Source organism: Gymnoscopelus microlampas (genome assembly GCF_963454915.1).
Source record: "Gymnoscopelus microlampas genome assembly, chromosome: 4".
Taxonomy (NCBI): domain Eukaryota; kingdom Metazoa; phylum Chordata; class Actinopteri; order Myctophiformes; family Myctophidae; genus Gymnoscopelus; species Gymnoscopelus microlampas.
Genome location: NC_139941.1, coordinates 1,289,235 through 1,535,000, shown reverse-complemented (window position 1 = coordinate 1,535,000; position 245,766 = coordinate 1,289,235). Strand labels below are relative to the sequence as shown.

At 41.3% G+C, this 245,766-nt stretch overlaps 6 protein-coding genes across 9 annotated transcripts; 1 reads left to right on the top strand and 5 right to left on the bottom strand.

Moving 5' to 3' along the window:
* The first annotated feature begins 3,233 nt into the window (after positions 1–3,233).
* Positions 3,234–8,842, top strand: LOC311043717 (uncharacterized protein). Of its 2 annotated transcripts, XM_084055073.1 has the most exons (5): positions 3,234–3,454; positions 4,608–5,498; positions 5,908–6,246; positions 6,974–7,191; positions 8,560–8,842. In XM_084055073.1, exons 1-5 carry the CDS (start codon positions 3,431–3,433, stop codon positions 8,627–8,629), a joined length of 1,542 nt encoding a protein of 513 aa, XP_083911199.1. In that variant the 5' UTR covers positions 3,234–3,430; the 3' UTR covers positions 8,630–8,842. The 2 variants fall into 2 exon arrangements, with proteins under 2 accessions (XP_083911199.1, XP_083911200.1); XM_084055074.1 differs by lacking the exon at positions 8,560–8,842 and having other exon boundaries at positions 5,928–6,246; positions 6,974–7,110.
* A 3,901-nt stretch (positions 8,843–12,743) lies between these two features.
* Positions 12,744–129,896, bottom strand: parp8 (poly (ADP-ribose) polymerase family, member 8). Of its 2 annotated transcripts, XR_014600696.1 has the most exons (30): positions 129,366–129,896; positions 125,954–126,008; positions 99,093–99,130; positions 92,924–93,013; positions 89,333–89,403; positions 87,483–87,551; positions 78,247–78,341; positions 71,054–71,114; positions 70,231–70,321; positions 69,179–69,245; positions 58,250–58,378; positions 56,958–57,113; positions 55,403–55,750; positions 54,270–54,369; positions 52,556–52,660; positions 51,496–51,549; positions 49,717–49,812; positions 47,484–47,576; positions 39,852–39,977; positions 38,596–38,661; positions 37,121–37,188; positions 36,587–36,635; positions 35,373–35,485; positions 28,156–28,228; positions 26,687–26,756; positions 20,704–20,780; positions 19,991–20,060; positions 17,775–17,859; positions 13,850–16,871; positions 12,744–13,753 (listed from the first exon to the last, which is right to left on the bottom strand). XR_014600696.1 is itself a non-coding variant. In XM_084055971.1 (29 exons), exons 1-29 carry the CDS (start codon positions 129,457–129,459, stop codon positions 16,769–16,771), a joined length of 2,712 nt encoding a protein of 903 aa, XP_083912097.1. In that variant the 5' UTR covers positions 129,460–129,896; the 3' UTR covers positions 12,744–16,768. The 2 variants fall into 2 exon arrangements, 1 of the variants encoding a protein (XP_083912097.1); XM_084055971.1 differs by having other exon boundaries at positions 12,744–16,871.
* A 3,264-nt stretch (positions 129,897–133,160) lies between these two features.
* Positions 133,161–162,544, bottom strand: gtf2h2 (general transcription factor IIH, polypeptide 2). 2 transcript variants are annotated; one of them, XM_084055977.1, is made up of 14 exons: positions 162,332–162,544; positions 161,039–161,116; positions 159,932–159,968; positions 158,183–158,269; positions 153,874–153,924; positions 153,057–153,111; positions 146,748–146,853; positions 146,240–146,330; positions 145,600–145,795; positions 143,258–143,321; positions 140,441–140,550; positions 134,782–134,884; positions 134,267–134,306; positions 133,161–133,443 (listed from the first exon to the last, which is right to left on the bottom strand). In XM_084055977.1, exons 1-14 carry the CDS (start codon positions 162,388–162,390, stop codon positions 133,333–133,335), a joined length of 1,188 nt encoding a protein of 395 aa, XP_083912103.1. In that variant the 5' UTR covers positions 162,391–162,544; the 3' UTR covers positions 133,161–133,332. The 2 variants fall into 2 exon arrangements, with proteins under 2 accessions (XP_083912103.1, XP_083912104.1); XM_084055978.1 differs by lacking the exon at positions 162,332–162,544 and adding an exon at positions 162,180–162,184.
* A 3,378-nt stretch (positions 162,545–165,922) lies between these two features.
* On the bottom strand, positions 165,923–182,319 carry oclnb (occludin b). Its single transcript, XM_084054165.1, has 9 exons — positions 182,205–182,319; positions 179,748–179,850; positions 176,475–177,201; positions 174,016–174,186; positions 170,808–170,923; positions 168,238–168,336; positions 166,978–167,149; positions 166,746–166,787; positions 165,923–166,167 (listed from the first exon to the last, which is right to left on the bottom strand). The coding sequence occupies exons 2-9, from the start codon at positions 179,795–179,797 to the stop codon at positions 166,069–166,071; spliced, it is 1,476 nt and encodes a 491-aa protein (XP_083910291.1). The 5' UTR covers positions 179,798–179,850; positions 182,205–182,319; the 3' UTR covers positions 165,923–166,068.
* A 5,980-nt stretch (positions 182,320–188,299) lies between these two features.
* On the bottom strand, positions 188,300–204,733 carry marveld2b (MARVEL domain containing 2b). The gene is made up of 10 exons (XM_084055976.1): positions 204,610–204,733; positions 203,451–203,698; positions 200,378–200,675; positions 199,505–199,609; positions 198,328–198,617; positions 196,966–197,004; positions 194,616–194,788; positions 192,479–192,650; positions 191,595–191,645; positions 188,300–190,574 (listed from the first exon to the last, which is right to left on the bottom strand). The coding sequence occupies exons 1-10, from the start codon at positions 204,683–204,685 to the stop codon at positions 190,452–190,454; spliced, it is 1,575 nt and encodes a 524-aa protein (XP_083912102.1). The 5' UTR covers positions 204,686–204,733; the 3' UTR covers positions 188,300–190,451.
* A 15,420-nt stretch (positions 204,734–220,153) lies between these two features.
* On the bottom strand, positions 220,154–222,151 carry LOC311043252 (apoptosis-associated speck-like protein containing a CARD; the record flags this gene model as incomplete). Its single annotated transcript, XM_084054428.1, has 3 exons — positions 220,154–220,413; positions 220,838–220,870; positions 221,902–222,151. The coding sequence occupies 3 exons, from the start codon at positions 222,149–222,151 to the stop codon at positions 220,154–220,156; spliced, it is 543 nt and encodes a 180-aa protein (XP_083910554.1).
* Positions 222,152–245,766: the final 23,615 nt, after the last annotated feature.

Below are 245,766 nucleotides of genomic sequence, written 5' to 3'. Positions count from 1 at the left end.
TGCGTGTAACCCATTTTTTCACACAGTGCCAATTGCCCTAGCTTGTAATCCTGGGCACTACTCTCCCTCTGCCAGCCTGGGGAGAGCCCCGATCGGAGCTCATGCTTCCTTCAACACATGAGGAGTGAGCAGGCCGCTTCTTATCACCTGACAGGAGGGAGTTTCCCCGGGTAGGACGTAGCGCGTGGAAGGAACACGTTATTCCAACCAGTTCCCTTCCCCTCCATCAGGCGCCCGGCTGACAAGGGGGAGGCGGTATAGAGACCAGGATTACTGCATGTTTTTGTGAGGGTAGCTACCCTGGGGGGCACGGGGAGAACATGCAAACTCCACACAGAACCCCACCTAGGGTATGGGCACTGATGACGCTGATGTTTGTCTGTCTGTCTGTCTGTCTGTCTGTCTGTCTGTCTGTCTGTCTGTCTGTCTGTCTGTCTGTCTGTCTGTCTGTCTGTCTGTCTGTCTGTCTGTCTGTCTGTCTGTCTGTCTGTCTGTTTGTCTGTGTGTCTGTCAATTCAATTCAATTCAATTCAATTCAATTCAATTCAATTCAATTCAATTCAATTCAATTCAATTCAATTCAATTCAATTCAATTCAATTCAATTCAATTCAATTCAATTCAATTCAATTATTGGCATGACAAGCACTCTGATATTGCCAAAGCATTAATGACATACTGTATGATACAAAATAATAATACATATTCAGAATCAGAACAAATACTACAAACAAGACAGGGAAAAACATTGAGCAACATGACATTAGTTAATTAAGTGTAGTAGACTTATAGTGTTCACCCATTGACCCTCATTGTGTGGCAGGCTGCTGCTACATATTCTGCTGCCAACCTTGAACATTCGGCTTTCTCACCTAATTAGTAAGTAGGTGATTGCCTGGATAGAGTCAAACTGTATCTTTGTTTTTGTTATTTTTGTGAATATTCTCTCTCTCTCTCTCTCTCTCTCTCTCTCTCTCTCTCTCTCTCTCTCTCTCTCTCTCTCTCTCTCTCTCCAGTAGAATTAATCTCTAGTCAGAGGTTATCATATCATTAGTACCGGAATGGGGGCGCGTGTACTTAATTTACACACTGTACAGCCACACATGCACGCACAGACACACACACACACACACACACACACACACACACACACACACACACACACACACACACACACACACACACACACACACACACACACACACACACACACACACACACACACACACACACACACACACACACACACACACACACACACACACGGTCAGCCTGGTTTCAAGAACAAGTATAAAAATAGATAAATAAATATATGAATAAATAAATAAAACAAAACAAAACATGTTGGGAACTTTGGGAACAAACGGCTCTTTGCAACAAAGTTGAATTTAACTATTAACTATTTACACAGTTACCACCAGCTATATTGATCCTATTATATGTGTAGACCATACAGGGCCTTTAAGGCCTGTTATTACATCCATGCATTGTTGATTGTGTGGAATGCAGCGCCCCGTGTGGACAGAACATGTCACTGCTCTCTGTTGGTCTAACCACTACAAAGTGGTGGAAAGTAACTAAGTACATTTACTCAAGTACTGTACTTAGGTACAATTTTGAGGTATGTTTTACTTTACTGGAGTATTTCCAATTTGTAATACTTTTACTTCTACTCCATTACATCTCAGAGGCAAATATTGTACTTTTTTACTCCACTACAAATATTTGAAAACTTGAGTTACTAGGTACTTTGTAGATTTGGATTATTATTACAAAACATTCATTAACCACTTAAACCCACATACTTTGGCTATTTGAAAATAGCCGATCTACAAGCACATCGCAACGTGTTGTGAGCTTGTAGATCTGCTATTTTCAAATCATTTTATATATTGTATACATCAAAAACTTATGAAATGGGACATTCTGCATACTGAATAAATACTTATACCTTTGGTACTTTTGTACTTTTACACAAGTACATTTTGAACACTGGACTTTTACTTGAAACAGAGTATTTCTACAGTGTGGTGTTGATGCTTTTACTCAAGTGAAAAGTATGAGTACTTTTTCCACCACTGCCACTACGCGGTGCTTTACTGACCTCTGGTGGACTCACAATACCACTGCGCACACGGTGTGGAGTCACGTCGGCGCATGCGCAGCACGCACACATGGGACTTGTTGGCAGCGTTGCCATGTCGGCTTATTATAAGCGACTTTGGGCTTCTTTTTCTGTAAAGTTGCTAGTAAATATTGGTAGTTTTTTGGGCTTGTTTCACAATTTTTAAATTATTTTAACCAGTGATTCTCAAATATTTTCATCATATTGGAACACAAAATTCATGGACCCCCAAATTCATATGTATTTGTCCCTTTAACCCCTATCTGAAAATATTTTGTGCTCATGTCTTACTAAGTACATCAATCAATCAATCAATCAATCAATCAATCAATCAATCAATCAATCAATCAGTTGGAGCCCCGTTCCAGATTTGTGTTGATAGGATGTTGCAAAAATCTTCCAAAAATTACACATTTTATTTCAAGACTATTTTTTAAATAGCTAATTTAAAGTGCTCATGTGGCCTATACATTGTTTGTTGATTTGTAGTTTTTTTTCCTTTTGCTGTTGTTTTTTTGTTTTTGTTTGTCTGTTTGTGCTTTTTGTTTGTTGTATTTTCTTACCTATAATAGTTATTCAAGGGTTAAAAGAGTAGGCACAATAAGTTACTTTGCAGATACAAAGTATTACATTATGAAACATACATTAACCACTTTAGCCTTATTTTATACCTAGGCTATTTTCAAACATTTTAGTACTTTTACTTTTGGTACTTTGAGTACATTTAGATACCAATACTTTTGTACTTTTACTCAAGTACATGTTTAATTCTGAACTTTTACTTGTAAATGAGTACTTCTACATTGCAGTATTGATACTTTTACTTAAATAAAACATTTGAGTATTGTTTTCAACCACTGCTAGTAACTAAGGTTTTCAAATAATTATAGTGGAGTAAAAGTACAATATTTGTCTCTCAGATGTAGTGGGAAAGTACAAACAATTGTACTTAAGTACAATACTTGAGTAAATGTACTATAGCTTTACACCACTGCTTCTGCTACTAAGCCCGGCCGCTTGTTTCTCTCACAGAATCTGGCAACACTGCTTGTTGAGGCGAAAACGAAAGTCAAGTTGGAGCTGCAGCGTGTTTACCTTTTTAAACAGCGTTTCTACTTAGACATATATAACACATTATAACTATACTAACACCTTGTTAGGAGCCCAGGAGGCCTTGGAGAACAAAGCTCATAAAGATTTAAAATGCAGATTTTAGGCCTGTGTGAAAAGAAAAGACAGGAAAAGCAAAGAAAAGACTTTCTATAAAATCAGACGTTGGTCTCCCCAGTAACCTGTGTGTACCAACATGGCAACCTCTGCACCACTGGAGGTAAATATCTGTAATTAATAGTAGTATTTATTATTATTATTTATTATTATTAGTGATGGGAAAAGTACTCATATTTTTTACTCCAGTAAAAGTATCAATACTGCACTGTAGAAATACTCTGTTACAAGTAAAAGTACAAAAGTATTGGCATCAAAATGTAGTAAAAGTACTAAATATTTGAAAATAGCAGATCTACAAGCTCACAACGCGTCACGATGCGTAAGAATAGTAGCTCTTGTAAATCGGCTATTTTTGAATTCCCATAGTCTAAAATAGGGTTAAAGTGGTTATATTTGTGATATTGCTATATTAACTCATTTAGCCAGGGACCCCCTGGAACCACCCTCAAGGACCCCCGGGGGTCCCCGAAACCCCACTTTGAGAACCACTGGAATAGAGGTACAACATTCCAAGGGCCTCGATCAGAGATGATTTTCTCTCCACATTAATAACCCTTGGTGTCCCTATTTTAGCCATGTCACTATGACCACGATTACGGCTGTCACAAAATGTAAGTTGATGATTATATTGTCATACAAATAATTGTGTGACAATGTCATTGTGTTTTACATTCAAAAAATAAATAAATAAACATTACATTTATGTTTGCCTCTTAGGCTTGGTAATCACAATTTGCACAGGGCAGACATTACATACAAAGATATTACTGACATGTTTTATGATTTTATACTTATTTCTTTTTTAAATAGCAGAAATAGACAATCTACAAGCTTACAACACGTCACTTTCGTGACGTGTTGTAAGCTTGTAGATCAGCTATTTCAAATATTATACTTTTACGCCACAAAACGTCAGTTACTAGTTACTTTGTAGATTTTATTACAATGCATCCCACTTTATCACGACGTCGCTTTGCGACGTGTTGTGAGCTTGTAGATCTGCTATTTTCAAAAGATTTGAATACATTTTGAACACTTGTGAAATAGGACATTCTGCATAATGAGTACTTTTACTTTCGGTACTTTAAGTACATTTTGATGCCAATACTCTTTTACTCAAGTAATTGTAAAAGGCAATGGGTCTTTAGTCTTTGGTGTGACCCGGCTCTAACCACAAGGCCACTGAGCTTATAGTATATAGTAATACCACATAACTTGCTTAGAAACAATGTTTTCTCTTTCTCTCACTCTAGTTTATCACAGACGTTGCTGTCACCGTTTGCCAGGAGCATTACAAAGACGCGAGCCACTTAAAGGACATTCTCAAAGGGTACAACGCTACGGAACAAGGATCGTGTTACCATGTACAAGGATCCTACCAGGACATGGAAGACCTGTTCATGAAGTTATCCACGCTAAAGCGCGCGTCCGCCGCTAGCGCCAAATATTCAAGCCCAAAACATCACCAGGACCCAAAACAGCACCAGGACCTAAAACAGCACCAGGACCTAAAACATCACCAGGACCCAAAACATCACCAGGACCTAAAACAGCACCAGGACCTAAAACATCACCAGGACCCAAAACATCACCAGGACCCAAAACATCACCAGGACCCAAAACATCACCAGGACAAGCACTTCTTCTCCTCCAACCCCGTCAAACCGGTCGAGGTAGACAGAGTTATTATGGACTACATCGTGCACGCGCGTTCCAAGGAACTTCAGAGGATGGAAGAAAGAAGCGACTTCCTCATTGAGACGCAGCAGCAGCAGCCTAGTAGCCCCGGCACTACGCCGCGCGGTAACACCGCTTGCAAAACGCTTGTGACGTTCAAACCGAGAAACGCGGCGAACCCCGCTCGCGCTCATCTCGTCAGAGAGCGATTCGTCACGTTCTACCAGAGGATCGCCACGGACATGCAGAGGAAGTCTCTCCCCATAGATCCACGGGATCACAAAGACCTACAGAGGAGATTCACTCAGCTTCTCATCAGACCGGAGGGGGACAGCAGGCGCATGATGGCGACGGTCACTGGGACGTTTGGGCAGATCGCTGCTTTGGAAGACTTTCTTCTCGGAAGCAACAGTGCGTCCTCCAGCTCCAGAGACAAAGACAGACATAAAAGTCCAGTCCACGCTACGGTAGGCCTATCGGATAATTGCAATTATTTTTTGCATAATCGTCATGATTGTTTCCTCTGTTCTGTGTGAATTCATCCGTTGAAACATTTTCATACTGTACATTTTCCAAAACAGCTGATCTACAAGCTCAGAATCATCACGCATCATCCGCGCTATGAGCTTGTTTATCTGCTATTTTTGAAAAATCGTAACAATGTGTGCAAGTCTTTGAATATACAGTACATATGTATTTTTAAGCAGCCATTCTTAACTAAAATCTTTGCTTCTAGAGGTCTCCCTGGCACAAAACACTTTTGAGATGGGGGGGGATATGCAGCCAAATGCATATCATTTTGGGGGGTCCTTGACATAAAAGTAAGTTTGAGAACCATTGAATTAATCGTCAAGTACAATTTCATGACCGTGACAGGCCTATGCTACGGACCGCAGATCACCAGGCACCTCGCCATCACGCAGCGCTCAGCCGGACGCGGAGGAAGAAGAATCGTGTGCCATCTGCATGGACACCATCAAAGACACGGAGAGACAGGCTTTGCGATGCAAGCACGTGTTTTGTCGGGAGTGCCTGCGGAGGGCTTTCGACTACAAGCCGGTGTGTCCCACGTGCGGCGCGGTGTACGGCACTCTGAAAGGCACGCAGCCCGAAGGAGGGAGCATGGACGTTACGACGGGCAAATCCTCTCTGCCCGGCTACGAGAAGTACGGAACGATCGTCATTCGCTACCACATTCCAAGCGGCATTCAGTCGGTAAGAAAAATGGCTGATTAATGACATCTCCGCTCACTCAAGGCAAATTCGTATTTCGTCACTTAGGAAAATAACAGATTTTCAACAGAAGAAATTGTTACTTTTTTCAATTGAAAATGGAATACAAATATGTGTTATTTTTGGAGGTAATGCTACGAGAAGGTAAGACTTGTGGAATTGTGGGAAAAACGAACCACAGCAGAGTCTAGTGATTTGAATCCGCTGCGGTGCACGGCCGGGTGGGGAGGGTGATATTTGTCACACTCGTACAGTGGGGCCTGTGAGTGAGGAATGTTGAACGGGAGGAGTAGGACCAAGGCTCTACGTCCTTCCGGTGGGGGCTCCTCTCACTGGCAGGTGAGCCAGTAGGATACAACAGCGATGGCAACACAGAAATGCGTTGTGGGGAGGAATTCATTGGCCTAACGCTGTTCCTTTGTGTTCGTACAATAAGCTATAGAGCATAGCAGTGGCGGACATTTGATGTACCGGCTCTGGTTCCCCGGATAGAAAGCCCATTCATTCAGCCCATAGAGATTATTATTATATATTTACGAAAATATTTATATTAATTATTTCAAGTGTGGAACCAAGCCACTCAGGCTTCTGGTGAATCATGACCATAAAACATTTGATTCTGAGTAAAAAAAAAAATCATTTACAAATTGTAACTTTGCCTTTTTTTTGCGGTTTTGTGTGTGTTTTTGTGTGTCACCTCTCTGTTAAGGACGAACACCCTAGTCCTGGCCAGAGGTATGAGGGTGCGTCCCGCACCGCTTACCTCCCAGACTCCCCGGATGGCCGCGAGGTGCTGGCTCTGCTGCAGAGGGCCTTCCGCCAGAGGCTGGTCTTCACCGTGGGACGCTCGTCCACCAGCGGACGGGACAACCTGGTGACCTGGAACGACATCCACCACAAGACCTCCATGCACGGAGGCCCCACCTGGTAATATGAGGCAAAGTAGGGTTGGGGTCCTTAACCCATTAAGACCTGAAGAAGCATCTGGATGCATTTTTCGATTTGAGCTAAAAAGCATTATTTTACACTTTGGCTATTCAAAAATAGCAGATATACAAGCTCATAGCGCGGCACCGGGTGCCGCGCTATGAGCTTGTAGATCTGCTATTTTTGAGAAATCATTCAAAGCTGTGCAAATCTTTGAATATATATTTTTTTAAAGCGAACATTTATTACTCAAATCTTTGCTTCTGGGGGGTCCCTGGAACAAAATATTTTGAGATGGGGGTCCTTGGGCCAAATACATATACATTTTGGGGTCCTTGACATGAAAAAGTTTGAGAACCACTGACATAGTAACATCATTTTTTTTTTTTTTAAACAGTTTTTAGAACAGACTTTTTGTCTCCCTGTTCTTCTATTTGAGACATTTAGATCGTGTCAAAGGTCACGTCTCACCTAGATTCAGGATCTGACAAAAATGTTGACCGGATTGTCAAGATTCAATTAATCCCCTAAGCTAGCAGGCTCTATTAGCTCAACGGTAAAAAAAAATATCAGCACTTGCGCAGAAAACCGTGTTGAACTCCGCGGTAGAAGAGGAAAGTTACATTAACGATTCCCTCATAACGGTCCCATTCCCTTAATGGTTCCCTGTAACGATTCCTATATTAAAAAAATATATCAATACAATTTTTGATGATCACAAATTCAATCATACTTACAGCATTGCACACATATTATTGTAGTGTTTCCAAAGTGAAGTCCAGGGACCCTTGGGTTACTTAAGGGGGTTCCAAATGAACCCTTATGGGTCTGTAACTCTGATAGTTATGGTGGTGCATGAAATTAAAAAGTGAGGACCACCGGTAATAGCAGTGGTGGAAAGTAACTAAGTAGATTTACTTAAGTACTGTACTGTAAAATCCACTCCACTACTCCACTACATCTCAGAGGCAAATATTGTACTTTTACTCCACTGCAATTATTTGACAACTTTAGTTACTAGTTATTTGTAGATTTTGATTATTATTAAAACCACTTCAGCCCTGGCTATGAAAATAGCAGATCTACAAGCTCACAATTGTGAGCTTGTAGTTCTACAATTTTCAAAAGATTTTTATCAATTTGAAAACTCGAAATGGGACATTCTGCATAATGAGTAGTTTTACTTTTTGTACTTTAAGTACATTTTGATGCCTATACCTTTGTACTTTAACTCAACTACATTTTGAATTCCGGACTTTTACGTATAAATGATAAAAAAAACAAATTATCGCCTTGATAATAATCTCCATTAGGATCGCCATCATTAGCATGAAATACTTATTTATACATTTATGTGTTGGTTTGCAGCTATGGCTACCCAGATCTGGACTATCTGAACCGGGTCAGAGATGAACTGAAAGCCAAAGGAATCCAGTAGATCACCTGAAGAACCACCACCGTCCGACCGGAGAACGAAGAGGAATGAAGCCTCATCTAGACTCTGTGTCGCACACACACCCGTCCCGTCCTTCAGGGTCAAAGATGACATTAAAAGAGAAGTGACAGTTGTGCCTCTTATCTCCATATTCTAACTTTTTGTGTTTTTTCGTAAATGAACGCCCTACTTGATCATACTACAGCGTCACACAAAAGCATCAAAAGTTCAAAAATAGCAAAAGTAGCAGATCTGCTACTTTTGCTATTTTTTAAACTGACACACATCGTCTATGTCGGGTGGAAACCTTGTATGTACTTTTCAGGAAATATAAAACAAACTGTGTTCCAATGGAGCCAATGTAGTTATTATTTAGTCACAAGCTCTTGTTAATACTTTTTATTGGTTCGATATTTATTTAAAACCCTTCACACCTCTTTGACTCAGCCAATGTACAAGCTCACAACACCGTCACACCGTGACACATTGTGAGCTTGTAGATCAGCTATGTTCGCTAGTTTTGAACGTCGCTCTTGTAGCACTAAAAGTAAGGCATTCATTTACAAACAAACATGAAAATGTTAAATATGGACAAACCAGGTTTGTGCCCCACAGCAATGACTATTATGTTACACACTCATGCAGTTAGGGGTCTAATAGGCTCTATGTCGCCCTAGAATGTCTGTGATCTTACATACATAAGTGGAGATATTTTACTAAACACACGTTTTCTGGCAGAACTTTCAAATGGATATGAAACTAGAGGACAATATCTGACTCCAAGTCTTAGGAATTAATTATTGGGTGAGTACGCACGTGGCGCGCAGCACTTTTATGCCGCGGAGATCAGTCTGCTCACCGGGCAAGCATGGGGCCGATCTATGGCTGTGTATTTGGAATACATGGAATGTATGTAAGATGACAGACATTCTAGGGCTAGGCTCTATGCAGAAGCAGCCATGTTGGGAAAGAAATTGGGCCTCTTCCTTACTTCCTTCACAGGTCTTACCAATGAAGCTAATGAAGGCTCTGTTCCATTCTGATATTGTTGCATGTTGGCTCACTGGAAACACTCTGCTACACCACTGGGTCTCAAAGTGTGGTTCAGGTACCCTCATGGTTCCTTGAGGGGGTTCCAAATGGCCCCTTACGGCTGTGTAACCCATGAGGGTCCATTTGGTTCCATGTGTACACTCAAAGTTATGGGGGTCCTTGAAATAAATAAAAAGGTTTGAGTACCACTGTGATACACTAAATGGAACAGAGCCTTCATTAGTATAGGTGCTAAGATGTGTGAAGGAAGTAAGGAAGAGGCCCTATTTCTTTCAAATGTGCGCTGTGCATATAGATCCTATGCTGGTACAGTGGTTTATGATATAGGTTTAAAATTGGAGAATGTGTGACAATATGATTGTAGTGAGATAGCACTGGTGTTTTATGCTGACCTTTTTATATGCTAAGGATATACTGTAGGTACGTGACATTTATACTGAACTGACATTTGCACTATACACATCATATATCAATGCTGCTTATCATTATTATAATGGTGCTTAGCTGCAATGACCATTTATATGAACAAACCTTATCATTATTATAATGGTGCTTAGCTGCAATGACCATTTATATGAACAAACCATACACTAAGTGACTTAGGATAATAAAAGAAGGATAATACTTTTTTTTCTCAGCAATTTAGAATTTAATAAACATGGTACAAGTACATATGTAAAATATGTTCATAACTTGTAAAAAAAAAAGAAAAGAAAAAAGAAACCCAATTCATTTGCAAAAAGAAAGGAAAAAAAAAACAGTAAAAACGTAATACAGAAAATGTTTGGCCTCCTTGTTGTGGTATTACGTACATTTAATATTTCACCGAGTGAAAAGAGGGATAAATGTGCAGCTATGGGCATATGCATTTACCCAGTAAACCGCATGTTTACTGGGTATGTCATTGGGAATTTACTTGTTGAAAGAAATCTACTGAGAAATGTGTCTTATCTACATTTTGAAAGCAGCAACGTGTGTCATTATATTTACCATTTTGTCCATTTTGTGTAAGGCACCAAATGCTAAATAGCATAATCATAACTAATCACGTATGTGTGCAGAATCTAAGGTAAAGACAGCGAGGTCAACTTAATACTTACTGTAGGTCACAAAGCAACTCAAATGAAATGTCCTGCTGAACATAATATGGTTACATGCATGTACAGAGTTGGGATCCTTTAGGATCTTAACGATAGCTCTTTAACGGTCCCATTCCTGAACATTTACCTTTAACAATTCCTATATTCTAAAATGATATATTACTATATTCTAAAGAACAACCAGTATTGTAATAGTGTAGCAGACGTGAAGTCCACATACCAGCTCTGATTGAGTGTGATTAAAAACCTGGTTCCAGAAACGGTTCCAAATGTGATGGAACCGATTATGGTTCCTCAATGTTGGATGCATTTCCTTTTGGGGAAATGTCTGATTACGTTTCTTATTTATGTTTGATAATTCAAAATGTATGTTATCCACATATTTATGTTTGATAATATCACATTTGAATAAAAAATGTTGACCAAATGAATCCTGTGTATGAATCCTTATTTGATCCACAAGCTCACAATGTGAAGTTGCAGATCAGCTACTTTTGCTATTTGTTGTACGAGGAAGTATGGGGCTTAAAGCGGCACGATGTAACTTTATGAATAAAATGTAATTTTGTCAGTATGGTAGAGTATGTTAATACAATATAACTTATGCAATTGAGGTGGTTGTATTTTGTCTCCCTGCTCTTCTATTGAGACATTTAGATAGTGTCAAAGGTCATGTCTCATCTAGACACAGGATATGACACGAATTTGGACCTGATGGTCAAGATTCAATTTATCCCTTGAGCAAGCAGGCAGGCTCTATTAGCTCAATGGTAAACACATAAAAAGTTACATAGTGCAGCTTTAAGTGCTTAATTTGTGATTTTATTCACACATCGAACCCTGAATATGTGAGGTAATGAGATTTTCATTTGATCTTGTTAACTTGAATGCTCCCTTGGTTTTAAACATTATTGAAGAAATTATCCTTGAGTTATCCAGTTGACCTTTTCAATAAACAGTTGATTAAAGCAAATTAAATTGCAATTCTGATGAAAAATATTTTAACCTTCATGAAAATCATTGTGTGAATGTCAAGACGAATTAATAATCCGTTTTCTATGTCTTTGTGTTCTTCTTAATATGGTTTGGAGTCTTAAAGATGCCTCGTGATTGATAAGTAGGCTATCAACTTTGCCAGTTTACTGAAACGCCTTTTTTAGTATGATAATGAATGATTGAAATCATAATTCATGCCGAGGATTAGTGGAAATGGGTCCTAGTATCTATGTCAGTGGTTCTCAACCTTTTCAGGCCGTGACCCCCCCGAAATAATCATATTTGAACTGGGGACCCCCACCCAAGCACTTGGAAGTTAGGTGTTGAGGCATTACATTTTGTTTCACTCTGTTCCACATATAAATATTGTGAAAATAGCAGATCTACAAGCTCACAACGCCTCACGTTGCAAGGCGGTGTGAGCTTGTAGATAGGATATTTTCACAATGTTTGCCTCTTTCTTATATTATTTGACAATTGATCAGTTTTTATAGTATAGTTTGTGGATTACTTTTGATGCAGTAAAGGTGATTTTTTTCTTTTTCTTCTTCTTGGTATTAACCCATTAAGACCAGGGACGCATCTGCGTCTCATTTTAAGATTTATTTTGGCTATTCAAAAATAGCAGATCTACAAGCTCATAGCGCGGCAACCGAGTGCCGCGCTACGAGCTTGTAGATCTGCTATTTTTGAAAAATCTTGAAAAAATATTTTCCAGATTTTTTTCAAAAAACGGTTTAGAAATTTAGATTTTTTTTAAAGAATCGCCTCAGGTCTTAATGGGTTAAAAAGGTCTTAAAAGTCCTTAAATTCAGTCACCTGGGGGTCCCGACCCACCGGTTGAGAACCACTGCTCTATGTAATGATCATGCAGTCAGCTGGATGGGAACTAATGTGAACTAAACATACTGTACACAGTGAAGATGCATTTGTTCTTCTGTTGTATTCTAGAATTGAACTGAATTGAATATCATGTTGTATTTTTTGTTTTATTTGGTGTATATGTTAAAGATGCTGTAAGTGATATGTTTTGGTTAAACCATTGTTTTTAAATTAGAATATTAAAGCTAAAGCTCTATATTATTGTATACTGTACAACTCTTAAGTGAACAGAAAATACATGTTCAGGTGGGTGTCACATTTCATCCAATCAGGAGAGAGGACCAATTTATTTTCTAACAGGTAGAGTGGGCACCTCAATGTTACATTGGCTATATTCTCCAAGATGTAAAACAAATTTAAACATTTCTAAAATGGTCTTAAAGTAACGTAAAGTAGGATTTGAACATGCTTGAAACAATCGACAATGAATTATTATTTTTTTCATTTTGAAAAACTAAATGCCAATTTATCACTGATGTGGCGAGGTGCCAACTCTTCCTGAAATTATGTTTGATTATGTTTCATCACTTAAAATTTCACTCATTCATCGGTCATCCTATATCCTGCATGAGTTATGATTGGATGGAATTGGTATCCTGACTTTAAAGTCTATTTTCTGTTTCCCAAAGAGCTGGAGAGACGGGCAGACCCCTGTTACTGAACAAACACTCTATATACTATAGAGTCTATAGCAATGATAGTATCAGAATATAGAACTATTTAACACTTCTGTTAACAAATACATACCACTTGCATCACCTTGAAAAGCAGTGTTGTACAGTACAGTGATTTCCCCAAGAAGTGTAATGCAACTCAATGAGCACAAGGGGGCCTCCTTGGTTCTCTGAGCAGTTTTAAAAAGCACAGCAAAGATAGAAAACAAATATGCAGCAAACATCAACGCTTATAGAAAAAAACAACATGTTAGCCAGAACCAAAGTAAACCATTTGAAAATGCTTATTTTTCTTTTTCTTTTCTTTTCTTTTGTTAACAAGAACCATCATCACCCACATCCAATCAAATACAAAGTGGCCGTTTAAATAAATCAATGCTTCTCGACATGGGTCTGTAACTCTGAGAGTGTACAAATGGAACCTAAGGGACCCTTACGGGTCTGTAACTCTGAGAGTGTACAAATGGAACCAAATGGACCCTTACGGGTCTGTAACTCTGAGAGTGTACAAATGGAACCTAATGGACCCTTACGGGTCTGTAACTCTGAGAGTGTACAAATGGAACCTAATGGACCCTTACGGGTCTGTAACTCTGAGAGTGTAATAGTGGAACCAAATCCTTGTGGGTCTGTAACTCTGACAGTGTACAAATGGAACCAAATGGATCCTTACAGGCACTGAGAATTTTACAATGTACTGGGGTCCCAGTAGAATTCAGTGATTTTCAAGGGCTCCCGGTTTGATATGAATGATTTCAATACAAGACAGGCAAGTCATTTCCATCTCCCAAAGTTCCGTACTGGTCTGTTTTTCCAGACCAGTACGTTTTCCATCAGGTACAGTACAGGGGGGCTCAGCTGTGGAACAGCTATAATGAGATCTCATCACAGACTACCTCAATAAATCATTTTAAATATAAGCTTAGAACCCATTTGATGAATCAAATGTAACAATTCATAGTCTTCCACTCTTACACCCACACACACTTGGACATACACCCTTTTCTACTAATATTTATTTGTTCATTCATACTGTGTATCATGTTGCATTTGTTGCCAAATAGTTTGTGTTTGCTTTTTATTTTGCTGATTACTTTCCCATTTCTATTGTATTTGTGTTGTTAAATAAGGTGAGATTAACTTTATAAACCCCACAGGGTTTTCTAAATCTTGCCTGCACAACCCGCTATTGTGCTGTTGTTACAAATGTGTTGTTTTTAAATGTGCAAATAAACAATAACAATAACACATTTGAATGCATTAGGGCCACAGACCACCATTTGATATGATTTTGTATCTCTCGGACTCCCTATCTAACACTATTAAATCCTCAGTGTTGATTTCATTCTGAGTTACAGACCCTCGGTGGGCCCCAGACCACACGTCCATGAGCTGTCCCAACAACAAGAGGCCACCCATGGTGTTTCAGCCATACATGTCATCTCCGTCGCGTGGGAAACCTCATATGACCAAAACTGCAACTTTTCAGGATTCAAATTCAAAAATAGCAAAAATAGCAAAAGCGCAAAACGTGTCGCTTTCGCGCCACATTTTGAGCTTGTGGATATGCTACTTTTGATGCTTTTGTGTGACCAAGTGGGGTGCTAATTTACGGAAAAAAACAGAGTATGGAGAGGTTTCTGCCCGACAGCAACGATATCTGCAATTAGCTCTGGTCCATATAGTGTGAAGAGTTCTCCTTAACGCTATTCGACTCTATACGTGTATTCCCTCATTTGAACGGGTGCACAGTGTCTACACTTCAGTCAAAATAAACGATATACGTTTGATACTCACAGAAAACAAAGACGTTATTTGATTGTTGAAAGCCTACTCTCCGCGGTGGGAAGACTCTAAGATCTCCACCTTTTGTGTAAAATATACTTTTTAGCCAGAAAATAATATGATTATAATGTTTTTAGTCACTCAAGTGCACCACCTATAGAAAAATGCCATTGACCAATGGCATAATTGAGTGTTTTTCTTTTTTTTTTTCATCCGGTTGATTATTATTTTTTCTCTCTAAAAAGTGGAGTGGACCAGAGCTTCTCTGCGATATGAATCACACCATGTAAATAAAATAAATTGTGTTATTTTCTTCCCTATTTTAGAAGTGTATCGCTGCCATGTCAGGGGGAAAGAAAATACTATTATGCTATACGTGAAAAGTTCCATGTTTTCTTGTTAAAACATGGAACTTTTCGCGCTATAATGTCGTAACGTATCACATTATAACATGAAAAACATCTTGTTATAACAACAAACTTTTCACATTATAATGTGATAGGATTTATTATAATTCTTCTGACATGGCAACAATACGCTTCCATACGATTTAGTCTCTGTCGCGTGGAAACCTCATATTTCCCAAACTGTTACTTTTCACGATTCAAATAAACAACATTGCAAAATTTGCAGATCTACAAGCTCAAAACGTGTCGCTTCTTGCCACCTTTTGAGCTTGCAGATCTGCTACTTTTGATGCTTTTGCGTGACGCTGTAGTATGACCAAGTAGGGCGTTAATTTACAAAAAAAACACAAAAAGTTATAAAATGGAGATAAGAGGTTTCTGCCCGACAGTAACTATTTGTTTTATGAACTCAAATGATGAGGTCAAGATTCTGACCTCACTTGTGTATAACTTGTCTTTTCAGTGTCTCTCAGTCTATCGGAAAATGTCAATATTATTCAGTATTCACTACCATTGAAAATACTTTTTCAAGGAAAACAAAAACTTTTCTTTTTCGGATAATGAGTAGTTGGAACAAATAGGCCTATATTACAATAGGAAAAATAAAGTGCGTATAACAACACTTTCCAGTGTACAGAAAGTACATTGTACTTTAAAAAGGTACAACTCTTCGTAAACAAGATCACGCTTGTGCCTTTTCTTAAACACAAAGGTCTTGTTTGTTTGTTTGTTTTTTTCTTGAAAAGGCCCTTTTTTTTTAACTACCAGCAGAAGTCTCAAAATATTCACCAGAGTTCTACCATTTTAAATGTTCTCTTAAAAAACGTCAAAGTCAGCCGTCACACATACACCGCGGCGTGTCACCGTCTTCAGAAAAAAACGCTAGTTTCCATGTTCAATATAAACCTAGAAAAATGTTTCGTTCAACAGAGTTTTGCTTTTTTTTCTTTTTTTTTGTTGTTGTTGTTGTCATATTTCAGTTGAAAATAGAAGTGGTTCTGCCCACCGTATTTAAAACACCATAGTGACTCTTTCATTTCTGAAACGCTTTTTCTAAAATCGCTTGTTTACGTTTATTGGACCCGCCCCCCCCCCCCCCCCCCCCCTCCCCCCCACAGCTGTCTCAGGGTGGGTGTGGCCCAAAGGGCGGAGGAGGGTGCAGCTGCCGCCCGCTACGTATACGTAGGGGGGTGGAGGTGGCGGTATATATATATATATTGCATGGGGGGGGGACACACGTTGGTTTCATCCCGTGGCCGTCTGGTTGCCGATGACTCTTAGGATCTCTCGGTGGATGCCAGGGTCCTGTGTGTTGATGCTTGTGTCTCCCACCTGCCCGTCCTCGTAGCTGTAGGACAGGAGAGAAAGGACAACAAAGAGTTTCAGTTTGGTGGGTTTAGATCTATTAAGACCTCTGTACTTTTAAATACAAAGTGTTGCCACGTAAGTTTTATACCAACGACAGCTAAACCTTGAAATAATGCTATTTGTTCCAAAAGGCTTAAAGGTTCTATGACATTCATTTTCACTTTTTTTTATTTTTCATGTTTTTTGGGGGGTTTTATGACCTCAATTACACCCCAAAATTCTGAATTTTGAACATTCAGTGGATTTTCTGTGGTCTGGGGTTTTCTGAATAATTAGGCTGAAAAGTAATCTGAGCTTGGCCCTTCGGCAGTGGAGTCACAGGCCATTAATCCCGCCCACTTTCCTGGGGCAGGCAAAATCCCTCAACAGCGACACCCGCAGGCAAAGATTTCTTTTTTCATTGCAGTTGAAAAGGCTTTAGAAATGTGAGAGAAAAACACCTGCCATGGATCACACGAGTGGATTTTTTTGTTAAAACTTTGTATACATATTTGAAGGACCATGACATAGACTTTTAATGTGTGGTAAAACTGAATGTCATGAAACCTTTAATACCAAGTTATGCTTACATGAATATATGCACGATTTATCCTGGTTCTTGCCAGCTAGTTGTCTAATGCAGTGGTTCTCAACCTTTTCAGGTCGCGACCCACCAAAATAATCATATTTGAACTTGGGACCCCCCCAAAATAATCGTATTTGAACTTGGGACCCCCCCAAAATAATCGTATTTGAACTGGGGAGCCCCCACCCCTCCCGACCCACAGGTTGAGAACCACTGGTCTAAAGCAATGTGACAAAACTGTTTACACATCTCTTTATTCCTTTTTGTTTATTTAATTTGATTCTATTTATTGGGACGCGTGATGCAAACGATACTCACACAAAGAAGAACCTGGTGCAGACGTGATCAGTGCTGGGAACGACCCAGATGTCTCCATGCTTGTGCAGGTCAGGAGAAGTGATCACTGCAAGAGAAAGCTTCATTTTAAGGTCCATCACATCATGACCAACAATTGTGCAGATCAATCGCTCCAGCCACTGAGGAGAGAATCGGGCAGAAGAGATCTTTGGGGACGCACACACGCAGCACGCACAGAGCTTTGTTTAAAGGGTCTACACCATGAATTTTAACTTTTTCTTCATTTTTGTGTGTTTTTGGTCTCCCCCACCTCTCTTCTGTTCCAACAAATACCCGACTTCGAGCATGCAGGCTTTCATAGGCTATCTGTGGTTTTCATGTAAATTGGTCTGAAAACAGTCCGTCAGATTTGTTCCCCCACCCTACGTCACGTCGTTTTTTTTTTTTTTTTTTTTCATTTTTTTTTTTTTTTTACATTTTTTTTATTTTTTTTTTTTACTTTTTCCACACAGAACCAGGACATGACATGCATACAAACTGGCTCAATAGCGCCCCGTGCCAAACAGGACAATGTGGTATTGCAGGTGAAAGTGCTTTATAAGCCAGAGAGAAGTTAGTTGGAATGAGTATATCTGAGGCTTGATTTAGGCTCAAACCTTTTGAAAAACGTTTGAGGGACATAAACAATATGATATCAAATATTATTATTATTTTTTAAATTCATGGTGTAGCTCCTTTAATTATTGCTTGATTTGGTCATTCAAGGGACCCCCATGAAGCAAAGATTTGAGTTAAAAATGTTCGCTTTTTTTTTTGTTTACTCGGTCTGAGACACAGACCGAGTAAACAAAAATGGAGCCATGTTATAATGAGCATTAGTGAGGACCAATTATATGAAGACAGGTTGAAAATGGGTGAAGTGTCACGCCCTCTGCCTCTGCCATAGACCAACACGGGAACCACAAATTTCACGCCCGCTTTTGAGAGAGTGCCTATAAATATGTTTCCAAATGTATGGAGTGTCTTTGTCAACATATCTTCTTGTTTTCTTAATAGTTGATGTGTTTCACATTTAATTTGCCACTTTTATGGGTTACCCATAATGTTAACACAGCAGAGGGTAGACTGCAGACAGACACAGTAGTCGCATTTCAATGACATCACTGTCTTTACGAGCGCCGAGCGTCCACTCTGAAGTGGGGAATTCTCACCCCAATCCCCACTGACTTTGTTCATATTTCTATATTTTGAACATCTCATAGGCTTATATTAATTTTCTACCCACCACGGAGCTCCGACGGTACATGAACAATTAAAACGTGTGGGTTTACCGTTGTTGTATTAACTTGCCTGAATATAAGTTGGGGAAATAATCCAACTAAATGGAGGAGTGACATATCCCGACATTTTCAACTACTTAGTGAATACTCCAGGTTAGTATTAATATACAAATAGTCTTGCAAGATGCTGTTTGTATAATTGTCCAAAATAAATAGCCTATGAAAATGATACTTGAGAGACACAAACGTATCTGGGTATTGAAAACCTCAAGGGATGCGTCCGTGACATATATACCATGCAACCACTTAAACCTTAGATTTCAGATGCTAGAACTTTTGAGAAATGACGGTATTTTACAATGCCTCTCATAGAGATTGCATTGAGAGCTGCCGTTCATCGTTCTAAAGGACCTCGAGTAGCGGCGCTGTGTCAAAAGTGGGCGTGAATTTGTAGGCGCCCCTCCTCCGGCCGTGTGTGTCTATGGTCTGTGCCAACACACCCATTCACCCAGTGCCCTGATGACTACTTGGTTTCACCTGTGTTATTCTCCTCACGTGTTCCCATTCCCCATTCAGTGCTTAGTCTATTTATAGACCCTGTGTTTGCCTGTTTGGTTGCTGTATTATATATTTGCTTTACGTGTCCGATTGACAGTTATCTTCAGTAAAAAACCCTTTACTTTATCCCTCGTTTCCTGAGTCCTTGTATTCTGCATATTGGGTCCTTTCCTGGTTTTCGAGAGTCCTGACACAAAGTCGTCCTTTACTGGGTTAATATAGGATTGAGCAATTTGGAAATCTTGCAGCATCACAAACTACAGGATAATCTTATGAGTTTCTCTCATAGGATGATCTTAAACATGCACACACTTCAAGATTTTAAAAATAACGGGGCATCACACACTACATTGGGTAGTTGGGAAAAAAACAAAAAGGTGAAGTGATGTGGTTGTTTACCTTCACATAAGGCAATGCACTTCAGATTACGACTCTGCAGGAACTGTGGTTGTTGCCCTTTCTTCTGTGACTGCAAATGGAGAATATGAAAATTAACCACAGGAGCCTATAGCGTCCCTTTTCCGAGCAGGTCATACTATAGGCAAAAAGGATGAAAATAGAAACATATTTGGCAGAATGAGCAGCTCTATACGAGCTCAAGCTAGTTGTGAGCTTGTAGGTTTATTCTCACTACTTTTGATTCACACTCTTGTATGATGAAATAGGGCATTGAATGGCGAAAAAACATTCAACGGTTGACATTTGGAGATACAAGGTTTCTACCCGACAGCGACAATAAACATCCTAATAATAAACATTAATCCAAACATAATAGGCTCTATGCACAGCAGCCATATTGGAAAGAAATTGGGCCTCTTCTTACTTCCTTCACAGGTGTTACCAATGATACTAATGAAGGCTCTGTTCTGGTCACTAGAAACACTCCATTTTGTTTCCCAAATGGCCCCTTATGGTGGGTGTGTAACTCTGAGAGTTATGGGGGTCCTTGAAAATAAGACGACCACTGTGCCACACCAAATGGAACAGATCCTTAATTAGTATCATTGGTAACACCTGTGAAGGAAGTAAGGAAGGGGCCCAATTCATTCCCAATATGGCTGCTGTGCATAGAGCCTATTGAAGTAAAGTACCCCATATGAAGTACAGATTACCTGCAGATGTAAGTTGGTCTTGCTGCTTGCCGTATTTTCGTCTTTCGAAGTCACTTTTTGTTGCTTTTTGTTCATCCCTGTTCAACGAAAAACAACAACGACCAAAAATGTAAAACACTGTTGCCTAAAAAATGCAGTGTTTGATTCCCATGTGGCACCATCTTAACACTTACAGTAATGTGCTATAGCGGTGTTTCTCAAACCAGAAACCACTGAGTGCAACATATAATAAAACAACGTTTTATTTGTTGATTGGAGAATGCTGCAGTGTTTAGTCTGTACTCTTCTACTCACTGGTAAATGGTAAATGGTGCATTTATATAGCGCTTTTAACCAAAGCGCTTTACATTGATTGTGCCATTAACCCATTCACACACACATTCATACACCGATGGCGGAGGAAACCATGCAAGGCACCAACCTGCTCATCCGGAGCAATTAGGGGTTCAGCGTCTTCTCAAGGACACTTCGACACTAACTCTAGGGGAGCGCCCAGACGCGTCGCTAGGTCTCTACTAGGTTGGGGGCTTAGCCCCGCAGGCAACGGGCACATGCGTGTTTTTCCGCGGATTTCGCGGATTTGGGTACTTTTCCCCCCGTTTTTTGTTACTTTATTTCGGTTTTAGGGTTAGGGGTAGGGTTAGGTTAAGGTGATGTATATATAATTTAAAAAAAAAAAAATATATATATATATATATATATATATATATGTATTTGTTTTATTTTATTGGTGGCTTTGGATAAAACATTGGTGGCTATAGCCACCGAAGGCCCCGCCTAACGACGCCACTGGGAGCGCCCCAGCCCGGGATCGAACTGGGAACCTTGCGGTTTTCCAGTTCACTCTACCCGGCCACTCTACCCCTGAGCCACTGCCGCCCCACTTGACATTAACAGTGTATTGTAATATCATTATTTTCCCCAGTAACGAGTAGTGTAATCTGTACCTTTTGCCAAAACAATATTATTACACATTACTGAGCAAAGTAACTCGTTACAATGAACGTAATTCGCTTTTGTTTCTGATATCAAACGCAACGTATTGAACTGACATCTTATTTGTTGAAGCATATGTAACGGTTTGAGAGACTTCAATGTGTTTTGTAGCCTACTGCTGTTTGGTATATTTTTGACTGCTCCCGCAATTATTGTTCCAAAATATGGAATATGCAGAACAACATTAAAAGTAAAGTAACATAAAATGTAATATAATATATTACTATTGATACCAAGTAATAAGTACTATACTATTATTTATTACTTTAAAAAAAAAAAAGTAATAAGTAACATATAGAGCACCGAAGTCTGACGTCACTGCCACTAGAGGGCGATGTTTCATGGGTTTGTGGCTTTATTTTTTGTGTTGAAATCCCCATTTGGGAATGTTAGATCACGTCATATAAGAACTGTGTTCCAAACATAAACACAGACACCACCCTGGTGTTTTTGTCAGGGGGGTGGCTCTGCATCGGTGATGATATTCATTCATATTTGATACAGCCTGTTTCTGGCGAAAATGGAATTCATTCTGCCTTAAAAGTCTTAAAGAGGTGGTGCCATGTTTTTGCACTTTTTCTGTTTTTCATGTGTCTATGAGGTTGATAGAACTTCATTAAAGGACAACTTTAGTTTTTTACAACCAAGGTTTATATTTTAGCTTGTAATTAAAGTAAATTAAAGATGAGTGTTATTTTTTTTTCATTTACTGCTTTCTACAGTTTTGGCAATTTTTGCGATATTTTTTACAGTGGGCGGGGGCATTCTGTCCGGTGGCTAGTAAATATGCCTTTTTTACACAATAAAAAAGGTCCTGTGGTCTTTGATGGCCAGATGTGAGTTATTGGGGGCTAGAAGAGCTACTGTAAATAATAATAAAGAAAACACCAGGTTATTGTGTAAAAAAATACATATTTAGCCACCGGACAGAATGCCCCCGCCCACTGTAAAAAAGACCACGAAAATTGCTAAAACTATAGAAAGCAGCACATTTAAAAAATTTAACACTCCTATTTTATTTACTTTAATTACAATCTAAAACATAAACCTTGGTTGTAAAAAACTAAAGTTGTCCTTTAAGCCCCCCGGTGGTGGTTTTATGGTGTTTTATGTCTTCTCTGATTATTTGGAGTTTCTTCCTGGAGGCTGAAATCTTGAGGGTCAAACGTGCCAATAGAGAAACAGCCCTTTAGTGACATCACAGAGCCCCCAAAAAACATACCCTCCCCCTCATTATCATAACACAACAGGTGTGGGCATGAGGAGGAGGGACTAGGGCAGGTGGGTGGTGCTAAGGTGGTGGAGGAGGTGCTAAGGTGAGAACCAGGCATACTTAATGAACTGGAGGCGTGTCCAAATAAAAACATTTTTTTTTAACAATTTCTGTACACTTTTTTTTTTTTTTTTAATCCTTACATAATAATAATACCTTATGATCAGGTTTTAGGGTTGAAAAATATCATGGCACTCCATCTTTAAGAACTACTACTTCCAGGTCTGAATGGGAAATGTAGTCTTTGGGTTGTTTGACTGGTTTCTAGTTTTTATATTGTGTTACTCTTTGGGTAAATGTGTACATTTACACCTTCAGTCGATGCTTTATATCCATATGAGTAAAATCGCCGGGGTGGCGTGTTTATTTTTGGAACACAGTTCTTATATGAAGCGATCTAAGATTCCCCAATGAGGATATCAACACAAAAAGTAAAGCCACGAACCTGCGGAAAAGCGCCCTCTACTGGCAGTGAGGTCAGGACTTCGGTGCTCTATTAGCCTTCCTGAGTAATATGCCCAACACTAAGTAAGTAGGTCGGGACTCGGGAGTGGCTTATAGGCTCTATTCACAGCAGCCATATTATGAAGACATTCACAGGTGTTACCAATGATACTAATGAAGTCTAGCACAGTGGTTTCCACGACCCCCATAACTCTGAGAGTGTACAAATGGAACCAAATGGGTCCATTTGGTTCCATTTGTACACTCTCAGAGTTACACACCTGTAAGGGGCCATTTGGAAGCCCATGAGGGTCCCTGGACCCCAACTATAGACCCACTGGTGTAACAGAGTGTTTCCAGTGGGCCAACATGCACAATATCAGCACCCTGACTCTGTTTGACCAGAATGGAACAGAGCCTTCATTAGTATCATTGGTAACACCTGTGAATGTCTTCATAATATGGCTGCTGTGAATAGAGCCTATTGTCGGTATCAGCCGATAACACACGGGTGTCTATCCCCGATACAATGCGCTAGACTCCTGGGAGATGGATTGCTGAGGTGGAGCACCACACCTACCATCAGCTCACAGTATTTACCACACGACTTACCGCACCCAAGCCGCACTACTCATAACGCTGAGTTGGCGGTGCCCGGGATTGAACACTGCTGGTCAATAAATACATAGGATGGAATAAATGATGCTACAGTGTCCATCTATCCACTACTAGACCGTCACTGGGCACTAGCAGCGGCCGAGCGGCTCAGTATACTATAGACAAATCCACAGACGTGCTACCTGTAGCTGCCTGTAGGCGGCCATTGCTGCGGTGTCGCGTCCGCGGAGCGTTGACACCGCAGCAATGGCTGCGCGCAGGGCAGCGCTCCGTGGATTCATGTATAGGTAAGGTTCCCAGTCGGCGTGATACCCAGCTCCCCCCCTGGGTTACTGTGTTACTGTGTGTGTGTGTGTGCGCGTGCGTGTGTGTGCGTGTCTGCGCACGCACACGCACGCACAACTAAAAGCAAGAGTGAAGAAAAAGGTCTTGAGCTGTGCTTTAAAGCTATCCACAAAGGCTGTTTTAGGTGTAATGGGAGTTTATTCCATGCCTAATAGATAGATGCTAGGTTCATGGTTTACCTGCTATCCTATAGTTTCAAATGTACAGAATGTTATGTAGCCCATTCAATCCGGGAACGTATACTGTGTCATTTTAGATTTTTTTGCTATAACCATTATTTTATACTTTGGGCTATTCAAAAATAGCAGATGTACAAGCTCGTAGTGCGACACTCAAGCTTGTAGATCTGCTATTTGTTTGCAAAATCGTGAAAATGTGTGCAAATCTTCGAATATATATGCTTTTTAAAGCGACCATTTCTAACTTCTTTGCTTCTGGGGGTTCTACAAATGTCTTCTAAATCCTAACAGTTTTTTATTTATTTTTTTAATCTTCTGTTGCTATAATATCAGTGGTTCTCAAACTTTCTTCTAAATTATATATATTTGTCCACGGACCCCAGTCTCAAAATATTTTGTTCCAGGGACCCCCAGAAGCAAAGATTTGAGTTAAAAGATATATATTGAGTTATAAGATATATATATACAGTATATATATTCAAAGATTTGCACACATTACCACAATTTTCTTTTTTCAAAAATAGCAATAACAGATACCAGGTTCATGGTTTACCTGGTATCCTCTAGACGGGTTTCCTGTTAGTAAACATGAGAGGATATGACCGTGCAGAGGAGGGGGAAGCCTATAGAGGGCGCCATTACCCGCAGCAGCTCTGGTCAAATGTCCATTCATAAAATAAATGATCTTCACCGGGTTTAATGAAAGTAGATTAAATTATGCAGTTTGTAATACCTTGTTTACTCAATAAAAATGATTTGTCGGAAGTTGGATCTGTTTGTATATAATAGCAGCATTATGCCTATTATGCCTATAATAGCAGAATTATGGCTATCTAACTCCCGAACACAACAACAGAGTGAACGGCGCAACAATTTGTTTCCCCCGAGCATGCGCAGATTGCGCATTCTGCTCTGTGATGACGTCGCGCGGAAATCCGTCTATAGGTTCTTGAGGCACTACACTGACAGCAGACAGTGAGATCCAGTAATAGGCTCTATTCACAGCATCCATATTATGAAGACATGCACAGGTGTTACCAATGATACTAATGAAGGCTCTGTTCCATTCTGGTCAAACAGAGTCAGGGTGCTGATGTTGTGCATGTTGGCTCACTGGAAACACCAGTGGGTCTACAGTTGGGGTCCAGGGACCCTCATGGGCTTCCAAATGGCCCCTTACAGGTGTGTAACTCTGAGAGTGTACAAATGGAACCAAATGGACCCGTAAGGGTCCATTTAGTTCCATTTGTACACTCTCAGAGTTATGGGGGTCGTGGAAACCACTGTGCTAGACTAAATGGAACAGAGCCTTCATTAGTATCACTGGTAACACCTGTGAATGTCTTCATAATATGGCTGCTGTGAATAGAGCCTATTCACACGAGCCCCTGCGCTTTTACCCGTCGGTAAAAAAGTGCCCTCTCCAGACTAGAAAAAATGATCCCCAAAAAAGAAATTTCAACTGCCCCTAGCGGCCTAACGGTAAGGCAGACGGAAATGGCAGTGGATGTGTTGGATGCAGCCCAAAGTGAACTTTACTCAGTTTGTTGCCGTCCGACCTTCCTCGCCCGTGTTATTAAAGAAATACGGACGACAATGGCCAAAACTCAATCAAAAAACGGCTAAATTGGCCGTTTTCAAGATGTTTTGGTCATTATCTCTGGAACGGAAGGTCCAATCTGCTCAGTTCCAAGCTTGTTGGATGCGTGACTTTAAGGTCATTAATCACGCAATGACACCTTTTCGGGTTATTTGGGTTTTCTGGCCTAAAAGTATGGTAATTGTCGCTGCCCCTCCAAATCCCTCGTCCCTGGACCCAGTAGTAAGAACATCATTTCCCCTCGTATTTTAATCACCATTGGCTGCGGGCCAAATGAATGGCCAAGCGGGCCAGGCCATCGGGAGATTGGGGACAGTTCCCGGGGGGCCCATGTCACATGTCCCACCATCTGTGTGTGTGTGTGTGTGTGTGTGTGTGTATGTGTGTGTGTGTGTGTGTGTGTGTGTGTGTGTGTGTGTGTGTGTGTGTGTGTGCGTGCGTGCGTGCGTGCGTGCGTGCGTGTGTGCGTGCGTGCGTGCGTGCGTGCGTGCGTGCGTGCGTGCGTGTGTGTGTGTGCCAGCTGATTACCTGAGTAGCCAAAGGATATGCTTGACATGGGGCTGAGATATATGCCATTCCCATAGATGGCGCCGTGCATCTGCACAACACAAACATAACGAGAAGTAGTACATGTATTATAGACAGTGGTGTAAAGTAAGTACTGTACTTAAGTACAATTTTGAGGTATTCTTTTACTTTACTGGAGTATTTCCAATTTCCGGTACTTTTACTTCTACTCCACTACATATCAGAGGCAAATATTGTACTTTTACTCCACTACAATTATTTGACAGCTTTGGTTACTAGTTACTTTGCCAATAGACCCCTTAACAGACGACGTCACACTGATAAGAACCAGTATGCGTGCAACCAGTATGCGCTAAATGAAACCCATTCTATCAGGTCTCGCTAGGACGCGCCTCACTAGCCAACACACAAGAGGGGGTTGGGATGTGCTGAAACTAGCGCACCCCGAAACAACAGGTTGGAAATTGATTGCGTGAAACAATCACCTGCGCATCCAGTCTCAATGTTAGTAAACAATTAATTGGTCTATATAAATTATTATATTCTAAAACATACATTAACCACTTTAGCCCTATTTTATACCTAGTAGATCGGCTATTTTCAAACATTTTAGTACTTTTACTTTTGGTACTTTAAGTATATTTTGATGCCAATACTTTGGTACTTTTACTCAAGTAACATTTTGAACACAGGCCTTTTACTTGTAACAAGAGTATTCTTATATTGTGGTATTGCTACTTTTACTTAAGTAAAATATCTGAGTACTTTTTCCCCCTCTGAATATAGAGACTAACCACTATGTCCACTAATCACAACCTCCCTTCAATTGGACTAATAATACTGGATCAATGGCTTTCAAACATTTTGTGTCCAAATGAAGGCACACCTTTTATTTATATCCGTGCAAAACAGCATCTGTTTACTAGTGCCAAATAAAAGGTTTAAGGCCTATATCAAACATTAACAAACAAAAGAAGAACATAGCAATATCTACAAGCTTGTACATCTGCTATTTTTGCAGGGGGGTCCCTAAATGATTGTGTGGGGTCCCCAGATGATTAGCTTAATGTGCAACATTGTTTTCTCACTCAACAGTAAACACACCAACATACAGTATAAGTGTATACAGGGTATCTGCACATTTCTAAAAAGACAATTTAATGACTTTTAAGACCTTTTTAATACCAAACTGGCCAAATTGTCAAATATTACCTAAGAAAGAGGCAAAGATTGTGAAAATAGCCAAACTACAAGCTCACAGTTGTGATCGGCTATGTTCACAATATTTATTTGTGGGAACCGAGTCAAACTAAATATAATGCCTACGATTCCAAGTGCTTGTCAGGGTGGGGGGTCCCCAGTTCTAATATGAACATTTTGGGGGGTCGCGGCCTGAAAAGTTTGGGAACCCTTGTTTTAAGAGTACACCTATACAAATGATGTGATTTTGGTCACATAATGCACGGTACCTGCAGTCTGGTATTGGAGGCCACCACCAGTCCATTCCTCAGTATAGAATGCCAGTTCTCAATGTGTGATCCACTAAACACAACAACAACAACAACAACAACAACAACAACAACAACAACAACAACAACATTAGCTCTAAATAACAATAGCATTTAAACACAGAAGACCCTATCTTAAACTTAGGAACTTGGAAGTCCAAAACCGTTCCTTTTTTTATCATTATATTAAAACAAAATGAAAGGTTGGGTAAGTAATTTTCTTTGGTTAAAATAAGTCTTAAATAGTTCTATATTCTGATAGTAAGCTACTCGTTGCTATAGAGTGTTTGTTCAGTAGTAGGAGTCTCCATGTCTCTCCAGCTCTTTATTAACCAGAAAATGCATTTTCAGGTTGGGATACCTATATTTTATCCAATCAGGATAGAGAACTCTATCCTGATTGGAGTCATGGTACAGATTAAACTCCACCAGGTCAGATAGGTTATTGTGGGCCAGCAATGTTCATAATAGGCTCTATGCACAGCAGCCATATTATCACATTCACAGGTGTTACCAGTACTAATACTTCATACTAATGAAGGCTCTGTTCCATTTAGTGTAGCACAGTGGTTTCCACGACACCCATAACTCTGAGAGTGTACAAATGGAACCAAATGGACCCGTATTTGTACACTCTCAGAGTTACACACCCGTAAAGGGCCATTTGGGAGTGTTTCCAGTGAGCCAACATGCACAATATCAGCACCCTGACTCTATCTGACCAGAATGGAACAGAGCCTTCATTAGTATCATTGATAACACCTGTGAATGTCTTACAATATGGCTGCTGTGCATAGGGCCTATTTACCAATCAGGATGGAATATGAAAAATCAAACAGATCCGTCTTGATCACATGACTATAGAGATCACATATTGTGATCATTTTGATAACATTTGAAGGAGTAATATCAAAACATGTGTTTTACATAAGTCGGCCTCCTGGTGGCGCTGTAAAAGGCAGATGCAGGGCAAATGCAGGGCATAGGTTATTGTGCTTATTGTGAACAAAGAAAAATAAGACCTGTGTAAGAACATAATGGCATTTATTATGCATTTTATCGAGTTAAAATATGTTTATGCAAACACAGCTGATGACAAGTTAGCACCCAGCCAAGGCTGTGCCAAGGCCTCATCCACATGCATGCAACCTTTATTTCACACGATGCTTTGAAGTGCTTTCCCCCTATTTCTGGCTTATCAACCACTTATACCTTTATGTCCAAAATGGTTACTTTTCAGAAAACTGAACAAAAATCGTCAGAAATAGTTAAAATAGCCGATCTACAAGCTAACAACGCAGCACGAAGTGACGCGCTGTGAGCGGCTATTTTCACTACTTTTGTTTGACACTCTTTCTGACGAAAAACATAAAAAGTTGAACTATGGAGATATGAGGTTTCTGCCTGACAACGACGACATACCTAATACTTCATTGACCAGGATCCCCCAAGGGTCTGTACTTGGTCCCCTCCTTTTTTCCCTCTACAGCAAATGGCTTTGCTGAAAATATCCGATCTACAAGCTCACAATGTGTCGTGCCGCAACATGTTGTGAGCTTGAAGAGCTACTATTTTCGCCAAATGTTCGCCTATTATGACGTGCCAAGAATAGGGAAGCAAGAGTTCAAGTTGTTGACCAGACCTGTATAAAGTATTATTTGTATACAAGGTACAACGATCCACACGTCCTAGACTCTTCTCCCTTCCCTAAAACACCCTGGGCAACGCTCCACACGTCCTAGACTATTCTCCCTTCCCTAAAACACCCTGGACAACGCTCCACACGTCCTAGACTCTTCTCTCTTCTCTAAAACACCCTGGACAACGCTCCACACGTCCTAGACTATTCTCTCTTCTCTAAAACACCCTGGACAGCGCTCCACACGTCCTAGACTCTTCTCTCTTCTCTAAAACACCCTGGACAACGCTCCACACGTCCTAGACTATTCTCTCTTCTCTAAAACACCCTGGACAGCGCTCCACACGTCCTAGACTCTTCTCTCTTCTCTAAAACACCCTGGACAACGCTCCACACGTCCTAGACTCTTGTCCCTTCTCTAAAACACCCTGGACAACGCTCAACACGTCCTAGACTCTTCTGTCTTCTCTAAAACACCCTTGACAACGCTCCACACATCCTAGACTCTTCTCCCTTCTCTAAAACACCCTGGACAACGCTCCACACATCCTAGACTCTTCTCCCTTCCCTAAAACACCCTGGACAACGCTCCACACGTCCTAGACTCTTCTCTCTTCTCTAAAACACCCTGGACAACGCTCCACACGTCCTAGACCAGGGGTGGGCAACTTTGTAGATGGTGAGGGCCACAAAATTTCCTCAATCACTCTGGGGGGCCGCATTGTTTATCGGCAGGGGGGCCGCATTGTTTATCGGCAGGGACCCCCCCCCGTTGACAAAACCCCTCCCGTTGGCAAACGGTCCGGGGGCGGTGCGCCGGTTCGGACCAAAATGCCAGGGCTGGATTTATCGGCAAAAAAAATGCACGCCCGTTTATCGGCACTCTCGCCATAGTACCCCATTATACCCAGGGGGCAAAACCCCCTTTTTTTTGGAATGCTGCATTTGCCCTGCTATAAAAGGTTGGCCACCAGAAATAATATCTATGACCCCGTAGGATCACAACCTATATGGACAACCCGGTCAATTTTTTGCTGGAAATCCAATATGGCCGCCTCAATATTGGCCCCTATCAGTACCCAGGGGCAAAGGGGGGTATGCTGCATTTGCCCTGCCATAAAAGGTTGGCCACCAGAAATAATATCTATGACCCAGTAGGATCACTACCTATATGGACAACCCGGTCAACTTGCTGCTGGAAATCCAATATGGCCGCCTCAATATTGGCCCCTATCAGAAAATAGCTTTGGCAATAACTTTTGAACCAGATGGGCTAGAAATAAAAACTTGGTGTCTATTTCATGGTTTCAGAGCATGAGAAACTCAATGGAATACTTATCTTTATGATTGGGTGTGTCTGGACCTTTAATTTGCATATTTCCAAGATGGACGCCACGCGAAACTGAGTTTTACTATGACTTTTACAGTGACAGCTGACTGTTATGGCAACAGAGATGGCAGTCCAGAGATGGCAGTCCTAAGAGAGCAGCTGCTGCTTTTTCAGGAATCATTGAGCAACCAACTGCAGTCCTCTGGGCAACCTTCCTGGAGATGTCAGATATTCTCCAAAGGTTTATCTACTACGATCGGGAAGGTGACTGGACAGGACATCTCTGTGAATCAGCAAGAATGCTACCCTACCTCACTGCAGCAGGCCACTACAAGTACGGGCAGCAATCTTTACTTCTGTATTTGGCTGAGATGAAGAAACTACCAGAAACAGCTTCAGAGGTACATGAAGCACTGATGGCAGGTGTATTTGTTGGCAGACGAGCAGATGGCAGCCACAACAGTGTTTCTCTTGACATGCTACTGGAGCAGACCTATAATGCCGATGCCAAGGAAGCAAGCAGTCTGGATGGCATTACACTCAGCCCTGCTGCCAGGACAAAATGGGTCTACAGAAAACCACTCACTGCAGCTGTCTCTGCAGAGCTCAAGTCTATGCTCCACCTTCACTCCTCCAACCCACACCATGAGTCTGGTCAGAGTCGTGTAATCCGGGATGCAGAGATGGTAGTCAAGGTCATGGCAGCAGTGGAGACTAACCCATTTACAGTGAGCACATCATCCACGATCAACATATCTACAGGAGAGTGTGCTGATTCCACAGTCAAGGACCACTTGATGAGTGTGAAAGAACTGGGTCTGAAGGCACTGTGTGAGTCACTGTCCAGTGAACAGAAGAAGACAAGTATAATGAAGCTTAACACTTCCCACACTCAAAAAAAAAAAATCTAAGGGGAAAACCTCAGCACCTGGCAAGAGCAATGAAATTACTGCCCACCTGCGCATGACCCAAATCATAGCCAGTGGTGGAGAACTCAACCTTGTTGACTTTATAGGCAACCACGAGTACAGTGGCTTCCCCCCTTCGCTCTTCCAGGAAGATGGCAGGATGAGAACAGGTACCAAGGCAAGCCTTGTGAAGGTCCTGAAAGAGGAGACCAAAGTTGCATGCATCCCTGACCTGCCTACAGAAGACAGAAAAACAGCAGTAGTTATTGATGCCATGTATGCCATACGCCATTGGTCGTTCCTGAAAGGTGAAGCATTTGGAAAAATCGCTGAACGATATCAACGTCTGCTGTTGAATGATGTGCCTGCTGGCACAGAGATCATTCACTGCTGTTGTGACCGGTACAGTGGACCTAGTCTTAAGACAGCTGAGCAAGAATATGCTCAGATATGCTCGACCAAAACCTACCAAAGAATATGAAGTCAGTATGCGTTACACAGCTCCAGATCCTCAGGAGTTTTTTGCTGTGTCAGCTAACAAGGCAAACCTATTGAGTTTCCTCTGTGACGAATGGTGTGACAATGAGAAACTTAAGTCGGCCCTTGGTCCAGCACATCTTTACCTGGGTGGGTGGTTTAAAGAAGAGACAAGGAGTGTGGTGATCAAGGAGGGGTCTATTGAAGATGTCCCTGCACTAGAATCCACACAACAGGAAGCTGATACAAGAATAATACTCCACACCCTGTATAGTGTCCAGAATGACAAAGTTGACAGAGTTGTCATCCATGCCAATGACACAGACATCATCATCATGTGCCTTTACTATGCAGCAACCCATCTCAGATGCCTTCCAGAGCTGTGGGTGAGAACAGAGCAAAATTCATACCTTCCTATCCATCAAATGGTATCAACGCTGGGGCTTGCACAGTGTCGTGCCCTGCCCTTTATCCATAGTAGTAAGTGGCAGAGATACCACCAGCTATCCCTTCTACACTGGGAAGAAGGCATGGTTCAAGGCCAGCATGCGTCTGGATCTCCCTGCACTTGAGGAGTTTGGTGAAAACTCTTCTGATTCCCTTTCATATGACGTCATCAATCAGGCACGAGACCTCACAATTGCTGTATATACATCCAAAGCGGACCACCCGGAGGATTTTGACCTGAGTAAGCTTAGAGTGTACAAGTTCCTCAATAATAGATCAACCCTCTTAAAGCTGCTGCCCCCGACAGAGAATGCATTTGACCTGCACCTGAGAAGAGCTGCTCTAGCAACCATAATAGATAAATGTGCACATATCGCCAAGCCGGATATTCCTTCTTTCACAGAGTATGGATGGTCTCTCAGTGCTAGCAATGCAGTCCCCCTTGCATCTACCGAGCCAGCCTTGCCTTTGTCAATGAACAAGGCAATATCATGCCTCTGTTCCTGTGCAAAGAAGGCAATTCCATGCTACTTAGGATGCTGTTGCCAGGTACTGGAGACACGATGCAGCAGGATCAGTGCAACACATGACAACAGTGACAGTTAATAGCATTGTACCATAGTATCATTGGCTAGAAGCAGGCAAGACAGCGCCATAGAGGTCAAAATGAACCTTTTGTAGGCAACCTCAATTCCGCCTTTACTCTATTTGTCACTAAGTAGTCTATATTTTGTTATGTTACTTGAATGCATACCACTATGTTAATTTGTATAGCCCTAAAGTTGAAGTTTTTGGCAAGTCTTGGAGTGTGCATGTGTATGTTTATATTGTATTTAGTTTATTAAAATGATACATAAGATACATTGTGGGGTTTTTCTCCGATTTTTCTCTGCAATCATCCCCACAACTATAGATCTATAAATCAATAAATCTGGGGGAAAATGTAATACCATACATTATTTATGACTGCAGCCATATTGACAAAATAGAAATGAAAGCTCAAACTGACCAAATGTATTCATATTGCTTAAAAAGCAGACTTTTTACCATAACAGTAAGCTGTCACTGTAAAAGTCATAGTAAAACTCATTTTCGCGTGGCGTCCATCTTGGAAATATGCAAATTAAAGGTCCAGGCACACCCAATCATAAAGATAAGTATTCCATTGAGTTTCTCATGCTCTGAAACCATGAAATAGACACCAAGTTTTTATTTCTAGCCCATCTGGTTCAAAAGTTATTGCCAAAGCTATTTTCTGATAGGGGCCAATATTGAGGCGGCCATATTGGATTTCCAGCAGCAAGTTGACCGGGTTGTCCATATAGGTAGTGATCCTACTGGGTCATAGATATTATTTCTGGTGGCCAACCTTTTATGGCAGGGCAAATGCAGCATACCCCCCTTTGCCCCTGGGTACTGATAGGGGCCAATATTGAGGCGGCCATATTGGATTTCCAGCAAAAAATTGACCGGGTTGTCCATATAGGTTGTGATCCTACGGGGTCATAGATATTATTTCTGGTGGCCAACCTTTTATAGCAGAGCAAATGCAGCATACCCCCCTTTGCCCCCTGGGTATTACTCAAAAAGCCCATAATAGTCACATATGTGATAAATAAGGGATAAAACTATTATTATTTGTAATAACTTTGTTTTTATTTAGCATTTAGTAGGCCTCTCCCCGACTAAGGATTTGTTTAGTCGAATCTAATTGGCGACTAATTGCCAATAGTCGACTGGCAGTCGACTAATGCAAAAAGAAAACTTTTTTATTTTTTTTGGGGGCCAAAATACATTTTATTTCAAAGGGCCAAGTCTACACGGTTTGTTTTGTGTCTCCAGCAGAGTTTCTAGTGTCTATCTCTCTCTGGAAGAGGTTGCACATAAACTCTGCAGCCGCACTGAGGCGCTCCAACACAAACAATACCAATACAAAGACGAGGAATAAGAAGAATAAAGTAGAAGTTACGTGTGGTTGCAAGTGTAGACTTGGCCAAAAAACAATTTAAAACATTTTTGGCCAAAAAAAAAAAAAAAAAAAGGTTTTTTTTTTTTTTTTTTTGGGGGGGGGATTTTGGCCTGGGGCCGCATTGAGTGACGGTGCGGGCCGCATGCGGCCCGCGGGCCGCCAGTTGCCCATCCCTGTCCTAGACTCTTCTCTCTTCTCTAAAACACCCTGGACAACGCTCCACACGTCCTAGACTCTTCTCCCTTCCCAAAAACAATGTAAAAAAAATAAAATAACTCCCTATCAAACAAAGATTTAGTGGGCCCCTAGTAACAGTGAGGACCCCCTAGTGGTCCCGGACCCCCTGTTGAAGACCCCCATGGTGTATAAATTGATGGAAATGAGTTGTGTGGTGAATGTGGAACTCACTGGAAGGCAAACGTGCTGCCAAAGTGGTTCTTGGCAGCTCTGAAGTTGGACTCTTTGGCAGGCGGGCTGCTGAGCAGCAGGAACTGATGTGGCGTGTGCATGAACTTCAGTTGCTGTCGCCGGAAAGGGAGAGGAACAGGTATCAGTTGACAACATGGACTAAAAAGCATTTGAACCAGTTTTGCCATGTCTGCTTAATAAAAGCGACTTTGAGCTTCTTTTTCTGTACAGTCGCTTGTAAATATTGGTAGTTGCGTTTTTTTTTTGGGGGGGGGGCTTGTTTCTAAAGTGTAGTTGCTTATTTGGGCTTGCTTTCATTTTTTTTTTATATCATTCAAACCAGTGGTTCTCAAATATCTCGAATATGTATTTGACCCTCCCTAACCCCCATCTGAAAATGTTTTGTGCCAGCTGGAGCCCCGCACCAGATTTGTGTTGTTAGAATGTTTCAAAAATATTCCAAATATTCCACATTTTATTTCAAGATTTTTTGAAAATAGCAGATCTACAAGCTCACAAGACGTCGCATTGCGACACGTTGTGAGCTTGTAGATCGGCTATTTTCAAATAGCCGTTGTATACAGTGTAGGTTTAAAGTGCTCATATGGCCTATTGCCGCATCTTTTGGGCTTGTTTTACTAGACCTGGTGACTTACTTCTTTCACAAAATCTGGCAACACTGATTTGAACAGGTGCAAATCTATGTTTTCTGTGTCTTTGCATCTTGCCAATTTAATCAGCGTTATCTGCATACTAGGGCTGAGCGATATGACTTAGAATTTTATTTAGTGAAAATAGATAATCTACAAGCTCACACCGGTTCACATAGTAGATCGGCTATTTCCGTACGCCCACCAAGTGTTAAGTGGTTAATAAGACAATAAAGAAAAAATAGAAAAATAGAAAATAAAACTATTAAAATAAAAAAAAAGCTCCCAAGATAATCTTGCTTCTCGATTATTTAAGATGAAGTGGGTTGTTGGTTCTAAATGTCAGCTGTGATATCTTTTGGTTAATTGCCCTGTGTGTCATGATAAATGTTTCAGTCAACATAAACACAGTCTTTGAATCAAGACTGTATCATTATTTTTTCAACCGCGTTGTGACGTGTTGTGACGTGTTGTGAGCTTGTACATCTGCTAAATGTCGGCCTATCTTGAGGATGCTTAGGGTTGATGTGAACTGTTAGGTTAGTGGTATAGAATGTCACTTACTCTGGTGACTGGAAGTTTGACAATGTGTGACCTGTTACTGGATATCACCCTGCAAACACAAGACAAAGCGCTTAATTCAACCATAACAGCATATTCCATAACAGTGTCCATATATCATAACTCTAGTTCCATAATCAACTGATCCAGGCTTATCCTAAACCTGCACACTCACACATATCGAATTGAACCTTGCTTTTATACAGTAGCACACACACAAACAATAACATACACAATGATGCACAGGTGAAAAATAAGTAATGACAAAAATAATCAAACCAAACTAGACTAAAACTTAGGAATTAAATTAAAGATTTAATTAGAATATGTTTGAAACTAACTGAAGTTATGGTGGGATTAAAGTCTTATTCCTTACTAGTTAAAATATTCTATTAACATACTCTACCATATACATTGGTTATAGTTGTAATTCAATTCTTATAAGCAATGTGAACAGCAAACTCCTGTGAGTTCCTAGCTGTTGTGGACTTGCAGGTTGTTGTGGTGGTTATTTCCCAGTAAGTGAAGGGGTCTTACCATTGTAGCAGTGGGTGAGCTAAGGGGTCATGTCTATCCATGTGTTTCTTTATCTCTAGGTAAGGGGCCTGCGGAGACAAAGACACAAGACATTAAACATCTCCTTTCATGCTGCTTTCATATCGTCACTGTCGGTTACTGTCGGTTAAAAATTGCTTAATTATGCCAATAGGCTCTATTCACAGCAGCCATATCATTCACAGGTGTTGCCAATGATACTAATGAAGGCTCTGTTCCATTCTGGTCAAACATAGTCAGGGTGCTGATATTGTGCATGTTGGCTCACTGGAAACACTCTGTTACACCAGTGGGTCTACAGTTGGGGTCCAGGGACCCTCATGGGCTTCCAAATGGCCCCGGACAGGTTGTTAACTCTGAGAGTGTACAAATGGATTTGGTTCCATTTGTACACTCTCAGAGTTATGGGGGTCGTGGAAACCACTGTGCTACACTAAATGGAACAGAGCCTTCGCGCAGAGCCTTCGCGCGCGCAGTAGCCACACATGCACGCGCGCGCGTGTGGCGCTCGTGCATGTGATGACACTAAAGTCTCACTCCTAGATTTTCCTGAAAGTTGGCAGCCCTGCATTCTGTGTCAAATAATATTAGAATATTTAAAGGTAGGATAAGTGATTTTCTTTGGTTAAAATAAGTGTTAAATAGCTCTATATTCTGATAGTACTCATTGCTATAGAGTGTTTGTTCTGAGTCTCCCCGTCTCTCGAGCTCTTTATAAAACAGAAAATGCATTTTCGTTTCAGTTTCAGTTTCATTTCCAATTGTATCCAATCAGGATAGAGAACTCAATCAGGACATAGATTACACAAGTGAAATTGGAAGTGATGACACAAAGAAATGAGCAGGCAAAATTGGAACTGGAACACTATAAAAATTAAGCTTAAAAACGGGTACTTTCTCCTGATTGGCTGAGATTTTGACACCTACCGGAAAATGTATTTTCTGTTTATTAAAGAGCTGGAGAGACGGGGAGACTCCTGTTACTGAACAAACACTCTATAGCAATGATTAATATCAGAATATAGTGCTTTAGCCTTTTTAACAAAATACTTTTTGTTTTAACCAAAAAATATCACTTACCCTACCTTTAATAAATAGCCTTTTTTTGCAGTTTAATTATATATTTTTTTACACAGAATCAAATGTTGTATGGTCATGATTCACCAGGAGCCTGGATGGCTTGGTTCCAGGCTTAGAATAATCTATATAAATATTTTCGGAAATCTCTAAGGGAAGAAAATAATGGGCTTTCTATCTGTGGAACTGCTATGCCCTATACTTACAGTAGTTGCGCATGGGTGTTGCTCACCCCGATCTACAAGCCCACAACACGTCACGCTGGGCTTGTAGATCTGCTATTTTGGAGGGGGGGGGGGGGGGGGGGGGGGGGCACAAGTATAAATCAGGCAGAATTGGTAGAAACAAAGAGTGAAGGAACTTCCTCAGTGCTGTAATACCTGGGTCATCTCCCGAATAGATGTAAGGCTGTCCAGAGCTCTCATCACGCGATCATAGTCCTTTTTCTGTGAAGGGGACACAAAACAACAGAGTCAAGCGATGCAAATGGAGCAGCGTGTGTCTATTTTGAGCACCGGATGTGTTACTGCATTCTAGAAGAACTTTGACTGAACCGAAAGCTGAAAGCTCTACCTAAAATGAACTCGGCTGTAGTCCGCCCAAAGCGGATAGAACGGCAAAATACTTAGAAAATGGATTTAACGCTACTAATACTAAACGTGTTGTGAGCCCGTAGATTAACCCAATTTAGACCTGGAACGCATCTGTGTCACTTTAGGTTTCTTTGGCTATTGAAAAATAGCAGATCTACAAGCTCAGAGCGCGGCACCGAGTGCCGCGCTATGAGCTTGTAGATCTGCTATTTTTGAAAAATCCTTACGATTTTGAAAACATTTTACGAATCGGACTCGGGCCTTAATGGGTTAAGATAATTCCGCTACTTTTACATGACACTCTTGTGCGAAGAAGTAGGACATTCACTTATTAAACATTTATTATTCTGAAATATGGATGTAAAGATTTCTGCTTGAGAGCAATCTCACCAATCTCTTATAACTGCTATTTGAGTGTTTTTAACACAGACGCAGAGTTTGGCTATATTTACATGTGTGCACTTTATATTGTTGTATTGGTGTGGTCTTTTTGCTCTTTTGTTGTGGTCTTTGGTGTCTGAGGTTACAAGTCATGAACATGTCATTTTTTTCTGCGATACACCGTTTTATTGTTATATGTTTGGAACGACGGATCAAAATGTGCATCCTTGCTAACTCCAAGGTATTCACACTGGTTTTCGACTGTACTGTACGTAGTTTTGTTGCTGTTTTCAAGAATATGTTCTGTCTCTCTCTGACCTCTAATGCAGTGGTGGAAAAAGTACTCAAATTCTTTACTTAAGTAAAAGTACCAATACTGCAATATAGAAATATATACAAGTAAAAGTCCAGAATTCATTCAAGTAAAAGTAAAAGTACAAAAGTATTGGCATCAACATGTACTGTAAAAGTACTAAAATGTTTGAAAATAGCAGATCTACAAGTTGTGAGCTTGTAGATCGGCTATTTTCAAATAGCCTAGGTATAAAATAGGGCTAAAGTGCTTAATGTATGCTTCATAATATCATGATTTATATCTGAAAAGTAGCTTGTACAGTAAAATAAGGTAAAGCAAGGACAGGTGAGTTTTGCAGTGTACATACCCTGGGGTTGAAGGCCAGAGTCTGGGGATCGTTGGGATCGACCACAGAGGGATATGGCTCAAAAATGACCACTTTCCTGGGCGACTCCAGAGCAGAGCGACACATGGACACTAACAGATCTACTACCTGCACAGACAAATGAAGAAATAATGGTAAATACAACAAAAAAAAAACATGACGTCTCTCTCTCTTGAGCAGGGGTTCGCAACCTTTTCAGGCTGTGCCCCCCCAAAATAATCATATATGAACTGGGGACCCCCCAAAATAGTCACATTTAAACTGGGGACCCCCCACCCTGACAAGCACTTGGAATTGCTGAGGCATTACATTTAGTTTGACTCGGTTCCACAGATAAATATTGCGTTGCGAGGCGTTGTGAGCTTGTAGATCAGCTATTTTCAAAATGTTTGCCTCTTTCTTACATTATTTGACAATTTGGCCAATGTTATTACTACCAGTTTAGTATAGTGTATTGATTACTTTTGATACAGTCTTAAAAGTCACTTTACTGTCATCTTGCCCCCCATAAGACAAGATTTGGGTTTCGCCATTTGAGTTGTAAAGAAAGACAATGTACAAGCTCACTGCGCGACGTGTTCTGAGCTTGTTAATTGTCTTTTTTTTTCCCGAATAGTTGAAGTATAAAAGAGGGTTAAAGTGGTTCAGCTGATTCTAATGTTAATTATGTTAACCCATTAACTCTCTCAGTGCCAGACCCCGAGTTATCCCGAGTTTTTACTGAATACCCTCCCTGCCAGAACAAAAAATCCCGAGTTAAAAAAAAAATGTTGGCACATTTCGCAATATTTTTTTTATTTCATTGGCACTGAGAGAGTTAAGACCTGGAACGCATCTGTGTCACTTTATATTTCTCTGGCTATGCTGTGCCGCGCTATGAGCTTGTAGATCTGCTATTTTTGAAAAATCTTGTGAGACCGAAAGGGAAAGCTCAGGGTTTTACAACATCAGGCGTAAATTTATGCCCAGTTTTCCAAAAAATAGAAAAGAAAATAGACAGATCTGGTGAGAAGCGTTGTGAGCGAGAATAAAATGTGAATTGATATTTGCCGCAGGGAGGTGTTACTTCTCTAACCCATTGAGACCTGAGGCCGCTTCTAAAAAAAATCTAAATCCTAACACATTGAGTGCCAAAAACGGTCCGGACCGTTTTTCATAATCCAAACGAGGAGTGCCAAAAACGGTTATGACCGTTTTTGAAAAAAAAAAAAAAAGAAACATTTTTTTCCCCCTTCACAGCACCAGGAGATATTTTTCGAAGATTTAGACTCCAATCCACTTCCTGGTTAACTTATGACTTCAAAAGCCTGTATCTCGGCTCCTGTGTACTTTTTTTTTTACTATGTATTTTTGACTATTGTCAACTGGCTGCAACTATTGAACGGATTACCTAATGTTTTTAATTTTTTTCCCCCGATTGTACGAGACCCCTGTGTGTGTAATGAGGGGATCACCGTGAGGACAGTGATCACTGAAAATATTTTGTGACTACTTGAAAAAGGTTAAAAAATTGTTAAAAATCCAGGCACTGACTGTACCCTGTTAAAAAACTGGCACTCAATGTGCTAACAGTTTTTCGGGAAAAAATAGCAGATCTACAAGCTCATAGCGCAGCACTCGGTGCCGCGCTATGAGCTTGGAGATCTGCTATTTTTGAATAGCCAAAGAAATCTAAAGTGACACAGATGCGTTCTAGGTCTTAATGGGCTAAAGCAGCAGTTCTCAAATTCTTTCGTGTCAAGGACCCCCAAATGAATATGTAGTTGGCCGCGGGTCCTAATCTGAATTAGTTTTTGTGCCATGGACCCCCAGAAGAGAAAATTTCTGTTATTAAAAAAAAAAGAATAGCAGATAATACAAGCTCACAGCGTGTCACGTCATGCCGCGCTGCAAGCTTGTAGATCTGCTGTTTTTGAATATCCAAACATATAAATGGATAAAGTGGTTAAAATGATCGTGACGCTACAGTATATTAACTACCTTTGCTGGGGACCCCCTGGAACCCCTCCAACGACCCCTGGGGTTCCCCGGACCCCACTTTGTGAACCAATGCCCTAAAGCAGGGGTTCTCAAACTTTTTTTGGCCCAGGTACCCCTTGGAGGGGAGAAACTTTTCGAAGGACCCCCTCATCCTCGCAACACCGATAAGTATATACTATTTGTATTACAAACGTTTCAATCAAAATCATTCAGACCCATTTTATAGTCATAAACAGAAACCACTACTACTACAGTATATGAATCATGTGCCAATAGTCATTTTATTCAAATTGCTTTTGTGCAAAACCCATGCTTGCACACTTTTCAGGTAACTCTTAATGGTTCAGAGTTCAGAAAATGAACACTTAATAGTCCTAATAAAAACAGACATGTAAAATGACAAGTCTAAAGGTGACTTTTAATAGGTGCTTCAATTTTACATAAAACAACTTATTGTTAGGGATGTCCGATATATGCAGGCTTTTTCACCAAAAGTCAACTAATTGTCAGGTAACAACAACACATATATAATAAAATAAAATAGCTATAATATTCAATGTATAATATCTAATAGATATCTAATAAATCTAATAGAATACAGTGATGTTGTTGGTTTTCAATGAAGTGAGTCCCGGGACTCATTTGAATGAGTCCCACTGTACTAATCTTAGATTAGATGCTTCATGGACCCCCAGGGGTCCATGAAGCGGTTCTAAAAGTGGGGTCCGCACCCCACTTTGAGAACCGTGGCCCTAAAGAACAGATCTTCAAGCTAACAACACGTTGCATCACTGGAATCACCCAGAGAAAAGTTAGCTTGAAGATAAAAAAAACATCCCGGCAAGCAACACCGTCATGCGATGGCATATAAATTGTGCTTTATCTGCATCATTTCTCACTGGGAAACCATTTCTTTCTATCTTCAGCATTCAATGTCACACTGCCTTTTCATAGAAGGTGTTCATTTCACAACCGTGTGCGAGACTTAACCCATTTAGACCAGGAAAGAATCTGTGTCATTTTTTTGATATCTTTGGCTATTCAAAAATAGATCTACAAGCTCATCGAGTGCCGCAAACTTTTATTTTTATAATCGTGAAAATGTGTGCAAATCTTTGAATATATATATTTTTAAAGCGAACATTTGTAACTCAAATCTTTGCTTCTGAGGATTCTACAAATGTCTTCTAAATCCTACAGTTTTTTACAGAAAACCTATGTTTCTATATGAGTGGTTCTCAAACTTTTTCATGTCAAGGACCCCCAAAATCATATGTATTTGGCCACGGACCCCCATCTCAAAATGTTTTGTAATAGGGACCCCCCAGAAGGAAAGATTTGAGTCAAAAAAAAAATATATATATATATTCAAATATTTGCAAAAATGTTCACGATCAAAATAAATAAAATAGCAGCTATACAAGCTCATAGCGCAGCACTCAGTGCCGCGCTATGAGCTTGTACATCTATTTTTGAATAGCCAAATAAATCTAAAATGACACAGATGCCTTCCCGGATTGAATGGGTTATAAAGCGTGTTTGCCGTCAAATGGCCTTGCATTAGCATATCATTCATGTCGGGTGGAAACCTCCACAATGTCGGAAACCGGTACTTTTCAGGAAATGGAAGGGAAACGAATGGATCCAAAGTAGTTATTAGTCATAGGCTCTTGTTAATACTTTTCATTGGTTCAATATTTATAAAAAAAAAAACACACACACACACTTAACCCTTTAAGACCTGAGGCGATAATTTAAAAAAATCCAAATCTTAACAGTTTTTGAAAAAAAAAAAAAAAAAAATCACGATTTTTCAAAAATAGCAGATATACAAGCTCATAGCGTGGCACTCGGTGCCGCGCTATGAGCTTCTATATCTGCTATTTTTGAACAGCCAAAGAAAGCTAAAGTGACACAGATGCGTTACAGGTCTTAATGGGTTAAAGGTAGGGTAATTCATATTCCTTTGTTAAAATAAGTGTTAAATAACTATATATTCTGATAGTAATCATCTCTATAGAGTGTTTGTGTGCAGTAACAGGGGGGGGGGGTCTACCTGTCTCTCCAGCTCTTTAATAAATAGAAAATACGTTTTCAGGTCGGGATACCAATTTTATCCAATCAGGAGAGAGAACTCATGACACTCTTGTGCGACAAAGCAGAGCATTAATTTACAAATAAAAACATTTAAAAAAGTTGAAATATGGAGATACAGGGTTTCTGCCCGACAACAACGATATCAAACACAAATGCAACCAGAATCCTCTCTCTAGGAAAGAATGTACCTACACCAAGGGTTCCCAAACTTTTCAGGCCGTGACCCCCCAAAATAATCATATTTGAACTAGGGACGCCCCACCGTGACAAGCACTTGGAAGTTGAGGCGTAACATTTTGTTTGACTCGGTTCCACAGACACATATTGTATTGTAGCAGATCTACAAGCTCACACTTGTGAGCTAGTAGATCGGCTATCATAAAAAAACTTTACTTGGTAATATAACCTAAAACAGTGGTGTACAGCATATGTACAAGCTCTCAGCCCGTCAAGAGCTTGTACATCGGCTATTTTTGAAAATATTAGAAAAATATCGAAAATATTTTCTCTTCTCTTCTCTCTTCTCTTCTCTTCTGGGGGTCCCTGGCAGAAAACATTTTCAGATGGGGGTCCGTGGCCAAATACATCAATTTGTGGGGGCTTGACATAAAAAAGTTTCAGAGCCACTGACCTAAAAAGCCTATCGTTGCTGTCCACAGTCCGGCAGAAACCAGCGAACTCCATTTTTCCGCTTTTGCATTTTTTTTCCATAAATCAGTGCTATTGAACACCCTTTACGTCTGTGTGTTGGTTAAAAAAAATGGAACCAATGAAAAGTATTAAAAAGCGCTTCTGACAAAACCAGCTAACTCCATAGATACACACGGAGATAGACGGGAACGCCCAGGAACGCCCATTCGATTTTGTCTCGGGGGAAAACACAACGATCTGCCTCATAGAGTTACATCATACACGATCGTTTGGATCACTTTCAGAGCTATTTTATGGACGATAGAAACATTGTCAGCCAAGAAAAAATCCATCAGAAGAACAGCTGGAACACAATCGTCCACTCGCCCTCGGAAAAGTTGACTTATTATTAAGATATATGTGACTAAAAAGACCAAACATTGACAATCTATGAGCTCACAGCGCGTCGGAACACGACGTGTTGTAACTGTGTCTGTGAGCTAGATTGGCAATGTTTGGTTTATGTTCCCCCCAGAATAGGTAAACTGGGGTTCATGTGGTTTATCACTGATCAGATTATCCTTATATCTTATTGCATTAGTCAAGTTTCAGCACAAGCACCACTGAGACCGGAAATCTGTTTCCCTCTTTCCAGCTCCGTCTGAATACCAAAACACAGTCGCCCCGGGCAAACCCGCCGGTATTCACCTGGTATTCCTAAACGTAACCTCAGTAAAACTATGCCTAAACTGTTAAACATTACCTTATTCCTAAACGGAACCTCAGTAAAACTATGTCTAACCCTGAACTTATTTCAAACCGTAAAACAAATACAAGAACCGCTGGTCGGTGAGAAAAATGGGGGCGAGCGTGTTTTGGGGCGAGTTTTCTGGTTACCACCCGTGTTACAAAACATGTTTACATATGCACAGTGTTTAATCGCCTGGTAGAGACACTATTACAAGATATGATCAATTAAACTTACCATAATATCAAAACCCAACAGCCATTAAGTCATCAATAATGTTTATAGTGAATTTGAAGTACAGTTTAGAGACGTTGTTTGTGAACGGCACGTACCGACTAGCCTGGTAAACCCTCCCTCCGGAAATCTCATTTCCATTCGATTTCAGGAAGGAGTCTGGCATGATTGCTCATTCTGCAATACTGGCTGTGGGCTGGAGTTGGGCGGGAGTAATACCGTTGACTGACAACCCCTTCAACCAAGGATCGTTTTAGCCCCTTAAGCCAATCAGCAGTTCATTTTGACGAGCTCCAGACTATGTGACGCAACGGGACTTTTGGGACGGCCATGCCGAAAATAGGTTGCCTTATTGGGATACATGCGTGTCACTCCCCGCCCCTGCCGGTTCTCTAAATTTATATTTTTAAATAGGCTCTGTCATGATTAACTGACCACATATATGAAGTTAAACAACTAAAGTCTATCCAAACGATATGTTAATAGTAAATTCCGTGCCTCAAAAAAGAAGTTTGAGACCGTTTTAAGAACGAAACTAAGAAGTGACGGCACTCGGACAAAAAACAATGGCTGCCGTTCGTCCTTTGTCGGCGGCTCTCAGGCTGCACTCGGCTTCATTCGGGCTCACTCGAACTCGCCACCTGATTGGCCAACGTAAGCTGTCAATCACAGAACGATGAGCGACGACGCTGATAGGCGCGGTTAGGTCCTGATTTCGCTGGAAACTCCCCAATATTGCAGAATGGGCGTTCATGCCAGACTCCTTCCTGAAATCGAATGGAAATGAGATTTCCGGAGGGAGGGTTTACCAGGCTACGTACCGACGCCATTAGGCGACGTGCGTCATTTAATATCATGCAGGATTTACACACTGGTTTAGCTCCGTGTTCATTGCCAGATTAACAATTGTATTTTCTGTAGGTTTTTAAACAAGGATAGTCTAGGGTTTGGCTTGTTTTGTGTGTAAATCGCTGCATGTTGCGTTTCCAAACTGTAATGGCGTCGATGTCTCCTGTACTAGTAGGAATTCACTAAAACGTGTTCTATAAACATCATTGATGAATGAATGGCTTTTGCTTTTTGATATTATGATAAGTTTAATTGATCATATTTATAGAAAATGTAATAGTGTCTCTTACCAGGCGATTAAATCAGATAACCTCGGGCCATTGTGTTGTGTGGATCCTCTGTCCAGTCAGGACAACATTCCAATCGGACTCTTGTTTAATTTGCTAATGTAACGTTCCTTGTCGAGTGGCAACAAGGTTCTGTGCCTGTGATCTGGCAAGCCATGATGCCTGCTTTTTAAATTGGTATACTTTTACAGCATGTGAGTTTGAAAACCCCACTTCCCTCTGTCTATACCAGCTGGGGGAAATCTGTGTTTTCCCCCGAGTGGGCCGTACCTCCGTAGGTACGGCCCACTGATGACACTACGCCGTGTGGATCTATTGGCTCCTCAAACTTTCTGCTAAACCAGCTGACTCCACCAAGGGGGGTGGAGTCAGCTGGTTTTGCTGACTCCAGGCTCCACCCCCTTTTGACCTCCAACCTCATTGTGAGCTTGGAGGTCCATTCAGCTGTTCTTATCAATGATGAACAAAACCTCCTAACTCCACTTTATGTTTTGTTTTTGTCATTTCCTGAAAAATTTACATTTTGGAGTTAGCTGGTTTCTGACCGACAGCAGAGCTATAATATGTATCTCCCCCAGCCAAGGGGCGAATTCCCCCTTTTTAAGCTAGTAGTGGTTAAAGGAGTAGTTCACCCAAACACCCCATGAAGCCTTGAATTCAGGGCAATTTTTTGTTGCATTTCTAAGCCAATCATTCGATGACCGGCAGAGCTAGTCTCCGGTAGGAGAGATCTCCTATTGATCGATGACTCGGTTTGGAATCCCGGGGCGTATACATTATGTACTGTACCTGAGCTCCGGTTGCGATCTCATCGGCTGCCTCGTTCATCACCCCCAGGGTTTGGAAGGCGAACACACACAGCTCCCTCTCACAAACTGTGGGCTGTGGACACACACACACACACACACACACACACACACACACACACACACACACACAGAGAGAGGGGAGGGGGAGAGGGGGGTGGTGGGGGGGGAGGGGGGTGTTACACTCCTGGTTCCAAAACAGTGGGTCGGAACTAGGGCTGAGAACTTTCCTCAGAAATTATATTCGAATATTGGTCTTAAGAATTGGCAGATATTCAAATATATTCGAATACTATTATTATTTAAAGATTGTTGACATTGGGCCTCATGCAGCAACGGTACTTAAGAGGAAATTTCTTCTTAAACCCACTTAAGAAGTTTTTAAGAAGATTTTCGTATTCTCCAATGTTTTCTTAGCTGTGATCTGTTCTTAGGTAAGAACAGAATCTACGCACACTGATGAGCACTCTATTAGGCTTGCCTTTGAGTTCTTAAGTGTGACATGTTTGTGCAAAAATAATTAATTCTCGAAGTTCCTTCAATTCTACAGTTGTATAATATGGGATTTAAATTACAATAATATTTTTATCATATCTTTAGAGCAAAAAAGGTTCTCAAAAGTGTGGTCTGAGGACCCCCAGGGGTCCTTGAGGGAGTTCCAGGGGGTCCACAGCAAACGAGGAACCCGGTTGAGTTGAAGCCCAAGCCCCATACCCACCCCATAACCCCCCACCCAACAACCCACCCTCATCGCCCCCCCCCCCCCCCCCCCCCCCCCCCCTAATCACCCCCCCCCCCCATACCCCCACCCCCATATCCCCGACATTCGCCACACCCCCATTTTCCCATCCCCTTCTTACCCGAAAGCCCCCCTATACCCACCCGTCAGATCCATCCCCATACAACCACCATATCACCCACCACACCCCTATTTCCACCCCATTACATACCAAGCAGCTGCTACCTTAAAGACCCTCCATATCCACCCACCAGCTTTCAGTAATAAAATGTTTTATATCCACTACTAACGCTACTCCTGAACATGAAATATGGATAACATGGTAATCTCAGCAAATTTACATTGATGTCTAGTGGTTATATGTTGATTAATGTGAGAGAAATAATAAAATACATTCATTAATTAAATACAATAATTTGCTGTTCACTTCAGAAGTACCTCCACAGAACTATTGATTTATTTATTTTTATGTTTGGAGTTTGGTGTTCAACCATCTTTAGACTTTAGTTTAGGTATTCTTTACTTCATTCTCTCAACTTTATTTCTGTGTGTGATTTCCTGTGATGTCTGTGAGCAGCAATCACACACAGGTGTGACTGCAGGCAGGGCCGGCCATGCAGTCATGCCTTATATGGGGATTGGTGGGGCGGCTACCTATGGTAATTTGGATTAACTGGCACACCCCTTCAAGTTACGAGGACTGGGATTCATCACCATAAGAACATAAATTACGAACAATTCTGCCTTTTAAGAACGTTTCATGAATCTGACTCGAATTCTCTTAGGAATTCACTTAGGAAGAAATGTAAGAGGAAACATTAGGAACTTATTGCTGCATGAGGCCCATTGTTTTTTGTATTGTCCCTGTCAAATAAATAAACTTTTTTTATTTTTATTTTTTTTATTCGAATAATAATTTTCATATTCGAATATACATATTTTCTGCAGATTTTCATCAACAGACGCCTTCCAACACTTACCGCTGGCACCGAGTGCAGCTTGTAGATCTGCTATTTTTTTTAAATCGTGAAAAGGTGTGCAAATCTTTGATTATATGTTTTTTAAAGCGAACATTTTGTAACTCAAATATTTTTCAAAGCTTGTACTGTAGATCTGCTATTTTTTGGAAAAATCATGAAAAGTTGTGCAAATCTTTGAGAATATATTTTTTAAAGCGAACATGTGTAACTCAAATCTTTGCTTCTGGGGAACAAAACATTTTTCAAATGTTTGCTTTAAAAAATATATTTATTCAAAGATTTGCACACATTTTCACGATTCTTTCAAAAATAGCAGATCTACAAGCTCATAGCGCGGCACTCGGTGCCGCGCCATGAGCTCGTACATCTGCTATTTTTGAATAGCCAAAGAAATATAAAATGACAGACATGCGGTCCCGGATTGAATGGGTAAAAAAATAAAAATAATAATACAAATAAAATAAAAAAAATGTGCTGGTCACTTTGGGCTGCCTTACCCTGAGCATGGGTCCATTCTGGAACACGTGTGGCTCGTCACACACCACGCAGAACTCGTTCAGAACTGGAATCCTCTGCTCTGCGTACTCTATTGTCTGCAATGGAAACACAACACATCGTCACATCGCTGATACAATGGGATACCGTGTAGAACCAATCAGGAGAGAGAACTCACCACAGGATGAAAAATGTAATGTAAAAAAGTGACACTGAATGTTTTGAAACACAAATATGAAGAGACAAAATAATAAAGAGCAAGTACAGTACAGTTACAACTAACGTTTACTTAAGTGTTTGAGCGGTTAAAACAAATACATGTGAAGGTCAGGGTGCTTGTGTGGTGACATAACAAGGTGTGTCTTTGTTATGCATACATAGGGTGTGTACTGTAATTTAAGAATTGTAATGACTTCTATGCATTCACACAGGGCTCCATAGCTCAGGGGTTAGAGCACTGGTCTTGTAAACCAGGGGTCGTGAGTTCAAATCTCACTGGGGACTGTCAATGTCTTTTAAAAAGCCTATCATTTGACACCTGTGTATTAGCACTACTGGGCAAACACAAAGTAATAATGGAATCTACCATGCCAGGAGGATTGGTTTAAATAAATATGTTCTGATGGAAACGGTGCCCTACGGAGCGCTACTTATTAACAACTATCACACAACTACAACTTACTTACAAACCATACATTATTAATTAAGGGCTTATTGAGAGAAAAACCCTAATAGCTTATCAGGTAGTGACTAGAATAAGACATGCAAAATTAGGAGTCACTGCTAACTAATACAATGGTTAATATGTGTACCTTGAAGTGTTACTGCAGAAATAAGAATGACTGGGTATTACTACCTAATATTATAATGGAAGGATTGGACACAATGAAACACAGCATAGCCAACCATAAATACCTGCTCTGACATTAGTGGATAAAGACATGCCACGCTGTTTTGGTTATTATTAAAAACCTGACCTTTAGTGATTCCCCCCCCCCTAAAACATAATCATCAGGTATTATAGTTATACTAGGAGGAAGATTTTTTTCAAAACAATTTACAAAAATTGTTAAAATTATGTTTTTATGTGGACACGCCTCCACCTTAGCACCTCCTCCACCACCTTAGCACCACCCACCTGTCCGAGTCCCTCCTCCTCCTCATGCCCACACCTGTTGTGTTATGATAATGAGGGGGAGGGTATATTTTTACTATGTCACTAAAGGGCTGTTTTTCTATTGGCACGTTTGACCCTCTAGGTTTCAACCTCCAGGTAGAAACTCAAAATAGTCAGAGAAGACATAAAACACCATAAAAACACCACCAGGGGGCTTAATGAAGTTCTATCAACCTCATAGACACATGAAAAACAGAAAAAGTGTAAAACCATGGCACCACCTCTTTAACCATATGTTATAAAACATAGCAGATATACAAGCTCATAAAGCGTCACGCTATGAGCTTGTAGATCTGCTATTTTTGAGAAATCATGAAAATGTGTGCAAATCTTTGAATATAACCGATATATATTTTCAAAGCAAACATTTTTTAACTCAAATCTTTGCTTCTGGGGGGGGTCCCTGGAACACAATATTTTGAGATGACGGTCCGCAGCCAAATACATCATTTTGGGGGCCATTGAAATGAAAATGTTTTAGAACCACTGATATAGCATAACATAATGCTTTTCAGAAAACTGTTAGGATTCAGAAGACGTTTAATTCAGGAGGGAATTAAGCTACTGCCGCTGGAATGAAGTGAGAGCAAAGACAAACATTTACCTGGACCAGGAAACCTCGGTCTCTGATTGGAATGGATTTGGCACCGTTGTTTGGCTACAAAAAGGTGAGGGAGATGGAGACGCCATTAGTCAGTGAACACACAGGCAATGTTAGCCTCCGCAAGCAGCCTTTAGACAGTGGTGGAAAAAGTACTCTACTGTTTTGCTTAAGTAAAAGTATCAATACTGCAATGGAGCAAAGTAGTACTCTGTTATACATGTAAAAGTCTGGAATTCAAAATGTACTTGAGTAAAAGTACAAAAAGTATTGGTATCAATATGTACTTAAAGTACCAAAAGTAAAAGTAGTAAAAGGTTTGAAAATAGCAGATCTACAAGCTCACAACGCGCCGCGATGCGACGCGTTGTGAGCTTGTAGATCGGCTATTTTCTAATAGCCAGGTATAAATAATGTGTATTACTATTGCCATTTTTAACCGTAAGCCTAAAGCCGAAAAACTGTAGATCTACAAGCTCACAACATGTGTAAATCAGGCATAACATCAACCCTAATCCCTAAATCTATAGCCTCTAAATGCCTAATCCTAACCCTAACTGAATATTCTTCTAATTGTTTTAACAATAAAACAACCATTTATGTTGTAAGGACCAGGAAATTGGTCTAATATACTTGTGGGGACCTTTGGACATTTGGCTCTCACATGTATAGTACAACACACACACACACACACACACACACACACACACACACACACACACACACACACACACACACTAACACACACACACACGCACACACGCACGCACGCACGCACGCACGCACGCACGCACGCACGCACGCACACACACACACACACACACACACACACACACACACACACACACACACATTAATAATCTAGTGATGGGCGTTAATTGTGGCCGGGAGTTGATTGATTGTTGATTGAACACTCCTTCTGTGCTCGTTAGTGCTCTCTCTCATACATGAATGCATTAAAACAGCCACATGTTTGATGTTTCTCAGACACACCTTCCCTGTTTGTTCACACACAGACCAGAAATGTTCGACCACTTGGCTTCACTAGCGGTTGGATACTCACCGCAGGCGGCGTGGCGAGCGATGGGGCCAGGATACCGATAAGCCCTGAGGTAAGAGAGAGCCGGCGGCCCGGCCCGTCAGGCGTCGGGTCCTTGAAGATGTCCACCTTCATGATTGAAGTAGGGAAGCAAAGCAAAGACTTGACTTTCTTCACTGTCTGAGATCTTTTGTGGCTAGTAGACAGATTCTTATTCTTATTTCATTTGTTTCACTTCTGTGATTATGAGTGTTGAACCCTCTTTTTTCGATCTACACCAAATGTCCTCGGCTAACGCTCCCCCGATAATATGCATGCTGGGTTAACCCATTGAGACCTGAAGCCGATTCTACATGTCTCCTAAATCCCAACAGTTTTCTGAAAAACGCATGTTTCTATATCAGTGGTGCTCAATCTTTTTCATGTCAAGGACCCCCAAAATGATATGTATTTGGCCGCGGACCCCCATCAAAATATTTTGCTCCAGGGACCCCCAGAAGCAAAGATTTGAGTTAAAAATGTTTGCTTTAAAACAATATATATTCAAAGATTTGCACACATTTTCACGATTTTTCAAAAATAGCAGATATACAAGCTCGTAGCGCGGCACTCGGTGCCGTGCTATGAGCTTGTATATCTGCTATTTTTGAATAGCCCAAAGTGTAAAATAATGCTTTTTAGCTCAAATCTAAAAATGAGACAGTTCCAGGTCTTAATGGGTTAAAGTCACTACTGCTGTAACAACTGGACAGTTTGTTCAAAGAGCGTTGGTCAACCACTCGAGAGACTCCTATGCATCTACATGATAACAGTATACTAAGGTTGGCAAGGAATATTACTTCAAACACTAGCCATGTTTTGAATGGGGAATATAAGTTAGATACCTTTAAAAAGGAGATACAAAAAATTCAGACTGCACAAAACAATAAGTTGAGACTGCACAAGTGCTTTGTTCAATCAGTCGATTTTAAGGCTACCTTTGGAACCTGGCCAAGGGACAGTAAAACAATGTTCTGCTCTTGTCTTCATGTTTCTATGTATGCGATTTCATTTGCTCTTTTGTATTATGTCAAATGTGTGTCTTAAGTGTTGCATACAAGGTGTCAAATAGGGCCTAGGCTATATGCACGGCAGCCATATTGGAAATAAATTGGGCCTCTTCGTTCACATGTGCTACCAATGATACTAATGCAAACTCTGTTCGATTCGGGACTCGTTCTTTGGTGTGGCGCCCAGGTGGCGTCTAAACCCTAACCTTTAACGTCACAGAAACTATGCCTAACCCTAACCTCACAGAAAAGGTGAATATTTGACCATTCTGGTCAAATATTCTGGTGCTGATATTGTGCATGTTGGCTCACTGGAAACACTCTGCTATACCAGTGGGTCTCAAAATTTGGGTCCAGGGACGCTCATGGTTCCTTTAAGGGGCTCCAAATGGACCCTTATGGGTGTGTAACTCTGTACAAAATGGAACCAAATGGACCCCGTAAGGGTCCATTTGGTTCCATTTGTACACTCTCAGAGTTATGGGGGTCCTTGATATAAAGAATTAAAAAAAATTGACAACAACTGTGCTCCACTAAATGGAACAGAGCCTTCATTAGTATCATTGGTAACACCTGTGAAGGAAGTAACTCAGACGCCCAATTTCTTTCCAATATGGCTGCTGTGCATAGAGCCTATTTCAGTGAACGCCGAGAGTAAAGTCATAATATGGTATCGTTTCGTATCGTACCTTGCCCATCTTGGTGCTGCTAGAGTAGGACCTGCTGAGCAGGCGGTGGTGGTGCTTCAGCCCGTCCATCTCCTCCGTACGGATGGAGCCAGAGCACGACCTGGTCATGGGGGTAAAGGGGGTATACTGTAAGTGATGTGTTTTTTTTTGTTTTTACAAGTGTTAAATAGCTCTATATTGTGATAGTAATCATTGCTATAGTGTTTGTCCAGTAACAGTGTTACATAGCTCTATATTGTGATAGCAATCATTGCTATAGAGTGTTTGTTCAGTAACAGTGTTACATAGCTCTATATTGTGATAGTAATCATTGCTATAGAGTGTTTGTTCAGTAACAGTGTTAAATAGCTCTATATTGTGATAGTAATCATTACTATAGAGTGTTTGTTCAGTATAAATAATGTATTTTATGTTTTGATGATGAATTAGTCTCGCGTGGCCAGACTGTTGCCTCCCACAATTTACAAATGTTTCCGACATACAGTCTGGGACTCGGAAGCTCTGATCATGTGTAAGGGGAAAGCGGATGCCCCTCCCCTACCCACGTCCGTTTCAGCATTGTGCAGTGGCACAAATGAGTCCGACTGGAATCAACGAATCTCATAAATATCGTTTATGTCTACTAGTGTCTTCTTTCACAGTTTTTTCGGCGTTAATTCCATGATACCTTTCTCAGTTTTCTGTGATAAACAATCCTCGCACAAATAACATGAATCTACCGCTCCTATGACTATGCTTCCGCCTCGGTTCTGTTTCCACTAGGACTACAGGTCCGCGGGCACCGCGTCGTGATTGGTCGAATGTTTTTCCGGTCTGAACAACTTCCGTTACACAGCTTTCGGGAAGTGGAGTCCCAGACTCTATATAGCATTCAGAGATTGTGGAATAGTAGTCTGGTGACGCGAGACTAATGATGAATTGAGTAAAACAAAAATTCAAGGTTTGAAAGAAAAATACAGTGACTTTTTTACATTATTATTATTATTATTATTATTATTATTATTACTTAATTAATGTTATATCATCATTCAAATACAGTGTTTTGCCAATTAGTTGGGGGCCACGGGAAAGTATTCAATCAATCAATCAATCAATCAATCAATCATTCGATCGAAAAAAAGTGAGCTCCCTGCCTGCTGAGTGGTCGCTGGGGGGTCTTCAGTGGTCCTCCTCCTCCTCCCCCCAGCCCGGTGGAGGAGGAGGTGCTGACGCCCCCGCTGATCCCGCCCACGCTCACGCCCCCGGGGTGGTCGGCGCAGCGCGGGTCGCCCGAGCACGAGCGGGGGAGGAGCTTGTTGTGCGGGGGCCGGAGGGGCAGCGGTGGCGGCTGCGACTGTGGGCAGTCTTTGGGCTTGACCGCGGCGGAGCAGGGGCGTCCCAGCAGGCGGTTGGGGGGCTTCAGGGACATGGGCGACGAGGAGGACGGGGAGGCGTGCTCCATGCGCGCCGCTGCATCACTGGACAAGGACTGACCCAGGAGCCTGGGGAGGGGACCAAGGGGTTAACCCATTAAGACCGGGAACGAATCTGTTCCCGCATCTCATTTTTGAGCGGTGTAGCCGCTCCTATAAGTGGGGTTGGGACACCTCATTAGTAAACCCTTCGCTGTACTGTGATTGGCTCATAATAGTACACCCCTCTACATTAGTACACCCCGAGATTTTTTATTTGTTTGGCTATTCAAAAAATTGCAGATCTACAAGCTCGTAGTGCGGCACTCATTGCCGCGCTACAAGCTTGTAGATCTGCTATTTTTGAAAGAAAAGTTATGAAAATGTGTGCAAATCTTTGAATATATATTACGTTTTTAAGTCAAATCTTTGCTTCTGGTGGTCCCTGGAACAAAATATTTTCAGATGGGGGTCCGCGGCCAAATATATGTAATTTTGGGGGTCCTTGACATGAAAAAGTTTGAGAACCACTGATATATATACAGTAGCAACATAAGTTAGGATTTAGGAGACATTTGTAAGATTTTAGTTAAAAATGTAAAAAAAATATATTCAAAGATTTGCACACATTTTCACGATTTTTCAAAAATCTGATAGACCCCGCCTATCAGTGACATCATCATTTGTTATTAATGCGAGAACAAGGAATAGAATAGAAAGCTTAGGAATAGAAATAGGAATAGAAAGCTTGCAGTTTCTATTGGCTTGGATTCCCATTGATGATGTCACTGGTAGGCGGGTTTCAGCCCCCCTCTGAGACACAGAATGAGTAGACAGAAATGGTGCCATATTATAATGAGCATTAGTGAGGACCAATTACATGAAGATACGTTGAAAAAGTGCTCCTTTAACAAAACTTAAAAACGAGGCCTTATAAAAAAAGGAAACAAACTAAGTGAAACTGTATTGTGTGTTTACAAAACAAGAGAAAATGTCCCGTCTCTGTAAGTATTTGACAATTTAAGCCCTGTTGTTCAAAAACTTAAAAAATAGTGAAAGTAGCCGATGTGATGCTAGCTTGAATTTTAAACTGAAACGAACACAAAAACGAATTAAAACTCATCTAAAACTAAGCATTTAAAAAAGAGAGAAAAAAAGGAAAGAAAAAAGAAAACTAAACGAGCAAACCCAATTTACAAACTAATCAAAACTAAACCGATTGAATTGAAAACACAAAGTCAAAACAAAATAAAAACGAAAAAATAAAAACGAAAAATGCTAAACTCTTAATAGCAACCTGTGTGTGGCCTTGCTGCAGCCGTCCACCTCCGGTTGTTTGACAGCGCTGGAGCAGGTGCGCCGCAGCAGGCGGTGGGACTTGGACACTCCGTCCTGCTCTGGTTTCAGCTTCTTTTTGCTCTTCACACAGCCAGGTGGAGGATAGCTGGGGGACCTGGACACACAACGCAAGAGGCAGGCGCAGCATCATCAAAATGTTCCTCTTGTTGTTGTTTTTTCCTCCTCTTGTTTTTATTTAGAGTAGCAAAGTATTTGTTTGCCTCTTTTTCCTACCAATTTAGCAGAGGTGGAAAAAGTACTTTAGTCATTAAAAAAAATCACACCCAGTGTGAAGTGGGCGGTGTGTGGTCATCACAACATGACTCACTTAAAAAAAAGGATAAATGACTTTTTTTTAAGTCCATACTGCTATTCATAGGGCTGCACATGTGTCATGTGTTTCGCTAGCCAATCACAGTCCTGAATTTGCAAAGTCAGCCAATCACATTACAGCTAGTGGTGATGACACTAGCTGTAATGTGATTGGCTGACTTTGCAAAAGTATAGATTTGCATTGACTGTGGAAGGGTTAGGGGTGTAGACTGCGTTGTAGACTATTGGCCAATCACGGTGCAGGATTGGTCAGTGTCCAAAACTCACTTATTTTGCGTCTACAACGCAAAAAAAAGAAGTAAAAGTATCAATACTGCATTGTAGAAATACTCTGTTACAGGTAAAAGTCTGGAATTCAAAATGTACTTGAGTAAAAGTACAACAGTATTGTGAAGTAGAAAGTACTCATTATGCAATTATGTCCCTTTTCACAAGTTTTCAAATGTATAAATGTATAAAAATGTGTCGCATCGCGACGTATTGTGAGCTTGTAGATCGGCTATTTTCAAATGGCCGAATTGTATTTAGGGCTGAAGTGGTTAATGTATGCTTTGTAATAATAAACACAATCTACAAAGTAAAGTTTTCAAATAATTGTAGGGGAGTAAAAGTACAATATTATCCTCAGAGATGTAGTGGATAGAAGTAAAACGTATTGAAAATTGGAAATGCTCCACTAAAGTGTACTTAGTTACTTTACACCGCTGCAATTTAGTTGTTATGCCAATTGATTCCTCCCACTGTTTCACACTGCAGTTTATACCCTACTGTGCACCTGCCAGTGAGGAGCCCCCACTGGGTCCGGCCGATATATTGGCCATTATTTGACTCCAAAAATGCCATGAATGTTCCTAAACTCAATAGATACAATGTACAGTTTGAAGTGTGTATGAGAAGCAGGTGTTCTGTCTCTCTGACCTGCGCAGCGTGGAGAAGATGTGCAGAGGGGACTTGACCTTCTTGTCATTGTTCTTCTTGTTGTGTGGACAGTTGAGCTTCTCCTTGCTCTGATGTTTCCACTGCTGCGTCACGAACGTCTGCATGATCCTGACACACCACAACACAACGCAACGCAACACAACACAACACAACACAACACAACACAACACAACACAAGCTTTCATTATGCTTTGAACAGTGCTTCCTCAAAATTTGATATGCATCGTGTACGTTCTATTTAAACAAGAAAAATTGCAATTGAAAAGTTGAAACTTGAGTATGCATTGAAGTTTGTGTCATTGAGTTAACACTTCAGTTAAAAAAAAAAGGCAAATCTACAAGCTAGTACCTAAATATTTTACCACTGCTCCACCCATCCAGCCTATTAGAAAGTTGACTCTAAGGTTCTTATTCATATTAAAAAGGATAAATGATATAAATGCTGCTATTAATTCACATTTAGCCTTTATAAAAGTGGAGCTCACAACCTTTCTTCTACTTTCACTATTTCAAACAGGGCTTAAGTTGTTCATTCATAAATGCACGTTTTCCCTTTTCACTACTGGCTTATAGCATACCCAAATGGGTCCATTTGGTTCCATTTGTACACTCTCATGGGGTCTAATCAAGTACTTACTTACAACTGGCATAATACCTTACATGGAAAATGTTGCTACAGTAACCTTGGTTATTTTTGTGTTTATTCATTCATTTTTAAACACGACAGTAATGTTACACTGTGCAGACATCCAAAATAGCCGATCTACAAGCTCACAACGTGTCGCAGTGCGACACGTTGTGAGCTTGTAGATCTGCTATTTTCCTGAAACATGTTTTGTTTGTTTGTGTATGTCTTTATAGAATTCATGCCTTATCAAACTAGCAACGTGTTGCATCATCCTAACATACAATATAACAGTTAAAATGCAGGATGGAAAACAAACTACAATATAAACATGAAAAGGCAAGCCGCCTCCGAGACCTCCAGGAGAAGGCTAGCAAGCCGCGAGCTTGAGTTGTGGAGTGGGCCGGCAGACGGTGTGTGTGTGTGTGTGTGTGTGTGTGTGTGTGTGTGTGTGTGTGTGTGTGTGTGTGTGTGTGTGTGTGTGTGTGTGTGTGTGTGTGTGTGTGTGTGTGTGTGTGTGTGTGTGTGTGTGTGTGTAAAAGTTTGAGGCGTTGTCGAAATGATAGTTAAAGCATAATAGCAGATCTACAAGCTCACAAGCTTGTGAGCAACGAAGAAGAGGATGCCCCGGAACAGATCATCTTTCCAACCCACGAAGAAGAATAACATTCACGGCTATTATAATAATCAAGTCATTATAACACCATAACGTGGTTAATAATTGTTTCTTTGGGATGTACAGTACATGAAAGCACGTACGTCGGCAAGTCATGGAGCACTGACATTTCCGCGTTTGGCCGCAAACATTGGGTAAGTAATGAAATTAGCTTAACTATTAGCCAACTACTGGCGAACTCTCTGCGGCTCGTGACATTATTTTCGATTTCAGTTCACATTAATACCTTTATGTCATAATTACATGCCGAGTCAAGCTCTGACATTTAAGTGAAATATAGCCTGATATTACCGGATTGCTACTGTGGCTTTAGCATATTTTAGATGAAAAAAAATCATAACTGAGTTTTTTCTGCTCTGAATAATTAGGCGAGAAAGAAGACGAGATGACTCTGCGTCAGCGGCGCCAGGACACATATAAGAAATGAAGGGCACGCCCCCATTTGGAAGGAAACGGCCACATTCCTCAGGGTGTGCCTTGACCAGCTTCAGAGCAAGCTGGTAAAAAGAGGGTGTGATAAGGCAGCCACTAGGACACAGCGGCCGCTGAAACTCCACGCCCCAGCAGAGTGTGCAGGCAGAGCGGCCCCCTCCCCTCCCTCTCCTCCCCTCTGTGTGTGTTTCTGCTCGCTGCTATGCTGCCTGGCTTTGCCTCGCTCGCTCCCGCTTCAGTCAGACTCCGGTCACAGACTGCAGAGACAGACACGATAACGCCAATTGGATGCTTATTCACGTACGTGTACATGTCCATGTGCAGTGGTGGGGAAAGTACTCAAATGTTTTACTTAAGTAAAAGTATCAATACTGCAATGTAGAAGTACTCTGTTACCAAGTAAAAGTCTGGAATTAAAAATTCACTTGAGTAAAAGTACAAAAGTATTGGTATCAAAGTACCAAAAGTAAAAGTACAAAAATGTTTGAAAATAGCAGATCTACATGCTCACAACGCGTCGCGATGCGACGCGTTGTGAGCTTGTAGATCTGCTATTTTCAAATAGCTTAGGTATAAAATAGGGCTGAAGTGGTTAATGTATGTTTTATAATAATGTAATAATTATATCTGCAAAGTAACTAGTAACTAAAGTTTTCAAATAATTGTAGTGGAGTAAAAGTACAATAATCTGCCTCTGAGATGTAGTGGAGTAGAAGTAAACGTATAGACAATTGGAAATACTCCGGTAAGAACAGTACTTGAGTAAATGTAGGCTACTTTACACCACTGTCCATGTGTATAAAATAGATAGCGCACTTTACACCTCAGTTTACACATTTATTTCTCAGCTGAGCTGCAAAACAAGGGAATGATTTAGCGAACCCTGTGTGGGGACTTCAAAGTGTTTCTATGGCGGGTTAATGGTCAATCACAGCCACAGGGAGGTGTTCTAGCAGCAGCATGCGGCTCTGTGAATGGTTGGGAGGCTGGGTGTGTGCGTGGGAACTGGTGTGGAACTTGGGAGACTGGAGAGGAAGTACGTGTGTGTGGAGTGCGACGCTTTCCAATCAATGGGCATGCTATTAACTCTTTCACTGCCACAGTATATACATGAACCCATTAAGACCTGGAACGCATCTGTGTCACTTTTTCATTTGAGCTAAAAAAGCATTATTTTACACTTTGGCTATTCAAAAATAGCAGATCTACAAGCTCATAGCGCGGCACTGAGCTTGTAGATCTGCTATTTTTTTTTAATCGTGAAAACGTGTGCAAATCTTTGAATATATATTTTTAAAGTGAACATTTTTAACTCTATTCTTTGCTTCTGGGGGTCCCTGGAACAACACATTTTGAGATGGGGGTCGACGGCCAAATACATATCATTTTGGGGGTCCTTGACATGAAAAAGTTTGAGCACCACTGATATAGAAGACATTTGTAGAATCGGCTTCAGGTCTTAATGGGTTAATAAACTCACCCACTGCCAGCGTTTTCATGTTTTTTTTTACTTTTTCAACTGGTCACAGACATTTTTTATCCCTTATGATCCATCGTCGGATCGTGTGTCGACACAAACAGTATCCATGGCCGACCCCCAGAGGTAACTTCACCCACGAGGTAACTTTCCATGTCACAGGCCGGCTGAAAACAGCATCTACCGGCAAAAATGCACGTCTTCGCAACCTCCCCAACTGGCCACAGAACATTTATATATATTATAATCGCTTGTCAGACCGTTGGTATACACAAAGGGGATCACTGTTCGTCGTCCAGAGAAAAGAAAATATAACCGGAGCTGTCGCTTCGTATATCGCCGAATCCAGGGCAAAGCCAGTTAACTTGAGATAAAACCATTTCCAGGAAACCAATAAACAGGAGGTTTATAACGTCGGATGACGTTATTTCCGGATCCGGGTGAGTGGAAAGTGAACCTAATCACTCGGGCGACAGAGAACAGCGCAATCTTTTATGAAACAATTTAACTCTTTAAGACCTGGGACGCATCTGTGTCATTTTTTGATTTGAGCTAAAAAGCATTATTTTACACTGGCTATTCACCGAGTGCCGTGCTACGAGCTTGTATATCTGCTATTTTTGAAAAATCGAGAACATTTTTGCAAATCTTTGAATATATTTTTTAAAGGGTAAGACCACTTTGGTAGAGGTTTGGGTTGTGTAGTTACCTTGCCATGATGTAACTCCAAAGGTGGGCAAGAAATCAAAAATAATTGCTCCATTGATTAGAAATTGATAATTCAAAATATGCTCCTCATTGACTTACATTGTACGGTAAAACAGATCTCAAAGTCACTCTTTTAGCACATAAATGAACGCAAACAAAGTTGATTCAGACAATATAGAACATCACCAAACCCAGTACTGTTTTTTTTTTAAATAAAAATGTCAACTTCCTGTTGATTTTACTATTTGAAGATCTGGATCCGGATCCGCCGATCCAGTCCGGGTTTTCTACTTATTAAAAATGGCAAAATCAACAGGAAGTTGAATTTTTTATTTAAAAAAAAAAACAGTACTGGGTTTGGTGATGTTCTATATTGTCTGAATCAACTTTGTTTGCGTTCATTTTTGTGCTAAAAGAGTGACTTTGAGAGCAGTTTTACCGTACAATGTAAGTCAATGAGGAGCATATTTTGAATTATCAATTTCTAATCAATGGAGCAATTTTTTTTAATTTCTTGCCCACCTTTGGAGTTACATTATGGCAAGGTAACTACACAACCCAAACCTCTACCAAAGTGGTCTTGCCCTTTAAGCGAACATTTGTAACTCAAATCTTTGCTTCTGGGGGTCCCTGGAACAAAATGTTTTGAGATGGGGGTCCGCGGCCAAATACATATACATTTTGGGGTCCTTAACATTAAAAAGTTTGAAAACCACGGACATACAGTAGTTATATACGTTTTTTCAAAAAACTGTTTTAGAAGACATTTTGTAGAAACGGAACCTCGGGCCTTAATGGGTTAAAAAGAATCGGACGGGAATTCCCGTCCGTGACAATGAAAGAGTTAAGTTGGATAATAAGGCCATGTCCCTGCCTCCGGTTTATGGAATCGTTACAATATTGCATTTGAAGAGGCTAGGCAGGCGATCATCAACAATGATGGCGTTTCTAGCGCACACTTCAAATACGGCAAATACGATACGGCTAAATAAAGTATTATTATCTGTTGTAGGTATGAATATGTGTTTGCGCGAGGTAATGTGGGCCTGTTGAAAAAACTGCCCCCCCCCCACCTTGGAAGTCACAGATGCGTCCCTGCCAAGTACCCCATTTAATAACATGTTCTATCTCTGAGACCCTAATAGGCTCTATTCACAGCAGCCATATTATGAAGACATTCACAGGTGTTACCAATGATACTAATGAAGGCTCTGTTCCATTCTGGTCATACAGAGTCAGGGTGCTGATATGGTGCATGTTGGCTCACTGGAAACACTCTGCTACAGTTGGGGTCCAGGGACCCTCATGGGCTTCCAAATGGCCCCTTACGGGTGTGTAACTCTGAGAGTGTACAAATGGAACCAAATGGACCTGTTTCCGAGCCTTCATTAGTATCATTGGTAACACCTGTGAAAGAAGTGATAATATGGCTGCTGTGCATAGAGCCTATATACGCTATCAAATCGTAAGGGTCCATTTGGTTCCATTTGTACTCTCTCAGAGTTACAGGCCGTAACTCCTCAAGGACCCCTGGGGGTCCCCGGACCGCACTTTGAGATTTAATGGCTTAGAAGACAAACTATTAGAATCCCCATCTGTTTATTGGCCTAGTATTCAGAACACTCTTAAGCTCAGATTCCAATGCTTGGCTGCACTATGCCTGAGGCCAGTGGTAGAAAAAGTACTCAAATGTTTTACTTAAGTAAAAGTATCAATACCGCAATGCAGAAATACTCTGTTAGGGTGCACTCCCACCGCACTTTTATTTTACCTCTGGGGCAGAATCTGCCAATGCTTTGTCAATGCAAATGCGTGGATTCACGCAATAGCAGATTTTTCCGCTTGTCGCGCAGACCTTGCGTTTATCCACTCTACACGAAGAAACATAAAACTGCTGGAGGCAGGAGCTGATTTTCCCCCTCTGTCCAATCGGGTGAGTCGAATGCGGACCGTCCCAAGACTCAGAAGCAACATGGTGCTCTCAGTGGACCAACTGGTTGTAGCTGTTGCATCTCACCCAGTAGGCTACTTTATGATTTGACCATGAAAGAGTTCCATAGACTGTCTGACATTAAAGAACTGGCCTGGTTACAAGTCAGTGCGGTCGCAAAGGCTTCAGGTTAGTGTAATAATATATTTAGTGTAATAATATTACTCTAACTATATATTTAATAGCCTTGTCAGTTAAAAATAGTCTTCACTTTTGCATTTGGGGTTTGTACATCTACATACACATTCAGATTTAAAATATAAAGTGCTTACCCCATGGCCACGGATTTTACAATCATGTACGGGCCCTAAGAAGTACCCGTATCTTCCGTATTGTTCAATAAAAAGCATTTTAATCCAATTGGTGGCCATTTTCCCATAGAGTTATAATGTACCAATAGTGCAATACACCTCTCAACCGCTAGGGTCGCGCAGTTGAAAGCATAATGGAGGAAATGACCACTGATTGGATTAAAATGCTTTTTATTGAACAATACGGAAGATACGGATACTTATGAGGGCCCGTACATGATTGTAACATCCGTGGCCATGGGGTAAGTAGGCTACTTTATATTATAGCGGCCAGCCAACTTTTGGTGAGAGCGTACCCTTAGGGCGCGCTCTCACCAAAAGTTGGCTGGGCGCTGTTAAACGCAGGTTGTGCGCGGCCACAGTTTTTTGCAGCCAGCGGATTCTAGAAAAACGCTGTGACGCACCTGTCACTCACATTCAAGACCGTCCCCGTAGCCCGCACCGCCACTAGACACTAGCCACTAGACAAAAAATGTCTTGCACTTTCACACTTGGGGTTCGTACATCTACATACACATTCAGATTTAAGATATAAAGTACTTACCCCATGGCCACGGATGTTACAATCATGTACGGGCCCTGATAAGTATCCGTATCTTCCGTATTGTTCAATAAAAAGCATTTTAATCCAATCAGTGGTCATTTTCTCCGTATGCTTTCAACTGCGCGACCCTAGCGGTTAAGAGGTGTATTGCACTGTTGGTACATTATAACTCTATGGGAAAATGGCCACCAAATCGGATTAAAATGCTTTTTATTGAACAATACGGAAGATACGGGTACTTTTGAGGGCCCGTACATGATTGTAAAATCCGTGGCCATGGGGTAAGCACTTTATATTTTAAATCTGAATGTGTATGTAGATGTAGATGTACGAACCCCAAGTGCACAAATCATAAAGTACTGGGTGAGATGCAACAGCTACAACCAGTTGGTCCACTGAGAGCACCATGTTGCTTCCTGAGTCTTGGGACGGTCCGCCTTCGACTCACCCGATTGGACAGAGGGGGAAAATCAGCTCCTGCCTCCAGCAGTTTTATGCTTCTTCGTGTAGAGCGGATAAACGCAAGGTCTGCGCGATAAGCAGAAAAATCTGCTCTTGCGTGAATCCACGCATTTGCATTGACAAAGCATTGGCAGATTCTGCCCCAGAGGTAAAATAAAAGTGCGGTGAGAGCGCGCCCTTACAAGTAAAAGTCCACTATTAAAAATGTACTTGAGTAAAAGTACAAAAGTATTGGCATCAAAATATACTTAGAAAGTAAAAGTAATGTTTGAAAATAGCAGATCTACAAGCTCACAACGTGTCGCGATTGTGAGCTTGTAGATCGGCTATTTTAAAATAGCCTAGGTATAAAATAGGGCTAAGGTGGTTAATGTATGTTTTATGATGTAATACTTTATATCTGCAAAGTAACTAGTAACTAAAGTTTTCAAATAATTGTAGTGGAGTAAAAGTACAACATTTGCCTCTGAGATGTAGTGGAGTAGAAGTAAAAGTATAGACAATTGGGAAATACTCCAGTAAAGTAAAAGTACCTCAAAAGTAGTAAAGAGTAAATGTACTTAGTTACTTTACACCACTGCCTGAGGCAGGTAAGATAAGTCTTTCTTATGTTGGGCCTTGGTCGTGGAAACACCTGCATGCAGACCTGATTCAAATTAGCTTCCCTGATTCCTCTAAGACGTTCTAAAAAGGATTACCATTCAAACACACTTGCCAATAACTGCTCCTGCTTTGATGTGTAGCCTTTTTAAACTTGTTTTTATTTTCCCTTTTCTTTAGTTTTATATCTGTTTATTTCTTGATTTGTTCCTTTAATTCTATTTTTCTCCTGTCATTCTCCTTTAGCTCTCTGGGTAATTACAGATGTCCCATGTTTTAACTTTTTTGAGTTTTTTTTCCTTATAAATTAATCGTCATTAATTTGTCATACTACAGTGTCTCACAAAAGCAGCAAAAATAGACAATCTACAAGGTCAAAACGGGCGGCATCGCGACTCGTTTTGAGCTTGTCGGCTATTTTTGCCATTTATGAATTTGAATTTTGAAAAGTAACAGTGTTGGACATACTGTATGAAGTTTCCACACGACAGAGACGAGAAGAGACTTTAGTCTCATTGTGGCTTTTTAAAGATCAGTTATTGTGAGTATTAATTAAGCTTCACTTTATCAACGATGTCTCAGTCATCAGATAATGTGTGCTTTCATTTCCTCAGGGGATTATCATTGTAGTCATCGGCCATCTGGGGACAGACACTTACTTAATTAACCACTTAAACCCTATGTACTTTGTTGACCGAGGTCCCCCAGGGGTCTGTACATTGCCCCCTCCTTATTTCCCCTGTATACACACTAACATCTCCTCGACATAAATAGCTGATCTACAAGCACACAAATCGGTCATGGTTCTGGCCTGTGAACCGCCTGGTATTGTAGTTTAATATTTCTTTCACCATATTTTGGCCAATAGGGCACGAGTTGTACCATCTCCGTTAACTCCAACGGCACACATGTGTTTCTGACCCCTCGTTGATGCAACTCTTCTATCTCAAAGGCTCAGGAATAGTATACATCCCTGCCGTTTGTTCTCATCAATCTCTGACATGCCTCAGACATTGGCCATTTCTGGTGACAGTCCCTGTGGACAAAGTGTGCCATCCATCAACTAATTGCCTCCTGGGTGCCTTTGTTGTAGCTTACTATATTCACACGTGTAATAACACAGACTAGACTAAACCGATGTTTTCTGACGGAGGAAGTCAGAAAACAACTGCAAAACAGAAATGGATGCAGCTCAAAGTGAACTTTCCTCAGGTATCTAGTTTGTCGCCGTACGACCTTCCTAGCCTGTGTTATTAAAAAAGAACGGACAACAATGGCCAAAACTAAATCGGAAGGAAATCGGCGATCGAAAACGAATCGGAACGGAAGGTCCAAGCTTGTTGGATGCGTGACTTTGAGGACATTAAGCATGCAATGATACCTTTTCGGGGTTTCGGGCCTAAAAGTATGGTAATTTTTCGTAAAAAAAAAAAAAAATAGGTGCCTTTTTGAAACTCCAGCCCCTGCCTCTCCAAATCCCTCCGCACGTCCCTGGTCTGACGGGGGATGGACTATGTAGACACCGAAACATTTTATTTAAAAAAAAACATCATTCTCATCACTACTGCCTCGGTAGCAGTGCGACGGTTTTTAATGAGGAGGACTGTCTCATTGTGGTGGGGCGGCCATAGCTGAGTGGTTAGTGAGCCCGCCTAGGGAGCCAGAGGCCCTGGTTGCCCCAGGTACGATTCCAGGCCAGGCCAGCAAATGTGCCGATGAAATGAAATTTGTCCCTGAGCAAGACTCTTAACCCTTAATTGCTCCCAGGCCCTCATTGGAAACAAGACCGCAAGGACTTTCATTAACGGACCTGTTAAAGGAATTATCCTTGTCTGTTGATTTTCAGTTTTGGAAAAATAAGGACCAGGCAGCAACGATATACATGATTAATATAGATTATACTCAAGGGTGATGGGTCTTTTTTTGTAGAATAAATGTATTGCTGATGGTGTGGAACTTAGTATAAAAAATACAAACTATTGACTTACTTTGGGCGTTATTATTTTATGCCCATTTCATGTTTTATTTCTATATTTTATTCCTTCTTTTTATGCCTTTTATGTAAAGCAACTTGAATTGCGTATGAAATGTGCTATGCAAATATACTTTCTCTGATTAATGCCAAAAATGTAAGCTTGTTCATAATTTATTCACAAATGTGTTCTGCTGCTCTTGTTTCATGAATGAGACCCACAAAAAATCTCCAAATTTCAACTTTTTCAGCAAATTTCAGCTTTCCCATAAATGAATGCCCTACTTCAATCATACTACAGTGTCACGCACAAGTAGCCGATCTACTAGCTCACAACGTGTTTCAGCTTGTAGATCTGGTATGTTTTGCTTTTTTAGCACTGTCTTTAACCCATTAATACCGGGAACACGTCTGTGCAACCACTTTATCCATATTTTATACTTTGGCTATTCAAAAATAGAGTGCCACGCTATGAGCTTGTAGATCTGCTATTTTTTTTAAATAAAGTTGTGAAAATGTGTGCAAATCTTTGAATATAATATAAATGTTTAACTCAAATATTTGCTTCTGGGGGGTCCCTGGAACAAAACAACAACCATTTAGCCACATCTTTGTCCCGATGATGGTGGCATCATCGGGACAAAGATATATAAATTCAGTATTCATTCATTTGATCAGACACGCCCCCTTCCTATACAAACTCATTGTAACTTCAAACTCCATTTTAACCATGATAGATTCATCGGAGTCTGAGTAGATAATAAAATGACCAATTTATTTTTTGAAAGTGAAATATCCCTTTAAGTTTAGTACAAGAGTGTCGCACAAAGGTAGTGAAAATAGCAGAGCTACAAGCTCACGTGTCGCGATTTAACACGTTGTGAACTTTTCTACATTGGCTATTGGCTATTGTCACTACTTAAAATAATAATAATAAAGGGATGGTTTTCACCGGGACAATATTAAATAAGATGCCCACTGAGTGGATTGCATCGAACACAAACTGAAAGGTTAATAGATGTAAATTATACAATATGAATATATATATTATGAATTAAATACTATTATTATATTACATATTATTCATTTATGAACGGGCTGTTTCACTCACTTTTTCAGCTGATGTCCCAGACCGAACCTGTCTTTAGTTGATACCTGGAACACATCCACTGTTGGGACTGAGAGACGCACACGCACACGCACACGCACACGCACACGCACACACACACACACACACACACACACACACACAGGATAAATACGTTGGATAGATTTATAGATTTTGCAAACAATTGATTGATTCAGTGATTACACGATTGTTAGCAGTACGTGTAGTACAGTCAAAAGTCATTGCGGTCCATCATACTCAATTCATCACAATACATACAATATATAACAGTAAAAGCTCAGTATCACGCTGTCTGCCGTGTATCTGAACACGCTGTCTGCCGTGTAGCAAGGAGGATACGAGAACTGTTCGAGAGGATTTCACGTCACTAGATCGGCCACATTAGATCACCATGGGTACCCAAGAGGTGAGAGTGAGCGTCCTACGCACTCCATATTCGGACATCACGGTTAACCTGGAACTCTGTATTATGGTCACGCTTGACGTGGGCACTCCGCCACCTACCTCAACACACCACTTTGCCACGCATCATCGGGACAAAGATGTTTGTATAGGGTACGAGTGGGCCTACAACAACATCAGAGCGTTTGACACAGAGTACCAACTGTTGGCTGAGCAATAATTGGCCTTTTCTTCCGGTAAAAGGCTATAGTAATTCAGCCTTTGCCTACAATGGAGAGCTGTACACATTTTGGTGGTGAAAACAGTAGGATCTGCAATACCTTGTGGAAATTCAATCTAGGGACAGTCTCCTGGAAGAAGGTTGAGGCCAAGGGGAAACGCCCAGGTCTAATGTATAGGATGGGCTGACGGCTTTTGCATGGTTTTAGATTTTTGCGTTGGCTATTCATAAATAGCACATCGCAAGTGCCGCGCTGCAAGCTTGTACGTCTGTATATCTTTTAACATTTTAGAACAATCTTGAAGGTTAGAACTACTGATTTAGAAGGCATTTAGAAAATGGGCCTCAGGTCTTAATGGGATAACAGAGTTTGATTGTTGTACACTCTTCCCATTAGAACGATGTGACTCACCTGTTCCATTGAGATACTGTGTCAGGGAGCAGTGGAGGCGCACTATGACAGGCTCTCTGCGGATCACGTCCCATGCCAGCGCTATTTCCTCCTAATCAACAAGGTGGGGAGTAGAAAACATCTCTAAATGTCTTCATAGCCATAGGCAGATACAAATGCAAATATTTAAATAACTGTTAATAATTTACAAAAAGAAATCGCCTATAATGATCAAAATAGTACTGCAAGGTGAACACAATCGTTTTCCTAAGATTGTGAACCTGTTGAAAGTTCTGACCCTGTAGCCACGGATGTTAACTCGACATTCGGAACGTGTATTAGTCCGTATTTTTGAGTGGTGCCAGCCACTCCTACACTTGACCGTGTGTGTGGGTCCGTCCGTCCGTCCGTCCGTCCGTTTGAGCACGGCCTCAACAGCTGCAGCTGATTGCAACACAAGGATGCAACCAGTTACACTAATTCAAAGGCACCACTCTCTTCACACTGGGTGTGATTTTTTAATAGATATGTGTTCGGAAGTTCCCTGTATTCCTCAATGGGTGGTAGTGACGGTGCGCATCAGGTGAAAGCCGGTATTACACACAAACAGGATGTAAACTAGGGGGGGAAATGGCATTCAGGCACAGAAGGGATTAAAAACACATATCTATTAGAAAGTACAGCAGTACAGCAGTACACACAGGTTCCTAATGTCGAGTCTTTCTGCTGCATGAGGGGGACGTGTTTTTATGTATTTATTTCCAATTATTTTGTTCATTGTTACTATTTTCGTATGATAAAAATACAGGAATTAAACAAAACAAAATTGACAAGATATACTCACATCTAGGAAACTGACATCAATGTGTAGATCAATATCCACATCGTCAATTGCACCATATTCCCTGTAGAACGAGAGAGGAGAGAGAGAGAGACATTAACCCCATGAATATAGCGTCCCTATTCTGCCGAAAATTGCCGATCTACAAGCTCACAACGTGTCGCCATGCGACACATTGTGAGCTTGTAGATCGGCTATTTTCAATATTTAGATATTTAGTGTAATAATGGGACCCCGGTCAACTAAGCATACAGTAGGCCTATAAGGTATTTTTCATCAGGAAATGATTCTAACATATTCCTAACCTTAACCTCAGTAAAACAAATACAAGAACTCACAAACCGCTGGGGGTGAGCGGTCCGCACATTTTTTTTGGCCGACTATGTTTTGGGGCGAGTCTTCCAGTTTAAGTAACCCCCACAAAATGTGAACTCGGAGAGACCAGCAGTCACACAGAGCCTCCAGTGTATTATTCTACATTACTATGAACATCGGCCGTCGGGCAGAAACCTCTTATCTCCATATTTTAACTCGTTTTTTTCGTCCTACTTGATCATACTACAGCGCCAAACAAAAGCATCAAAAGTAGCAGATCCGCAAGTTCGAAAAATGACGCGAAGCGTAATCTCTCAAGAACAGATTCAGAGCTGCGCTATACTGAATCTGTCGGGAGCCCCTTTCAGAACGTGTGAGCGTTGGCCTACAAGTGGGCGTGCCTTCTGATCAGGAATCCGGCCGCGCTTTACCCAATCAAATGTAGTGGGCGGGATGTACATCTGTGCGTTTGCTTCCCACTGGAAACAAACCCAAACTCATTTAACAATAGCGTCCTCGGAGCCGACAAAACCACGGAGAGTTAATGACATTTTAACTTGTTCTTTTATCATAGAAACAAGTGGGCTTATAACCAAAACGATCCATGTTCTTTGGGAGAAATGGTGTTAGTGTTCCATGGACAAATATTGTTAGTGGGAATAAAAACATAGGCGCACCACCGGAAGTGGAGGGCTGAGGGTAGAGACCAGACGCCGGTTTCCAGTCATCGTCGGTCTATTTAATCACTCCCCCCAGAGTCAAATGCAAAAGTGAAAAACGCTGGGGAAGTTGTTTTTCCTTTTTATTTGACGATGGGTTCCCAGATTGCGCGAAACGTGGCGCGTTTCGAGCTTGCAGATCTGCTTCTTTCGCAGTTTAGTTTAATTTGAATCCTGAAAAGTAACAGTTTTGGACATAATGAGGTTTCCACCCAACAGAGACATAATGTGAGTCTAGTTCACCTTTACAAAGTTCACGTGTCCAAAAAGTGCAGGAGGAGGAAATTGAGGTGAAGAATTGAACGAGGTAACAACAGTAAAGGTCCTTCCACACCGCGAGCGTTCAGTGTGTGCCATTTAATCACTAAATTAATAGCTTAATGTGAAATAATCTAAGTCACACACACACACATTTTCAAATCATTTATTCATCACGCTCCCACTGTGTGAGGAGCTTAAAGCCTAATTTATGCGTTGCACGCCAAAAATAGCCGACCTGCAAGTTCACAACGCCTTGCTTCCGCGACGTGTTGTGAGCTTGTAGATCGGCTATTTTTGACGCGCGACACCATCATGCGACTACATGTACTGTAAGTATGACAAAACACTCTGACAAAAACACATCTTATAAGTCTTACTTTCTCTTAGTTTTTTACTTTTGTATTCTGTGTTCCTACAATTCCAATTTCGATCATGCATTTTGATGTAGGTAAAATGTAATAATTCATTATTACATTAACTCTTTCATTGCCACACTTATTTCAGACTGTGTCGTCCCAGTGCCACGAAAAAAGGTGCATTTTTCCTCCGTTTGTTTTTTAACATTGAAGTGAATGGAGCAGCAATTTTTTTGGATAGCGTTATCTCCTAGTTGCTTTGAGATAAACAAAAAAAAAAAACAAGACCAAAAAATATATATATATATTAAAAAAAAAAAAAAGTTTTATTTTTTATTTTTTATATATAATTTCGTCGTTTCCGTCCGTGGCCATGATAGCCATAGTAGCATCGGACGGGAATTCCCGTTTTTGGCAGTCAAAGAGTTAACAACAACAAGAAAAGGGGGGGGGGGGCAGATCATCTTCATGCTCACAACACGTCGCGATGCGACACTTTCTGAGCTTGTAGATCGTCCATGTTCACTATTCGTCGTGGGGTGAAGTGTATAGAGCTTGAGTGGTTAATCAAGTGGAAAAAGCAGTATTCCCCTTGTAAGGAACAAGGACAGTTGTATCTATCTACTGTATAAATAGACCGGATGTGTGTGTGCGTGTGTGCGTGCGTGCGTCGCACACTGTGTTTTCGAGAACCAGCGGGCCGATCGACTGAGATCGACTTTTCCAGAACCGAAAATTCCCAAATGCTATATACGAATGACACTTTGCTGTCACATGAGCGGTGAGCCCATCCCATCTGTTTCCTTAGCGTGTGGCCATGACGCTAGTATGTCACAGGGACTTACCCCAACACCAACCCTGAATGATGAGTGCTAAGCAGGGAGGCACTGGGTCCCATATTTTCAGAGAATTTGAATTGGTATGACCCGGCCAGGGAATCGAACCCCGACCTCCCAGTCTCAGGGCGGACGCTCTAATCACAAGGCCACTGAGCTGGTCTGTCACATGAGCGGACCACATCAGAAAGTCGGACCTCTATGAGGTAGAGCCTACCAAGGGGTCACAGACAATGTCAGAGAGAGAGACAAAAAAACTAAATCTCCGCATTAATGGTCAAAATGGTCAGAGAGAGAGAGAGAGAGAGAGAGAGAGAGAGAGAGAGAGAGAGAGAGAGAGAGAGAGAGAGAGAGAGAGAGAGAGAGAGAGGGGCTGGGCTACTGTATCAGGCACCCGGAACGGGTGGCGAGGAAAAAAACTGACACTGTGGGGAGCCACGCAACCCCCCCACGAAACAGTCTGTCTGTTCATTGGTGCAATTCGTACTGTCACACCGAAACGCTGACTTTGTGCCACCAGGGCACCACAGGGAACCCCCGGATCCCACCAGCTAGTATTTATCATTGGGAATGACAACAGCAGAGCCAGTGTGGCACTTTGCCTTATGAGTGAATGCACACACTGTGTGTGTGTGTGTGTGTGTGTGTGTGTGTGTGTGTGTGTGTGTGTGTGTGTGTGTGTGCGTGCGTGCGTTTGCGAGTGTGCGTGTGCGTGTGTGTGTGTGTGCGTACGTGCGTGCGTTATTGTTGTTGTCAGGTAGAAAACATAAATGATCGCCCTACTTGATCTTACTACAACGTCAAACTAAAGTAGCAAAACATGTCGCGATGCGACGTGTTGTGAGCTTGTAGATCGACTATTTTTGCTATTTGAAAAAAACGAACAAAAAAAAAACGAGTGAAAGTGCTTACGTTCGTCTGTGGGTTTTATAAATATTAAACCAATGAAAAGTATTAACAATAATAACTACATTGGATCGGATAGGCTCTATGCACAGCAGCCATTTTTGGAGATAAATTGGGCCTCTTCTTACTTCCTTCACAGGTGTTACCAATGATACCAATGTGGCTCCCCACAGTGTCAGTTTTTTTCCTCGCCACCCGTTCTGGGTGCCTTTGGGCCTCTTCTTACTTCCTTCACAGGTGTTACCAATGATACTAATGAAGGCTCTGTTCCATTCTGGAGTCAGGGTGCTGATGTTGTGCATGTTAGCTCACTAGAAACACTAGTGGGTCTCAAAGTGTGGTCCAGGGACCCTCATGGTTCCTTGAGAGGGTGTAACTCTGAGAGCGTACAAATGGAACCAAATGGACCCTCCCGGGTCCATTTGGTTCCATTTGTACACTCTCAGAGTTATGGGGGTCCTTGAAATTAAAGTTTGAGAACCACTGTGCTACACTAAATGGAACAGAGCCTTCATTAGTGTCATTGGTAACACCTGTGAAGGAAGCATGGAAGAGGAGGCCCAATTTCTGTCCAATATGGCTGCTGTGCATAGAGCCTATGGTTCTTTAAGTTACATTTCCTGAAAAGTTAACCTTTTTGGACATACACGGTTTTCCACATACACACACACACACACACACACACACACACACACACACACATACACACACACACACACACACACACACACACACACACACACACACCACACACACACACACACACACACACACACACACACACACACACACACACAGCCCTCCAGAGAAGACAAGAGTGCCAATGTGTGTGTGTGTGTGTGTGTGTGTGTGTGTGTGTGTGTGTGTGTGTGTGTGTGTGTGTGTGTGTGTGTGTGTGTGCGCGTGTGTGCGTGTGTGCGTGCGTGCGTGCGTGTGTGTGTGTGTGTGTGTGTGTGTGTGTGTATGGGGGGTGGGGGGGGGGCTGACTTGGTTATATAGCGTAGCAGCCAGGCTGCTGCTGATGCTCTCTGATGTTGTGTTTGTGTCTCCTGTCCTCCACCGCCGGCATTAAGATTTACTACTGTAAAACATTACCGCCGGAGGCAAAAACACCCCCCTGCTGCTGGATCAGCATTCTGTCTGGCCTGCACGAGCATGTACTACACTGTAGCACTCTGGACAACTACTATCTGGCACTCTGCTTCTGATTATTTATATGTATATATGTATGTGTATATAAATATATATATATATATATATATATATTGTCATTTGTTTTATAAATCAGTGCTATTGAACACCTTTACGTCTGTATGTGGCTTTTACAGATATTGAACCAAACCGAAATATATTAACCCATTATCAGTATTTGGGTATGCTGATATAAGGACACATTCAAGTATCTCTGACAATGTATAAAGTCGCCATACCGACTTTGATGAGGCAGATGGTGTTGTTCTAAAAACATGTTTAGCTTTCTTTTCATTTCCAGCTGGTTTCTGCCCAACAGCAGAGGTATACAAAACATATATAATACAATGAATTCATACATGTCATGGGCTGGCTGTTCTACACGTTTTCTCCGGTGGAAAGTTATCCCTCCAATCATCAGTGGAAGAAAATGTGTAGACAGACACATCTGTGATATCCACGGCTTCCTCGGAACTTCCAATGGCACCCCGTTAATGCAATAATATTAAAGCAACATTGTGCTCAAACCCACAGGCCAGATATCTGACACTTTGACCACGATCCAAGTGAAGCCCAACAACGGATTCCAGCGTGGCCTGTCCATGCGTATTTTTTGGCAACATGCACTCCTACATAGTTTGCGAGTGGGATTATCGCAAGCACTGTTGAAGCATTAAGCTTTGGTGGGGGGCTTTTCTTCCGCGGGTTGACCCGCTTCGCCCGCCCCGCGATAATTGCGCCGTAATCTATAACCCAGTCCACCCGCCCCGCGATTCAACCCGCGGGGACCTGCGGGCTACGGGTCGTCCCGCGCAACACTGTAGCCTACCTATTTATGTTAGGGATACTTACCTAAGATGTTTGGATACATAATTTTAAGTAGGGTTGTCCGATATTGGCTTTTTTACCGATAACCGATATACCGATATTGTCCAACTCTTAATTACCGATACCGATATCAACCGATACCGATATATGCGGGGATTATTGTGATTAGGGTAAGCTCAAATTTCATATCACACACACCATATACAGTAAGAACTCCTGTAACTTATTTATAAAGCAAAAAAAAAAAAAAAAATTCCTGGTCTTTTTCCAAGAATCCACGCATTTGCATTGACAAAGCATTGGCAGATTCTGCCCCAGAGGTAAAATAAAAGTGCGGTGGGAGCGCACCCTTACAAGTAAAAGTCCGGAATTCAAAATTGAGTAAAAGTACAAAAGTATTGGTATGTACTTAAGTACAGTACTTGAGTAAATGTACTTAGTTACTTTACATCCACTGGTTGTGGATGCGCGCAGCAGGCAGGCCACAGGGGACAGGCTGCGTAAGAGGCAGCTCATCCATCTCCTATAGCAGCATGCATACAGTACAGTACAGTACTGTACAGTACTGTAGCACAGTCACCAAGGGACTGAAACCAGGACAAAAGGTCTGCAACATAAGCTACACTATGTATTCAATTGTCAAGCAAATTCTAAGAGCATTTTTTTTATTCATTTTTTAATGCTGCATAACCAGAACGCGACGATGCGTGTTGTCCTCAGCTGGACTGCAGCAGTTCACCCGTTCACCCATTAAAACCATATATATATATATATATATATATATATATATATATATATATATATATATATATATATATACACTTTACTTATGTACTTTTACTCCACTACAATTATTTGAAAACTTTAGCTACTAGTTACTTTGCAGATATGAATTATGACATTATAAAACGTGCATGAACCACATCAGCCCTATTTTATACCAAGGCTATTTGAAAATAGTGTAACAGAGTATTTCTACATTGCAGTATTGATACTTTTACTTAAGTAAAACACTTGAGTACTTTTTCCTCCACTGACAATTTTCAGAAAATAAATATTTTTGAACATTTTTGAAAAATCGTGAAAGTGCCTCAGGTCTCAATGGGTTGACGGTGCATTATAATCATAGTGACAGTAGCACTGGGTTCAAGACTTGATGACACCACAGCAATGCAACCATATACAGTACTACTACAATGACCTTGATGAGCCCTTGAGCCAGTGTTGATTTTGTCGACTAAAACTATGACGAAAAATGTTCGTCGTCTACCTTTTTTCACTGACAAAAAATAAATAAAAACTAAGCTATGACGACTAAAACTAACTACGACTAAATATATTGACAATTTCGTCAACAAATAAAAGCTAGACTAAAATGTTAGTGAGGGACTAGTGGAGAAGAGATCCAGTAGAACTAAAAGACAAGTCATTTTATGTTTGGTTGCCCTTGGGTGTTGCGCTCTGAAAATAGCAGATCTACAAGCTCACAACGCGTCGCAGCGCGACGCGTTGTGAGCTTGTAGATCGTCTATTTTCAGCATGCAACCAAGTGTCAGCCATTTACGACGCCATCAAGGCACCGCCAAAATACATTTTAGTCGACTATAATCTAACGATATTTCGTCAACTAAAACTAGACTTAACATTTCAGATGACTAAAATATAACTAAAACTGAATCAAAATGTGCTGTCAAAATCAACACTGCCTTGAGCAAGGCAATATAGCGGGAAATATAACTCAGACCTCAGACAACAGAACGGTGCAGGAGAAGTGTACTGTATACCTGAGAGATACTGCATGGGGGCCGTACAAATCCCTCACTGCCTGCAGGTCGGCCTCCAGCTGAGGATGTTTGTGGAGCTCTCCATCGTAGTTCACCTGTGTGTCACACACCAAAAAAAAATACTCACAATGTTTACTTAAGTATCAACAACACTGCAGAAATACTCTGTTACAAGTAAAAGTCCGGAATTCAAAATGTACTTGAGTAAAAGTACAACAGTATTGGCATCAAAATGTACTTAAAGTACCAAAAGTAAAAGTACTCATTATGCAGAATGTCCCATTTCAAGTTTTCAAAGGTATAAACATCTTTTCAAAATAGCAGATCTACAAGCTCACAATGTGTCGCTTTGCGACACATTGTGTGCTTGTAGATCTGCTATTTTCAAATGCCCAAAATGTATATAGGGCTGAAGTGGTTAATGCATGTTTTGTAATAATAATCAAAACCTATAAAGTAACTAGTAACTAAAGTTTTCAAATAATTGTAGTGGAGTAAAAGAACATTTGCCTCTGAGATGTAGTGGAGTAGATGTTAAAGTACAGACAATTGGAAATATTCAAGTAAAGTAAAAAAATACCTCAAAATTGTACTTAAGTACAGTACTTGAGTAAATGCACTTAGTTACTTTCCACCACTGACACACACACGCACACACGCACGTACTTAGTTACTTTCTACATTAGCACACACACACGCACGCACGCACGCACGCACGCACGCACACACGCGCGCACACACACACACACACACACACACACACACACACACACACACACACACACACACACACACACACACACACACACACACACACACAGAGAGAGAGAGAGAGAGAAAATACATCATAGTTTAGCAATCGAACACAATTTAGGTATTTAGTGGACGCTCTTAATACAGAGCGATTTACAGTAAGCAAGGACAACACAAGATGATACATCAAATGCATAGGAATAGTCATCTAGGATAAACCAAGAATCTACCACCAGTCTAACAGTGAACTACTACTCTAAAAGAGATCCAAATCAAACAGTAGAATATCCCCCCAAAAAATCTATAATCGGTACATTGAAACTATACACACTATAGGATACCAGGTCAACAATGACCTGGCATCTGTCTACATAACATGCTATCTAAGTTAATTTTTTTTAGCCTTTGCATAAGACTGCAAGGTCGTCGAGGTGAGTCTTCAGATTACGGCGGAGATTGGGAGTGAGTCTGCAGTTCTAACTGCAATGGGGAGGTCATTCCACAGCAGTGTTGATTTCGTCGACTAAAACCATGATGAAAAATGTTCGTTGACGACCTTTGTTCACTGACGAAAACGAAATAAAAACGAAATAAAAACAAAGCTGCGATGACTAAAACTAAGACTAAATATATTGACAATTTTGCCAACAAATACAAACTTGCCCAAACTGTCAGGGATCGAGGGACTAGTGGAGAAGAGATCCAGTATAACTAAACGACAAGTAATTTTATGTTGGGTTGCACTCTGAAAATAGCAGATCTACAAGCTCACAACGCGTCGGCTATTTTCAGAGTGCACCAAGTGTAAAATCAGCCATTGCGACGCCATCAAGGCACCGCCAAAATACATTTTAGTCGACTAAATCAACTGTAGATTTAGTCGACTATAATCTTATGATATTTAGTTGACTAAAACTAGACCAAAACTAAAACATCTCAGATGACTGAAATATGACTGAAACTAAATGGAATTTTATTCAAAAGACTGTGACTGAAACTAAATCAAAATGTGCTGTCAAAATCAACACTGTTCCACGGTTTGGGAGCCAGATGGGAGAAGAAGAGTCTGGGACGTGTGGAGCGTTGTCCCGGATGTTTTAGCAAAAGGTTCTGACAGCAAGTACACATACAGAAAGTACACTCAACCTATGGCGGGATTTGTGACCCTCTTGACACATAGACTAATTGTGTTGAACTGGAAACAGGCCCAACCTCCCACATTCAATAATGTTGATCAATGACGTAATGCAACACCTTAAATGGGAGAAACCTACGATTTACATACGGGATTCTATTGAGAAATGTGTATACAAACTTGGCAGCCCTTTTATTGACTATGTAGAAGCCAGGCAATTAATGTCCTCTGGTTTATTGTGGTTTAATATGAGATGTCAATATTAAACCAGCTTGTAGATCTGTTTTTTTCACAAATTTAGCTTGGCACGCTTGCACGACGAAGTAGTGCATTAAAGGACCACTTCACCCATTTTCAACCTATCTTCATATACTTGGTCATTATCATATGGTAGCATGTTTGTGTCTCTGTGTCTCAGAGGTGGGCTGTGGACAGTTCTGAAACCTGCCTACCAGTGACATCATCGATGGAGAATCCAAGCTAATAGAAGCGGCAGGCTTTTGGCCCGAATTGCTGGCCTAGCGGTTCGGGCACCTAGGCTGCACCTGACAGCGTGTCGCGGGTTCGAATCCCGATCCCGACGGCCTTTGCTGCGTGTCACTCCCCGTCTCTCTCCCCTGTCTATCTACTGTACACTATGAATAAAGGCAAAATAAGCCAAAACTTCTTTTCCTGGAAAGTTACCATGCCCTCCTATGAGACACTGACCAAGTAGAACAAAATATCACCATTTTATCATGAGCATTAGTGAGGACTAATTAATGGGTTGAAAATGGTCGTCCTTTAAGAGACAAAATAACATTAAAAAGTGAAATATAAAAGGTTTCGTACCAACAGCAACACTGTACGAATAGAATAGGAAATATTTATGAGCAGGGCTAAGGATTAACGATTTCTAAAAAAAAATAACATTTATTGTATTTTTTTCATAGGTTGTCTGTGAATTCCTCTTCAATCCGGGGGAGCATCAATTGAGGGGTTCAAGCTTGAGCGACCCTAAAATCATATCAAACTTAGACGTCGGTTTGGTGTCTTTTCAGGCACAAAGATGACAATAACAAACGGAGCGATACATAGCGCCATGCACGTGCACACATAGACGTGAAAGGGGGCTTGAGCCCCTGCCCTTTTACCCGTTGGTAAAAAAGGTGCCCTCTCCAGACCATGAATGCAGCATTTTATTATGGTGAAAAATAAATGTTGAAAAAAACGAAAAAGCCCTACTCGAAGGCAGCATTCAAGGCTAAGAGAATTGCCCCTTTCTTACTCTCTAAACGCTGCATCTCCAGTAAAGCTTGAGTATACCTAATTGAGCGCTGTGTCACACACAGCATTATAGTCGCTCTACAAGCTCACAACGCGTCCCAGCGCGACGCGTTGTGAGCTTGTAGATCGGCTATTTTCGGTACGCGATACAGCGCGCAACGAAGTATATGTCCAATCGAAACCTATAACCCTTCCGGGCGCACGCACTCACATGTCCATTGTCAATGTCAATCAACGAGGAGAGCAGACGCACACAGAGAAGCGCAGACAATCAGTACTGATTGTCTCAAATTAAGACGGATCACTAGTGATCCGTCTTAATTTGAGACAGATGCAGTAGGTATTTGTGGACGAAAAAGAATCAGGCCAAATACAAATGCTTTGTGTAAAGTCTCACTGTCAGTGGTGGAAAAAGTATTCACATCTTTTATTTAAAGTAAAAGTATCAATACTGCAATGTAGAAATACTCTGTTACAAGTAAAAGTCCGGAATTCAAAAATCTACTTGAGTTAAAGTACAAAAGTATTGGTGTCAAAATATACTTAAAATACAAAAGTAGAGAGTACTCTCTACTATTATGCAGAATGTCCCATTTCACAAGTTTTCAAATGCATAACATGTATACAAATCTTTAGAAAATAGCAGATCTACAAGCTCACAATGCGTCGCGATGCGACGCATTGTGAGCTTGTAGATCGGCTATTTACAAATGGCCGAAATGTATTTAGGGTTGAAGTGGTTAATGTATGTTAATAATAATCAAAAACAAAAAAGTAACTAGTAACTAAAGTTTTCAAATAATTGTAGTGGCGTAGAAGTACAATATTTGCCTCTGAGATGTAGTGGAGTAGAAGTAAAAGCATTGGAAATTGGAAATACTCCAGTAAAGTACAAATACCTCAACATTTCACTTAAGTACAGTACTTAAGTAAATGTACTTAGTTACTTTCCACCTCAGCTCACTGTGCATTGTTCAAAGTGTATCGAAATAAACTATTCATTCAGCGTTTTCCGATGGAAAGCTTTGCCACGGCTCACCTGCTAGCAGATATATCTGGAAACCGTCCTCATTTCCAGGGCAGACAAGGTGACAGGGTCTCTCTTAACCCACTGAGACCGGGAACGCATCTGTGTAACCACTTAAACCATTATTTTATAATTTGGCTATTAAAAAATAGGGTTAGGGTTAGGGCTATTTTTTTTTATCGTGAAAATCTTTGAATATGTATATATATTTTAAAGCAAACATTTTTAACTCAAATCTTAGCTTATGGGGGGGTTCCTGGAACAACATATTTTGAGATGGGGGTCCGCGGGCAAATACATGTAATTTTGGGGATCCTTGACGTGAACATTTTTGAGAACCACTGATATTACAGCAACATACTGTAGGTTTTTTTTAAAAACTGTTAGGATTTAGACATTCGTAGAACCCCGAGAAGCAAAGATTTGAGTTAAAAATGTTCGTTTTAAAAATACAGATTTGCACAAATGTTCACGATAAAAAAAAACAGATATACAAGCTTGTATATCTGCTCTTTTTTGAATAACCAAAAGAAATCTAAAAATGACACACGATTCTTACCCGGCCTTAATGGGTTAACAGCTCATGGAATAATTACAGTAGCATTGTGTGTAGACTAGAGGAATCAAAATGAATCTGCTGGAAGTGATGGGTGGCACTGGCAGCTTAAATAGTGCTTTATTATGCTTAGATCAAAACCAAACCGAGTGCTGTCAAGAACACAAAAATGCTGTCATTACAGGGAAGACGCGCTGATATGTCATGAATACCTGCCCCCACACACACACACACACACACACACACACACACACACACACACACACACACACACACACACACACACACACACACACACACACACACACACACACACACACTTCGGCAGGGCTGAGACATTTTTATTGCCATTTATTACACTTCAGAAGATTCATTGGGAAAAATGTCTGCAGAGCTCTGAAATGTCATGTTCATAATCTATCTATGAATGCACAACACCTGTGTGCCTGTTGAATGTGTGTGTCTGTGTTTACTTCTGCTCACCGCTCAAAACACTTTGGTGAAAGTTGCAAAGCAATAGCACACATGATTGATTATGAATTACAGTACAATGGACCACAAAGTCATCAAGGCTTTTTTTGTGTTATCCTTTTAGTATTGCTCGCGCAATAGGCTCTATGCACAGCAGACATATTATCACTTCCTTCACAGGTGTTACCAATGATACTAATGAAGGCTCTGTTCCATTTAGTGTAGCACAGTGGTTTCCACGAGCCCCATAACTCTGAGAGTGTACAAATGGAACCAAATGGACCCTTGCGGGTCCATTTGGTTCCATTTGTACACTCTCAGAGTTACACACCTGTAAGGGGCCATTTGGAAGCCCATGAGGGTCCCTGGACCCCAACTGTAGACCCACTGGTGTAACAGAGTGTGAATTACACCGACTGGTGTAATTCTTTTTGTAATAAGTTTGGACTAAATCATGAACCACCCCTCTAAGTCTTGAAACTCTAGTCCTTACGGTTTTTGAGAAAAAAATACTTGAATGGGAGTTTTTTCATTTTCCCATTAAAGTGGATGGGGAAATTTAATGCACTAATACATCAATATCAATTAAACCATGTAACCAATCTCTTAGCAAAATACAAGCAGTCTATTCCCGGTGAAGCCGGTCATTTTGACATATGGCACAAAATTAGGAAAAATAAACTGTGGGAGAAATAGCGAATAAGAAAAAAGCGTTTTTCAGTTTATCTAGAACATGGTTGAAAATAAATAAATAAAAACAAATGAAAATGCTCTGGACATGCCTCTCCATACCCTATGAGTTAGGGAATGAGTTAATACCTAAAAAAAAAAAAAAAAAAAAAAATCAATTAAAAAAGTCCATTACTGCATCAAAAGTAAGAAACAATACTATAAAAACTGGTCAAACACTGGCCAAATTGTTAAATAATATAAGACAGAGGCAACATTGTGAAAATAGCTGATAACGGCTCACAACACGGAAAGTGTTGTGAGCTTGTAGATCAGCCTGAAAAGGTTGAGAAGCACTGCACTAGTCTACAGGACAGCAGGTAAACATCCACTACTCTGACACAGTCTGCAACAGGGGCTACGATTACTGTTCCTCTGCCACCGGCTTATGAGTCATCATCTGAGCTGTGACAACACCGATCAGTCACACACACACACACACACACACACACACACACACACACACACACACACACACACACACACACACACACACACACACACACACACACACACACACACACACACACACACACACACACACACACACACACACACACACACACACACACACACACACACACACACACACACACACACACACACACACAACATTTTAGTACTTTTACTTTTGGTACTTCAAGTTCATTTTGATACCAATATTTTTGTACTTTTATTCAAGTAATTTTTCAATTCCAGACTTTTACTTGAAACAAGAGTACTTCTACATTGCAGTATTGATACTTTTACTTTTACCTTTACTTACACACACACACAGACACGCACGCACGCACGCACGTGCACTCGGTTTCATTCAATGAGCCTGGCCGATGTCTTTGCGTTCTAGACATAAACCAAGGAGTATAGGGCTGGTCCATTAACGCGGAAACCGATACTTAGAAACCAACAACAGACCTAATCCTGCTCGTGCAGGTGAACCACTTGAATCCACAGCATCCATATTCTAAGGGAACGTTACCTGACGCGTTGTGAGCTTGTAGATCACCTATTGTTTTGGTGAAGGGTTTTGATGTATAGATGAAACAAAAGCCCCAGTTTGGATCCAGAATTACCGGGCAAGATTACCATCTATAGCAGTGGTTCTCAACCTTTTCAGGCCGTGACCCCCCAAAATAATCATATATGAACTGGGGACCCCCCATTTTGTTTGACTCCGTTCCACAGATAAATATTGTGAAAATAGCGTTGCGAGGCGGTGTGAGCTTGTAGATCGGCTATTTTCAAAATGTTTGCCTCTTTCTTATATTATTATCATAGTTTGTTGATTACTTTTGATGCAGTAATGGTATTTTTCTTTCAAGGAAGCCAAGTGAAATAACGGTCAAATTCCTTGCATGTGTCGACATGCACGGCCAACAAAGATAATTCTGATAGAACCGAAAGTTGTAACCACAGAAGCTACCCATTCTGAAGCTTCACACACATCTGCAAACTGGCAACTCAGGAGGGCTGTGGTGATCTAAAGTGACCTTTACCGGTGATATTTGACCACACAATTCTAATCAGTTCATCCTCGAGTCCAAGTGGCCGTTTAGGCTATAACCCTGCGTCACCAGGCGTTCCACACGGACGAAAAGCCTGGTTTTCATTCTAAAACTAACCACTGTGATCCTGTCTAGGCCAGTGTTTCTCAAAGTGGGTCCGGGGACCCCCAGGGGTCCTTGAGGGAATTCCAGGGGGTCCCCACCTAAATAATAAATAGTTAGGAACCAAATGGACCCTTATGGGTCTGTAACTCAGAGAGTGTACAAATGGAACCAAATGGACCCTAACGGGTCAATTTGGTTACATTTGTACACTCTCAGAGTTAGATTAACATTGATTTTATAATATAAATTGGGGTCCAAGAGATAGAAATGCCTTTAAATGGGGGTCCTTAGCCTAATGCATGTCAAACTGGGGGTCCTTGAAGTTAAGATGGTTGAAAATCACTGCTAGAGCCGTAAAAAATATTCTCTTATGGGGGTCCTTGGCATATCTTTTCAAATGGGGGTCCACGGGCTAATAAGTGTCAACTTGGGGGGCCTTGAAATGAAAAACTTTCATAACCACTGGTCTAGGCCACGCCTATCTAGTCGCGCTACAAGTTAGAATAGTTTATTTTTTGTATTCCTCTGTTATTTTTGTATTCCCCTGCCAGGTCGTTTGTTAGTGAAATACTGAGTCAACATTAAAGTGTACCGTTGTTGTTATTAGTGAAATGTGATAAAGCAATAAAATGCTGAGTCAACATTAAAGTGTAGTGTCGTTGTTATTAGTGAAATGTGATAAAGCAATAAAATGCTGAGTCAACATTAAAGTGTAGCGTCGTTGTTATTAGTGAAATGTGATAAAGCAATACAATGCTGAGTCAACATTAAAGTGTAGCGTCGTTGTTATTAGTGAAATGTGATAAAGCAATACAATGCTGAGTCAACATTAAAGTGTAGCGTCGTTGTTATTAGTGAAATGTGTTAAAACAATAAAAGGCAGAGTCAACATTAAAGTGTAGTATCATTGTTATTAGTGCAATGTGATAAACCAATACAATGCAGGGTCAACATTAAAGTGTAGTGTTGTTGTTATTAGTGAAATGCTGAGTCAGCATTAAAGTGTAGCGTCGTTGTTATTAGTGAAATGCTGAGTCAGCATTAAAGTGTAATGTTGTTGTTATTAGTGAAATGCTGAGTCAACATTAAAGTGTAGCGTCGTTGTTATTAGTGCAATGTGATAAACCAATACAATGCAGGGTCAACATTAAAGTGTAGTGTTGTTGTTATTAGTGAAATGCTGAGTCAGCATTAAAGTGTAGCGTCGTTGTTATTAGTGAAATGCTGAGTCAACATTAAAGTGTAATGTTGTTGTTATTAGTGAAATGCTGAGTCAACATTAAAGTGTAGTGTCGTTGTTATTAGTGAAATGTGATAAAGCAATAAAAGGCTGAGTTAACATTAAAGTATAGTTTTGCTGTTATTAGTGAAATGCTGAGTCAACATTACAGTGTAGTGTCGTTGTTATTAGTGAAATGTGATAAAGCAATAAAAGGCTGAGTTAACATTAAAGTATAGTTGTGCTGTTATTAGTGAAATGCTGAGTCAACATTAAAGTGTAGCGTCGTTGTTATTAGTGAAATGTGATAAAGCAATAAAAGGCTGAGTTAACTAACATTAAAGTATAGTTGTGCTGTTATTAGTGAAATGCTGAGTCAACATTAAAGTGTAGCGTCGTTGTTATTTGTGAAATGTGATAAAGCAATAACCTGCTGAGTCAACATTAAAGTGCAGTGTAAGCTGTGTTACCTGGCCTCCATAGTAGAACTCCTCAGAGTCATTGTCTCCCTCTGAGTCCTCCTCTGGTGCATAATGGACCTGGAAGACACGGCAAAGCACACTGTCATCTGCATAGCCTCGCTGTCACACACACACACACACACACACACACACACACACACACACACACACACACACACACACACACACACACACACACACACACACACACACACACACACACACACACAAACCTTGTATAACTATATTTCATATTTTCAGTTAATGCCCTATTTTAGACTATGTCGTATGACAGTGTTGGGCAAAAGTTCCAAAAATAGCCGAGCTTGTAGGTGTGCTATTTTCACTTCTTTTTCTTTCAGGGAGAGGGAGAGCAGGGAGAAAACAAATCTAACATTAAATGAGCATAAACATCAAACGATGAAGCCTTACACTGGATACACTGGAACTCTTTTTTTCCCATTTCCTGTTTTGGACATACAACGACAAAAAGACACATTCCCCAGTGATGTACGTGTGTGTGTGTGTGTGTGTGTGTGTGTGTGTGTGTGTGTGTGTGTGCGTGCGTGCGTGCGTGCGTGCGGCGTGTGCGTGTGTGTGTGTGTGTGCGCGTGTGCGTGTGTTTCCTGCTAAGTTTGGTTGTCAACCAACCATTACAAAGTTACTATAAATCTGATGCTGTATGCACTAGAAGGATATATTGTTAAACAATAAACAATTGTGTAATTGAAATGTCACATTTACAGGCCCTCTGGAGAGCAAGGCTCTCTGGAGACCGAGGCTCTCTGGAGACCAAGGCTCTCTGGAGAGCCAGGTGCTCCAGAGAGCAGGGCCCTTCGGAGAGCAAGGCCATCTGGAGAGCCAGGTGCTCATGTGTCTCACGTCAATCTACCAGAGCACCCCCCTGGTAGCCAAATTAACTGATTCTAATAGTATATAGTCACTTTTATGAAAGCTGTATGGCACTCAAAGTTTCTGACATGTTCAAGGCTAGTGAACCGGTTAGGCCAGGTTCTCAAAGTGGGGTCCAGGGACCCCCTGGGGTCCTTTTTGGGGTCCCCCCCCCAAAAAAGTGAGATCATTAACATGTAGTTCAACCACATTAACTGTACATGCTACAGCTATTCATGCTACAGCTATTCAAAAATAGCAGATCTACTAGCTCACAAGACTGTGACAGGTGGAAACCTTGTTTTTTTCAAAGTTCTATCGATTACTCTTCAAGTCTCCATTGAGTCTCGGCTGGGCATCAAATAGGCTCTACAGTATGCACAGCAGCCATTAAATTGGGCCTCTTCCACACTTACTTCACAGGTGTTACCAATGATACTAATGAAGGCTCTGTTCCATTCTGCTCAAACAGAGTCAGGGTGCTGATATTGTGCATGTTGGCTCACTGGACAACACTCTGCCACCAGTGGGTCTCAAAGTGTGGTCCAGGGACCCTCAAGGTTCCTTGAGGGGGTTCCACATGGCCCCTTAAAAAGGTGTGTAACTCTCAGTTATGGGGGTCCTTGAAATTAAAAGGTTCGAGAACCACTGTGCTACATGAAATGGAACAGAACCTTCATTAGTATCATTGGTAAAAACCTGTGAAGGAAGTAAGGCAGAGGCCCTATTTCTTTCCAATATGGCTGCTGTGCATAGAGCCTATTATTGGCTTAGGAATGCGACAAAAAATATACAAATATCTACATGAATTCAAGGCTTCATGGGGTGTGTAATTGATAGAAAATAAGTCATTTTTTTGGGTGGACTAGCCCTTTAAGATAAGTGGTTTCTGCCCGACAGCAACAAGGTATTTCTGTAGATAATTGTCAGGCAGCCTGGGCAGCAGAGGAGCACGGGTGTCATCCTACCTGGTTCTTCTCTATGTGAAGTTTGGTCTTGATGGACAGGCCACTGGTTGCATCATAACTCAGTTTGATCTCTGTCGGCGAGAAATAACGAGGAAACAAATCCATTCAGAACAGTTTGGTGTCAGCGCTGTACTCTCACTTTACATTTCACTCACACACATGCCAATTAGGGAAACTCCAGACAAAAGACTAAACAGTGATATTATCCACACAGTGAGAGAATAGCCTGTCTATACGAAACAATTCTTCTCATTACCTGTTCTGTTCTCAACTGACAGGCTGGCATACAGCACTATTACAAACTCCTACAAATGTCTCCTCCACTACAATTATCTATAAACTTTAGTTACTGGTAGTTACTTTGCCGATTTCGATTATTAATACAAAACACACAGTAACCACTTAAGTTCTATTTTAAACCAATCTACAAGCTATTGTGAGCTATTTAAAAAAAAGAAGGTATGACATATTTTTGAAACATTTGAGCAATTTTTAACTTATGGTACTATAGATATATTTCGATGCCCACATTTTTTGTAGTTTTACTCAAGAACGATGTTGAATACTGGACGTTTACATTTAACAGAGTATTTATTCGAGCATTGGTTCTCAAAGTGGGGTCCGGGGACCCCCAGGGGTGTTAATATAGCATCTCAATAATTTTAACCTTTTATACTTTGGCTATTCAAAAATAGCGGATATACAAGCTTATAGCGCGGCACTGAGTGCCGTGCTATGAGCTTGTAGATCTGCTATTTTTGAAATATCTTGAAAATTTGTGCAAATCTTCTTTAAAGCGAACATTTGTAACTCATATCCTTGCTTTTGCGGGGTCCCTGGAACAAAATATTTGGAGATGGGGGTCCGTGGCCAAATACATATCATTTTGGCCCTTGACATGAAAAAGTTTGCGAACCACTGTATTAGAGTGCGGTATCGCTACTTTTACTTGGAGAAAAAAATGAATCTGAGTACTTCTTGCCCCACTGGCTACTGCACAGTTTACACACAAACACACCATCCCAACAACTCTAGCTAGCAATGAAGATGTATAATGAGGCACGCAATGGCCGCCCGGCTCGTTCAATAGACTAATTGCTCGGAAAACAACAGTTCAGTACAGTATCTGACGGGCTTGCTGTGCATTCACTTGTACTTTCCCCTGTCCTGCACGATATGCAAGCACGGTGCAGGTTGTATAGTGTTTATTGTATCATGTCTGCCATTTATTGAGGGTGTTACGTTGAATGCTGTTTCAACAGTACTTTTTCTTGACCCTGTAATCTGTATCTTAACTGCTGTGTTGCTTTTTGGCGACTGAATAGGGGTTGTGAAGGTGGTCTGTACAGAGGACAGGTGGTGATTAAGTGTTGTGAATGTGGTCTTTACACGGGGACGGGTGGTCTATGTGTTGTGAAGGTGGTCTGTATAGGGCATTGGTTCTCAAAGTGGGGTCCTTGAGGGAGTTTCAGGGGGTCCCCAGATAAATGATGGATAGTTAGGAACCAAATGGACCGTTATGGGTCTGTAACTCTGAGAGTGTACAAATGGAACCAAATGGACCCGTTAGGGTCCATTTGGTTCCATTTGGTCCATTTGGTTCCATTTTGGTTCCATTTGGTCCGTTAGCTAATAAGTGTCAATTTGGGGGTCCTTGTCATGAAAAAGTTTGAGAACCACTGGTATAGGGGACAGGTGGTGACGGTGGTCCGCTTAAGCTCCCCACACTCGCATGCTGCACTGTCTGACAGGCCCCACTTCTTCATAGTTGATTAGAAGCAGCCGACCCCGGTACGCAGGCAGTTCAGTAGGGTCCATTCATTGCCACAACTCCCATTCCTGCTTCCAGGATGCCGCGCGGCCATGCGTTTGCAGACAGGCCCTCAGGGATTAGAACTAAGCATCTCTTGTGCCGCCTTATTGGTGGGCAAACAGAGAGAGTAAAGAGACACCGCGAGCGAGCGAGCGCTCGCGGCACGCCAGGACAGTCTGTTTGAAACACATATCTTTTAATGACTTGTCATCGCTCGTTCGAGTTGCTGGCAGTGGGTATGAGATGTCAAGACACCTTCCAAAGACTTCATGTAAATCCGTAAGTTAAGATCATTATACGTTGCCCCTCATCTTCTGTTATAGGCTGTATTCAAAGAAGCCATATTATGAAGACATTCACAGGTGATACCAATGATACTAATGAAGGCTCTATTCCATTGTGGTCAAACAGAGTCAGGGTGCTGATATTGTGCATGTTGGCCCACTGGAAACACTCTGCTACTCTGGGTCTACAGTTGGGGTCCAGGGACCCTCATGGGCTTCCAAATGGCCCCTTACAGGTGTGTAACTCTGAGAGTGTACAAATGGAACCAAATGGACCCGTAAGGGTCCATTTGGTTCCATTTGTACACTCTCAGAGTTATGGGGGTCGTGGAAACCACTGTGCTACACTAAATGGAACAGAGCCTTCATTAGTATCATTGGTAACACCTGTGAAGGAAGTGATAATATGGCTGTTGTGCATAGAGCCTATTAGAAGATAGATTAGGTCATCGGACTTCCCACACCCACACTTTCTGATATGAACAATAAGGCCATCACACACTTAGCACTTACGATAACAAAGGACACTGATCATTCCCTTGTATCGCTACTTCAAAATTCATTCAATCTGGGCCAAGATACAGAACCTTGAAGTGGGAAAAGGCTAGTTTAGCAGTAGTTTTGTCCCCTCAGCCATTGCAGCATTAAACAAACTGCCCCGTCGATAGGATGGTTTATAGCGGGGACCTCATGTATTGTCTTGGTGTTGTGTTGTGTCATATGTTATTTTGTGGCAGATGGTTATGTGTTGTTTTTTGTTGTTGCTTTTAAAGGGATTCTAGGCAACTTCAGAGATCAAAAAAAGAAAAATAACTGTTGTCAATAACTGCTGTAACCAAATGGACCCTTATAGAGCTTTAACTCTTGAGAGCGTAAAATGAAACCAAATGGACGGTCCATTTGGTTTCATTTTACGCTCTCAAGAGTTAAATTATTGTTAAACATCTGCATTACTTAATTAAGTCTACACAATTAGATAATGTAGAAGAACTGTTATTTTGATCAACGTGTGCCTGTTATCTCTCCCAATACAGCATGGAATTTGTTAGCCAGCGATAACAATGTTTTGGGTCTGAGAGGCTAAATCTCATCAAACGGTGGTTCCGTGGCTCAAATGCCAATCATGCACGCGGTTACAATGTTTTTTTTTTTCCCCCGGTGGAAAGAAGAGAGACTCGCCTTTCCACCGAGACATCGGTTGTTTACATCCGCGTTGAAAGATAATTCTGTGGATCGTCAAAATAAGGTAAAACCGCTGGCAGTGGTGGATACATTAATTAATTAATACCTGGCAATGAATGTGTTAAGTGTTGTAGAAATCAAATCCACTTTACATTTGTGCCTGGGGGGGGGAAGAAATCTCTGACGGTCCATCCTAATGATGAGGCTGTCAGAACTACTGTCAAACTATTATGAACATTTATTTTTAATAGGGTACAGCTAAAATTCATGGGTAAAGTACCAGAGATTAATTGCCGTCATTCGGACACTTACCTGCAGCAATGCGATGGAAAATAATAGGAATTGGATCCGTGGTGATTAAAACCTCGTCATCGTTTTCAGAGTTGGACACGTAGGTGTTGTCTGCAATGAAATGTTTTAAAAAGTTTACAAATCATGTATTTTTGGCTGTTCAAAAATAGCAGATCTACAAGCTCATAGCTACGAGCTTGTAGATCTGCTATTTTTGAAAAATCGTGAAAATTTGTGCACATTTTGGAATGTAGTATATATTTTTAAAGTGAACATTTGTAACTCAAATCTTTGCTTCTGGGGGTCCCTGGAACAATATATTTTGAGATGGGGGTCCGCGGCCAAATACATATAGTTGACATTAAAAGGTTTGAGCACCACTGATATAGAAACATAAGTATTTTCAGAAAACTATGTAGGATTTAGAAGACATTTGTAGAATCGGTCTCAGGTTAAATCTACTATGGAAAAGGGAAGCTAGAAGTCTGTTTCACAATTCACAATCATTTGCCTTAAGAGACTTTAACACATAGCAGTACGGGTGCAACAGTTAATTGAACTAATCGATTCAAGTGATTGTTATCAATTTTAATAAAAGTATTGATTTTCAGAAGCTTCCCAAAATAAAGGAAATAGCCAATCTACAAGATCACAACGCGTCACGCTTTGATGAATCAGAAAGGTATTCAATAAAATAATCTCAAAGAAAATACTAGTTGCAGCCTTAGACCTCACTTCACAAAGTGGGGTCCGGGGACCCCCAAGGGTCCTTGAGGGGGTTCCAGGGGGTCCCCAGCTAAATGAGTTAATACAGCATCACAATCAGTATAACCACCTTTGAACCACTCTATCATGCATCGGATATTAGAAAATAGAAGATCTACAAGCTCACAACGTGCGATGCATTGTGAGCTTGGAGATCTGCTATTTTCAGAACATTTTGAGAAACTGCGAAAAATGTTGAAGGTTTTTGAAAAATGTTAAAGGACGACTTCACCGATTTTCAACCTATCTTCATATAATTGGTCCTCACTAATACTCATGATAAAATGGTACAATTTTTTTCTATTTGGTCTGTGTCTCATAGGAGGGCTGTGGACAGTCCAGAAACCCGTCTACCAGTGACATCATCGTTAGGCATGATTTTTTTTCCCAACAAGATTTCACATTTCTTATTTAGATTTTTATTAACACGAGAACAATGGCTTCTTTTATTACATTGCAACTTTCCAGGAATAGAAAGCCTGCAGTTTCTATTAGCTTGGATTCCCCATTGATGATGTCACTGGTAGACGGGACTCGGAACTGTCCACAGCCAACAGAGTAGAAAAAAATTGTACCATTTTATCATATAGTATTATTTGAGGACCAATTATATGAAGATAGGTTGAAAATCGGTGAAGTCGTCCTTTAACAACACAAATCTTGTATTGGGGTCCCTGGCACAAAATGTTTTCAGGTGGGGATCCGTGGTCAAACCCATATTAATTTGGGGGTCCTTGATATGGAAAAATAACCACTGTCCTGGTAGAATTCCTGAAGCACACACATCACAGCAGTTGGCCCAAAATGAATGACTGCACTAATCATCCATGGCTGTTAACTTCCTCGTGTGACACGACCCAAAGTGGCCATCTTGTCACCACACAGACCTAATAGCTCATCGAGTTAATTAACGCATAAACGAGTGTGTAGGTCAATGCCAAGGCCAGAACGGAGAGCGTGACGTGACCCTTCAGCACTCAACAATCCATTTCCTCAGCCAAATAAAAAAAACAGTGACAGTTAGTGTATATATACACTAGGACAACAAAATGCAGCAGCCAGAATCCTAACAAACACCAGGAAAAGGGACCACATTACCCCTGTACTTGCGTCCTTGCACTGGATCCCTGTGAAGTTTAGAATAGATTTTAAAGTTATTTTACTTGTTTTTAAAGCCTCGAATGGCCTAGCACCTTGCTCCTGTATCTGTCAGATTGCCTGCAGAAGTACTGTACGTCCCAGGCCGCCCCCTCAGGTCACTCGGTGCTGGACTGTTGACGGAGCTATCAACAAATGGCAAGAGACATGGAGAGGCTGCCTTTGGTAGCTACTGTATGCACCAAGGATTTGGAACCTTCTCCCCCTGAATATCAGACAGGCAACCTCGGTTGATGGCTTTAAGAGGCAGCTAAAAACCCATTTCTATGACCTTGCTTTTAACTGATCTCCTTTTAACTGTTCCCCCCACCCCACACACACTTTTCCCACTGTTTTTATTTTTCTCTTGATTTAACTTGTGTTTTTGAGCGGTGTAGCCGCTCCTATAAGTGGGGTTGGGAATTCGTCTTTCCCTGTACTGTGATTGGCTGACTCTATTCACACCCTTTTCGCCGTACCGTGATTGGCTGACTCTATTCAGAGCCTTTGCTTTGATTGGCTAGCGAGACGCATGATGAAATAATAACCTATAAATAGCACGACGCACTTCAAAAAATCTTTTTTTTTTTTTTTAAGTGAGCTTCCATCACTGTGATGACCACTGTTGTTTCTAAATAACACCGCTTCACACTGGGTGTGTTTTTTAACCTGAATGTAGCACTTTGAACTTCATTTATGCAGTGGTGCTCTATAAATAAAGATTATTATTATAGGACAGTGGTTTTCAACTTTTTTTTGGCTCAGGGCACCCCTGTAAATAACTTTATCACGGCTTCCCTGAATCCGTTTCCATTAGGACAGATTGAAAAAAACTTTTTTACTTGCCGTTTAACCACTTGAACCCCAGCATCCCTATTCACCAAAAATAGCCGATCTACAAGCTCAAAACTGCTCTTTGGTGAAGAGACTTGGCGTACTAGGCTGAAAAATAACACACTAAGTACAGTGCAACTCGGGTCTGTTTTACTAAGTATAGAGGGTCTAAGTGGTTAAACTGAAGGGATATTGATAAATTCAGAATATTATTTCTGCTGCTTGCGTCACAGCACCCTAGGGTGCCACGGCACCCACTTTGAGAATGCCTGCACTAGAATGCTGACACTAATACAGAAAACAGTCAGTGGAGAGATGGACAGGAGTGGACAGTGACAGTATACATACTTCACTGCTCTGAAAGGCGTAAGCATCTACAAGCTCACAACGCCTCGCATCGCCACGCGTTGTGAGCTTGTATATATGCTAAAAAAGGCTTAAAAAAGGGCTTAAGTGGTTAAAGATCAGTAATTATTGTCCGATAACATGATACATATCACTCTGAAATGGCTATTCTGCATATTGAGTGTGTTTGCTACTAAGTATATTTTGATGTTAATACTGTTTTTGACTTTGACTAACAGTAAGATTTTGATGCGGGACTTTTACTTCAACAACATATTTGTTTACTTTTTTTACTCTATTATGTATTTTTTGTGTGTGAATAAAATTGTATTTGTTCCAATCTGTATGGTAGAGTATGCTAATACAATATAACTTATACAATAGGAGTGGTTGTATTTGGTCTCCCTGCTCTTCTATTGAGAAGAGGTCTAGATCGTGTCACACAAACTTTGACACGATCCTGTTTCTGGTTTCACAAAAATTAATTCAATTTCTCCCCAGAGCAAGCAGACATGCAGGCTCTATTCCCTCAGTGGTAAAAATGTCAGCACTTGTTCAAATCCGGGGTAGAACAGGAAAGTTGCATAGTGCAGCTTTAAACCATTTAAACCGGTAAAGCATCAGATTTTAACCACTTAAACCATCGTTGTATACTTTGTAGTGATGCGCGGGTTGACCCGTAACCCGCGGGACCCGCGGGTCAACCCGCGGCGCGGGTGGGTCAAGTCAGAATTTCGGAGAAAATGATGCGGGCTGAGGGTGAGCGGGTCACGCGCTCTCACACGCAAAAAAAATAAAAATAATAACATGCTCTTGTTTTGTCTTTATTCCTAATAAGAATAAGAATAATAACAATAAAACAGTTTGAATACACTTGGGGATTATTTTCTAACCATAATTTTACAGAATAAAAAAAAAATCGCGGGTCGCGGGCGGGTTGAGCCATAGATTTATATATGGGTTCGCGGGGCGGGCTGAGGCGGGTTGCGTTCCGTGGCGGGGCGGGGCGGGGCGGGGCGGGGCGGGTCATGAAAAAACCCGACCCGCGCATCACTAATACTTTGGCTATTCAAAAATAGCAGATATACAGGCTCCTTGACATGGAAAAGTTGGAGCACCTCTGATATAGCAACATACCGTATGTATTTGGCCGCGGACCCCCATCTCAAAATGTTTTGTTCCAGGGACCCCCCAGAAGCAAAGATTTGAGTTACAAATGTTCGCTTAAAAAAATATATATGTTTAAAGAATTGCACACAATTTCAAGATTAAAAAAAAGAGCAGATCTACAAGCTCATAGCGTGGCACTCGGTGCCCCTCTATGAGCTTGCAGATCTGCTATTTTTGAAAAGCCCAAAACAATCTGAAACGACAGAAACTTTGTCAGAATGTTCCTTGTTGGTGTACTGTAAGTGACTTTGAGAGCGCTGCAATGTAAGTCAATGAGGAGGCTATCTTTGGAATGTCTATTTATAATCAATCTACTGAAGATATCTGACTAAAAGTTGGCGTTACCATAGTAACTACACAACCCAAACCTCCAACCAAAGAGTCAGTGTGCTTTAAAAGGAGAAACCTTCAGGTAGAAACCTTGTATGTCCAAAACAGTTACTTTTCAAGAAAATTGATACTTTTGCTACATCCTTGCTGTCGGGCAGAAACCTCTTATCTCTGTATTTAAAGAGGTGGTGCCATGGTTTTGCACTTTTTCTGTTTTTCATGTGTCTATGAGGTTGATAGAACTTCATTAAGCCCCCTGGTGGTGTTTTTATGGTGTTTTATGTCTTCTCTGACTATTTTGAGTTTCTAACTGGAGGCTGAAACCTTGAGGGTCAAACGTGCCAATAGAGAAACAGCCCTTTAGTGACATAGTAAAAACATACCCTCCCCCTCATTATCATAACACAACAGGTGTGGGCATGAGGAGGAGGAGGGACTAGGACAGGTGGGTGGTGCTAAGGTGGTGGAGGAGGTGCTAAGGTGAGAACCAGGTATACTTAAAAAACATAATTTTAACAATTTCTGTACACTTTTTTGAAAAAAATCTTCCTCCTAGTATAACCATAATACGTGATGGTTTCCACCCGACGGAGACGATATATACAATGTCGCACAAAACTACAATAAATCTACAAGCTCACAACGCGTCGCATCGTAGATAGGCAATTTTATTCAAAGTGAAGGTAGACGTGGTATGTTTTTTGTCCAAACACCCATAGGACCTTCTTGTTATACAGACAATACACTCTGTCCTCAACACGAGCGTCAAGAACGTTTCATGCTTTGTTTTTAAGACATAGATTCCACTGTTGAAGGGATATTTCACTTTTTTTTTTTTTAAATATGGGTCATTTTATCGTCTACTCAGGCTTTTGTGAGCCCCCCCGGACAGTTTTTAAGTTGCTAGATTCAGTATTTAGATATTTAATATCCATTTTATCATATCAACATTTTTTTTTTTTATCCTATAAAACCCATTTTAAACTCCATTTTAACCATGATAGATTCATCGGAAACACCCGTCCTTGGTTCTGGAGACTGATATTGTCCTTCTAATACGTGAGGAGACTGTGTTTTTTCAATTACTTGTTTCATTTATTTTGTATATATTTTTTGGAAAATGAAAAAATATATATATAATTTAAAAAAATTATAAAATAAATGAAAAACGTCATCAAAAAAGGTCTAGGTCGAAACGCGTTGGTCATACTCATTTGCCTGGCTCTAAATACATTCTTATATTTTGTTCATTTGAGACGGAGTGCCTTGGAATTCTTTTCTTTGCAAGTTTGCATTTCACACCTTTTTTGGCAAGCAGTACTTCTTTGGATATCCTCTTTTGTTTATGTTCCTACCTGTGTCACCAAGAGCACCTATCTCAGAGCCACTGAATGATGCCTGCAGTGCTTCTTTTTCTCTCTTTTTGAACTGCAAAATGAGCACTTTTACTTTCAGTACTTGATACTTTTACTTAAGTACAAAATGTGAGTACTATTTCCACCACTCGATCCCCCCACCCCCAAATAAAAAGAAAATAAAAGAAAAAGGTTTCTAAGCAGTGGTGTAACACATTGTTGACACAGCAGGGCTGTTAGAAGGAGGGTCTTACCTGGGTAATCATCAGAGACGTGCACCGAATAAGAAATCCTACAAGAGACAATAGAACACACAGAAAAGAAACCATTAATATAATTATTCATTTAAAAAAACATAAAATGTTCTATACACCATACACCTTTTTTTCTTCTTTTTTCCCCCCGTCTCATGGTCGGCCTAGTTCACGTTTTGGCCTTTAACTCTTGAACCGAAGTTCGTAAAATCAAAATCTTTTCCCTTGGATCATCTCTCTCCACATAGGCCCCGGCCATTTGTACCAGATTACATTTTCCACCATTGTGCATTTTCTTCAAAACACACTGCAACTACTCCTATGGCTATGTCAGCCTTCCAAACTTTGCCGGCCCTGGGTAGGCCAACCCGGCCAGGCGGAGACCTGTGCTGTGTTCTGTAATCGATAAATAAAGTTGCATAAGTTACTGTGTTCAGTAATCAGTGTTGGAAGAAGTACTCAGATATTTAACTTAAGTAAAAGTAGCAATACCACAATATAGAAATACTCTGTTACTAGTGAAAAGGCCTGTGTTTGAAATGTTACTTGAGTAAAAGTACAAAAGCATTGGCATCAAAATATACTTAAAGTACCAAATGTAAAAGTACTAAAATGTTTGAAAATAGCAGATCTACAAGCTCACAATGCATCGCAAGAGCTTTTAGATCGTCAATTTCCAAATAGCCTACAGTATGTATAAAATAGGGCTAAGGTTAATGTATGTTTTATAATATAATAATTTCTGCAAAGTAACTAGTAACTAAAGTTTTCAAATAATTGTAGTGGAGTAAAAGAACAATAGTTGCCTCTGAGATGTAGTGGAGTAGAAGTAAACGTATTGGAAATTGGAAATACTCCAGTAAAGTAAAAATGCCACAAAATTGTACATAAGTACAGTACTTGAGTAAATGTACTTAGTTACTTTACACCACTGTGTATAATTGCCATGTATTGCCATGTTTCTGTATGCATGTATTTGTCAGCGTACAGACCTCTAATGAGTGGAGTACAGTGTTACTTAGTGGCAAAACGAGTTTGATTAGTTAGTTCACTTTGGTTCCTCTGTCTACAGTATTCGGTACACGACTGCACGCTTCATTGAAATCCTAATCACAGCAGCTTGGAGGACTCAGCACCTCACGCAGTGACATTATTAGGGACTGTCATGGCGGAATGGAGCGAGTGCTCCGTGGTGCATATAAAGCCTCATTTATACCGTGTACGATGCGTGTCAAAATGAGTAGATCTATAGATCCTCCTATTCTCGGCACGCAACAGCATCGCACAGCAAGGTATGATTGAGGCATTTCAGTAGAATTGCCATTTCAAAGTTCTGTCATTTGCTATTGTGAGTGCAAAAAAACGCGTGATGGCTTTATCGTTCGTATCAGAAAGTGTGGGTGTGGGAACACCAATAGTCAGTGGTGGAAAAGGGTACTCACATTTTTTTACTTAAGTAAAAGTATCAATACTGCAATGTAGAAGTACTCTGTTACAAGCAGAAGTCCGGAATTCAAAATCTGCTTGAGTAAAAGTACAAAAGTATTGGTATCAAATTATACTTAAAGTACCAAAAGTAGAAGGTACTCAGTCTGCAAAATGTACCATTTCATAAGTTTTGGAGGCTACTGTATAAACATCTTTTGAAAATAGCCGATCTACGCATTGTGAGCTTGTAGATCGGCTATTTTCAAATGGCCGAAATCTATATAGGGCTGAAGTGGTTACTGTATGTTTTGTAATAATAATCAAAATCTACAAAGTAACTAGTAACTAAAGTATTCAAATACTTGTAGTGGAGTAAAAGTATAATATTTGCCTCTGAGATGTAGTGGAGTAGAAGTAAAAGTACTGAAAACTGGAAATACTCCAGTAAAGTAAAAACTCCTCAAAATTGTACTTAAGTACAGCACTTGAGTAAATGTACTTAGTTACTTTCCACCACTGCCTACAATATAGTCTTACAGTATAGTCTTAGAAGCCATATGGGTAATACTGGAAAGACAATCACGCAGTGTTAGGCTTAGCGGTTCTCATTAGCTAAACACACCATTAACGGAAACCCTGCGAATAGTTACATACAAATGTATGTTTAAAAGAGCTTAATGAAGGCATTTTGGGTCACAGAATGTAAAATGTCATCAAATATCAAGTACACCACACAGCAGTGTTTCCCAAACTGGGGGTCGGGACCCCCAAGGGCGTCCCAAAATTATTGTGTGGGGTCCCCAGTTGATTAGCTTAATGTGCAACATTGTTTTCTCACTCAACAGCAAACAAACCAACATACAGTATACAGGGTATCTGCACATTTATAAAGTGACAATTTTAAGACCTTTTAAACGACTTTAAGACTTTAAACGACTTTAAGACCTTTTTAATACCAAATTTGCCAAATTGTCAAGTATTACGCAAGAAAGAGGCTCACATTGTGAAAATAGCCGGTCTACAAGCTCACAACGCCTCGCGGTGCGAGGCGTTGTGAGCTTGTAGACCGGCTATTTTCACAATGTTTATCTGTGGAACCGAGTCAAACTAAATGTTGCCTACAAGTGCTTGTCAGGGTGGGGGAGTCCCCAGTTCAAATATGATTATTTTGCGGGGTCGCAGCCTAAAACGTTTGGGAACCCTTGCTATATACAGCATTGGGACGTGCATGTCGAAGAAAATGATTCCATAATGAAAGAGCGTTAAGGAGCCAACATGGGGCTGAACCATTCAAGGTGGTGGTGTCTGGGGTGTGTTGCTGCATGGAGACAATGGAATAACTCTACTTGACATATGCCTCAAACAGTGGTGGAAGAAGTAATCAGATATTTTACTCAAGTAAAAGTAGCAATACCACAATATAAAAATACTCTGTTACAAGTAAAAAAGCCTGTGTTAAACATGTTACTTGAGTAAAAGTACAAAAGTATTGGCATCAAAATATACTTCAAGCACCGAAAGTAAAAGTGCTAAAATGTTTGAAAATATCAGATCTACAAGCTCACAACGTGTTGCGATGCGACGCGTTGTGAGCTTGTAGATCGGCTATTTTCAAATAGCCTAGGTATAAAATTTGCCTCTGAGATGAAGTGGAGTAGAAGTAGAAGTATAGACAATCGGAAATACCCCAGTAAAGTAAAAGTACCTCAAAATTGTACTTGGGAGTACAGTACTTGAGTAAATGTACTTGGTTACTTTAAACCACTGCTGGGGTGTGTACAGTAGCTGCATGGACACAATGGAATAAGTCTACTTGCATTATGCCTCAAACGAATGTGGGTCATTCAATATTGAGTACAATTGTTACGCTCGTGGTGGACTGGTTTGTAAACATGAGTGTGGAAAAACATGTACACGTAAACTGGATTACTGGCAGATTAAAGATTACTGGCATTCAGCTCGACTACTTAACGCAAGACCGGGAACGCGTCGGTGTCATTTTTAGATTTTTTTTGGCTTTTCAAAAATAGCAGACCTACAAGCTCATAGCGCGGCACCGAGTGCCGTGCTATGAGCTTGTAGATCTGCTTTTTTTTATCTTGAAAATATACATGTTTTTTAAAGCGTTTTTAACTCAAATCTTTGCTTCTGGGGGAATGCTACAAATGGCTTCTAAATCCTAACAGTTTTTTTTATTATGCTGCTATAATACCAGTGGTTCTCAAACTTTTTTCATGTCAAGGACCACCCAAAATGTTGTCCCCCCCCAGAAGCAAAGATTTGAGTAAAAAATGTTCGCTTTAAAAATATATATACATTCTAAGATGATCACAAATATTTATGATTTTCATATCATAGAGTATATATTTATGACAACGTTTATTAAGGTAATGAAATCAAGTCTAAAGTTCGTCAAAAACCCACCCACTTGCATTGAGAGTTATTTCTTCTGACACCAGCAGGGGTAAAACAGCGAAACTACAGGCCATTCCTATGAACTGTCACTTCCTTCCTATATAGACTCAATAGGCTCTATGCACAGCAGCCATATTATCACTTCCTTCACAGGTGTTACCAATGATACTAATGAAGGCTCTGTTCCATTTAGTGTAGCGCAGTGGTTCTCAGATCTTTCAATGTCCACGACCCCCATAACTCTGAGAGTGTACGGGTCCATTTGGTTCCATTTGTACACTCTCAGAGTTACACACCCGTAAATTTAAGGGTCATTTGGAAACCCCTTAAGGAATCACATTTTAGACCCACTGGTGTAGAGTGTTTCCAGTGAGCCAACACGCACAACATCAGCACCCTGACTCTGTTTGACCAGAATGGAACAGAGCCTTCATTAGTATCATTGGTAACACCTGTGAATGTCTTCACAATATGGCTGCTGTGCATAGAGCCTATTTAAAAATAACCTATATATAACCTATAACAAAAAAACTGTATAGTGGCCTTATACTGTGTGCTGCTGGTCAGCCGTTCCAACTGAATGCATGAATAATGAGTCATCGGAGATGAGGCTCACATCAAAGAGTGCTGACAAACAGGTGTGCACGTTGTGTGCATGTGTGTGTGTGTGTGTGTGTGTGTGTGTGTGTGTGTGTGTGTGTGTGTGTGTGTGTGTGTGTGTGTGTGTGTGTGCATGCACGTTGGCCATGCAGCTGTGTGGATGCAGCTGCACAACCCTAAACACCTCAAAGCAACTTCTGTTTCTGGTCATCAGCAATTCTACGTCCATATGCACCTATAGCTCACTTTAGCTCTAAACCATGGGTCTTCATCAGGGGGTCCGGGACCCCCAGGGCAGTGGTTCCCCAACTGGGAGTTTTGGGATGATTAGCTCAGTGTGCAACATTGTTTTCAACAGTAAACAAACCAACATACAGTATATACAGGGTATCTGCACATTTCTAAAGTGACAAGTTAAGGACTTTTAAGACCTTTTTAATACCAAAATGTCCAAATTGTCAAATATTACATAAGGAAGAGGCAAACATTGTGAAAATAGCCGATCTACAAGCTCACAACACCTCGCTGTGCGAGGCGTTGTGAGCTTGTAGTTGGTCTATTTTCACAATATTCATCTGTGGAACCGAGTCAAACTAAATGTAATGCCTCAACTCCTACAATTCCAAGTGCTTGTCAGGGTGGAGGGTCCCCAGTTCAAATATGATTATTTTGGGGGGGTCGCAGCCTGAAAGGTTTGGGAACCCTTGCCCTAGGGGTTCCTCAAAATGAATACAGGGGGCCACCAAATCGTTGTATGATTGGAACACCCAAAATAGTCAATCTATGCTCACAACGTATCACAGCACAACGCGTAGATCGGCTACTTTTCGGAGAAGAGGTTTGGTGTGTAGAAGGGGAAAAGAGCAGACCAAGTACAGAGCCAAGTTTAGTAAATATTTAAGTGAGTTTAACTTCAGTGGTGGGCAACTTTGATGATGGAGAGGGCCACTATATTTCCACACGCACTCCAGAGGGCCACATTGCATATTGTTGCTGTCTGGCAGACACCTCTTATCTCTATGTATCAGCTTGTTTTTTTTGTACATTAATGCCGTACTTTGCCATTCTAGTATGTCATACAAAAGTAGCTTGTAGATCAGCTATTTTTGGAATTGGAATCCTGAATTATTTTTTGTTATTTTTTAATTGGAATCCTGAATCCTTTTACATTTCAAATGCATTTAGTTATACTTAAGTTAACTTCATGAACTTAAATACAAATACATTGGACATAAAAAAGTCATTAAACTAATAATACAGACTGAAGTAATTAACTTAATGTGGCCCGCAGGTTAATATCGGAATACTGATATATTATTGATTTCAGCTGTTACAATTGCAAACATACAATCATGACCCACTTTAAGTGTGGCCCCCGGGCCATGTGATTTAAGTGGTTAAATGTCTGAAATACACATTGAAAGGAAACCAGCACAGAAAAGACCATGTGCAAACACACCTTAATTGACACAACACTGATGACAGTGCTGTCAAACAAGTCTATGAAGCTATCTATGAAAAAGGTTAATCTGCAACACAATTGTATACAATAGTGGGGGTCCTTGGCCTGAAGACCCCTGAAAATAGCTGTGTTAAATGTCATGTCCAGTGTGTCCACATGCTCAAGATGCTCCTACTCCATATACATATTGTATTTCTGGAAGCACATGACACTGTATGGGCTAATACAGTGGTGTAAAGCAACTAAGTACATTTGCTCAAGTACTGTACTTACGTACAATTTTGAGGTATCTTTTACTTTACTGGAGTATTTCCATCTCAGAGGCAAATATTGTACTTTTACACAATTATTTGAAAACTTTAGTTGCTAGTTTCTTTTAAATTATTAATACAAAACCTTAACCATTAACCACTTCAGCCCTATATACATTTCGGCCATTTGAAAATAGCCAATCTACAAGCTCACAATGTGTCGACCACTGCTCCTATACTCCATATAAATAATGTATTTCTGGAAGCACATAATAGAAGTTACACCAACATACTTTAGTCAGCAGAACCGCAGACCTCACCCTCTTCCCTTTTTCAACTGAAAGCAGTACGTTTGCAAGAGGAACCTCCTCGAGTTAGATTTTCGACCATACTTTCCTCATCTTATTGTTGATTGTCTCCGTCAGGCCGAAAGGCATGGCAGAGACTATGTTTTTTGCACCCTGTCCGTCGGTGTGTCCGTGTGTCTGTCTGTGAACAGGTAATCTCCGGCACCGTTGGCCCGGTCGCTGCGAAACTGTGCACACACACTCCCTGGATACCTCTGCCCCGAAACTTTCAGATTGGCACGTTATAGCGCCACCAGGAGGCCGATTTTTGCAAAACCCATTTTCTGCAACAGATTTTGTCCAAACATCTCGCAAATCGGTACACAGTATCTCTATAGTCATGTGATCAACACGGATCTGTCCGATGTACCATATTCCATCCTGATTGGCTAAGATTGGCTTCCAAAGTTTGCAGGCTTGGTTCGTTTTGAACAAAATGCTTCAAATCATGAACGCAGCTTGCAATTTACGTGAAATTTTGCACGCATATTTCCACTAGGCCGAGGAAGAAATGCCACCCTTTTCACATTGGCCTGTTATAGCGCCACCAGGAGGCCGCAATAACCTACCTGACCTGGCAGAAACCTTTCCAGTTTGATCTAAGTTAAGCCTGCTGCATGCGAGAGTCTGACCGATGGCAGATTTTGGGGTCCTAGACAATGGGTCTTCAACAGGGGGTCCTCAGAGTTACTACAAATCTTGAACAGTAGCATTCATCCCTATTCTGGGGTGAACATTCGCTGAAAATAGCCAATCTACAAGCTCACAACGCGTCGTGCTTGCGACACGTTGTGAGCTTGTAGATTTCCAGCGAAGAGATTTGGTGTAGAGGGGAAAAGAGCAGACCAAGTACAGAGTCAACGGTCAAGTTTACGAAGTATTGAGGGTTTAAAAGGTTAAAATACACATTAACGCTTTGACTGCCAGAGTATTTTCATAAAGTACTCCCCCAGTGCCAGCGATTTTCGTGTTTTTTTTTTGTTATTTTGTAATTTCATTTTCAAATAGTTTGTCTTTCTGCGTTTTTAAACACATACCACAGATCGGCCAGCAGAGAGCAATAGATTGACACCTCAATCACTCGCTGACTCGTTCGACCCCCTCCGCACGGCTCAAACAGTGTATACGTCATAAACCGGATGTGACGTTTTCGACAATTTTTGATTGGCCTTAAATACGATGTGATACACGACGCCGATGACTGATCGTCACCCAGACTATAGAAAATAGAAGTGGAGCTCTCCGTTAGTTTTTTATACCGTGTGAAAAAACGTGTTTTTCCCTATTCTGGCCGAAAATGACCGGGGGAAAAAAATGAGAACCGGAAACGGAATCTGCGTCATGAAACCGGAACCCAGTGAGTCTGAAGAAATCAAGAAGCGAAAGTGATGATGAAAAATAAACAGAATAGCGTGATCACAGTAAAAAGTTAAAACTCGGGAATTCTCGTTCTGGCAGGGAGGGTATTCAGAAAAAACTCGGGATAACTCGGGGCTTAGCACTGAGAGAGTTAACGTTTAATTATCATAAACCATTATACGTATAAACAAGTACAAAACTTCAATTAACACAACACTGATGATAGTGGGGGGGTCCTGCTTCATCTCTCTCTCTCTCTCAGCTACGTGTCCTTGACCTGAAGAATATTGTAGACCCCCTGTCCTGTATAGACCATTACCTATATTTTGATTACGTTAGTTAGGTCACTGTCAGGGAGCAAGTCAGAGCCCTGTTTGAGTTCACATTTTTTCATAAATACCCAGACCACAAATACACCAATGAGGTGGCCTATGGGAGGTATGCCATGGGCACATTGGGCCCGATTCATGAACCGTACTTACGAACAAATTTGTTCTTAGACCCACTTAAGAAGTTTTTTAAGAGATTTTGGCATTCACAAATGTTTTCTTAGCTGTGATTTGTTCTTAAGTTAAGAAGAAATCTACGCATACTAGAGAGCACTCTTAGGGTGGCCTTTGAGTTCTTAAGTGTGACATATTTGTGCAAAAATAATTAATTCTCGAAGTTTCTTCAATTCTACAGTTGTATAACATGTGATTTAAATTACAATAATATTTTTATCTTTAGAGCAAAAAATGTTCTCAAAAGTGTGGTCTGGGGACCCCCAGGGGTCCTTGAGGGAGTTCCAGGGGGTCCACAGCAAACGAGGAACCCGGTTGAGTTGAAGCCCAAGCCCCATACCCACCCCATAACCCCCCACCCAACCCACCCTCATCCCCTCACCCTCATCGCCGCCCCCCATACCCCCACCCCCATATCCCCGACATTCGCCATACCCCCATTTTCCCGTCCCCTTCTTACCCGAAAGCCCCCCTATACCCACCCGTCACACCCATCCCCATACCCCCCACACAGCCCCCTACACCCCTCCTTGCATCACCATACCACCCACCACACCCCTATTTCCACCCCATTACATACCAAGCAGCTGCTACCTTCCATATCCACCCACCAGCTTTGAGTAATAAAATGTTTTATATCCACTACTAACGCTACTACTGAACATGAGATATGGATATCATGCTAATTTCAGCAAATTTACATTGATGTCTAGTGGTGATATGTTGATTAATATGAGAGAAATAATAAAAATACATTAATTAATTAAATAAAATAATTTGCTGTTCACTTCAGAAGTACCTCCACAGAACTATTATTGATTTATTTATTTTTATGTTTGGAGTCTGGTGTTCAAGCATCTTTAGACTTTAGTTTAGGTATTCTTTACTTCATTCTCTCAACTTTATTTCTGTGTGATTTCCTGTGATGTCTGTGAGCAGCAATCACACACAGGTGTGACTGCAGGCAGGGCCATGCAGTCATGCCTTATATGGGGATTGGTGGGGCGGCTACCTATGGTAATTTGGATGAACTGGCACACCCCTTCAAGTTACGAGGACTGGGATTCATCATCAAAAGAACATAAGTTACGAACAATTCTGCCATTTAAGAACGCTTCATGAATCTGACTCGACTTCTCTTAGGAATTCACTTAGGAAGAAATTTAAGAAGACAACTTACGAATTTATTGCTGAATGAGGCCCATTGGCCTTAAAGGGGAATTGCCACTCATTCTCAACATTGAACCATGTCATAATATACCTTAGAGCTGTTGTGTGGAAGCCCCCCCCCCCCCATTCTATGTCGTCTACAACTGGAGAATTGATTGTTGGGGTCATGTGATCAGTGACATACGGAAGGTGTACTCTTTGGCCCGCCCTCTTGGCTGCTGCATTCACTAGAATGGTGAATTTCACTTCCAGCTGAAACAGTGTCTAGTGACGAAACCGATGTCTCCGCGCATGAAGGGAAAGCTTGGTAAAGTCTATGGGAGCAGCATTCATAATGTGACATAATGTAGCAGATAAACAAACTGTGGCCAAACACATATCAATTTGGGGGTCCTTGACACCAAAAAGTTTGAGAAGTACTGTAACTGCTGCGCCACAGTTAAGACCAGCTTCAAGCTGAATGTGTGCGTGCGTGCGTGCGTGCGTGCGTGCGTGGTTTTAAGTGTACATGCAGCCATTAGACAGTGGACTTGCTGTAGAGGCAGATTCCTCAGCATAAAACATAAAACTTTAAATGAATAGACCTAAAAAATTCCCCAGTTCCACTAGTTGTGTAACTGCCCCGACAACAGTGCTTTTGGCAAGACAAACTCAGTGCAGATTGTATTCATTAGCAACCAACAAAGCCTTTCCAACACAGAGCTACAGCATGCTTTTCATTTGGAGGAAATGTCCACTCAGTTTTTGAAGGTGAAAATAAGCGCAGTTTTAATTAGACCGATTTCATCCCATGAGGGAAATTCAGTTTTTGGAGAGAGGGTAGTTATGGGTTGAGCGTCTTCATTAACCCTTTAAGACCGGGAACGCATCTGTGTCATTCTAAGATTTCTTTGGCTATTCAAAAATAGCAGATATACAAGCTCATAGCGTGGCACCGAGTGCCGCGCTACGAGCTTGCAGATCTGCTATTTTTTTTTTTTATCGTGAAAATGTGTGCAAATCTTTAGTTTGAATATATATATACTTTTTTAAAGCGAAAGTTTTTAACTCAAATCTTTGCTTCTTGGGATTTTACAAATGTCTTCTAAATCCTAACAGTTCATTTTTTCTTTTTTTTTCTTTTTTTTTTACTTATGTTGCTAAATTTTCAATGGTTTTCAAACTGTTTTCATGTCAAGGACCCCCAAAATAATATGTATTTGTCCGCGGACCCCCTCCCATCTTATAAATATTTTGTTCCAGGGACCCCCAGAAGCAACGATTTGAGTTAAAAATGATTTGCACAAATCTTCAAGATTTTTCTAAACAATTGCAGATCTACAAGCTCATAGCGCGGCACTCGTGCCGCGCTATGAGCTTGTGTATCTGCTATTTTTGAATAGCCAAAGAAATCTAAAAATGACACACATGCGTTCCCTTCCCGGCCTTAAAGGGTTAAGTAAAACAAAACTGAGTACTTTTTCCACCACTGAAGGTGTCCCTGAGCGAAAGTATCAATACTGCAATGTAGGAATACAAGTACAAGTCCGGAATTCAAAATGTACTTGTCGTAGCTCTGAGATGTAGTGGAGTAGAAGTAAAAGTACTGAAATGTTTAAATACTCCAGTAAAGTAAAAACACTTAAGTACAGTACTTGAGTAAATCCTCAAACGAGGTGCACAGGAGCACCAGCTGTCCACAAATTGAAAGTAGGAAACATGTGACAATAAAGTCTTTGTCACCGGTGTGCATGTGACCATGTCTGTACCACATAACCCACATCCTGCTTTCTGAAGAGCTCAAGACCTGTATCTTTCTTTCTTTTTAAAACAACTATGCATTTAACCCCTTAAAGGAGAATACCACTCATTTTAAACATTGAACTATGTAATTAAAACACAGAGCTGTTGTGTGGAAATGAGAACAAAGTCCCCCCCGTATACTGTGTTGCCTAGAACTGGAGCAAAACCATGGCACCACCTCTTTAAGACCTGAGATCAATTCTACAAATGCCTTCTACATCAGTAGTTATTTCGAGATGTAGATTTTTATCAAAAGGAAACAAATTGGGTTGTTAATTATCAAGTGCTTAATTATTAAGGTCTTATCATCCCTTGTATGTTTATAATTGCTCTTTGATTAAGCAAAATTATGTTTTATCCAATTACTCCATTAATCGATGGAATATTCGGTAGCATACCCGATAACAAAAATATTCGATAGCTGCAGCACAAAATGAGCATTCAAATCAATGTGTAGACAAAACAGACACGAAGCAGAACAAGATGAGGCTGCATGGAGATCTGCTTCTCGTCATTTTTGTCAGGAATGTCATTTGGTGTTTGCCACCCGGCCCTGGGCACTGTGGGCAGCACCAACACTTCATCTGGCCCTGGGCACTGTGGGCACTGTGGGCGGCACCAACACTTCTTTTGGTCTTTGCCACCTGGCCCTGGGCACTGTGGGCACTGTGGGCAGCACCAACACTTCTTGTTGACAAGCATCTGGTTCGTTGTGACAAATTATCGCCCTTGTTCCCATGTCGTCACTCATCACCGTTAAGACCAATTAAGACCTGAAGCCGATTCTACAAATGTCTTCTATAAATCCCAACAGTATTCTGAAAAAACGTATGTTTCTATATCAGTGGTGCTCAACCTTTTTCACGTCAAGGACCCCCAACATTATATGTATTTGGCCGCGGACCCCAATCTCAAAATATTTTGTTCCAGGGACCCCCAGAAGTAAAGATTCAAGTTAAAAATGTTCCCTTTAAAACAACATATATTCAAAGATTTGCACACATTTTCAAAATGCTTTAAAAATAGCAGATCTACAAGCTCATAGCGTGGCACTCGGTGCCGCGCTATGAGCTTGTATAGATCTGCTATTTTTGAATAGCCAATGTGTAAAATAATGCTTTTTTAGCTCAAATCAAAAAGTGACACAGATACGCTCCATGTCTTAATGGTTTAACCAGAAACGCCGCTGAGCAACGACCAGCGTTGGAAAATTGAATTTGTCATCAGTCGGTTGAACTGAAAAAACCCTGTTAGTTTCGAGCAGAACCAATAGTTTGCTTTTACTCCACTACAATTATTTGAAAACTTTAGTTACTAGTTACTTTGCATATATAAATTATTATATTATAAAATGCCAATAACCACTTTAGCCCTATCTTCTACATAGGCCATTTGAAAATAGCCGATCTACAAGCTCACAACGTGTCGCATCGCGACACATTGTGAGCTTGTAGATCTGGTATTTTCAAACATTTTAGTACTTTTACTTTTGGTACTTAAAGTCTATTTTGATACCAATACTTTTGTACTTTTACTCAAGTAACATTTTGAACACAGGCCTTTATACTTGTAAGGGCACGGTCACACCACACTTTTATTTGACCTATATATGTTGCGGAATCTGCCAATGCTTTTTCAATGAGAATGGCTTGGTTTGATGGTCTTGCGCATCTTTCCGCATGTCGCGCACACCTTGCGTTTATGCGCTCTATGCTGATTTTCCTCCTCTGTCCAATCGGGTGAGTGGAAGGCGGACAGTCCCAAGACTCAGGAAGCGACATGGTGCTTAAGATAGAGCAACTGGTTGTAGCTGTTGTATGGGAGTGTCTTGAAAGTGAGTGACAGGTGCGTCACTGGTTATTGGGACAGAATGCCCTGCAAGCTACTCCGTTTTGTGAGCTTGTAGATCGGCTATTTTCAAATATGTATATAGGGCTGAAGTGGGTAATGTATGTTTTGTAATAATAATCCAAATCTACAAAGTAACTAGTAACTAAAGTTTTCTAATCATTGTGGTGGAGTAAAAGTACAATATTTGTCTCTGAGATGTAGTGGAGTAGAAGTAAAAGTACTGAAAATTGAAAAAACTCCAGTAAAGTAAAAGTACCTCAAATTTCTACTTGAGTAAATGTACTTAGTTACTTTACACCACTGCTTTAGGGCAGGTGTCTTCAACGTTTTTCAGCCCAAAGACCCCTTAGCTGAGAAGCAGGGACCCTACAAACGTTAAATGTGTTTCCAGATATTTATCGACTTAAACCCTCAATACTTTGTAAACTTCACCTTTAGCTCGGTACTTGGTCTGCTCTTTTTTCCCTGTACACCAAACCTCTTCACCGACAATAGCCGATCTGCTATTTTCGGCTAATGTTCCCCCCAGAATAGGACGAATGTCAAATATAAATATGTTGTCCGCTTGCTGTCCGTATGCTGTCCACTGCTATAAAAAAAATGAGGACACAATGAGGGCTGACTCACTTGCCAGAAAGCTGCGCAACAACAGTTGCTATGATTTCTGGCGAGAGGTCAAAGTCATAAACAGCTGTAAAACCCCCTTACCGTCTTCCATTGAAGGAGTGTGTGGGTCAGGCAAACATTGCAGAACTGTGGCAACAACACTATCACGAGTTGTTCAACCGTGTCAAAAGTGATACATTTGTGGTTGAAAAGGTTGACTCCACTGATAACGTGACAGTTAGATCAGAGGAAGTCTACAACACTATAATGACTAGAGAAAATAACAAAGCTTGTGGCCCGGATCACATCTCAGCTGAACACTTAAAGAGCAGGTGCCATGTTTCTGCACTTTTTCTGTTTTTCATGTGTCGATGAGGTTGATAGAACTTCATTAAGCCCCCCGGTGGTGGTTTTATGGTGTTTTATGTCTTCTCTGACTATTTGGAGTTTCTTCCTGGAGGCTGAAACCTTGAGGGGCAAACGTGCCAATAGAGAAACAGCGCTTTAGTGGCATAGTAAAAACTTACCCTCCCCCTCATTATCATAACACAACAGGTGTGGGCATGAGGAGGAGGAGGGACTAGGACAGGTGGGTGGTGCTAAGGTGGTGGAGGAGGTGCTAAGGTGAGAACCAGGTATACTTAATGAACTGGAGGCGTGTCCACATAAAAACATAATTTTAACAATTTCTGTACACTTTTTTGAAAAAAAATCTTCCTCCTAGTATAACCATAATACCTGATGATTATGTTTTAGGGGGGGGGGGGGGGGGGGATCACTGAAAATCACGGCACCCCGTCTTTAAAATATGCCAGTCTTAAGCTTGCTCCTCTTCTTGCTCTATCTATGTCTTACTGGTTTCCTTAATCGTGGTGTCTTACCAGATTCCATGTTATCTGTGCTACTTGCGCCAAGGACAGGTATCACTTTTTAAAGCATTCTGGACACCGTTGTATACGGCTCACCTGTGGAGTAACTATAAGGCTAGCAGCATGCAAAAACGAAAAGTTGCAAACAACGATGCCTTACGGTTGCTGGTGAGGGTACCAAGATGGCACAGCACCAGCCAGCTGCTTGTTAACTTGGGGGTACCTACCTGTCAAGCCCTTTTAAGAAATGTAATGTACAAATGAATTTGTCGTCTGGAAAAGTCTGACAATCATAAATGGTGCATTTATATAGCGCTTTTATCCAAAGCGCTTTACATAGACTGTGCATTACATTCACACACCGATGGCAGAGGAAACCATGCAAGGCCCCAACCTGCTCATCGGGAGCAATTATGGGTTCAGCGTCTTGCTCAAGGACACTTCGACAGTAGTTCTTCTGGGGGAGCCCGGGATCAAACTGGAAACCTCACGGTTGCCACCCGGCCGCTCTACCGGCCACTCTACCCCTGAGCCACTGCAGCCCCAATCGTGTTATTACGATTTTAATTAACCCTGTGAAGAGTTCCACTCGGTTCCCTTCCATGATGCATATGTGTGGCTAGCTAAAATAAAGTCCCTATCACACAATGATTTGCCCCCCCCCTCTGTAGTAACTCTGAGGACCCCATAGGGTTCCTGGGACTCCTGTTTAAGACCCTTGCTTTAGGGCAGGGGTCTTCAACAGGGGGTCCGGGACCCCTAGGGGGTCCTCAGAGTTACTACAAGGGGGCCGCCAAATCGTTGTGTGATTGGATATATGTTTTTACATTAACCACTTGAACCCTATATCCCTATTCTGAGGAGAACTTAAGCCAAAAATAGCAGATCTACAAGCTCACAACGCCTCGCAGCGTGAGGCGTTGTGAGCTTGTAAATCTGCTATTTTTGGCAAAGAGTTTGGTGTTGGTCTATGAAATCTATGAAAATACAATTGTATACAGTATGTAGTGGGGGTCCCTGCTTCATCTCTCTTTCAGTTAGGGGGTCCTTGGGCTGAAAACGTTGAAGACCCCTGCTTTAGGGGGTTCTAAATTGACCTTAACAAGTTTGTAACTCTGACAGTGACAAACCACAGTCTGATATTGTTGTTGTTTTTGACTATGGGGATATATTGTATATGCATAATTCACTCTCCACACTGAAGCCTCTTGATGCAGTCTACCACAGTGCCCTGCGTTTTATTACTGGGGATGATTATCTCACCCATCACTGTATTCTATATGATAAAGTGGGTTGGCCATCTCTCACTGTGCGTAGAGAGCAACATTGTATTTTATTTATTTATAAGGCCTTGTGTGGAAAGCTTCCTTTGTACCTATCCTCGCTTCTGAAACCTAAGGTTAGAGGTCATTCAACACGTTCACAAACCCACATTATATATACCAGTCCTCGTAAGAGCAGTGAACAAGAAAAGACTGCTTTCATGTATTATGCTCCACACAAATGGAACAAACTTCAGGATTCTCTGAAACTGGTGCGATTGGTCTCAATTGAGACATTTAGGGTGCTTCTCAATGACACACTACATAGTGACTGCACCTGCTTCATGTAACTCTGTTTATTTGACATCTGTGACACTGTAATATGATTCAAATGTTGTTGTTGTTTTTCATTGTGTATGTATTGTATCTTATATGCTGTCATCAGGGCGTCCTTGAAAAAGAGAGCTTGCTCTCAACAGGCTTCCCTGAATAAATAAAGGAAAATGAAAGAAACAACCACAGTCAGTCTAATACTCTCTTTAAGAGAGTTTCAGAGAGAGTGCCTGGCTCGTGTGTTAACTCCTACAGTATGATGAGGTGGAAAAAGTACTCAAATGTTTTACTTAAGTAAAAGTATCTATACTGCAATGTAGAAGTACTCTGTTACAAGTAAAAGTCCGGAATTAAAAATGTGCTTGAAAGCATTCGTATCAAAATGTACTTAAAAGTACCAAAAAGTTAAAGCATTGTAGATCGGCTATTTTCATATAGCCTAGGTATAAAATAGGGCTAAAGTGATTAATATATGTTTTATAATCTAATAATAAAGTAACTAGTAACTAAAGTTTTCAAATAATTGTAGTGGAATAAAAGTAAAATATTTGCCTCTGAGATGTAGTGGAGTAGAAGTACAAGTATAGACAATTGGAAATACTCCAGTAGTGGAGTAGAAGTACAAGTATAGACAATTGGAAATACTCCAGTAAAGTCAAAGTACCTAAAAAAAATCACACCCAGAGTGAAGTGGGCGGTGTGGTCATTACAGTGGACGGACGGACGGATAGATAGATGTGTGTGAATAATAAAGGTCTTAAAGAATGAAGATATATTATAAAAGACAGATTAATACAGGGTGCTGTGAGTGGAATGGAGCTGTTGACCTCTAATCTGATGGCCTCTTATAGGCCGGTACCGACAAGTGCTGTTGATTAAGAGGGGAAACCGTTGGCCAGGTTACACAAAATGATGGAAAATACTTCTGATTAAATTGTGTTTAATAAAGCTCAAGTATCCCTCACCATGCATCCTCATCATTAATCAGACGTACGTCTCCTGGATGTTAAATGATTGATTCAAACATTTAAAACAGTTGAAGCAAATATGGGCTTAAAAGAAGGATTTGTTGCTGTGCGGCAGAAACCAGCTAACTCAAATTTTCCGCGTTTGCATTTTTTTCCATAAATCAGTGCTATTGAACACCCTTTACATCTGTGCGTTGGTTAAAACATTATTGAACCAATGAAAAGTATTAAAAAGTGCTCCGAAATTATATGTATTAGTCCATGGGCCCCCATCTCAAAATATTTTGTTCCAGGGACCCCCAGAAGCAAAGATATGAGTTATGATTTTTTAAAGATTTAAGGTCATTACACACCGGCGATTATGCGAATATACGCACACAATTAACACAAAATGTCAAATAATGATGTTTTAGTGATTATTGTTCCTACTGAGCTACATACTAGTGAATAAATCACAGACTGAGGTTTAACCTTTGCTTTTATGAAATATCCGAGACCGTTTTATGGAAACCGTTTTAAACATAATTGCTAGTTTGACCACTTCAAATGCTCTAATCTTAAAATAATAACCGAAAATAGCCGATCTACAAGCTCTGCGACGCATTGAGAGCTTGTAGATTGACTATTTCCGCTGCGCAACATGCTTCCATAGAAGACATGCTGGCTTCTATAGTCCAAATGACTGAAATCAGTCAAGGCGACTGAGAACTTTAACCCATGCATCCACTAAAGGATGTGTATCACTGGTTTATTTACAAATAGGCTCTATGCACAGCAGCCATTTTGGAGAAAAGTTTGGCCTCTTCTTACTTCCTTCACAGGTGTTACCAATGATACTAATGAAGGCTCTGTTCTGGTCACTAGAAACACTCCATTTTGTTTCCCAAATGGCCCCTTATGGTGGGTGTGTAACTCTGAGAGTTATGGGGGTCCTTGAAAATAAGACAACCAGTCTCCGCAGTCAAATACATCATCATTTTGAGGGTCACTTTGACATGAAAAGGTTTATGATCCACTCCAGACCATAGACCCCGCCCACTCCTCTGGTACTAATCAGGCTATGATGTAGTGAAAGGTTGGGAACCCTATGCCCTAGGAGGCCTATCTAAATTAATAGTGGCCTTTTATCTGGACAAGGCTGCTAATGGGTCGGCACGATACACGGCCAAATTGTTGTAAATGTCAAGCAGAATGGAAGCACACGGTGCGTGATAGTCCAGACACCACTCGTGACATTTCAGTTCATGATTAATTGTCACGCAAATAATTGCGATAAATGATTAAACATGTTTTTGGCATTGAACATTGGAACATATCTAGGCACTCGGGTGGCGCAGTTGGTAAAGTGCCCTGCCCACCGCCACGGAGGTTGTCGGTTCGAATCCACAGTCGTGCATTGTCGAGCGTCTATATACGAATACAATTTGGCAGTGGTGTAGAATGTACTCAAATGTTTTACTTAAGTAAAAGTATCAATACTGCAATGTAGACGTATTCTGTTACAAGTAAAAGTCCAGAAAGTTTATATCTGCAAAGTAACTAGTAACTAAAGTTTTCAAATAATTGTAGTGGAGTAAAAGTATAATATTTGCCTTTGAGAAGTAAAAGTACTGAAAATTGGAAATACTCCAGTGAAGTAAAAGGACCTCAAAGTTGTACTTTATTACAGTACTTGAGTAAATGTACTTAGCTACTTCACACCACTGAAATTCGGCTCGTGTTCTGGGAAGGGAAGCCCGGGCGGGGAGGGTGATAATTGTCACACATTGACCAAATTACTGAGTAGTTGTAGATCGGCTATTTTCACAATGTTTATCTGTGGAACTGAGTCAAACTAAATTAAATAGCTCAACTGATTATTATCACAAAACATATTAAACACTTCAGCCCTATGTGTATTTCTGCCATTTGAAAATGTATACAAATCTTTTGAAAATAGCATATCTACAAGCTCACAATGTGTCGCAATGTGACGCATTGTGAGCTTGTAGATCTGCTATTTTCAAAAGATTTGTATACATTTTGAACTTGTGAAATGGGACATTCTGCACAATGAGTACTTTTACTTTTGGTGCTTTAAGTACATTTTGATACCAATACTTTTATACTTTTACTCAAGTAAATTTTGAATACCTTACTTTTTACTTGTAATATACTGTAGGTATTAATACTTTTACTTAAGTAAAACATGTGAGTACTTTTTCCACCTCTGCTTATTAGAGATCATTGTACATGTGATGCAGACTACTTGGTAATATTCCTGTCACAACAGACGGACGGACGGACGGACGGACGGACGGACGGACGGACGGACGGACGGACGGACGGACGGACGGACGGACGGACGGACGGACGGACGGACGGACGGACGGACAGACAGACAGACAGACAGACAGACAGACAGACAGACAGACAGACAGACAGACAGACAGACAGGCAGACAGACAGACAGACAGACAGACAGACAGACAGACAGACAGACAGACAGGTGAAGTAAAACTTGAATGCGGCTTTTTATTTACGTAGCCGTTCAGTTACCACAGGCTGAATGTGTGTGTGTCAACCTCACAGCTATTCAGGAAATGTGCAACTTCCCTGTTCAACTGAAAACACGCACAGTCATGCGCGCCTGTGTGTGTGTGTGTGTGTGTGTGTGTGTGTGTGTGTGTGTGTGTGTGTGTGTGTGTGTGTGTGTGTGTGTGTGTGTGTGTGTGTGTGTGTGTGTGTGTGTGTGTGTGTGTGTGCTTGTGAAAGTAACACTTCACTATGCAACGCTACATGACGACTGGCACAGGCTGCTTCACAAAGACAACCCTATCCACTGTTGTGTAGTTTTTTTTTGTGGTAAGACTTTATATTAAGGTTGGGTCTATAATGCATAATAACCACATTTATCATGCATTATAATGCACTTGCAAGGCATTATAACACTTGTTATAACTGTTTCTAATTATGCATAACAACTTACAACAAATACACTTCATAACTTAACTAAGTTAAGGTAGTTATAATGTGCTGTTCCACTGAGCTTATAATGCATTATGACCAGCACTTATAATACATTAAAAACCTTGTTATAAGTTGTCATATATGTTTATAAACATTTATAACGAGTGTTATAGTGTCTTATAAGTTCATTATAATGCATTAGAAATGTAATTATAATGCATTATAAACCCGACCTTTAAGTAAAGAGTTTTTTTTTTTTTACTATTTTTGAAAAATTCTAAATGTTTGGGAGAATCTTTGGAAGTGTTGGCCTATAACAACATGGGGTTATAATGACCAGATTGAAAGTGGTTGAATGGCCTAGTGCAATGGTTCTAAAATGTGGGGTCAGGACCCCAAGGGGGGCCCATAAATTATTTTGGGGGGTCCCCAGATGATTAGCTTAATGTCCATTGTATTCTCACTCAACTGTAAACAAACCAGTATAAGTGCACTGTATACAGGGTATCTGCACATTTCTTAAGTTACCATTTAATGCCAATCTAATACCAAATTGGCCAAATATTACGTAAGACAGAGGGAAACATGGAATCTACAAGCTCGCAACGCCTCGCAGTGCGAGGTGTTGTGAGCTTGTAGATCGGCTATTTTCACAATGTTTATCTGTGGAACCAAGTCAAACTAAATGTAATGCCTACAATTCCAGGTGCTTGTCAGGGTGGGGGGGATCAAATATGATTATTGTGGGGGGGTCACGGCCTGAAAAGTTTGGGAACCTTTGGCCTAGTGCACCGGTAGGTTGCACAAGACTGAGCTAGAGAACTTTATTCTGGCCTATTGACTCCAGGTAAAACATTATACATCGTCGGGTGAAAACCAAAACCGTTATTTTTGTATAAATATTCTAAAAAAAATATATATAATCTACAAGCATGTGACACGTTGCTTGTAGATCTGCTATTTTCACTACCTTCGTGCAACACTCTTGTTTGATGAAGTAGGAAATACATTTACAAAAACCTCTACTCTAGTGATTCCTAACCTCTTCCTAAAAGAGGATTTTGATCATTTTGGGAGAAAAACTAAATATAATAATAACATGTTTTTTTTTAATGTTTGAGATGACAGGATTTAAGGGCAGTGATTAAAGCATGTTGCACAAAATCATATATGACTAATTTGTCCAGACCATTTGAAAAGAAATGATTGTCTAGTCTATCTTCATAGGTTGACCTCACAACAAAAATACTTATTATATCACATGTGAGAAAATATTTCATAATGAGAACCCCCCTTTCCTGAAAACGGTATGAGTCATTTATCAAAACAAGCGTTGTGCCTCTCGCCGTGTTACACCACATGTTTTTACCCATAAGATTACGTGACCTACCATCACTGCAGCGATGGTAGGTCACAGAATCTGGTGGGTAACCCATTAGCATTAGATTAGAAACATGTTTCGGTTCCATGATGGTGAAGAAAAAACCCTAACCCTAACCCTAACAAAAATACTTTCATTCTTTTAAGAATTAACTAAATAGTATTTACTATTACTAGTACAAACTGTATATTAGTAGTAACTGAGATAGATGTTGCCAATGTTGAAACTACTGGTGTGTAAACTTATGGTGCGTTCGGAAATACAGCACTGAGCGCACTGGCCAATACAAACCAATAGGCGAGTGTGCTCCGGCGCGCAATTTCCGAACGCACCCTATATGTCATGAAAAGTAATGAATAGGAACCTCTCATACTGTATGTTGATTCCATGTCAACACAATGGGAAAAAGTAGCAGTAAAGCTTGTTGTACGCTTCATAGGAAACCTAGTGGACCCTGGAATTATTAATATTTTATAGGTTCCTTGCTCGTGTGGTGCAGTGGTAAAAGTGGTAAAGAGCATCTATACGAACACAATTGGCCCGTGTTTCGGGGGAGGGAAGCCACCCGGGGCGGGGAGGTTGATAAGTCACTGCAGGCGTTTGGCGGGAGGAGTAGGACGAAGGCCCTACGTCCTCCTGGTGGGGAATCCTCACTGACAGGTGAGGATACGACGGCGGTGACGACACAGGAATGTGTGTGGGGAGGAACCAATTGGCATAACGACTAAACTGGGGAGAACATGGGGTACAAAAGCGCGAAACAAAACCTGATACCCTGCAATTTGGACTCGGTTCTTACTTGGAAACCAATTTCAATAATAGGCTCTATGCACAGCAGCCATATTATCACTTCCTTCCCAGGTGTTACTAATGAAGGCTCTGTTCCATTTAGTCTAGCACAGTGGTTTCCACGACCCCCATAACTCTGAGAGTGTACAAATGGAACCAAATGCACCCTTACGGGTCCATTTGGTTCCATTTGTACACTCTCAGAGTTACACACCTGTAAGGGGCCATTTGGAAGCCCTTGAGGGTCCCTGGACCCCAACTGTAGACCCACTGGTGTAACAGAGTGTTTCCAGTGAGCCAACATGCACAATATCAGCACCCTGACTCTGTTTGACCAGAATGGAACAGAGCCTTCATTAGTATCATTGGTAACACCTGTGAATGTCTTCATAATATGGCTGCTGTGAATAGAGCCTATTAGGGTATTGTGTAGCTTTATGTAGCTTTATTTGTATATAGTAAAAAGCAGAATATGAAAAGTTAGAAGATATATTAAACACACAGTCATGTCAGGTGTTTTTGGGCAGACTGTCCTGGCTCTCGCACGGTGCTTTTGTGCATCTATTAATACACAGCAGTCTCATGGGGTTCTGGTGACAAGCTAGGAGCCGAAGCTCCGTTTGTTCTACTTACACATGCTAGCTTATGCTGCTTCTTCTCATCACTATGGATATTATACACTCCACACCTGCTGTCCTCGTTTTGGGGCGTGTAAGAAATGTTCAAAAAGTGTCAAGAATAGTGAAAATATGCGGTCCGCGAGATCACGAGGTGTCGACACGTTGTGAGCTTGTGGACCGGCTGTTTTTACCATTTGTCATATGACTATGCAGTGGTGGAAAGTAGCTAAGTATATTTACTCAAGTATTGTACTTAAGTACACTTTTAAGGTGTTTTTACTTTGCTGGAGCATTTCCAATATTCAGTACTTTCACTTCTACTCCACTACATCTCAGAGGCAAATATTGTACTTTTACTCCACTACAATTATTTGAAAACTTTAGTTACTAGTTACGTTGCAGATATAAATTATTATATTATAAAACAAGCATCAAACAAGTACAAGTATCAATATTGCAATGTAGAAGTACGCTGAAAATCCGGAAATTCTAAATTTGAGTAAAACTACAAAAGTATTGGTATCAAAATGTAAGTACTCGCGATGCGATGCGTTGTGAGCTGTAGATGGGCTATTTTCAAATAGCCTACTGTAGGTATAAAATAGGGTTCAAGTGGTTGATGTATGTTTTATAATGTAATAATTTATATCTGCAAAAGTAACTAAAAACTAAAGTTTCCAAATAATTGTAGTGGAGTAAAAGTACAATATTTGCCTCTGAGATGTAGTGGAGTAGAAGTAAAAGTATTGAAAATTGGGAAATACTCCAGTAGGGCGCGCTCCCACCGCACTTTTATTTTACCTCAGGGGCAGAATCTGCCAATGCTTTGTCAATGCAAATGCGTGGATTCATGAAAAAAATCCGCAAGACCAGGAATCCACGCATTTGCATTGAGGGCGCGCTCCCACCGCACTTTTATTTTACCTCTGGGGCAGAATCTGCCAATGCTTTGTCAATGCAAATGCGTGGATTCTTGGGAAAAATCCGCAAGACCAGGAATCCACGCATTTGCATTGACAAAGCATTGGCAGATTCTGCCCCAGAGGTAAAATAAAAGTGCGGTGGGAGCGCGCCCTGACAAAGCATTGGCAGATTCTGCCCCTGAGGTAAAATAAAAGTGCGGTGGGAGCACGCCCGTAAAGTAAAAAATACCTCAAATTTTTAGTAAGTACAGTAATTGAGTAAATGTACTTAGTTACTTTACACCACTGAGTATTAGCAATACTCGAGTTATCACTGTAAGCTATATTGGCAGACCACCATACTAAATGCATAATGCAGTGCATATTTTTCATATTTTGATGATACAGGACAATGTCATGCCAGTTGAATGAACTTTAGATTCTGTTCCATCATCTAATTGAAAAAGTCATAGCAAAATGTGTCACTTAAGGTGCTGTAAGTGATTGGTTAAGATCTGTTTTTTTTAAGTTAAAGTTCTCCCTGACTCTCCACCTCTTTAGTAAACAGAAAATACATTATCAGGTGGGTCACCAATCAGAAGAGAGAACCCATTTATCAGCTTCAGTTTTATGGTGATCCCGTTTCGGTTTTGTCTACTCCTTTTTTGTTTCATCACTTCCAATTTCAATTGTTTATCCTGTTGTGTGAGTTCTCTCTCCTGATTGAAATGATATTGGTATGAGTAATGTTACTGGTCTACCTTAAGTCAGTCCACCTTAAAGGCCAGGTTAGCTCATTGCATTAGCTTGTTAACTCTGTGACATCACACGCTGGGCAAGACCTGGGCTGTTGGTTGTCTAGGAAGTGACAACCGGAAACGGTTAAATTTGGCGGGAAGTACCGCCCAAGGAAATGACGTTGATGCTTTACAAATCTGTTAACATTCTCCATGAATGAAACGAGTGTTGTGATTGGTCAAAAAAGATAGTTTCCGGGGGAAACGCGTACGACGGAAATCCTGCCCACTCAGGACTTCCTAGACACTCGCTGGTTTAGGTCGTGACCAGGCTCTTCTCTTCGCAGATGAGTGAGGCTGGGACCGAGGCTAGTTTACATCATGGGTGCGTTTGGAAATGTGCACCGGGAGCGCACTCGCCTATTAGTTTGTATTGGTCAAGTGTGCTCAGTGCTATATTTCCGAACGCACCCCATGTGTGATGTAGGGGTTAAACCAAAAACAGAGCCCGTAGATATCACCAAGGCAATAGGCTCTATGCACAGCAGCCATATTGGAAAGAAATTGGGCCTCTTCTTACTTCCTTCACAGGTGTTACCAATGATACTAATGAAGGCTCTGTTCCATTCTGGTCAGGGTGCTGATATCGTGCATGTTGGCTCACTAGAAACACTCCATTTTGGTTCCCAAATGGCCCCTTATGGGTGTGTAACTCTGAGTGTACAAATGGAACCAAATGGACCCGTAAGGGTCCATTTGGTTCCATTTGTACACTCTCAGAGTTATGGGGGTCCTTGAAAATAAGACAACCACTATGCCACACTAAATGGAACAGAGCCTAAATTACAGTAGTATCATTGGTAACACCTGTGAAGGAAGTAAGGAAGGGGCCCAATTCATTCCCAATATGGCTGCTGTGCATAGAGCCTATTGGGAAGCTGTGCAAGAGAAGTACTGGTGAAGGACACAGTAGGTGTGCATTTAGTCACTGACAAAACAAAACGGTACACTCGTTGTCTCTGTCTGTCCTTTGAAATAACCGGACAAATGTGACTCAGGTGGCTTGTTACAACCCGTGATTGATTGTGAATAGACCAAGAAGGTGTTAGGCAATTTGAATGCTACACTGGCATGGCTGTGTACAACAACCTGATGAGAGTCCATGTTTACGTTGTTATTACTTAGCACAAATAGCTAAGCTATTTGTGCTAAGTAATAACACGACGTTCATTCGAACATTGCGCGTGTCAATCTGCGTGCGAGTGCTATGGAAAATGATATCCAAAGCGGCCCCTCCGGCTCGAAAAAAGGCTGTGTGTGACTGTGTAGACACGGCTCCTAAATGAAAGTCCTCCACTCCTTTATGACTTTGTAGCTGTGAGCCAGGCAGTGTTGATTTCGTCGACTAAAACTATGACGAAAAATGTTTTTGTTTTTGTGTAGTTTCACTGACCAAAACTATACAAAAACTAAATAAAAACTAAGCTATGATGACTAAAACTATGACTAAATATATTGATAATTTCGTCAACAAATAAAACTAAAATGTTAGTGAGGGACTAGTGGAGAAGAGATCCAGTAGAACTAAAAGTCAAGTCATTTTTATGTTTGGTTGCTCTCGAGTGTTGCGCTCTGAAAATAGCAGATCTACAAGCTCAACGCGTGCTGCGGCACGTTGTGAGCTTGTAGATCGGCTATTTTCAGCATGCAACCAAATGTAAAATCAGCCATTACGATGCCATCAAGGCACCGCCAAAATACATTTTAGTCGACTAAATCAACTGTAGATTTAGTCGACTATAATCTTATGATATTTACAGATCCCATAGGCCGAACTGGCAAAAGTGTTGACACAAAAGCGCTAATAAACAGCTTACATTTTGGGAAAGTTTGAAAAACGGGCGTCGTCATTTTGTGCACATGCTAATGGTCAATGTCCGTGTGCAAGTTGAGATGAATTGGTCAACCCCCTGAGGAGTGACTGACTGACGGACAGAGGTTTGGTTAATTATATGTAGGATATTGTTTAGACTGATGCTAGGTTCTTGGTTTAGCTGTGATCCTAGTTTACTGAGGAACTACACTGTTTCTCTGCATTTGATGCATGTGTTTACATTGCCTACTGTAAGTCACTCTGAATTAAGAGCGTCTGCTAAATTACTATCACAATATAGAGCTATTTAACTTATTTTAATCTAATAATAATAATCATCATCATCATCATAATTATCCCCTAACAACACCTTTATAGGTTTATGATGCTTAATAATGTCTTACCTTTTGGGTCCCTTGCAGTATGTAAATGTGAAGGTGGAGTCAGCGTATCTGAAATCTGGAATAAAACAGTACAACAGTTAGGGCTGGTTGATATGACTTCAAAATAAAAGAGTAGAACAGTTAGGGCTGGGCCATATCACTTCAAAATAAGAATAGAACAGTTAGGGCTGGGCCATATCACTTCAAAATAAGAATAGAACAGTTAGGGCTGGGCCATATCACTTCAAAATAAAAGAGTAGAACAGTTAAGGCTGGGTGATATGACTTCAAAATAGAACAGTTAGAGCAGGGCCATATGATTTCAAAATAAAAGAGTAGAACAGTTAGAGCAGGGCCATATGACTTCAAAATAAAACAATAGAACAGTTAGGGCTGGGCGATGTGACTTCAAAATTATAATGCATTCTAATAGCTAGACCACACATGGACAAATGACATCAACTTGCGACAGAAGTTGTCCCTATTGAGTAAAAGATTAACTATTGCTAAAATAAATTAAATATTTAATTTGTTTTTAGTTGTAGAGGGCAATTATAACGCATTAAGAATCTGCTAGAATCTGTCAGCACCACTGCCTAGTGTTGTTGTTAGCAGGAGCAAGCACAGATACAACCGGGAGGAAGTGGACTAAGAAAGGGGAGGAGCCAAACCAAGTTCCTGTTTCTACACAAAAATAAGGAGAAAAACCCGAATGGGTTCCCCGATTGCCGTTGATATAGATTGTAAATCGAAGAGCGGAAGAGGTGAAATAAAGTTTGTATCTGGTACAACACAGGGCCAGGGACACAGGAAGTCTCTTCCAACGAGTCTAGTTTCCATGACAACATCAAAAGGGCTTATGTAAAGGAGACAAAGTGCTAAACATATTATGTCAATAATGTCATGTAGGCAAGTGGTTCTCACACGTTTTCATGTCAAGGACCCACAAATGAACTGAATATGTATTTGCCTTGCCCCGTCTGCACACACGTTGCGTCAGGGACGACCCATACTAGATTTATGTTATTGAAATGTGACTAAACTATTTGGAATCTCTCCAATGTCTTTCAATGTTGTTGTTTTTTTTAAAACAGATCTACAAGCTCACAACAGCCACGGCGCATTGTGAGCTTGAAGGTTGGCTATAGCCGATGTGTATAGGTCAGGGGTCTTCAACGTTTTCAGGCCAAGGACCCCCTAGCTGAGAGAGAGATGAAGCAGGGACCCCCTCTATATTGTATAAAATTGTGTTTCAGATTTAAAAAAAAATGTTTACTTGGTCTGCTCTTTTTTCCCTCTACACCAAACACCTCTTTGCCAAAAAATAGCCGATCTACAAGCTCACAACGCCTCGCAGCGCGAGGCGTTGTGAGCTTGTAGATCTGCTATTTTTTGGCTAAAGTTCTCCTCAGATGGTTACGGTAAAAAAAATAATCATATCACACAAAGATTTGGCGGACCCCCTGTAGTAACTCTGAGGACCCCCTAGGGGTCCCGGACCCCCTGTTGAAGACCCCTGGTATAGGTTGAAAGTGGTTCAACTCATTTTGCTGGGGATCCCCCTCAACGACCCCCACTTTACGAACCACTGACGTAGGCTAGCATGTATTACTGTTATGATTATTGTTAGTATTAATGTATTCATGTGTTTATTTATGTTTTTCTTTATTTGAGGGGGGGCAAGTAGCCACTTGAACCCTAGCGGGGTGGGGGGGAAAGGGGGGGGGCATTGGCTGCAGATCTACAAGCTCACAGCACATCGCAACTTGTAGATCGGTCATTTTCGGCGAGTGGTTATGGTCATGTGGAGCAGTGGTTCTCAAACTTTTTCATGTCAAGGACCCCCAAATTGACACGTATTAGCCTGCGGACCCCCATTTGAAAAGGTATGCCAGGGACGCCCATAAGAGAAGATTTTTACGGCTCTCTAGCAGTTATTCTCAACCATTTTAATGTCAAGGATCCCCAGTTTGACATGCATTAGGCTACGGACCCCCATTGAATGGAATTTCTATCACTTGGACCGCAATTTATATTGTAAAATGTATATTGTAAAATGTATATTGTAAAATCGATGTCAATTTAACTCTGAGAGTGTACAAATGTAACCAAATGGACCCGTTAGGGTCCATTTGGTTACATTTGTAACCTTATGGTTACATTTGTAACCTTATGGGTCTGTAACTCTCAGAGTTACAGACCCATAAGGGTCCATTTGGTGCCTAATCTATCATTTAGCTGGGGACCCCCTGGAACTCCCTCAAGGACCCCTGGGGGTCCCCGGACCCCACTTTGAGAACCAATGATGTGGAGGATAATCCAATCGGCTGCATACTGTATATAGGCCTATAATATCAATGTATGTCCCTTTTCTTTTTTTCCTTCAGCCAGCCACACACTCACACACACACACACACACACACACACACACACACACACACACACACACACACACACACACACACACACACACACACACACACACACACACACACACACACACACCACAATAATTCAACATGTCTCTCCAAGCCAATGAACCCCATGACCCTCAAAACGGTGATGTAGCCTATTTGTATGTGATCATGAGCTCATAATGTGGGCTTTATCATAAGAGATAACATGTAGGCTGTCAGGATATTCACCAAACCGTCTATGATCAGCATAATGTCATGTCTATTTGAAGGTATAGGCACATCACATCTATCCAGCTGTTATAGGGCGGTGTGTGTGTGGGAGGGAGGATGGATGGATGGATATACATCAGTGGCTGAGTCAAAGTAGAGTCTGGGGACCCCCAGGGGGTCCTTGAGGCTGTTGCAACGAGGTCCCCAGCAAAATATAATAGCATCAAAATGCAGTAATACACACTTTAACCCTAGATCGAGGTGTTTGGGGTGGGGGAAAAAAGGGAAAAAATAAATAAATGTGGAATGTTTTTTTTTAAAACAACATTTTAACAACACAGAAGCTTGTATGGGGGGGCGGGGTGGGGGGGTGCTCCAGCTGGCACTATACATATGTTCCAGATGGGTGTCATCTTTGGCCAAATACATACTAAGTCTATTATACTGGGGGGGGTCCAATGTTTTTAAGGGTTTTCCAAGTATTGTAACTGCATTTTTGTCCTGTTGTTTGTAATTTGTAAATGTTGATATTTTGTCAATAAAAAAATAAAAATAAATTTAAAAAAAAATGCATTAAAAAAAGAATAATTAAAAATAAAATATTGGGGGTCCTTTGACATGAAAAAGAACCAAACGGCATACTATACTATATAGCCTCGGGATCAAAGACTACCCATAGATTTATTCGATCGAGTCTGACTCGATCGAATACATCTATGGGTAGTCTTTGATCCGAGGCTATAACAGCACATATTCATCATATTACATATTATAACGTGCATTGGTAGTGAACCCAACCACCTCACCGGAGAAAAGGCAGTAGTCCTTCTCCGCCTTGCACCTCTGAACCACGGTGTCCACGTCTGTCTGTATCCTCTCTTGTCGAGAACACATCCCCATCAATGTGATGTGATGATAATATTCTGTCTATGTCGGCGCGATCCCCACAGAAAACCATGTAGAAATGATGGAGGAATCAAAGTGTTTATTCCCGCAAATAACGGTTCCACAGCGATCAGATCAGCTGGAATGGAGATCTGACTGTGTGTGTGTGTGTGTGTGTGTGTGTGTGTGTGTGGCTGGCTTCTGTGTTATTTTGCGGTGTGTGTGTGTGTGTGTGTGTGTGTGTGTCACTGTCTCAGGTGCTGTTTTCAAGAAGCGATCGTCATCATCATCATCATCTTCATCATCGTTGTCGTCATGTGTCAGGCACCGTCACGCGAGTCCTATGGATTCGTGACAGGATCACCTCGACGTGTGCTTCATGTGAGAAATCATAATAATAATCCAGCTATAGCAATGGCGCTGATGAGGAGATACACACACATGCTCACACATACACACACACATACACACACACACACACACACACAGACAGACAGACGCGTCCTGTATGGCTGCTGTGGCCTCAAAGTGAAACCAGGAAGCCAGAGAGCTCTCTCTCTGTGTGTGTGTGTGTGTGTGTGTGTGTGTGTGTGTGTGTGTGTGTGTGTGTGTGTAAAGTAACTAAGTACATTTACTTTTACTTTTTTTTTTTACTTACTTTTACTAAGTATTGTACTTGAGTACAATTTTGAGGTATTTTTTACTTTACTGGAGTATTTCCAATTTTCAGTACTTTTACTTCTACTCCACTACATCTCAGAGGCAAATATTGTACTTTTACTCCATTACAATTGTTTGAAAACTTTAGTTACTAGTTACTTTGTAGATTTTGATGATTACAAAACATATCTTAACCACTTCAGCTCTATATACATTTTGCCATTTGAAAATAGCCGATCTACAAGCTCACAATGCGTCGCAATGCGACACATTAGTGAGCTTGTAGATCAGATTTTTATACTTTTGAAAACTTGTGAAATGGCACAATGAGTACTTTCTACTTTCTGTACATTAAGTACATTTTGATACCAATACTTTTGTACTTTTACTCAAGTACACTTTGAATTCCAGACTTTCACTTGTAACAGAGTATTTCTACATTGCAGTATTGATACTTTTACTTAAGTAAAACAATGTAGTACTTTTTCCACCTGTGTGTGTGTGTGTGTGTGTGTGTGTGTGTGTGTGTGTGTGTGTGTGTGTGTGTGTGTGTGTGTGTGTGTGTGTGTGTGTGTGTGTCTCTCTCTCTCTCACTGGTGGAGAAAAAAAGGAACCAAGTATACTTTCACTTAAACTTTACATAGAAATAAAATAAGAATGTTTTTATTTATTTATTTTTATACCTTTGTGCAGTATAAAAAAAGTAATAAAAATGAGTAATTACAAAACAGAAAAGGGAGTGGTTGCCTACAGGTCAGTTCACACAGCATTAAAGGAGCACTACTTTTCAACCTTATCCATATAACAGGTCCTCATAAGATAGCACAACATCCGTCTACCCACTCAGTCTCAGAGGAGGGCTGTGGACAGTTCAGAAACCTGCCTAACAATGTCATCATTGATGGAGATTACAAGTTCATGAGTGAAGTGCTCCTTTAACGAGCATCATTTACATGTGTACCATACCTCAGACCAACATCAACAATCATTTGATGAAGTTAACAATAACCCATTAGAACCTATTTTTATTTTTAATACTTGTGGTCTGATAAAGCACCAACACTCACTGAATATAAATCACTAGTCCATACCCGCCATTTCCACCTGCCGTCCTTCCGGGCTGTGGGACTGCAACTACGACTACAGATCCCATAGCCGGTGAGGACTGTTCACACACAAAAAACCCAGCTAATAAACAGCATAAATGTGGCTTCATCACTGTCTTATATGCAAATTGGTCAATGCCCGTAGGGAAGTTCAGATCAATAGGGTCTATGCATGGCAGCCATATTGGAAAGAATTTGGGCCTCTTCCTTACTTCCTTCACAGGTGTTACCAATAATACTAATGAAGGCTCCGTTCCATTTAGTCTAGCACAGTGGTTCTCAAGACTTTTTAATTTCAAGGACCTGCATAACTGAGTGTAGAAATGGAACCAAATGGACCCTTACAGGCTTATACTAATGGAATTTATACACTCTGTTACACACCCGTAAGGGGCCATTTGGAACCCCCTGAAGGAACCATGGACCACACTTTGAAACCCACTGGTGCAGCAGAGTGTTTCCAGTGAGCCAACATGCACAATATCAGCACCCTGACACTGTTTGACCAGAATGGAACAGAGCCTTCATTAGTACCATTGGCAACACCTGTGAAGGAAGTAAGGAAGAGGCCCTATTGCTTTCCAATATGGCTGCTGTGCATAGAGACTAATAGAGAAAAGTGTGTATCAGACAGAATGACGGACAGAGGTTCCTTGATGTCATAGTTGGATGTATGGTGGCAGGCCTTCCCTATCAAAGAACACTCCAATTGAAGACACATCCTCCCCCTTATAGACCGGGAACGGTCTATAAGCTATTTAATACTTTTTCATGTCAAGGACCTCCCAAAATGGTATGCATTTGGCCGCGGACCCTCATCGGAAGGTATTTAGTTCCAGGGACCCCCAGAAGCAAAGATTTGAGTTAAAAATGTAGTCAAAGATGTGCACACATTTTCACATGTGTGTTTCACTTTTTTTTTTTGGGGGGGGAGGGGAAATAGCAGATCTACAAGCTCATGGCGCGGCACTCGGTGCCGCGCCATGAGCTTGTAGATCTGCTATTTTTGAATAGCCCAAAGAAATCTAAAAATGACACACAGATATGTTCCCGGTCTAAATGGGTGTAAGACCTCTGTCTTCAAAACTCCAAACTTTGTGTCCCTCTCACAGCTGGCTAGACCAGTGTCTCTCAAACTTTTTAAATGTCAAGGATCCCCCCCCCCCCCCCTTGACAGTTGGTTCTCAACTATCAATCATTTAGCTGGGCACTCCCCTGGAACCACCTTCAAGGACACTTTGGCTAAGACTAAGGTCTGAATATTGAACGAAACACACAAGGCAGTTGAGGTCAGCAGGTTGGAGTCGCCTGGGACCGTCCTTTGGTCTTCAAGACGTGGTGTAGAGCGGGTGGTTCTCAACCTGTTCAGGCCGCGAGCCCCCCATAGTAATCACATGTGAACTGGGGGACCCCCCCCCCCCCCACCCGGGCAAGCGTTACATTTCGTTTGACTCCGTTCCACAGATTCAAGTTGTGAAAATAGCAGATCTTCAAGCTCACAACGCCTATTTTTTAGGTAATATTTGACACTATTTGGCCAATGTCTGACCATTTTTATAGTATAGTTTGAGGACTTACATCCTTAAATCCTTAAATGCACTTTATAAATGTGCAGATATACCCTGTATACAATTATAGCGTATGTTGGTCTGTTTACTGTTGAGTGAGAAAACTATTTTCACATTAACCCATTAAGACCGGGAACACATCTGTATATATAGCGCGGCATTCAGTGCTTGTAGATCTGCTATTTTTTAATAAGAAATCTTAAAATGACACATGCGTTCCCGGTCTTGAAAAAATGACTTTTTTCCTAACCATTAGTCGCCCCATGGAGACTTGAATCCATGGATGTTTTTTTGTTTTTGTCGCATTCCTAAGCCAATAATTTGATGACCAGCAGCGGTTCCGGTAGGAGACACTAAGAGTCTCCTACCGGAACCGCTGTCTACCGGTCCGCTGGTCTTGATGGAAAAAAAGATTACGAACTATCCCTTTTAATGGGTTAAGCTTATCATCTGTGGACCCCATACAATCATGTGGGGACCCCCCCCTGGGGGGTCCTGACCCACAGGTTGAGAACCACTGGTTAGCGGTTCTGGGGGGACTGGTCCTTTGGCCTTCAGGACGCGGTGTGGTGGTGGATGCAGCCAGGGCAGCAGTGCAGCGTGTCGTGGATGAAGAGGTCACACTCTGTGCAGAACACGGCGCCGCAGGACGTGCAGCTGAACACCTGGATGCATTCACAAAGACAAGGCAGAGGACAGCTGAACACCTGGATGCATTCACAAAGACAAGGCAGAGGACAGCTGAACACCTGGACGCATTCACAAAGTCAAGGCAGAGGACAGCTGAACACCTGGACGCATTCACAAAGTCAAGGCAGAGGACAGCTGAACACCTGGACGCATTCACAAAGTCAAGGCAGAGGACAGCTGAACACCTGGACGCATTCACAAAGACAAGGCAGAGGACAGCTGAACACCTGGACGCATTCACAAAGACAAGGCAGAGGACAGCTGAACACCTGGACGCATTCACAAAGACAAGGCAGAGGACAGCTGAACACCTGGACGCCAATGGTGGAAAAAAGTACTCAAATGTTTTACTTAAGTTAAAGTATCAATACTGCAATGTAGAAGCACTCTGATACAAGTAAAAGTCCGGAATTCAAAATTTACTTGAGTAAAAGTACAAAAGTATTATAACATAGGGCTAAAGTGGTTACTAGTATGTTTTATAATGTAATAATGTATATCTGCAAAGTACTTTACACTACTGCTGGACGCATCACGAGACAAAGCAGAGGACAGCTGTCCTGACAATCTTCCCAGCTCACACCAGCAGCCAGCGGTGGCCATGTTGTCTACCTACCACTGTGTGGCCACTAAACGTACAAAGCCTCTGAAACAGGGCTGCGACTATGCGTCATTCTCTTGTCGATTATTCTACCGTTTACTTTTGTGATTAATTGAATAAGGGTGTGCGGCACCTGGTGTGCAATTAAGTACAAATTAAGCATTAATATCAGATGAGAATGTTGTAAAAACACTTACACTTTTGTCTTTTAGCCGTCCTTGACAAGCTTGACAAAACCTGGAAACACAATGACATTGGTTCAGAGACACAAATACATTAGCCTGGAATCCACACTGATGCGGCAGACTTTTTTTTCTCACTTCTTCTCAGTCTGGTGCTATTTGACTCGTATTTCCAAACGTTACCAATTACGTGGGCAAGTCAGGAAGTGACTCGAGTTTTACATTGGAAGCCACTGGTCCCGCCCCCCCACAGACCAATCAGAAGCCGCGGCTCCTTTGTGTCCGTCCCGCCCCTTGGAAATGGGATCTTTACCTAAATGAGTAGCGAAGTGAGAAAAAATAATCCGGCGTGAATCAGTCTGGATCCCAGGCTACAAATACATGGCTAGAGATGCCAGTCTGTGTGTGAGAGTGTGTGTGTGTGTGTGTGTGTGTGTGTGTGTGTGTGTGTGTGTGTGTGTGTGTGTGTGTGTGTGTGTGTGTGTGTGTGTGTGTGTGTGTGTGTGTGTGTGTGTGTGTGTTAGAGCCACCTGTCTCCCTGGTGCTGGTCCAGTGGACTCTCCATAAAGGCCTCCAGAGGGAACAGGTGATGGAAGGAGCGGGCCAGGTGGGGTGCCGATACCAGGGTCAGCCCTGCAGGGGCACACAATTAATGATACTTAATATTCTCACTTATACAATATAACTTAATTCTCTGCTGTCCGGCAGGAACCAGCTAACTCCAATATGTTGGAAAATGTAGTTAGGAGGTTTTGTTCATCATTGATAAGAACAGCAGAATGGACCTCCAAAGCTCACAATGAGGTTGGAGATCAAAAGGGGGTGGAGCCTGGAGTCAGCAAAACCAGCTAACTCCACCCCCCTTTGGTGGAGTCAGCTGGTTTAGCAGAAAGTTTGAGGAGCCAATGGAGTTAGCTGGTTTTGTCAGAAGCGCTTTTTAAAACTTTTCATTGGTTCAATATTTCACACAGACGTAAAGGGTGTTCAATAGCACTGATTTATGGGGAAAAATGCAAAAGCAGAACAATGGAGTTATCTGGTTCCTGCCGGACAGCAACAATCTGTAGGGTAGAGTAAGTTAATATAACTTACTAATATAAATGAGGTGGTTGCAGTTGGTCTCCCTGCTCTTCTATTGAGACATTTAGATCGTGTCAAAGGTCATGTCTCACCTAGACACAGGATCTGCCACGAATTTGGACCTGATGGTCAAGATTCAATTTATTTCTTGAGCAAGCAGGCAGGCTCTATTAGCTCAATGGTGGAAAAAAATGAAGCACTTGCGCAGGAAACCAGGTTCAAAACCGGGATAGAAGACGAACGTTACATAGTGCTGCTTTAAAGATAAAATTATGACGAAAAAAATACTGGGCACTTGTTTGTGGTCCTTAAAACTGTTACTTTTCAGGAAATGGATCCAATGTAGTTATTATTCAGTCACAAGTTTGATCATGTTAATACTTTTTACTGGTTCAATATTTGTAAAACCAACAGACACACTTTCACTTTCAATATTTTTTTTTAAATACTGAAAATTGCAGATTTACAAAATCACAACACGTCGCCATAGATTGTGTTGTGGCCCCCCGGGGGGCCCCAAAATGGCCCCCTTGTGGGTCACACGTGGCCCCTGGTGTGACTATTGTCATGGCAGACCCCTGACCAGTGTTTGTGCCAAGTTTGGTGCGGATCGGAGCAACGGTGCGCCATGCCAAGTCCAGATGTTAGGTTTGAGACGTCCACCCAATAGCTAATTTTACTATTCACCTTATTGGCACAAAATAGTTTAAGATGGGGTCTGCAGACAAAATACATTAATCTGGGGGTGCTTGACATGAAAAGAAATTGGGAACCACTGGTTTAAAAAACATTAGGAATCAAGCCCCAAATAAGCAACTACACTTGTTTTGTGTGTCAGTAGTGTGTCTGTGGTAGAGTGACAGAGTGACAGTAGAGTGGGTCTGTGTGAGTGTGTGGCTGCTTATCTACTGAGTGCTGGATGCCAATCATCAGCCCTTCCAGTGATTGGTTGGGGTTGTCTACTTAACCCATTGAGACCTGAGGCCGATTCTACATGTCTCCTAAATCTCAACAGTATTCTGAAAAACGGATGTTTCTATATCAGTGGTGCTCAATCTTTTTCATGTCAAGGACCCCCAAAATGATATGTATTTGGCCGCGGACCCCCATCAAAATATTTTGTTCCAGGGACCCCCCAGAAGCAAAGATTTGAGATAAAAATGTTCGCTTTAAAAATATCTATATTCAAAGATTTGCACACATTTTCACGATTTTTCAAAAATAGCAGATCTACAAGCTCGTAGCGCGGCACTCGGTGCCGCGCTATGAGCTTGTAGATCTGCTATTTTTGAATAGCCCAAAGTGTAAAATAATGCTTTTTAGCTCAGATCTAAGAATGACACAGTTCCAGGTCTTGGTTAACAGCACCAAACGCCTGAGGATTTGGCAGTACTTGTAGTAGCCTGGGATCAATACCTTTTTCGGGTTTATGATCCAGTCGGGAGCGGAAGTAACCCTGTGCGTCACCAGGCGCGCCATCCGTGTCATCAGGCGGCCGGAACCCGCGAAGCCTCACCCCAAAATAACTCCAGCCGCGATCAAGGGCATTGGAATAGGCCCTATCTAATAAAATCCTTGATGCGGCGTAGTTTAGCTTATTTTTAAGATACAAAATAAACATAAATGTGAGTGTACTTTCCGGAGACTATTTAGCGTTTTGTTATCCCACGGGGAAATTATATTCCCATTTAAATAGGGATTTTTTTTTTCAGTAGGCGTGGCCTAGACCGGATCACACGGGCAATTTAATAACGAATACCAGGCTTTCCTCCGGGGTGGAAAGACTGCTGATGCGAGGTTATACTTGTAGTAGTACTGTCCCCTGCACGCCAGCCATGCTCTTGTCTGGTGTTGTATGTACCACTTATCATTTATGTTTCAGTGCACCTTCATTAAACTTACTAGTGTAAGGCTTTCTGAAGGTAAGTAGGTAATGGTTTGTCAAACTAGCATTGGTGTACGGATGCCAGATTTTTGTAAAAGTCAATTTTGGTTAGATTAGCTTAGAGAAGGTAGATAAGGATGAGCATTTTGTTGTAACTTTTATTTCATGTTGATTAGGTTAAGAGTTCAAAACTTGAGATTAGGTTTAGAGATTGATTTTGTTTATTTATTGATTTGTTCCGTATGTCATTTTTGTCATTATGTTAATACTTTGGAGTCACATATTATGTACAAATGCAAACCTAAAATAAAAACTGTGTTTCACTCTCCAACTTTATGTCGCAATCCATCCTTCCCCTAGACAGGATTGTAACAACACTTTAAAAACAAGCCCAAAGTCGCTTATTATAAGCACACAGCGCTGTTAAACAGGAAACCCGTTGATATGGTGCTCCCCATATCCCCAGGTAAGGTCTTAAAAGTCCTTGAATTGTCACTTCACGGTCATCTGGGGACCACCAAAATCATATAGGGACCCGACCCACAGGTTGAGAACCACTGTGATAGATGACTGATGTCATAGGCTGGTCTGAGGTCCGTATTGGCGCCACACCGTGTCCCATGTCGTGAGCTTGTAGATTGGCTATTTTCAAAGCAGTGCTAAAAATGTTGATGCACTCACAAGTGTAGTGATACAAACGTGTGTGTGTGTGTGTGTGTGTGTGTGTGTGTGTGTGTGTGTGTGTGTGTGTGTGTGTGTGTGTGTGTGTGTGTGTGTGTGTGTGTGTGTGTGTGTGTGTGTGTGTGTGTGTGTGCGCGCGCGAGCTGTTTACAGTTCAGTGCTGACTATCTCGGTCACTGTGTTGTTCTGATAGGCTCTATTCACAGCAGCCATATTATGAAGAAATTCACAGGTGTTACCAATGATGGTCAAACAGAGTCAGGGTGCTGATATTGTGCATGTTGGCTCACTGGAAACACTCTGCTACACCAGTGGGTCTACAGTTGGGGTCCAGGGACCCTCATGGGATTCCAAATGGCCCCTTAAGGGTGTGTAACTGTGTACAAATGGAACGGGTCCATTTGGTTCCATTTGTACACTCTCAGAGTTATGGGGGTCGTGGAAACCACTGTGCTAAACTAAATGGAACAGAGCATTCATTAGTATCATTGGTAACACCTGTGATGGAAGTGATAATGTGGCTGCTGTGCATAAAGCCTATTGAAGTTACTACACTTACATTCACGGTCTCTCATTATATTCCTGAGTCACGGGTGACACCAAGTGGTTGAATTCGGTACTACTGTCTGGTATTATGGTCACAATATGAGCATTTTGTGTGAGGTTGTAGATCTGTTATTTTTAGGCTAATGTCTAAAGTGGGGGGTTCAAGTGGTTAATATCAAATGGGTTTGAACATTTTCACACCAGCTCACCTCCAGCAATTAATGACCGTTTTCTCCAAATACAAAATAACAAGATAATTGAATAGTGTTACAGGTCTGTAACTCTGAGAGCGTACAAATGGAACCAAATGGACCCTTACAGGTCTGTAACTCTGAGTGTACAAATGGAACCAAATGGACCCTTACAGGTCTGTAACTCTGAGAGTGTACAAATGGAACCAAATGGACCCTTACAGGTCTGTAACTTTGAGAGTGTACTAATGGAACCAAATGGACCCTTACATGTGTGTAACTCTGAGTGTACAAATGGAACCAAATGGACCCTTACAGGTCTGTAACTCTGAGAGGGTACAAATGGAACCAAATGGACCCTTAACTCATTCACTGCCACTGACGTAATAAACGTAATTATTCCCGTTTACCAATCCTTCCACTGACGTAAAAAACATAATTTCAACTTAAAACTTCTGTATCTCGGCTCGGTACTTTTTTTTTTTCAATGAAAAATCTCTGGCAGTGGGCAAACGCGGCCAGCAATAATTCTGGCAGTGAATGAGTTAAGGGTCTGTAACTCTGAGAGTGTACTACTAATGGAACCAAATGTGTACACTCTACAGCGGGTTCTTGAAATTAACAAATTACCGCCTTGATAGTAAACATAGTTTTGTATCCCCTTGTCAGCGTAATTACCTTAAATAGACGATCGTTGAAACGCCGTGGAAGCCACGTTGGGTACAATTGTTTTTTTAAAGTCCCTGTGGGTTGGCGGAGGGATCCGTGTATCCACTGGAACGATAACGTTCCAACCGCAAGCAGCCATTTTGGGGCTATGGCCCGTTGAAAACGGGTGGTTTTCATCACAAAAAAAATAAACTGAGTTAGATGTGTTTTTCTAAAAATCCGTTAGTTGGGGCGGACGGATGTCTTGTTTTTTGGAATGACGTCACATCCGTCTACTGGCTTCTCTGAGTGACGAGGGATCATTCCAAAGCTGTGTTAGAGCGCCCCTTGTGGAATTTTCTAAAAGACTATAATTTGATAATATAACCAGGGGTGCACATAACTTTTTCGGTCTGGTACGCAGAAGAGCACCTGGACATGTGACTTGGTGCGCATGGCGCCCGTCCCGTTTTGTCAACGGGGGGGGGGGGGGGGGGGGTGTCAGCCCGGACAGTTTTGTCAACGGGGGGGGGGGGGGGGGGGGGGGGTTCAGCACGGTGCCCACCGGACAGTTTTGTCAACGGGGGGGGGGGGAGAAAAAAAGGACGCTCTGCTTCTAAATTCCGCCGATTTTCGCCGTTTTTTTTTCTCACGCTGTTAGATAAAGCCCCCAAGGTTGGTGCCCTGTGCTGCTGCGCTGATTTTATCCGCCAGATTGGGACGTTCACGGCATATTTTGCACCATTACGGTGCGTTCATCATCGGTGACGAGTGCCTCTAACAGCCGCTGCTGCACGCAGCCAGCGAGGCGATGCGAGGCGACGCGAGTCATATCTCTCCCCCTGTACCTAATGGCTGTACATGGGGCCAACGGGTGCTTTAGAGTGATTGTGTGAGTGTGGATTCAGGAAGTAAATTCCTAGCCTCGATCTCCAGGCTTTTATTTTTTAGTTTTGCTAAAAAATAAAAGCTTGGAAATTCCTGTCCCAGCTGTTGGTGCGCAAAAGCGCCTCGCGTCGCCTGATGTGGTGCGCATTTTTTATTTTGGGTGCGCATGCGCACCTGCGCACCAGTTATGTGCACCCCTGAATATAACGCAGATCTGCGTCTGTGGCGGGTAATGTGTTAAAAGTCTGAGAGGCAATGCAGTAGACGTACCACAGATCTTGCATTCCACTGGTAGTTCAGTATACTTGGCGTGACACTGTGGACAGAAGTATCCTCCAAGACTCAGCCCCGCCCCCGAATCACTGCTGCTGTCCAACTGACTGGAACACACACACACACACACACACACACACACACGCACACACACACACACACACACACACACACACACACACACGATAAAACATTATGACGGGTAATAATACAGTGTATAGACAACAGGACAGAAAGACACACATTTGTAATATACACAACATAGATGACCAACACATTATGGCATGACAGTTTACTCATTCATTTTTTTGTGTGTGTGCTTTTTACCCCTTTTGTCCTCACTTTAGTCATTATACCAATTACTTCCTCCCCACACAGAGGTGGCTAAACCCTAACTTGACAAAAAAAACTATGCCTAAACGTAACCTTAAAGGAGTAGTTCACCCCAAAAAAAGACTTATTTTCTATAAATGACTCGCCCCACAAAGCCTTGAATTTGTGGAGATTTTTTTGTTTTTGTTGCATTCCTAAGCCAATAATTCGATGACCGGGTGGCTGCTCAGTAGCAGACACAATTCAGTCTCCTACCAGAGACTTCACCGGTCTTTTTTTTTTATTGGCTCAGGAATGTGACTAAAACAAAAAATCAACATGAATTCAAGGCTTCATGGGGTCAGGGTGTGGAATTAATAAAAAATAAGTCATTTTTTGGGTGAACTACTCCTTTATCCTTAACCCCACAAACACTATACCTAACCCTAACCTCACAAAAACTACGCCTGAACCTAACCTTAACCCTAACCTCACAAACACTATGTCTAAACCTAACCTTAACCCTAACCTCACACACACTATGCCTAAACCTAACCTTAACCCTAACCTCACACACACTATGTCTAAACCTAACCTTAACCCTAACCTCACACACACTATGCCTAAACCTAACCTTAACCCTAACCTCACACACACTATGCCTAAACCTAACCTTAACCCTAACCTCACACACACTATGCCTAACCTTAACCCTAACCTCAGTGGCGGCAGTGGCTCAGGGGTAGAGTGGCCGGGTAGAGTGAACTGGAAAACCGCAAGGTTCCCAGTTCGATCCCGGGCTGGGGCACTCCCCTAGAGTTAGTGTCGAAGTGTCCTTGAGCAAGGCGCTGAACCCCTAATTGCTCCCGATGAGCAGGTTGGTGCCTTGCATGGTTTCCTCCGCCATCGGTGTATGAATGTGTGTGTGAATGGGTTAATGGCACAATCAATGTAAAGCGTTTCGGATAGAAGCGCTATATAAATGCACCATTTACAAAAATTACGCCTAAACCTAACCTTAACCCTAACCTCACACACACACTATGCCTAAACCTAACCTTAACCCTAACCTCACACACACTATGCCTAACCCTAACCTCACAAAAACTACGCCTAAACCTAACCTTAACCCTAACCTCACAAACACTATGCCTAAACCTAACCTTAACCCTAACCTCACACACACTATGCCTAAACCTAACCTGAACCCTAACCTCACACACACTGGCCCTCATTTATCAACGCGGTGCAGCCTGAATAATGAGCGTACGGCGAGATCACCGCACCTTTCGGCATTTATCAATATATCCTGACGTGGGCTTCATCCTACCGTAGGCTGAAATCTCACGTCTGGTCGAGACCAGTTGTTGACGTTGGCTGCACCCGTTTATTCCATTCTAGACCTGCGGAGCACCATTGTCTGACTGTCTGACAAGCATCTGGACACATAATCCACTCCTAAATGTGTATATCTACACTAATAAATAATCGCTGTGAAAATATATCATTTTATAAAGTAATTTAAACAAACTGCTTTAACAGTCATTCAGATAAGATTGTAGATCTGTCTGTATTGAAAATAGCATATCTACAAGCTCACAAGCCAGCGTTGCATTGCAACGCGTTGTGAGCTTGTAGATCTGCTATTTTCAAAAATATACGAGCGCTTTTGCGCCGGGAGTCCCCGGCCACCTTTTCATGGACAGTGAGGTCTACAAACTTACAGTAGCTTGTCCTATGTTATGGAGTTATGTCATAGAGAGTTATGTAGGCTACACAACCTGGCTGGGTTAAGGATATAAACCCGACGCTCCAATATTAACGTGGCGGCACGGAATCACTGCATTCCGCCCGAGTCTCATGTACCGCTACGCTACGGAAAGACGAAGTTGGGCGGGCGCATGTGTGTGTGTGTGTGTGTGTGTGTGTGTGTGTGTGTGTGTGTGTGTGTGTGTGAGTGAGAGAGAGCGAGAGAGAGAGAGAGCGAGAGAGAGAGAGAGAGGCGTGTGCGGCGAGGCGGGGCGAGCGGGGGAAACATGCTTTTTTTGTGTCGTATTCTGGTTCTTCATGTCGTGAAGTCGGGCGTTTTGTGAATATTTAAGGGCGTGTATTTAAATGACGCTCGTTTTCAGACGTGAGATTTATCAAGGCTGGGACCAAATGTCCGCTCGGATCGGCTGTGTAGGATTCGTTGATAAATGTGACTTCGACGTTGGTGTACGGCCGAATATATGGAAAAATATACGCCGGTTTATAAGCTGCGTTGATAAATGAGGGCCAATGTGCCTAAACCTAACCCTAACCTCACACACACTGTGCCTAAACCTAACCCTAACCTCACAAACACTATGCCTAATCGTAACCTCACAGAAACTATGCCTAAAGTGTGCCGCGCTATGAGCTTGTATATCTGCTATTTGTGAACAGCCAAAGAAATCCAAAATAACAGAGATGCGTTCCCAGCTCAAATGCTGCGTATACAGTTACAGTTACAGTACGTACGTCATGCTGAATGAAGGCTTGGACTCCTGGTCGGACACAGAGGCGATGATATGCTGGGGGAAACCTGTCGAGACAGACCATAATGATCACTGAGTTATTTCATATTGTCGCTGTCGGGGCAGAAACCTCTCATCTCCTGGAGATCCATATTCTAACTTTTTGTGGTTTCTTCCTAAATTAACGCCCTACTTGATCATACTACAAGCATCAAAAGTAGCAGATCTACAAGCTCGTTCGAGCTTGTAGATCTGCTACTTTTGAATTTGAATCCTGAAAAGTAACAGTTCTGTTCATACTGTACAACACATAATACAACAATAATAATAATAATAATAATAATAAAGTGAAAGGCTGTTTTTTTGTCCTTGTATCGTTGCTTTCGGGCAGAAACCTTGTAGCTCCATATTTCAACTTTAAATATTATATCTAAAATGAACGTCCTTACTTCATCATTTCTTTTTTTGTTTTTAACCTGTAGCACTTTGAGATTTGTTTCAAATATAAAGTGCGTTACAAATAAAATGTATTATTATAAATTATTATTATCAAACAAGGGTGTCGCACAAAAGTTGAGTGAAAAATATCCGATCTACAAGCTCACACCGCATTGAGACACGACAACGTTGTGAGCTTTTAGATCGTCTATTTTCACAAATTTCATCGAACACAAAAATAATAATAAAAAAGCAACGGTTTTGGACATGCAAGGTTTCCCTCTGACAGTGACAATCTACACCTTTAATCATTATTAAATTCTGGTGCAAACGTTCTGGGAAAATATCAGAGAGATTGTCTATTTTTAGTGTGTATGTGTAACTCAGCTGTTACCCATGCGGTGGAGTTGTACAATAATGCTAAAAGGTTAACGCAATAAGCCCTGAGCGCTTGTTTCCATTGTGGCCCTATGTATTCAATTCATCAAGGCATATAATACTACACAGGAAATCATCAATACTAGGAGCAGTGAAAGTATATTTACAGAAAAACAGTGGGGGGTCATTTATTTTATGGTGGTTTTGAAGGAGGGTAGGGAGTCACACTTTCTGAAGGCTAGTGGTAGGGCATTCCACATTTTGGTGGCATAACAGTAGAATGAATTCATCCCCATGTTTGAGCCGAATCTGGGGGGAATAAGATCAGTGGAGCTCCCTCTGGTGTTGTGCCCGTGGGCGTTTCTCACTCTTTTTAAAGGGCTATTTCGGACTACTCTTAAATTTTAGTGAGATCTGACGTTCATAATGACAGAAAAAAAGCTATTAAAATACGTGATCTAGAGTATGGACTGTCCGCTCGGGTTTTTAGCTGCGGTGGACGCGGGATGGAGTTATGAAAATGTCCTACTGTACCACTCGTTCTAGGATATAATAACATCATATTAAGGTAAGAAAAAGGCTAGTCCAAAATTCCTCTTTAACTCATTGAGTGCCACAATCCGTCAAATCCGTCACGTGGCCTGACGCCCAGAGCGCCACAATCCGTCAAATCCGTCATAAAAAAAAAAAAAAAAAAAAAAAAAAAATCAAAATAAGTTTTTTTTTTTTGTTGTTTTTTTTTGGGGGGAAAAACATGTTCAGAACCCAAGATATGATGATTTGAAGATTTGCTGCTCCATCCACTCCTTGTTTAACCTATAACTTAAAAAGGCTGTATCTCGCTTCCTAAGCACTTTTTTTTTACAATGAATTTTGGCTGTGGCACTCAGAACCAAAATTCCATTAACATGAATAAATAAGCTTGGCACTGAATGAGTTAAGTAGTTTGACAGGTACATGGACACTGGTCCCAGTATCTTGAAAACCAGGCCCATTGCAAGTTGCTGTACTCTGTCCTCTACCCTGAGCCATTGCTGGGACTAGGAGATCAGAGCATATAACCCCAGTAGTGGCTGCACTGCACTGGCTGTCAGTAACTTTTAGAATAGATTTTAAGATTTTAAGGTTAACTTTTAAATCTCATAAGTGAAAGTATCAATACTGCAATGTACTGTAGAAGTCCGGAATTATTTTCAAATAATTGCAGTGGAGTAAAAGTACAATATTTGCCTCTGAGATGTAGTGGAGTAGAAGTAAAAGTAAAGACAATAGGAAATACTCCAGTTAAGTAAAAGTACCTCAAAATGTTACTTAAGTACAGTGCTTGAGTAAATTTACTTTGTTACTTTACACCACTGGAGATAATGAGGAGACCGTTATGAAGCGAACGCTAGCTGATAGGCTGACTGTCATTACTTCAGGTACAACTATCTCACGCGCTGTAGCATCTTCGCTAAATCCGGTGTATTTACATTACATTAATTTGCGGTGTCCCGTCTAAATAAACACATAAGTGAAGCAGGCTTTTACCCATGCGTATGAGGGAGCACTCGGAGGACGTGCTGGCCGGAGGGGGCTTGACGTGGAACATGAGCAGCTCTCTGAAGTGGCTCTCGTCCAGGATGACGTGGTAGGTGCCTCCGGTCTCGCGGGTCAGCACCGTGCACACGCGCACCTCCGCCGACAGCCCGATCACCGACACCCGCACCTTCAGGGTCTTCAGGGTCTGGGGTGGGGGGACATGGGAACCACACAGCTGTAAAACCCCCACTGTCTAACGCAGTGGTTCCCAAACAATGGGGTCGCGGACCCATTTGTATGGGTCGCGAGTAAGTATCCTAATTTGCTACACTTAAATATTTTCTTTTCAATGGATTTTCACAAACAAATAAAAAATAAGAACATTTCTAAAGAAATTCATAAAATCAAAGGAATTCCAGAAATACATAAAAAGCCTTTAAAGAAGTAGTGACAACAATAGCAGATCTATAAGCTCACAACGAGTCACATTTGCGACACGTGAGCTTTGTTACTTCTGCAATGAAAAAAAAAACCTTGGTCCTTGACATGAAAAATGGTTGAGATCACATCTGTAGACGTGATGTGATCCTACTTTAATAATAATAATAATAATAATAATAATAATAATAATAATAATAGCTCAGATTACTTTGATGAGCTCATAGATGTTGGAAGGGTCACACGTGGTCAGACTACTGAAGATGATGAGGACCTCGCGACTGGTGTGTCCCGGCATGTGCCTGAGCAGAAAGGAGAAAAAGTGTCATTGTGGTGTTCATGGACACGCTAGAACCACACACTAAGTCTGTAAAGAAACTAGTAACTAAAGTTTTCAAATAAGTAGAGTAAAAAGGTACAACACTTGCCTCTGAGATGTACTGGAGTAGAAGAATAAATTATCAAAACATTTAAATACTCAGTATTTAAATACTCAGTAAAGTAAAAGTACCACATATTTACACCCATTAAAACCAGGAAAGCGCCATTTTAGATTTTAGCGCTGGCTATTCAAAAATAGTAGATATACAAGCTCATAGCGTGTCACTTTGCTATATGTTTTTCAGAGAACTGTTAGGATTTAGAAGACATTTGTAGAATCAGCCTCAGGTTTTAATGGGTATAAGTACAGGACTTGAGAAGCTCAGTTCAGAACATACTTGAGAGTCTGCATGGCCAGGTTGAGAGAGTTGTACAGTGAAGGTTCCCCGATGCAGGTGGAATCCACCGCTTTCTTTAAGGCAGCGATGTGCTTCTTTGGGTTCCCTGTGACACAAACACACAAACCACTTTAAACCCACAAACACATTAACCCTTTTAATCCCTAGAATTGCCTGACATGGTAACCGGAACAATGGGCCACTGATAATACTGGGCACCATTTTACGCACGCACGCATGCGACTCTAGGGTTTGTGTGGTTAAGGGTGCATTCATAAATCCCCTCTGAAATTCTGCTGTGGCGGTAGCTGAGTGGGTCTCTGGTTCGACTCTCGGCCCCACCCCGTCAGTGCACTGAAGTGTACCAGAGCACACTGAGGGTCCTATTCAGGACCACATGCCCGCCCCTACTACCGTTAAATAGGGAGAATTGGAGCTGCGCACCCCCTATATGTTATTCTAGCACCTGCTAGCACCTGCGCTCCCCGTCCCCCATTATGCCGACGCCGTTAGTTGCGCGTGGAGGTGTGCCCGTGGGCGTGTTGTTGCTATCTCCCCCACATTGCCATTCTCAACCCACACATGGGTACGGCTTGGGGAGGGGGGATAGTGGATTCTAAAAGCACCCGCCCGTTTCTCAAACCACCCGCCAAGTGCACACAGACACTGCAATGGCTTTGTGCGTTGGATCATGAGCCCTGTTGCCATTCAGCCTTGAGAAATAAGCAACCGCATCTATGAAAACAAAAAGATGCAACTATAAGGCCACATGAGCACTTCAAACTACTAACTAGAGCTTTCATATCCCCTAAATATTTTAGCCCGGCTTGACAAATAATTGACAAATTAGACCCAGCCCAGCCCGTCAGTCATTTTTCTATAAAGCTTAATTGCTGCATTAAATCTTGGTAATTCGTTAAGAACAGGAGTCATTCCACCCTATTCCAAAAGTCTATTTTATTTAAAAAACAGCTTGGAGCAAATAGGGCTATATAAATATATACACTGCCCCATAACCATTTTAAGAATGATATTCGGTTATTATACGAAATATACTTTTAATTGAGATATTTTCGTTTTTTCCATATTGCTGTCTGCATGTCTTAATAAAATCAAGCAAGCAAAATAAGCAGTAGGCTACAAAACAGTTCGGATTACTTTGTTTGATGGGAAAGAGTTTTCGTTGCCCTGTCGCAAAAATTGCTTGCTCAGGGTGGGATTGTGGGTCTCTTCTCTACATGTAAAGTGTCTTGAGACAACTTGTTGTGATTTGACACTATAATAAAATTGAATTGAATTGAATTGACATCCAATGTTACCTCGTACTGCCGCTGCCTGCTCTTGTCATTTGAAGAAATAATCCAATTTGTCTGAAGATCCATTATATGTCATGTTGGTTTAAACTTTAAAGCGTGCTGCGCAGTGACAGAAAACAGCTGGCTGATTGATTGATTTGACCTACTTTTGCGCTTCTGCCCTGATGATTAATTATTTGGCAACAGCTGTGTAAGAGTATAACTATTTTAAATGGCTTTCATATACTCTTGGAAAGCCGTTGCTTATTGGGACCACAATACGCTACAAATTAATTAATATATGAATTTATTTGGATAAAAAAAAACGTCGACCCGGCCCGGGTCGGGTCCCGTTGGGTTTGGGCTAAAATCTTAAGCACTTACATTTTTTATAAGATGATCGGATCATCTAGTGTGATTTTAATTTTGGCTGCTGTGTCGTTAAACCCATGCTGCGGGTGAATATTATATTATATATTATATATATTATATTATATTCCCCACGTAAACGCTACGTTCATGTTTACTGTTAAAGGTTCTCAATCTTTTCAGGCCATCGACCCCCCAAAATAACCATATTTGAACGGGGGACCCCCCCCCCCATTTTGTTTGACTCGGTTCCACAGATAAATATTGTGAAAATAGCCGATATACAAGCTCTCAAGGGTGGACGCGTTGAGAGCTTGTAGATCTGCTATTTTCAAATACTTTTACTTTTGATACTTTAAGTACATTTTGATGCCAATACTTTTGTACTTTTACTCAAGTCAATTTTGAATTCTGGACTTTTACTTGTAACAGAGTATTTCTATATTGCAGTATCGGTACTTTTACTTAAGTAAAGAATTTGAGTACTTTTTCCACCACTGCAGCACCGGTCTAAAAAAAAGAAAAAAGACGCACTGACATTCCATAGGCTAAATCAATGCATTTTGTCATCGCATCGCACACTGCTCTACACACTCTGCACAGACACAAGCACGCAGAGATTTAGCTATTTTATGGATAGATATAGGCTATTAGATGTCATTAATTTATTTACCGCAATATTTCACCCGCGGTTTATCCGATATTAATGAATAACTATATTTGATTGACCCGAACCCACCCAAACCGCGGATCGCAGCAATGTGTCTGGGTTTGAGAGGATATGATTGATGTAAACTTAAAGTGTAGCTCTGTTCGGGATTATACTGAACAAAGGTGGATGATGAAAGATAACGGGAACAATATGGATGTATAAGTTAACTTTAACTGCGTCACTTCAGAGGAAACTATGGAGCAACTTCACACCCCTGTTTACACACCCCTGGAATCCATTAGAATGGTGGAAATAGAACAATAACAGCCAAAGTGAGTACATATCTTTCCTAAAACTGTCCCATTTATTATACCCATGTGCTACTGTATGTCAGTGTACCACCGCCCAGCCCTGTGGTCGACCAGCTGGAGGTCCATGGGTGCCTGTAGGAGCGTTGTGGCAACATGATGTAATTAATTATTTGGGAGCAGCCGGTGTGTACCAATAGTATAAATATTTTAAATGGCTTTAAGTTTCATAATACTATTCCGGATCTGACTAATATGACACGCTTATTGTTAACACAATAGGCTACACATTAATATAAAAATGTATTTGGATAAATAAAAGAAAAAAGAAGGAAAACAAGCCCAATGTGGCTTATAATAATCAGACCAGGCAACAGTGCAGACGGGGAAATAGGCTAGAGCATATATTGGATCGGGGATGACGGCGGATGACGGCTAGCGCAGTCTTCTCTTAAAGGCAATGGCTTCTGGCACGGTGATTGGTTTTATCATTGTAACGCCCAAACCACACCTATGCATAATGTAACGGGGAGCGCAGGTGTTTTGCGGGGCGGGGGAGTACCACAGAATACCAAATTTTGCGGGGCAACGCCTCTTGCCTAGTGCGCACTCCGAAACTAGCGGTTTGCTCAAAGTGCACGCTGAATAGGAGCCTTAATCCCTAACTGCTCCCAAGGCGCTGTATAGATTAGAATTATTGGTTTATACACATTGAGACTGCACGCGCAGGTGCCGGTTTCATGTAATCAATTCCTAACAGATCCCCAAACCCGTTGTTTTGGGGAGCGTTGGTTTAATTTCATTCAACGCCCTCTTGTGTGTAGGCTGGTGAGGCGCTCCCTAGCGAGACATATGTACTTCGTCACCGAGAATAACTGAAATACAAGCTCACAAAGTGTCGCGGAAGCGACCGTTGTGAGCTTGGAGGTCTGCTATTCTCTGCTGTTCTCTGCACGGACATAAATTAGGCTTGAATTAAGCTAATTGAAATCATGCCGTGATCATGAGGAGCGCTGAGACAAAAAGTCTCCTTTGTGTCTCCTACCGGAACCCACTGCTCGTCATGAAAAGTATTGCCTTAGGAATGTGACAAAAAATATATATCCATGAATTCATGTCTCCATGGGGTGGGTAATCGATAGTAGATACGTATTTTTTTGGGTAAACTATCCCTTTAATGACAGCGACTGGAGCTGGGGTTTGGAGGATAACTGCTTTGAGAATCGCTATTATTATTAACACGCAACAAAAAACAAGGATTATTCAGTTCAAGAGGGGGAGATCACATTAAACATCCTAAGCCTTCTTCCTCCACACTGGGAGGAAAACAGCATCTGAAAGTTAGATGGAATGTATTTTTAAACGTGAGTGCTGTGTGCCACTTCTGCATTGCATCTAATGAGCGGTCGGGTTCTTTTGGTGCCGGCCTGCGCGCGCATACTGGTTCTTATCAGTGTGACGTTGTCTGATAAGGGGTCTATTAACCCATTAAGACCTGGAACTGTGTCATTTTTAGATTTGAGCTTAGAAAGCATTATTTTACACTTTGGGCTATTCAAAAATCGTGAAAATGTGTGCAAATCTTTGAAATATATATATTTTTAAAGCGAACATTTTTAACCAATTAAGACCTGGAACTGTGTCATTTTTAGATTTGAGCTAAAAAGCATTATTTTACACTTTGGGCTATTCAAAAATAGCAGATATACAAGCTCATAGCTACGAGCTTGTAGATCTGCTATTTTTGAAAAAATCTTTGAATATATATATATTGTTAAAGCGAATGTTTTTAACTCAAATCTTTGCTTCTGGGGGGTCCCTGGAACAAAATATTCTGATGGAGGTCCGCGGCCAAATACATATAATTTTGGGGGTCCCTGAAATGAAAAAGTTTGAGCAGCACCGATATAGAAACATACGTTTTTCAGAATACTGTTGAGATTTAGGAGACATGTACAATCGGCTTCAGGTCTCAATGGGTTAACTCAAATCTTTGCTACTGGGGGGTTCCTGGAACAAAATTAATAATGTGGGTCCGCGGCCAAATATGTATAATTTTGGGGGTCCTTGACATGAAAAAGATTGAGCACCACTGACATAGAAACATACGTTTTTCGGAAAAGTGTTGAGATTTAGGAGACATGTAGAATCGGCTTCAGGTCTCAATGGGTTAATGGCAGCCACTGGTCCCAATAGTAAGCATGGGTAAATGGATAGGACAAAATGCAGGTACTGGTCTGTGCAAATGTACTTGACAAATACAACAACAACGACTAAATGGAGGAGACACAAGACACAATTATTGTAATTATATCATTAGAGGCTAGAGCGCATGTGTACATTAGTTAGTTATGCTATAGTTTTGTTTTATAATAATACTTACTGTGCCATCAGAATTACTAGAGAATATATGAATCATAGTAAAGCCTATATTCCGGTACTTTAGTTATTGTGTACCTGATTGGCCTCGTTCTGAGCTGTTTATGCATTTTATTGCAGCTACCGTTATACGAGCCAGTTGATCCTTCTATTTCAGGCTTTCTCAAAGTGGGTGCCGTGACACCCTAGGGTGCCGTGGCGCAGGTCCAGGGGTGCCGCAGGATACTTTGATAATATTTGGAATTCATCAATATCACCTCAGTTTAATCACTTAGACCCTCTATACCTGAGGATCACTGTACTTGGTGCATTCTTGTTTGATCTACACCAAATGTATTTGCCAAAAATAGCCGATCTACAAGCTTACAACGAATGTTCCCCCACAATCGTGATGCTGGGGTTCAAGTGGTTAAAGGTCTAAAGTATAAAGTTATCTTCAGCCTGTCCTTTGACAGTAAATTGGATATTCTCTCAAGTTTTCCTCGAGACATAGTGTACTGTATCTTAGGGGAAACATTTACATATTTACGTACCGTGATATGACTGTAATGTAACAGTGTAATTCAGGGGTGACGTGGATGAAAAGGTTATTTACAGGGGTGACCTGAGCCTAAAAACGATGATTAATAGTAAGCGCTGTATGTTGACTACATTTCTATTACAACAGATTTTTATACACCACCAAATACTGATGCTATGACCGCTATTTAGTCAATAAAAATATATATACAATGAACTAGCAAACAAGTAAATATAATATACACATACATGAAACTTTGTTTAACCACTTAAGCCTCATTCAAACATTAAAAAAATATATAGCAGACCTAAAAGCTCACAAAGCGACACAGTGTTAGCTTGTAGATCTGCTATTTAAAAAAAATCTATTTCAAAAGTTACAAATCATCGAAGTTACATTGGCTGCCTAATTGCCGATACTCAAGTAAGCCACTTAATGGGCGATATATCGGCCAAACCAATATATGGGTCGGGCTCCAACTTTCCATTCATGAGGTGCTATGGACATTAATATGTTCAGCCTCTAGATGGCGATCTAACACCATAATAATGGTGCTGTATAAAGCATTGAGGCCAGACTCCAGCAGAGAATAAGTTATAGCGGTTACTGTGTTATTAACGATAGGTTTGCTGTTATATAAATGTGTTCACTGGGGCTAATACAGTACCGCCATTTAATTCCCATTATGTAAATCTTGACTTTATATAATTCATGTACTTATTACTTATGCAAGTTATGCTGATAAAACATCAGATTTATGATGGTGATATATGGCGTGATGCTCACCTGCTAGCTCTGTCAGCTTCTCTGCCCGTTTGTTCTTTGTGGTGATAAGTCCCACCTGGAAAACATAACAAACATTACACAACGCATCAGAAAACATTTCTGCTGATTATCACTAAATATTTCGTGATTAAACCACTTAAAGGACAACTTTGTTTTTTTACAAACAAGGTTTATGTTTTAGCTTGTAATTAAAGTAAATAAAAGATGAGTGTTAAAAAAAATCATTTACTGCTTTCTATAGTTTTAGCAATTTTCACAATCTTTTTTTACAGTGGGCGGGGGCATTCGGGCAGGTGGCTAAATATGTCTTTTTGTTACACAATAAAAAAGGTCCTGTGGTCTTTGATGGCCAGATGTGAATTATTGGGGGCTAGACGAGCTACTATAAATAATAATAAAGAAATTGCCGGGTTATTATGTAAAAAAAAAAGACATTTAGCCACCTGCCCGAATGCCCCCGCCCTCTGTAAAAAAGATCGCGAAAATTGCTAAAACTATAGAAAGATAGTAAAAAAAATTAACACTCATATTTTATTCACTTTAATTACAAGCTAAAACATAAACCTTGGTTGTAAAAAAAACGAAGTTGTCCTTTAAGCCCCCATTTTAAACTTATAGTCGACCTGCAAGCCCGCGTCGCATCGCTGTGAGCTTGTAGATCGACTATTTTTGCCATTTCTGAAAAGTGTTTTTATTAGACACTTTTTGGCTCATGATGACATGCCCAAAAGAGGGACGCCGGGTTCAGAAATGCAATCAAACAATCTAATTAATGTAAAAACGGCAAAAAGCAATGTTGTGGCAACTTTGAGCATACCTGACTGATGGGGTTCTGGTCAAAATACTCCTCCACAAAGAACTCCATCAGCTGGAGGAGAAACATGAGAACAAGAACAAAAAGGTTTTCACAACTGGAGCTCATTAAAGAAGAGAGTTCCAACATAACACAGGCTGTTGTTACCAGAGCAGGCTTTCAGTAAGCTTAAGGAAAGCAACCGCAGCAATATGATATCACACAAGCAACCAAATATACAGTACATAATGTTTTACATTAGTCCATTTCCTCGATGGTAAACACTTTTCATCATGAAATCTATGTTTGTGATTGTTCTATTTATATGCAACGCCAGTGGTGTAAAGTCACTAAGTACATTTACTCAAGTACTGTACTTAACTACAATGTTGAGGTACTTTTACTTTTACTTTACTGGACTAAACTAGAAACTTTAGTTACTAGTTTCTTCGTAGATTTTGATTATAATTACAAAACATACGTTAACCACTTCAGCCCTATTTAAACTTTGGCTATTTGAAAATAGCCGATCTACAAGTTCTACAAGACCTTGTAGATCTGCTATTTTCAAAAGATTTTTTTAAACATTTTAGACATATGATAACTTGTGAAACGGGACATTCTGCATAATCAGTACTTTCTACTTTTGGTACTTTAACACATTCACTGCCAGGGGTTTTCAAAAACAGGCTGCAGCCTCTGGCAGCTTTTTTAACGATTCTTTTACCTTTTCAAGTAGTCACAGAATATTTATCTCCAGTATGATTGATCACATGATGGTTGTTAATCACTGAAGGTTTTCAGGTGTGGTTTCACAAATATCAATGAGGTCATTGTGACCTTGTTGACATGTGTTGTTTGATGTTTGAAAATAGCATGTTTCACTCAAAAATACATGGTAAAAAAAAAAAGAAAATAGTTTTTTTTTTCTCTGTTTATTTTTTAACATTGAAGTGAATGGAGCAGCAAATCTTTGGATCGCGTTATCTCCTGGTTCTTTGTGAATAATGAGAGAAAAGATATAGTAGTAAGATTTTTTTTTTAAATTTAAAACGTTTTTTGGCAGGAGAGGGGTGTATTTCCAAAAACGTTATTATTATTACTTATCCATCCAGTAACGTTATTACTTATCCTTCCATCATCCACTTATCCAGAGGGTCGTGGAGGTAACAGTTCCAGCAGAGAATCCGTCTTCCCCCATCAGCCACTTAGCTCTGGATATAATCTCTACAGGTCCTTGGTCTACACATGTCACTGTGAACCACATTCTGTTTTTATGTTTCCTCTTCATCCACATTTTCTCCTGAGGGCCATCAGCTTCCTCTTCATCATCTTTCTCTGATATGCTTCGACCCCGTTGCCATTGGGATCACAGTTTATTTCTCTTTTTATAGGGCTATGTTGTTTTCAGTTATTATTGGTAGTCATGGCTGCCAGTTCCCACCTGATGTCATGTGGGAGTTCAGACTGCTCCACACCGTACTGAATAACTGCTAGCTTGCATAACATCTTCAGATTAGGATTTAAATCTAAGATATACAGGTCATCAGGTGTGTTGTCTCTTCCAAAGAGGATGATACGTTCTCCCACCATGCAACAACTCATCCAATACATCCCACACAGGGCATTTTCCCCTTTGGGCTCAACCTTCTTCCATGAGAAGGTCTGTGGGCTGAATTTCCACAGATCACTGAAGTGCTGGTTCAAGTTGTTGCCACCAAATATGTACAGCTCTCCATTGTAGGCAAAGGCTGAATGACAACAGCGTCTTTCTGGAAGAAGCTGTGCAGAAGGTGTGCTCAGCCAGCAGTTGGTCTCTGTGTCAAACACACTGATGTTGTTGAAGACGTCCAACTGGTTCCTTCCACAGCCCCCAAATACAAACATCTTTGTCCCGATGATGGTGGCAGAGTGACCTGCTGAAACAGGTGGTGGAGTTCCGGGGTTAATTAAAGACCAGACCATTATAGTGGTGTCCAACTTGTAGAGGTCATTATGATGTCCAGTCAGCTGGGTGAATCCTCCATAGATATACATGACCTTCCTCAAGACACAGGCTGAGTGGTATCTCCTCCCCTCTGGAACGGTACCAGAAATATTGGGCTTGGACCATCTGTGGTTGTCAACATCAAATGAATAAAGCACGTTACAGTAAGGATGTCCCCCCCAGAGGTAGACAATATCTTCTACCAGAACAGCTGTGTGGCCCACACGCACGCAGGGAACCTCAAGGTGATGTTCTCCTCCTCCAGTTTTAACTGGGGTCAATTTCCTCCAGCGTAAAGACAGTGTGTTGAAGACGTGGACATCAATATAATCACTGTTGTTCTTGATACCGTAACCTCCAAAAGAGTACAGCTTGTGTCCGACTACCACAGCAGCCGGCGAGGAAAGCCTAGGTCCTCCTTTCAGATGTATCGTCCAGTGAAACATTTCACACACCAGCAACACTGTGAATCAGTGCAAACTAATTCACAGAAGGTTGTTAAAAGCCAGGGCAATTTGTTGCTAACAGTGCTGAATGGTGTTGTGTTGGAAAATACAATAAAACATTTAAAAGGACAATTATGTTGAATGTAATGACGATGGCGTGATGTCATTCCTTGATGACATCATTATTATGGAATAGCTAATGACGTTGCTCAAAGTGAATGACCATTTTAGCTAAATCTATAATCTGGAATGTGCTAATAATAACATGTGTTTTGTCAGTACTATGACACCAGTACTATGACATCAGTCATCCATATTTAGGCATATGGAGATAAAGACACACAGACAGATATGCAGAGATGTAGAAAGGCAACACCTTGGAAACGGCGTGTTTGTGGACTGGTAAGAGTTTGAGGCTCAACGCTTAGGAAGAGCTTCTACCCTAGCCTGATTATCAGACTGAAGCTGCGTGGAGCTTCAGTCTGAAATAGGCTCTATGCACAGCAGCCATATTGGAAGGAAATTGGGCCTCTTCTTACTTCCTTCACAGGTGTCACCAATGATACTAATGAAGGCTCTGTTCCATTTAGTGTAGCACAGTGGTTCTCAAACCTTTTAATTGCAAGGACCCCCAACTCTGAGAGTGTACAAATGGAACCAAATGGACCCCTACGGGTCCATTTGGTTCCATCTGAAACTATACAAACTATAGGATGCTGGGTCAACAAATGAACCTAGCATCTGTCTAAATAACATGCTATCTAAATGCTATTTATATTTTAACCTCTGCATAAGACTGCATGGTCGCCGAAAACCGCACATACTTAATAAAGTATTTTTTTCACTCTCTAAATGCCTTTGCCAAAAATAGCCGATCTACAAGCTCAGTTGTAGATCTGCTATTTTTGCCAAATGTTCCACCCCAGACTATGGTGCTGGGGTTCAAGTGGTTAACAAAAGTGGCATTTTAAGATTTTTAAGCATATTTACATTATCGTGATATCGTAAATCGCAATCATTTTGGTCACAATAATCGTGACATGAAAATGTCATATCTTCCCATCTCTAAAATGTACTTAGTTTAGTGTAGTCCCAGGTTTCCAGAAGGTGGCATACCCATTACATCAGTGGTTCTCAACCTTTTCAGGCCGTGACCCCCCAAAATAATCATATTTGAACTGGGGACCCCCCATTTTGTTTGACTCCCTTCTACAGATAAATATTGTGAAAATGGCAGATCTACAAGCTCATAACGCCTCACGTTGCGAGGCGTTGTGAGCTTGTAGATCAGCCATTTTCACTATTATACTTTTTTTTGTCTCTTTCTTATATATATATATATATATATATATATATATATATATATATATATATATATATATATATATATATATATATATACTTTAAATACTTTTTTCTGTTCTTTTTTTGTTGTCTTAAAAGTCCTTAAATTGTCACTTTACTATCATCTGGGGACCCCCCCAAAATCATGTGGGGACCCCCTTGGGGGTCCCGACCCACAGGTTGAGAACCACTGCATTACATAACCTGTTCATTTTTCTATGACGTTTTCGAGCCTGGGCTTTTCGTCGCGATTAGCCCAGACTCGAAACATTATCGAATAAATTGTACTGGAGCATGTGTGTGCAGGTCCTATTCTTGTTCTTTTCAAAGTATACAATTATTAAATGCATGGCCTGCTAATACATTATTTATTTTGATTATTGGTACATTGTCAGTCATTTTTTTGTATATTTAAGTGATGTGTCATATCTGCAATGTTTGTTTACAAAGCCTAAACGTTATTTTGTTTGTTTGTTTGTTTTATGTTCAATGCAAAAAAAACACAATTAAATCAGCCCTAGGCATGGCTCTCTGCTACACACAGATCCATCCTTACCTTGAGGGTGGCTTTGAGGCGGTTTGGTCTTAAGTCCTGGTCCTCCATGCTTCTTGAAGAGTCGATCACCACATAAAGGTGACGCATCTGCAACACAAACGCACCGTTTGTCATCTTTAACCCTTTAAGACCCGCGAACGCATTTGTGTCATTTTAGATGTCTTTGGCCATTCAAAAATAGCAGATCTACAAGCTCCTAGCGCGGCACCGAGTGCCGCGCTAGGAGCTTGTAGATCTGCTATTTTTGAAAGATCCTTTGTGTAAATCTTTGAATATATATGCATGTTTTAAAGCATTTTTAACTCCGATCTGAGCTTCTGGGGGTCCCTGGAACAACATATTTTGAGATGGGGGTCCGTGGCCAAATACAAATCATTTTGGGGGTCCTTGACATGGAAAGGTTGGAGCACCACTAATATAGCAACATACGTTTTTTTCAAAAAACTGTTAACTAAAACATAATCTGAGTTCCCAGAAGTTTTCGCCAGCTCTCGGCGAGGAACTTCTGGGCCAGAGCCCTGGTATTTGTGGGCGGGATGTAACTTACGCTCAGAATCTGAGCGGACACGCCTCTTACCGGTCTGAGAGCTGTGCAACTCGTCTAAAAAGTCCGACGAGAGGCAAACAGCAGTACACAACAATGGCGGCCGCAATTTCTCAAGGGGAAATTGCTTCCCGTCGATCCTATTTAGATGCAACACCCACTGCATGTGGATCCCGCCCCCCTTTCTTCATTACATTACATTACATTACAGTCATTTAGCAGACGCTTTTATCCAAAGCGACTTACAATAAGTGCATTCAACATAGGTAGGGAACGAAACTACTAATCACCAGAGGTCTTAAGTGCATTTCCTGTAAAAACAAGCAACCAAGAGTATACCTAGCGCTAAGGTAAAAGTGCAATATATCAGCTATCTACTTTCATAAACACATGAGATAAAATAGCCAAATCAAATGAGCACGAGCTAATAGATCCAATACAACAATACAACAGTAGTTCCAACAACTAGTTAACAACAAGTAGGCCAGGCAAATCAAATCATTGGCTGTTGATTTGAATCACAACGCAGTGGCCGCGCCCCTGCTGTCCAAGCTCCGACGCAATGCCTCCCAGACTAACTAAAACATAACTAGGATTTCGATCTATAAATAGATAGATAGAAAGTGTTTGTATAACGGTACATTCTAATACCAGCAAAATGATGATAGTCACGCTTACAAATGACCAACATCAAAATAGATAGCGTTAACATTCACACGTTTAATGGAAAGCAGCTCACAACACCAACGGTCATTGTCACAGAACTCCACCGACAGTGATGCATTATAGAAACATCTTACACAGGTTTATTACTGCACATATACTGTATACATGCATAACCATATTTTATACTTTGGCTATTCAAAAGTCATGACAATTTGTGCAAATCTTTGAATATAGATATATTTTTAAAGGGATAGTTCACCCAAGAAATTAACCAGTGGATCCGGTTCCGGTAGGAGACACAAAGGAGACTCTTTGTGTCTCCTACCGGAATCGCTGCCGGTCAAAGTATTGGCTTAGGAATGCGAACAAAACCAAAAATATCCATGAATTCAAGCCTCCATGGAGTGACTAATCGATAGAAAAAAGGTAATTTTGGGGGTGAACTATGGCTTTAAAGCAAACATGTGTACATCATATATATTTGCATTTTGTTAACATGGCAAATTCAAATATATAATGCTCAACTCAAAGACACTCACCATCCCCAGCCGAACCTGTCCATGGCTCTCCAGCACTCTGAAAAGAAAGCAGGAATAAGTGGTTTGTAAATCAAAAGAAGAACATTTTATGCTAAAAACGTCTCTCATCTGGAGATGTCTCTCTCTGTATAATCCGTCAATTACTGTGCCGTTTAGCTACCATTGTGCTTTTGTTGCACTGTGTCGATGTGTTACACTTATTAAACAGTTGTTGAATATGGGTTGTCATTTACACTAAAACTGCACTATGTAACTCTCCTCTTCCATCCCGGATTTGAAGCCGGTTTCCTGTGCAATTGCTGACTTTTTTTTTACCATTGAGCTAATGGCCTGCCTGCTTGCTCAGGGGATAAATCCTGTGTCTAGCTGAAGTTATAGTGTATTAACATACTCTAACCATACAGATTGGACAACATTACATTTCATTCATTCAAAAAAGTGACATAGTGCCACTTTGAGTTGAATGTGTGTTACAGTGGTGCCCATTACAAATGGCGATTCAGGATCCAAATTTAAATTGTCTTAACTAGGGTTGCAACAGTTCATCACACAAATCAATGTAACTCATTCCCTGCCTAGAACGACTAAAATGACTTCTGTCCCATAAGCCATGCCTGCCTAGAACGACTAAAACGACTTAAAAAAAAAATGACCCAAAGACCAAGGAGATATGATTTTTCGAAGATCTAGACTCCCATCCACTTCCTTGTTAACTTAAAACTTAAAAATTCTGTATCTCGGCTCCTGAGTACTTTTTTTTTCAATTATTTTTTTTGTTTCAATGAAACATTTTTTATTTTTTTGATTTTCAATATTCAAAGTTAGCGAAATCAGCAGATCTACAAGATCAAAATGTATTGCAATGTGATGCGTAGTGAGCTTGTAGATCTGCTATTTTTGCACATGTCCATTAGTACAACTAAATATAAAAATAGGGGTTTACAAAGTTAATCAGAGTAATTGATGTATAAATAAAAAAACATTAGAATTTGTATTCGATGAATCAAAAAAGTGATCAATAGACTAATTGCTAAGTAGATAATGGATAGTTGCATCCCTAGTCCAAACATTGTCGCTAGTTTTGTCATAACGCACACACACACACACCTTTTCCGTTTGGACTGGAAGAGGATTTCCTCCACAGTGGCTCTGAGTGACCCAGACTCATCCTCCTTGAGGACTTCCCTATGGACCACACACACACACACACACACACACACACACACACACACACACACACACACACACACAGTTAGAGATCATTAGAACCGGGGGTGTTCAATGTTTTCCAGGCCAAGGACCCCTTAGCTGAGAGAGAAATGAAGCAGGGACCCCCACTACGTATTGTATAAAATGGTGTTGCAGATTAGACTTTCAATAGATAGCTTCATAGACTTGTTTGACAGAACTGTCATCAGTGTATACATTCATGTTTTTCTCTTCTCCCAAATATTGCCGTTCTACAAGATAACAATGTGTTGCAAGTTCTCGCAACACGTTGTGAGCTTGTAGATCTGCTATCTTCGACGAATGTTCCCCCCAGAATAGAGATGCTAGTGTAAAAATGTTTTTTCTTAAAAAGGTTCATATCACACAAACATTTGCCGACCCCCTGCAGTAACTCAGAGATACCCCTAGAGGTCCCGGACCCCTGTTGAACACCAATGCATTCGCGAACCTTAATTGTTACTCTGAGAATTGTTCCGACAACTTGAGTTGCTTGTTGCAAAGGAATTCAGTTGCAATACCACCATATAAAAACACTCTGTTACAGGTAAAAGTCCGGAATTCAAAATGTACTTGAGTAAAAGTACAAAAGTATTGGTATCAAAATGTACTTAAAGTACCAAAAGTAAAAGTAGTCATTGTGCAGAATGTCCCATTTCAGAAGTTCAAAATGTAGGAAAAAAAAACTTTTGAAATTTGCAGATCTACAAGCTCACAATGCGACACATTGTGAGCTTGTAGATCAGCTATTTTCAAATGGCCAAAATGTATATAGGGCTGAAGTGGTTAATGTATGTTTTGTAATAATAAATCTAAATCTATAAAGTTAGTACTTTAGTAGTAACTAAAGTTTTCAAATAATTGTAATTTGCCTCTGAGATGTAGTGGAGTAGAAGTAATAGTACAGAAAATGTGAAATACTCCAGTAAAGTAAAACAAATAAACAAATAATGCTAATAATAATAATAATAATAATAATAATAATAATATTATAGTTGATCAGTGATGTTAAACATCTCACCAGGTTCTCTCATATTAATAATAATAATAATAATAATATTATAGTTGATCAGTGATGTTAAACATCTCACCAGGTTCTCTCATATTAATAATAATAATAATAATAATAATATTAATAATATTATAGTTGATCAGTGATGGTAATCATCTCACCAGGTTCTCTCATATCCTCCCTCCCACCGCTTGGCTCTCTCCGGCTCATCGTCCATCATAGTGGTTGTCGCCTGTCAGTCACACTTCCTTAACACTTGCTTAAATGTTAAATAAATTGATATATGGACACAAAACACAACTAACTGTATAAAAGTACAAGTACAGTTACTTAGAAATCTACTTTAACGTTCTCTGGTTGTGTCAAACGTGCGCTGTGATGACAACACCCGGAACACAACAATGCACGCACCGCTCAGCTGTGATTGGCTGATTCCGACCGCGTTGTCACGGGGTACCACCGTTTGCTCCTCTGGTTGGCTGCGAAAGGTTGCCTCGCAACTAACCAGCCAATCACAAGTGAGCGTGTGTACGTCTAGGGTATGGAATTTTGTGGAACAGTACGGCGATTTTACGTGGCCCTAGGAAACGGGTGCCCAGAAACTATGGTTCCGCCCAAAAAGAGCTATATCTATGAGCAGTTCATGAGTGTGATATGAAGTGGTGGATAATAATGAAGTACATTTACTTGAGTAATGTACTTATTAAACCTTTTTAAATAGGCTCTATTCACAGCAGCCATATTACGAAGACATTCACAGGTGTTACCAATGATACTAATGAAGGCTCTGTTCCATTCTGGTCAAACAGAGTCAGGGTGCTGGTATTGTGCATGTTGGCTCACTGGAAACATTCTGTTACACCAGTGGGTCTACAGTTAGGGTCCAGGGACCCTCATGGGCTTCCAAATGGCCCCTTAGCCTACAGGTGTAACTCTGAGAGTGTACGGGTCCATTTGGTTCCATTTGTACACTCGCAGAGTTATGGGGGTCGTGGAAACCACTGGGCTAGACTGGAACAGAGCCTTCATTAGTATCATTGGTAACACCTGTGAAGGAAGTGATAATATGGCTGCTGTGCATAGAGCCTATTAAACTCACTCTGAGTATCTGTACTTTACTTGAGTATGTATTTGGATATGACTTTCACTACAGTAGACTTTCAAAGACAGATATTGTAAATTGAGTTTCTTAACCCCACTACATTTCTAGGAAGGGAAAAGTACATTAGGAGTTATAATAAATCTACAAGCTCACAACGTGTCACACATTGTGAGCTTGTACGTCTGCTATTTATTTCACTATTATTTATATATTTTTGAAAATGTCTGGGAAAACTAAATTAATGCAGCAGCGCGTTATTCAAAGAGCAAGTGTTCTACTCTAGAAACGTTATAGTCTGGGTCAGATTACCAAAAATGTTGACCCTGAAGGTAAATCGTGTTAATTTAGGGCATACATGTCTTATAGGGGTATTAACTTGAGGGGTACTGAATCCAAATTCGCTGTATGGCCAGCTCAAAAATGGCTGCTAATACCTCAAAATTGTCCATTTAAAGATGGCGGCCACCACCATGCTGAAATATACATTTATATCAAAACGTCCTTTTGACTAAACAAGGTGGAGCCTTGATTGAATTTAGCTTATCTAGGTTTTAATATATGGGGAATGCAATGGCAGTTTTGAGCTGGGCATAAAGCAGATTTGGATTCAGCACCCCTTAAAACAACTAAAGCACATGCCCTAAATTAACACAATTTGCCTTCATACTCTAAATAAGTACATTTTCAGAAATTCTGCCTAGACTATTAACTCAAGTACAAATTTGACAGAGCAACTTTCACTTCCAGTTGAGTAAAGATTTGACCAGGAGTATATACTCTCACTCAAGTGCTAGAGTTCCTGTAATAATGTATAGTTTAATGGCTGCAGTGTTTGGTGTGGTGGTTACAGAACAGAAAATAAGAATTTAACATGTTTTTTTTTTGTTTTGGGTTTAATTTTTGTTTTTACAATGGAAAAACAAAACATTTAAATCATAGGCTACTGCTGAGCTTACAAGACGGTTTTCTGTAAAGCTAAGAATACACCAATGTAGGTAACCTTGTTCGGAATATACTGTACATTTTGTATATAAAAATACTTCATGAATGAGTTAAAAACTGTAAAAGACAGACATTACATAAAAACAGGGAAACCAATGCATAATTGTTCATTTGCTTAAAAAAAAAACAAGGCAATAACATGAATTTCAACAAGAATCTGTTAATAAAGCCAACTATGGCAAGGACACCCACTTCCTTCTGAATAATAAGACTATAGCCTTATTTAGACTTAGTACTTGTGCAGTAGAGTAGTCACACACCGAAACTAGCCGATCTACAAGCTATTCGGTGCATCTGCGCTACCAGGTATAACTCGGGCTTTTAACAAGTCTCTTTGCACACCTGTATGCCTAGGACAGATGCATCAAACTGAATCAAGAAACAGCTAAAAATTCTGCTCACTGTCATCACTTACGGCCAGCTAAATAAAAAGGTGGGGCAACTGTTTTTATTGTTAAAATAGGTGCTAAATAGCTCCATCAATATTGTAAAGTAACTCTATAGCAATGATTATTATCGTAATATAGAGCTTTAATTTAAAAAAAAAAAACATTCGACCACCATCAGCTATGCATTTGCATTAAATAAAGTTGACTGCAAGTGATGACAGTGTGAGACCTTCCTCGTTTGAACGTACAAGAGTGCAACTCTACAAATTGGCAACACAAAACCAACTTCAAACAGTAAATGATATAGTGAACGACAAAAAAAAAAGAAACAATTTAGAAGGAATGCTATGATGGCTTACCACACATAGACCCTACGTTCATCAAAAACATTAACCTCTTGGACCCCAGCATTCATATTCTGAGGGGGGGACAATATCCAAAATTTGCCGATCTAGAAGCTCAAAGCGTGTCACGTTCCGTCACGTTGTGAGCTTGTAGATCGGCTGCTTTTGCCAAAGACATGTTGTGTAGAGGGGGGAAAAAAGCTGTCCACGTACAGAGCCAACTCAGGTCAAATTTACTAAGTCAAGAGGGTTTAAGTGGTTAAAATTGTGCCTGCTTCTTCACTGACCACATAATTGTTAAAAACATTTCAATATTGCCAATTAAAAAGGCACAATAAGTTCCACATCACAGTCACATTAGACTTGCATAAAGCAGTGAAATAAACACACTTCAAATCTATAAAACGTTTCACCCTGAGTGTCACAGAGGATGAAGAATCACACATGATAGTGAGGACGGGATTGTGGTGACTGGCAAATACACCCAATTCCTTTCTCAAAGAAGTCAGACCTAGAAAATACTGGACGTTTAAGGATATTTCACTTTAAAACACTTCTGGGGTCATTTTAATGTCGATATATTTAGATTTGATCAGACATAGCCCCCTCCATTATAAACCCATTTTAAAACTCCATTTAAATCACGTTAGACTCCTTGAAAACACACATCCCTGCTTCTGGTGACTGATATGGTCCTTTTAAATTAGAACATTTTAAAACATAAAAAATAAATTAAAAACTAATGGGAAAAATGTACGGTAGGTCTCATGCATTTAAGGACTGTCAGGAACCAGGGACGTGTGTTTTCAGTGAGTCTAAAATGGTTAACATGGAGTTCAACGGGCTTATACATTATAGGGACGTGTCTGATCAAATTAATATCAAATATCTAAATATTGAATCAAACACCAAGCAGCTCACCAAAGCCTGAGCAAACTTTAAAATGTTAAAGTGAAATACCCCTTTAAGACCACCCAGATACCAGATCAGTGACCAAATGAAGGCAGGTGAGGCAGAAGGAAGAGTGAGACAGACAGGTGTCTCTCTCTCTCTCTCATGGCTCATGGACGACGGTCGTACTCGCTGACTTTCCTCTTGATGTGAGACAGTTTGGACTTCAAGTTCTTGCATCTTTTCTTCTTTAGCTGGTAGTCTGAAGACTGAAGAGGGGAATGATGTTGTTGACAAATATGCTTATATGGTTGAGGAAAAACATCAATCTAGGGCTCGATCAGTCTATCCATTATTTTCTTAGCGATTATGGATTAATGAATTTTATTTTTTCATACAAACAAAAACAATGAATGTATCAATGAATGGATGAACCACTCATGCGTTATGTTATACTTCGCCGCACAACAGTGTTGTGCAAAAATAGTGAAAATAGTAGATCTACAAGCTCACAAGGCGTCACGGTGTGTAGATCTGCTATTTTCTATATTTTGCTACATATATATTTTTTACTTTTCAACTATAATGACATGCCCTTAACAGGGATCAATTATTAATCATTTATTCTATTAAATTATCGATTATTTTTTGTAATAGATTTTTTGTATTCGATTAACTTATGCCCCCCCTACATAAATATCTAGAAAATAAGTATTTCGATCTGACCATTTTGAATGATTCGTCAGATCGGGTGAAAAGCATGGTGTTTGTGGATGTGTGTGAGAGAGTTGGTGATGTGATCGTGCATGTTAAGCAGTGGGTGATGTGCTTCTGAAGATGCACGTACCTTTTTTACATTCTTCAGCCTGGTATATTCATCCATGGCATCCTGAGTTTCACAAGAAAACAAACACAGTTTGAAATATGCTCACAATATTCACAATATTCCATCAATATCAATATTGTGACAATAATATTGTTTTTTCAGTAGATTGTTTTAATAAAATCTACTAAGTCTTGCCTGGCCAAGACGCTGGACACTCTCTCACACACACACACACACACACACACACACGTACCAGAAACTGGGGGCTTCCCTCTGGGTGTCGGTCCAGTTCTCTGTCCAGGTCAGCCAGGTGGTTGTTGATGTCGTCCAGCTCAGCCTGAAGACTCTTATACTCCTGGTGGTCTCTGTCAAACTCCCTCTTATAGTCCAGCCGCTCTTTCTCATCCACGATGGGCGGGAAGTCACTGCAGTAACCACGGGCAGTTGGGCACAATGTTACATTAAAAACAGGATAGAAACAGGATTTTGCTGTGTGTGTGTGTGTGTGTGTGTGTGTGTGTGTGTGTGTGTGTGTGTGTGTGTGTGTGTGTGTGTGTGTGTGTGTGTGTGTGTGTGTGTGTGTGTGTGTGTGTGTGTGTGTGTGTGTGTAACACACACACACACACACACACACACACACACACACACAGTGGTTAGAAAATCACCCTGTGATAAATCCTCAGTAGTAATTCATCCTTTTGTAACTCCAAGAGTGTATAAAAGGGAACCATTTGGGGTCCATTTGGACCCTTACAGGACCAATTGGGCCCATATGGGTACATTTGTATACTTACTGTACTAGTAAGTAGCATAGTACAAGTAAGTAGCATTGGGCCGTGATTCTCAAACATTTGAATGCCATTGAATTTGAAGGACCCACAAAATTATTCGGAATAGGCCATAAACCCCCCAGACCCCACATTGAGAACGACCAGTTCCCAATGCATGAGGTCCCATAGGTCAGGAGCCCATCTCCTGTTTCCATAGAGGCGCCTTGATGTACATACACCCTATGAGCCTGTGTGCAGCCTTAGGTAAGGCTCTCCTGGCCGCTCCTAAAACTCCTCTCATTATCGGGGCGATCAGGCTTTTGCGGCCGGGCACCTTGGCTTTGGAACGCGCTGCATGAAGATCTTAGGCTCGCAACATCATCTTTTCAAATCACTTCTGAAAGCAGACTTTCATGTCAAGTCCTTTTCTTAGTGTTTTTTTTCCCCTTACTGTATCTCAGTTTTACTCTTCGTACGTGTATATTTTATTTCTCTGCTGTTATTGATTGAGGTAAATTGTTATGTTATCGTCGGATTTTACTGGTTCTGTAAAGCACTTTGTAACCTTGTTTGACAAAGCATTTTACAGATAAAGTAATTATCATTAGTACAGTACAGGAGGCATTGGGTACCATTTTTATAGTCTTTGGTAAGACTTGGCTGGGAATTGATCCCCCAACCTCCCACTCTCAGGGCGGACGCTCAAACCACAAGACCACAGAGCTGGTCAGAGTTCGACTCACCTGTTGAAGTCAACATCGTCCAGTTCATCTCCAGACTCTGCATCGTAGTCCCTCAGTTTAGACTTCAGACCGCCCAGAGAGCTGCTTATTTCAGAGTCCCTGCAACCACAAACATGACATCATCATTAATCAAAACTTGTATCTACCTATAAATATATGAAGTAATACCTGCATGTATGTAAAACTAAGTCCAGGAATTCTTGCACGCTAAATGGTCCCCAAGTTGAGCAGTAAACCATGGATAAACAAATGTAGGCGTTTAGCAGACACTTTTAACCAGAGCAACTTACAATAACCAAGGTAAACACATGCAGCGACACTGCGACAGTGCAGTGCCTCAGTAAACTAGGATCACGAGTAAACCAAGAACCTACTGTAGCATCAGTCTAAACAATTACCGTACTATTAAAATAATAATCTGTACATTGAAACTATAGGATACCAGGTAAACAATGAACCTAGCATATGTCTAAATAACCTGCTATGAAAACGTATTTTTTAACATTAATTTAACTGCAAAATAATGAAGTGTGTGTTTTGTGGAGTGAAAACAGTGACAGCGTTGTTCCTCTGTAAGGAATGCTTTGTATGCAGCATTCTATTCTGTTTAGGAAATAGTTTTGCATGTGGGTGACATGCCCTACTTACTGTCTAAGTTAATGACCTGACTGACTGTTTGTCTGTCTGTATGTACAGAATGTACACAAACGGTGTTCACAAATTTGTGAAAACATAGTTCACACATTTTCCCACAGGGTAATTAACCACTTAATTCATATTGTATCCTTTGTCAAGGTTGCCGTGCCTTGGAAATAGCTCATCTACGAGCTTGCAGATCTGCTATTTTCGCTAAGCTACTGACGTCTGCGTGCACTTGACCTACAAAAAGACGTTAGTTCCTGTTAACAACTGCAGTGTCACTCTAGGTAGACCATGAACCTGCTAAAACCCTCAGTAATAATTTAACTCAAGAGTGTACAAATGTAACCCAATGGACCTTTACTGGTCCATTGGGTTACATTTGTACACTTAGAGTTACAGACCTGTAAGGGTCCATTTGGTTACATTTGTACATTTGGTTCATAACTATCAATCATCTTGAGTCAATGAAACTCAGTGAGTGCTGCTATTTGTCCAAAAGGTCAATGCAAAACATCAATAATTGCTGCCATTTGTTTCTAAAGTGTATCCAAGCTAACCTTTCCTACATGGATGTATAACTATTTCTGACAGCAAATGCACAATTCTTTTGCAAGATAGATTTCTTGTTCCAATGTTTCCTCATGCCAATAAAGCCCCTTTGAATTTAATTGAAATGAGTAGGTATCAAAAAGACCAGTATGGGTTAGTTCTTACCAACAAGACAATTATAACATGTCATTGAATGGGTCGTCATCTATATCTAAAATCATTCAGATAAATATCAATTTTGATATTTGATATTGATCTGTGACCCGACCGAGAGTTTAAAACCAGATCTTTGAACCGCTCACACTAATCTGGTGAGATAATCACTTCCATGCTTCCTCAAAATTGGAACGCCCCAATTGTCCGGAGGGGCATTTCCAACCCCAAATCTCCCCAATAGGCTCTATGCAAAGCAGCCATATTGAAATAAATTGGGACCCCCAGAAGCAAAGATATGAGTTACAAATGTTCGCAAAAAAACATATTCGATTTGCACAAAGGGTCACGATTGTTTTTAAATAGCAGATCTACAAGCTCTTGCCGTGCTATGAGCTTGTAGATCTGCTATTTTTGAATAGCTAAATAAATCTAATATTAAATGGATGCTTTCTCCGATCTTAATGGGTTAATGGGTTAAAACAACCCCCGTATCCTGCCTTCACGCCCTCTCTGGCATTGCCCTCTCTGGCATCCGCAGAGCAGTCATTGCCATAGCAGAGTGCACAGCGCAGGCCTTGGCGATGACTGCAATGCGGCAAGAACATACAGTATCACCGCAGATGTGTGTGTGTTCTTGATTCTAAAGTGATAAGAGTTCCCGTCTCCTGTATTAACCATGACCGGGAACGCATCTGCGTGTCATTTTAAGATTTATTTGGCTATTTAAAAATAGCAGATACACAAGCTCATAGCGTGGCACCGAGTGCCGCGCTACGAGTTTGTAGATCTGCTATTTATTGTTTTTAATCGTGAAAATGTGTGCAAATCTTCTTCTGGGGGATTCTACAAATGTCTTCTAAATCCTAACAGTTTTCTGAAAAATGTATGCTGCTATAATATTAGTGGTGCTCAAACCTTTTCATGTCAAGGACCCCCAAAATGATATGCATTTGACCCCCATGAAGCAAAGATTTGAGTTACAAATGTTGTAGATCTACAAGAGTGCCACACTACGAGCTTGTATATCTGCTATTTTTGAAATGTGTTCCCGGTCTTAATGGATTAATACTGTGTGTGTGTGTGTGTGTGTGTGTGTGTGTGTGTGTGTGTGTGTGTGTGTGTGTGTGTGTGTGTGTGTGTGTGTGTGTGTGTGTGTGTGTGTGTGTGTGTGTGTGTGTGTGTGTGTGTGTGTGTGTGTGTGTGTGTGTGTGTGTGTGTCGTACCCAGGCAGATAGAGGGGTTTGTTGTTGTCCAGCTGGTCCAGGTATTCTCTGGACGCTCTCACGTTGAAGTTGCCGTCACTCACCAGAGCCTCTGGTTCACCAGACACATTATTCACCTACAGGACCAACACACAAAAGGAAGGGATCACATGTCACACACATCTAAACGCACTCTGGGCTCCAATTTCAACCACTGGCTTTTCTCTCTTTAAGCCAAAGTGCAAAATTGATACAACCTAAAAAAGGTGAGGTCTGAATTCAAAGGGTTTGTCAAAGACATTAGACAATTATTATTAATGACTTCCTGGTGTAAGTAGTGTAGAGGTGAATACTAGCAGACCTACTGTACTATGTCCGCTAGTATTCATCGCTAGACCAAAATGTATTCGCAAAGCCATTTTCATGTCAACATTTCACGGAAATATACGCAGAAGACATAGGGTGTTTTTTTTGCCACACCTTGCATCAGAACAGGCCTTTGGTTGAAAATAATGAAAATAATCAAAGTCTCCCTTTAAAGCACTGTTTCTCTAGCACTAAATGAATAAAGAATTATTTAAATAATATTTCATGAGTCCATCAAATGTGTTTATAGATCGGCTGTTTTCTGTGAGCGACACCGGCGTTCAACTAAATATAAAGTAAAAACAGCTTTATTTTCTGGTTAAAAAAAACGTTATTTTGTTTTGGTAAAGCTCTATGTTCTGACCGCAATCATTGCTATAGAGTGCGTGTTCAGTAACAGGGGTCTCCAAGTGTTACAACTCTAAATGTGTCTGCTCATGTCTGTGTTTCATCACTTCCAATTGCACTTGTTTATCCTGATTAGATTAAATTGGTATCCCAACCTAAAACGGTTATTTTCTGTTCATTAAAGAGCTGGAGAGACAGGGAGACCCCTGTTACTGAAAAAAAAAACACTCTATAGCAATGAGTACTCTCACAGAACAGAGCTTTTTTTAACACGTATTTTAACAAATAACTTATACTACCTTTAATATGAACTAAAAACATTTAACAATATGGAAATGACGGTGATAGGATTGAGGATTATTCTAAAAAGAACTAAAATAGCTACATAAAAATAACAGGTAGAGAACCACACTTGTCCTAATGTGTCCTTAAGCGTTCGGTATGGTAAACATTGTCCTGGCCAGGTCAGACCGGTTCCACGGCTTCCAGTCCCCCACCTCGCCACCCCCCCCCCCCCCCCCCGCCTGAATACCACAGATACTATCACAGTGACACAGACAGTGACACACAGTTTGAACACTAACATGACACACCAACTCCACTTTGAATAACAACAATGCTTTGCAAGCACAAGCTGTTCTCGGCTCAGAGATTTGGTGTGTAGAGGGATATACCAACAGGCCTATTGTAGACTAGCCCTGGGTGACCCCAGTCAAATAGTACATATAGGGCAGTGGTGGAAAAAGTACTCAAATGTTTTACTTAAGTAAAAGTATCAATACTGTCTGCAATGTAGAAATAATCTGGGGGGAGGGGTTGGACAGGTTTTCAGGAGTAGTTGGTGAAGAAATGTTTCTTTTTTTATCCACCCTCCAGGCAAGTCGAAAAGATAAACAAAACACAGGGTAAATGAGAGAGCCTCAGGAATGGACGCCCCACCCAGAAACTGGACATGAAACTCTTCCTTTCTCTGCCTGCGCTCACCTGACGAGTCACCTGGGGAACTCTGGGGGAAAACCGGTTCCAAATGTTACATTGAAGCGACGGCCATTGTAACATGTTTGAAATAACGGTTCCCACTATGGACCCCACCAGGTAACAAGACACTCATGTTTAACCACTTTAAACCCCCTATGGTTGACCGGAGTCCCTCAGGGCTTTATACTAGTATCTTTTCTGTTTTCTGTTATTGTGGGGAAGGCTTTCACTGAAAATAGCCGTTCAGATCTACAAACTCACATAGGATATTTTTGGGAAGGAGAGTTGGTGTTGATTGATTGATCGATTGATTGAATACTTTATTAGTCAAAACTTTAAACAGCACAGAGGTACAGTAAAACATTTAGGCTAAAAGGATAACACAAAAGTCCAGGGGACAGGTTTCCATTGTGGTCCTATCTATTCAATTAATCAACAGAGCATAGAATATTTAGCCTGGTAAACCCTCCCTCCAGAAATCTCAATTGTATTTTATTTCACTCCTGGAATCAAATGGAAATGAGATTTCCGGAGGGAGGGTTTACCAGGCTATAGAATATTAACACAATATATGTCATCAACAAATAGCTATACTTCCAGAGGAGAAAAAGGAGAAACGGTGGCAGTGTATGACAGTTCATTTCAATGGGATTTAATAACTAAGAGGGGGGAAAAAGAGCCAGCCAAGTACAGAGCTATGGTATTGAGGGTTAAAGTGGTAGAAATACTGTCTGAAAATACAGATGAACAACATGAATCCAACATAATAGAAAAGATAATGTGTAAACAAATAAAAGCGAAAACAAAAAAAGTATCGTTTACACAACAGTGATGATAGTGCTGTCAAACAAGTTTATGAAGCCATCTATGAAAAAGTTTAATCTGCAGCACAATTTTATGCAATATCTAGTGGGGGTCCCTGCTTCATCTCTCTCTCTCACTCTCAGCTAAGGGGTCCTTGACCTGAAGTACATTGAAGAGTAAAGGCCCCTGTCTAAGCATTACTATGGAGTTTTATTTTACAATCAAAATGTGATTTTTAGATGAGCAACTGAAAAGTGGTCTGACCAGGGCAAACTGACAGAGGGTGTGTGTGTGATGTGATGCCACAAAATCAGTGTTAATTTTGACAGCAAATATTGATTTAGTTTTAGTCATAGTCTTTTGATTCAAATTCCATTTAGTTTTAGTCATCTGAAATGTTTTACTTTTAGTCTAGTTTTAGTCAACTAAATATAAAGTTGAATTTGTCAACATAATTAACACTGCACACAATCAAAGCCTCATCAGAGACAAGCATATACGTACACCTGGTGTGAATGAATAAGCATGTCTTTACTCTGCCTTTGATTGGACAACAGACCGACGAGGGACTGCCACATATACTGTATTTTCCAAAGAGCTAATCTGCAAGCTCACAATGCGTCACATCGCGACTGGCTGTTTTCTGTGTTTTCCAAACATGATTCAAAGTATAACATGGGGCTTAAAGTGGTCATGTGAACAGTCAGGATGGCACCGTGTGTGCTTTTCTCACCCATTCTCCAATGCTGTTGGGTAAGCCTGTGCCGTCACCGATGACCTTGACCTCCTCCCAGAGGACGCGGTCCGGGCCCCATCGTCGCATCTGCGAACGCGTCCTCAGGGCGAACACCATCAGAATGATGAGAGCCACGAACACCAAGAAGCCCAGGACGATAGCTATTGCCTGTAATGGTGGGACAGACAAACACCCAACATCATGAACATGGATACTGCAGCACTTCACTTATTCCCTAAAAAACATTTTCACGCCAAATTTATACGCATTTTGGTCGCGGACAACCTCAAATGGTGCCATCTTATAATGAGCATTAGTGAGGACCAATTAAATGAAGATAAGGTTGAAAATGGGTAAAGTGGCCCCTTTACAGTTACGTTTTTAAACTGGCACAAAAACCTTTTCAGGTGGGAAGTCTGTGGCCAAATACATATCAATTTGGGGTTCCTTGAACCACTGGTCTAGAGTTTCTCAAATTTCTCAAATTCTGCCCAAACCGGACCCGACGTTTTCGGGCCAAAATCGTTGAGAACTCTAGAGTTATAATAGCAGTCACTGGATTATCAAACACTGGTCTTGCCCTGCTAGGTTTCCATACACACTGCTGTTTTGCATTATTTCTTGACATCTTTGTAATGTTTTAGGGCAGTGATTGATTGTACAATAGGCTCTAAACTGGGCCTCTTCCTTACTGCCTTCACATGTGTTACCAATTAAACACATTAAGGCTCTGTTCCTTTTAGTGTAGCACAGTGGAGACTAATTTCATGGACCCCCATAACTCTGAGTGTGTACAAATGGAACCAAATGGACCCTTACAGATTCATTCGGTTGCATGTGTACACTCTCAAGAGTTACAAATGGATAAATTAACAGAGGTTTTTACTGTGTGTAAAACTGTGTGGAGGCTGGCTGGAAAAACACTGTGGTATGAAACAGCAATGGAATTTGAATGTCTCTAGCCCAAAAACGATAAAGGCCTTCTACCTATAAAATCCACCACCTAGAGTGCTTGGACCTGTATTTTTTTGAATACCTTTCTGACATAATTGTTCCTCTCTCCTGAACATTATTCCCTTCAATGAGCACCGTGGTTTGAGGGATAGCAGTAGCGCTCCTGTAACTACTTGTTTATGTTTGTATAAATGAGAGCTTGTAGATAATATAACATTATTAAATATATGACCCGTTTTTAAAAAAAAAATTATCTCACGATTTTGCAACCCTATTTTTTACACCCAGTGCCAATTGTCTATGTAATCCTGGGCACTACCTTCCCTCTGCCAACCTAGGGAGGCCAGGGCCGAGCTCATGCCTCCTTCAATGCATGAGAGCCTACTGACCTTCTTGTCACCTGACAAGGGAGAGTTTCCCTGGTTGGACGTAGCGCGTGGAAGGAACACGTTATTCCAACCAGTTCCTTTCCCCTCCATCAGGCGCCCCGGCTGGCCAGGGGGAGGCGGTATAGTTACCAGGATTACTGCATGTTTTTGTGAGGGTATCTACCCTAGGGAACACGGGGAGAACATGCAAACTCCACACAGAGTAGGCCCTTTCGCCAACCCCACCTAGGGTATGGGCACTGATGACACGGAGGAGAGAACACGCCCCCAGCGCCCACAGCGTCCCCTGCGGGAATATATATATGACCTGTTTTGGCCATGCTACATTATGTTGAGTATTGGTACAGGTCATTGTCAGTAATTTCTCCGAATATTTCAGTTATTTGTCATGTGCTCTGTGCTCTGTGTCATCTGCTCTGTGCAATCTTTGCCTAAAAGTCAAACCGAAATTAGTTTTTTTTTATTTACAATGCCCCCAATGTTCAATGACAAAAACAATGAAATCATTAATAGCAATTATTTGAACTAGACCATACCCGGTCGACGCATCCGTGGGGGGATATGCGCACATGATCTGGCAACCCGGGAGGCGACATTGTTTGACACATAAACGCTAATAAGAAGCTGAGATTTTATGAAATTGAAAAACGGGCTTCACAGTTAAGTTCAGATGGTAATGGTCAATGGCTGTGTGCAAAATCAGAGCAATTGGTCCAGCCACTGAGGAGAACCGGGTAGCTTCACCTACTCACCTACTCCCACTACAGACAGAGGTTACTAGAATTATAGTAGGATGACAATTAATCACCACAACTAAAATAGCGCCACTGTCGGGTGGAAACCTCATAAGTCCAAAACAGTTACTCAGGATTCAAATACAAAAAAAACGGTAAAAGTAGCAGATCCACAAGCTTGAAACGCGTCGCTTCGCGCCGCGTTTCGAGCTTGCGGATCTGCTACTTTTGATGCTTTTGTGTGACGCTGCAGTATGATCAAATAGGCCGTCAATTTACGAAGAAAACACAATAAGTTAAAATATGGAGATAAGAGGTTTCTGCCTCGACGGCGACGGTATGCTGAATGTGACCGGTGTGGTCAGTCAGTCAGGCTCACCTCTTGTGGCTCCACCACGCAGTAGTGGTACAGGTACTGGTTGATGAAGAGCCCCTGGGCCTGGTTCTGGTTCTGGTACTGCGCGCACAGCTGGCGGATCTGGTTGTAGTAGATGGAGCCCGAGCTCTGCGCCGTCGGGTTCACCGCCACCAGGTACACGATGGTCGCGATGATCATCAGGAACGCCAGGATGGCCGACACCACCGTGGACGCCAGGTAGAAGCGCACCGAGCGCGCCGTGCTCTGCCGCGACACCACCAGGACGAAGATGACGAGCACGGCGATGAAGGTGACGCCGGCCACGCCGATGATGAAGCCTTTGCCGGACTTGGGGTCCATCTGACCCCCGCCGCTGCCGTACGAGCTGCCGCCTCCGATACCGCCGCTGCCGTACGACGATCCCCCGCCGCCGTACGACCCACCGCCGTACGACCCGCCTCCGCCGTACGACCCGCCGTAGCCGCCCCCGCCCATGCCCGGCAGCATGCTCGCCATGCCGCCTCCGCCCATCATGCTCATGTCGTAGTCCCACGCCAGCGTGGACGCCACGCAGGCGAACACCGCCACGCACATGATGATGATGATGATGCTCATGATCTTCATGACGCCGGGAGGCGAGGTCCAGCGGTAGAAGTGCAGCAGCTCCTCGCCGGGGTAGTAGGAGAAGGCCGGGTTGGAGACGTGCTGGTCGCTGTGCTTGTGTCTGCTGCCATGGTGGTGGTGGTGGCTGTGCCAAGAGGAGGGACAGGAGAGACACGTTAGTGGAGTTTTAGCACAGTTGATCTCAAACTTTTTCCATGTCAAGGTACCCCCCAGCAGAGAACATTTATGTTAACATTTCCCAATGTACAATAAAAAAATAGTTTGCAGTGCATCGTATTAATGGATAACGTTTTTTTTTCCATAGTTTTCACTGTTTCTTTTCAATTTCAGTTTTTGATACGTTTTTTTTTAAGTGGGGTTGCTTGTTTAGTTGTTTCAGTTTCACTGTTCAATGTCAAAGGGGACAATATTTTGGATGATGGATTTCAAACAACTATATATTGCAACTATGCGCTGGAGGCATTGTATACAGGTACTGTTGGGATGAGTGCATTTAAAAAGGACCATACTGGCATCTACACATGTCATTGTCTCTGCACAACGTCAGTCATATATGATACATAAATAGACCATTTCCCGTTAAAAGCGGTGTCCAAAGTTATTAAATGTCCCGTATGGTTGAAAATGTTTGAGTTTTTCTGTGTTTTTTGGGGAGATGATTTAACAGTGGAACTTCAGGAAGCCATCAAGGATTCTTGACGTACAGTTACTAACTGGACTGAAATGTGTTTCAATATGAATGCTCCTTACATACATTGTATGACTCTTAATGCACAAAGGTTTTTGCATCTAGTCCAGTGACAGTCTAGGCCCCCACCTTCACTTAATGCGGCCCGCAGGTTAATATCGCGAATACTGATATAGTATTGATTTCAGCTGTTACAACTGCAAACACGGCCTGGGCCGTAGCGCGATGGTCCAGGCACCCTAGGCTGCAATGCCAGCCTGACGTCAGGTGAGTTCGGAAATACAGCAATGAGCGCACTGACCAATAATAGGCGAGTGCGCTCCAGTCAGTGCGCAATTTCCGAACGCACCCAACGTGTCGCGGGTTCGACTCCCGTTCCCAACGATCTTTGCTGCGTGTCACCCCCCCCCTCCCCATCTCTCTCCCCATTTCTTGTCAGCCTACTTTCTCTAAAATAAAGGCATTTAAAAAAGCCCCCCAAAAAAATATTTAAAAAAAAAACTATTGCAAACATGACCCGCTTTAATTACTTCAATCTATATTAGTAGATTAATGAGTAGTAATAAAGTATTCAAATTCTATTCATATCTTTTTTTATGTCCAATATATTTGTATTTAAGTTCATAAAGTATAACTAAATGCATTTGAAATTAAATACAAATGTGACTTTTCAGGATTCCAATTCAAAAATGGCAAAAAAGAATCCGAATTCCAATTCAAAAATAGCAGATCTACAAGTTCAAAACGTGTGGCACTGGCCGCGACGCGTTTTGAGCATGTAGATCTGCTATTTTTGCTACTTTTGTGTGACATAGAATGGCCTGACAGTATTATGCAATGTGGCCCTCTGGAGTGGAGTGAGTGTGGAAATATAGTGGCCCTCTCCATCATCAAAGTTTCCCACCGCTGACCTAGACAATGCTAACATTTGGGGATCAATTCTACAGGTTATGGATTATGGATTAACCTCCTTTAAAACCTCCATTAAAAACAAAACTGTAACTTTGACCAAAATTAAGCACACACCTGCAGTATCAAACAAACCACATGTTTTGGAAAATATATAAATATATATACATATATACTTGACAATATACATATTGTCAAGTATACAATGAGGGCCAAACCAGTGTTTCTCAAAGTGGGGTCTGGGGATCCCCCAGCGGTCCTTGATGGGGTTTCCAGGGTTGTCCACAACAAAATCAGTAACCACTTTAACCCCATTTCATACTTAAGGTATTTGAAAATAGCAGATCTACAGGCTCACAACAAGTCGCGTTGTGAGCTTGTAAATAGGCCATTTTCAAAACATTTTGAAAAATCTTGATTTTTAATCATTAAAAAAAAAAACATTTAACACAAAATCTTCTCTTATGGGGGTTCCTGGTTCAAAATGTTTTCAGATGTGGGGGTCCTTGATATTAATATGTTTGAGAACCACTGGGACAAGCGTGCTTGACCCCCACTATGATCCTTTAGGTAGAAAACTGGTTTACTGTAGATGTTAAGAGAACAGAGAAGTTGGAGATCCAGTTACTGTGCCCATATACTGTAGGTGCACTAACTGGCTGATCCATCACAGTCACTTGATTGATGAACTGCGCCGTTTCCCAAACAGTGGGTCGGGACCCGCTTGTGGGTCACTGATCCATTTAAAACATGTTTTTTTTTATTATTTAAAAAGATTGTGTAAATTAAAAATATATATATTCGCAGTTAAAAACAAATTCTAACATTTTTCAAAAGAATGTCATGAATAAAACTACCAAATTCATTCAAAAATTCATTCAAAAATGCCTTAAATTACACAAATGTAACTTCTAGGAAGAAGTGAAAATAGACGATCTACAAGCTCACAATGCGTTGCGGCGCAACGCATTGTGAGCTTGTAGATCTGCTATTCTCACTAGTTTGTGTCCCGAGTAAACGTAACATTTCTCTTCTGAGTCTCAAGCTAAATCGTTTGGGACAGGTTAGCTTACTGTCTGTGGTGTCCAGGCTGATAGGGTGGGGGGCTTTTATGAGATGGCATAGCCTACTGGGACCACCGCTATACGGGAGCACTGCAGTTTCTGCTCACCAACACTGCCAAAACAAAACAAAAAAAAGAAAACATTCACAACCGTCAGTGATATTCAGAAGAATCACACCACAATGAAACAGTTCAGAAGTCAAGCAGTGTTAAATATCAGAAGTGGTTGTGGCCACACACAGCCCTTTCCTTAAACATTATTCAAATATTGACCCTTTTCATCTTTATGCTTAGACATTTCAATAGGCACAACATAACTCAACTCACAGCTTTTGTTTGAGGGGAAAATAAAGGTGTGCGCCAAGTGGGTCAAGGGACTTTGTTGTCATGTTTGTCTAGTTTAACAAGAAGAAGCTGACAAGTCAAACTAGAGACTTATTGAGCTACTGTATGGCCTACACCAGGCTGCGACCCAACAAAATTATTTATTTGAACTAGTGGGGACCCCCCGCCCTGACACGCACTTGGAATTGTAGGCATTACATTTTGATTCTGTTCCACAGATAGATATTGTGATAATAGCCAATATGTGAGCTTGTAGATGCCTATTTCCACAACGTTTGGTGTTTCTCATGCAATGTTTGACAATTTGGTATTAAAAAGGTCTTAACGGTCCTTAAACTGTAACTTTAGAAATGTGCAAACACCCTACACTTATACTGTACGTTGGTTTGTTTACTGTTGAGTGAGAAAACAATGTTGCACATTAAGCCAATCATCTGGGGACCCCCCCAAAATAATGCCACTTTTGTAACTTTTTTCACATTGTTACATTTTTCAATGTAACTTTTAATTGCCCACAGTCCTAAGACCTTTTTCTGTTACCCCAAAAAATTGTACACTTAATTTTGAACATGTCAAATGGAATAAGCACCTAAAACACCTTTTCTCTTGTCCTTGTGATTATGAACGTTCATTGGATAGTTTGTGTTGCAATGTTCCACACAAGTGGAAAAGTAAAGTAGTTAGGCCTAAATATCATTATTAGCCTTGGAGAGAGACTACATGTTTTGTTTTGTTTTCATAGATTTTGACATTTGCATATCATATATAGGAAAGTAAAAGTCAAAATACATCCATGATAGTCCTGATCCAAGGCTATATCATTATATACATGTATTTAAAGCGAAGCTTAGGAATCCATCAACATACAGACATAGGCCTATAAAGAGTAGCCTATACCGTTTTCCTATTCAAGCCAACAGCCTACATCAGTGTTTCTTAACCAGTGGTCCGGGGACCACCAGTGGTCCTTGAGGGGGTTCCAGGTGGTCCCCAGCTAAATGGAGAGTTTGGTAACCAAATGGACCCTTATTAGATAGATCTTTAACTCTTGAGAGCGTAAAATGAGGGGGTCCAAGAGTAAACTTATTGTTAAACATCTGCATTACTTAAAGAATTGCTATTTTGATCAACGTTTGCTTGTCATCTCTCCTGTACAACATCATAGCATGGAATTGTGGACAACATCTCATCCAATGATAAAATATTCTTTTAAGTGTTGGGTCTGAGAGTCTAAATCTCATCAAGTGGCTCAAATGCTGAATAAATAATGGACCTTTGATATGAAAAAAGGTTGAAAGCCGCTGGCCTACATCCACGAGAAGCCAATACTGGTAGGTATTTTATTAGAACAAATAGAATATAATAGCCTATATAATAAATACAAATGAAGATAATACAATAACACAAAGTAGGTCTATGCCCTCAACATAATACGATTAAAATATGTTTTTATGTTTCTATTTAGTGAAAAGGGCCATATCACTGTGGCTGCCATTAATTGATTACAGTGACATGTGAGAAGGGCTTTAAACCACTCTTTCCCACCAACACTATTTCTGGGCCACAGACCAATTTTTTTGGTATTATATTTGGTATTATTTGGTATTTTTTACTGTATTAAAAAAAGATATATATTTTTTCAAAGGATAAAAAAATATATATATAAAACGTTTTCCCGTTTTAAAAAAATCAACATTTTTGAAAACAAAAAAATACATGATATTCCAAAAATGTAAGATCTACAAGCTCACCACACATCACATAGCAACATGTGTGGTGAGCTTGTAGATCGGCTATTTTCACTACTAGGCTACTATATGCTATATCAAAATATATATATGTTTCAAAGAATAAAAACATTTAAAAAAAGTCTGACATTTTTAAAAACAATTCAATGAATATTATTATCATTATTATTATAGTATTATATTATATATTATTCATTGAATTGTTTTTAAAGATGTACACTTTTCAAACCATTAGAGAAGAACCAGGCTCATCACAAAGCAAACGGTGGGTAACTAACCAAAGGACAAAAAGCATGTCTAGATCTCCAAAACAACATAAATTGTTTGTAAATATAAATGATCGATCTCTATACACATTGAAGTTGTTATCCTACCTTAAAGAGAAGGAGATCTCCTGGTTATACGGTGTGAATGAGTGTGTAAATCCACTTGATTTAAATCGATCCCTTCACACAAACAAACTCAACCTGCTCCGTGGAGGTGTGATCCTCATCTGTCTGTCTGTCTGTCCGTGGCGTGAACGCGCTCTCAGTGATACTCAGTGGTGGAAAGTACTCAAGTATTTTTACTTAAGTACTGTACTTAAGTACAATTTTGAGGTGTTTGTACTTTACTTGAGTATTTCCCAATTTCCAATCCTTTTACTTCTACTCCACTACATCTCAGAGGCAAATATTGTACTTTTACTCCCATTACATTACTTGGAAACTTTACTAGTTACTTTTCAGATATAAACTATGATATAATGAAACAGACATTAACCACTTAAGCCCTATTTTATGCCTAGGCTATTTGAAAATAGCCGATCTACAAGCTCACAATGCGTCACGTCGCGACGCCTTGTGAGATTGGAGATCGGCTATTTTCAAATATTTAGTACTTTTACATTTGGTACTTTAAGTACATTTTGATGCCAATACTTTTGTATTTTACTCAAGTACATTTTTAATTCTGGACTTTTACTTGTAAACAGAGTATTTTTATATTGTAGTGGTACTTTTACTTAAGTAAAGAATTTGAGTACTTTTTCCACCACTGGTGGAAAGTAAAGTACTTAAGTAAAAGTATCAATCCTGCAATGTAGAAATACTCACAAGTAAAAGTCCGGAATTCAAAATGTATTTGAGTAAAAGTACAAAAGTATTGGTGTCAAAATGTAGGCTATTAGGCTACATAAAGTCCTACCAAAAGTCTGAGTGGCTGAAGTGGTTAATGTATGTTTTGTAATAATAATCTAAATCCACAAAGTAACTAATACATAACGTTTTCAAATAATTGGAGTTGATTAAAAGTATAATATTTGTTTCTGAGATGTAGCGGAGTAGAAGTAAAAGTATTGAAATTTGGAAATACTCCAGTAAAGTTAAAAAAATACCTCAAAATTGTACTTAAGTACAATACTTGTCTTGAGTAAATGTACTTAGTTACTTTATTACACCACTGGTGATACTCCAGTGCACCTGTGCGCAACGTGGGTCACCGCGCACAGAGGAGATGTCAGTATCAGTGTTGCCAGATTTAATTTGCAAGAGAAATAAGCAACCAGGTCTATGAAAAGAAAACAAGCCCAAAAGAAGGGACTAGACTAGAGGCCAGTGGTTCTCAACCTGTGGGTCGTGACCATAGAGTTATGGTCGGTTCCCCACATGATTTGGGGGGGGGGGGTCCCCCAGATGACAGTAAAGCGACAATTTAAGGACTTTTAAGACATTTTTAATACCTAAAAAAAAGAAAGAAAGAAAGGGGGAAAAAGACCATTAAAATGTATCATTAAAACTATACTATAAACATTGGCCAAATTGTCAAATAATGTAAGAAAGAGGCAAAAATTTTCAAACTAAATGTAATGCCTCAACTCCTACAATTCCAAGTGCCCGTCAGGGTGGGGGATCCCCAGTTCAAATTATTCTGGGGGGGTCACGGCCTGAAAGGCTTGAGAACCACGTACTGCTACAGGCCACATGAGCACTTTATATAGACCTATTAGACCGATCTACAAGCTCACAAAAATTGAATAATTTTGAATATTTTCCAAACATTTTAACAACACAAATCTGGTACGGGGGTGTCACTGGCACAAAATCTTTTTAGATGGGGGGGTCCGTGAACAAATACATAACAATTTTTGATCCTCCTCGATATGAAAATGTTTGAGAACCACTGGTTTAAACAACCTTAGGAAACAAGCCCCAAATAAGCAACTACACTTTAGAAACAAGCCCAAAAACCTCAACCCGCAACTACCAATAGTTTACAAGCAACTTTACAGAAAAAGAAGCCCGAAGTCACTTATTATAAGCAGACATGGCAACACGGGTTAGTATCACCCATCCCCCATCCCCCCATCCTTCCATCCATCCATCCTTCCAAAGGCAGGTCAAACAAAGCCACCCAACCTGTCCATATCAAAAAATAGCAGATCTACAAGCTCACAACGCCTCGTGCGAGGCGTTGTGAGCTTGTAGATCTGCTATTTTCGGCTAACGTTCCCCTCAGAAAAGGAATTCTAGGGTTCAAGTGGTTAATGTGAAAATAAAAGTTCCTATCACACAAACATTTGGTGGCCCCCCCTGTAGTAACTCTGAGGACCCCCTAGGGGTCCCAGACCCTCTGCTGAAGACCCCTGCTATATAGTGTTCAGTAACAGGGGTCTACCCTTCTCTCCAGATCTTTATGAAACTGAAAACACATTTTCAGATGGGCCACCAATTCCGTCCAATTCCAGACACTCCCCATTTATTTTGTTTCAGTTTACATTTTGTCTGCTCATTTGTTTTGTTTCATCACTTCCAATTTCACTTGTTTATCCTAGTATCCTGTATGAGGTTTCTCTCCTGATTGGATATAAATGGTATACCAACCTGACAATGCATTTTCTGTTTAATAAAGAGCTGGAGAGACGGGGAGAGCCCTTAATGAACAACTACTGTAAAGAGCTACCTGTATTTAACACTAACAACAATATCACTTTACTGCACCTTTAAATTAGGCTTTGACCATAGGCCTAAAGTACAATTAGTGAACCAGCACAGCAGACAACAATCTAAAATTATTCTTATTTTTAAATAAACAACTATATAACTTGGAGGAAACTGATGATTATTGTCACGGTATTATTCACGAATGGAACGTATACAAATATTAATGTGCAAAACAACTTGTGTGTCCCTGTTCTCTTTAAGCGTTCCATGGCATCCATTACTACAACATACTGCTGTGTCAAGCAACGCCCAGGGGGCACAAGAGACAAGTTGTGTAACATGACTCTGTGTGCTTTGAAAAGAAAGAGTTTACATCAGCCACTAAACCGGTCCTCCTGCTGCAGGCTATACAATAGCAGCCATTTTACCATGGTTTTAGCATAACAGGTGGAGTGGCACCACATGAACTGAATGAGTAATGCGCAGGTGCTTTTAATGCACCGTTTCCCAAGCTGGGGGTCGGTTGTTTGGGTCACGGAACAACTTGTTATGGGTCGCGAGTTAAATATCCCCCTTTTTTCTTTTCCTATATTAAAAGTATATATATATATATTATTTAAAAAAAAAGTTTAAACAAAGAAATCACAACTTTTCATGAATTCAACAATTCAACACTTTTCTAAAGTAGTTAATGAAGGAAAAGTTTAAGAAGTAGTGAAAACAGCAGATCTACACTGTATAAGCTACCGGTGAGCTTGTAGATCTGCTCTTTTCACTGGTTTGGGTTTCAGGCAAACATCTAATTTCTCTTTTGGGTCTTGAGCTAAAACGTTTGGGAACACTTTGCTTTAATGTACACCAGGGTTTCTCAAACGTTTTCGTGTCAAGGACAAGGACCCCCCAAATTGATATGTATTTGGACCCCCTTCTGAAAATGTTTTGTGCCAGGAACCCCCAGAAGAGAAGATTAGTATTAAGAAAATATATATATATTTTTTAAATAGCAGATGTACAAGCTCAGCGCTTACATCTGCTATTTTTGAAGAGCCAACGTGTAAATGTATAAAGTGGTTAAAATGATTGTGATGCTGTATCACAATTAGCTGGGGACCCCCTTAATGTCCCCCATGACATCATTAAAGGTATCCATCTAACCTCTCCCTTCTCATGGAATACTACAAAATGATCGAGCATCTATGAAAAAAATATGTCACCTATAAACCTCCTCTCGGAATAGAATTACCAAATGTTGAGTTATATCACATCACTTTTGCCATTCGCTCAATTGAGAGATGGTTTCCCCAAGAAGAGAATATCCCATGGCTTATGATGGCACGAAGTATAATTACCCCCTACAAATTAAATGAAGTTCTGTTTAGTGGTTTGTCCAACAAATACTGCCAGTAAAATTTTGCCCTGTCACATCTCACTCTATTTACATATGGGCAGCAAGCTGAAAAAATTGGAAAGTGGAATGTCAGATGGCATACACATACACCAATCCTTGAAAATATGTCATTGTGCTTGGAGCGCAAACCCTTGGTCTTTCCATCTTGACCCAGCTGTGGCATCCATACTTTTTCTGATGTATTTAATAATGAGGGTTTAAGATCATTTGACGATCTCAAGAACAGTTATGGTTTACCATCATTTTCTTTCTTTTTTTATTTACAATTAAGGGCAGTCATTCAAGCACAGGGGGTTCCGTGGAAAAATGCTCTACCTGTACATACACTCTTTAATCATATAGCTAGTGTTCCTAAATGTGAGGGTTTTGTGTCCTATATGTATAAGAAGTTGAGAGAATCCACATGCCCGCCAATGGGTGTGTCTACGGTATGGAATGTTGACTTAAAAAATTGGCAGTAGTCGGTCATTTGGAAAAGAGTTTGGGAAAATGTCTCTCTCTCATCACGAAATTATAACTAATTACAACTCAAAATGTTGAGTTGTAATTGTGTAACGTTTTCAACTCCAGCTCTGTACAACGTCCATTTGCATACTATGTAACAATAACACACTGGGAACATATATGCACATGATGTGGGAGTGTCCAAATGTGAATTACTTTTGGTTCAGAGTTTCACTAGTACTATCTGAGGTAATGGGAATAGGCTCTATCCACAGCAGCCATATTATCACTTCCTTCACAGGTGTTACCAATGATACTAATGAAGGCTCTGTTCCATTCTGGTCAAACAGAGTCAGGGTGCTAATATTGTGCATGTTGGCCCACTGGAAACACCAGTGGGTCTACAGTTGGGGTCCAGGGACCCTCATGGGCTTCCAAATGGCCCCTTACAGGTGTGTAACTCTGAGAGTGTACAAATGGAACCAAATGGAGCTGCAAAAAAGCTGCTGGTCCTAAGATGGAAACCTCCCCATAAGCTAGATGTTTCACAATGGATCCTCGCACTAATGGACATGATCTCTTTGGAACTCTCTATAGCTCGAACCAATGGGGCAAAAGAAAACATGCTTGATATCTTAGCCACAGCACTGGAGAAACGTAAATCATGCTATTAACATCATACATACTTATTATCTATTTCCTTTTCTTTTTCCTTTTTCAGCGGTTTTGTACCTGTATTTGCTTTGTTTTTTTTTGCCGTAGTTACTTGATATACTAATTTATTTGTCCTGTCTATGCTTGTTCAACCTGTGGGCCATGTAGGGTGGGGAGTAGGGGAAATTCTTAACTGGAGGGACAAATAAGAACCCCTTGTTGGGCAGTTCAAATGCACATTGGAATTGCCAAATGGCAGTAGTACTGTGCAGCTGACATGCTTGTTCAATCCTCCAGCTATGTAAAAAAAAAAAAAAAAAAACTTGATCACAAAAAAAAAACGTACAAACCTCTGATGTGACAATAAAGTACATTCTGATTTAAAGACAAATATTGTGCTTTCGACCAATCTACACGCTCAAGTACTTTAACTCGAGACAAAATTTGACAAGAGCAACTTTCACTTGTAGTTGAGTAATATTTGACCAGGAGTATCTATAATTTGTCTACCACTGAGAACCTCTGGTTTATACCACAAAAGCCATAGATTATATGACTTCTCTGAAATATCGGGTTTGAATGAAATCACCGGCTAGTAAAACGCAAAAGCCCAGTAACACCACGATAGACTCATTAGTAAGACTCTAGGCTACATATGAATGTTAACCAACAGTATCAGTAAAATGGCAATAAGTTACAATCATAAAAGTATCTGGAATAGCTTTATGGCGTATGTCCAATCAGGAGAGAGAAAACGGAAGCGATGAAACCAAAAAGTATGTTGTGGGGTTCTCTCTCTTGAATGGATGGAATTGATATCCTGGCATAAATGTATCCTCTGTTTTCCGAAATGGCTGGATATACTGGGAGACCCCTTTTACTGAACAAACACTCCTTGGAAATGATTACTGCCTACTTTTTGAAACCAAAAAAGATAGTGTATGTATACTGTACACTGTAGACAAACATAGTGACAAACAGCAGTGAAGGATCAACTAAACAGAGGCAGATCACCTTATGAAAATGAAGACCAAACAGCAAGCTGTGAAAAGGCAGTTCATTGTCAAAGCAACAGTGCCTATAACAACTGTAAACAATTCAGTATTCTAACAAGTAAAAATCAACAATAAAAACAAAAAAAATACAATAAACAAAATAAACGTACATTATAAAAGTACGGCCTGAGCAACAAGAATATGAACAGCAGGTTTTGGATTCACATTGTAGAAAAACAAATCATAATTATGGCACTATTGGGAAATCAACTTCAAGAGTCCTGCAAGCTGAATGGCAAGCATGCATGGTCAGAGGTAATCATATTCAAATTATCTAAAGTATAAAAGTACATACATCAAAAATACATTTAAACCTACAGTATTTAACTGCATTTCAACTATCCAAGAGCATTAGGAGTAATTTGTCTAGTTCTGAAGTTTCTGCAAAGCCCTTCGTGTGTGTGTGTGTGTGTGTGTGTGTGCACGGGCATGAGAGACAGACAGAGACCAATCGATTGTGTTCGTGCGTCAATAGTAGAATATTTTTTACTTCCGTGGCACAATGAAAACAGATTTTCCAGAAAAAAAACATGACTTTTTTTGTATTTTGATATTAATGATATATTAACCCATTGAGACCTGGAACTGTCTCATTTTTAGATTTGAGCTGAAAAGCATTATTTTACACTTTGGGCTATTAAAAAATCGTGAAAATGTGTGCAAATCTTTGAATATATATATTTTTAAAGCAAACATTTTTAACTAAAATCTTTGCTTCTAATAATCCAGTGACTACAAAAACTAGTCTAACTGATGGAAAATGCCTCACACGGGAGATTTAACCCATTAAGACCTGAGGCCGATTCTAAAAATGTTTTTTGAAAATAATATTTTTTGAAAAAAAAAAAAAAAAATCATGATTTTTCAAGAATAGCAGATCTGCTATTTTTGAATAGCCAAAGAAATCTAAAGTGACACAGATGCGTTCCATGTCTAAATTAAATAAGAGTATAAATGACTTATCTTGTTCGTTGTTGCCATGCGGCTCCAATCTGGGAACCCATACGGTAAAAGAAATAGAAACTGTTTTTTTTCTTCCCTTTTCAGAATCTGTCTTGAGAGATTACCATGGCTCTATGCGAACCTACTGTAGTGTTTAGCTAAGGTTTTTAGTGCTACTCATTTGAGACCGAGGTCGTTACTGTGAATTTAACCTTAATTTTATTCTAAGATGTCCCAGTGAAAACAATCTCTGGTTTTACAAAGGAGGCCTGGCCAACAGCAAAAGCACTTTCAAAATAAAATAAAATAAAATAAAATAAAATAATGTAAAATAAAATACTCTCACAAAGTGTCATTTAAAATAAAACACTTGAGTGTGAAGCAGGTCATACTACCCTGTATAAATAAAGGTCAAGAAAAAGATAGTCACATTATAGTAGGGATGGGACAATAATCGTTATCGTTTATCGCAATATAATAGTTTATCGTGACATAAAAAATCTACCAAAAATAGCAGATCTATAACCTCACAATACGACATTATTGTGAGCTTGTAGAGCTGCCATTTTTGGCTAATGTTCCCCCCAGAATATGAATGCTGAGGTGGTTAACAAAAGTGGCATTTTAGGAGTTTTAAGCATATTTTGATCATCGTGATAATATCGTGAATCGCAATTATTTTGGCCACGATAATCGCGGCATTACACTTTTATGTGGTCCCACCCCTACATCATGAAGACATATCGTTGTACTGTACAGTCGCGGTGTATGAATATTCGAAGCATTTGGCTGACATTCCTCTCAGCGGTGGTCTCAGTGTGTTGCTGATCTTTCTGTCATGTTACAGCCGCCAGACAGGAGTAAGACGTTTGGAAGAGTCCAGTGTTCCTTTGGCTAACTGGGGCTTTAAAAAGATGTCCCTTTGGCTAACTGGGGCTTTTAAAAGATGTCCCTTTGGCTAACTAAAGCTTTTAAAAGGTGTCCCTTGGTTAACTAGGGCCTTTAAAAGATGTCCCTTTGGCTAACTAGGGCCTTTAAAAGATGTCCCTTCGTTAACTAGGGTCTTTAAAAGATGTCCCTTGACCAACTAGGGCCTTTAAAAGATATCCCTTGGCTAACTGGGGCTCTTAAAAGGCGTCCCTTCACGTCTCTAGGTTTCACAGTGGAATAAATGAACGTGACATGATGGAAGGGGTTTTAGCTGCTGAAGCCATCGCTCCAGTCGGCCACCTTGTTGTATTCCTGGATCTTCTGTTTGATGTGGGAAAGTTTGCTCTTCAGGTAGTCACACCTCTCCCTCTTCTCCACATAGGTTGGGTCCTGAGGAGAAACATGTATTACACCAAGGGTTACCAAACTTTTCAGGCCGCGACCGTGCAAAATTAAATCATACTTGAACTAGGGACCTTTTTGGTTGACCAATAGGCTCTATGCACAGCAGCCATATTGGAAAGAAATTGGCCTCTTCTTACTTCCTTCACAGGTGTTACCAATGATACTAATGAAGGCTCTGTTCCATTCTGGTCAGGGTGCTGATATCGTGCATGTTGGCTCACTAGAAACACTCCATTTTGGTTCCCAAATGGCCCCTTATGGTGGGTGTGTAACTCTGAGAGTGTACACATTTGTACACTCTCAGAGTTATGGGGGTCCTTGAAAGTAAGACAACCACTATGCCACACTAAATGGAACAGAGCCTTAATTAGTATCATGGGTAACACCTGTGAAGGAAGTAAGGAAGGGCCCCAATTCATTCCCAATATGGCTGCTGTGCATAGAGCCTATTTGGTATTAAAAAAGTCTTAAGTCATTAAATTATCACTTTATAAATGTGCAGATACCCTGTTTACATTTATACTGTATTTTGGTTTGTTTTCTGTTGAGTGAGAAAACAATGTTAATTAAGCTAATCATCTGGGGACCCCCAGTTTGGGAACCATTGTATCTTAAACCCTCTAGACTCAGTAAACTGGCACCTGAGTTGGCTCCGTCCTTGGACTGCTTTTTTCGGTCTACACCAAATCTCTTCGCCCCAAAAGAGCCGATCTACAAGCTCAAAACGTATCGCGTTTTGCGACACGTTGTGAGCTTGTAGCCTTTTTGGCTAATGCTCCCCGTCAGAATATGGATGCTAGGGTTCAAGTGGTTAACCCACATGAACCCTAGCATCCCTATTCCGGACATGTCATAATAGAATTGATAACTCATAGGAGGATCCCTTGCAAATATATTTAAACATAAATTGAGAAAAATTATAACAAGCAGTATACATGAAGGAGCTGTGCTCGTTGTTTAAGTGTTTCATAGGACCATTGAGCAGAGGATAGTATCAATACTTACAGCTTTCTTTCTCTTATACTCCAGCAAAATGCCGTTGATGCGTTCCTTCTCCTGTAAGATAAAACTGCTGTCAAAAAAACTGTATGTGTGTGTGTGTGTGTGTGTGTGTACACGCGAGCCCATTAAAGTGAGATCATGCGCTCTCCGGCCCAGCCGAAAAAAATGTCTAGAAATGTGTAAAAATGCCATTCATAAAACCACCATCCTAGAATGTTATTGATGCCCTCACAAGCATATATTACAAGTAAGACGCGCGAACGCGGGAAGCGAACGCAAAAAAAAAAATTAATGAAAAAAAAAAAAAAAAAAAAGTAACCAATAAAAATAAAATACAAAAAAAATCTGCGTTAAAAGGAGCATCTTAGAATCTTAGCATCTTTGAATGTTTTTGAACAATTCAACACAATTCAACAACGAAGTGCCTGTTTGACCCACTTCCGGGGGGCGGAGCCAAAATCCGAGCCCGAAGCATTTGTTCGTAGACCCCCACTTAGGGGTGCTAGAAAAAGTTTCGGAGCGATTCGGCCACTTTTCATTTAACATGGGGTTTCAATGGGGAGTTTTTAGGAGCCTTCTCCGGGGCGTGGCTTCCGGGGGAAGGGGCGGGCTTAAACGCAACCTTGACAGGTGTGTTCAGATTTCAAAGACCTTTCATTTGATGTATGGTACGTCTAAATTGGACATTTACTTATCTCACAGGGGCTGCACACAGGCAATGCACACAATACTGCACACAGATACACAGACCCACAACCTGAGCACGGTTTCATAGTAAGCTCCACTTGCGGAGGCGCGCCTCCTTCCGCTGCGTTCGCAACAAACGTGTGTGTGTGTGTGTGTGTGTGTGTGTGTGTGTGTGTGTGTGTGTGTGTGTGTGAGTGTACCATTTGGCTGGAGGGTCGGCCGGGCAGGTTCTGCATCATTTCGTCCATCTCCTCAAACCTCTTGGCCATCACCTGTACCTCGGCATGCAGCTCCTTGTACTCTGCATACTGGTCATTAAACACAGCCTTGTACTGGTCCCTCTCCTCGTCACTGTGGATGCTGCGGTACTTCCTGTAGTGTGGACACACAGGAAATACTAGTTTAGTCCCATTCGTACACTTTCAGAGTTACAGACCCGTAAGGGTCAATTTGGACCAACTGGATGTCCCGGGTCAAGTTAATATTTCATATTTATTATAACACATACGCCGTACGGTATGCAAAAAGAATGCACGAAGGGACTTCTGTGCAGGGACGTCACGGGCTCTCAGAAGGTGGGGGGGATGGACTTTCGGTGGACTATACCCCTTATTTTACACTTAGGCTATTCAAAAATAGCAGATATACAAGCTCATAGCGCGGCACCGAGTGCCGCGCTATGAGCTTGTAGATCTGCTATTTTTGAAAAAGAGTAAAAAACATTTGTAACTGTCAAATGTTTTCGTGTTTTGGTTACTTTATTTCGGTTTTAGGGTTAGGTTATTTAATTCTTATTTTTGCTTGATTTTACCAATTTATTATCAAAAAATGTATATATATTTTTTTTTTTCAAAAAAGTGGGGGGTATGAAATCACGGATCTGTGAGAGTGAGGGTGTCGCGTCGTACGCACAGTGAATGGCCGTGACGCCCCTGCTTCTGTGGCCTACAGTAGGTGGCCAGTGACTTTTGACCAGTTTCACTTTCAAAACCTTTGCATCATGCATGTCACACAAACAGAATGCGGCACACAACACCAATGGTTTTGATCATGTGGATTGTGGAAGTTAAAAGGTGTATTTGTGTATAGGACTGGCCACCTAACTGTAAGCTCACAATTGTGAGCTTTTCTGGTATTTTCGGCAACTGTTCCCCCTTATAGGGAATTGGTTCTCAAAGTGGGGTCCGGGGACCCCTGGGGGTCCTTGAGGGGGTTCCAGGGGGGTCCCCAGCAAAAGTAGTTAACCCATTAACTCATTGAGTGCCAGAACTTTTTTTTTTTTTTTTACGTTTTGTTTATTTGTTTTTGTTCTTTTACATACTCCTAGGTAGTACAATTGAGTGCCATAATTGCCAGATTTTTAAAAATATTATTTTGTCCCAGTGCCAGAGTTTTTTTCAAAGTAAAAAAAAAAGTGCTTAGGAAGCGAGATACAGCCTTTTTCAGGTATACGCTAAACAAGGAGTGGATGGAGCTGCAAATCCTCAGATGATGATATCTTGGGTTCTGAACATGTTCTGAACTATTTTTTCAAAAACACGTCAAACACGTCATTGGCATGTTGCGCCATAGCGGTAAAAACACGTGAAACACGTTAATGGCACTCAATGAGTTAAGACCTGGAACTGTGTCATTTTTAGATTTGAGCTAAAAAGCATTATTTTACACTTTGGGCTATTCAAAAATAGCAGATATACTGTACAAGCTCATAGCGCGGCACCGAGTGCCGCGCTATGAGCTTGTAGATCTGCTATTTTTGAAAAATTGTGAAAATGTGTGCAAATCTTTGAATATAAATACTTTTAAAGCGAACATTTTTAACTCAAATCTTTGCTTCTGGGGGTCCCTGGAACTAAATATTTTGATGGGAGTCCGCGGCCAAATACATATAATTTTGGGGGTCCTTGACATGAAAAAAGATTGAGAACCACTGATAAAGAAACATACGTTTTTCAGAAAACTGTTGAGATTTAGGAGACATGCAGAATCGGCTTCAGGTCTCAATGGGTTAATATAGCATCATAATCCTTTTCACCACTTTTTCCATTTATACATTGGCCATTCAAAAATAGCAGATCTACAGGCTCACAAGTGTGTCACTCACAAAACATTTTCAGATGGGGTTCCGCGGCAAAATACATATACATTTGGGGGTCCTTGACATGAAAAAGTTTGAGAACTACTGCTACAAACGAATCCACAGAGCGCTGCGGTGTCAGACTCCTGCGGCGGTGTGCATTCTACAGTTATGATTGCGCCAGGGGAGCGCTCTGTGGATTCGTCGATAGGGATGCTAGGGTACAAGTGGTTAAAGATTTGGCGCGTAGCAGTACTCACGCCACATAGTCAGCTATGATGACCGGTTTGGGGATGTGTCCGGCGGGGATGTGACCGCGTAGGATCTGAGGTTCCAGGGGAGGAGCCGCCGGGGACATCAGCTGTTCGTCCAGGATCTCTGACCGGACGGTGGGGAGAGGAGTCTGCTCCGACGCCCTGGAGCCTGCACCCAGCTGCATCATGGGAGGACACAGACAGCGCCACAACATGTATGAGCCACATAGAAACGGGACTCTCTCTTCCTTTGGTGTTAAAAAAAATAATAATAATTCCCACAATTTTTGAAACCCATTTTTTCACCCAGTGCCAATTGTCTAAATAATCCTGGTTGCTACACTCCCTCTGCCAGCCTAGGGAGAGCCTAGAGCCGAGCTCATGCCTCCTTCAATGCAGGCCGCTTCTTATCATTTGACAGGGGGGAGTTTCCCTGGTTAGACGTAGTGCGTGGAAGGAACACGTTATTCCAACCAGTTCCTTTCCCCTCCATCAGGCGCCCCGGCTGACCAGGGGGAGGCGGTATAGAGACCAGGATTACTGCATGTTTTTGTGAGGGTACTACCCTAGGGGACACGGGAGAACATGCAAACTCCACACAGAAAGGCCTTTCCTTTGGTGTTTTGCTCAGTTGGGCGTGGTTATATGTCTAAACCAGGGGTCTTCAACGTCTTCAGCCCAAGGACCCCCTCTCTGAGAGAGAGATGAAGCAGGGACCCCCACTATATATTGCATATAATTGTGTCGCAGATTAAAGCTTTTCATAGATGTTGGATTCATGTTACTGTGTATTTTCAGACATTTAACCACTTATACTGTCAATACTTAGTAAACTTAGTCTGCTCTTTTCCCCCCCTCTCTTTCCCCCTCTCTTAAGCCGATCTACACGCTCACAACGCCTTGCGCTGCGAGGCGTTGTGAGCTTGTAAATCGGCTATTTTCGGCTAAGGATGTCCTTAGAATAAGGATGTTAGGGTTCAAGTTAAAATGTAAAAAACTAAGTTCCTATCAGACAATGATTTGGTGCTGGACCCCCTGTAGTACCTCTGACGACCCCCTAGGGGTCCCAGACCGCCTGTTGAAGACCCTGGTCTAAACCCTAACTTTTAACCTCACTCTTAACCAAACTATGCCTAAACCTAACCTCACAAACACCATGCCTAACCCTAACCTTAAACTAACCTTAACCCTAACCTCACAAACACTATGTCTAACCCTAACCTTAACCTCCCAGAAACGATGCCTAAACCTAAGCTCAAAACCACACCTACCTGGGCGAAACACCGGGAAAAGAGAGAGTCCGACATACTGTACCAAGAGTGGTGGACAAAGTCTATACTCAAGTAAATACTCATGTATTCAATACTAAGGTATTCAAAAGCGCAAATTACGAAGTCAATTTTCCTTTTAATATCAATACATTGCTCTATTGAAATTTTGAACATTTACAAAAAAAATAAAATAATAATCTAACATTTTCCGATTTCTTTTAAAGTATTGTGTGAAAATAGCAGATCTACAAGCTCACAATGCACTTTGAGCTTGTAGATAGACTATGTTCCCTATATTTGAAATAGGGTTTTAAGTGGTTAATTCATAATGTATTTTTCTAAGTTTGGGCTCCAAGAGTCCCTTCCTTGAAATGTAGTGGCAAAACCCAAATATTCCAAGAATGTACTTAAATACAGTACTCAAGTAACTGTACTTAGTTATGTCCATGATTAGCCAAATCCCAATACAACCTCCTCCATCTTTCGGCACAGAGTTACAGTGAAATTGGTGACCTGCCAAAATACGTGACCATCTTGTGGACTTCACATAACACACATTAAGGTGAGGTCTTGCAATACGTGGCCTAAATGCCACTACGTTTAACTCTGTTAACTCTTTAACTGCCAGAGTATATACACAATCTACCCCCTTCCCTGCCATAGAATAACATTGCAAAAATAGGTAAAATGTGAATTTTATAACATTGAAGTGAATGGAGCAGAAAATCTTCGCATCACGTTATCTCCTGCTTCCTTTGTGATAAACGAAAACTTTAAAAAGTAAAAAAATAAAAATAAAATAATAATATATATTTTTTTAAATCTCGTTTTTCTCGTCGATGGCTGGCTGAGCCATGCAGAGAAAAACGAGAAATCTCGTTTTTGGCAGGTAAAGAGTTAATTAACAAACGGCAGAGATTTATGTTCGGACATTGACGTTATGTGAAGTAAAGAAGACGGTTAGATATTTCAGAAGGTCACCAATGTCACTGTAACACCATGCACCTGATGGGAATTAGCCGAAAGATGATGATGATGATGATGATGATGGAAAATAATACATGACATGAGCCATTAACACTTACAACAGACAGAGGTAGTACAGACGATCCAATGGTTTTCATCTAAGATGTCCATGATGGGAGAGACACAAAACGAGAACAAATCAAGTTACAAAAACAGTTCAGTTACAGTGAGTGGAAAACACAGTTTGCATGACTGTATACTGTATGTCTTCAATGGTCAGTTTGTGAATTTAACTATTTATGTTGTCGGGTGGAAACCTCAACCGTGACGTTGTGCCCCGTCAGAACAACTTCCGGGTCCAAGTGTGTGTTTTGTCAATATGAGCAGTGCTGTGTCTCTCGCTGTATTAACAGATCTGAGACTAAAATAACAACTAAAGTGTCATTCTACTGCTTTCCTGGCAACGACAAAGAGAAGAGGAAATCGTTATTTTATTTGTATGTATATATATAAATATATACTGTATATATAAATAAATATAAAAAATAAATAATATAATATTTATGATAAATAATAATATAAATAAATATGTATATAATACATATATTATCCTACTTTTTACTGTTTATGATATTAGCATTAAGATCCTTTTTAACCCTCAATGGTTCCTTTCTGAAAAAGCAGGTGATTGTAAAAAGATTTACGGGTTCCGACATGTTTGTTTACAATGAAGAGTGGACGGCGCTTGGTGCCGAATATGAAAACCGAATATGTCCAAATCTATTCCGATGGATCCAACGTAGTTATTTTTTAGTCACAAGCTCTTGTTAATACTTTTCATTGGTTAAATATTTACAAAACCCACAGACAGACAACAGTCGCGAGGTCTCTCAAGTACATTTTTGAATTGCGGACTTTTACTCGTTTCTACATTGCAAAATGTATACTTTCACTTAAGTAAAACATTTTAGTACCTTTTCCACCACTGTGTGTGTGTGTGTGTGTGTGTGTGTGTGTGTGTGTGTGTTTGTATTACTATACTTGCGAGGACCAATTATAGTGGAATTTGAAGAAATATACATTGTGAGGACCGTTTTCCTGGTCCTCACAAGACAAATGATTGTTTTATAGTTACAAAAAAACATTTTTACAGATACGTTTACAATTAGAAAAACATTCAGGTCAGGATTAGACATTTAGGTGTCTTAGAGGTTAGGTTTAGGGATTGGAATTAGAGTTAAACATGATTTATACTGTTGCGTGCCAGTGTCATGCACCGAAAAATAGCTGATCTATAAGCTCACAACTGCGACGCGTTGTGGGCTTGCAGATCTGCTGTTTTTCGGCTTTAGGCTTACGGTTAAAAATGGCAATATTTTGTTTTAAATGGCAATTATAACATGGCTGTCCTAAAGTGTTGATGTCCTCACAAGTATAGTAATACAAACGTTTGTGTGTGCATGCGTGTGTGCGTTCTTGACCTCCAGTTCCAGCGCCTCTCTCCTCATGCGCGCCGCCTCGTGCCGCCACAGCTTCAGACACACGGCGGCGCCCACGAAGTACAGCAGCGTGGTGACGAAGAGGAAGACGATGGCCGCGTTCTGGCCCGCCTCAGTGCGGCAGAAGGCGCCGCCGACGCCGTTGTTGAAGACGGGGAAGTTGCAGAGGCCGCCGCGCGTGGTGTCCCGCACGTACATGATGGACGCCGACAGATAGAGGACCCCCAGGGCCACGTTGATGCCAAACTCCGTCAGGGGCCACCAGGGAGAGTCTGGGGGGGATGAATGCACGGTTATAGTTAAAGGGTTAGTTCACCCCCAAAAACTCCATGGGGTGACTAATCGATAGATTAGTCTATCCCTTTAATTAAGACCGGGAACGCATCTGTGTCACTTTAGATTTCTTTGGCTATTCAAAAATAGCAGATCTACAAGCTCATAGCGCGGCACCGAGTGCCGCGCTATGAGCTTGTAGATCTGCTATTTTTTGAAAAATCTTGAAAAAAAAATGTTATAGATTTTTTTTCCAAAAACTGTTATGATTTAGATTTTTTTTAAGAATCACCTCAGGTCTTAATGGGTTAACCACTTAAACTCCAGCATCTGTATTGTGGGGAAAGCTTTTGCAGAAAATAGCAGATCATTGCGATGCGTTGTGAGCTTGTCGATCTGCTAGTTTCAGCGAAAGCTTTCCCCAAAATAACAGGGCTCTGTACTAGTGTCTTTACTGTTTTCTGAGGGACTTCGGGTCAACCATAGAGGGTTTAAGTGGTTAACTAAAACTAAACAAAATGACGAAAACTGAAATTAACATTGAGTTGAAATAAAGAAAAGTATTGTGTGTTTACAAACCAACTAAAACTAACTAAACTACAAACCAACTAAACTAAACAACTTAAAATAAGAGAAAATGTTTGTAGTTTGTTTAAAACAAAAAATTGCAGATCTACAAACTCATGTGTTGTGAGCTTGTAGATCTGTTATTTATGTTGCTATTTGTCTTAACTTTTTGAATCTCCCCATCGATAGAAAAAATAAACTAACCCTAAAACGAAACTGGCACAAACTAAACTAAAACCAACCCTTTTGAAAAGGTACAAATTAAACAAAATTAGCAAAGTCAAATTGAAAAATTAAAAAAAAGCATAACCATACCAACCTAGAAGGATGGCGCGGTAGTACATCGTCATCCCAATCACCAACATGATGATGGTGACGATCCACACCAGGCCTGCCACCACCAGCACAAATGGAGTTTTGGGGCCTGTGGATGAGATCACATTTTTAGGGGCGTCATCATTTCATTGTATTTACTTGGCATTGGCGGGGAAAATATTCGATACAAATAAAATGTCTGTTTAGGCTTCGCAAACACAAAATTGAAATTACTGACAATGACTGGTAGCAATAATCAAAATAAATAACGTACTGTGGCCAAAACAGGCCTTATATTTGATAGTTTCATAGTTTTAAAAAAAAACATTTAAATAATAGCAGAAATAGCCGTTCTACGAGCTCATAACGTGCCGCGATGCGTTTTAAGCTTGTAGATCAGCTATTTGCGCTAATATGAATCTCCAATATGAGTTTTCACAGGTGAATCGAACTGATTCTGACGATACACCACTTTGATCATAACTGCTATAGTCTCAAAAAACTGCGATAGGCTCTATTCACAGCAGCCATATTGGGAAGAAATTGGGCCTCTTCTTACTTCCTTCACAGGTGTTACCAATGATGCTAATGAAGGCGCCGTTCCATTCTGGTCAGCGTGCTGATATTGTGCATGTTGGCTCACTAGAAACACTCCATTTTGGTTCCCAAATGGCCCGTTAAGGTGGGTGTGTAACTCTGAGAGTTATGGGGGTCCATCAAAATAAGACAACCACTATGCCACACTAAATGGAACAGAGCCTTAATTAGTATCATTGGTAACATCTGTGAAGGAAGTAAGGAAGGGGCCCAATTCATTCCCAATATGGCTGCTGTGCATAGAGCCAATTATAGGCCACCGTGCGTGAGTGGTCTTTACCCGAGTAGTGGTAGCCCTGCCCGGAGGAGCCGCCGTAGGCGGCCGCCCCGCCCCCCAGCCCGCCGTACAGCTGCGGCTGGCTGTAGCCGAACATGTTGAACCACTCGTTGTCCTTGTGCACGTACGCGCACACACAGGCGAAGACGGCGGCGCCCAGCAGCAGCTCCACGGACGCCAGGATGCGGAGCAGCCCCCCCCAGGACTTGAGGTAGGCGTAGCGCAGGTTGTAGTCCTCGATGCGCTCGGCGTAGGTCATGGCCGAGCGGCCCGTGGGCGCCTCAGACACGGACTGGAGGGCCTGGTGGGGTTTGCACGATTAAAAAAGGGTAGTATAAGTGATTATGTTGTTGGTTTAACCCATTCAAAACCGGGAACGCATCTGTGTAACCACTTAAACCCATTATTTTATGCTTTGGCTATTCAAAAATAGCAGATTTACAAGCTGTATAATTTGTTGAGCAAACATTTTTTACTCAAATGTTTGTTTCTGGGGGGGTCCCTGGAACAAAACATTTTGAGATGGGGGTCCGCGGCCAAATACATATCTAAAAAGGTTTTCTATATCAGTGGTGCTCCAACTTTTTTCATGTCAAGGACCCCCAAAATTATATGTATTTGGCTGCGGACCCACATCTCAAAATATTTTGTTCCAGGGACCACCCAGAAGCAAATATTGGAGTTAAAAATGTTTACTTTAAAAAAAAAATATATATATATATATTCAAAGATTTGCACAAATTGTCAAGATTTTTCAAAAAATCACACCCTGTGTGAAGGAAGCAGTGCCTTTGGGGCGGGCCTTAACTTATTTCAGTTTGTCCCTATTGGTGGTCTGAGTCCACTTACCAAATTTGTACTTGGTAGCATGCTGCAAACTGGAATGATGGCTGTTTAAAGCCCAGCCAATGGGCAGACAGAGGGGGCGGGGCTTAAGTAATGACAGTTAGTCCCTATTGCTGGCTTTAGTCCATGTACAAAATTTGTACTCCATAGCATGCTGCGAACTTGAGTTATGGCTGTTTGAAGGCCAGCCAATGGGAAGACAGAGGGGGCGGGGCTTCAGCAATTCATGCTGGTCCCTATTGGTGGTCTAAGTCCACATACCAAATGTGGACTTGGTGGCATGCTGCAAACTGGAGTTATAGCTGTTTAAAATCCCGTGCTCATCCCGTGCTCATACGGGCGCTGGGGGTCCCTGGACCCCTCTTTGATAACTTCATCAATTCATGCTCGTGCCTATTGGTGGTCTAAGTTCACATACCAAATGTGGACTTGGTGGCATGCTGCAAACTGGAGTTATAGCTGTTTAAAATCCCGTGCTCATCCCGTGCTCATACGGGCGCTGGGGGTCCCTGGACCCCTCTTTGATAATGTCATCAATTCATGCTCGTCCCTATTGGTGGTCTAAGTCCACATATCAAATTTGGACTTGGTGGCATGCTGCAAACTGAAGTTATAGCTGTTTGCTTCTTTGCCGTGCTCATCCCGTGCTCAAACAAACGGACATCCCGTGCTCAAACAAACGGACACGCAGACAGAGTCAAACGTAGAGCGGTTGGCACCGCTAAAAATTGCAGATCTACAAGCTCATAGCGCAGCATTGGTGCCACGCTATGAGCTTGTATATCTGCTATTTTTGAATAGCCAAAGAAATCTTAAAATGACACGGATGTTTTTCCGGTCTTAATGGGTTAAACAAAAGAGTTTTGGTTCAAATTTAAAGCTCTATATTGTGATAGTAATCATTACTAAAGTGTGTTTGTTCAGTAACAGCGGTCTCCCTGTCTCTCCAGCCCCACAATTTCAGGTGGGTTACCCGTTTCATCGAATCAGGAGAGAGAACCGGAGTTTCAATTTTATCTGCTTTCACTTCTTTGTGTCGTCACTTGTTCATCCTGTATCTCATATGAGAGCTCTCTCCTGGATTGGACGAGATTGGTATCCCGACATGAAAATGTATTTTCCATTTACAAAAGAGCTGGGGAGATGCCTGTTACAGAACAAGCACTGAATTATGAATTATCAGAATATAGAGCTATTTAACACTTATTTTCACAAAGAAACATCTCTTACTGCACCTCTGATGATTTAATTGTGTTTTTGGCACTGGAACACAAATAAAAGGACATTTCTGTTTGCCTTTAAGGCTTAGAGCAGATATGACAAATAACTTACAAACAAAGAAATGATGACTAAGAATGATCACTAACAATAATCAAAATAAACAATTTACTATGGCCAAAACAGGGCATATTTGATCATTTTATACTTTCAAAAACATTCAAAAATACCGGAAACAGACGATTTGCTAGCTCACATCTTTTTATTTCACCTTTATTCTACCAGGAATAGTCCAATTGACAAAAAAATCTCTTTTACATCTACAAGGTGAGCTTGTAGATCAGTCTCTTTCCGGAATTATTTTTTTGATTGATTGATTGAATACTTTATTTAGTTTCAATTGTGGTGCTATGTATTCAATTAATCAAGACATTTAAAGACATACAATAACACAGAAGAAATCATCAATACAAGGCGCAATAAAAGTATGTGTACAGAAAACATTCTACAGATGAAGTTATACAAATGAATGGGAACTTCAAGTGACAATCATGCAACAAATTGTTGTGATTATGTCAATAGGCTCTATTCACAGCAGCCATATTACGAAGACATTCACAGGTGTTACCAATGATACTAATGATATGAAGGCTCTGTTCCATTCTGGTCAAACAGAGTCAGGGTGCTGATATTGTGCATGTTGGCTCACTGGAAACACTCTGTTACACCAGTGGGTCTACAGTTGGGGTCCAGACCCTCATGGGCTTCCAAATGGCCCCTTACAGGTGTGTAACTCTGAGAGTGTACAAATGGAACGGGTCCATTTGGTTCCATTTGTACACTCTCAGAGTTATGGGGGTCGTGGAAACCACTGTGCTACACTAAATGGAACAGAGCCTTCATTAGTATCATTGGTGACACCTGTGAAGGAAGTGATAATATGGCTGCTGTGCATAGAGCCTATTGATTGCTATCGGGGCGATTATTTATGAGTGGGCGACAGGTGCCTTACCTCGGCGCCCAGCAGCAGGCCATCGCGCTCCTTCCGGGAGTTGTAGCTGCCACCGGAGCCCCCGAACGGGTCCAGGTAGGAGCCCGGCAGGGAGGGGGACGGAGGGGCCGAGTTGGGGGGCGAGCAGGGGACCCCCGCCGTGGTCTGGTTGGTCATGGCCATCCTCGATGACGGAGCGGGGGAGTCAGGGGGTGGAGGAGGAGGAGGAGGAGGAGGAGGAGGGAACGACCAGCCCTGGCTGCCTAGGCCTGTTACCGTCGGGAAATGAGTTGATAGTTAACCACTTAACCCATTCAATCCGGGAACGCATCCGTGTCATTTTTAGATTTTCTTTGGGCTATTCAAAAATAGCAGATCTACACGCTCATGCCATTTTTTGCAAATCTTTGCATAGGCTATATATTTTTCTAAAGAGAACATTTTAACTCAAATCTTTGCTTCTGGGGATTACACAAATGTCTTCTTAAGCCTAACAGTTTTTTGAAAAAAATGATGTTGCTGTAATATCCGTGGTTCTCAAACTGTTTTCATGTCAAGGACAGATTTGAGTACAAACACATTTGCTGTAATTTCTAAAAAGTAGCAGATCCACGAGACGCGTTTCGTGCTTGTTCATCTGCTACTTTTGCTATTTCTGAATTTGAATCCTGAAAGGTAACGGTTTTGGACATAGGAGGTTTCCACCCAACAGAGACGATCTTGCTACATATAATGACATTCTTTTTTTCGGGTTATTTTTTGGAATAGAACATTTTAGTTTTCCCGAAAACTTTGGTCAAAATGACTTATTTTCTATCAATTAACTTTCCTCTTCTACCCCGGATTTGAGCCTTGTTTCCTGCTTAAGTACTGCCATGTTTACCATTGAGCTAATAGAGCCTGCCTGCCTGCTTGCTCAGGGGATAAATCTTCAACCAATCAGGAGAGAGTACCCATTTATCAGCTTAAATTTTATAGCAGTCCAGTTCCAATTGTGTCTGCTCATTTCTTTGTGTCATCACTTCCAATTACACTTGTTCATCCTGTATCCTGTGTGAGTTCTCTCTCCTGATTGGATAAAATTGGTATCCCGTAAAAGTAAAATCACTTGCCCTACCTTTAATAGCAGTAGAATAATCAACTTAGATTTTGGTCAGTTATGCACATAACAGGGCCTTACCGCTGCCGCGCGCGCTGCCACGGAAGAAGTTCTTGACGGAGTTGGGGACGAAGCGGTGAACCGGTTTGATGTCCATGCCGTCACAGTCGCCGTCCAGCCGCTCTGCCGACGCGCCGGTGCCACCTGGAGGTGGGGCGGTACGATTATTACATTTTTAGATGACGATAAATTAGCATACAAAATCATTGCGATTAACGATTTCATTATGTTTTTTTGGCATTGAACACTGGAACATGAAATAGGCCATGTACTTCAAAATTGTATACTTTGAATGTCAGCCAAACTGCAAGCGCAACGCGTGTCGCATCATAACGCATTCTGAGGTTGTAGATCTGCTATTTTTGATATATTGAGTTTTTCAACATTTATGCAAACGATCAAGCAATAATGTATAATTGATAATTATTCAAAAATAATTATAATAATTGGTAATATATTGTTGCTGTCAGGCAGAAACCTTGCATCTCCATATATCATTTTTTTCCCATACATTAACGCCCTACTTCATCATACAATTAGTGTTGCACAAATGTTGTGAAAATAGCCGATATACAAGCTCACAACGCGTTCAGCCATTTTCACTACTTCTTGTTATAGTAACAACAAACAGAGAGAACAATTTCCCCTCGACAGGGACAAAATATAATCATATAGTCAGTGGTGTAAAGTAACTAAGTACATTTACTCAAGTACTGTACTTAAGGTAAGGTAAGTGATATTTTTTGCTAATTTTTTGTTAAAAGGTTAAAGTAATATATTCTGATAGTAATCATTGCTACAGAGCGTTTGTTTGATCACAGGGGTCTCTCCAGCTCTTTAGTAAACAGATTATAGTACATTTTCAGGTAGGTGACAAATGTTAAGCCAATCAGGAGAGAGCACTGAAAACGCATTTTCTGTTTAATAAAGAGCTGGAGAGACATGGGAGACTCATTTTACTGAACAATCACTCTATAGCAATGAGTACTATCAGAATATAGAGCTATCTAACACTTATTTTAACCAGAGTAAATCACTTACCCTACCTTTAAGTACAATTTTGAGGTATTTTTTACTTTACTGGAGTATTTCCAGTTTTCAGTACTTTTACTTCCACTTCTTTTTTTCTTATATCTCAGAGGCACATATTGTACATTTACTCCACTACAAATATTTGCAAACTTTAGTTACTAGTTTCTTTGTAGATACATTTCGGGGATTTGAAAATAGCCGTTCTACAAGCTCACAATGCGTTGCATTGCATTGCATTAAATGTTTTTATCTTTTTAAATGGGACATTCTGCAAAATGAGTACTTTTACTTTTGATACTTTAAGTACATTTTGATGCCAATACTTTTGTACTTTTACTCAAGTAAATTTTAGATTCAGGACTTTTACTTGCAACAGAGTATGTCTACATTGCAGTATTGATACTTTTACTTAAGTAAAACATTTGAGTACTTTTTCCACCACTGGATATAGTATTGATAAAATAACTTATAATTATTCATTATTGTAAGTGTAGTATACCTGGAGGGTAGAAGTCTGTGTGTCCCACCGCAGGGTGGTCCGGCAGAGGGGGAGGGGGCAGGGGGTCCGCGCTGAGCGCCAGCCCGCGGACGTCCTGCATGAGGGGCCGAGGGGGGAGGGGCTCCTCGTCCCGCCACAGCGACCCCACGGGGACCTGGTCATAGTGGGGCATCTCCCTCACTATGTCAAACCTGGCAGAAGACATGAGGGGGTGCGTCTCTGCCCTGGAGGGGGGGGGGGGGGGAGAGACAAGAGAGGGAGAGAGAGAGGTTAGTCCAGGGGCCAAGCCATATTTTGGTACCACCTAAGGTGACCGTAAAATTTTTGTCTTCCTACATGTCTCTAGTTTATATTTTGGTATGATAACCCTTCCAATCTTGTAGCTTAATGGCAGTTATCACTACCTACCGGCTAATGTATCCGGTAGGAGACACAAAGTAGAATCTTTGTGTCTCCTACCGGAAATACACCCGGGCATCAAATTATTGCGACAAAAAACAAAATATATCCATGTATTCAAGGCTTCATGGGGTGTGCAATTGATAGAAAATAAATCATTTTTTGGGTGAACTCCTCCTTTAAGTTTCCCAGGGGGACTCTCTACCCATTCAGCTATGACCACCCTAGACCGAAGGAGGGTCAACTTTTACAAGCTTATGGAAAGCAGTCTTTTTGCAAACAACAAAAATCTGAGAAGTTATCAATTGCACACCCATGAAGCCTTGAATACATGGATATATTTTGTTTTTTGTCGCAATAATTTGAAGATTGGAAGGGTTATCATACCAAAATATAAACTAGAGACATGTATGAAGACAAAAATACAAAAACTTTACGGTCACTTTAGGTGGTACCAATTTGTGAAAATATCAGTGTTGGCCCCTGGACTAGGTTGCTTGTTTCTCTCGCAATAGGCTCTATGCACAGCAGCCGTATTGTGAAGACATTCACAGGTGTTACCAATGATACTAATGAAGGCTCTGTTCCATTCTGGTCAAACAGAGTCAGGGTGCTGATATTATGCATGTCGGCTCACTGGAAACACTCTGCTACACCAGTGGGACTAAAATGTGGGTCCTTAAGGGGGGGGGGGGTGTAACTCTAAGAGTGTACAAATGTAAGCAAATGGACCCGTAAGGGTCCATTTGGTTACATTTGTACACTCTCAGAGTTATGGGGTCGTGGAAATTGAAAAATCTGAGAACCACTGTGCTACACGAAACGGAACAGAGCCTTCATTATTATCATTGGTAACACCTGTTAAGGAAGTGAAAATATGGCTGCTGTGAATAGAGCCTATCTGGCAACACTGGTACTGATCATCAAATCTGCATTCCTGTTGATCCCACAGTGTTAGGACTAGGAGCTTCTTATTGGTTAACTGTGCCACTTGATTGGAGTGATATAACTCTAGTGTCCTTATACTGGCCATGTCCTAGGCAAACGATCAGTGAGAATATGTGAACATTCTTAAAAAAAACAATTGCTGTTGTGATACGACACGCTGTGCGTAGATTGGCTATTTTCGCAGACATGATTTTGGTGTAGAGGGGGGGGGGGGGGGGGGGTAGGGTTTAAGTTTTTTTTCTTTTCTTCTTTAAGCAAGTAAATTGATTAAAGGAGTAGTTCACCATTGGCTTAGGAACGCTACTACAACAAAAACAATCTCCACGAATTCAAGGCTTCATGGGGTGTGGAATTGATAGTTTTTTTTAAGTCATGTTTTTGGGTGAACTACTCCTTTTAAAGGTTCAGGTTCAGGCTACAGTATACAGTACAGGGTCATTCCTTGAAATAATACCCGTTCTGACACAAGCTTATTCTTGTCGTTTTGTGATACAAAACAACCCACCGACATTCAGTAATACACTTAATAATAACATTTTTAAAAGAGAGCAAAAGGTACAGACTAAAAGGGTACAGGGTCCATCACAGTTCCTCACACTGACAGCAGAGCATATCGCTGTTGTCAGGCAGACACCTCGTATCTCCAAGTTTTACATTTTTAACGTTTTTTTTTGTAAATTAATGTCACCCAAGAGCGTTGCACAAAAGTAGTGAAAATAGCAGATCTACAAGCACACAACGCCTCCCACACTACGAGGTGTGTGCTTGTAGATCTGTTTTTTTCACTATTTTCAAATGTTAATAATAATAATAATAAAAAAGGAATGTTTTGGACATAGGTTTCCTCCCAACAGCAACGAGATAGGGTTTAAGTTATTAAAAAAAACTTTCTGTACGACTTATGCAAATAGAGATAACTTTCAAGTAAGGGTTATTATCACCGACACCTTAAAGGTTGTCGTTAACATTTTGAATGAAAACAAACATTGCTGGAGAGTTGCAGAAGCAGCAGTAATGCTCCCACTGCCACACAGCAGTGTTGCATACAAACATCCTATAATGAGAGGCCACCATGGATTCCTTACTGTTCACCATAGGAATGGAATCTCAATGGACGACTCCCTCCAAAAACAACACTCACGCAAACAACTGACACCTATAGCCTATACCCACACTCACATGCTTCAGGGTGGGTACGCCAGAGGTCCTTGAGGGGGTTTATACCATGATATTCTATCTAACATTATTGTTATACTATATTATTATACTATCTTACACCATTATATTTACTATTATTGTGATTGCTAGTTACTTGTACTGTATCTCCCTCGTTGTGTCTGTGTGTCTGTGTGTCTGTGTGTGTGTGTGTGTGTGTGTGTGTGTGTGTGTGTGTGTGTGTGTGTGTGTGTGTGTGTGTGTGTGTGTGTGTGTGTGTGTGTGTGTCATATGGCCGCCCAACCAGAGCCTGGGTCTGCCTCTGCCTGACGTTTCTTCCAGTTAAGGGGGAGTTTTTTGTTGCCATTGTCGCAAAAATTGCTTGCTTAGGGACAATGTCGGGTCTCTGCTCTACATGTAAAGTGTCTTGAGACAACTTGTGATTTGACACTTAAAAATATAATTGAATTGAATTTAAAGGGGTCCCTTGCAAAATCAGCCCATCTATTTTATACTTTGGATATTCAAACATCACACCCTGTGTGAAGTGAGTGGTGCCTTTGATGAGCCCCGTATTGACCCCCGTATTGATGTTGTCATCAATGTTTGTGGACAGACATAGAAAACAGACTAGAAAATGTGCTTCTCGGAGCACAAGTCTCCGCCAGCAGACCCGTGCTATTTTAACCAAATCACTTACCCTATCTCTATCAAATCACTTACCCTATCTTTAACCATAGTTTTCTAGAAATGTTCTGATTCTTAGATTAGAACATCTAAGGATTATTACATGATAGCTTGGCTAACATGTTCAATCAGCCAAGCTAAGATGTCCAATGTTAGCTTGGCTGATGGCACTGATGTCACTTCGAAACATGTAAACAATGTTTCGAAGTGACACACCTATTTATAGTCTTCTATTTCGTCATGCGTCTCGCTAGCCAATCAAAGCACACCCTTTCAACATATTGTCACGTGTCACGTGATGCTTGACCAATGTTAGCTTGATGGACACACGGACATACATACATACATACGGACACACGGACAAAGCCAGATATAGGAGTGGTTGCCTTCGGCACCACTCAAAAATAGCTGATCTACTGTACAAGCTCACGTCGTAGTGCAACACGCTGTGAGCTTGTAGATCGGCTATTGATGAAGAACTAGAAAAGTCTTGGAAATTGTATTTTAGATTGAAGTAAGCATTTTTCATGGGTTCTGGATTTGTTCCCAAACTGGGACCCAGGTTTTTTTTTATTTTGGTGGGGTCCCCAGATGATTAGCTTAATGTGCAACATTGTTTTCTCACTCAACAGTGAACAAACCAACGTACAGTATAAGTGTACAGTATACAGGATATCTGCACATTTCTAAAGAGACAATTGAAGGACTTTCAAGGCCTTTTTAATACCTCTAAAAAAAATAAGACCATTACTACGTCAGAAAAGTAACCAACAAACTATACTATAAAAAATGGTCAGGTCCGGGCACCTAGGCTACAATGTAGCCTGACAGTGCATTGCGGGTTCGAGTCCCGATCCTGACCGCCTTTGCTGCGTGTCACTCCCCATCTCTCTCTCTCCATTTCCTGTCAGCCTACTGTCCTATCAATAACAAAAAGGCATAAAAAGCAACAAAAAATGAATTAAAAAAATGTCAAACATTACCAAAGAAAGAGCCAAAATAATTGAAAATAGCCGATCTACATGCCCACAACGCCTTGCAAAATGCGAGGCGTTGTGAGCTTATATTTATCTGTGGAAGCTTATATTTATCTGTGGAACCGAGACAAACTAAATGTAATGCCTCAACTCCTACAATTTCAAGTGCTTGTCAGGGTAGGGGGGGTCCCCAGTTCAAATATGATTATTTTGGGGGGTTGCGGCCTGAAATGTTTGAGAACCCTTGTGCTATGGCTGGGTTTCACATAAAGATTCTGGATTTGTTGACATACATACGCTACGGCTGGGTTTCACATAAGGTTTCACATTTGGGCCCTGCTCAGGAGGTCGTATTACCCCACGTTCTGGGAACCCAGAACTTAGAAATTCCCGAAATCTTAAAAAATAGCAAAAATAGAATCTACAATCTCACAACGTACTGCATCTTATTTTCGCTTATTTCATGAGATTTTTTGATGACGACGTACGACCGATCCACCATCAGGGGTGGTTCTGGGTACAATGGAAACGTTAAAAAAAAGAACCATAACAACTTCACAGGTTAAGGAAGGTTTGCTCTAGGTTCGCGTTGTCGTGAAAAATAGTAAAAAAGAGCCATAAAGGTCCATTCACACCGGGGCGATTTTTTTCATGCGAATAATACGTTTTTTTTTAAAACTATATAAAGTCAATGCAAGCTTACATGGAGCGAAAAAGCGTATTTTAATTATTCGGAACAAGTCTGAATTTTGCGTATATTCGCCGGTGTGTAACCACCTTAAGTCTCAGCCACTGTGACATGGAGAAGGTTCCTCTCTGCCACTGATTCAGGAACTGCTTGATCTGATAGCACACCATATGGTGGCTCGCTGCATTGTAGCTACCCCACGTTTTGAAGGGCCACAAGTTCACACATAAGCACGCCACGCATGTACTATGCCTACAACATGGGCTGTCAGGTGAAAACCTTGTATGTTCAAAACTGTTACTTTTCAGGAAAAAAATAACCTGTGTTCCAATGGATCCAATGTAGTTATTATTTAGTCACAAGTTCTTGCTAATATTTTTCATTGGTTCAATATAAAACCCAGAGACACACTTAACCACTTTCACTGAAAACATCATCTAAAATAGCCGGTTAGGGTAAAGAGAAAAAAGTAAAGACTAAATGTATGCTCTTGAAAATGGCAAATGTAAAGTATACATGATTTTTGAACATGCACAGTATATCATTATCAGGCCTACATTTACCATTTGATTTATTGTTATGCCATAATGACTGGCACAGGTTGTGTAGCAATTTGTAGCAAATGATGAAATATTAGGCTTTAAATGTAAATTTTCTAGCATGTTCAAATATTTCACCTTATGTCAGAGTCCTTTCAAAAGCATAAATATGTTTAAAAGTGTGTTTTAAAATAGCAGATCTACATGCATCACAGGTTGAGACACATTGTGAGATTGTAGATTGGCTATTTTCAAATAGCCGATAAACATTAGGGTTAAAGTGTTTTTGACTGATTTTGATGCCATTACACTCATTTTGCTGGGGACCCCCTGGAACCCCCTCAAGGACCCCTAGGGGTCCCCGTACCCCACTTTGAGAACCACTGATCTACCACAGACCCCCGCAAAACCACCTACTTTCAATCCTCTAAATTACATCAAGGTTTGATGTAATTCAGCAGCCCTACCAGGTCCACTCATTCATACATGGCAACAGGTGTAGCCTACAGGTGCATTTAAAAGCATTTTGTGAGTCTTTAGCATTTTGCATGGAAAGATTTCACAGTTTAACTAGATTCTGGTTTTAATGCTGGCGATCGAAATATAGTTATGGCTATAGCCATACTGGTTTCAAATATCCTGTACAGTATGTTTAGAGGAATTGTCATCACCACCGGAGGTTTTATTCATTTAAACTACATAGCCGATATCGGGCTAGTCATAATAACAAACGAGGCGCATCTTCTCCAAACAGCAAGACAATCAGATCAGATCACAATGAAAGGGTCTTACCAGTCGAGTGTTCATGAGTTTATTCTCCGCCTATAATAATGTTCCTTCTTCCGCACATCAGTCAGCAGGTGTAGTTTATAGAGATGATCTGATCATTGTAGTAGACATGTAGGCCTACGTTGTTAGGGATGATGAACTGATGTGAGCTCTGTGGCAGTGAAACTCACCTGGGCAGTTCAACCTGCTGCCTGGGAGAGACGCGTAAAGTCTGCAGTGAAACCTGAAGCCATGACGGTGACGGTGTGGCTTCTCACTGTTTCCCAAACATAGGGTCGCAACCCCATTTTGGGTCGCGGGGCCGTTTTTTTATGGGTCGTGGGTAAATCCCGTTTTGTTTTTTACTTATTATATATATTATATATATGTTTTTCCCAAAATATTTTCCTTTCCTTTTCTTTTCCAAAATCTTTCAAAACTTTTCAAGACATTATTTTTTTCTTTTCAGAAATGTATTGGGTTTTAAATCCTCTTATAGCTGACCTTGTATTGAACTGTACTTTCATTGTTTCTGCAAACTGCTAATAATGTATCAATCAAAACCATTTTTGTATTTCACATTAGTTCGTTTTTGTAATTGGTTTGCTTTAGTTTTTATTGGTTAAAATGTTATTAGTTTCACATTTATTTATTTATTCATGCATTTATTATTATTATTTATTTATTTTATTTACTATAATATGGCAATTTGTAGATCTGCTGTATTCACTATATTTGAAAATGGAAATCAATATATATATATATATATAATTTAATAATATTAATACATATATTAAAACGATAATTTGAATTGCCCATTGCAGCCCTGGACATTAAAGTTCATATTCAGAACAAACATTTGACAAGATGTTGTGTCTGAGGATAACTACATAACCATTCCACATGTTGCTGCATGAGGAGGCAGACAAGTTTCAGTGCATTGTGTGAAGCACAGGGCACAGACTGCTACTGTATGTGACACATAACGGACACACTGAGGAGGCCTCCATCAGCACCAGAATGTACTGTACAGGGGTTCAGTGAATGTGGACAGGAACATATACTGTATGCAGTCGTGGAAGTGACATTTACTAAGTACAATTACTCAATTTATTTCAAATTTTCAGTACTTTTACTTTTACTCCACTACATCTCAGAGACAGATAGTGTACTTTTACTCCACTACATTTGAAAACTTTCGTTTTATGTATAAATTATTATATTATAAAACATACATTAACCACTTTAGCTCGATTTTATATAGGCTATTTGAAAATAGCCGATCTACAACAAGCTCACGACGCGTCGCGTTGTGTGCTTGTAGATCTGCTAGTTTCAAACATTTTAGTACTTTTACTTTTGGTACTTTAATTATATTTTGATACTAATACTTTTGTACTTTTACTCAAGTACATTTTTAATTCCGTACTTACTTGTAACAGAGTACATGTAACCTCTGACTGTAGGTGTGTACGTGTGCCAGAGGAAAGGACAGTTTTCCAGCAGACCAGTCCAAATTACACTCCTACTCTGTTGGAGCGAGAGGGACCAAAAGGGAGTTCAGTTGTTCATCTTGTTGTGACGGATAGTGTACCTGTTGCCCTGGAGAAATTCATAATTAGGAACTTCATAACAATCCAGTCTCCAGGACTGAATCCACTGAATCCAGGTAAACAACAGTCACGATGGATTGATTGATTGATTGATTGATTGATTGATTGATTGATTGAAGTACTTTATTTAGAAAGACATGGAAACAGTGCACTTTCCTTGGGATCCCTCTGTATGCAACTGCTATAGAAACCTGCAGACTCCACTCTACCTCCCGGTAACAGCGTCCAGTCAAGGCCTCTGTCTGTACACATAACTTGTGACCAGTAGTCAAATCTGTCCGGATGATAAGGATATGACAGATTATACTCTGTATGCGTCACCCTCGTGTTGTTCTCAGACAGAGAGTGTGCTTAATGCTCGCACTGGAATTAAAACTGAGGAAAACAACAACTCTTGGATACTCACATCAAGGCCTGGAAGTGATTATGTTCAATATATGCACGTCTGTTCACCTGAGACTCCAGTGTTATCACCTGGATACACACACACTCATTTCCAGGGACATTCCAGCTGTCATTGAAAATAACATTTGGTTTTGTTGTGTCTTTCAGCTTAGGTTTTCAGAGAGAGCATCTTTTTTAACGCTTTTGATTGATTGAATACTTTATTAGTCAGAAATGTAAACAGCACATGGTACAGTCAGACCAGCATCCGTATTGTAGGGAAAACTTTAGCAGGAAATAGCCGCTCGACAAGCTCACAACGCGTGCAATGTAGAAATACTCTCTTACAAGTAAAAGTCCGGAATTCACAATGTACTTGAGTACAAGTTTAAAGGTATTGGCATCAAAATGTACTTAAAGTACCAAAAGTAAAAGTACTTATTATGTAGAATGTCCCATTTCAAGCGTATACAAATATTTAGAAAAAAGCAGATCTACAGTATCACAATGCGTCGCGACGCAACGCATTGTGATCTTGTAGATCGGCTATTTTCAAATGGCCGAAATGTATATAGTGCTGAATTTGTTAATGTATGTTTTGTAATAATACTAAAAATCTACAAAGTAACTAGTAACTACAGTTTTCAAATAATTGTAGTGGAGTAAAAGTACTATATTTAATAGTTGTTGTTCTGAAGAAGTTTGTTCTATGGTTACATGTTACTGGTCTTGTCATGTTCTCCATGTAGTTGTCCTCTTAATGTATACATTTTAGTATTATGTATTGTTTTTGCCATGAGGCCCAGGTCTGTCAAAGAGAGCTGGTTTGCATACAGTATAACTCTTTCAATTAAACAAAAGTTATTTTTGATAAAATGTTCCTCTGGTAAATTTTGTCACAATAACCATTTACACATGAATGAATGAATGTTTTGGACAATGTCTGCCCCTGACACCCGTGCCAAAATAACACCGGCACAGGCACTGGAAATATACTGGTTGTTTAGATTAATTCACTCACCATTTGATCAGTTTTATTGTGAAAGAAAGTTAGGAAGGATGCAATTTAATGACGCTCACACAGACCATACCTTCCATACCAGAGTGTCGGTTCACACAGATTGTATCACCCTGTCTTACAGAGACAGAGAGATAAATCAATCAGACACACACACACACACACACACACACACACACACACACACACACACACACACACACACACACACACACACACACACACACACACACACACACACACACACACACACACACACACACACACCTTAGTCTTCAAACTTTATTCCAGGAACAGGAATAACAAAACAGAAAACAAATGCTGTCAATCTAGTAGATCTGCGAATGTTTGCCCCAGAATAGGAAGGCTAATGTCAGAATGCTGCAGTTTTTCTTTGTCCTATAGTGCCACCTTGTGGTCATTTACATTATAGTTTTAAGGGTGTGCAGAAGTGTACCATATTGCGTTTTTCAAGAAGGATAATGATTAAATATCTTCTTTAGCTCATTCCCATCAGCGGGTCGCCACAGCAGATCATTTGTTTCCATCTGCTTCTGTTCTCTGAATCTTCCACGTGACTCCTGCCACCTGCATGTCCTCTCTCACCGGCGTCACCGCATCCATAAACGTCCTCTTTGGCCTTCCTCTTCTCCACTCCCCTGGCAGCTCCATGATCTTCGGCATCCTTCTCCCAATGTACCCCTCATCTCTCCTCTGCACATGTCCAAACCATCTCAACCTCACTCGCCTCTCTTGCTTCATCCCCAAACCTTTAAGCTGCATTAGCTGATCCTCTAATGTATTTCTGTCATTTATAGTGGTGTAAAGTAACTAAGCGTACTGTATTTACTCAAGTACTGTACTTAAGTACAGTTTTGAGGTATTTTTTACTTTATTGGAGTATTTCCAATTTTCAGTACTTTTAATTCTACTCCACTACATCTCAGAGGCAAATATTGTACTTTTACTCCACTACAATTATTTGAAAACTTGAGTTGATTATTACTACAAAACATACATTAACCACTTCAGCCCTATTTACATTTCCGCCATTTGAAAATAGTAGATCTACAAGTTCACAATGCGTCGCATCGCGACGCATTGTGAACTTGTAGATCTGCTATTTTCAAAAAATGTATTTTTTTGAAAACTTGTGAAATGGGACATTCTGCATAATGAGTAGGCCTACTTTTACTTTTGGTACTTTAAGTACATTTTTATGCCAATACTTTTGTAATTTACTCAAAGTAAATTTGGAATTCCGGACTTTTACTTGTAATGGAATCTTTTCTACATTGCAGTATTGATACTTTTACTTAAGTAGGCCTACAACATTTGAGTACTTTTTCCACCACTGGTCATTTCTGATCATGTCCTTCCTTGTCACTCCTAATGAGAATCGTAGCATCCTCAATTCTGCCACCTCCAGCTCCGCCTCCTGTCTTTTCATCAGTGCCACCGTTTGGTTTCTAAGCCGTACAGCATGGCTGGTCTCACTACCGTCTTATACATCTTCCCTCTCACTCCTGCTGGTATCCTTCAGTCACTAAATCACTCCTGACACGTTCCTACATCCGTTCACCCTGCCTGCACTCTCCTCGACTTCACCTCTTCCACACTTCCAATTACTTTGAATAGTCGACCCCAGGTATTTCGACTCCTTCACCTTCGCAACCTCTACTCCTTGCATCATCACCATTCCATTGTCGGCCCACGTTCACACGCATGCGCGCGCGCGCACACACACACACACACACACACACACACACACACACACACACACACACACACAGGACATCAACATTTTAGGAAGCCGATTTTATGATTGATTTATGATTTTTTGGGGGCATTTTTAACCGCAAGTCTAAAGCCGAAAAATAGCAGATCTACAAGCTCCCAACATGTCGCGCTGCCACACGTTGGGAGCTTGTAGATCGGCTATTGACATCGCCGCACAACTAAGTATAAAATAGGGGAAAATCTAACCCCATCCCCCTAAACCTAACCTATAAAGGTCTAAATCCTAAACTTAACCCCAACCTGAATCTATTTTCTAATAGTAAACATTTTTTCACCAATAAAATAACAATTTCTCTTGTGAGGACCAAGACAATGGTCCTCACAACATCTTTTTCTCATATTCTACTATTCTTGTGGGGACGTTTGGTCCTCATAAGTATAGTAATACAAACACACACACACACACACACACACACACACACACACACACACACACACACACACACACACACACACACACACACACACACACACACACACACACACACACACACACACACACACACACACACACAAAACACCTTTTATGTTCCTCAAATATAAAACGTACAGTATATAGGCCTATCCAGTTCAGTGGCCTTGTGGTGTGTGTCCGCCCTGAGATTGGGAGGTTAGGGTTCAATCCCAAGTCTTGGATATGAACAAAAATAAAAGGGCATTTATTGTCTTATTATTTCCTGCCCAATGTGATAGTTGGACCTAACCTCATAGAGCCACTGCATTAAGTGTAAAACTGCATGTTGTTTTCATGTTGTATTGTTGTAAATGTGACGCTTTTTTATGTTCAGTAGAGTAGAACGTACAGCTATTCAAAATAGCAGATCTACAAGTTCATAGCGCGGCACCGAGTACCCCGGTGCCGCGCTATGAGCTTGTAGATCTGCAATTTTGGGGGGAAATCGTGGGTCTTTGAATATGCTTATTTTTTAAAGCGAACCTTTTTGCTTCTTGGGATTCTACAAATGTCTTCTAAATCCTAACAGTTTTTTGAAAAGATGTTAGTTGCTATAATATCAGTGATTCTCGAAAATGACACGCATTTGGCCCCATCTCAAAGTATTTAGTTCCAAGGACCCCCATAAGTTGTAACAGAGTTAAAAAAAATGTTCGCTATAAAAATATATATATATATATATTTACTACCCCTACTACTAGCCCTGGTAGAAACTAATGACATCTTACCACCCTACACCTCTCAAAAAGAGTCTTCCTGTTTCATTACTTAACCATATCAGACAGATTTGTAGCTCTGATGAGAAAGGACTCTGATGAACAGAGACCGCTTTAGGCAAAAGGGGTTACAGGGAGGAGTGGATTGGTGAGGCAGCTAGCCGGTTTGACAACATTGTCAAAAATGCAATGTCTCAACAGAAGAAAACCAAAGGAACCTGATTTCAGAGTAACCTGTTGTTTCCAATAACTCGAAGGCGCACTGCATTCCATTCATGGCGATGTGATTGGTATCCTAATCTGTCATTCATGTAGGCTATTAGCCTACTTGACAAAGACTGTACCGTTACGCAGTTGGGCTTGCAAGTGTGTGTGTGTGTGTGTGTGTGTGTGTGTGTGTGTGTGCGAGAGAGTGTGCGTGTGCGTGTGCGTGTGCATGTGTGTGACTTGACAGGTAGCGAGGCGAGGCGAGCGGGGGAAACGCTTTCTTATTGGCTTTCTATGCTTTGTTTGGTCGTATTCTGGTTCTGATTCTGATGTCGTAAAATCAGGGTGTTTCGAGAATATTTAAGGCCGTGTTATTTAAATGACAGCCGTCAGATTTATCAAAGCTCCGAGTCTACCGACCAAATGTACGCTAGGATTGGCTGTATAGGATCGCTTCATAAATGCCACTTGAACGTTGGCCTACGGCCAGATTTAAGGCCAAAATACGCAGTTTGTTACGCTCCATTGAAAATGAGGGCCAATGTGTTTTGCCAAAGTGTGTGCTCACAGCATTGTGTTCATTTAACTCTGAGAGTGTAAACATGACTGTTTATCCGAGAGTTAAATTAGTAGGCTGCATTTGAACACATTGGGAACATAGGGATCAACATATGGGATGACCCCGTTTGGGGGTAGTCCAAAATATGACATGCACGCAGCCAGTATGACGTCGTCTGTTAAGGGGTCTATAAGAACTGTGTTCCAAAAATAGAGATCGAGTGAAATGGAGGACATTTGTAGACAGTCTATGCACCCCAGAGGAGTAAGTTCCAAAAGTAAATATAATACATAACAAATGAGTCCAGCCATTTTACCCTTACGGTTATGGAGCCTCAGGGCTGATGGTGAAAAGTACTAACTTATCCGAAGAGTAGGAAAGAAAACGGCCACCTACAAACTGACTAATTCTCAGGCTTAAAACAATGACATGCTGTACAGGAATGCCTATATTTCCTGACAAAATGTAGGATCTGAAAAAAAGGGACATTTACCCATGAAAACATATTTACCCATACTGTACAAAGATTGACCCATAAAAAGTGGTACATTACCCAAACATGTTCCCCCCATTTTTCCAAAGTGCACCTTCATCTGACATCAGCTATTGAATAATATACAGTATATTCAAAGATTAAAACTGGAAGAATTTTATTAAAGACGACAAGAATTAAGACAATTTCACAATTTCACCAAGATCACCTCAAATGCATGTAAACTTACAGTATCAACACAATGAAAACATAAATGGCAGTTTATGAAAATCCTGGGTAAAAATAGCAAAATAAATTGCTATTAGTTGGAATTAGGAAAACATTGGAATGAAAGTGTGGAGCTCTTGTAAATGTAAAGAGGATCGATGAGAATGACACTAAGGCATCATGGCCCGAGTACAATATACAATACAAATACCTCAGATATTCATAATATCATACTGTGACTATAATATACATTTTCTTTTTTCTTTAGAGATAAGAGGTGTCTGCCCGACAGTATGCAATGAGGCCCTCTGGAGTGAGTGTGGAAATATAGTGGCCCTCTCCATCATCAAAGTTGCCCACCCCTGATCTAATCTCAATTCACAATAACGATATGATATCGATATATTTCCTAGCCCTATATCCTAGCCCTCATTCAGATCCTCGATAAGACATGACTCATTTTCCTCAAGACCTTGGTAGAAAACACGTTTGGCTTTAGCCCCACGGCTATCCAGGAGTACAAAGAGTTCCCTCATCTTTCCCTGACTGGCGCGTTCAGCCCTGAGCTTGCCGTAGTCCTCACTCTTCAAGACCCCCTCATCAGCCAGTAGATCCAGGATGGGTTCCACCGCGGTCACTCTCTGAATCAGGGCACGCTTGTGTTTATTGACAAAGTCAACCTCTGTGGACAAAACACATTTAAACAAGTTCATTTAAACATCAGTTACTGGAATATTAACAACTGTTTGTATAGACCTATCTCAAGATTCATGGAATTTGAACAAATATATAAAGTAGCCTACTGTAATTGCTGGTTCCTACAGTTTCATAATCATTAAAATACATAATAAGACTCCCAATGTAATAATATATTGACGATTAGAACGTTATCTTATTAATTTAATTTGAGATGTATCAATACACCTCAGGACATGTAAATAAGTCTGTTTTCTATAGGAATTACCCTGGTCACAGTCATCAAAATACAAAGGAGTCTAAAATGCAGACTTCTATGAATGGGATTTGATAGTAAGCAACACTACTGCGTATGTGTAAATCTAAGTTAATTGTCTCTATTACTATTACTGTTGAGTGACAGCTCTCACCTGGACCAGATGCAGCCGCGCCTTTGGATGTTGCTGCCAGAAGAAAAACAATGTTCAAATTAATTTAAAATGCAAAAAAACAGTACAGGCATACTAGCTTCTTTAACACATTTAAGCAGAGAATATGTTTCTATGGCTCGTGGCCCTGCCCATTTTCTGTTGGGCCTATTTCTCCCACCAATACAACCCAAAGGCCCATTCACATTAATCCCTGGTTCTTTATGTCCATTTTGTAATCAATTAAATGTGTTCAATTATGCTAAAGTTGCCCAGTTCTTTAGATCCAAAACTTACAATGACATTATGCCCTTTTTCAACTAATGCATGTAGTGGATTAGGACAGCCAGACAGGCACATGTGACCTCTGTCTTATTCTGGCAAATACGCTTTGTTATTGTCAACAGAACACTTCAGAAGAGTGATACTGATTGTGAAATGCAGTTACACAAAGGACTAGTGCAATTAGTCCTTTGTCTACTGTAAATTAAGTTGTGTTCATCTGCAGTTTGCACCCTTTATTGATTGTGTCATGATATTTGATCACTTCATTAAGAGTAGGCAAGTAGATTGGAGTGTCTTGTTACCGATATTGTATCGGTATGTCCATTGTTTCCTCACTCAACTGTAAACAAACCAGTATAAGTGTATACAGGGTATCTGCACATTTCTGAAGTTACAATTTAATGCCAATCTAATACCAAATTGGCCAAATTGTCAAATATTACGTAAGACAGAGGCAAACATTGTGAGAATAGCCGATCTACAAGCTCACAACGCCTCGCAGTGTGAGCTTGTAGTTCGGCTATTTTCACAATGTTTATCTGTGGAACCGAGTCAAACTAAATGTAATGTCTACAATTCCAAGTGCTTGTCAGGGTGTGGGGTGTCCCCAGTTCAAATATGATTATTTTGGGGGGTCGTGGCCTGAAAAGTTTGGGAACCCTTGTGCTAGACCCCAGGGAGATGGATTATAGGAATGCAATCTGTTTTGTAAACATATTATGTTTTACAAGTTAATGCTAAACCGATTGCATCTACATGTACCCTCTCTTCACCAACTGTACCTTTAATTAGAAACACCTTCTGTAGATCTTTCCTGCCAACCTTGCCCAGGACATTCGCCATGATCTTATCTACGTTATCGGGGTACGTCTGTATAATCACATCGGCCGTGTCCATCCTGTCTTTGTTCTGCAGGAGGGCTCTTCCAATCGGGTCCTGGCCGTCAAGGTTAGCAGGCTCTCGCAGGAACCTCTGGAACTTCTTGAACTCCTCATCCTCCAGCTCGTCCAGAATTTTATTGAGGTGGTCCATGTCTGGTAGACACAGAGCATGTGCATTAATGTACTTTTCAATATGAATAGTATTTTTTTTTTATCTAAAAGCTCTTTCAATGAATTAAATGATTCACATATAGAGACACAGGTCAGTGAAAGCAAATCCATAGAGATGAACCACTTACATATGTAGAAGAATGTGTGTTACATTAGATGGAACATACACACAATAACTGAAGAAGGTACTACCCTTAGAAGCAACTTATTTTGCAAATGCACTAGAACAGTGGTTTTCAACCAGTGGTCCGGGGACCACCAGTGGTCCTTGAGGGAGTAACAGGGGGTCCCCAGCAAAATTTGTTAACATAAGCGTCACAATCATTTTAACCGCTTAACTTTGGCTATTCAAAAATAGCAGATATACAAGCTCATAGCGCGGCACCGAGTGCCGCGCTATGAGCTTGTAGATCTGCTATTTTTGAAAAACCTTGAAAAAGTGTGCATATCTTTGAATATTTATATTTTTTTAAAGCAAAAATTAACTGATATCTTTGCTTTTGGCGGTCCCTGGCACAAAACATTTTCAAGTGGTGGTCCGCAGCCAAATGTATAACAATTTAGGGGTCCTTGGCATGAAAAAGGTTGAAAACCACTGCACTAGAATATAAACTCATGACATCTTACCACCCTACACCTCTCAAAAAGAGTCTTCCTGTTTCATTACTTAATAACCATATTAGACAGATTTGTAGCTCTGAAAGAGGACTTTGATGAATAAAGAGCGCTTTCGGCTAAAGGGGTTACAGGAAGGAATGGCACTCCTTCCTGTAACCCCTTTAGCCCGGGGTGGCAGCTAGCCGGTTCCACAACATATCACATCTGTCTCAGCAGAAGAAAACTAAAGGAACCTGATTTCAGAATAACCTGTTGTTTCCATTTTATCGCCTGTAGGAACAGACATTGAGGGGATTATTTGGAGACAGATTTGCCTTCTCCCGATCCTTCTCATTTTCTGAATCAGGTTCCTTCTGGCAACTATGATATAAAAGTGGCAACTGACAACAATGCAACTTTATATTAAAAACTAAAACCTTTCAACCAGCCACACTCAGGTAAACGCTTTCATATTAGGGACCTGATTTCTTCCAAAACGATAAATGCTGAAATGTCCCTGAGGCCCTGAAAACCAGGATCTCAAACACACGTCACGACACGTTGTGACAACTAGCTTGTACATCTGTTATTTTCTCCACTTTTGACAGAGACAAACCCCCCACACTCACACACACACACACACACACACGAGAGAGAGGGAGGCAGCGAGAGATCTGAGGGAGATAGAAAGAGAGGAACAGACACGCGCGCACACTATAGCATATATTTCTATGGTTCGTGGCCCTGCCCATTTTCTCATGGGTCCATTTCTCCCACCAACCCCCAGGCCCCGTTCTTTTGACTAGCATTGACAACCCCTTCCTTTGACTCTCACCCCCCCCCCCCCCCATTGTTTTTCCAATAAAGTGGTTCTTCTGTATTTTGTGAGGATATTGAACTGTTTGGTGCTACTTTACATGTTTCTGAATTGAATACCAAGGACCTCAATGGAAACAAGACCGGCAAGGCCTTTTTTGGACGGACATTTTAGACAAAGTGTTTTAAGTGTACTTGTGCTGTTTTTACATTTCTGCCTAATAAAATATTCAATCAATCAATGTATTAGAGGTGCATTAAGTGAAATTGATTTATTGAATACTTTATTAGACAGAAATGCAAACAGCATGAGGTACAGTCAGACATTTGAGCTAAAAGGATAACACAAATAAATCCATTGTTGTCTTATATTATTATACAATAAGTGTTAAATAGCTCTATATTGTGATAGTAATCATTGCTATAGAGTGTTTGTTCAGTAACAGTGTTAAATAGCTCTATATTGTGATAGTACTCATTGCTATAGAGTGTTTTTCAGTAACAGGGTTAAACAAAAAAATACATTTTCAGGTCATGTATCAAGATTAATAAATGAGCAGACAAAATTGGAACTAGAACACTATACAATTTAAGTGGATGAATGGGATACTCTCTGTATGAAACTGGCAACCCACCTGACAATGTATTTTCAGTTTATGTATGGTATTATCATACATTTACAAACTAAACACATTTTCTCTGTGATTTTAGTTAGTTTTGAAAGCACAAATACAGTTCAGTTACAGCTGTTATTGTGTTTTGTTTTTGTAAAGCCTGGTTTTGCTTTTTATTTCAGGTAACTAAAATGCTCTTTTTTCAATGTTAGTTTTAGTTGTTTCATTTGTATTAGTTACTTACTATAATAACCTTGCAGCTGATCCACATTTCCCAATAAATAATTACCCACCACTCAGCTCCCTCTAAATGACTCCATAGAACCTCAAGTCTTACCTGTGTTTCAGTGGGTGCAGTCTGAATGCTCTGTGCAGGTATGGTCCAGTTTGGTCAGGTATGGTCCAGTAGTTGACAAGTGGGAACTGCTGTCTTTATGCTATAGCTCTGAGAGGAGTCCCTGTAAAAAAAAAACTATTCTCAGTTGAGATTGTGATTGGTTCAGGACAGTGGTGAGGTGTGGCAAAAGCACTCGGGAATTCATGATGTGGAAAAGAAGCTGTTTTTAAAAAACCTTGAGGCAAGGAGCGAGTATTGGGGAGGTGGTTTGAGGCGAGGCATCAAAACATACTTGCAGTATCAAAGTAAATGTACTCAAATGCTTCAAAATGTGTCAAACTCTTTGTCAAAAATAGTCAACCTACAAGGTGCTATAATATAAATGCACCGTTTGACATTTTGTGTGAAGAGAGAAAGGGTCAAAAGGTCAAACTGGACAAACTGGTCAGATGTTCTTTCTTTTTTTATCTTTCGCCTTTACTCGCTCAAACACTGTAGAGTTTAGACAACCCAAACCTGACACTCTCAAATTTCACATTCTCTATCTAACAGGTTAAGGGGTGTGTGTGTGTGTGTGTGTGTGTGTGTGTGTGTGTGTGTGTGTGTGTGTGTGTGTGTGTGTGTGTGTGTGTGTGTGTGTGTGTGTGTGTGTGTGTGTGTGTGTGTTTGTCTGTGTGTAGACCTGCTATTTTTGAAATAGCTAAAGTATAAGGTGGTAGATGGGTGAAACAGACAGACAGACAGACAGACAGACAGACAGACAGACAGACAGACAGACAGATGGGTGAAACAGACAGACAGACAGACAGACAGACAGACAGACTGACAGACAGACAGACAGACAGACAGACAGACAGACAGACAGACAGACAGACACTCCCTACATCTGGAACTCCATCCAGGAGTGTAGAACAGTGTCAGTGTTTCTCTGTAGAAATCAAACATTTAAATGACAATAGCTCCTGTTTGTTGATTCAACAGCATTTCTATGATGAGTTTTTTACTGGTGTTTCTATAGCTTTGAGTTGCACAGTGGTTCTACAGGAAAGTCTGTTCATTCAGCTGTTGGTTTCAGTGATTTACAACATTAGTTCTCAATCTTTTATGGAGCAGGGCTGACTTGGGAATCTCAAGTCTCTGCGCCTGTGGCCCACCCATCTGGGTTTGTATAGGAAGGGGGCGTGTCTGATAACATTAATATCAACAGTCTAAATGCTGAATTAATCAACTTAAAAACTGTCTGGGGGGCTCACAAAAGCCTGAGTAGACGAGAAAATGACCCAAACAAAGGTGTATATAATATAAATGCACCATTTGCCATTTTGTGTGAAGAGAGAGAGGTCGTGGGTCAAAATGGACAAACTTTTTTGTTCTTTGTTTGATGTTCTTTCTTTTTTTATCTTGTCTTACTCACCTTTACACGCTCTAACACTCTAGAGTGTAGACAACCCAAACCTGACACTCTCACATTTCACATTCTCTATCATAACAGGTTAGGGCCTGTGTGTGTGTGGTGTGTGTGTGTGTGTGTGTGTGTGTGTGTGTGTGTGTGTGTGTGTGTGTGTGTGTGTGTGTGTGTGTGTGTGTGTGTGTGCGTGTGCGTGCGCGTGCGTGTGTGTGTGTGCATGCGTGCGTGCATGCGTGGCTCTAAATGGCCGTAAATTTAAACTACATTTAGGAGAGCACGCCACATGCCTTTCTATTAGTAAAGCGGATTTATTCACTTCACCTATATTCAGGGGTCCATTATACACGTGCAGACTATACTTGATTTGATAGGCAATTAAATGTCACTGTAAAATCTTTTGTACCAGTCCAGCCTTGCTGAAAGACAGGCAGTCCCTGACAACACTGGCCACCTTACAGATTGCTACAAAACCTGTATATCCACTCATTTAAACAACAACTTGAAGGATAAATATAGCTCTGATAATGATGTACCATGCAGTGGTGGAAAAAGTACTCACATTTGTTACTCAAATAAAAGTATCAACACTGCAATGTAGAAATACTCTGTTACAAGTAGTAGTCCAGAATTAAACAATTACTTGAGTAAAAGTACTAAAGTATTGGTATAAAAGTGTACTTAAAGTAGCAAGGAGTCATCATGCAGAATGTCCTGTTTCACAAGCTTTCAAATGTATACAAATCTTTTGAAAAGAGGCGATCTACAAGCTCACAATGCGATGGCGAGAGTTGGTCACTCTCAGAGTTACAGACCCATAAGGGTCCAATTGGTTTCTACCCATCATTTAGCTGGGGACCCCCTGGAACCCCCTCAAGTACCCCTGGGGGTCCCCGTACCCCACTTTGAGAACCAATATTCTAGGCTACGCACGCCTGAAATCGCTTTGGGAAACCCGGCCAAAATTATTTTTTTTAATTATGGACTGTGCTCAGATGATCTGTGCTTTATGAATCTTTTCTGTTTCTGTTGGTAGTCATGGCTGCCTGTTCCCATCTGATGTTGTGTGGGAGTCCCGACTGCTCCAGACCATACTGAATAACCTTCAGACTAGGAGTTAAGCCTAAGGTCACTGGGTCTGCTCCGCATCCAGGATGATACCATCTCCCACCATGCAACAGCACATACAATATATCTTGGGCTCAACCCTCTTCCAGGAGAAGGTCTGTGGATTGAATTTCCACATATCATTGAAGGTCATGCATGGCCAGGTGCAGCCACCGGACCAAATATGTGAGGCTGGGGCGGCAGTGGCTCAGGGGTAGAGTGGCCGGGTAGAGTGAACTGGAAAATCGCAAGTTTCCCAGTTCGATCCCGGGCTGGGGCGCTCACCCTAGAGTTAGTGTCGAAGTGTCCTTGAGCAAGACGCTGAACCCCTCATTGCTCCCGATGAGCAGGTTGGTGCCTTGCATGGTTTCCTCCGCCATTGGTGTATGAATGTGTGTGTGAATGGGTTAATGGCACAATCAATGTAAAGCGCTTCGGATAGAAGCGCTATATAAATTTACCATTTACTTTTAATGGCCATTTTAAAATCACACAACGTGTCACCATGCAAAATAAAGCTGCCAACGTGCATTTATCCTATATTCAAATTGGCTAAAGGGTGTGGCGACGGTGGACGTCACAAACGTAACATGTGGACTTGCAAGGCCCACCGTGCTTGGCACAAACACTGTTGTTCAGGGGTCTGCCATGCAGATAGTCACACCTGGGGCCACATCAGGGTCCCCCAGTGTGACCTGGTTGTGACATCACTCTCTTATAAAAAACTAATTAAATTAATTGACATCGATTACAACATTATAATGTAGATCAAAAGACTAGTCACCTTGGATTACTCTACATCCGGTTGAAACTTAATTTCTGATCAAATTACGACTGAAAACTGTACTTTAGTCGATAATGGCCACCATCTTGAAAACTATAGAAGCCATATTGAAAGAATATACATTTTGATAACTAGATCATTAAAATAGGTTCCATTTGTCCTCGGCTCTCATCAACTTGTAAACATTGACAAATGTTTTTATATGAGGGGGAGGCGGGGGCATGGCGTTATTTGCAGAGCTACCGCAACTACAGTAGCACAGTGAGGACGGTAGGAGTCAGATCACCCGGCTCACGGGCGCAACCATTTTTCTAACAGCGAATAGGCTAATAAAGTGTTAGCGTGTTAGTGCTATTGTGTGGTGCACTAAAAATAGCAGATCTACAAGCCCGACGTGTGGTGAGCTTTGAGATTTTTTTTATACAGCTACAACCAAACGTATAGTAGTGTGTTTATATATTCTGTATCTATATGCATGCGATTTATTGTGTGGTGCACTAAAAATAGCAGATCTACAAGCTCGACATGTTGTTAGTTCTACTGTATGTAGAACTGAGACTAGTGTGGGGAAGAGATCCAGTAGTCATTTTATGTTTGGCTGTATAAAAAAAATCTCAAAGCTCACATTTTGAGCTTGTAGATCTGCTATTTTTACCACAACGTTTTGGTGTGGTCTTTTTGTGGGGGGGCCATTGTGAAGATTTTAAAACCTAACTCAGTTTCATTTCATCCTTGGTCCATGTAGGGACCAGAGTTGGTCGGCAAGAGAGTCACCAGGAGACTTGTGTTTTCTTAAAATGAGCTTTCTTAAAAGGATTGTTTTTGTCTTTTATTTCTCCATTAAAAACATGGTCTTGATGTTAACCATTACATACATAGGCCTACAAGCGCATCAGTTTCATCGCTGAGCATGTGTATCACACCCTTTCCAGAGAAGCCACCGGGACATATGAAATCATGGTGATGTCTGCCTCATCATGACCAAATGCAGTATCCACCGTCAACACTATGTGTACAACATGCTCACCCGCCTCTGCTAAATGTTTTTGCTCTTCAGGAGGACAGAGTGGGGGCAATTTAGCTAATGATAGGATTGTTGAGATGAGGGCGGTGATCTTTCAGTGGGTGAGGAATGATACATCCCAATCTTTTACAACCAAGACACATGTTTCAACTTCTCCCGTCTCTGCACATTTTGGGGAAGGCGTCAGTCCACTCACTCACAAGCTCAGCAGACACTGTCTTTTCTGACAGTCTGCTCCCCAAACTGGTGAGTGTTGCTTAGCCTTTATGGCATGGAGCACATGCATCTTCAGCAGGTACTGGGTTAGATATCAAGCATACTGCACATGGCCAGTAAGGAAGAAATACTTCATTATGCTCCATGAGAGAGAGAAGGTGACATTTCACCTTGTCTCTTTGAACATTCAAACTGGTGGATGTGAAGTGTAGGAAGAATGACGTTGTCTACCCACTGTCAGCCAGTAGGATGGAGATGTGCAGTGTCTGGGTAGCCTACTGCTCTATGTGTTCAAATGTCTTTGGCCCAGTTGACAGAAACCACTTTAAGAGGCTGCTGATACACTCCAAATGGACCTCTTGACTTTCACTCAGGACAGTTACCCACTGAAGTTGCCTGTCAGCCCCCGATATGCTGCAACCACATGCATTTCCAATGCTGAACCTTGCATCTGTTTTTGCAATGCAGCTGAGGAATGACTGCATGTATAACAATTACAGATTATAGAACTGTATACCGGCTGGTTCCAGCATACCTGCTACTGGTTACAACAAACAGCTGCATGTCAATGGTGAGGTGAATACTGTTGTCATTCCCATGTCAACCGGTGAGGCTGCCTGCTTGGACGCCTGCTTGGATGAGGAGGTGCGAGAGAGAGACCTTGACCTGACCTTTAGCACATAAGATTGACCTGCATAAGAGGAAATGGATTCTATGTGACAGTTGTGTTCATTTTCAATAGAAAATGTTAATTTGTTGTTTTTATATAATTTAGTACAATGGAACATCACCTTGGGATGGACGCCATCCTGGATCTGGCAATGAATAATTAAATTATTATTCCTTGGGCTCTAAAACCTAGGGTTAGACACCAAAATCACCTTCATAGGTTAAAAATGTATAGTATTATATAGCCATTTTAAGCTTAAAGTAGTTTTTTTTTCATATATTGACCCATCTAAATTTCGGGTATTGTTATATATAAATAAAATGCATAGCACCCATAAATCTACCACTGGTGCAAGACATCACATATTTTCTAACTCAGTAGCCTAGACATGAATACCTTGACAAAAATAACTATGAGCATTATTCCCCTCACATGATACCAACCACAACCAACCCCCCTGGCTCATGGACTATCTGTTGCCAACAAATGTAACATCATGCATAAATATGAATCCATTGTATTGATATATTGTATGGCTGCAGGCCTGGGTTCTCTATAGAAGTCAAATGGGGAATCGCAGCATGTACACAGGGACACTAGAGGCCGCCGGCCGCCTGGGGACACCAAAAGTGATGAAAATCCACATATTTTGATTTTGAGAAAACATCTGTATCTGCTGTATTAATGTAACTCTAAAGCATGTGTTAAATATGTTTAAAGTCAGAATGTGGGGTAGATTGTTTAAGCTTATACTGCCACCTTGTGGTCATTTACATTATAGTTTTAAGGGTCTTTAGCAGTGTTCCATTGTACTGTGTATATCGGGGGGTTACATCCGATGTAACCCGGGTTCTCTGAGTGGAGAGACTGGCTCTCCACTACATATTATTCAATATGTACGGGAACTGACCCCCTGGGGCAGTGCTCGTGGATACTCTTTAAGACACATCACTCATGGTGGCCCTGCCCTGATCTGTGATCAGTGGGGTATTTAAGCCCCACCCAGGCAGAGCCACTTCGATTAACTTTGATTGACACGAATTTCGGAGCGGCTCAAGCGTGGAGAGCCAGTCTCTCCACTCAGAGAACCCGGGTTACATCGGATGTAACCCCCCGTTCTCTATCGTGGTCGAGACTGGCTCTCCACTACATATTATTCAATATGTACGGGAACACTCTAAGACACACCGCGAGGATATAAGCAGACCCAGCTGCCCCCGCGGCAGCCAGAAGCAGTTTAAGCCCGAAGTATCAGAGCCCAAGGCGTGCTCCAAAATCCTGTCATCCAATGAAGTATGTAATACTCGTGGCCTAGGCGCAAGCCGCTACCTAGGCCCAGCTGGCGTCAGGCCAATCAACTGATTAGCCACCTAGCTAGCCCGCAAGGCGCAGGGCTAGCTTCCCATGCATGACATCACTCTGAGCCCGGGCCCGTCCTGCGGGAGCCGGGGTCTCGGAGGCACGGTGAGTATGACCTGCTCTACTGCCTGGGGCCCAGCACTCGCTCCGCGAACAGGGTGCTGGCTGCCACGTTCATGCAGTAGAACCTGGTGAATGTGGATGGCGCCGACCAGGAGGCCGCCGTACAAATCTCGGACAACGAGGCACCTCGCCACAGAGCCCATGAGGTAGCAAGGCCTCGTGTCGAGTGTGCCCGTACTCCTGACGGGACTGGCTTGCCTGCCTGTCTGTACGCCTCTCGGATTGTTTCCACCAGAGCCTAGCCTTAGAGAGTGCTTCCCCAAGGCGGCTATGCCTATAACAGACACAAACTGGTCTGTTGCACCCATATTGTTAAGCATTTCATGTTATGTTTAACAACTGCACATGTATTCACTGATACAGTCACCCGTGGGCCTGTGTCCGCCAACAGTAAGTCCTCAGGGCCCTGACAGGGCATAATAAAGACTGCCCGTCCGGCCCTGCCTCACCACTTCCCTGCTTTTCGGAGGGTTGAAGGGGTGCAGCTCAAAGACTGACCAGCTCAGAGGACTGCGTCCAAGCGCCTTGTAACATGCGGGGGGCTACTCTTACTCTCTTTCAGGATTTTGTTTGTTTTACCCATAAACGAGCCACAGCAGCGACCCCAAGAGGGGCGACGCAACGCCCACTCTCCGAACTGCGTACCGCGGTTGGAGAAGTAGGCTGCCAACACTCGTAGTCTTCTCAAACAAAATCCATCTCTACAGACCTGTCCACACCAGGCAGGGCAGGTAAAGAGGGGGAGCCATAGCCTGAGCTTGGCTCTCACCGCTCTGCCGCCCTTGGACGTTTAGTCTGTTGGGCTGGAGTAGAAACGGCAACACACCATAAATGTTGCGCCCCGCTCGTCCCTGACAGTATGGATGCGCTCTGCTGGAATCACCAAACCCGGTTCTCCAGCGAACTACGCCACAGCCGCGTAAACCGACCCGGTTGGCAATACGCTGTATGGCGTGCAATGACTGATTCAGGGGACCCCTGGCAGACCCAGCACGTGTCGCTGAGACCAGATCCACAGACAGAACTCCGCCACGGACGCGTAAACCGACCCAATCGGTGATACGCCGCATAGCAGACTATAATGGCCGCCCAGGTTGTGGTCGACAGACCACCAGGCCGCCCGACAGTGTTTTCCACTGACGGAACTCCGCCATGAACGCGTGAACCGGCCTAGCCGGTAATACGTTGTATAGCGGGCTCTAATGGCTGCTGTATGTGTGCTCTCACAGACCACCAGCACGCCCCACCCAGTGTTTCCACTGACGGGACTCCGCCACGGGCACGTAAACCGACCCAATCGGTGATACGCCGTATAGCGGACTACAATGGTCGCACAGGTTGTGTTCGACAGACCACCAGACCGCCCGCCAAGTGTTTCCACTGACGGGACGCCACCACAGACGCGTAAACCGACACAGTCGGTGACACGCTGTATAGCAGGCTATAATGACTGTCCACACCCGTGGTGGAGAAAGTACTCTATTATTTACCTGCCGGAGCATTGGCTTCTTGGCCCAACATGGCCGATGGCTCAATAGGCCGCTTCATCGGACAAGCTCGGTCCTCCTGCCACCGCTTGGACTAGGACCGCCACCGATGGCGCCTCACCGACCGGAGGGCAGCCATACCCTGTCTGTTCCTCAAACAGCCTGGGGAGCCTGCAAGCCAGTTGCTGCAGCTCCTCAATAAAGGTAAGGGCTATTCTGGTCACGCAAGCGCCGTGTAAGCGGGCGCTGATACAGTGACGGAATAGCCTCTGTGTTGGCTAGCTGCATCCGGATAGCCATGGCTCTGTGCATTCTCGGGATGAGCAAGGAGCTTACTCCGTGGCTTCACACCGATGACGGATTCCACCACGCAGAATTACACCTAGGTGTGTAGACGGCCCCGCCGTGCAACACACCATCTATGGTGCGCTCCACTCGCCCCTGACAGCACGGATGCACTCTGCTGGTATCACCACACCCGGTTCTCCAGCAAACCACGCCACAGCCGCGTAAACCGACCCAGTCGGCTATACGCTGTGTAGTGTGCGATGACTGATTCAGGGGACCCCTGGCAGACCCAGCACGCTCTGTCTTGCGTCACTGAGACCAGATCCACAGACAGAACTCCGCCCCGGACACGTAAACCGACCCAATTGGTGATACGCCGTAAAGCGGGCTATAATGGCCGCGGGTATAACACTGTTCAACTGGCTACCAGCGCGCCCCGCCCAGTGTCTCCACTGACGGGACTCCGCCACGGGCGCGTAAACCGACCCAATCGGTGATACGCCGTATAGCGGACTACAATGGTCGCACAGGTTGTGTTCGACAGACCACCAGACCGCCCGCCAAGTGTTTCCACTGACGGGACGCCGCCACAGACGCGTAAACCGACACAGTCGGTGACACGCTGTATAGCAGGCTATAATGACTGTCCACACCCGTGGTGGAGAAAGTACTCTATTATTTACCTGCCGGAGCATTGGCCTCTTGGCCCAACATGGCCGATGGCTCAATAGGCCGCTTCATCGGACAAGCTCGGTCCTCCTGCCACCGCTTGGACTAGGACCGCCACCGATGGCGCCTCACCGACCGGAGGGCAGCCATACCCTGTCTGTTCCTCAAACAGCCTGGGGAGCCTGCAAGCCAGTTGCTGCAGCTCCTCAATAAAGGTAAGGGCTATTCTGGTCACGCAAGCGCCGTGTAAGCGGGCGCTGATACAGTGACGGAATAGCCTCTGTGTTGGCTAGCTGCATCCGGATAGCCATGGCTCTGTGCATTCTCGGGATGAGCAAGGAGCTTACTCCGTGGCTTCACACCGATGACGGATTCCACCACTAGGTGTGTAGACGGCCCCGCCGTGCAACACACCATCTATGGTGCGCTCCGCTCGCCCCTGACAGCACGGATGCACTCTGCTGGTATCACCACACCCGGTTCTCCAGCAAACCACGCCACAGCCGCGTAAACTGACCCAGTCGGCTATACGCTGTGTAGTGTGCGATGACTGATTCAGGGGACCCCTGGCGGACCCAGCACGCTCTGTCTTGCGTCACTGAGATAGTTAGGGAATTTTAGCAATATGTGTGGACCATCTGTGAAAAAATGTACTACCAATAGCTTTCTTCACCAATGTGTTCTTATAGGTGTCTAGCATCACCTCTCAATTAATGCAAACCCAAATCCTCGTGGAAAATCCTGGAGAGCCAATCAAAGTTAAGGAGCCCAGAGGGCTTTGGTGAAAAATATTTAAAAAAAATAAAAGTCTAAAATGAACTTGTGAGGTGTCTAACTAGGGGTTTTCAGGGGTGCTGAATCCATTCCAACCATTATTTTTGAGTAAAAATGTCTCCCTGGCCATCTAATATTGGTATATTGGTTATTGTTAGTGTATAATCAGTGTATAATCAATGGTAAGGGATTGGGGTGTTGTTGAATTGATTCTATTCTGAAAAACAAAATAAGAAAATATTGCTAAACACTTGATGAGAGTTTACTGTGCACATGCTCAGTGGGATACACTGTCTGAATGTGGGAAAGGAGCGGGAGTGTTGCATCCTGGCAAATATGTCTGGACGATTTTAAGGTACGGTAGTTTATCTACTTTTTGCATTTATTTTCCTCTGCTGGCAAAGTTTTTGATTACTGTGAATTTAGATGTCAATTTTCTCTAGCCTATTGCTTACATTGAACAACCATTAGTTAAACAATCATGACACTTGTCTTTTAGTAGACAACATGGAAGAGGATTCTGTAGCTTGTGGCTTAAGGTGCTTCATCTGTGGTGGTCCTGAGACTGAGATTCAAAAGTCACCCAAAAAGGCTATGCACATTTTTTGTCTTATTCTGAGAGTGTGGATGATGCAGCATTAATCAGAAGACTTCATGAGGACTGGAAAAACTGAGATGACCCCAAACTAAGATACCATTTGGAATGCAAAACCGAGCTATACAGTCGTGCAAGAAGTACAGTATATCCACTGGATATCGTACGTTTTTTTTTCATTTTGATGAAAGTTGCCACTTGCAGATTTCAATTCTATTCTATGTTGTGAGTGACATCATAATTTAATAAAAAACTTTAAACATAATCTATTCTTTAGCGCAAGATGAGCAAGTCCAACGGCCAGACAGGAAGAAAAGACGCAGGGCATTGTCTGGGTCAAGTAGTTCAAGTGCTAGCTGGCACACTTGATCTACCATAATACTTGCATCCTTTGCAATGAAGGTATCAGTGTTGGCACATTGAAAAGAAACCCTGGTAAGTCTTTTGTATGTAAGATTCAAATGAATTTTAATAATTGTTTTTCTTGCTCCTCATTGTAGGCTTCCACTCAAAGTCAAATAATTTAATCATGCACATATTGTATGTGGCTACCTTTTATCCAGACAGAGCTTGGCAGTTGTATCATGCACCTGATAATGTCTACCAGGACCGACTGAAAAGGTAAGGTAAGGTAAGGTAAGGTAAACTTTTATTGTCCCGAAGGAAATTTGTTTTGGGCTTTAACCCCAGCTGCAGCCACACGTAAAACAATGACAATACAAAATACAAAATACAAAATACATAACAGGGGGGGGGGAGGGGGACAACATTACACAAGTGCACAGATAGTGATCGGTCTACTCTTAATGGTCACTGCAGGGCCTCATTTAGCATTTTAGTTGCCACAGGAACAAACGATTTTTTGAATCGTACATAATTCCATCTGGGTTCGCTATACCTTCTCCCAGAGGGCAGCATTACAAACTGTCCATGTAAAACATGGGTAGCATCACTGACTATTTTCTGAGCTTGTCTTAGCGTGGCCTGCTCGTAAATAGACTGCAGAGAGGGGAGTTGTCTTACTCCTATGATTTTCCCTGCAGTCTGCACCAATCGGAGCAATTTGGACCTCAGTTGCACTGAGAGGTTGCCAAACCAAACTGTGATGCCAAATCTGACCAGACTTTCCAAGACCGCTCGGTAGAACACTAACATAAACTTTTGGTCAACACCATGAACCCTGAGACGGCGGAGGAAATGCAGTCTTTGCTGAACTTTACTACAGAGACTGTCCACATGTGTATTCCACGTTAGCGTGTTGTCAATGCTAATGCCCAAGTATTTATATGAGGAGACCTGTGAGATGGTCGAGTCATGGATGACCACAGGCCTGTGGTCACCTATACTCCTAGGGTCAAACACCATCTCCTGTGTCTTCCTCACATTGAGAACAAGGTGGTTGTCATCGCACCATGCTACAAACCTCTGAACCTCTGAAAAATAGGTAGCTAAATCTCTATCTTTACCCAGTAGGGATAGGATGGCAGTGTCGTCCGAGAATTTAATAATGTAATTATTCGGGTTACCGCTTCTGCAAAGGAGTTTGATGCAGAGAGCAAAGCGACAAGGTGATGACTGGGGACTTGAAGTCGCTGGTCGCCTGGTGGCAGAAGAGGCAGTATATCATATTCGATGCAGAAGAGACTTTGAGAACCCTGTTACAAAGTCTGACGTAACATTATATGGATACACAATACAGCTGTACAATACAACTCACATTTATTATCCTTTGTTAGTCCCCCTCATTCCTGGACCCATATCAATCTTGCAGTATACATTATTTTGAAGTCAAAAGTTTCACTATTAAAAATTATATTTCTTCCCTCAGGATAAGAAATGTGAGTTGTATTGTACAGCTGTATTGTGTATCCATATAATGTTACCTCAGACTTTGTAACAGGGTTCTCAAAGTCTCTTCAGCATCGAATATGATATACTGCCTCTTCTGCCACCAGGCGACCAGCGACTTCAAGTCCCCAGTCATCACCTCGTCGCTTTGCTCTCTGCATCAAACTCCTTTTCAGTTGGTCCTAGTAGACATTATCAGGTGCACAATACAACTGCCAAGCTCTGTCTGGATAAAAGGTAGCCACATACAGTATGTGCATGATTAAATTATTTGACTTTGAGTGGAAGCCTACAATGAGGAGCAAGAAAAACAATTATCAAAATTCATTTGAATCTTACATACAAAAGACTTACCAGGGTTTCTTTTCAATGTGCCAACATTGATACCTTCATTGCAAAGGATGCAAGTATTATGGTAGATCAAGTGTGCCAGCTAGCACTTGACCTACTTGACCCAGACAATGCCCTGCGTCTTTTCTTCCTGTCTGGCCGTTGGACTTGCTCATCTTGCTCTAAAGAATAGATTATGTTTAAAGTTTTTATTAAAGTATGATGTCACTCACAACATAGAATAGGATTGAAATCTGCAAGTGGCAACTTTCATCACAATGAAAAAAAACTTACGATATCCAGTGGATATACTGTACTTCTTGCACGACTGTATAGCTCTGTTTTGCATTCCAAATGGTATCTTAGTTTGGGGTCATCTCAGTTTTCCAGTCCTCATGAAGTCTTCTGATTAATGCTGCATCATCCACACACTCAGAATAAGACAAAAAATGTGCATAGCCTTTTTGGGTGACTTTTGAATCTCAGTCTCAGGACCACCACAGATGAAGCACCTTAAGCCACAAGCTACAGAATCCTCTTCCATGCTGTCTACTAAAAGACAAGTGTCATGATTGTTTAACTAATGGTTGTTCAATGTAAGCAATAGGGTAGAGAAAATTGACATCTAAATTCACAGTAATCAAAAGCTTTGCCAGCAGAGGAAAATAAATGCCAAAAAGTAGATAAACTACCGTACCTTAAAATCGTCCAGACATATTTGCCAGGATGCAACACTCCCGCTCCTTCCCCACATGCAGACAGTGTATCCCACTGAGCATGTGCACAGTAGGTGTACACTCTTATCAAGTGTTTAGCAATATTTTCTTATTTTATTTTTCAGAATAGAATCAATTCAACAACACCCCAATCCCCTACCATTGATTATACACTGATTATACACTAACAATAACCAATATACCAATATTAGATGTCCAGGGAGACATTTTTACTCAAAAATAATGGTTGGAATGGATTCAGCACCCCTGAAAACCCCTAGTTAGACACCTCACAAGTTCATTTTAGACTTTTTTTTTTTTTAATATCTTTCACCCAAGCCCTCTGGGCTCCTTAACTTTGATTGGCTCTCCAGGATTTTCCACGAGGATTTGGGTTTGCATTAATTGAGAGGTGATGCTAGACACCTATAAGAACACATTGGTGAAGAAAGCTATTGGTAGTAAATTTTTTCACAGATGGTCCACACATATTGCTAAAATTCCCTAACTAAGACCAGATCCACAGACAGAACTCCGCCCCGGACACGTAAACCGACCCAATTGGTGATACGCCGTAAAGCGGGCTATAATGGCCGCGGGTATAACACTGTTCAACTGGCTACCAGCGCGCCCCGCCCAGTGTCTCCACTGACGGGACTCCGCCACGGGCGCGTAAACCGACCCAATCGGTGATACGCCGTATAGCGGACTACAATGGTCGCCCAGTTTGTGTTCGACAGACCAGCACGTCCTGTCTGTGTCACTGGCAGATCGACAGACAGAACTACACCACGGTCGTGTGAACTGACCTCGTCAGCGACACGCCGTATAGTGCTTTATCACACTGTGCTGACACTACCACCTTTTGAGAGCCCATGGCCTCTGAAAAGGTCTCATGTTCAGTCCGCCAAGCTGAATCAGGCTCACGGCCGAGGCCATGAGTTCGGCAGCCTGCATGCAAGTCCTGTACGTGCAGCTTGAAAACCATCAAGTACCTGTTCAGGCCTTTGAGGTTCAGAATAGGTCTTACGCCCCACCCCTTCTTTTTCACCAGGAAATATTCCGAGTAGAAACCGAGCCGGTTCTGATCCGGAGATAGTTCTCTGATAGCCCCCTTGCTCAAAAGAGCTGATACCTCGTCCCGCAGCGTGATGGCCGCCTGGCCTGACGCTCGGGAGAACACTACCGTAGTGGACAGTGGAGGTGAGCTCTTGACTTGTAATCTGTATCCTCTTTGCATGGTGCGTAACACCCAAGGATGTGGATTGCAGCTTTCCATCTGGAAAGACAGCGAGCGAGAGGATTCGTGGGGAAGGTGGGGGCTGCTGACGTCATCTGCCCTGTCGGGTTCTGATCGTACGCTGGCGAGGGAAGCCCGTGACGTCCGTGACAAAACGGGGATTCCCACTGACCGTCGACATCCGCCCAGTAGCCTCGCCTGCTGGCGTTAGCTGGGCTAATGTCGCTTTCGTCACCGAGCGAGCGCCTGTTCCCATGGGAACGCGAGGCCTCGCCGCTCTGAGTGCCGGATGCAGCTGCCCTAAGGCAGTGTTCAAGGGTTGGAGAGAAAACGACCGAGCCCTGGCCTCTCTCACTCTAGCCGGCAGGATAAAGCAATTCATGCATGCAGAGGGGTCCAGACTGCCCGTGCGCGCATGCTCCATCCCCAAGCACACAGCATACATTTATCAAGGCCGTCCTCCACGGGCATTTTTATCCCACAGCCCAGACAGTTGTGGGGCGCTGGGCTGGCCATGTTTGCTATATTATTTAGCTATGTATGCCAATCTATACCTAAATTGTATATATAAAGGTATAAATTCGTAGACGTATGTATTTGTATATCTATATACTATACTATACTATACCCAATACTCGAATATTGTATACTCATATACTTAATATTCGTCCGTCTATATATTTGTATATTAAATACACTTAATCTCTATAAGTGTATGGGCAGAGCCAAGTGTCTCTTTATCTGTTTTTCACTTAATTATTTATTCCCAAAGTCAGTGATTTGCAACGGTGACTTTGCAGCAGTTTGTCAGTGGGCCGCCAGGAGATAACTCCTGACCTAGCGCCACACTGCCCTCTTGTGACCTGTGGGGCACAGTGCAGCCCTTCTCTAGGGAGCCCAGGCCCCTCCCCCCACGCTGACGCCCTGCGTCAACGCGGAAGTAGGTACACGCTGCACGCTGCAAACTTTGTTTGTTTATACTTTGTAATAGATTACTTTGCTCCGCCGATGGCTTTCTCGGCCGCGGCGGCAAAGATAGCCGGTAGTAGATGGCCCGGAGGTCCGCCGACTGGGTCAGCCTCACTCGGGTTCCACCTCGGTACCGCGCCCAACCCAACAGCCGCCCTGGTCCGCCGTCTGACTGGGTCAGACTCGGAACCGGGCTGCAGCCGCGGCTCTGACGATGTCGGCGATCCAAGCGTTCGGCCGACAGACGGCTTCACAACTTGATCACTCGAGCAGAACAGCAGCTGCCCTGGTCCGCCCTCCGACTAGGTCAGATTCGGAACCAGAATGCAGCCGCGGCACTGGCGCTGCCGGCGACCCAAGCGTTCGGCCGACAGACGGCTTCACAACTTGATCACTCGAGCAGAACAGCAGCTGCCCTGGTCCGCCCTCCGACTAGGTCAGATTCGGAACCAGGGTGCCCGCCGCGCCAGGAATAATATGGAATATACTTGTGTTGGTGTAAATATGGCAGCAAAGCGTCCCGAGAGGAGCCTCACAAGACCTGCTCTCTACCTAAAGTAAGTGGACCACGCCGCCAAACACCCGTTCTGTATACTGTATGTCTTAAGCTGAGTCCACTAAGCGTCTGCTCTCGTGGAAATCAAAGAGTCGAAGTGGCTCTGCCTGGGTGGGGCTTAAATACCCCACTGATCACAGATCAGGGCAGGGCCACCATGAGTGATGTGTCTTAAAGAGTATCCACGAGCACTGCCCCAGGGGGTCAGTTCCCGTACATATTGAATAATATGTAGTGGAGAGCCAGTCTCGACCACGATAGAGAACATTTTTTAACTAGGATGATTATCTTAATATTGATTAAAATATTATTCATATTATTCATATCCTTATCATATATGTCAGCATTTATTTTCATTGTTTAAGCCTAAAACTTGGCATAAAGTGATTAGATTTGTATCTGTGTACTGGCCTCACTGAATTCCCCATCAGTTATCCAGCAAGCTAAACACGCCCATAAATAATTCTCAGGACCACGACATGCTGTTTAGATCCTTTACTCATGGAGCAGTGTGAAACTGTAATACACAGAGTACAATAACAATGGTAAATATAAATGCACAAACATAACAAAGGCAGTTACATTACAGTGAGGATTAAAGCTTGTATCCTTGCAATACATGGCAACATAGGCAGGAGCCAGCACACATGTTAGCTAACTGGCTGCTCAAACATCATCAACATAAATCTGGTGGTAAATAATGTGCTCATATGAAAGATACATCCCTCCACAATATATAAACTTACAAGCAATGCCTTCTGAAGAGCTATAAACAAAGGATGGCATGGATTGCAAACTTCTGCTTCTCTGGAACACACATCTCTTATTCAGAGCTTCTAAAGAATAACTTCCTGTGACCCAGGAACTAGAAAGTCCATAGACAAAGAATATAGTGTCCAGCAGGGGTCTCCAAAACACTTCACATTAACTGGCAGGGCCAGAACACTCCCCGCAATGGTATCTCTAAGATACCACTACTAAATACAACTACACGGTTTTGATCTGGCGATAGGAGGTACTGTCCCACTCATGCTCTCGACAGTCTCTTTGGTGGTCTTTGAACAGTTCATTCCGCCCCTCCTCAGAGAGGGGTGGCATGCCAGGAGGAGGCTCTCTGTGTCCTCCTTTTAAGTTATTGAGCCTGTATCTCCCACAACAAGGCTCTGAGTCCTCTTGAGTGGAGCTGTTCCTTCTCGTGTGAGGAGATTGCTGGCGGCAGTGCTCCTCCCTGTGTAGGTCTGGACTGTGGCCTGTCGTGCGACAAGGTGGAATCCGTATGAGGTCGTCCGGAGGAGTTGCCGGTGGAGACCCCCTGCGACGAACAGGTCTGCCGTCATAATTCCTTTTGAGGCGGTACCTCTCTGGCTCACTGAAGTGTCGAGGTGGGTGGCTCCTCCCTAGACCGCGGTTGAGGGTTTGATGCTGTTTTGAGAACTCTACCTTGACTTTGTGGCTCTCACACAGGCTGAAGTGGCTTGGCCTGCCACTCTCTGAGATGGAGGTCTTCATACTGGTCACTTCTTTTGGCCTGTGTGTGCTGCCCAGGCACACATCACCAATTATTACCCAGCCCAGGTCCAGCTTCTGGGCATATGGGGCATTGTGGGGGCCATTGGATTGCCTGCGGACTTTGTGCACTCTCAATATGTCTCTCCCCAATAACAACAGGATTTCAGCACCAGAGTTTAGTGGTGGAATTTCGTGAGCTATGGCATTGAGATGGTGGTGGTTGCGGGCAGCTGTAGGGGTAGGTATCTCTTCTCTATTGTTTGGAAGCATGTTGCACTCTATTAAAGTAGGCAGTGGAATGCTTGTCTTACCATCTAAAGGTTCTATAATGAAGCCAGTTGCTCTCCTGCCTGTTGTTTCTGCTACTCCAGAGCATGTTTTTAATGTGTATGGAGCTGTGGTACCTTTTATGCCAAATGTGTCAAAAAACTCAGACCTTGCCAATGACCTATTACTTTGGTCATCTACTATGGCGTACATCTTTCTGCTCTTGCTGCGGCTGCCGGTCGGGTACACGTTCACAAGGCATATTTTGGAGCATGATTTCCCACTGAAACCCTTTCCACATACCTCAGTGCATTTTGATGTGACGCGTGTGTCGTAAGTGTCTTCGTCCTCCCCGCCGTGCTGTGATGGGGGAGGAGATGAATTGGAGAGCCATGGAGCTGGGCCTGGATGGAGAGCAGCAGGATGTCTGTCACTATCACACTCAGTGCATTTAGTGTCCGCCTCGCAATTCCTTGCTATATGTTTGGTAGATGCACAGCACTTATAGCAGATATTATACTCTTTCAGGATCCCCTTCCTGTTTTCCAGGGGCATTTCTCTGAAACCCCTACATTTCTTTAGCGGATGGGGTTTGTGATGTATTGGGCATTGTCTGTCTGGGTCTTCTGTATGGTTGACAGGAGGAGGACTGGAAGAGGAGGATATGTCTGTTTTATGAACAGACACTGGTCTATGGGCATAACTGTGACCCTCAAACCTGTCTTTCCTATTTGGGGCTGTGGAGGGTGAAGTGAGAATGAAGCTGGGGTCGTTACGTGCCTGGGCTTCTGTGCGCACAAACTCTGCAAAAAAGGAGAAAGGGGGAAAAGAGACCCTATATTCTCTTTTAAAGTTAGACCCTCGCATCGTCCACTTTTCCTGGAGTCCATACGGCAGCTTATCTACAATTGGGTTAACACCCCTTGACGTGTCAAGATATGAGAGGCCCTGAAGGTAGCCGTCTTGTTTTGCAGCCTCTAACTCAGTCAGTAAGTCCCCTAATTCACGAAGCTTTTGGTGGTCTCTAGCTGATATTTTGGGAAAGTTTTCAATCTTTGTGAAAAGAGCACTTTCTATAGCTTCCGGTGACCCATACGTGTCATCTAACCTCTCCCATATGAGGTTCAGTCCAGCAGGCAGATTTCTCACATTCACTGACTTTATTCGGCGTGCGTGCCCTGCTGACTCTCTCCCAAGCCATTTGATTAACAGATCAAATTCTTCTCCGGCTGTTAGATCCAAGCCTTCGATGGTATTGAGGAACGATGATTTCCAGGCCAAAAAGTTTTCTGCTCGATCATCAAACTGTGTGAGTCCTGATGCCACCAGCTGGCTTCGTGCCATATATTTGGCTAGGTTGAATGAGGCGGCATTGTCACTGGAGTAGCGTGGTGTAGAGGGCATGTTGATATTACGGTACTTGGAGTAATATGGTGAGTTGGTCTGACTTGAGAGGGAATGTTGCAAGCGGCTCTTTGGGGTAGAAATATGTTCTGATTTTATGTGAGGGGTGACACCTGCTGGGTTGCTTACGTGTGGAGTGGCACCTGCTGAGTAGCTGGACAGTACACGATACTCTGGTTCTGGAGAATTATCTTGTAACTCATCACCTGATGCTGGGAAAGACTGGGTTTGAGGCACGGGGTCCTCCTCTTCAGCTTTCACACTGTGAAAGCTTTCACACTGTTCGTCATTACTTGTGTTAGGGTGCTGACTGACATACTCTGCGGTGCGTTGTTTTGGGTCTTGTGTTGGTGCTAACTGTGCCTCAAGTTCAATTTCTTCTGCCTCCAGATTTGCTACTGCGGCCTCCATAACAGCTGCTTCGGCCTTAGCAGCCTCTGCTTCTTTCTCCATCTCTAGAGCAGCCAGTGTGGCTCCTAGACGAGCTTGCTCTGTCTTTAGTTCAATCTCTTTCTTTGCAAATGCCAATCTGGCTTGTGCGGCTTCAGCTTTGGCCCGGGCTTTGGCTGCTGCCAGGCTGGCCCGAGACACAGTGGATGACCTGGATGAGGACTTGGATGATGACTTGGATGACATATTTAGGACTTAGTAACTTGCAGTTGTAGTAGAGTACTGTATGTGTTTTTTCTGCGGTGGATATCTGCAGTTGTCGTGTAGGCCTGGGTGCCGGGATGACAATGCAGTGTGAATCCAGCATCCGAGGGATAGCACTTGCTTGCAGGGCTGCTTTTTCACTGTACTGGCCTCACTGAATTCCCCATCAGTTATCCAGCAAGCTAAACACGCCCATAAATAATTCTCAGGACCACGACATGCTGTTTAGATCCTTTACTCATGGAGCAGTGTGAAACTGTAATACACAGAGTACAATAACAATGGTAAATATAAATGCACAAACATAACAAAGGCAGTTACATTACAGTGAGGATTAAAGCTTGTATCCTTGCAATACATGGCAACATAGGCAGGAGCCAGCACACATGTTAGCTAACTGGCTGCTCAAACATCATCAACATAAATCTGGTGGTAAATAATGTGCTCATATGAAAGATACATCCCTCCACAATATATAAACTTACAAGCAATGCCTTCTGAAGAGCTATAAACAAAGGATGGCATGGATTGCAAACTTCTGCTTCTCTGGAACACACATCTCTTATTCAGAGCTTCTAAAGAATAACTTCCTGTGACCCAGGAACTAGAAAGTCCATAGACAAAGAATATAGTGTCCAGCAGGGGTCTCCAAAACACTTCACATTAACTGGCAGGGCCAGAACAATCTGTGAGCCTGATTTGTGTTGTCAGAGCTATATAGAGCACCAGAGAGCTAATCCCAGCATAGCTAAGAAACATTGGCGAAATTGTCAAATAATATAAGAAAGAGGCAAACATTGTGAAAATATTCAATTTAAAAGCTCACAACGCCTCACGTGTCTTGCAAAGGTTTGGACATTTCTGTATCATGAAAGCCCACACCTTTTCCAGTAGAATACAAACATTTACAAATCCATATCCATATATTGCAACAGTGGAAAAAATATCTATAAGTGAAAAGAAAAACATGATTAGCCGACTGTAATCTGAATAGATGTACATAAACAGATAGCTTCAATCATGGGCAAAACAAAATACAAAGTTACAAAAAGTGATTGATTGGGAAGTCCTCATTCATGCCTTTAGGAATAGTATACAGGTATGTATAGACGCACTGATAAGAGCCAGTATGCACACGCAGAAAAAAAAAACCTGACCGCATATGTAATGGAAAAGTGGAGGAAGTGAGGATGTGATCGCCCTCTCTTAAAATAAATAGGCTATACTCTTTGTTTTG

Coding starts and splice junctions, on each gene's coding strand:
- LOC311043717 (XM_084055073.1), top strand. CDS start 3,431: ATGGCAACCTCTGCACCACTGGAG. Junction 5,499..5,907: donor AAAGTCCAGTCCACGCTACG/GTAGGCCTATCG, acceptor TGACCGTGACAG/GCCTATGCTACGGACCGCAG. Junction 6,247..6,973: donor TTCCAAGCGGCATTCAGTCG/GTAAGAAAAATG, acceptor CTCTCTGTTAAG/GACGAACACCCTAGTCCTGG.
- parp8 (XM_084055971.1), bottom strand. CDS start 129,459: ATGGGGATGTGTTCTCGACAAGAGAGGATACAGACAGACGTGGACACC. Junction 54,370..55,402: donor CCCCAGCGACCACTCAGCAG/GCAGGGAGCTCA, acceptor CCCCATGACCAG/GTCGTGCTCTGGCTCCATCC. Junction 38,662..39,851: donor CTCTGGCCTTCAACCCCAGG/GTATGTACACTG, acceptor TCCCCTTCACAG/AAAAAGGACTATGATCGCGT.
- gtf2h2 (XM_084055977.1), bottom strand. CDS start 162,390: ATGATGGACGATGAGCCGGAGAGAGCCAAGCGGTGGGAGGGAGGATAT. Junction 161,117..162,331: donor GGAGGATATGAGAGAACCTG/GTGAGATGATTA, acceptor TGTGGTCCATAG/GGAAGTCCTCAAGGAGGATG. Junction 146,331..146,747: donor CTGGCCATGCAGACTCTCAA/GTATGTTCTGAA, acceptor CTTTCTGCTCAG/GCACATGCCGGGACACACCA.
- oclnb (XM_084054165.1), bottom strand. CDS start 179,797: ATGCCATCTCATAAAAGCCCCCCACCCTATCAGCCTGGACACCACAGA. Junction 168,337..170,807: donor AAACCCCTCTATCTGCCTGG/GTACGACACACA, acceptor TTGTGGTTGCAG/GGACTCTGAAATAAGCAGCT. Junction 166,788..166,977: donor AGGGAAGCCCCCAGTTTCTG/GTACGTGTGTGT, acceptor TGTGAAACTCAG/GATGCCATGGATGAATATAC.
- marveld2b (XM_084055976.1), bottom strand. CDS start 204,685: ATGGACATCAAACCGGTTCACCGCTTCGTCCCCAACTCCGTCAAGAAC. Junction 203,699..204,609: donor TGGCAGCGCGCGCGGCAGCG/GTAAGGCCCTGT, acceptor CGACGGTAACAG/GCCTAGGCAGCCAGGGCTGG. Junction 200,676..203,450: donor GCCTGCTGCTGGGCGCCGAG/GTAAGGCACCTG, acceptor AAACCCCACCAG/GCCCTCCAGTCCGTGTCTGA.